The 214,786-nt window shown below is 48.2% G+C and overlaps 2 protein-coding genes and 1 non-coding gene across 3 annotated transcripts; all 3 read right to left on the bottom strand.

The window, feature by feature from the left end:
- Positions 1-2,596: 2,596 nt before the first annotated feature.
- LOC123390970 (guanine nucleotide-binding protein G(o) subunit alpha-like) lies at positions 2,597-11,362 on the bottom strand. Its single transcript, XM_045076082.1, has 3 exons — positions 10,984-11,362; positions 8,342-8,495; positions 2,597-5,209 (listed from the first exon to the last, which is right to left on the bottom strand). Exons 1-3 carry the CDS (start codon positions 11,161-11,163, stop codon positions 5,022-5,024), a joined length of 522 nt encoding a protein of 173 aa, XP_044932017.1. The 5' UTR covers positions 11,164-11,362; the 3' UTR covers positions 2,597-5,021.
- Positions 11,363-11,453: 91 nt separating this feature from the next.
- GNAO1 (G protein subunit alpha o1) lies at positions 11,454-167,065 on the bottom strand. Its single transcript, XM_004744208.2, has 8 exons — positions 166,192-167,065; positions 165,927-165,969; positions 84,131-84,272; positions 28,555-28,715; positions 23,518-23,646; positions 21,539-21,668; positions 17,622-17,775; positions 11,454-15,645 (listed from the first exon to the last, which is right to left on the bottom strand). The coding sequence occupies exons 1-8, from the start codon at positions 166,307-166,309 to the stop codon at positions 15,458-15,460; spliced, it is 1,065 nt and encodes a 354-aa protein (XP_004744265.1). The 5' UTR covers positions 166,310-167,065; the 3' UTR covers positions 11,454-15,457.
- On the bottom strand, positions 41,040-41,148 carry LOC123391078. The gene has a single exon (XR_006605705.1). It is a non-coding gene; the product is annotated as a U6 spliceosomal RNA (small nuclear RNA).
- Positions 167,066-214,786: the final 47,721 nt, after the last annotated feature.

Below are 214,786 nucleotides of genomic sequence, written 5' to 3'. Positions count from 1 at the left end.
AACTGAAAGTTTTTGGAATGTTGACAAGTAATTGAAAAGAGTGATGAGTAAATGTTTAGGCCAGGATAATTTATTTGAAGAAATCTTTCAAAAGCCTTACCTTGAAATGCTGTTAGTAGATTTCTGTGATTTTTTAAAAAAATTGGTTTTGTTTTGCTGAGAGCATAGCTATTTGTTTTTATTGTAAAACAATAATAATAATAAAATGCAAACTCTTCTAGTGTGTTGTGTGTGGCTGGAAGCTAAGGCAGTTTCTTTTCGAGGGGCCAGAGTTGAACCCCACTTTGATGGAGGGTGTTTCCCCATCCTGACATCCTAGGTGTTGCACACATTAAAGATGACCCTCATTCTGTGTGTTCTTAGGTTTCAAATGTGTGAAAAGAGGGAATGGCTTGGAGACTGTTAGAGGGTCTTGAGACATTTGAATAAAGCTGTCTGCCCGTGATCAAAGCGGAAACCTGCCTTCTGTAGCTTAAAGTGACCCAGGAAGAGAAGCCCTAAACGCGCCCTTAGATTTTGTACCTGGACAGGAAAGAATCCTGAGCACTGTATAGTCGCTTGGCTTTTGTCACTTCTTGGGGGCATCTGGGACAGAGGCTCAGGGCAGGGCGGTGGTTGGAGGCCAGGCCAGGGTCTGGCCACACTGGGGCGGGGTGGGGGGGGCGCTCATCCTGTGCTGTCTCCTGTGCACTGGCGGTCTCCGGGGCTCCAGCTCCGATTTGTCAGCTGCGAACAGGTGTTGTGGGGAGTGACGGTGGACTTGCCTTTGCCCTCTTGCCTTTGCCTTTTTTGGAAGTGGTCCCTGTTACCGCTCCATTTTCTTATGGGCCCTGTTTTGTTGACATCTTAGGTTCTCCAAAGTCCCTCACCCTCAGCCCCCGCCCCCTACCCCAAATTTTGAGGCTTTTATGAACCCCAGAACAGTGGTCCTCGTGGATGTCTTTCTTGTGCTGATAGAGATCCTAGGTGTCCAGGTGGCCACACGGACCTGATTTCTTACCAGAGCTGTGTAGACCATGTGCCATCATCCTCAGCCAGCGGACGCCGTCCTCTCGGGAGTGGAAGGCAGGCCGAGGGCTCTGCCAAGCAGGGCATAGCACATGCAGGGAGCCACGGCCTTGTGACCAGCGGTGACATCGAGCGGTGACCTCTGCCCGCCTGCCCTGCTGCCCTTCCTCGTCTGGAAGCCTCCGTGTCTCATCTCATCGCCCCTACTCGTGGTAGGTAAGAAGTGGTTCCAACCTGACTGCGCACTGGAGTCACTCGTGGCGCTTCTAGAAATTGTGAGGCAGAGGTTGCCGCCCCCTAGCTCCTTGTCCTAATTGACTCGTCTTTCCCTGCACTCTTTCCCCCCAAATACTTCCTGACTTTGTAAAGAGGATAGGGCAGAGTCCTGTTTGTTTTTACCTACAAAACTCATCTGAAAGGTAGGAAAGAACCCTGTTGGAATATGGCTCATTTTTAGGGAACTTCAGGTAGACAAAGTCACGGCACCTTCAACCTTCTGTCTTCATGCTGGTGTGCCCCCAGACCGGTGTCATGTTGTCCAGTTGCAGGCCATGCGGGCGACCTTGCTGTCACCAGAGATGGTAGGGAGCCACTGTGCAGGCTGGTCAGGGGCTGCTGGTGGGAAAAGCACAGGAAGGGGAGGAAGGCCAGGGGTGTCGGATCGGCTCTTTCAAACAGGGAGGCCTCTTGTTACTCCTAGCTCTGTGCCACAGTATAGACAGACCTCTACCGCACCCCCCCCAAAAACTCAAAAGACCCTTGGGGTTGCATCTGTTCGTGTGGGGAGGGAATCCAGCCAAAGGACCTGTCTGTGGCCCTTCTGTCCCCCTAGATGGCTGTCGCACTGACTGCGTGGCTAAGAAGTGATCCATGGACATGATACAAGGACTTGGCTGGGCTGGGTTCCCTCCAGGTCCCAGTCTCGAGTGGTTTGCTGGTCATTCTAGCAAAACCCAGCGAGCTAGGGGAAGAGGGTAAGGCCTGCAGCCTGGAGGAGCGGAGAGTCTTGATTTCCTGTGCCAGGCTGAGCTGATCTGTTATCCTGTGTGTTCCGCCTGCGGTGGGCTTCCTAGCAGCCAGGTGCAGTAGGGGAGGCTTTTAAAGGTGTCCAGGTGGATGGATGTGACCCCTGTCGGTGCAGGAGGCCCAGGCAACTTGGCCTTGTTAGGACCGACCACCCACCTTCTCACTTCAGTGGGAAGAAACAGGACGGTATCTTAACAGAAAGTTCGGAATTACCTGCTTTGCCCATCCCACCCCCTATTTCCCCCCCATTCCAGTCCTCAATGCTACCCTCCCCTCAAACCAGCTGAGTGAGGGGAGGCGGGGGGGGGGACCGGGAGGAAGAGGGCATCCACGGGGGAGGGGGGGCGGGGGGGAATGGCCAGCCCATTCCTAGGCCCTCCTTGTTCCTAGGTGGCTGAGCTCAGTGGGTTCCCCTTGGTGGCAGCACTGGTGGGGGGGATGGGGGATGTGGAGAAGGTCAGGCATATGGTTGGGGGGTGGGAAGAGCCTCCCCGTGTCTGGCCCAGTCAAATCCCTCCTTCCCTCCTGTCCGAACGAAGCCCGAGGGTGAGAGACTCAGGAATACAGACAAACATTCTCTTTATTGAGCTACACATGAATTTTCCATTAGTCAGAGAAGTAGACTGGCAGTGTGTAAGATATCACAGAAACCTCACCGATTGGGAATAGAAAGGCTTAGAAAGACCCGTGGGCTGTTTTTTTTTTTCTTTTTTCCTTTTTTTCAAGTTTTTTTTTTCTGTATTTTTAATTTTTTTGTGTGTTTTGTCTTTTTGCCTCCTCTTTATCTGAAATGGCCGTGACTGGTCTTCTTCAGCCAATAGTAAGTCTTAAAAGTGACACTGTGAAGAGGTTGGGGGTTTGGATACTAGTCAAAGTAGAAATGACATAGGACTGATCATGGAAACTGGCTTTCGTGTAAACACTACATTCCATCTGTTTTTAAAATTTTTTTTTTTTTGCTTTTTTTCCATCGTGTGGTATTTAAAAACTTTTTTTTTTGTTTGTTTTTTTATCTGCAGCACAAACATCCCCACATGAGAAGGAGCGAACACAGGTCACTGAAACAGAGGAGGGGGAGGGGCACACACACAAAGGAAGCATCCATCGGAGAGACTGAGAAGCAAAAATGTTAAAGGAAAAAAAATCCACAACCCCAGTTCCCAAAGACTATGAAAGCTGATCCGGTGTGTGATACGGAGTGCTCACTGGGACAAGAACAAAAGCAAACACGAAAACAAAAACAAAAACAAATCACAGAGGGAATCTGTAGAAAGGAGGTTGGTGGGAAAACGGTTTGCTGTAGGGCTCTATCTACATGTTCCATCGCTATTCTTTTAGGCAGCTACTGGCCAGTGAGAGCTGTGCTTTTCTAGGTGAACCTGGAGTGAGCCTGGGGCAGGCTGGCACATGGCAGGTGGGGCGCTCTGGGAAGCTCAGCCTGACCACGCTCCCCAGGACCCACGTCCCCAGGAGGGGCGGGCAGACAGGTGGCACTTCTGCAGGTGTGGGAGGGTGGCTGGGGGGGGAGCGGCTCTACACTGGGGATGGATGGGGGTACAGGTGCAGATGTGTATGCTGCTTTATTTCCAAAAAAGAAAAAAAAAATGGATGAAATGATTTTTCTTTTTCCTCTTTTTTTTTTAAGCTACAAAGCACATGAGAAATGTTCTTTTTTTTTTTTCCTTTCAAATTCTAAATGTAAAGACTCAACTAAAACCAGATTCTACAGCATTCTACAGAAATACACAGCCGTCAGTCACTCTGGGGTCGTAGGTTGGACAGGGGCTTGATACAGAAAGGCTGTGTGTCTTACAAAGGCCAAAAGGTCATGCTACCAGGAGATCAACGTCAACAGCAAAGAGTCCGTGAAGCAGTCTGTAGAGAGAGAGATAAGGGGGTCCGGTCTGACCATTTTCTTTGATTTTAAAAACCAACCAACCAACCAAAATAAAAAACAAAACAAAAAAACACAAAACCCTAGAAAGTTTTTAATAATGTGGGGGGTAGGACAAGATGGGGCAGCGTCACAGGAGGGATCAAGAACTCCAGAAAAGCCCAGCCCAGGCCCCCTGGGAGGCCTCACCCCACGGGACCCTGACTATGGTCAGGCCTACAAGTATCCGGCCCTCCCCAGGCCTCTGCTGTCCTCCTCACCTCCCCCCTGCTCCCTCTGGGCCCTTCTCTTCTCCAGGGGGCTGGCTTCAACTCTGCAGGTGAATTGCAGCCATTGTTTCAATGTCCCCTCCCCTCCGCTGCCTCTAGAAAGCAGGCCAAGTCTCCAGTTCCTCCAACTCTCGCCTTTGAATAAAGAAAACTCAAGAGACAGTGGATTGGTCGGAGCAATGATTCTTCTAAATCCTTGAAATTAACAACCACCGCCACCCAAGAGAGAAGCATCCTTGGTTTTCCTGTTGTTGGGAGTAGAGGGCAGGGAGGGGTTTAGGGTGTTGGCCAGTTTTTGAAGGGCTTTGGAATTTGCACAAGAGCAGGACAGAACTGAGACCGCACAGCCTCGGGGGGGGGGGGGGAGCGGCAGCAGAGAGGCTGGACCCCCGCCAGGCCTCTCTTTGCCCTCCCTCTGCTCACAGATATCGGGTCTAAGGGTAGAATCACGTGGCTGTTCTTAAAAGGATGGACTCCCAAACCAGGACCCCCACCACGACGTGTGTGTGTGTGTGTGCGTGAGAGAGAGTGAGAGCGCGTGTGCACGCGTACAAACGCACGCTCAATTGCTGTCCTGGGAAAACTCTGATGATCTATGGGATGGTGGTCAGTTCTGTCCGAAGCTCTTTCTAATACAAACTAAAAAGAATTTTTTTAATATATATTTGTATATATATAAGGTCTTGTTATACCTTTTTAAAGTTTATTTACCAACTTGCATTTGTCAGTGGTGTGTGTGTGTGTGTGTGTGTGTGTGTGCACGCGCAAGCTTTTCTGTGAGTGCTGGAGTCATTACCAAATAGGGTGCTATACAGGACAAGAGGTCAGTACAAGCCGCAGCCCCGCAGGTTGTTGGCAATGATTATGTCGGTGACGGCGTCGAATACCACCTGGATATTATTCGTGTCTGTGGCACAAGTCATGTGACAGTAAATTTCTTTGTTGGGTGAGCGGTTTTTGCTTTCAAATTGTGCTTGGATGTAGGCGGCCGCGTCCTCGTACGTATTGGGGCCTGCAACAAGACAGAGTAGGGGGGAGGCCCCTGGTGAGAGCCGCAGTGGCAGGGGGGCTGGGAGAGAGGCTGGGAACCCCCTCCCGGCAGAGGCGCGGGCTGTGCGGTTCCGGGCATGGTCGCATCTTTCAGGAAAGACCCCATCAGCTTAGCATTCGTCCAGTTCTGGCCTTTGTAAGGCCTTTGACTCTGTTTCCACACTGGATCCGCCCAGGAGCCCTGGGAGGGCTAGGGCCATAGTCACCCCTTTTGCTTTCTAGGGGAGCACACCGAGGCTGGGGCCCAGGCTGCGTGTCCCCACACTCACCCATGATCTAAACCAGGACAGGGATTCTGGTAGAAGAGCTCCTGGGAAGGGGCTGCCCCAGAACTCGTGGTGTTCCAGGCTGTGGAGGGTGACGAGCTGTGGCTGCGCTCCTTTCTCTAAGGCTTCCTCTCCCAAGAAGCCCCTCGGCAAGGCTGGGGTCTGGGAGCAGTGGTCTCCCTGAGTGGGAAGTTTGAGGGGCTTGCCGTATGTAACTGGCCTGGCTGCCCTCCACAAGCCCTTGGCTGTCCCCTAGGATCCTGGCCAGGGCCTGGTAAGGGCAGTTTTCCAGCCAGCTACAACCCAAACCTTTGCAGTTCTGACCTGCAGACCGCTTTCAGTGACCATGGAAGGTGGACCAACAGAGAACTGGCTGAAAGTCCCATGGAAGGAAGATGCCCTGTTTTCACTAGCGCAGCTGGGATCTGGCCAGCATGAAAACGATCGGATCTTTCTTCCCCTGCCCTAGCCTGCCCTGGCCCACTCTCCAGTGGGAAGGTGTGAGCCATGTGGGGGTGGACTGGGGCTCGGGCGTCTGTGGCCAGAGTCTCGAAGAGGAGACGTCAAAATTAAGGGGGTGGGGAGGTCTCTGAGGTGGGGGGCAGGGCAGAGGCCTCAACCCCACTCTCAGCTGGGACCAAAAGCAGAAGTGCCTGGAGTGGCAAACGTGGCGAAGATATCAAGTCAGCGGCAGCTCAAAGATTAGACTCGGCCCCCGGTGGACCCCGTCAAGGAGCTTCCTGCCCAGAGAGCACCAAGACGAGGCGCTGAAGGAGGGGAGAAGCCCGATGGGGCACCCCAACCAGGTGGCAGGGTGCCCAGCTGTGACTTCTTAGCATCTGCGGGGTCCGTCCATCCCTTCGAGCTCACCTCGCACCCCCAGCCGCCCCTGCCCCTTGCCCTGTGGCCTGTTTTGTGTCCCACGGGCCGTGGCGCCCATGCGCCACTGTGTCAGGGACTGTTTGTTACCCAGCGAGACTGTTAGAACTCAAGCTTGATTCCTCTGGAGGCCCTGGAAAACTCCCCATGTTTTCCCACATTCAGGCTAACTTTCTCTGGGGGTGTCCAGAGCCCTACACCCCCCAGCACCAAGACAGACCAGTGCTCGGACCAGGTCCCAAACTGGGCTCCCAGGGGAAAAGACTCTGGGGACAAGGAAGAGCTTAGGGTCAAGCCTGCCCTGTAAGGGTAGCACTGGCCTCAGGAGGCCTGCTGGGGCCAGTGGCTTCCAAGTCCCTCTCTGGTCACCACCACTTCTTAAGGACCTGAACTGGTCCTAAAGGGCCTCAGCTGAGGCTGCGGGAGGGCAGGAGTGCCCGTGAGAGCAGGCTGCAGCCAGGCCGCCCACAGGCAGATCCTCCCTCGGCCCCGGGGCAGCTTGGGGCCAGGCCTTTCCGGCTGGCCCCCATGCCCTCCCGGACTCTCTCTAGCTCCAGGGCCAGTTCCCCTTTCTTGGTTTTCATCCTCTGAGTAACATTAGGAAGTAGGCTTGGCGCCTGGCTCTGTTCCTTCCATTGACCCAGACGGCCACCCCGAGCAGTGGGCATTATTGTTAGGTATCGCGGTGCCCGGATGGAAGGCGAGGCACAGGTGACAGGTTTGCCCACAGTGGCAAGCTGCCTGGCTCCAGGAGCCTGTGCCCGGGATGGGGGGGGGGCGCCCTGGGGATCCGCAAGCAGTGTGGTGCCTTGATGAGGGGACAGGCCGATGGGTCCTCCTCCCCGCCAGCGATGAGAGGGCTGACTCTCTTCCTCATAGTAGAGGGGGTAGAGGGGGCAGCCCCTATTTCTTCTGGAATCTGGTGGGGTTCAGGGACCTGTGTAGCCCTGGGAGCCGAGTCCAGGCCTTTCTCCCTCTCTGGGGTTGTCAGTGTGTGGGTTCCTGGCGGAGCCAGCTTGTGACACGTCCTCTTCTACCACTGCCCTAAGGGCCACTAGAACCTTCTCAGTCCCCAGAAAAATGAAGGCTGGGCTCTGGCCTCCCATCAGCGCTGTTTCAGCCTTTAGCAGCAGCCCAGAGCGGGGACATCCTACAGCAGCTGCCCTCTGCCCTCTGCCCACTGAAGGAGGTGACCTGACCCCTCACCCGCCCCCTCAGAAAGAGCTTCTTCATGGGGGTGATGGAGGGGTCTGTGACGCGTCCTCCTGGAGCCTGATGACAGAGAAGGTGCCCCACCCCCACCCTGAGAAGATGGGAGAGAGGCAGGCAGGGAGAGAGGAGGTGTGCAGAGAGCTGGAGTGGTTGGACTTGAGGAAAAGGCCTTCACAGGCAGAGGACAGCAGGGATGTGGGGGCAGGGGGCAGAGGTGGTGAGGGAGGGGTAGAAGGCCCTGGCCCGGCACAGGCAGGCGTGCTGTGCACCCAAGCAGGTAGGGGCTGAAAAGCAGCCCAGATTGCCTTGCAGGCCATGTGTCCATGCTTGCGAATTCATGCCAAGGTGCTGTGTGGCCCGGCAGCCTGCTGGCGCAGGGGTCAGGGGACGCCACTGGCGGGCAAGCCTGGGGGAGGCAGGAGAGTTTTTCTAGAGGGTGAGCAAGATGAAAGGGGAAGCCTGTGGTCCTGTCCTGCCTCCTGAGTCCTGCCAAGGTGCTCTCAAGTCACGGCATGGCAAATCCAATGGATCGGGAGGGTCCACTTCCCACCCCACCCAGGGCTGTGTCCTGGGAAGACCCAAACCGGGTCACACCCGACTGTGCGTCTCTGCATCCCTGCCGTCCTGGAGCAGGGGCCAGGCAGCCCCGCCCTGAACCCACGGGCAGCCAGGGCTCTGGTTTGAGGCTCTGGAAGAGACCAGGTCCCAGGCAGAAGCGGGGCCTCCCCGACACCCACCTGTGTATTCAGGAAAGCAGATGGTCAAAGGTGACTTCTTGATCTTCTCACCAAAGAGATCTTTCTTGTTGAGGAAGAGAATGATGGAGGTATCGATGAAGAACTTGTTGTTACAGATGGAGTCGAAGAGCATGAGAGACTCGTGCATGCGGTTCTGCAGCCCCAGGTTGGGGAAGGACAGCCAGACAGACAGCGGGACGGACAGACACGGAAACAGGGAAAGAGAAGAGGAGAATTAGGTTTGAGAGGGAGGGACGGGGCTGCTTAGCAACTCACGCAGGGGCTCCTGGGCCCCCAGGGCCCCTCCAAAGATGACAGTAGAGCTGCGACCTGTCACAGCACAGGGCCACTCAGTCCAGCGTTTGGGGCCGTCTATACTGTTGTCCCAGGACTAATGGCAGAGACTGGGCTGGGTCGTGGTTATGGCTCCCTGGGTGAGGCTGGAACCAGGGCAATGCGGGCCCTCCTTGGGACAGAGTCCCCAGCCACGGGAGGGGCTCCCTGCATGGGCAGGTGTAGGGGGGTGGGGGAGGCTGTGCTGGATGGAACCCAAGAGCTGGGCTGTGGCAGTTCCAGCCCAGGTCTTTCCTCTTGGGCCCAGTCTGCCGGTGATGTCCTCTGGGAGTGGTGAGGGATGGAGGGAAGTCAGGCCAGGCTCCTGCCAGCATCCTTGGGGGCCACCACTGTGGAGAAATGGTCCTGCCCAGGCTGCCTCCAGGGAAGGGCTCTGGGGGGCTGGCCAGACTTCCTCTGGCTGGGTCCAACTCAGCTATGTTGGATGCTGCAAAGAGTCTGAAGCAATGCAGACATAAAGTACTGTCTCGCACGCCAACGGCTAGCAAAGGAGTGACTGTGGTAGGCGCTCCCAATGGAGCAGATCCTGGGGGGTAGCCCTTGGCCTGGGCAAGGACCGGCTCATTCTATGGTAGGGTGCCAAGCTTATCAACTTGAGTAGTATCTCTTGGCAATGCAGGGGAGCACATCTCTCCATGAGTGAAGCCATTTCTGCTGGGAAGGTGGTTCTTCCATGAAATGTGCCTTCCTGGGGGAAGGGACAGCCACTCACTTTCCCCCAAGGACCTGTCCTTGCCTGGGGAACTTATCCTTTCCAAATCCAGCTCCGTGGTTAACTCCAGGCCACGCTGTCCCTTTTTAGTAAGAAGGCTGAGACAAATCATCGCAGAGAGCTGGCGTGGGCACCACGGGGCATTATTCTGTGGGGATGAGCTCATTCCCCGGGGCCCAGCAGGCAGTGGGAGCTGAGTGCATTGCTGGGGGAGTCGCTGTGGCCACCTTCCTCTAGCTGAGTGGAGGGCGGGCGGCCACCACCGGTCACCAGGCACCAGTCACCAGGCCCCGCTCTGCCGAGCACCCAGCTCAGCACTTCCCCTGCCTCACTACCCTTAAGGGAAGAGGGAGAGCTGGCAGAGCTGAGACCCAGGAGAGCAGAGATGTGGCCCCAGCTCTGGATCTGAGCCAGAGCTTATGACCCCAAACGGGTGTGTCCCACCAAGATGAGCCGTCTGCAGCCTTTAGGGGAATAAGTCAGAAGAGGGTCACGACCAGGTCTGCGCATCTTCAGCCCCTCTCCCGTGACTGCATGAGTATCCCAATGACCTGGAAGGGTCTCCCAGCCCCAAACCCTGTTCTTACGGCTCCGGCAAGTTGCCGGGACAAGGGCTCACCTGCCCCTTGGGGGCCTTCACACAACTGGTGTTCTTAGCCCCTCTGCGAGCTGTGGGACGCAGCCTTGTCCTCCTGCTCAGTAAACCAGTTTAGTAAACACCTATGATCTTGTTACCCTGCCCGCCTCAACCAGCACATTCTATTCTCAGGCCCCCAGCATCGGCTCACCGTCTGCACAGTTGCATTGGGGGGCGGCTGGCTCCCAGGGCCTGTTCAGATGACGGGCAGAGGCCAAGTGAACGGAAGCCCGAGGCCAGGGGCTGGGAACACTCAGGCTCATGGCGCCACCTCTGAGGGCGGAGGATGGATGCTCGGGCACCCAATGACCCACTAGGAAAGAGCCTCCCACCGCACAGAGCTGCCTGGTCCTGCAGCTGGTCACCAGGAGCGGAAGCCCACAGCCAGAGGCCCAAGCCCACTCCACAACTGTCCCAAATATCATTTTGGTCTTTGGACACCACGGGATACGGTGGGACATATGCTGGAGCGCTCCCAGGACCAGAAGGGATCACCAGGGTGACCTGAGCTGAGGGGGAACTGGGTCCCTTTGGCACATGGGCTGGCCTAAAGGGCTTGCAGGAGATGTGGGGGCCGGCCATTGGGGCCCCACATGTCCACTCTGCTAAGACTCGGCCCCTCCACGGCCTCTCTGCCCAGCAGTGCCGACTGGATTTGCGTGCAGGGCCCTGACGGGCTGCGGGGGGACTGGAGGACGAACAGCTCAAGTCCTGCTCTTGAGAGCTCACAGTCTAGCTGCGGAGATGGCGCCCACACTGGGACGGTCTTTGGTCTGCAGAGGTGCTCTGCATAGCTGGGCCTGGTTTTGTGAGGAGGTCTTGGAGGACAGCAGATCCGGGCAGCACGGGGAGAACACGGGGGAGGGGAGGCGCCGGCACTGAGCCCCCTCCGCACCCACGGGCCTGGCTGCCCTCCCTCCGCACACGACTGGAACCCACCACCCGATCCAGAGCTTCCCCGGAGAAAACGGGTGCAGAAGTAGATGCCAAACGGAGACGCAGCACTTGAGAAAAGAGAAAAAAGGCAGAGATCACAACCAGGCGACAGCCACCCCCTCCTGCCCGCAGTCGCTTTCCTGCCCACCCCCTCCAAGGCCAGCGGCCGCAGGAAAACTCCATGGGCCTGGCTGCTGCATCCCACAGGACAGGGGTGAGGCTGCACCAAGCGCGCGAGGACAGGAAGGTAGGCTCGTGGCTGTCCCAAGGGGTCAGCAAGGTCAGGCCAGCCACCCCCCAGAAAGAAGCCTGTGCCTGTCTGCCAGCGGCCCGCAGTCCTGGCCCAGGGACCAGCCGGGGGACAAGCACGGGGACCTGTCATGTAGGTGCTGACGCAACGCTTCACGCTGGAGGAAGCTAGCACTCTTTATTAACGGCAGGTCACTAATGAATACATTACGGCAGCCAATAAATTATTACAATAACTAGAGATTTATTAAACCAACAAGTCACTCTTCTTACAAAATTACAGTTAATGTGGAGTGGACAGCGGCAGGGCTGGGAGGTGGGGCTTGCTAAGGAGGGAGAGCAGCGCCAGGGCTCCCCTCTGCCTGGGACAGGAATGGGAGAGTGGGGAGGAGGGGGGAGGGGCAGGGATGAGCCAGGAGAAGAGGGGAGGCAGGAGGATGGGGTGGGCAGGCGAGGAGAGGACGGGTCACAGCAGTGCTGTGAAAAAGGGGTCTGGGCTCCTGCTGGTGGAACTGAAGCACTGGGCCTGCGGCTGAGCGCTTCCCCTCCAGAGGGGAACCCCCCAACCTGACAAGAGGGCCCAGGACTTAGGATTCGAAGGCTCTTTCTGCTTCTGTTCCAGCCTTCCCCTCCCTTGACTGGGTGTTTGTCTGGCTGGGGCGGGGTCTGTCTGGAGCCCCGGAGCCCCCAGAGGGAAGGCCACTCAGGGCAGGGCGGCTCAGGACTTGCCTCACTGCGGGGTGGGGAGTCGGGGGCAGTAGCTCCCTCCGCGGCCCTGGTCCCTGGTCTGTGTGTTGTGCCCCATGCCGCCACCCTGGGCTGCCGTAGGCTTGGGCGCTGACCCGGGGGAGCCGTCTGTGGGCGCTCACCACTCGTGCCCCAGACTGAATCAAGGTGGCCACCAACCAGAATCGCGGGCCTCTCCATGCCTGAGAGCTGCCAGCTGCCCCTAATAACTTCCAGAAGCTTGGAGAAGAACAGTGCATCCTGACTTCTCAAACGGGACCGGACAGACTCCCCCACCTGGTTGGGAGCAGGGGCTGAACCGGAACTGGGTCGGGTTTACTGACCAAGAGGGAGGGACAGGGAGGGAGGCTGGGGCTGGGTGGGCGGGGCAGGAAAACTTGCAGAATCAGCCTCTGGGGGACAAGAGTAAACACTCCTGGGGGCAGCCCCTCCCTGCAGGGCTCATCCCTGCAGAGGGGAAGTGCCTGGGTGACAGGACTCTGGGGCCTTCCCTGTTGGGGGTGTATAGCCAGATTGCTTACCAGGGATCCTGTTGTGGGGAGCGCTTGCTGTCGCTGCCCACCGTGTGGGAGAACCAACTATTTCGGTTGTGGAGGGCCTGGGTGTCTCCAGTTCCCGCAGCGGGGTGTGGAGCTGGGCTGGGGGAAGAGGCAGGTGCGGCCTTCTGCCAGGGCACGGTCCCCACTTGTGGGCCGGTGTATATGGCTATAGGCCCTCAGGCTCCACTGGGGCCAGAGAGGGCACAGAGGAGGGGGCATATAAGGCCTCCATGGAAGATGGCCAAGGAACCCAAAGTGTCACAGCTATTGTCGAGGGACCCAGAGCTCTGCTTTCTGCTCAGGCCTGGGGCAGAGCCCACACCCTCCGCAGACAGGTTCAACCGAGCCCCTGCTTGGGCCTCAGGCCCCGCTCCCTCCAGCCAGGCCGGAGAGCCCTGGGGACCTCTTGGTTCTCAGTAGGAAGGCCAAGACCAGGCTTTTGTGAGGGCAGTCAGTGAGGGGCACAGAACTGGCCCACAGGCATCTAGACGGCAGGCACAATTGTCACGGGTTTGGCAAAGGCGCTCCTCCTAGAAATCCAGTTTCTCCTCAGCCCACTGAATTAGAGCCATTCACAGACTTGCAGCATGGTCCTTTTGGGGACGCGCACGGGGCCACTGCGGACGAGAGACCCACCCATGTCTGGTCTCTCACACTCTCACCCTCCTCCCCTCACACCTACCCCTGCGGCGGAGCCGAGACTCATCACTGTCTGTCACCCCTCCCCATGCTGGCGCACTGGGAATGACGTGGATGGGAGACGCAGTGGACAGGGAGGGACCTTCGTCCCGGGTACCCTCTCCTTGTGCGCTCCCACTAGACAGCAGGGACCCCTGCTGCAGGCGGGGCGGGACAGCGGGAGCATGGCAAGCAGCAGCAGGGCGTCCCGGGGCCCAGAAGGGTGAGAAGGTCCCGAGTGACCAGCCTTTCCTCCTTCTTGTGCTGCAGACGGGATGGCCCTGGGCCCAGGCGGCCGGGGGCTCCCACCTCCAGGGCGATGGCGTCAGAGGTGGGGCTGGACAAGCAGCCCTCCTCTGGGCCACTGCTTTTGGGTCTGGGCTCAGGGGGCTAGTTAGGGGTGTGGCCGGTCCCTGCCAGGGTGGTAATACTGGGAGAGAACGGCTTTGTCTTAAATGGCCTTGCTGGCGCTGGCCGCTTGTGACGGGACAGGGACCGCTGGCTCTCGGGGCCTGTCCTCTGGCGCACCAGCAGCTGCTATGAGGTGCTTCACATACAAGGCAAGTGACATTGAAGTGCCCTCAGGCTGGTGGGATGGTTCCTGCAGCCCTGGCTGCCCTGTGTTTCCCACGAGGCTGGGGGCAGCAGTCAGAGCCCGATGAGGGAGGGGGCTTACCAGGGGCGCCCCTCCCTGTAGGCATCTGGCACTGGGGGGACACCCTGGGCCTCCTGTGCAGCAGCCAGAGCTCCGTGCCTACTGGAGCTGAGAAGCCTGGAGCTGTCGGCCCCGGGGGTCTTCCTGGCTCTGGGACAGTCCAGGGGGCTGCACTGGGAGCCCAGGACTGGAGCCTGGAATGCAGGCTAGGAGAGCAGAGGGCTGGAGGAAGGAGCCTGAGCCTCTGCAGGGGCAAGTCTGATTCCCGAGGCAGAGCCTGCCCTACAGGCACAGGGGGCCTGCCTGGAGAGCTGGCTGGTGGCACTGGCCCATGGAAGCTCCTGGGTGAGAGAGGGAGGCGGGCTGATGGCCCGAGGCCAGCCGGGGCCTGGCTTATCAGAGTCACCCCACCCCTTTCTGCTCAGTATAGCAAAGCCCCTCCAAGCCATCCTAGGACTCTCTCTCAGAAGGGAGTGCTAGTGCTGGCTATGTGTCAGAACCAGCCTGGGCCCCCCTCCTGGTGTACGTTCCAGCCTGAGTCCCACACGTCTGTCCTCTACCCTGACGGACATCACGGGCTTCGGACAAATTCTGATTTCTGCACCAAGACAAAAGGAAGCTGGGGCCTTGGCTGCAGGGGCCACATCAACACCGGCCCTGGGTCTCCCCAGCCTCAGAACACGGTGCCTGAAGGGCCGTGCCTGCCCCCGCCCAGCCAGAACTCCAGAAGGAAAAGCCTGTCTACCCACTTTCTGCAGCAGCTGCCTGGAGACCCAGGCGATGGGAGAAAGTGAATGGTCCCCCTTGAGCCTGCAAGCACGGGGCGTGAGGCCCCCAACCCAGACAACACCAGAGCTCCTTGCGCTCAGCCTCCCCTCCTCCGCCGCCTCCCACCTCTTCCTTGACCTCGGTCTAGGCGCGGGACTCGACCCCTCCCACCATCAACCACATGTCTTGGCAACACCAGTCTCAGAAGCATCTCCACACCTATGAGGAGTCAGGGATGGGATTCCCCAGGAAGGCCACAGGTCCCTCCGAGGGTGTGCAAGGAAGGATGGCCTGGATTAGAAAGGGCTGTGCCTGGGGCTGAGATCCAGGCCGAAGCAGGGGGGAGGCACTCGCCAAGGTCGAGCCCTGGGAACCGCACACACTTGCGCTGGTCCCACCCTGGCTTTTGGTGACGGAGCTGCCCCGACCAGACAGACCCCAGAAGAAGCTGAGCAGTGGCTCCCGCTGGCCTCACCACGGCCAACACGGTGCCCCCCCAGAGACACCCCCACACAGGAGCATGCCCGTTCTGGACCAAACGGCGGCCAACCGCCCCCTCCCCCCGCCTTGCCAGGATAAAACCCTCAGAGATGAAGCGGAGGCCCAGGGGCACGCAGCCCCCGTGCCTGGCCCCTGGGTTACCACGCGCTCCGATGTCTGGGGAAGGGGCGGCCCGTGGAGGCTGTGCTCTCCTCCCTCCTGGGCACCAGCCGGGAGCTGCTGTGCCAAGTGCCGAGAGCGGCTGCGCGGCGGCTGTGCGGCGGCAGGGCTCTGGTTCCGGGGCAGGGGTGGGGCAGCAGGCCAGGTGGGGAGGCAGGCAGCTGGGGGGTGAGGCAGGGGCTCAGTAGAGGCCGCAGCCTCGCAGGTTTTTGGCGATGATGACGTCCGTCACGGCGTCAAAGACAAACTGGATGTTGTTGGTGTCGGTGGCGCAGGTGACGTGGGTGTAGATCTCCTTGTGAGCGGACTTGTTCTTGCTCTCGTACTGGGCCTGGATGTAAGCCACGGCTTCCGTGAAGGCACTGGGGCCTGTAGGAGAGACCGGGTGTGGAGCCGTGAGGTGAGGCCACTGCGGGGCCTGGGCCTCCCCGTGACAACCCTGAGGGCACAGCCTGACTGGGGAAGGGGCGTGATGGCCCCCGCTGAGCCCATGGGGCGGGTGTGTGTGTGTGTGCGCGCTATGAAATCAAGTCTGTGGTCCACGTCCAGTTTGAAAACAACGAAGCAAAATAACAAAGCTCCCGGTGGCTCCTCTGGATGAAGGGTGAGTCCCGTTTCACAGAACTGCTGTTTTCCTTTTGAATCGGCACCCACTGACTCCCACTGCGAGTGTGCGAGAAGGCAGTCCTGGGCTGACACAGCCCGCAGGCCTATCCTCCGCATGTCACCTCCTTTGGCCACTGCTGGGCGCCTGTGAGCCGCCTTGGCCTCCCCGCTCTGCCTCCTCACCCTTCGCTTACTCTGGTCGCTACCAGGGATTAACAGCCGCCTGGGGGAGCCACGCTGCCCGGTTCCAGGTGAGCCCAGGGACAGGTGTTTCGGGAGAGCAGCTGCTGTCGGGGGAGAAACAGAACTGGACTCCCGACTTTGCACTGGAGCCCTTATCCCAACTTTGCACTGAAGCCCCCAAGGGCTCCGGCAGCCAGGTTCAAGGCCTGGTAGGGCCGCCACCACCCGCTGAGGGCAGGCAGGGAGTGGGGCTGGATCTTAGAGCCCCAGTGTGGGGCTGGGCGGGAAGCCTCGGGGGGACATATGTGGAAAGGGGTCCCGGCTCCTCAGGCACATGGGCACATGGGCCTGGCCTTGAAGGTCTGCCAGACCACAGCTCCTTCTGAAATCAGGGCTGGAGGTGAGGGAAAGTGTCCCTAGGACCTACAGGTCATCACTCAGACCTCCGGAGCCCCAAACCAGCCGTGGTGACCAACACATCTTGCCTGCTTCTGCTGTGCCACAGGCCACAGCACAGGTCACCGAGGATAGGATCCATAACCCCCTACTTGGTGGCCATGAGGGCTTTGTCTGTCTCTGGTCACACGCTAAGTGGGGGCCTGGCCTTGAGTGAGGGGGCCCATACTGCTTGCCTGGCCCCAAGCTATGACCCCCACATCTCCTTTCAAGGAACTGGAGTTCAGCCTGGAGGCTCCCCTGAGAGGCCTGCCTTGTTGGGACTCTGCCCCTGCCCTGTGCGTTCCAGGCCGGGGGCTGGTCGGGCTGGGAAGGCCCATTTCTCCTCCCACTCACCCCTCTGGCCAGGCTCTGACCATCTGGAAAAGCTGGTGGCCACCCTTGCTGGTGCATGGGGCCCTGGTCAGGCTGTCCTCCCCAGTTGCCCGTATATCCCGCAGCTGGGTCAACCATGGCAATGGTATAGGCGGTAGCTCTGACCTCCTCAGCCCCTCTGCGGGGAGCCCAGGGTCTCTACTGCTCAAGAAGCCCTGTCATTGCCCATGGTCACTTGCCGCTTGTAGAAGCCCATATGGGAGGGGCTTGTTAGTTACAGGCACCACGACAACAGGCCCGGCATGTGTTCAGTGAGTTCCTACTATGTGCCAGCCGCACGCTAAATTCTCCCTGCTCACTGGCTCACTCTGAGTCCTGAGGGAGGGCCACAGAATCCCAGGGATTACGTGACCTGCTCTGAGCTGCAGGGTTGGGCAGGACCCTCAGGCTGCCTGACTCGAAGCCCCTGCTTCTAAGCCCTTTATCATCCTGGTGCTGTCACCTCCCTGATAATCTGTGTTTCCAGATGGCCAAGACAAGGCTCCCAGAGGGAACCGGGGCTCCAGCCGGCCTCCCCTGACTGCTTGGCCTGCCTCCTGACAGCACATTCACAGGGAAGGCAGGGGGGGTGGGGGAGCGTCTTTGTTCTCTTCCGGAGCCTTCCTCACAGAGCCCAGTGCCTCCTGGAGCACCGTGAAGGCCCACTGGGCTCGGCCGAGGGGCGGCTCCGTCAGGAAGCAGCTGCGCAGGCTCCGGCTGTCCCTGCCGGGACGGGGACTCTCTACCTGTGTATTCGGGGAAGCAGATGGTGAGCGGGGACTTCTTGATCTTCTCTTCAAATATGTCCTTCTTGTTAAGGAACAGGATGACGGACGTGTCTGTGAACCATTTGTTGTTGCAGATGCTGTCGAAAAGCTTCAGGGACTCGTGCATGCGGTTCTGCAACAGAGCGGAGAGGCAGGTGAGGGCTGGCAGTGCCCAGGGCCCCGACCGCCCGTGGCCGCGGACAGCACACCAAGCAAAGGCAGGGCCCTCCGACATGGCCGACCGTGCCATTGGGGGACGGAGACGGGAGGCCCCGCGGGACAGACGGACACGCTCCTCACTTCATTCCACACGCAGGCAGGCTGGGGGGCAGAGCAGGGTGGGCAGGGCAGGGAACGCTGCCCACCCCCCCACCCCTGCAGAAGGCCGCCCTGGGGTGGGGCAGCCAAGTCCCCTGGAGGGGCTCCAGCTCATGGAGAGGACATGCACCATGCACGCGGGGGCAGGGGCAGCACCACCATCCAGCATGTCTACACGGAACCACGGGCCATGCAGAGTTCTCTACCGGGGTCTCATTCAGTTTCACCAGCGGGGGTGGGAGGGTGCACGCATTCCTTTGGGAAACATTAACCGAGGACGAAGAGATCCTCGAATTAATCCAGAGTTGGAAGCAGACACCAGGGGACAGCGTCTGGGGGGTGATCTTGCTGTGGCCTTGGTGCAGTTGGGGGGTCTGGTTGGTTGGCTGGGCCGTGGCTAGGCCAGCGGCCACTCTGGGTGGCCTCGTTGTTGGGGCTGGTTTCTCAGTAGAGTGGCCAGAAGAACCCCAAGAAGAAGCCCAGCAAAACAGCTTAACACAGAAAAGAAGATAAAAAACCCAGAATGCAGGAGGAAAAGCAAGAGGAAAAAAACAGAAATACTGGTTCCACCAGTCTCGGGTCCGGGAAGTGAAGGGCAGCGCCCATCCTGAGGCCCCCACACAGGCTGGCAGAGGACAAGGACGTCGAGGGTGGGAGGCGGGAGTGGGCGGGGCAGGCCGTCACAGCAAGTCACCCGGAGGGGCCCTGACAACCTGGTGCTTTCAACTCTTAACTGATGGTTTCGGTTGGAGGGAGGCGCTTCATACCTGCCCAGCTTGGAGCGTCTCCCAGAATCTGCACATGGTTTTGGCCTTGGTTTGGCCAGTGAAGGCCCTGTAGGCGGCGGTGACGGTAGTGGCCTGAAGAAGCAGTGGCAGGCCGAGGCCTGGGGCTGCTGGAGCCACCAGCCTGGGGTATGAGGACAGGATGAAACCCTCGGGCTGCAGGGGTGCAGTGGGCGGGGCGGCTGGCTGGCGGGGGGTGGGGGGCAGCCCCGAGGCCCCCGGGAACCCTGGCCAGGCTCCAGGAGCTGTCTGTAGACTCTTCTGTCCCCGGCAGGCCCCGCTCCTGCCCCAGGCCAGGAGGGACGTGCGGGTTGACCATGGAGGAAGTCTGAGGACCAACGATGGGTCAGCAGGGTCCTGCTTTTGCCTCCCGGGGCGGAGTGTCCATGTCCCACAGCTTGTCCTTTCGCCATACGCTGGGACGGAGCAGCCCGACTGCGGCCGGCTCCTGAGTGCCAAGTCCGATGGGCCTCACCGCTGCCCACAAGGCTGCTTGGCCACTGTAGCCATTTTGTGAAGGAGGAAGGGAGAGGCTGCCACGCTCACCCCGTGGCAGGGCCAGGGCCTGGCTCTGCACCAGCGCTGTGTGGCTCCTCAGCTGCCCAGCATGGCCGTGTCCTGGCCACACAGATGTTTGCTGAGCTCTCTCGCTGTCCCCGTGGCAATGAGCTGCCTTTGTGAGTGGCTGTCCTGTAGCGAAGCCCATTCGCTCTCCCCAGGGGGCACCGACGGCCTGCTTCTGGGTGGAAAGGGCTCCAGGAAAAGCCTGTTCCTGGCCTTGGCTTCCCCAAGGTCCTGTGCTTCAGCCCTTGTGCAACAGGGGCCGGGAAAATGGGGCAGGAAGACGAGAGAGGGTGGAAGGGGACAGTAAAGGCAAGAAGAGAAGGAGGCGGCGGGGCCCGTGGGCCGTGTTCCCCAGAAGGTGTGCACACGCGGTGATGGGGCTGGCGAGGAGCTTCCGGGGGTCAGCCGGGCTGGACGGGGAGGGCACCTAACCAAACCACGGACACGGGTGACCGACGGCTAAGGAGCTTGGGGCCCCGTGGCTGCCAGACCCACACGGATGTCCCTTTGCTTCGACCCGGTGCTCCAGAGGTGAGTGAGAGGCCCTGCCCCACGGCTGTGGAGCCTGGGACTCAAGGTTTAAGGTGCGCGCAGACCCAGGAGGGCAGGTCACAGGGGAGAGGCGAATGGAGGGAGTGGGGCCCTCCTGCCCTCCGGCTCTCTGCTTTCTTTGCAACCCGTGGGTTACAGACGCCATGCTAGCCCAGCCCTGCTTCTTACTCCCGGGCTTTGGAGGGAGGAAAGATGAACCGAGTGGAGCCCAGACCACATGGGTGGATGCCACTGTCGGTGACGAGCAGCTTCGAAACCATAGAGTCAACCGGCGGAACAGTGAGAGAAGTGCCAGGGCCGTCCCTGGGCAGGGGTGCATAGTGGGTGCAGCCGGGGAGTCCGGGTCCCAGCACAGCCCAGCGCGGGCCTCTACCCACCACCTGGCTCCAGGGATCCGAGACGCAGCAGCCGGCCGAGGCCACTGACAGTGACTGCTCTACCAGAACAAGCTCCCAGCCAAGGCCCTAGGAGCCTCACCCCTAGACAAGGCAGGGCTCAGGGGCTTTGCTGGAACCCAACTCAGGGGTGCAGCTGGCCCCAAAAGAGGAAGGATAAGGCAGACCATCATGGGGTTCAGCCCCGGCCCCTTCAACGCCCTGCTGGCGGCTCCGGTCCCAGTCTGCCGAAAACCTCATCCCATGCCAGTCCCTCCCCACAGCGCGGCACCCCAGCCCGCAGCCCACCAGATGTGCCCAGAAGGCCTGCAGGACCAGCAGGCCAGAACTGAGACAGGACAGACGGCGAGAGACCACCTTGCTCAGGGCCTGCCGTGACGACCGACACATGGCTTCACGCCCTCAACGCTGACTCTGAGAGGCTAGGGCCCAGGGTTTGCACGTGCGTCCCACAGATGGGGCTGACCCCACAGCCAGGACCCCATGACCCCCTGCAGGTGCCACGGGCTCGTCTCCAGGGACCCCGCAGGTGCATCACGCCGACACCCAGCTTCCCTTGCAGGCTCCATAGACAGGCCTGCTGCTCAGTGGACGCCACCCCCCGACACACATAGGGACAGCTGCCGGCGACAGTACAACCACCAGCTCCGCGGTTCCGACGGTTTCACCTGCATTCTCTCAACGTGTCACCGGCGGCCCTGAGACGAAGTACTATGGTTACCCCACTCCGGCAGATAGCAGTAGCTGAGGCAGGGAGCGAGCCGCCAGAACCTGGCAGCACAGTAGGAGCAGGCCCAGAGAAAGGCCGCACCTCTTTCCAGCTGAGGGCCTCTCTTTGAGGCCAGCGTGGCCAACCTCCTCTGAGGAGGGGGCCCGCACCCCGTGCACTCCCCCTGCCAGCCACATGCAGCCCCTCTGGCCACAGCCCAGTCGGTGCTGGGGACAGGTTGTCGGGCCTGAGACTGGCTATTTCTGTCTTACATACATTCTTGCTTGGCTGCACCTTGATTTCTTTTAGGACTGACTGGCTTCATTTGGTTCTGGCCCGGCGGCTTCTGGGCCTCTGCTGTGTTTACTGAAGAGGCACTGACGGCCCACAGCGGCCTCTCCTGCAGCCGCATCACAGGGCGTCTGCCTGGCCCCCCTTCACAGGAGGGAGCGGGCCTGGCCCCCAGTGGCAGAACCCCAGCCAACACAGCTGGCCCCGCCCTGGAGCCCCCAGGGCCACTGAGGCCTAGTCTCTCCATGCCACCACAGGCCGGGTGGGCCCAGGGCCACTCACCGTGGTCTCGTCTTCATGGAGCACCTGGTCGTAGCCGCTGAGCGCGACGCAGAAGATAATGGCTGTGACGTCCTCGAAGCAGTGGATCCACTTCTTGCGTTCAGATCGCTGGCCCCCGACGTCGAACAGCCTGGGAGGGGAGAGAGGGAAACTGTGAGTGGTGGGCGGTGGGGTTCAGGCTGGTGTGGGAGTGCCTGGTCAAGCCCCGAGCCTCCCGGAACACCCTGTCACAGGTGCTGATGGGTGGACTGGGTCGTCTGCCCCATGATGGGCTGTGCTCATGTTGGGGCTCAGAGACCTGCCCTTGCACCTCGAGAATCTTACAAAGGGGGCACCTCAGGTGGCCCCCAATAATCGCTTCTGTGAGGCGCTTCTCTTGGGCAGCACGCATAACCTGTTGCTGGCCTTCGGCGTGTGCGGTCCTGTCTGTGGTCTGGGCAAGCCCCCGGTCCTGGGGGTGTCAGGTGGGCAGGGATCAGTGCCCATTACGTGGGGGGAAAGGGAGGCACCAAGGGCCTTGTGAAGGGCCAGTGGTCCTGGTGAAGGCTGGTATGGTAGAGCGAGGGTCTGACCCGGATCTGTCAGCAGACAAGACAGCCCTGCTCCATGCCACGCCTTCCCAGCAGAGGGCCACCTCCTCTCTCCCTCTAGACGCCACCCCCCAGGACATAGGTGGGCTGTAAGAGGAGACTGCGGGCAGGTGCGACCGCGTCCTGGAGGGAAGAGTCAGTCTCCTACCCTCGTGCCCTGAGGAAAGACCCACGGCCTCGGAGGCCTGGGCTCTGAGCCAGTGTGCGTGGGGATTGCAGGCCCTCCCAACAGAGGAGAACCCCTGTGGGCAGAGGCCAGTAAGTTCTGTGCAAAGAAGTAGGCTGGTTCCTGTCCTACTACTGCTTCCCATGGCTCCTTCTTCTGCATCTGAAATATAGGGTCATGGCCCCTGGCCTCTGTGAGCCCTTCCCAATGCTTATTCTCACCCTCTGCCTGCTGGCAGCCCTGAGTCCAGGTCCCCTCCCTATGCCCAGAGGCGTGGGCTGGAGACACTGAGGAGACCAGAAGGTTAGAGACACCTTGTGGGGCTGCTCAGCCTATTGCTGCACTCTCCAGATTCAGGGGAGGCTCTGGTGTCCAGCGCTGACTGTTGGGTCCAGGGCCCCCAAGGCAGAACTTGAGCCCCCTCAGTCTGTGTGAGAGCAGGACGGGGCTAGGGGGCCAGTGTGGGGTCCAGCCCTCCCAGGCAGGGCAGGCGGCCACAAAGCAGGCCCTTACACTGGTCTACCAGCCTGTAGTCCCTGCCTCCCGACCTCTCCTCCTGCTTTATGGACACCCAGAAACCACATCTGGAAGGTAGGTAGGAGCAGGACAGGGACTCTCAGGCCTCAGCACGGGAGGTTAGCCCAGGTGGGGACACAACTCTCCAGGAGGGCCTGAGAAGTCCAGCTTTCTGCCTCAGGCTTCTAAGGTGCTCTGAGCTCTTGGACTTGAGTTGTGTTCTGTGTTTGGGGACAGCCTTGCTCCTCCCAGCCCTTGGTTTCCCCACATGTACCTAGAGACGGGGGGTCAGCTGATCTCTAAACCCCTCCAGCTCTGAGATTACCCGGGTTCTTGGCGTCTCACTGCTTGGGCCTATCCATCCTCCTTCCCTCCCCCTCCCACAAGGAGGACTTCAAGGGGCCACCTGGGACATTTGCCTCCCTCCTCCTCAGAAGTCATCTAGGGACAGGACTCCGCTCCTCTGTTCACTCCAATCCTCTCTGTTCCTTGGAGACCCACTCCAGAATGCCTCTTCCAGGAAGCCTCCCTGGTCGTCCTGGCCCCTGAACTTGGTGGAAAACACACACAGGCAGGTCCCTTCTTGTATTTAACTGCCTGTCCCAACTGGAAAGCTCCCCAAGGCAGACGAGACAGGGCCGAGAGGCCGGTGTTTCCCATCTGTCCCAGTGCCCTCGTCAGGGTTCGGGAAACTCCCTGGGCCTCACCTGAAGTGGAGGTTCTTGAATGTGAAGTGGGTTTCTACGATGCCAGTGGTTTTGACCCTGGTTCGGAGGATATCCTGCTCGGTGGGCTGGTAGTCGGCGGCCCCGATCCGATCCAGGCTGTCCAGGTAGCTGGGGAGGGCAACACAAGGGGCCCTGGAACAAGCTGGCCCAGTCCCGGGCAGCGCCCCCTGGGGGCCGACCGTGGAAGCAACGGCACCCCAGCCCCCCACCATTCATTGCCCTGTGGTTGGGGGCAGAGAGTGGGAGGAGCTTATGTTCTACCCTCACATCCTCAAAGAGCCTTTAGCTCAGACCAAGGGCTGCTTGTGCAGGGCCAGGGGTGGTGCATTTAGAGGCCAGACTCTTACATAGTGGCCAACAGTTACCTTTGACTCTTGGCATGTGTGATCATGTTTTACCCTTAGTTGCCCTGAATTATATGAACCGTTTTAGAGATTAGAAAACTGAGGATCAACAAAGGCCCAGCTGGGAGCCGGGGGCTCCAATCCGGACATCTGGTCCACCCCCTAACAGTACTCCTGAGTGCTGCCCAGAGGCCTCTGGGCATCCGCCGGTGTTTCCAGACTTGTTTAGTTTACCGGGGCACTGGTCCGTGGAAGAGAGGATCAGAGGTGACACAGCTCAGAGGTGACATGGGGATGGGACCCATGTCTTTGGCATCAGGGCTCTCTTTTCATGTCACCACTGGCTCTGGAGACAGACCATGTCTTTGCACTTTACCCATCCAGCCGGAAGGGCTTCGGGGTTAGGTTTGAACCCAAAGCAGGGGTGGGATCTGGAAAACCAGGAAGCAGGGAGGTGGGCCAGGCCTGAGGAGGATTCAGTGATGCACAGGGCTGGCTGGGCCACTTACCCCCTTGTGCTGGGGGAGAACTGCACACAGCCCACAGGGGAGGAGTCCCCAGGGTCCAAGCCCCAGGACAATGTGGGGTCCTAGTTTGCGTGAGGAGGGGCTACCCTTCATTGGCACTAGCCCTGGGACCTGTGAGGGTCAGTTTCTCAGCCTGAGGATGCTCATGGGGCTGGAGGGGGAAATGTCTTCAGCAATGAGGGTTTCCACTGATAAACCAATAATCCAGGCCCTCCTCAAATCCTTGTGAGGATTTTCCCTGAAGAAATAAAACTGAATGAGGGACTCCCAGGGGTAGGAGGCATAAGCTTGAAGTCACATAGTTAGAAAAGGGACCCTGCTAGGATTTGAGCCTGGATGTGCCTGACTCCAGATCCCGTGCTCTTCGGGCCTGGACCTGGCAGCTCTGGCTGCCTCAGCATCTCCCGACCAGGCCCCTGGGAGTGTCTGGACTCTGGGCTCAGCCTGGAGGAGCCCCTCCTGGCTTGTCCCAATCCTCCTAACCTCTCTGGGCATGACCCCTCACACCCCCCTCACTCCCTGCCCCACACCCACTGCCCCTGCTTAGGAGCTCTGCTGGTTTTGAAATGACCCTCATTCTGTTGTCTCCAGCTGGATACCAGGACGGGGGAGTCTCTGGCCTTGGCCCCTTGGCACCCCCCCCCCAATCCCAGCTGGGGAAACCTCTTTTAGACAAAACATCTGGCCCTCTGTCTCTCTGTGCTGCTGAGCCTCACATATGGACGTGGCCAAGGGAGGGGAGGGTGAGCAAGTGGGAGAGGCACCTACTTGTTCCCCAACCCCCCATCTCCCTGGGTGCTGGGATGAGACAGTGAATACGACCAGTACCGTCCCCACCACCCCAGAGCCTACATGTGTTTGTGTGCACATGTGCGTGTGAGATAATTAACAGTTAAGTAAGACGCAAAGACAGAGGCAGTTGGTAAGGAGGAGGCCTGAGGAGCATTGCTATTGGGCAGAGGGGGGGCTGGGGAAGGCAGGATGACACTGGAGTGGAGGCTGAGCCTCTCCCCTTGCAGGTACAGAGGACACCCTGCGGTGGTGGAGGGGCTGGGACGCAGGCCCTGGGCAGGGGTGGTGTGGTGGGAGGAGGGAGCTGTGGGACTGGAGTGGGGTGATGGAGGCAAGGGTGGGGCACAGCTTGTAGGCACTTGGGCTTTCACGCTGAGCAAGATGGGAAGCTTCTGGAAGGTTCTGATGAAGAGTACTGGAACAAGGAGTTTGTTGCTGTACGGAGAGCAGATCAGGAGGGAGGTGAAAGGACCCCTGTTGGGAGGTTGCTGCAGCCCTGCAGGTGAGAGGCTGGGGCCTGGCGGAGGCGGGAGTGGGAGGCAGAGCCCCTTAAAGCCACCTCCTCGTGGTATAACGAAGCTGCTCTTAGTGGGAAGAAGAGTGGGGCAGAGCGGGTTTGGGGGAGGGAGGAGCTGGGAGTCAGGTGGCACATATTAATTTGGGAAGTGCTGAGATGTCCGAATGGACAGGGCGGAGGCAGGAGGGAGGGCTGGGCTGGCCCCACACGAGGGAGATCTGTGGGGGCGCGTGAGGAATGGAGGTGGACGGGGCTGGAGAAGCTCACCCAGGCCCTGAGCATGGACTGGAAGAGGTTCAAGGGTTCCAGAGAGGGCACAGGCAGGAAGTGGAGAGGGAGCAGGCATGGGGGTGCTACAAGGAGGGGGTCGAGAGCCTGAGCCATGTCAGCGGGGCGCAGGAGCAAAGCCCGAGGGGTGGGCTCCGGAGAGAGGGCAGGAGAAGAAACAGGCCCAACCAGACCATGGAACTAGCTTGTACAGCCCCTGCCGGGACGTGCTTAGATTCCTGGGCTCCCGGGGCTTGTCTCAGCACCATCTGGAGGGTCAAAGGGAGAGCCAGCCCTATCCACAGAGGCCTGGGTGGAGGGAGCCTGGCAGCACCGGCCACCTCCCTGTCCCCTCAGGGCCCAGGTGTCCTCACCAGTTAAGTGAGGGGATTGGCCTGGGGGACAGGGGGATTCACTCACACCACCCCTTGGAACTGGGTCCTGAGTCAGCCCTATGGGGCTCTCTCTCTCTCTGCCACAACAAATCCGCTGTTAACTGTTTTGTATATTGCACCCAGGATTCTGTCAGAAAAGGGGATCTGGCTGCTAAGACCAGGGTCGCAGAGCCACCCTGGACCAGGCAAGGTTTAAGGCCCTTCCTTACCTGACTGCTGTGGGTTCCCGCCCTGGCCTGTCCTGGGACCCTGTCCCAGAGACAGACACATGGAGAGAAGGAGCCAGGTTTCCTCAGCTGACTTGGCGGGGAGTTGACAAATATTGACTCAAGCTTCTTACTTAATGATATAAAGGCAACCACCAGAAGAACCACAGGTCATCCCTTAACTAGCAAGAAGCTGGTCTTGGAAGTGGGGCAGAGACATGGGAGGCGGGCATGTGAGCCGAACCATCCCGGAGGCCACTAAATACTATGGCTGCTTGGAGGGTCAGGTTTTCCTGGACAACACTGGGACAGAGAGATGAAATAATTACGAGTTGGAAGGGGACAGACCTGGAAGAAGGAGTTTATTATTAATTTTACACCTCTTTGTAGTGTGAAAAAAATTTTTTTTCCAGTGTATTTAGGTTATAATGAAATGGACAACAATTTAAGTGGAGACCACTATTTGATGGCCTGAGGGGAGTGGGGGGGGGTAGGAAGGCCCTGGACTGGGGACCAGCTGGGGTGGGCAAGCCATCCCCCCAAACCCCAAATGGCTCAGGGGGACGACCTGGGGCCACTGGAGGAGTGACTTGAGCATGCGCCGGCAGCTGTAGGCACAAATCCCCACGCTCACACCCCTGCCCACCGAGGTAGCCCTGGGGGGCTCATCAGGGCCCCAGGGCCCGGCTCACTACCACCTGGGACTCCCAGAACCTAGCGTTGACCCAGTAGATAGTCTAGGTGTGCAGAACTGGGGGGGCACTCTGGCCTTGCTCAAGTCTCTAGTTTAGTAGCTATCATCGTGGCTGACGGACATGGCCCAACATCTGTGAGCAAGTGCCATTTTCTGGGCCCTTGCCTCTGTGACACCACCAGGGGGTAGGCTGGGATTTCTCAGGCTCAGCACTACTGACATTTTGGTCCAGATGATTCCTGCTAAGGAGGGCCCCGGCTGATGCACTGTAGGACGCTCAGCCGCATCCCTGGCCTCTGTCCACTAGATGCCAGCACCACCACCCGAGTCGGGACAATCAGGAATGTCCCCAGACATTGCCAAATGTCTCCTGGGGGCAGAGTGGTGGAGCAGCAGGGGGGTGAGGACGGCGGAATGAGACCGGTGGTGGAGCACACACGTCCTAAGACGGTGGGTTCAAACCCAGACGCTCCCACTGACAACTTGGTCACAAGACTGCAAAAGTGGGGTGTGGTCCCAGAGTCTCCAGGACAGAAGACCTGTCCGCAGCCCGGGCAGGCCATTCCCCGGGGCATGGAGCCCCTGCTCTGAGGAACAAGGGCATGTAACCCGAGGGACACTTGAAGTGACAGAGCTGCTGTCACAGACGAGCCCCCACAGGCTACTTTCTCTGCTCCCCCCTGTGTTTGTCCCCCTCTCAGCCTCTCTGGCTTCCACCAAGCCTCTTCCCTCACCTTCACTCCCCCTTCTCTCTTCTCCTTTCCTTCCCCATATTTGGTTATAATGTACTATCAAAGGATATGTTTGATCATTTCCTTAGTCTTATTTAAAATATTCATTTTAAAGATAGAGGAATGGAACGTTTATTTCCTCTAAAATGAAACAGAAATGGCATCATGTCAATTACTTTCTGCCCATATGGCTCTTGGTTTGTACTTACGGGGTCAGGGCTTCTCCGGAGGGAAAAAGCTGTTAGATTATAGACTTTCCTTCTGGAGTGCCAGGCCCTGTCCAGGGCAAGGTGTTGACAGATCCCGCCCTCTGGGAGCCCTACTGTTCGCTGTCTCTCGTGTGTTCGGCTTCCCTGGCCTCTTACCCCGGGGGTGCGAGGAGAAGCCCTTTCCCTCTCCTTCCAGACACCTTTCCTGACACCCGTGACAGAACACGTCACGGCAGTTCTGACCTCAGCCGAGGTCCCCTCCCTGTGCGCCCACCTCCGCTTCCATGCTGGCTTTTGTGCCTGCCGGCGGCCACCCCAGCCCCAAGACACTCACTATTTGGCAGAATCGTTGAGCTGATACTCCCGAGACCTGTTGAAGCATTCCTGGATTCCTGAGTCGCCCCAGAGCCGCATCATGGCGGAAAGCAGTTCTGCAGAGAAGGGCTCGGTGTCTTCCATCCGACTTACCACGTCACACACCATCTTGGCGTCAGCCTGTGAGGAGACAGGGGTGGTCTTTGAGGCTTCGGTGGGGTCACAGCCCTGGTCGGGCACAGGCTAGGGTACTGGGACCACGGCTCAGCCCTTGGCCTGCTCAGGAAAGGCGGGCCACTGGATATAGTGGGGATGAGAGCCATTGGAGCCTTCTGTCTGGCACGGTGACTTTCAATGTGGCAGTTTCAACTGTGCCCCATGCAGCCTGATTGTCTCCTGTGGGCAGGTGGGGAGCGGATAGGGCTCAGTCCTCCGCCTGCCAGCTCAACCAAGGCAGCCCTGCTTTCATTTTTTTTTGAAAATGGTTTTGCAGAGTATTCTTTTGGGGAAAAAAAAAAATCAATGTTTTTGACTATTATAATTTTCTCTACTTCTTACCTAGGTGGAGCAAAGTCCCTGGAATTGGGCAAATCAGGAAGAGGGACCTTTTGGTTACTTGAGAATTCCAGGTAGCTGAGGGCCTGGCCTCCAGGGGACCTGTGCCTTGGGGGATGGAGCATGAAGCATGAAGAGGCTGGTTCTCCAGTTACGTCAATATTCAATGTCAAGAGCTGAGGCCCCTGGCTGGCCCAAAGCTAAAACTTAAAATTTTTTTAAAAGATTTTATTTATTTATTTGCAGTGGGGAGGCAGAGGGAAAGAGAGAGTAACTCAAGCAGACTCTGCGCTGAGTAAGGAGCCTGACGCAGGGCTTGATCTCATGACCCTGAGACTGTGATCTGAGCCAAAATCAAGAGTTGGTCGCTTAACCGACTGAGCCACTTAGGCGCCCCCAAAACTTAATTTTATTAATTTTTAGTTATTTGCCGTTGACCTGTGGCCTACCTCTCCCTGGGGGCTGGAGAGGCCCAGTCCTGGTTAAACAAGGGAAGGGCAGAGGGTGAATGGAGAGATAGGGAGTTTGCCTCTCTCTGCCTCTCTCCCCCTCCTCCTCGGTCTGACGGGTACCCCAGGGTGCCCTGGGAGCCCGACACTCTGCTGCCCTTGCACGGACATCATGGTATAACAAGCAGGCGTCTTCCCCCTTCCCTTTCTCTGGGATACCACACAGGGTCCCCATCTTCAGAGATGATGGATCACGGACATGTAACCTCAGACGGGGAAGGCAGTGGTCTCTGGAGACGCAGGGACTCCTGGAGCAGTCACAGGACCTCCCCAGGCCAAGCACCTTGCACACACACAGAGCACTTCACAGCCTACAAAGCATGCGACTGGGCGCGCACGCGTGTGCGCGCATGCACACACACACACACACACACACACACACACACTCACACACACACAAAGTGCCTCCTGGAGGGGTGGGGGGAGGCTGCAGTAATGGGCCTGGCTCTCTGCCTGTCTGAGTCCATACGCCCTTCGCTTCTCGTCTTTGCAATTTCTGCCCCCTGAATGCAGGACACAGTTCCTCTGTCCTTGACTGTGAGCGGCTGGGGGCCATGCTCCAGTCCATATAAGGATGTGGAAGTTCTCTAGCCTGCCCTTCTGAGGCCTTGCAAGACCCCGCTTGTCCTGTGGGGCCTCCGACATCGTCATGAACATGCCCGGTCTCCCCTGTTCATCCCAGCAAGAGGATGGGGGGACACATGGAGTACAGCAGAGGCACCCTGGGTCTCTGATCCCCAGCTGAACTCCTTCCCCGTGGAAAGAAATAATTTCTACTGCAAGTGACCGAGTTAGGGAAGGTTTCTTTGTACTGTTGTGGCCATCACTAACTAGTACAGTAGTCTCTGTGTTACTGTCCCCATTTTACAGATTGGGAAACCGAGTGCCAGAGAGAGGAAGGCACTCACCTATGCTCGCGGGTGGGGAGTGCCAGAGCTGGGAGTCGGCATCAGGAGGTTCTGACCCCAAGGCCAGCCTCTGGGATCAGACCCACAAGTTCTGAGAGCAGCTGCCCAGCAGTACCTGTGAGGGCCAATGGTGCCTCACGCAGGGTCCACACCAAGGGCAACAGGTGCTAACCACAGGCTCTGCGCTCCATTGGAGAGAACTGTTGCTTTTAACATCTAGATGGGAGCGGGAGCTGGTGCACCTCACTCATACCTGGGCACTTGTCCCGCTTGCCTCAGAGCGTCCTGGCAGAGGGCCAGCTTCCTGGCCCGGCCTCACCGGCCCTCTGCTCCCGCCGTGTGGCAGGCTGCACGGTTTGGGACTTAGTGTTCGGGATGAGCAGGAGTGGGTGCGCACACAGCAGGGCTTCCTTGCCCTCTTAGAGAGGTGACTCTGAGACGCGTCTGCCAGGCTTTTAGAAGCCAGGGCTGCCCCAAGCCCCAATTCCTGCCCCCTGCCCTGCACGAATATCTGCACTCCCTTCATTTCCCTTCCCTTTCCTGGGTCACCTACCCTGTCCCTTGGTGCTTCCTGAAATGACCTGAAATTCCTTGACTTAAGGTCAACTTTTCGAGGAACCCAAACCAGGACAAGAAGGTGCCCATCGGAGCCCAAGCCCCGGGCAGACCTTACCTACGGAGTGTTCCCATATTTCTGCCATCACAGGGCCTGCCCCAGGTCACTCTCCCGACCCCACCATGCAGCCCCTCAGCACAAGCCCCCCAAAGGTTCAGAAGAACATGTCTGCCTCATGGCCGCTGCCTGCCCCCCCCCACCCCAGGGGACGTCCTAGTGGCCGGGGAAGAGAGGCTGGGAGTGCAGGGCAAGGAGTGGCGGTGGCTGCCCACTGGCTCCTTCGTGCTCACATGTGCATAGACCAGTGGGGCCCAGGCCATCTCCCAGTGCAGGTTAGGGTGGCAGGTGTGGGAAGCTGAGGCAAGGAAGCCGAGAGGGGTCTGGCGGGCACATGCCCTACTCTGGGCCAGCTATGGGATTTTTCAGTAGGATCAGCCCGAGAGGATGCGCCCCTAGAGTCCGCGGTATCACCAAGACCTGTGTCCTGCTCCTGGCTAAGCCCCCAAGAACGAAGCTAGCAGAAGGAAGCAGGTCAGTGTCCTGGGGTTCGGGCCCCTCATCCTCTCTGCGGCATGGCCCCGGACAAGACAGGTCCAGGGAGTCGAGTGGGTGCAGGGCAGAGTGGGGCTTGCGGCATCTATCCTGGCTGGGCAGTTGGTGTTGGCATTCCAGGGTCCCCTCCTCTGGCTGCCTTTCCCCCCGTTCAGCATGCACGGGCTGGAGCCTGTGGTGGGTGGGGCTGAGCCCTGGCTGGGGTTTGGGAGTGGGATGCCCCAGGCCTGCCCTATCCCTGACCTCAGGGGTCCTCTGGCCTTGGGTCTTCATCACTAGCTGATCCCTCTACCCTCAAGCCCTTCCAGCCCCCAGTCCTCTGACTGGGCTAGAGGAAACACAGACGACTTCACCTCTGGCAGGTGGTTCAAGAAGTGAGGGAAATTGCTAGAAATCTGCAGGTGTTCTTTGGGTGGGAGAGACACAAAGGAGATGAGGTTTAGCATCTGGGCACTCTGTGTTTGACAACAGATTCTATACAAAAGGTAAGTGGGGCCAAAGCCTTCTGTGGAGACTTTCTAGAACTGAGCTGAGCAGCTAGGTAGCTATGTACGCATCAGAGGCCCGTTTACTGCGGAAGGCAGAGGGGCAAGCCCTGGCGGCCGTCTACCCGGGGAAGGAAGCTGCACTGGGCCTGGAGGCTAGCCGGCCCAGCCCACAATGCCAGCCCTGATCCAGCTTCCTTGGGGTCCCGTCCCAGAGATCCTAGCCTTCCACGCACAGCGGACACGGAGGGCTGCCCACCAAGACAGGCTGGCCCCCAGGTTCTGAACCATGCTGGAGAGGAGTTTCTGCAGCCTCTGAGCCTCCCCTGGGGCACGGACCTGGAAAGCTGGCCCTGGGGCCTGGGTGATGGGTGCCCTCGGCAGGCAGTGAGTGACTCAGGCAGGGTGGGTGAGTTGGGGTGCTGCCTCCACCTGGGGCTAAAAACAGGCCTATGAATCAGGGGCCTACATGCTGACTCTGCTCTCAAGTGCCTGGGTGACCTTGGGAAACCTCGGTCTTCCTCAGCTCTCCACGTGCCGGCTGCCTGTCCTGTGTGTGGCCTGCGGTGCGGTGGTGAACTTGGCCAGAGCTTTCCCAATGTCCTCCTTTGGGCCCCACCTTCCTGGTTTCCGCCGGGTCCGTGACAAGGGAGTCAGGATGTGCAGGAGGGCGGAAGACACCCTCGGACCTGGGTTAATAAACCACGGCTACTCTTGACCCCGTTGTTTGTCTGCCCCCCCCGCCCCCCCCCGCCGTGTCCCAGCATTCCAGCAGGATGACAGCACAGTGCGGGAAAGGCTGGGACAGCTGGCTTGCTGGGCATTCTCCAGGGGACAGCCCAGGGGCTGAGGCTGTCCTCCTGGCTTCCTCTCATCCCAGAGGTGTGGCAGTGGGGACGGGGATCCTGTGCCGGTGGCGCCCCCCACCCTCCCCCAGCTGCCCTTGCTGTCTCTGCCCAGTCTCCCCCAGCTCAGTGTCCAGCACCACCACTAGCTCAGCTGCCCAGACACAGACTAGGCATCGCCCTTGGTTCTGCTGCTTCCCTTCCAGGTCCGGTGTCCTGCTGGTTTTTCCATCAAAGCTGTGTTCAGTCACACCACTTCTCCCCATCTTCTCACACACGTTCCTGGGGCCAAGCCAGCACCATCTTTCTCCTGACTGCCCTCAGTCCCCCTCCCAAGGGCTCCCTCCCTCCCTTGCTTCTCTCTCGTTTGTTCCTCGCACGGCAGCCAGCAGACTGTTAGTGTGACATCAATTCTCCTTAGAAAAAGAACTGAGCACATGGACATCCAAATAAAAGACTGCATTTCCTCACTTTGCTTGCTGCTAGGTGGGACCTAGTGACAAGTTCCACCCAATGAGAGGTCAACCAAAGTAGAGCACCCTTTTGAAAGGCAGGATGTACCCTTTTCTCTAACTTCTTCATTCCTGGAGCTGGAACTTGGTTGTGATGGTTGGAGTTCTAGCAGCCAATTTGGACCATGAAGATGAGGTCCAAACCCTAGAGAGTAGAAAACAGCCGTAGGTCCTTGATAACTCTGTGGACACCCCAAACCTTCCGGAGATTTTTAAATTTAAAGTAAATTTATTATTGAAATCATTATTTTTCAGGGCTCTGATATTCACAGTCAAACCTAATCCTAATGGTTACAATAGGTAACCTCTGTTTAAACTCTTTTAATTGCTTCTCATCATACCTAAATTCCAAACTTATTACCTTGGCCTCCAGCGCCTGCCTAGCTCTCTGTCCCAATCTCTTCACACCATTCCCCTCTCATGGGGGTCCAAACACATAGCCCTTCTTTCTGCTGCCCAGGCAAACCAGGGTTATCCCACCTCAGGGTGTTCTGTTGGCCAGCTGATCTGTGCCTGGGCCCATCCCGACAGCACACTGGCCACAGGCACAGCTGGTGATGTCATGTGTGCCTGCTCCTCAGGGCAGGGACGGGTTCCTGATTTCTCACAGTTCCCTAGGTCTCACAACGTGCCTTGCATATAGCTGGTGCTCAGTGACATTTATGGGACAAAAGGGTTTTTGGCACTTAAATATCAGTCATGGCCCCAGTTTCTCACTCCATCCTATCTGTCCCCTGACTCTTCTTATCTGGTTGATTTCAACAGTATCTGTAGCCAATTTAATCATCACGGTAACTCTATAGGGAGCCATCCTGTTTAACAGACGGAGAGACTGAGGCTCTGAGGCAAGGGAACTTGCCCAAGACCATGCAGCTAATAAGGAGGATAGCCTGAGGCCAAGGGCAACCTTCCCTGCTCTCCTCTAGTCAAGAGCCCTGGACTTGTCCTTGAGGCCAGAGTGGAGGATGCACTGGTCCTAGCCCAGCTCCCTGGAAGGTAAGAAGGGTCAGCCTTGGAAGGGAAGGAAGGACCATGCCAATTTGCTCTGGGACCCTGCAGAGGGAGCTAGGCTGGTGCCAAGCTTAACAAGCAATTAATAGACCCAGCGGAGTCTCTTGTCCCTTTGTCTACCTGCTTTCAGAGAGCCCGGGGAAGGTGCTCACACTGGGCCTGACCTTCCCATCCAGGTCTCCTCCTGGGCCAGTAGTGAGGATGTACCCCCTCCCCCAATCCCATTTCCTCACCACTGAGATGTCTTCCATCCCCTCATTTTCTGGTCCTAGAGTCCAGCTTCCCTGAAAGAGAGCACTTCCTCTGATCTGGCCTGAGCAGTTCAGGTGGGGCTGGCTCTGTCCCCTGGTTCCAGCAGGGGACACATGGTCTGGGCCCAGCCAGTCATCCCGCTGGCCTCAGTGAACAGTTTGGGATAGACAAAGAATCCATATTTGTTAAATTAGACTACAAGCAGCCCCACTAGCCCAGACAGCCCCAGGACATTTGTAGAAGCAGTCACATATACTTCTGACTTTCCAGTTACTTGAGTCAATCCCTTGATTTTTTCGGGCCACGCTGGGGTGCTGACCGAGGACAGCCGGCATCAGCCCAGTTGAGCGGCTGGAACGAACAACCCATCCTTCCATTCACCTGCCAGATGCTGCTGGAGCCTTGGAAGTGCCCAGGTGTATTCATCAGCTGAAACTACGGTGGCTAACTGCATTTTTAACTGAATGCTTGGTTCTTCCAAACCTTTCCCTTCTCTTCAGGGCACTGTGCACTTTTCAAGAGACAGCGGCAAAAGGGCTTGGAGTTCAGGTGCGACAGAGAGCCTCTCCCTTCATCCCCACAAGAGATGAGATGCAAAGGGTGTGTGTGTGTGGAGGAGGGGGGACTTCTCGGTTGGGTGACCTGGGTTTACATCCTGGCTCCACAGCTTTCTAGCCTTGCGACCTGGCACTGCCCATGGCACCTCTCTGAGCCTCTGTTCCCTGATTAGTTCTCCCCTCCCAGGGCTGTCTGGGCAGAGGAAAACAGCCGAGGGACGTGACGCAGCTTTGCAGCATAAAGAGCCCTGCACATGTTCGTTATTATAAGCTAAGATGAAGTCCCCCAGACACAAACAACAAGCTGACATAAAATAAGCCCGCTTTTGTACAAGACTTTTCAGGCAAGCAGGATCGTCTTGATAACAATAATCACAGTAATTATAATAATAACCCCTTTCATTTGAGGAGTTGCTTTGGATCTTTCAGAGTTTTGCTCCATCTCTAATCTCCCAGGCTAAGTGCAGTGTGAACACACGGATGTACACGCTCATGCACACACAAGGACCCAGTCTTCTAGGGGCAGGGAAAAGCCAGCACCTGGCCCCGCCCCACCCTGCCCTGTGTGCTGCAGTTACCTGGGCCCCCGCCAGGGGGCAGGAGCACACAGGCCAACGGGAGTGGGAGCGCCTCGGACAGCCTGAGTGCAGAAGGCCAGGCAGGGCAGGGCCAGGCAGTGCAGGGCCAGGCAGGGCCGGGCAGGGCGGGCGCAGTGGGTGTCTCTGCCTCCCTCAGGCTGCGGGGATGTCCTCCCAGCTCCTCTAGGGGAAGACGCACAGAGACCCCAGCTGCTGGAGGCCTGTCCTCTGACTGCAGTCCTGGCAGGTAGAAAATGGTGGGCTGGGCACTCAGCAGCGGTTGGCCCAGCCCACCTAAGCCTGGACCCCTGGACCCCTGAGGCAGCAGGGTGGTCGTGTTCTCTCTCACACGCACACCCAGGGGAAAGCCCTCGCTTCCTGTCTGCGGCAGGGCCTTGGGACCGTGGGTGGAGAGGGGGCCACACCCTCACCCCTCTGGCAGGGGCCCACCTTTCTGGCCCTGGGCTGGCAGATGGCTTCCAAACTGTGAGCCTCCGGGAGGGGCTGCACACCAGGGGCAGCTGAGACGTTTGTGAAATGTGTTCGTGAGTGGTGACCGTGGGGGCCCTACATGGCATGTAGTGGCTGAGGGCCAGATATCCTTGGGGCTTTCTTCACTTGGGCTTCTGGGTTTTAGCAAGGCCTGTGTCTATAGCACACTGTCTGTTCACAGGGTCTCTGGGGGGAAGCTGGGGGACATCACAGGTCTACCACTTGCCCTAGGGAAGGGAAACTTCCTGGGTCCCCAGAAAGATTCTGAAGCGGAACCAAGGATTTGGTGGTTTCTGATCTCACTTCTTATCAAATCTGCCCATCCATCCATCCGTCCATTACTATACTACCTATTGAGGGTACCTACCCACCACACGTCACCCATCCACCCCCTTGGCCATCCACCCATCCATTACATCATCTACCCATCAGCCACCCTCGTTCATCCAGCCACTCACTTCCACACCCACCCACCCTTTGCCTCTCTTCTATCCTACAACAGCACCTGTCTGTCCCTTAATTACTCATTGCCATGCCCATTCCTTTCACTCTGCCTTGACCTAGCTAGCCACCCACCCACTCATCCACCCATTTACTCATTTACCCATTATACGCCCACTAACGAGTGCAGTCTCGGCCTCAAGAACTTTCGCGTTTGGCAAAAAAAGAACATACCGCCTAAATCTCCCCAGCCCGTTAGCTGATGCCCCAAACACAGCAGGTGACTGGCAGAAAGGGGGGGATACAGGACCGAGGCTTGCCAGGGCCCTCAGCGGGGAGTTGATGGTATGTTTACATCACCGAGGCTTCCGATCACCTCAGATCCTTGAGGATGAAGTGGAGACTCACCCCGGTCCAGAGGTCCCGTCATCACCTACTTTGGGACAGCCCGACAATGGTAACCACTTTCTCTTGGTGCCTTTCATCCCTTGGCGGGTCCAGAACCTGCCAGGCTTTACCTCCTGGGCGTCTCTCCTAGACCGGGGTGCGGGGAACGGGACAGAGATTTCCAAATCTGTGATACCCTCACCCTCCGCCGCCGTTCTCCTGAGCACAATGTTCTAAGATAGGAGAAAAGAACTAAAATTGGAGAGGCTAAATTTCTAAGAAATGAACAAGGGCAGAATAAAATTACCCACACAGAGCTCAGTCAAAGGGAAAGAAAAGTGATAATGGCCAACCTCGTCTCGTCAGAACACGAAGTGACGATGGTTTAATTAGAGCCGCCTCACTTGGGATATATTAGCAACACAATTATGTTAGAGGGTAGATGGAAGTTGGACCACCACACACATGGCAGGGGTTGGAAGAAGGCCGGCAAATCTGGAAGAGGGCAGGTATGGCCGACTGGTGCCTCTCCCCAGGCTTATTAGTTGATACCTCTTCCTGTCTCCTTGTCCCCTAGCTGGAGGCACTTGTTGAGCATTACCTTGATCAGATATTGCCTTTGTTCAAAAAGGAGCGTGTCACCCTGCTTCTGGGATCTCAGGGACATGGCCCGGAGCAGTGCCTCAAATGTCAGAAGACGTGGCCCTGCCTCCAACCTGCTCCGGGACCCTGGGCAAGCCTCAGCTCCCACTCAGGGTCCCAGGGTCCCCAAAGGCACGAGGACAGGATTGGCTACACCAGTGGTTCTCAAAGTGTGGGCTGCACCCATGGGGGTCTCCGAAGTCCTTGTGGGGGTCTACAAGATCAAAACTGTGTTCGGGACGACGCTAAGGCGCTATTTTTGACCTTGCTAATAGCATCACAGCTTGCCCTGACGGTGCAAAAGCCATAGAAGAGAACACCACTAGCTCCTGAGCCGCAAGCAGGACCACCAGACTGTCCCAGCAACCACCACGCATTCCCGTGGCCGGTCACAGAAGATGCCACTTTTACTTAAGAATGTCCTTGACGAAGTAGTAAAAATCATGAATTAAAGAGCGATCTCTACCCCGAGTACCCATCTTTTTCATATTCTGTGGGATGAAATGGGAAGCATGCATAAAACGCTTCTGCAAACCGAAGGATGATGGTTTTCTGGGAAAAGCACTTGCAAGCCTGAGCTGCCAGTGAAAATAGTGCCTTTCTTCGTGGGACACCACTTTCATTTAAAAGAATGCCTGACAGACAGACAATGGTGATTCTGATCTGGTCTCTGGAAGACATTTTCTAAAACAAACCAAGCGAGCCCATCATTTCAAGGAAAACAATGAACATATCTGTCACCAAAATGAAAAAAAAAAAAAAAATTCCAGCTTTCAAGTGAAAGAATTTGGAAAACCTGTGTTTACCATCTTGAGCTTCATAGCTTCCCACTACCTGGAGGCTTTTCTGATGAGGTGGGTGTTGACGTTAACAAACATGAGTTTTTAATCCTGTGTGCTGAAACGTGTCAACATTTGGAAGAACCGTGTAACTCTGAACTAGCATTTTCCAAATGACCCAAATGGTGTTAAAAATCATGCATGGTTAAGAGAACCATTCAAAGCGCAAAGCAGATCAATGGACGTTTTCAAGAGACTTTACTTTTTAAGAGCAGGTTTAGATTTATAACAAAACAGAGAGGAAGGTGGAGGTTTCCTATATAACCCCAGCCCCTCTGCTGTCCACATCCCTCACCAAAGTGGTCCATTTGTTGCCAAGGATGATCCTACGTGAATACATCACACTCACCCGAAGTCTGTAGTTAACCGTGGGGTTCACTCTTGGATATTGTACATTTTGTGGATTTGGACAAATTTATAATGCCCTGAATCCAGAATTATGGAATCACACAGAGTATTTCCTCTGCCCTAAAAACCCTCCATGCTCTGCCTATTCATCCCTTCCCCTCTCCCACGCCCGGCAACCATTCTGATCTTTTTACCGACCCCATTGTTTCGCCGTTTCCGGACTATCGCACAGTTGGAATCATACAGTAGGCAGCCTGTTCAGATCGGCTTCTTTCACTTAGTAATGTGCATCGAAGCTTCCTCCGTCATGTCTTGTGGCTTAAGAGCTCTTTTCCTTCCAGTGTGGAATAGTATTCCATTGTGTGAATGGACCAGTTTCCTTCTCCACTCACCTGCTGGAGGGTATCCTGGTTGCTTCCAAGCTTTGGCAGTTATAAAGTTGCTATGCACATTCACGTGCAGGTTTTTGTGTGGACAAAAGTTGTCACACCTTTGCAGACAATATGGAAGAGCCTGATGGCTGGATCCTGTGGGAGGAGTATGTTTCATTTTATAAGAAACTGCAAAACTGTCTGGTCCAAAGTGTGGCGCCATTTTGCCGTTTCCCCAGCAACGAGCCAGAGTCCTGTGGCTCCACGTCCCCGTCAGTATTTGGAGTGGCCAGTGTTCCAGATTTTGGCCACTCTACTAGGTGTGGAGTGGTAGCTTGTTGTTTTAATTTGCATTTCCCTGATGGCATATGATGTGGAGATGCCGTACGCTCTCTGCCATCTGTACATCTTCTTTCGCGGTGTGTCTGTTAGGAGTTTGGCCCATTTTTTTTTTTTTAAAGATTTTATTTATTTATCTGACAGAGAAAGATCCCAAGTAGGCAGAGAGGCAGGCAGAGAGAGAGAGAGAGAGAAGCAGGCTTCCTGCTAAGCAAAGAGCCTGACGCGGGGCTTGATCCCAGGACCCTAAGATCATGACCCAAGCCAAAGGCAGTGGCTTAACCCACTGAGCCACCTGGGCGCCCCATCTTTGGCTCATTTTTAAGTTGGGTTGTTTTCTTACCATTGAGTTTGAAGAGTTCTTTGATTATCGTGGGCACCAGTCTTCTCATAAACATGCTTTTAGCAAATATTTTGTCCTAGCCCCCGCTTCTTCTTCTTCTCTTGATGGTAGCCTTCACAGAGCAGTTTTAAATTTCTGTGACGAGCACTTTATCTACTCCTTTATGGATTGTGACTTTGGTGTTGTGTCTACAAGTCATCGTCAGATCCAAGTTCATCTCGGTTTCCTCCTATATTCCCTTTGAGGAGTTTTATAGTGCTGCCTTTTACATTTAGATCTACCTGTGATCCATTTCAAGTTAATTTTTGTGAAAAGTGGAAAGTCTGTATTTAGACTTTTTTTTTTTTTGTATGTGATGTCCCAATTGTTCCAGCAACATTTGTCAAAGAGACTGATGGATTCTGATGTGACAGCACAGGGACGGGTCCCTGCTATAGTTTCAGACTGCAAACTTCCTTTGAGAAACCACCATTTGTCCATTTTGGGTAAGTTTCAAAGAAGAATTATCTGAAAAGGCTAGTAAAACATTCCTTCCTTTTTGAAATATGTGTTTATGTGGGGCCAAATTTGATTCCTATTCTTCAACCAAAACAACGAATCATGACAGACTGCATGCAGAAGCACATATGAGAATCAAGCTGTCTTCTATTAAGCCAGCCATTAAAGAGATTTACAAAAATACAAAACAATGACGTTCTTCTTACTACATTTTTAGAAATCAGAATAATTTTTCATAAAAATGTTGTTATGTGTAATAGGTTTATCATAGTTATTTTTAAATGAATGAAGATTTAAAATTTTTCTGGGTTTTCATTTTTTTTCAACAAACACATATTTATTGAGCGCCTATTATGTGCCAGGCACTGTTCCAGGAATACCCTCTCCCTAGAGGGAAAAAAAAAAACAAGATAGAGGCAGAAAATAAAATGTGGGCTGCTTCACAAATTTACGTGTCAGCCTTGTGCTGGGGCCATACTAATCTTCTCTGTATTGTTCCAATTTTTAGGTATAGGTGCTGCTGAAGTGAGCACTCTTGGTTTTCTTTTCTAATGCAATAAAACTTGATAGCTGTAGCCTACATTAAAAAATTTGGGGGACGCCTGGGTGGCTCAGTTGGTTGGACGACTGCCTTCGGCTCAGGTCATGATCCCGGAGTCCCGGGATCAAGTCCCGCATCGGGCTCCCAGCTCCATGGGGAGTCTGCTTCTCCCTCTGACCTTCTCCTCGCTCATGCTGTCTCTCACTGTCTCTCTCTCTCAAATAAATAAATAAAATATTTAAAAAAAAAAAAGAAATTTGGGGTCCTCCATAATTTTTTAAGAGTTTAAAGGGGCCCCCAAACCACAAAGTTTGAGAACCACTAGACCAGATCATTCTTTCTCAAACATTCTCCCCTAGCATCTTTATAACTTCTACAAAAGTCCTGTTTCATCTATGACTACCAGTTATTAATTTTCTTGGACACATCTTTGTGCTTTATAAACTTCATATCCTTACAGTCAATGAAAAGCCTGCGTGAAGTATTCAAAAACGTTAGACACCCATGAGAACAACGACGACCGCGAAAGCGGACACTAACGTTAAGTTCTCGCAGGATCCGGCTGCCTGCTGAAGGCTTTTGGCCTGGAGTCGTTTTGTCTTTGTTAACAAGGGGGAGAGTTCAGAGGTGTTAAGGGGATACTAGCACCAGCCTGAGACTTTCTTCTCGAGCTTCGCAGGCTGACCGAGAGGAAGGAATCACGTTCTGACTTGGCGAAGCCGTGTTAGTAAACGTAGTGACTCTGTCCACCGTGCCCTCTCCGCACTCACACCGTCTCATTGCACAGAAGGGCAGCCAGCACCTCCCACCCCGGGCATAGGGGCTCCCCGAGCAGGGTAAGAGGGAGCTGATGAGGGTTCCACCTGCATAAGTGTGACTGAGTCACACACCCCCGCGGGCTGAGAGGTGGGACACAGAGCCACAGCCAATACCTCTCGGTTAGAAAATGGAGAATTTCAAGTTTTTGCCAGTGGTGGTGGACAGCTGCCAGCGCTGGGGTTCAGGAGGAACCTCTGGGGTGAGAACCCAGGGCAGGCCAAACCAACCGGGTCCAGAGGATCAGCAAGTCCCGGCTACTGCTGTGTCCAGGGTGAGCACTGGAGCTGGCAATACCGTCCCCCACACAGAGACACACTCATGGACATGCCTGCCAAGGAGGGGCCCCGAGACATAACCACAGTAGCCAGTATTTAGCGAGCACTCCCGTGGACTTTAGTTCATTTAATGTTGGTAAGTATTACCGTTTGGTCCTTTTATAAAGAGACAAACCAGAGGTCGGATGGGCTGTGAGACGGCCCAAGGTCACTCAGCCGGCAGGTTGGTGCGGCTGGGGTTCGAACACCAGCTCTCTGGCTCCAGAGTTTGCACAGCCCTGCTTCCCACGTTATGCTCTGGGGGCACAACTGAGGCCTGGGTAAAGGAGGTGGGGCCTTGTCCCAGGTCACCCAGCAAGCCTGGGGGCGGCACCCGCCGGCTGGAGTCCTGGTCTCCCGGCTTCTCCTTGAGGGCAGGGTCTGGGAAGGCTGCCCCCCTGGGCTTCCCTGAGCCCCACCGCTAAGGGGACAGGGCTCCCAGGCGGTGCCCACTCCGGGACCCAGTGTTAGCGTGTTGACGCTGGCACTGTGTACACATGAGGCGGTGGGATGGCAACAGGTGGTCAAAAACAAGGGTAACAAATAGTCTCGTCAACCAAAACACTGGAGAGGCAGAGTGGCAGCTGTGGCTGTGCCCCAGCTGGGCCGGGCCGAGTGCCAGTGGGCCACCCTGGGGGCGGCAGGAGGCGGAAGGCACGGTGGGACCAGGCCGGAGGCCGGCTCCCCGGGCCCCCAGTGCCTGGCCATGAGACAGGAGCATGGGGGCAGGGAGGCTGGGAATTGGGTGAAGGCGGCCTGTCCCTCATGTGAGGTCAGCAGGGAGGGGAGGATGGAGCGCCGCACCCCGTGGGGTCTGCAGGCAGCTCGGGGCCAGGGGGATGAGAGCTGCTCCATCCCGGGTGCCACCTCAGAGGCTCTCTCCAAGGCGTGGGACCAGGGTACATGGCCTCCCCTCCCGTGAGGCCCCGCTGTCCTCATCTTCCTGACATTGACCCTGGGTGATCAAGGGCATGGGGGAAGGACAAGGTCCTAGCTGCACAGACCTGGGCATGGGAGCGTGGTCGGGGGACTCAGAGCCTGAGGCTCAAGTCTGCTGCACGGGGCTCACTGAGGAGAGGGTGGGCCGCGGAACACCCCTACCCCTGTGGGACGAGGTGTGCAGGGGCTCAAGCCAGCCCTCACAATCTGAAATGGCAGGGCCTCAAAGGGGGCCATCTGATGCTTCCTGGGCTCAGGTTCCTCTCCTCTCCCAGACCACTCTTGCTTTCTTCTGTCCCTCTGTCTCCTTTCTCTCCGTTCCCACGTCCTCTGCTCTGGTCCCAGCCAGGGTAGAAGCCAGTCCCACAGCACCTTTGTCAGGGTTAGGAAAAAGGAGTTCTTTCCTCCATGCTACACAGTCTGGCAAGGGGAAGGTGGGCCTAGTTTCAGCCCTCTCGTGGCCGCTGGGTTAGAGACCCTTCTGCAGGCCACCACCTGCCTTGTGACTGAACTAGAGTCGATGAAGTATGAAAGTGAAGTGCGTCGCCTGTCGGCCAAGGTTCCCAAGATGTAACCGTGTCCCCGAGTGCACGTGATGACAAAGTCCTGGGCGGCGGTAGTGCCATAAGATGGAAAGAGCTGGCCCATGAATCACCACGCGGAGGAGAGCCACCCACCTGGAGCACCTGCCCTAGACTATCAGATGGGCAGGAAAGAACCTTCTGTTACGTTTGAGCCAGGAAACGCCGGGCATGATCGTGAGAGGAGCCAGGGGTGCCCTGTCTCTGTGTCCTGCTATTGTTCCTCCTCTCCTGCTTCCTGGACAGGAAACGGAGTGCCCTCTCAAGAAGCCGGCCGCAGAAGGGCAGAGGCCTGTTTTCTGGAATATCAAAAAAATCTGTGATCCCGCTCCTCTCCCCTGCAAACAGGAAAGGAGGCCCCAGAGCAGCGCCTCCTGGGCCTCAGCCACTCACATACCTGCCACAGGCATAACTTTCGTTCACCACTGCATCTGCAGAACCCTGCGGGGTACACAGCAGGCGCTCAAAAATGATGTGAAAATTCGGCTGGGTTTGGATACCACCTGTGCCACAACTGACTTCATGATTTTCTTTGGACTTATGCCTACTTAAACTTATTTTAAGAGAAAGGAAATGTAGTATCACTAACAATAATATATTCAGAAGTCTATTCTATAGGTTAGTTTTTTTTAAAAAAAGATTTTATTTATGTATTTGAGAGAGAGAGAGAGAGAGAGACAGAGTGCATGCGCAGGCTCGCAAGCCGTGGGAGAGGCAGGGGGGAGAATGAGAGAGAGAGACCGAGAGAACAAGAGAATCTCAAGCAGACTCCACACTGAACCCGTAGCCCAACGTGGGGCTCCATCTCACGACCCTGAGACCATGACCTGAGTTGAAATCAAGAGTCGGACGCTTAACTGACTGAGTCACCCAAGTGTGCCAGTTTTTATCTTTTTCTAATATGCACTGATGTTAAGAACTACTGATATAGAAATCAACATGTGCGTCCAGCATGCTAGCTAAGGTCTGCCCACTTCCTCCCCTTGGGAAGCAGCTTCCTGAAGCAAGCAGCATAAAGCAAGCACCCGGCCAGTGTGTCCTTGGGACTCGGAAGGGGGGCAATGAATCCGGCTCCGAGCCCTAGGTGGTAGGCTGGGAACATCCTCCATTCTGCCTGGCTTTGACTCTTTCCCACCAGCAGGGCCTTGGGTTGAGGTTCTGTGAGGTTTGGAGGATCACCCAGATTTCTTGGGAGCGTGCACTGCCTCCTGGGGACAGCACAGGGTGGGGGTGGGCACACCCTGGGCTCCAGGTCTCCTGGGCCACAGACTTCCTGTTTCCTTCTCTGTCTCAGCCTCCCTCCTTGTTCCCTGGTTTTGGTTCCACGAGGGAATGAGCTCACCGGTGGTTGCAGGTTCCAAGGAGTGTGTGGCATTCTCACTGGAAGGGACAGGGCACCTGCTTTTCTGTCCTGATGGATGCCCCCATCTCCCCACCCCCACCAGCCAACTTGTGGCCTCAACTTTGTTGAGATGACTGCCCAAACTGCTCAGACACAGATGCAGGAGAATCAGGGCCTCTGGCCTGCTAAGGAGCTTTGTTGTCATGGGTACTTCGGGTCTCCTGGCTGCCAATGTCCTCTTAAAGGGGAGCGCGAAGGTAAGTGCCCAGCACCAAGGCCAGCAGGGAAGACAGAAGGAAGGAGGAAGGGACACCCATCCTGCCCACCTGTCCCCAGCGGCTTCATGGCTAAGCGGGCATTTCCCCTCCAGTGAGGTGGGTGCCCCCCAAGCAGGGGCTGTAGGACCCTTCTCTTGGTATGCTGATGGGGGCCAGGGGAGAACCACGCCTTCCAGGGAGCCACTGAATCCAAATCTAGTATTGCCCCTTAACAGGCCTCTGAGCCCTCATCTAGCCACCAATTTAACTCCACAAAACCCCCAAAAGGAAAACCACTGTGGGTTTCATTCCTTAATGTGGATTAAGACCTGACCTTCTGAAAAAGTGGTCCTGACTCCACTTCTGTTGAACCTCCGACCCCCTCCCCCACCATTCCTCCCTTGGGGCCTTCTTTCTCCCTCTAGCTTCCCCCTACACCATGCTCTGGCCTCCCATCCTAAGCCCATCCCTGACACCAATGCCCCCTGCAAGCCTCGGCCCTCCTGCTTCCTCCGTTTGTCCTGCCACCTCCCTGCCTACCTCCGGCGGGGGCTTTCACTGCCCTCCCCATCCCCTGCTGCTGTCTGCTCACTTCTCCTCTCTCCGGATGCTGGGCCCTGTAGATGCTACTTCCTGGTCAAGGCGCTGTCTTCTAAGTCATGTGAGTCCACTGTGGGCTGTCTCCTAGGTGGGCCTCTGTCGCTCCCCCCAACATTTAAGTTGCTGAGGGCTCAGTCCTCAAACACCTTCTTGCTTTTGTAAGCCGCCTTCTCCCTGGATGGGACGTCAGAGGATCCTCCTCTATGCAGGGGGCTGCCGAGTGACTCCACCTGACCTCTGGTGGGTTTACTGGCTCCTCCACTTGGCTCGGCATGTTCCCAGTCTATCCCACCCTCTCCCCTGCGCCTGGGTTCCTGGGCCACTGTCTCCATCACTGCCTTCCTTCCCGTCTCAGTCCTGTGATGGCTGCCAAAGTAGCACATGACTGTGGCTATTTCCTTAATTTTTAAAAATGGCCTCAAATGGACTCATTTTAAATAATCAGCTTATCCTAAACAATAACCTCCATGAAATCAGAGGTCTGTGTGTTAATTTAATACATAAAAGTCCTCCAATGAAAGCTGTTGGTCTGTAGGAACGGCCCCAGGAATGCCCACGCCACTCCACGGGGACACATGGCCCTTGTGCAATGGTAATTCTGTGCTTCCGGTCACGCAAGCCAGAGACCCCAAAGCCAGCTCCATTCTCTTCCCTTGTTCTGTTCCTCCAGCCAGTCTGATTCCCAAGAACTGTCATTTGCCCCGAGAAAGGTCTGAACTCAGACCCTCCCAATCTCCCTGCAAGGTCACTCTTGCCTGTGGATGAAAGCAGGGGTCTAGCCCAACCAGTCTCCTGGCCTCCAGACTGTTTCTTTAATCTACTGTCAAGAAAGCATTTATTCACACCTCAGCCCTCCACAGCTCCCATATTTTGGAACCAAGGCTGCCCTACTGGAGCTCATTCCATTACCCCCTGCCTCTTAGCCCCCTCACCACCCTGCCGCCCTCCGTTCGAAGGAATTGGGTAGCGACCTTTGCAGACAGGGACATGTAGAGCGGAGGAAATGGATGGCACAGAGACCCTGGTGGGTGATCAGGAGGGCGGGGGACAAGTCAGGGGAAGTAAGTGGGAGAAAGGGGTATGAGGTCACTGGATCTGTGGAAAATGCCAGGATCTGGCCTCCAAGGGCTCATCATTTCAACTCCGTGACTTAGTTTCCTCAAATATAAATGGTGGTGTTCCCCACGCTGTGTTCTTATCCAGGGTGCGTGAGAACCCAGGGTCTGGATGGGTGTGCTCTGGGAACCGGGCATGGCTTAAAGCATGCCGTGTGGGTGTGCGTGCGTGCATAGAGAGGGGTATCGGCAATATGAGAGAGTCGGCCTGGTCAAGCGGTCTTTGTGAGCTAACCCAGGGTGCGCAAAAGGAGGGGCACAAAGGAGCTTCTGAGGGAATCCTGCGCATCATACCTGGAGTGACTCTGTCCAGAAAGCAGAACGATATCCTGCATTTTGGGTGGCTCCCTGGGCCAGCTGGCCCCTAGCCCTCCCACTTGGGAGCTTACCCTCCACCTTCCAAGTTGAAAGGGCCTGGTGTTGCCTCTTCCAGGAATCTGGGAGGGAAGGGGCGGGCCTTGTCCACCTTTTTGGGGCTTAGAGGCTGGCAGGGAGGAGTCCCAGGAGGCAGTGGCCCCTCCCCAAGAGGATGCTGGGGGCTATTACACAAGAACCAGGCCTGTTTCTATAGCACAGGGGGAGACTGGGGCGGGGTGATGCCTACAGCCAGCCCAGGCCACAGCTCTGCCCAGTAAGTGCCCCTAAGATGGCCCAGGCTGGACAAAAGCTCATTCTTCAAGGGCAAGGCCGTTGCTTCAATTAGCTCTCCTCCCAGGAGCGGGTCCACTGATCCCCTAAAAGGCGCAGCAGGCTCCCGAGGGCTGCGGCCCCCTGCGGCCCCAAGCCTTTGCTCCAGTCCCAGCCACATTGTGCCCAGAGGCCCCATGCTGCTCTTTTCACTCCCTTTGCCTGGCCAGCGGTAGGCGATGCCTTTGAAGTCGGTCCTCTGTTCCAATTGGAAACTTTGTTCAGAACCAAAATTAGAGAGACTGCACAATCAGCTTGCAATTTAAAATGCCACCCAGGCCTCTCCCTAACCCCCCCTTTGCAAAATGTCATCTTAATTAGATGGAGCCAGGCTTCATGTTTTCCGAATTTCAAGGTAATTTCTCTAGGACATTTCTCCCCTTGTAGTTATTTTTACCTTCAGCATAAGGCGGGGGCAGGGGGTAACGTGAGGCCCATCTGCGGGCTGTGTGCACCTCCATCCTCCAGCCGCTGGCCTTAGCTGCTCCCCCCAACACTCCCCGGCTCTCCAGGAGGCTGAACACACTGATCTGCAAGCTTCCCTGGGATATCTGTTGAGGGTTTTTCCTCGGTTTAATTCATCATAACACCTTCCAGACCTCTCTGCCAGGCAAGGGGCTCTGCTAGGGGTTGGGATGGAACACTGCAGAGGCTGGCTGGCTCGGCCAGCACTGTCCCGGGTCAGTTTTTACCCGGCCACTCATCTGGGGGCCCAGCCCCTTCCTCACTCAGGCTGTCACTCGCTTTCCTGCCCCCGCCGGCTGCCCTGCCCCACGTGCTTGAAGGAACGTCCCCAAAGTGTGGGCCAATGGGGACCCTATATTATGCCACTGAGTTACACACCTGGGAGGTTTCTAATTCTCTTTCAAGGATTTTAAGTAGTCGTGGGTAAGAAAGTCTCAGTTTGGTGCCATGAAGTCTTTGACGCCCTTGACCATACTAATCATCTCCTTGGACCAAGAGAGGGCAGGCTGCTTAGGATGGATCTCCTCCAGGCTCCCGAGGCATTTTACAAACACTGATCCACAACCCCAACCTACTCTCAAGGAGCACACCAGGGAAGTCTCCCATCATGGGCTGAATGGTGTCCCCCCTCCCCGCTGGATTCATGTATTGAAGCCCTAACCAACCAGTACCTCAGAATGTGACTGTACTTGGTGGTCGGGGGGTTCTTTAAAGGGGCAATTAAGTTAAAGTGAGGTTTTCAGATTGGGAGCTAATCTATTATGGCTGGCGTCCTTAGGAGGAGATTAGGACACACACACGGGGGGAGACCATGTGATACAGGGAGAAGACGGACATCTACAAGCCAGGGAGAGGGGACTCAGTGGAAATCACCTCTGATGACACTAAAATCTCAGATTTTTAGCCTCCAGAACTGTGAGAAAATAAAGTCCTATTGTTCATGCCACCCAGTCTCTGGCATTTTGTTTAGGCAGGCCTAGCAAATGAACACAGCTTCCAAGAATGGGCTCTCCTTTGGGCTGGAAGCAGGGGTTCTCCCTCCATCATTCTGAACTCTACCCACAAAGCAGTGCAGGATCTGGGTCCTGCCTCCTCTTAAACCTCATCCTGAGGCACCCTTGCCCTCACTTACCACCTGCAGGCCACCCTGCCCCCTTTCTAGGCTTTGCAACACACGTGCAAGATCATTTCCACCTCAGGGCCTTTGTACGGCTCCTCCTGCTACCTCAAGTCTGCAAGACTGGCTCCTTGTTTCTTCTTCCTATCTCAGTTTCGTATATGTACTGCCTGAGCAAGGGCTTCTGGTCTCGGTTTAAATATAACTCCTAGAGAAAGCTCTTCCTGACCACACCCTTCCCTTCTGAAGCAGGTGCTCCTTGCTGTTCCCTTGACAGTCTTCTTTTCTTGAATAGCACTTATTACAACATGTAATTATGTATACTTGTTTCCTCGGTGACTCTTTCTCTTCCTAGAAGGATGGTGAGCTCCAAGAGGGCAGGGCCGCATCTGCCCTGTTGCCCATTTAGTTCATTCACGAGGTGCTGCTTGCGGAATGAATGAATTCTAGGCTATAAGTGGAGATGGATACCAGGTGCCACCCCCTCGTCCTTGGGAGGCCCAGTAGCACAAGGAGCGAAAGGTGGGGCAAGAAAGCAGAGAAAGGACCACCCAGAGCCTACCCTCAAGGTCACTGCTCAGCTCAACAGGAAATGTGGGGAAGGAAGCGAGGTTAGGGGACAGACCAGTGATGAGCCAACACGCCGCAGGTATGAATGGAAATATGATGCCAGGTGACCCCCACCTGTCCTGGACATCTCCAGGGCAACTGCAGGCAAGTGTGCTGGCCCCACTCCAGCAGAGGGAGGCAGCCTCCTCCGCAGGGCCTCCCTCTGCCAGCTGAGCAATGACAACCACATCTGTGTGTGGAATGCACATGTACCCGTTCGCAGCCAGTCCGAGATGGGCGCTCAGAGAGGTTCTGCACCTGAGTCATGCCCAGGCCAGGGCCGTTTGCAGGGTGAAGGGGTTGGGGCTCTCCTCTCAATTCCAAACCCTCTGATATTCCTCTGAAGAGACTGTCTGGCTTGGAACATAGGGATCCTCCGCTTTTCGAAAGTTTATGTTATGCCACTTCTCTCTTACGAAAGACCCATGTTAGCACCTGTTTTCTCTAACCAGAAGTCATCCGAGGAGGATTTTCACTTTTACAGAAACCAACAAACAAAAAAGGCACAAAGCAAAATCAGCATTCAGCATTTCTTTTGCAGGGAGCCCTGACAGAGGCAACACGAACCCTGAGGAGAGAGCGAGAGCGGCCCCCCCAGGCTCCTTCCCTGGAGACTGCAGCCTGCATCTCAGCTGCCATAGCTTTGAAGGTGTCTCTGAGCCCATGCTATTGCCATTCATTTTGTGTACCCGTTAGCAAGACATGGGATCAGAAACGCCTGAAAATAAGGTTATTTTGGGGGTCTGCAAATGCTCAAAATTTTTCCCATATAAATTAATAGTAATTGCTTCTTTGCTTTATGTCTTTGCTTACAAAAGTTTTCATAAGAATGCTCTGTTTTTGCATAGTGGGGGAGACCTGTCCTGTAAATGGAAACTGAAGAAAGAACGTGAACTTCACTAAAGTGGAGAATGTTTGCCAGCATTAAAAAGAGAGAGAGAGAGAAGGAACTTGTAGACCAACTTTGGAGCCTAACTCTATAGTTATGTCCACATGGGCTCAGGTCCCAAAAAGTTAATGTAAACTAAAAAAAAAAAAAAAGTCATGTTATGTTCAGTGCATCTAATAGAGCCCTTATTTTGAACAGTAAAGAAACACATTTTCATTAATAGAAAATTAGTCTCTCCCTGGATCTGCCGAATAAAGGACGAACACTTCGAGAGGACCAGCTTGAAGAGGGACCAGTGCTCTGCCTGCCTGGGACGGCCACACATCTTGGTTATCCCTAGAGACAAGACTGGAACTGGGGGCAAGGACTTGAGCAAGGAGAGAACAGAACACAGGTGTCCAGCTGATGGGCCACGTCCCTGAGAATCAAGTGAGGCAAAGACAAGGGGCTCACTGAAGTCTGGGATGGCGGGATCTCAGCCTCACACCCCAGCCCCGAAAAAGGGTGGTACTGAAGGTAGCTCTTACCACCTTCTAGGATACGTGTTTCCCTGGACCCTGAGCTCCTGCGACACCAGACTCCTTGCATTTAGGATATACCACTGAGCTGGGCACACCTCAGGGGCTCAGTAAACATTTGCTGAACAGATGAACTTGGTAGGTAGAGAGTAAAATAGCATTTTACCAGGCGGCTGGGAGACTTGGGGCATAAAGAGGTAGTTTCCCTGCAGCGGCCTTCCAGGTTGCTTTCCTCTGCTGCGTTCTGTAATGTAAGGGAGCTGTACCGGGTTGACCAGAGGTGGGAAGCTGGCTTCAACTTGAGGACCAACTCTGATGGAGCTGTTGGCCCCTGGGGGCACTGGTAACCTGAGAGGAGTCAGGAGAGGCTCAGTGCTGTGACAGATAAGCAGGGGCTGCCGGAGTCAAGGGCTGGGATCAATGGTAGCCCACACAACCCATCTCTGCCTCTCTTTGAATGTGATCATATCTGAGGTCACTGGTACCATCTCACTCCAAAATGCTGCAATTGGCAGGCAAGCACTTAACAAGTTCTACCATCACGAAGGGCTCTCTGGCCCCAGAGGGTGAAAGCTTCACCCAAGGCCTTGCCACCTAAGATGCCAACTGCAGCTCTGCTGCCTCTAGGCTGGGCTTCCCAACCTTGCCCGTGTTCTAGAAAATGATGGCATCTGTACAGCACCTTGCAGTAAATGTAAGAGAGGGTTCCTTGGGTGTGCCCATAGCACATTTCATGCCCCAGGACGTGACGGTGGAGGGTCTGCTCTGGGAAGGCTCTGCTCCAGCTTTCATTCCTGGCTCTCTTCTGGGGTCCTATCCTGGGCTCTGGAGCACAGTCAGCTGCTGAATTGGCTTCGTTGTATCAGTCTGGAATTTAAGACTGTGCTCCCCTCTTGGGGAAGGAGCTGTGTCTTCTCTTGGTGCACCCCCCTGCAGCCATGGGCCAGAGCACAGAGCTGGCCACCCAAAAGGTGGGGCTGAAGTCATGTGAAACTGCCCGGAAGTGGCAGAATTAGTAGTTGAAGGCTCCTTATGACGCCTGTGGCCCTTTTCCATGGGTTTCACCTTGATTGGCCCTCAGCGGTCCTGTTTGAGGCTGGGGGGAGTTCCAGAAATGGCACTGGGAGGTCCATGAACTAAAGCTGGGAAGCTAGATGATATGCTCTGGGTGTGTGCTGGATGGACGTTGGCCACAGCATTTTATTCTCCCAGAAAAATTTGAGGTGGAATTATTTATAGATAGGAAAAAAGTGTTTTTCCATGATTCACTCAATTAATTAGAAGCAGCTGTTTTTAATAATTTGGGGGCATGGAAGAAAAGGGAAATGTCAGGGCAAGGCGTACATCTAAAGTTAAGGACGCAGGTTAGGGGAGGAAAGGATACACACAGTGATGGTCATCGGCAGGGCGGGAAGTGGGCAGGCGGCGGGCAGGCGGGCTGTGCTCGAGGCCCTTTCTGAGCAGCAGCCAGTGTGAGACGCCCCAGCATGCAGGGCACCACTGACCTTGGAAAGGGGGTAGACTTTTATTTTGGGTGTGGTGGAAAGCCACAGGAGGGCGGCGGGAGAGCCAGAAGTGAGGCCACAGAGAGGAAAAAAGGATTTCACTGCAATTATCTATGCTCCCTCATCATGCAAGTTGGGAACGCGAGGCACAGGGAGGAAGGGGCTGGCTCAAGGCTACAGGGTCAATGGTGGCTTAGCTGGTAGCTCCCAGCATGGAGGTGGGGGCAAGCTCAGACTAGCCGGGAAGGGGGAAGTGGGGCTTGGCGGTAGGGGGAGGAGCAGGTGGTGGTGGATCCGCCTCCCTCCACCGCTGTGGGAGAGGCAATGCCAAGCAGCCGGGGCCCAGGGAACCTCAGCCTGCTGGTGCTGGCCCTGGTGTCCCTGAGAACTGCAGACTGCCGGGGATGGGCGTGGTGTGGTGGTGTCAGTGGGGCTAGAAGCAGCAGATCCTGAGCACACTGAGAAGACTGCTCAGGTCTTCCAGACAGCAACACTGGGAGCCGAACCTGCCCTTGGAGACCAGGTCTTCTTAGCCTCTCTGTCTTCATTGGTAAAATGGGGATGATAATAGCACCTCACTGCGTGCTGTGGGTTTTAAGTGAGTTACTGTAGTCAAGTGCTAAACCCTTCAATCATGTGCAATGGCTGAGCTGTGTTCCACTTGGAAGAAATGCACAGTAAAAAAAGTTTAAGTCAAGAGTCTAGCTAAAAATAACTCACTAAAACAAAACAGAAAAATCACAATAGCCAAAAAAAAAAAAAAAAACCAAAAAAACAAACACCAAAAAAACCCCAAACCAAAAACTGCCAATCTCTCTTTACACACAGAAACACACAAAGCAATAATAAAAAAAATCACCTGCTTCTGTGGTAAGTGCTTAGAGAGTCAGCAGAAACATGGTCCTGCCTGCCTCTTCCTCCCCTGGATAAGCAACCGAGAGCAAGGCCAAGGGAAATGGAGGCTAAGAGATCTCCGAGCTGGAAGCTAGTGCTGGAGCGTGTCTAGATCTTCCCAATCCCCCAAACCTGTGCTATTGGCTCTACCGCACGTCCTCTGGAAGAGCCTTGATCTTCAAAGGCACAACCGAGTCACCTCAATGGACGTCATGAAGTGTGTTACACAGTCCCGTCATACTCCCGGGGGCTCAAAATGGAAAACCCTCCATCAACTGCATTGCTCAGGGGCCCACAGCTCCATGTTCTAGGCCCCTGTAGCACTGAGAGCGTTAGCACTGCCGCACTGGCCGGTACCGATCACGGTCAGCATCAGCTGGCCTGGGCTCTTATGGCCGCAGAGACTGACTTCAGGGCACTGGGCAGTCCAGGGGGATGTGGCCTCACGCTCAACAGAGCCACTTGGGTGGCGAGTGGGCCAGGGAGAACTAGGTCCCCAGACAATCAGTGGGGGCAGGGGCCGTGCTTCTGGAACGGACACTGAAGATGCCTGGGAACCCCCACGAGTTAGTGGGCGACGGTCAGACCCTAATTTGTAAAATGAGCCTTAGGTAGAACTCCTCTCCTTGGTGGTTCATTGGGAGCCCTGAAACCGTCCAGGAAAACACAGGGACACCTATGGTCCTGCCACAGACACGTATTAAGCTCCATCAGGCGCTGCCGGGCCAAAAGCAGGGGGATGATTTTCTGATACTTAAGTAATCTCTACACACCCAATCTGGTGCTTGAACTCACAACCCCAAGATCAAGAGTCGCATGCTCAACTGACTGAGCCTGCCAGGCGCCCCTAAAAGATATTCTTTTTGCTTCTCTGGGATAAGCCAAAGAGGGAATCATCCCATTTCACACATGAGAAAGCTGGAATCTGGAGGTGAGTATTTTACCCAGTGAGACAGCTGGAGGGTGGGGTTGGTCTGGGCTCTGCCACTACTGTGTGACCTCACCCAGCCCTAGCAGCCCAATCTGCTCAATAGTTCCAACTTCTTGGGGGTGTCGTAAGGATCCAGGGATGAATATAAGCCGTATGGACAGTGTGACAGCAGCAGAGGTTAGCCGCAGCAGAAGCCAGGTGGCTCCCACCCTGACTTCAAGCAGCCCCCCATTCCCTGCACCTGCTTCTTTCAATCCTTTCCATTGTGAGAGCACAGTATGGCTGTTGTCCTTAGTTGCTGGTTTTTCTTCTCTGAGCTCTAATTTCCACGAGAATTACTCTTCTCAAAGGCTTCAGCTAGCCTCCTACACACTCCACATAGTAGGTCTTTCATGGAACATTTTCAGGATTATAAGTGGCGCCTCCAAAGGGTCTTTGAGAAAGCTAGAGGCTCTCTCCTTTGAGAAAGCACACAGCCCAAAATACACAAAACCACACGCGCCATATCTACACATCCAAATGCATGTGTGTGAGTGCACACACACACATGCACACTGCAATTTTCCTCTTGTTTGGGGGTTACAGCCGTAGAATCTCTGGTTAGGAACCTGGCCAGTCATAAAACACAGGGATGCACATGGTTTCTAAGCTGCAAGCTTTGTGCTGATTGTCTGGGGTCCCGGGAAACGGGGCTGGTTTCTCCCAGTGGAGCAAGAAACCCGGCCACGTTGCCAGTTTGACTGTCCCCATCTGCTGAAGATGCTAGGCCCTCATAATCCATGCTGCTGGAGGAGGCTCTTTTGCCGGGTCCCCATGCAAGTTTAATAACGTTCTCAAGTCTTGGTGCTACATAAATATAAACGCGTTTCCCACTCTGAGGCTTCAGTTCTCAGGGGGAGGCTTTCAGAAATCATTCCCGGAGTTATTTGATAGACTAAGTAGACAGCTTATTGGAAAAAGTGATTCAGAGGCAAGAATGAAAGAAGAAAAGGAAGCGCTGGGAGGGGCCCTGGAAGAAGAGAAGGGGAGGCACGGGGCACTGGTGGGCCGGAGCTGGGACCGCTGGCCCCGGGGACAACGGGGCAGTTGCGGCTGTGGTCACATGCAGCGGCCGCACCAGGCCCTTTCTGAAAAGGCTTTCTTTGAGAGAATTAGATGCTGACTGGAGGAAGCAGGCCCAGGGCCCCACTTCCCCAGAGTGGGGTTCACCTCAATTAACCTTTCCGTAAAGAAGCAGAAAAGCCTTGTTTCTCCCAAGACAGCCAAGAAAGGGGCTTCACCTCGGAAGTAAAGATGAGAAGGTTCACCTGCGTTGTGTGCTCTGAACCACCCTGGGGCTGCTGGCCTGCCTTTGGAGTCAGACGGGGCTGGGGCTTGGTCCTGGTCTCTTGTCATCTATCAGCTGTGTGATCACGGGCAAGGCACTCACCCTTTCTGAGCCTTATCTGTAAAATGAGGATGATCACAGACTCAGCACGCTCCTCTGGGCAGGTGAGCGTTCCTGGACTTCAGTCCTCTCTGTCCTGCTTTCAGAAGTCCTGCCTGATCTGTGTACCAACTCTGCCCTTCAGTGCACAGTGGGTTTTTGTTGTTGTTGTTTTTTACTTGACTCACTTCTGAAAAAAGTTAAGTCCTGATTTGGGACTTCTAGTATCTTGGCAATCATGGGCTGAACAGGCTACATATTTTTTGGAGTCATATGAAAACAGATATATCACTATTACAGTGAAGCAGGTCAGTCACAGTAATAATGGAAGCAACAGGGTCTGGCACAAGTCTCCCTTTACAGGGTAGCTGGTCACTGCCCTGCCGTCAGCACGGTCACTCATTAGTGCAAGCTGACGGGGAGGTGACAGTGGGGCCTGTGCAGGCACATGCGGGCTCCTAAGACTCTTCTTGCCAAAGCCTGGACCCCAACATGGGTTCCCCTTCACCTGTTTCTCCCCACGTCTCCCATACTGCCTCATGTCTACACATACAGAAAATCACCCTATACGAAGATAACTACATTTTTATTGTCTAGTTGTACATAAAGGAGGGAATCTGTCCTCCCTGACCCAGCACAGCTGCACACATTTTTGTCTTCACAACTCCTTCCCCCCAATTTGGTAAAACCTGGAATTCTAAGGAGGGAAAAAGTACTCTATCCAGCACTGCCTGGTTATTTGTCAATTCTGCCGAGCTGACTAACCCAGAATTTCCTAATTACAACTCCACCAGGAAGCTGTAACAGTTTCACTTAAAAAAAAAAAAAAGAAGAAGAAGAAGAAAACCCTCAACACCCTCAAATTCAAACCTCAGCAAAAATTCTCACCTTATAAAAACAAACAAACAAGCCAATCAAACAGTGGGTACACTGTGCCCATGGCTTCTGCGCAGCTGGAGTCAGTGTGTGCAGAAGAAACAGGGAACAGGGCTGGGTGGGACTCCGAAGTCCCGGCACCAAGTTCAGGATTTGGACTCCCCATCGGTGTGATGCTGGGCAAGGCCCTTGACCTCTCTGAGCCTCACTGCCTCATCTGCAATGGGGGTCAAGGCAGGCTGGCTGGTGAGGCTGCAGTAGGGACAAAGGGCAGGGTATGAGTGCCTTGTGAGGTGTGGGGCACCATGGAACCATTAGAGGTGTGGGCTGTTTTCTGGCGTAAGGGTTACTTCTGGGCTTGGCCTTGACTGAGCGGGAAGGCAGGGAGAATTTATGTGGCTCCCCCCCGGGGCACAAGGAATCCCATAACTCTACTTCCAAAGGGCTGTTTTCTCAGTTGGTCGATGGCTAATCATCACTGGAAGATGACTCTCGATCCAGGGGTTTTAGTACTTTAACTGGGATTCCTAGAGACCTAAAAGCCTTTTAAACCTGAAGGGCTCCATCTCTAACCGGGGCATTTTAGGCATGCGGGGACAGTGGTGAGTGGGGCTCCATCACCACCTTTTGGATAACACGCCCTTTGTAGGAGAGTTCTGGGATGGTTACGGCTTCCAGAGAACTGACAGCCTCCTGTTCTATTCCCAGCAAAGGAACTTGGGTCCCAGAACCAGCTCCAACTCTGGCCTGGAGCCTTGGGCCAACTCCTACCGCAGGCTCTGTGCGGTTTTCCAGAAGTCCCCGAAAAACCACTTGGACAAGACCAAGCTTTGCTTTCCAGTCCCTCCCTGCCCCGGGTCCTTGCCGCTGGGCCCGGGAGGCTGCAGCTGCCAGACAGCCGGCAGGTTCTGGGGACAGGTGACCACCTGGGGCAGAGGCGTGGTCTTTCGACTTTCGGACTCTAGGCCTCGGCATCTGGGTGTCCCCTGGGTAGGCGCTGGAAGCGGGCAGAGCCCAACCGCACTGATGGAGCTACTCAAAAGTGACCAGCCAGCCATTTCTGGGTCCCTGCTGATGCGGGCGCCCTTGAACGCTGCTTTCTGAGGCCACTATAGCCAGTCTCCACAAGGGAAACAAAGCTGCTCCCTTCAGAGCTGAAGGACTTTGTTTCGCTGAGCTCTGTTCCCTGGAGCCTGTCGCCCTGGCAACCGGGTCTTTGGGGGATTTACATCTCCTGCATCACAACAGGGAACAGCTACTCAGCCAGTGGTGGGGGGAACCCACAACACAAAACCCATGCACCGTCCCCCCACCCCAAGAGTGCCGCTGCAAAACAAAACAGGATCAACAACAACAAAAATCTCCCACAAGCCCATTTGGCCTTGGCTGGCAACCGGCCAAACAGGAATTCAAACTTAATCAAACTTTCATGTCTCCCTTGTAAAGCTCAGGAAATCAGTAATTGGTTTTATAATTGAATTTTCTGATCACGTATTAAAGGAATGGGTCCTGCCAAAGGCCAAGGAATGGCCTGTCTCCAAGAAGGACAGCCAAGGTCCCTGACGGAGGCTCTGGAAGGTAGAGGCGGAGAGCTGACGGCTGGTGGGCTAAGAATAGGGCCTGTTATTTATAACCAGAGAAGAAGCTAGTGACAGCTGAGCCTTGCCCTTACACAGTGGTCTTCCCCAGACAGCCACCCCAGGAGCCCTGGGTTTCTGGCTCAGAAAGGAAGTCTTTGGCAATGGTGGCCGTGGCGTGTGGAGCGCAAGATGGGGTCGGCAGAAGACCGGGACCGTCTTGGTAAGGAGTTGAGTCCAAGAGCGCTGGAGAGCAGGAGGAGGCTTGACTGGGGCGGGGGCCCACACAGAGAGACAAAGATGATCCAGGAGCCATTCTGGAACAGGAAGTGAGTGAGGGGAAAGGGGATTCCGAGGTTTTTGGCCTGAGTAATGGGGAGGGAGGCGGTGTTTTCAGTACAAAGAAGGAGAGCAACAATACACACATATTGAATCATGATGTTGTACACCTGAAACCAATATAATGTTTTATGTCGAAGAACAAAAGAAGGTAGAAGAAAGCTGCTCTGTGCGGCCAGTTCTGCACGGGCTGGGGTGGTGGGGCCGGGTGCTGAGGGGTCTTAGCGACAGGAATGCTAACTAACAGACACAACGGGGCTTTTGTGCCTTCTCCCTAGGTGCGTCTTCTCATCTTCACACCAGCCAACGAGAATGCATTCAATGTTGCCATTTTCCAAGCCAGAAAAGCAAGGCTCAGAGAGCAGAGGCGAAGGATAAGCCAGGCTGGGACTAGGGCCAAGACCCCCTGATCCCAGAGTCATAAACGCAAGCCCTAAAGCCATTCCACCTCTTTACCTGCAGATAAAGTTATCCCACAGCTGGACAGAAATAATTAGTAAAGGGGTTCCCAACCCTCAAAAGGGAGGTAAGGGCCAGGATGGGAAGCTTGAGAGTCTACGTATCAATATCCATTAAAAATGTTCATTGCAAAGGCAAGTCAAGGGCTGGGGAAAACATTTACAGGACACATACCTGACAGAGAACCTGAATCCAGGATCTATTTTTTAAAACCCTCTTCCAGGTCAATAATAAGAAGACAACCCATTAAAAGGAAAGAATAAGAAAGATGTGAACGGATCCTTTACAAAAGAGGGTATGGGAATGGCCCAAAAGCACATTAAAAGGCACTAAATATCATTAGTCATCAGGAAATGCAGATGAAAATCACAGTGAAATACCACGCCGTACAAACTGGAGGAGCTAAGAGGAAAAGGGCCGACAGTTCCAGGTGTCAATGACAGGGCGGCACAGGCGGGAAGTCTCCCACATTGCTCATGGAGTTTTAAATAGTACAACCGCTTTGGACCGCAGTTTGGAAGCTTCGTATGTGGTTCCCATTCCCCTGCCATATGACCTAACAATTCTACTCCTGCCCATTTACCGAGAGAGGTAAAAACACGGGCACACAAACACCTGTATGGCAATATTTTGGCGGCATTATTCTTTTCAGCCCTGAGATGTCCACTGACTGATGAATAAATAGATAGGCAAACGGTGGTCTGTGGTCTGGAGTGAGTCTGAAGGCTAGCCACAGGGGAGTGACCAGGTGTTACGGCGAAAGACAGCTGTGAGACTCCTGAGCCAGGCAGAGGATCTGGGGGGGCCAAAGCTTGCAGGCATCCAGATCACATTCTGTCCAGTTGTTTGTTTGTTTTTAAAAGCAAAGGCTTCTACAGTGATTGATGTGAGGGCAGTAGTCCTTAAGTTCTGCAGGCTGGGTCCTGCACAGGGCACTAAGCTGGTCCCCGCTCCAGGCGCACAGGGAGCCTCGGGCTCAAAGAGGGATGTGGCATGCTTAAGTCAGCCCCACAGGAAAGGCTGGAACTGGACTCCCCTTGGACAGCCCAGCTTCTGAGTCAGGCACATTGGGCTCAGAGCCTCGCCCTGCTGCTAGCTGGACAAGTGACTTCTTAGCCTTTCTTTGCTCATCTGTACAATGGCGTTAATAGCACCGATTGCAGGACTATTGGCACGGTTAAATGATATGATGGTTTTCTTAGTAACGACATTAGTAACTAGTACCTAGTGAGCAGATAACATGTTATCATTTGATCCCTAACTGCCCTCTCTCCAATATATATATATACACATATGTATATATATATATACACATATGTATATATGTGTATATGTATATGTATATGTATATGTATATGTATACATATGTGTGTATATATATATTATGGGGACATGCTACAGAGGAGGTAACAGGTACAGACGGTCATACAGCTGGTGAGCTCTGGAACCATCAAGGCAGACTGGCAGCTGAGCCTTTTTGTCCCATGTCATGTTCCCAAACTCATTCACTCATGTGTCTTTTATCCCCATATCAGTAAAGCCCCCAAATCAGCTTCATCTTGAGTGGTAATTTATGCAAAAGTTATGGGTTTTAAGTGTTAGTGGTTAAAAAAAAAAAGATTTTATTTATTTACCTGAGATAGAGAGTGAGAGAGAGCATGAGAGGGGAGAAGGTCAGAGGGAGAAACAGATTCCCCACAGAGCCGAGAACCCAAAGTGGGACTCAGTCCCAGGACTCTGGGATCAGGACCTGAGCCAAAGGCAGCCTAACCAACCGAGCCACCCAGGCGCCCAGTGATTTTTTTTTTCTAATACACATTATCATAAATACATAACCTCAAAAGTAAATATAAAAGGTTTGTATGTATCACTTAATCTCATAGCCACTGAAGTATGTGTGTCATGCCAGAGTAGCACTGATAGACAAGAGAAGTCCCCAGAACACTGGCTCACAGCACATGGGGCCCAGGCCCCTGGGCAGTCGTGCAGCCAGCACCAGGTCAGCCCATATTTACAGAGCTCGGATAAAGGAACCAGAGAAGCGTGGGGCAAGGGGAAGGGGACATTCCACCCCAATGGCCACCAAGTGAGCTTGACGCTTTGCTCCACCATGTCCTGGACAATCAATGCTCTTCAACCTCTCAGTTGGGCCCCAACGTGGGGCAGAAACAGGGCCAAAAGAGCCAAGAAATGGACTTCTCACCACCCTAGAGGCAGCATTTTGAAGAGCTGGAAGCCATGTCGCTAAAATTCACATCTGAGCCCTAGGGCAAGCCTGGCTCCCTACAGTCAAGAGTATTTTGACTTTTCCTCCTGAGATCATAACCAGACATTTCTGAGACCTCCTGGCACTTAGAAGTGACCAAGTGACCAAGTTCTGGTCGATGAAGAGTGGCCTGGCCTCCAAAAGCTTCCCTTGTAACCTTCGACGTGTCCAGCAGAAGACCCAGAGGGTCTGGCAAAGCCACAGATCAGAGAAGGAGCTGGCTCCCGACAGCATGCACTAGCCTGTCCCACCAGCTTTGACATCAGACCATGATGTGAACAAGAACAGATCCTTAACTGTGTTTAGCTGCTGAGGTTGTGGACTGGTTTGTTGCAGCAGGAGAAGTTGGGCATTTTCTGAAGTGTCAGAGAGCTTGTGTAGCCACTGTGCTGGGACTTTGTCCTGAGGCGGTACCAACACTTTCTCTAGTATTTCTGAATGACCCTGGGCCTCTCCCAGAGTAGACATTAACCAAATGGGCTAGGAGACATATGCCCCTGAATCAGACATGTGCAGTACAGTGGTGGATGGCAAATTCTGGCTGCATTTTATGCACAGGGTAGAGACAGGGTAGAGACTAGTGTTTTTTCACTGTTCTGGGGATGGGATGGTTTAGTGCATGCGAAGCTCCGAGGACGCAGTGGGTGCTCCCTGTATGGTGCTCTCCCCTCCCCTTGCCCCACGCTCATGCTGTGGGGCTATGGGCACAGCTCAGCTCACAGCCTCAGAGCTCCTCAAACCCAGGGACAACCGCAGTCTGGGTGCAGGTCAGGCTGCTGGCTGGGTGAGGACCTGTTGGCAACACTGGGAGAGGATGTCCTCAAAGCAGTAAAGAGCCTGGTCCTATGACCCCAGAAAAGTGCAAGTCCCTAGAGGAGAACAGGGAAGAAAGAGGAGGAGGCCCAGAAAGGAGAGGGAGGCCCACGGGAGAGGGCAGGGCAGAAGTGGGTGGGACATCTACAGGACAGCATCAAGGAAGAGGAAATACAACCCATAGAATGGAAGAAGATATCTGGAAGTCATATATACACATCTGAGAATGGACTAGTATCGACAATACAGCAAGAACTCTTATAACTCAACAAGAAGATAATCTAACTGAAAAATGGGCCACGGTTTTAAGAGTTTCTCCAGAGAACATATACAAATGGCCAAAAAGATATGACAAGATACTCAACATCCTTAGTCATTAGGGAAAAGATGTCAGAACTGGCAGGGATTTACTTTTGTGCCAAGTCCGGAGCTTGGAGCTGGGAAACACAGGGTTTCCCCCCTTAAAAGGGGGCTCAGCACGGAGCTGTGTAGTGGGCAAAGGCTATACACAGGCCAGGTCAATTTATCACCAAGGTCAGAAAGGCTAAATAAATATTCTTACTAGGAGTCTATAGAGTGAATATATGTAACCACCCAAAATTCCTATGTTGAAGGCCCAACTCTAAGTGTGGCTGTATTTGGAGTGAAGAAGTAATTAAGGTTAAGTGAGGTCATAAATGTGGGGGGCCCTGATCTGAGAGGATTAGTGTCCTTATAAAAAGAGACATCAGAGAGCTTTCTCTCCCTGTTGGGAGCAGGTACCTAGGAAAGACCGTGCGGAGACATAATGAGAAGGTGGCATCTGCAGGTTAGGGACAGGGCACTCACCAGAGACTGAATGGGCCAGAGCCTTGACCTCAGACTTCCTGCATCCAGGACTGTGAGAAAATAAACTTGCTTTTCTTAACCTACCCAGTCTATGCTTCGTTAGGGCAGCCTGAGCAGATGAATAAGGAGCTTGCACATACTGATGTACCGGGCAAACGGTCAGGCCCTACACAGTGTCCAAGCACAAGGTAGGTACCACTTTTACTCCCCAGTTGACAGCTGAAGGAAAAGAAGAGCAGAGCAGATTGGCAGTTCCCCGCTGGACACACTGCTGGCTGGCAAGCTGCACCACCAGGCTCTGTGAGGAGGCAGGGACAGAGGTTACTTGCACGGGCTCTGTAAACACTGGAGGAAGGATGAAGAGATGTCCATGCCTAGGCCATGACAACAGGGAGTTCCAAGGCCACCAGGGCCTCCAGCTCCCTCACAGCAGTCTGTGTACTCTCACTCAGTACCCTGGGGGTTCTTTACCCCCCCTGTTCAGGACCCGTGAGTGCTATGCAGAATCCAGGTCAGGAGACTGTGCTACTCAAAGATAAATTCTGGGTGGTTCTTTTGGTGGCGCTCTCTACTACACCCATGGGAAGCCTCCCTGCGCATCTGTGGGTGCCATGGCCCTGAGGGCCTCGGGATCCACACAGTCAGCTCGCTGAGAGACCCAGTGAGAGCATGTATTCTGGGGTTTTTCAAAGGACCACGCAGCTAGTGACTAGAAAAGCAGGACTTTTCCAGAACTCACACCAACCTGAGAGGTTGTGGGGAGGAGGAATAGGCTGGGTGCCTGACACCCGGACTCCGCCAAGCCTGTGGGGCTCATGGTGCAAGGTGTCCACAGGGACTCTCAAGTCTGTGATGGTTACTTCTTGAGGCTGGAGAACTGGGAGGGCTGGGTAGGGGAGAGCTCAACAGAGCTCTGTAGGCTCAACAGAGACACTGGCAAGAGGGACCTTTCAGTTTCAGAAGGTGCGGTGCACCAGACATATATGAGATAAGTCCATTCTGACCCCAGCAGACAACTTAGCCACCAGGGGCAAGTAACTCTGTTTATGGAGCAGAGTTTAACTGAGCACCTACCTGCCCTGGGCCAGGCACTGGGCTACGTGCTGGGTACTCAGTCCCCTTGGAGCCACGCAGGCACGGTCCCTTCCTTCCCTGCGGTCTAGCAGGGGATCAAATATTCTACACACATACATTTACAAATGTGGCAAGGCCATGAAGCAAGCTGTGAGGGCTCTGAGAGCCTCAGGACAAAAGGCCTGGCTTGCTGTTGGGGGATCAGGCAAGGATTCCCAGAGGTGACAGTAGAGCCCAAGTCTAGGGAGACAGGGCACAGGGGGCAGGGATGGATGGGGGGAGCAGGCGTGGGAGAAATGTCTCCTGCGCAGGTTCTGGGGCCAACGAAGTTACAGAGTTTAAGGCATGAGAAGCAGGCCCTGTGGCAGGAGCACAGGCCCAAGGCCGGCAGGGCTTGGTTTTGAGGGACACAGAGGGCTGTGAAGCAGAGATCAGCTACACATTTGGAAAAGATCTTGCTGGCTGTGGCTCAGAGCACTGACTCCGGGTCAGAAGAGGCTAAGGGCTAGTGAGAAGACTCCGGGGGCTTGAGCAGGGCAGGCAGGGCACAGAATGGGTCTGGGGGAAATTCAGCAGCGGCACTGGCCAGTGCTCTGAGCTCTGGGTGCCTGGAGGGCACTACAGGACATCTGCCCATGTGCTCTGGGTTTGGGGTGTGGGTCTGTCACTGACATGTGTGCAAAGCATTTGTGACAATGCCCAGAGGTGTCCCTGGCATCACCTCCCCCGCCGCCCCCGGAGCCTGTGCCGTATGCCTTGCCACCTCCTTCTTGTCAAGCGAGCAGCTCCTGAAATCCACCTTCCCTCTCCCCACCACCCAGGGAGCCTTCCAGATTGATCAGACCTAAACTGACAGCTTCACCCGGCCCTTCATGGGCCCCTGTCACCCTGTAACACGGTTGCCCTTGACACAGACACAGCAGTGGGAACACTTGACAGCGTTTTTCTGCCTGGCTTAGTAGCTTCATCCCCACGGCTCGGGGCCTTACACACACAAGTCCACACTGGGGCTCCTGTGGGCCCGGGGCCATGCCCATCCTTACAGCCCCTTTCTGGTCCCCACCCCAAGCTGCAGGCCCTGGGTTCTCATGGAGGACCCCCACCAGGGCGGGTTGCCGCCCTCTGCCGCTAACAGCGACTCCCACCTGGAAAGAAGTCAGTCCAACTTCCAACTTCCACACATGTCCTGCTTTTGAAACTCTGCGGTTCTTTCTCTTTTGGATAAAAGGGAAGAGCCTTGTGCTGGCAATCACCTAACCTTAGCAATTAAGCTCTGCCAGGAGAATTTATAGAACTGTTTAGAATTTATAGAACTCACATGGGGGAGGAGGTGGAGGGGAGATCTTAGAGGCCATCTGGTTCTTCTGTAGGGCCCTGTGAGATAAGGGACATGCCTGAGGTCACACAGCCAGCCGGGAGTAGGGCTGGGCCAGGAACTGAGCTTTTCTGCCATGAGCTGAGGCCTGGCAGGCCTCTGGCTTGAGAAGGACCCTCACATGATTAAGACCCTAGCCCTCCCTGATGAGAACCTGGGGATCCCAGGCAGACTGGGCTCTCGCCCCTATGGATGTCAGGGTCACAGCGAGGAAGCCTGGCTCACACCAGCTGTTCTCCCTATGGAGCTAGATGCCTAGTGGGGTTAGGACTGGAGCTGCATTTTCCCACTTCCCCCACTTTCCTTGCGGAGGCAAGGCCTGATTCTCCTCTACCTTTCTAGCTTGAAGACCTCTAGGACTTGGAGCCCAGAGACATGTCCTGGGCTTGCTTCCTGGCCTGCTTTGGATGGTGACACCCGAACAGTCTTTCCACCCACTCACACCTGTGGCTGGCAAGGCCCAGGAACCAGTGAAGGGGGCAGAAGAGCTGCTCAGTCAGCACCTTGACCTCACCTGCTGGCGGGCTGGGTGACCATGGCATGGTGTCAGTTGATGGCTACCAAGGCTGGCCCTTTCCTGGTCTTCCAGGAGTCACTGGTTATCTCTACGTACACAGCTCAGTGCCTGGTCCCAGACTGTGGCTCGCAGAGATCTTCTTGGCGGGGGGGAGGGGGGTGTGCCCAGATGGAGAATGTGGGCCCGCATCCTCGCTAGACTGGTTGAGAGCACACACTGCGGGCCGGGCTGCCTGGGTTTGCTCCCGCTCCACAGCAGTGTGACCTTGGGCTTCACTGTTAGCTCCTCTCCCTGAACTTCAGCTTTCTCATCTGCAGAACGAGGGCATAACGGAATCTATGTATCAGTCAGGGTCCCACCAAGAAGTAGGAAGTCCTCCAAGGGGCAAGACGAGGACCAGATGTGTTCCCATGGAGACAGTGCTTGGAACAGTGTGGGCACAGAGGTGTCCAGCGCAGTCCTTCTCTGCGCTTCTGGGCCCAAGTAGAGTGCAGGTGAGGGTGGAAGTCTTCGAGGGATAACCCTGGACCCACTCTAATTCAGGGACGGCAAGATCGAGAGCCCCCGTCTGGTGTCGCTGCTTCACTCTTAGTCCCAGGGGTCACACCTCCTACCCACGGAGGCAACAGCAGCAGAGGGCTGGGGAGACCAGACAGGCAGCGGGGCGTGGGGCAGGGACTCTGGAGAAGGGAAGGAAGCTCGGGAACAGTTACTGGTAGGCGGGAGTGTGGCTCTTATTTCCTGTGACCTGTGATGTGACCTCGTGCGAGCCTCTCCTCCCTCTGTGCCTCTGTTTCCCGTTCTGTAGAAGGAAGGGCCTGAACAAGAACGCTGGTTGCAGGGAATGCTTACATAACTTCATCAGATGACTAAAAAAAAAAAAAAAAAAAAACCCAGCAGTGGGAAATTCAGGGTGAGACACATACAACAAGCTTCCTTTCTGGAGGGCCTGGAGTGTCTTTGACAGTGCGACATGCATAGCGCTTCCCCAAGAGGAGAGGTGATCTGGGTTCCCAAGCTCCCTCGACAAGACAAACATGTTTTGCATGATCACGTCACGGGACTAATGCCTGAGGAGTCCCAGGCCGGCTGAGTGTCAATGAGACTCCCAGCACAAAATCGTATGCTTACGGCAAGTGCTTGCAGAGAAAGCTGTGATTATAATCCAAGGGACGCGGAGGCCCAAGGAAGGGAAGCGTCGGGAAGAGCGGCGTGCTCCGAGATGCTTCCCTGAGGAGGGGCCGGAGGTGCTGGGCGAGGTAGAGGCCAGTGCTGTGGAAGGAGGCTGGCCACATGGGTCCTGGCCAATGGGGCTCTGAGACCCTGATGTTCAGAGAACTGCTGGGCTGTGGATGAAAAGTGGATCTGAAGCAAACCGACACAAAGCAACAAGGTCCAGGGAAGATATGGGCCATCCTGCCCTCCATGCAGTGCTAGTGGAACGCCGCTCGGCATGGACTCTTCCCCTGCTCAACACCTCTGAGCTGATGCCACGGAGATGCTATCCTCCTTGGCCCGACACTCAAGGCCTTCAACAATCCAACCCCTCTCCTTTTCTGCCCCCACTGCTTGCGATAAGGGGCAGCTGGAGCTGCCTCTCAGGCCTGAAAGGAAACAGTGACCCTGAAGGTGACAGAGCCTCTCAGCTGTGGACAGAAGGGCGTGATCCTGGGTACATCTGGGCAGCTGAGGCCAGAGAGAGACGCCCTTCTCTAATTGATGTCACTGTTACTTAGGGGTCTTGGTTATAGCAGGTACGCCTGTATCCGGATTGAAATCCACTGTTTTTTTTGTTTGTTTAAGATTTTATTTTTAAGTAATCTCTACACCCAACCTGGGGCTCGAACTCACAGTCGAGATCGAGTCACACGCTCCACTAACTGAGCCAGCCACCTGCCCTTGAAAGACACTGGTATCATTTTTTCTATATATGAGAAAACTGTGGTTTAAGGTACACAAGGAACCGGCCCGATGTCACAGAGCCCAGAAAGCAGGGTCTGGTTTTGACTCTGTACCTGACTCCCAAGCCTGTGCTCTTTGTCCACCACATCTAGAGCTTCGTGTGGAAGTGGGGCAGATCATTCTCCACGTGTGGATACAAGAGTCAGCTCCCCCGCCCCCCCACAAACTCCTGAACCCGACCCTGGGGAGGGCAGGATCTGGGAGTCAAGGTACTCCGCCACTCGAACACCCAGGCCCAGAACCTGCAAACAGCGGCGGAGGCCCCAGCAGGCTCCTCGGGCCCAGACAGATCCTTCCCTTCCTTGGCCAGTTGTCATTAGGAGAACCAGCTGGTCTGGACACCGTGCAGGGAAGTGTGGCAGGAAGGAGAATAGAAGGAAGACAGAGGGCTGGGAAGGGGAGGAGGCGCCCACAGAGCTGGAAATGCTGGACCTAATTTGGCAGTGAGCTATTTCAGGACTGCGCCCTGGGGACCTGGGACCAGAGACACCAGGGGGAGGGCATTCTGGGTGTGTGAACGCTCTCTGTCCGCAGCTCCTCAAGAAGCCGTCAGCAGCTGCTGGGCTGCCTGGGGAGAGAGGAAGGGGGGAACGCGGCCTGCTAGCACTTGCGCTAGGTGACGTGAGCTGGCTGGCTGAGCCAGAAGGGCCTGTGGGCGTCAGTGGAAGTAAGAGGCTCACGCGGGGTTTGCAGGAGCACATTGCAACGCAAGAGCTCCTTGTCCATGGTTATTTGTTATCAGAATGACAGAATTATCTCTAGTTTACCGTAAAGGAAACTGAGGCTAAGCATAGGGGTTTGAGGGAGTCAAGGCTAGAACATCCAGAAGGGACTGAAGTCAGGGGCTGGGATGGGGAGGCCACAGCACTCCGGAGGCACAGAGCCCGGAGGAGGTTCCCCCGAGGACTTCCTGGATGCCCAGAGCAAGGTGGCCAGCGCTGTCCTTGTGCTCAGGGCTTGGGGTCCCCTCTGTATCGGTTAGGCTGCGGGGGTGGAGCAGAACTCCTTTCACTCACCCAACAGACACCTGCAGGCTCTGGTAGGCTCTGAGGCGGTGTGCCTAGAGGAAATATGGCCCAGTGTCACATGTGAGGTGGGTGGTGGGCAGACCTGGAGGGAGTCCCAGTCCCTTCTTGGGACAGACTGTGTGCCTCTTTCTCCCTGGATGCCCACAGGAGCCTCTTTACTCTTCCCCTGTTGCCATTCTTGCTGCCACCTAGCCATTCTCCATCCAGCAGCCACAAGGAAAAATCTTTAGTGGCTTCCTTCTGAGCTACGAACAGAGCCAAAATTCTTCCCATGGCTGAGAAGCTTCTCTCATCTGGCTGGCCCCTGGCTCCTTCTTCAGCCTCATCTCCTACCCCTATGCCCCCTCGACCTGTGGACCTCAGTCACACTGGCCTTCTTCAAGACCCTTACACTTGGTCAAGACTCCTCACCGCAGGGCCTTTGCACATGCTGTTCCAACTGCCTGCAATGTCCTGTTTCTTCTCTCCCGCTCTTGTTTGCCTCATTCACGCCAGTCCCTGCTGCTCTTTGTCAGACACCTTGTCCTCTAGAACAGGCCAGGCCGGGCCTGCAGCCAGGATGTTTTCAGCTCTCTAGAGCTTCTAAGGGGTGTCCATCTCTTCCCAGACTGAGCTCTGGGACAGCAGCACCCCTGCCTGTTTCCGCTCACCCAGGGCTTGGCACTTGGCCAGTGCAGACATGGCCAGAACACAGGCTTCCCAAACAAATGGACGAGTGAACAAAAAAGAGAGACAGACGTGGGCATGTCAGAGAGGGAGCAGACATTTGTATGCGGAGGGCCTAAGGAGTGGCTTGCCATGGGAATGGCATCCACACAGCCACACAGCCCTAACACAAATTACCAGCAGCTGCCAGGCACTGGGCTAAGCCCCTGCTGACTCAGGGATACCTGATGGTGTAACCCTTCCACTTGCGAAGAACCACCTCTGGAGCTCCCCAGCCCCCTAGAACAGTCTGCCTCCCCTCCCCCTCTCTGCCGCCCTGCCTCTTCTTCTTGTTGTTCCCTCTCTGGCTTCTCTCAGGCCTGGCCAAGCTCTGACTCGGAAACTGTGCTCCTCAGTGCCACTCCGGCCAAGCCAGCAAGAGCAGGAGCTGAGGCTCCAGAACCAGAACCAACAGGTTCGGGCAGGAGGTGGGGCGTGCGGGGAGGCCCCCTCTTTGACCTGCAGTAACTCAGAGGCCTTGGCACTAACCCTTCACGCCAAGTTTGAAACACTGTCATGTCCAGACTTCTGGTTGTGGCTCCTCCCCAGACAGGCAGTAAAGTGGGGTAAGAGGAGAAGGAAGCGACAGCTGTTTGCGGAGCGTGTACCTCGGACCGGGCACCTTGCTTAGCTCTTTGTCTGCATCATTGCTTTTAACAGAACAAGCTTGTCAGCAGGTAGTGCTGCCATCCTCAGTTTTTGGAAGAGGAATCTGAGGTGCCCTGGGCCAGGTGAGCAGCCTGAGGTCCAATGTGGTGAGAGGCAGGGCCAGGATTCAAGGTCATGTCCCTCTGACTGCAAAGCCCGGCTCTAGCCCCGGGTGAACTCTGGTCACAGTGAGTGGGTGAGGGATGGGCCTGTGGTCCAGCAGGACCACTGAGAGAGGGACCTCCAGGACCTGGGGAGGTGCTTAGGGAAGAGCCAGCAAGGTGTGGCTCTCCGTATATGCCAGGACGCTCGCTCCTAGGTCAGGTGTGGTGGGAAGAGGTAGTGAGTCTACTGCTGTAGCCAACGATAGGTAAGGTGAGAGAGCAACTTCATGGAACCCAAGGTAAAGATCACACAGTGGGACAGAGTAGAGAAATGAGGAGAAGCCAGGGATGTCCTGGGAGCGGCTGAATCAAGCCACACCTGCAGCTGTCCCTCTAGACTTTTTTTTTTTTCAAGATTTTTATTTATTTTTTTGACAGACAGAGATCACAAGTAGGCAGAGAGGCAGGCAGAGAGAGAGGAAGAAGCAGGCTTCCTGCTGAGCAGAGAGCCCAATGTGGGGCTCGATCCCAGGACCCTGAGATCATGACCTGAGCCGAAGGCAGAGGCTTAACCCACTGAGCCACCCAGGAGCCCCCCGTCTAGACTTCTTAATCCCTGGGCCAGATGACTTTTTTTTCACAAGCCAGTTTGATGGTGCCTTCTATACTGGTGACCAAAAGAGGCCCACTTTGTCTGGAGAAGGGTCTTTGGCAACGACACCTGGCCACTGTAAGTTGCCTTGCCAGTAACACGAAGGAGGAGGAAACAGAGTCACGCACAGGGTGAATGTGTACGTGACTGTCAAGGGGCAGACGGGTTTGGGTTTTGCCGGGAAGCCACCCCCACCCTAACGTGTGCGGAACTTCTTTGGTGCCTCCTGGCCCCACCCCCATCTCCAAAGAAGCAGGGCCGCTGAGCTGGGGAGAGACCCAGATACCACCTTGGCCATCCCCACGTGGCCTACGATCGTGGTCTCCCCCATGTGATGCTGCTGCCTTGACAATTCTAACCCCTTTCTCAGTCCCCAGTGCCCACCAATAAGCTGGATTTTAGCAAACAGGCTCCTCTGTGGTGTCCTGCTCCTCTGTGGTGTCCTGGGTCCCCAGAAAGGGATTGTACATTCACAAAGGGCTCAAACTGGGGGCTTGGAGCAAGTGAGGTAATGGACATAGTTGGGGAGAAAGCACGGTAGTAAAAGGTGACAATGCAGGTCACAAAACTTTCCCAGCTGACCCATTGCAGGACCACATGGCTGGCACTGCCCTGTGAATGAATACAGTAGGCCTGGAGCTGATTTTTAGGTAGCACAGCTATAGTGCATTGTGTCTGCAGTGGGTCCGAGGTATTCACTGTTAAGTATATACATTTAAACTACACCACACTTTTGTGACCTTGACTTGGGCATTCTTTACTTTTTGATATGCCAGGAACCTCACAGAAATGGCATTGGTCAGGCAGGCTGTCTCTTAGCCATCTTTGGCTAGTTCTCTGAGAGGTCCCCTTGGTAGCTCGCTTGCCCCCTTAAAACCACTATGCTGAGCCGGAAGGATGCATCCACAGGAATGGCTCTGCAGAGAGGAGGCCAGCCGCTCCTGCCATGGGGCAGCCAGACAGACACGGGATGGGCTGTAATGCAGGGGCCTCCCAGACATCACGGGAAGGGCCATGTGGGGCCCCACGTCAGTCCTGATGCTACGGGATGTTTCTTTGCACGGCTATAACATTCTCCCACCGTCAGAGCAGAGTAATTAGTGGCTTGCAGTGGGTGGGGGGAGTAAGCGAGCACGAGAGAGTCAGAGAGAGAGAGACAGAGAGCCATGCAAGTGTGAGGCATCCTTGCCTGCGGCCTTCATTGACTGCTCACTGCCTTGTGTTCCCACAGGGGCTCTCCCATTTATGCTTCCTTTTCCTTTTGTTTTAAAAATCCTATGGCCCTTTCTATAGGCAATGAACACATGAATGGGCAAAGGCCACGGCGGCCTGGCTTAGCACCCCTCAACTTGACATGCCACGGAAGGGGCGTTGGGGCCAGATGGGGGCCAGGGCTGGCTGCGGCCTCAGCCACACCTCATAAGCCACTGAAGCTGGGGTGTGGGGGTAGTGCAGGGCCAAAGGTGCCTGACCACTGGGCTGGGCCCGGGGAGCCCTTCCCCACGATGCTCCAGATGGATGTTCTTCCCCCGGACTTCGCCACCAGCTTTAGGCTGCTGGCATTCACTGGCCGGCAGCTATTTTCTTGTCTCTGGTGCCCCTGGGGACAACATTGACTTTCTGTGTCTCTGTGATGCTACAGATGGATGTTTGTGTCCCTGTTGCCCTGCAAGTTCCTGTGTTGAGACCGAATCCCCAGTGTACTGGTATTAGAAGGAAGGTCTGTGGGAGGGGATGAGGTCACGGGGGCAGAGCCCCCATGGATGAGGGTCCCCCTAGGATGGGACGAGGGCCCAGTAAGCCCCCAGGGCTCCCCCATCCCTTCTGCCATGTGAGGGCCCCGTGAGGAGACAGCTGCCCAGGAACCAGAAGGTGGGTCTGATCTCTGACTTCCCAACCTCCAGAATGGCGAGAAACACGTCTTTATTGTTTAAGGCTGTGGTATTTTTCTTATATCAGCCTGAGGAGATGAAGACAGTGGGACTACGGCAGAGCCAAAACCAGAGAAGAAATCAGGCTCCTCCTCTGCCATCGCCTGGAAGGACAGGTGACCCTGGAGTCCCCATCCCTCAGATCACCCGCAGCCCCCACCCCCATGGGCTTGGGACTCGGCTTCCCATCACCTCGCATGCCACCTTCATGGGCTCTCTGCTTCTCACGGCTGCCTGCAGGGAGGGTGGCAGGCGGTAGCCCGTGTTATCCCTGAACTGCTCTCTGCCTGTGTGTCCCACTAGAATGGCAAAAGGGTCCACAGTTCTGTCTTCCCTGCTCCCTTACTGTCAGGCCAATGTGGAGTAAGAAGTCGGGATGCTCCGCTTCTTCCACCCGCCTCTGGACTCCTCGCGAGGAGGTGTGCTTCCTGCCATCTTGGAACCAAGAGCACCCAGAAAGCCTCCAAGTGCAGACCCGGGCCCTGGTGCTGAGCCCTGGGAGTGCCAATGATCGGGCCTCCCTATCCACAAGACATTGACTGTCTTTTCAGTTCCAGACACGGCTGGGAGGGTGTTTTTTTTTCCTCAAGGTCAAAGGCATGCTAACTTACCTGGTGACACTTGGAGTGACTGGCTCGAGCACTTACCACTTAGAGTTAAGGGCACGACTACCTGAGATCCGAAACGTCAAACACCTCCCTAACCATGATGGCCGCCTGCCCTGCTTCTCAAAGAACAAGCTCAGGGATTGTGCTCAGACTTGGCCTGGCATCTCTGGGTCAAGGGCCTCATGGCAGGAAGAATGTGGGCTTTCTCCTAGGTAAACTGTTTTCAAAAACTCTGTCCCCAAAGCAAAGCAACGTCTTCAGAAGGCCCTGGGGCAGCATACTGAGCCCAGTGTCCTAGAAGAACGTCCTTCACCTCTGGGCCTGGACCATAGTCCCCCATGTCCAGAGAGAGGATCCCAGGGCCCAGGGTGCTCCTCCATCAACAAGCGAGACCAGGGTGTGTTCTCAACACTAAACTACTAAGGCAGGGGATGGCATGGCCTTTTATCAACATTTAGTAAAAGGTTTTCCACAAAGACTTTAGCAAAATCCAAAGTCCGCCTGAGAAAGCTCATCTTCCCCTCAACAGCCTCTCGTCTAAGGGCCAGACGTGAGTGAACTGGCTCGCTCGAGTCTGCTCTGGCTTCCCTACTATTCCTCTAGGATGGACAGCTGACCACAGGACAGAACCTAAGCCAAAGCTGTGTCACCCTATGTGTTCTCAGCTGCAGCGACCGTCTGCCCAGAAGGCCCGGACCTGTCTCCCTCCTTCCCCTCAGCGGCCATGCCCAAGCAACCTTTTAAAACTAGAGTAGTTGGGGGCACCTGAGCGGCTCAGTGGGTTGAGACTCTGCCTTTGGCTCAGGTCATGATCCCAGGGTTCTGGGATCGAGTCCCGAATTAGGCTACTTGTTCAGCAGGGAGCCTGCTTCTCCCTCTTTCTCTCTGCCTGCCTCTCTGCCTACTTGTGATCTCTCTCTCTGTCAAATAAATAAATAAAATCTTAAAAAAACAAGCGAACAAATAACTAGAGTAGTGGTCACTTTGCTTTAAGGCATATGATCTGAATACTAAGTCGCCTCTCCTGAGCACCTACTGTGTACTAGGCCCTGCTCGAGGAGTTCGTGCCTCTTGATTCGTGTCATCTTCAGACAGCCAGGAGTTAGGACATGGTTACTACGTCTGTCATCCTCCCCCGCCTCAGGGCTCATATCACCGTGCTTCCATAAAAATAGGAAGTGCCTGAAGTGTCTGTCCTGCTTGCTCATGCCCCTTGAGGGCAGGGGCTGTGTCTGTCCTATTCATAGGAATGCCCCTAGCACCTAGCCCAGCAGTTGGCCTGAGAGGGCACACACCTGGAGTCACTCATGATCCAGTCTGTCCACTGAGCCCTACTCTGCACTGAACACAGTGATGCGAGGAACGTGCAGGCAGACGGGGCTGCTGCCGCAAGCCTGGACCAAGGTTCCTACAGCCGGATCTGGCTTTGGACCGCAGGGAGGGGCGGACCTGGCGGCACTGGGTCCTGCAGAGCTGGAATGTCAGGGCTGCTTGAGGCCTCAGAAATCAAGAAATCTATCTTTCCTTTCCAGAAACACAATCTCTGCCGAAGCTAGGGAGCCCCAACACCTTTTTAATCTTTGTAGCCAACCCTGCTGGATCATAATGCATGGTCTGCCATGAAGTGAGTGCTCGGTAAGTATTTGTGAGATGAATGACTGACCAACTGAATGAAAGAAAATGAGGCCCCACACGGGCTGGTTGATTTGAGGCAGACTGGTCAGATGGAAAGAGAAGAGAACTGTGACTCCAGAAACCTGACATTCTAGTCCTTGGCTGCCTCATCCTCTCTGGAGTAAGTCCTTTTCCTGTTTGGGCCATGTGGGGCCTGTTTTGCCCCATCTGCAAAATGGAGCAGTAGAATTACGATGGTCTTGAATGGAGGAGTTTTCAGGTCTACCCATCTGGCCAGGCCAAGGATCAGAGCAGGACTGGGCCTGGGCTGGTGTGGCTGGAGAGCCGAGGTGTGCAGGGCGCGGCAGGCGTCCACGCTGCTGCCCCACGGAAGCCTCTTCCTGGCCTCAGGTTTGGGCACAGGTGCACGGAGGCCGTCATCCGTCACCTCCCCCAGTCCCCATCAGATCTGACAACCACCCCTGAGGTTTCTCCAGGCAGACACAGGCCAGACAGCATCCTTGTTTCTGCCCGATTCAGAATTCATGTAAACTACAGGGCAAACGCGCCGTGCAGATGAGGCCACAATATTTCCCTGATTAAAAAAAAGATAGGGTTCTGAGCTCCGCTGTGTGAATTAAACGTCAAGATTTCTTGTACCAGAGGAGATCTGATGACATTCTGGAAACCAGGTGTGAAATGTGATTCTGCCTCCCTAAAGAGCTGCATTTATCTCGGGAGGGGCGGGGAACGTGAGGGAGGGGGCAGTTCTAATGAAGCCCCTTGGTGGGACAGAGGAGCACCAGGCAGCCACGCCAACCAGCAGGAATCTTCAGTCCTCTTTAGGTCAGTAACCCGGTTCTTGTGCCTCTGTTTCTAACATGCAAAATGCAGATCAAACTGTACCCACTCCTCACCAAGGCCCCGTGAGGATAACTCATCAAGATCTTACCAATAATTATAAACAACAAAACCAACAAAAAAGAACAAGAGTTAATATGTGCTGTGAACTTTCTATGTGTCGAGCACTATCCCAAGCACTTTGTGTGGAGGCCAAGAAAAACAAGGCTGTACCCACCTTGAGTCTAGCCCTGACATAAGTGCAGCCATCTTGATGTTCCAGATTATCACAAAATATTTCTTGGGTTCTGACCTACTCAGGTTAGCACTTTAAACAGTCACTCTCTCCTTTAATGATTGATTTAAACCCCTGGACTCAGCTGCCTCTGTCTTTCATAACTCCCCTACACATTCCCTAAATGATCAATGTTGACCTGAGTAGGTACGGACAACTCTATGCCCCTATTCAGCAGGAAGAAGTTACAGAAGATGAGACCTTCCACCTTCAACAACCTTAAAGATTTAAGGGTCAAAATTGTTCAAGGGGAAATGTGGAGGCTGAGAAAATTAAGGCCATCCCCCCTCAAGTTTAGCTGATGTGGGAAACAGAGGCAGAAGAAAATCATTAAAATTCCTTACCTACTGACAAGCCCTTGAAACAGACAGAGTGGCTCTCCCCTGGGGACTTAACTGCCCTCACCTTGAGGTTTTGCTAAGGACAATCCTAGCCTGATTGACCCCCTACCCCGACAGGTCCGACCAGGATCCTGTAAGTCTACTTAAACAATTCCTTTATCTCTAAACCTCCAAGATAGTGTCGAGAATCATTCCCAAGCATATGGCCCACTGATACACATTTAAAGGGTCTCACGAGAAGATTTTTGTTATTGGTAATAAATAACCTTTCTCCCAACAATAGCTAGCCCCTCAAGGTCCTGGAGACCTTGCTTCTGAAAGTCCTTGGAGACTTACATCATCCATAATCCCCTTTGTCCTCACCCACCCGAGTCTACCCCTACTCTACCTTTAAAAATTCTGACTGTAATCTGGTTCAGGGTCCAAGTCCCTACTCCGCCATGTCCGGTATACTTGGGCCCAAGCTTAAGCTTGTCAAATAAACCCACGTGTGACTGCATCCTGGCTCCTTGGTGGTCTCTCGGAGGCGAAAACTTGGGCATAACACTTTGCGAGTATTATCTCATTTAATCTTATAGCAGAAGAATGAAGAAGGTATTAGGATTATGACCATTTTGAAGACGCAAATACTGAGCACTGAGAAAGTTCAATAATTTACCCAGGGTCATAGAGCTGGTGGTACAGCTGGGCTATGAACACAGTATCTAATACTTCTTGTGTCAGGCATCGTACTGAAGATCTCTATTCTGTCCTTGAGAAGTTCATGATTTATTGAGAGAAACATGCACCTGTACAGATGGTGAACAAATGAAAGTGAGAGTATTCTTCACTGAATAAAGTCTACAAGTTCAAGGCATTACTTCTTCCTATTGCCTGGCTAGTTTACAATGTGTGTTACATACCTAAGTATACAGACATGCACATCAGTGTTACGTATGTTCATATGTACGTGTGTAATAAAATCTGTGAACGTGGGGTTGTGTCCCAATCCCCCCACTGGTCCAAGCGAACCTTCTAACCCTGTAACTGTCCAGTTTCCCCCAGCTTTTTCTTTCTTTTAGTGTCTGAGTTCAGGCCAGTTCTGCCAGACCAGTTTCTCTGCTTTTGTGATGCAGATGCAGGCCCTGGGCTGAGAACTGAGGAAGCAGGAGGAGGGGGAGAGACTCAGCTCCAAAGGTTAAGACAATTTACATGATAATGAGCGGGGTGGAGGGGTGGGGCGTGTGAGGAGGGAGAGAGCAGAGGGAAGCAGAGGAAGGGAAGGGAGGAGGAGAGGGTGGGAGAAAAGAGACGGTCGGGGGAAGGAGAGATGGAAGGAGAGGAACAGATGGAAAAAGGGAGAGAGGAGAGGAAGAGAGGGAACCTCTTGCAGGTTACAGAACAGCCTCCCAACAGAGAGGAGAGGAAGAAAGAGGGAGAAAAACGGTGGGGGAGAGAGATGGAGAAAGAGGCCAAAGGAGGGAAAGCCTTGAAGGCTGGGAGTAGAGAGGGGGTGTCTGTGGAATTGGGCGGGGGGCAGCACAAGATGGTGGGGGTGGCAGACAAGAGAAAGACGACGGGAAAAGATATATGAAAAAAAAAAACAGGAGTGGGAGTTGTCCTTTGGGTCCCTTTTCATATTTTTAGAGAGACTTAGGATAGAGAATTGAGATTCTTTTAAAGATCTGGTGTGCGTGATTTTGCTGTGCCTATTTAAATGGGACTCTGCTCTGGACTCCAATCACAGGGGTGACAGCTTTGTTAGGAGTCCTATCTAGATCATATACCTACGTATTTTGCCTGCAGGACCTTGGGCAAGTCACTGAGCCTCATTTTTTTCACTTGTAAGGGATAACCACAGCACAGGTGGTTGTTAGGATTCAGTAAATAATGTCAACTGTTTAAACGGGGTCCTGAAACATACAGAGCAGAAGTCAATATTATCACCACCTTTAATTCCTAAAGCTTTGGTTCTTTGATCCATCTGCTTGCTGATCACTCCCACCGGGCAGCCCACTAGTTTGCAAGGAGACTCAGCACACTGGGCCCAGTCCAGCCCCATCTGCTGCTTGCTGCTCCAGGTTTCATACGTGCTCAGTAAGCCAGTCTCCGGATCCTCACCCTTCTGCCCCAGCAGCCGATCAATCCCGGGCCCTCACCTTCCTCTCATCACCACACATCACTTTGCTCCCCTTCCTTTCCAACCACCATGGAGAACCAAGCTCTGCATGTGTGTCATTCCCTGTAGCTCCCAAGCCTTCCTCCCTACCTGCAGTCCTCCTCTTACTAGTCCCTCCACCCCTACACAGGCCATCATGAGACTCTCCTAAAAACTCACTTTCATCCCACCCCTCCCCAGAAGTCCTCAGAAATCTAACAATGGCTGCCTGTTGCCACCAGGATCAAATCCAACCTCCTCGGCGCACCTTCCAAGCTCCCGCATCCCCCCCAAGTCTGGACCCAACTGCATCTTCTAACTCTCCCACACCTCACCATACCTCCGTTTGGCCACTGGCCTTCTCTGTCCCTCAGATTGGTTTCGGTTGCTACCAACCCACTGCCTTTACTCCTGTTCCTCCTGCTTCAAGTCCTTTTCCTTACCCATATCTGCCCTTGTCAAGCTACATCCCTGCTTCAAGGTCAATGCCAGCCTCATTTCCTCGAAGAGGCTCTCCCTGACTGCCTTGTAATGGCTGAGTGCATTCAGCTTGGGAGCCCTGTCTTCCCAAGGAGATCAACTCCCTTTTCCCCCAAATTCTAGTTCGTTAACATATAGTGTAATATTGGTTTCAGGAGTAGAATTTGGTGTTTTATCAGTTGCATACAACACCCAGTGCTCATCACAACAAGTGCCCTCCTTAATGCCCATCACCCATCTAGCCCATCCTCTACACACCTCCCTCCATCCACCCTCACTTTGTTCACCATTGTTAAGAGTCTCTTATGGTTTGTTTCCCTCTCTCTCTTTTTTCCACCTTCTTATATGTTCATATGTTTTAAATAAACTTCTTAAAGATCAATTCCTTAAAGGCTCTGTGTCACATACCTCTGAACACTTAGCACAAAGCTTACCCATAGTAGGTACTCAGTCAGTATCTGCTCATTTAGTGATGAATCACAGGTACTTTTCCTTTTTTCTGTGACAGCTGAGGAATTGAGACATGTCATTCCACTCAAGGGGCTTTTTGTGAAGGCCTACTATATTCTGAGCCCTGTGCAGGTTGTTTGGGTGAGGAGGGAAGTGAAAGATGAATGACACAGGCTTTGGGCAGAAGGATGTAAAATCATGAAGGAGTTCTTATTCCAGGCTTTATGAGTGCCAGAGCCACCTGAAATTGTATGTGGGATTTCCCAGATGTATGCATGTGTGTACTGTTCTGGAGAGAAGGCTCACTGCTTTCATTAGCTGCTCAAAAGGGTCTTGATCACCCTAGAGCGCAAGGGTCGCAGCTCTAAGGAAAGAGTAACATAACCAATCTTCATGCTGGTGCATGGGTAAGCGCTCAATGGAGGGAAAGCCTTGAGCTGAGTTCTGCTGTCAAGGGGATGGAAGAGAAAGGAGCTAAGCTGGGCCTCACTCAACAGGAGGAATTCCAGGAAGAAGAGAAGGGGCGAAGGGCACTGGAAGCAGATGTATGTCCTGAGCTAAGGCCTGGAGGCATACGAGTGTGTGGTGTCTTTGGGGAGAGGGTCTGTGGTCTGGTGTGCCTGGGACATGGGATGTGGAAGCCCCAGACTGCTGTAAGGGGATCCCAGATGCTTGCCCCCATGTAGTGGCTTCTTCAGGCTTAGATTCATGCACAGAGAGGCTGAAGGAGAAAGCAGTCGCTCCTCCCTCTACTGGAGAGCCAGGAGGGGTGATGAGCCAGCTACCAAGAGAAGTCAGGGACACCTGTTTTAATGAGATACAGCAAGGGAAGCTTCTAGATGCTTCTTTGTATGGAGACTGCAAAACTGGCTGGCCCAAGCAGACTCTGGATGTGAGGCTGTCTTCCTCTAGATGTTTCATGATGGGTTGTGGGAGGAGGGCAGAACGGGAGAAGCCAAGAGAATAAAGGAGGTCTTTGGAGGCCGAAACATGAATCTGGCTCTGCTCCACATGGGGCACTTTTCACAACATCCAAACAGCAGATCCTCCACGTAGGCCCCTCCCGGGGTCCTGAGAGAGGAAGGAGAAAGCTATTGAAGACCCAGGCCTGGGTCAGGGCATCTGGGCACCATCTGGCTGGCTGTAGGCAGATCTGACTGGAAGGCATCCAGTACCCCAGGGCCCCACCCCTCTCCCAGGGTGTGGTTCAGGCATTCTCTCTTCCAACATGCCAACCTCACTCCTTTCTCAGGACCTTGGTGCCTTGGTGCTTACTTGGAAACTTTGTTCCCCTCTGCTCGCATGGCTGGCTCCTTCTCAGAGCCAGGTTTCATCACAAATGTCCCTTCCATGTCCAGGGGAAGATTTCAGTCTGAAGTAGATCCCTGCACTCAGCTTCCCAGACGGCAAATCCATGCCAGCGCACTTCCAGAAAATACCTTCCGCAGATGTCTGGCTCACTTTGGCCTGATCTTGGGTCAACTTTTCTGCTCCTCACAGGGGACATGACAGAGAGGTGCCCAAGGGCCTGGAGGCCTTTGTCAGCCAGGAGGGTTGTGCCCAAGGAGCTGGTGCTGCCCTGGGGGTGGGTCAGACACCCCACTGTGATGCTACCCACTGTTTTTTAAAGATTTATTTATTTATTTATTTATTTGACAGAGAGAAGTCACAAGCAGATGGAGAGGCAGGCAGAGAGAGAGGAAGGCAGAGAGAAAGGAAGGGAAGCAGGCTCCCTGCTGAGCAGAGAGCCCGATGCGGGACTCGATCCCAGGACCCTGAGATCATGACCTGAGCTGAAGGCAGCGGCTTAACCCACTGAGCCACCCAGGCACCCCAGATGCTACCCACTGTTAACAGGACTGGCCTCCAATGCTACCATGTCCAGCGGACTCTTCCGGGCATCTCCACTCTGTTCCTGGTGTCCCTCTGTACTGGTACCTTCCCTGGCCCCCTGCTTGATGACTGTCCTAAGGGGGAAACCTCAAAGAAGAGAAAGACCCACAGAGGCCCCAGGGGCCCCCAGCGCTATCCTTGATACACTGTATTCCCAGTGATTCCCAAGCAATCACCTCTCTGTTCAGCATAATCAAATGGTGGGGAAGGGGACGGGAATCCCACAGGAATAAGTCATGCTTTCAGAACTGAAGGTGAAAAGAATTCCAAAGTCAGAATGAATTTCCGTGTTTTGGTCAGGGCAGGAAGTTTTTGGGAGGGAAATGGTTGGGAGGCAGGCGTGGCAGTGAACACACATCCACTTGGAAGAGTGCACGGGCTGTGGACGTACGTATGTGTGTGTCTGTGCGGCGGGTACGTGCTGTGGACATATGTGCCTCTTGCACGGTTGCTGTCATTTGGGGAATGGAGATTCAGGTACCTTGTTCTCCCTCTGGCCAAGAGGCCTATGGCCTGTCCTTGTGTAAAGATCGCACTAGGCATTTCCTGCTCTGGAAGACAGCCCTTCCTATTATCACTGTGACCATTACTATTATTAAAAGAAATGGAGCCTTGTAACCTGCTAGGCTGATTCTGATGATGGGAGTATGTATGTGCTAAATGCCTGGTTTCTCGGGGTGCCACCCCCACTGGGTTCATTCCTGGATCCCCAGCAGCCAGCACAGTGCCTGGCGCACTAGAAGCTGTCGGCTTATATGTAATGGAAATAAGACAAGCACTAGTGGTACCCCTCTTTCCACAGGCCCTGGCTCTATGGCCAAAACCAAAGCCCGTCCCCCCAGTGGGAAGAGCTTCCTCTGCAGAACTGGTTGCAGAACTTGGCCTCCCAGAGGAGCAGTGGGAGGGGCCCTGCTTCCCTAGCCCAGGCTGGCCTTGGACACACCCTCCATCAACAAATCACTCCCCATCCACACCACCCCCACCCTGGCCATGGAGGAGAAGCCCACGCCGGAGCTGGCATGACTCTGCCCCATGGAGTTAGAATGTTGTACATAAAATACTGAATTTTACACTTAAAGCTATCTATCAAAGGTTCCTCATCAGATCCAGAGGCAAGGATAGTTTTCCTCTGGGAAGGAGATGATTTTTTTAGCAAAGACAGGATATGTACAACGCACAACTGAATCTCACAGTAATCAGAGATGAATTCTCTCTATCCAAAGGCTCCAATAGGTGGGTCTGGGCACTCAAAGACCTCCCCATCTGCTCTCCTTCTCTGTCCTCCAGGACTGTGAGATTCACAGTCTCACCAGGGGACATAGAGCCACTTCTGGATAGAATTCTCTAAGACTGTTTTTCCTTCCTTCCCTCTCTCTTTTATTTAGCTTTGCCAAGTATAGCTGTGTATGTTTCAGTCTTATGGTTAATGCAAATGTTTGCAAATAAGAGGCTTTTATACACTTATTCCATTCACTACTTATCAGACACCTGGGAATTCAACTGAAAAACAGTCCTTTATATGTAAGTGTTGAATCACTAAATTGTACACCTGAAATGAATATTAACAGCGTATGTTAACTCACTGGAATTTTAAAAAATTAAAAAAAAAAAGCAAAACAGTCCCTATTCTAGGATATCAACTTCCTGCAGGAAAGAGAGCCCCTTAGGCCCTCCAGCTCACCCGGGAGAGGCAGACAACACATCCCCTGGTGTAAAGGAGGATAGAGAGTCAAATCCAAATGGCTACAGCCTGCTCCCAAGAAGGCAAGGGATGCTCTCCTGAGGAGGGGAGATGATGCTCAGGTATTTCTCGTCTGGTTTGAGAAATACTTCGGTTCAAGTTAATTGCCCAAGGGCAAGTACTTGTATAATGCTGCGGGAGTCCCAATTTAAGACATCAGCAACCCTCTGTCATATGCAGAATAAACCCCGGCACTGGATGGCTGTCGTCTTTGTTGGCGACTTTGCTTTGGAGGTGTGCCCAGCACCTACACCCGTTTGACCGAATTTGCCAGGCTGACTGGTGCACTGGCTTGGGCTGGAGACTAGACTTCTCTATCACAGATAGCACTCTCTTCTGGTTCCTATAAAGCAGCTGACATTATAAGGAGGACAGGCCTTCTCCTTACAGTGCCCATGGGCTCAGCAGCCTACCTTTCTCTCCTTGTCACCATATTCGATGCCCAGAGTGTCCATGGCTCGGACGATGGCTGCCAGTGACTGGATGGTGTTGCTATAGACAACAGGCTTATACTGTTTCACGTCTTCTCCAGAGAAGCCATCTTCGTGGATGATCCTAGAGAAAAAGCACACAGGCCGTATCTGATGAGTGCACTGTTTTCACTTGGCACCAAGAGCCCAAGACCTGTCAAGCCTCTGGGGCCAACCTACTGGCTTAGCTGGCCGAGGGCAGGGTCCGACCTGGATGTGGAATTCCTGAGCTGAAGGAAGACTCTACCTGAATTACTGAAAATTCAGCAGGAAAACAGAATAGTGGCAAAAAGAAATTTAGTCTTTTTCCATTCCTTGTACACAGTGAGACAGATGGTGTCAGCAAGGAGCTGAGTGTACCTGAAAGTGCTTTGAACGGTGCGGGGGGGGGGGGCAGGGGGGACATACAGTAAGAATTCAATATATGTGAGCTGTTAGTATTTTTAAGCAAAGCTCAGGGTCTTAACCTAAATTTCCACTTAGAATTATGTTGATGAAGACGCCTGCAAAAAGCCTGCAAACGAATAATAATTTTTCTTTTGGGGAAAGCTCACAGTGCTTGAAGGTAAGAGGACTCACTTAAACGAACTGTCTTCATCTTTGACCATGGAAGACTCCACAGAAAGGGTGTACCTGCTCTTCCATTCTCGGCTGGGATTTGACTACCACGTCACCCTTATTCTGATGGCTCTGAACAGTGACACAGGGGACACATAGGTGACATTATAGTTCCCAGAGGCCTTGTGACACTCTCTGCTCTCCTGTTCTCAGGTTCCTCTGAGGTCAGGGGTAAGGCTAGATGTGCCCTAATGTCCCTTCTTCCTGCACACAGTAGTCACTCAATACATGCTCACTGCTCCCCAGGTTCCAGAGAGGAGAGAAGGCTGGGAAGAGGTGATAAAACTAAAAGTTGGCACGGATTCTCTTCCGGTTGAAGTAATTAAGAAGGAGCGAATGGTGTTGAAGACTAACCTTGGACAGGAGCCACCACCGCCCCCAAGATAACCGTGCACACTCTTCACGGGTCACGTGTTACTGTTCAGGATTGAATACGCCGTCCAGTACGGACATACATCAATCTAAGGGGTGAGGCTTCTCTTGCACCCCACCACAGCACCTTCCCATCCCTTCATTACCTTCAGCGCAGAAGGAAATCGCTCGCAAATTCTTTTTTTTTAAAGAGTTTTACTGAGATATAATCCACATGCCATACAATCCACCCACTTGAAGTGTGCAAGTCAATGTTTTTTAGTCCATTTACAAGCTTGGGCAACACTACAGTCTAATTTTAGAACATTTCGTCCTTCTCCAAAAGAAATCCTCTATCTATTAGTAGTCACTCCCTGCCCCCCATGCCTAGTAAGCAACCACTAATCTGTATTCTGTTTCTACAGATTTGCCTATTCTGGACGTATCATATAAATGGAATCATACACTACACAGTCTTTCATAACTAGCTTCTTTCACTTAGCCATGCTTTCCAGATTCATCATGCTATAGCATTTTCCAGTACTCCATCTCTTTTTATTGCCCACTTATATTCCATTGTATGGATATACCACATTTTATTTATCCAACCACCAGCTGATGGACACTAACAATTCTTGTAAAATTTGACTTGATACTGGGTGGTGAGTTTTTAGCTTGGGTTTCTCTAAGAAGCAGATCAGAATGACCCTTCTGACTTTTCTTAGACTTCTTTAACCTTAGATCCAAGTTTCTAGAGGGAAGATACACCCAGACTGGATCATTGGTGCACTACCCCAGAGGGATCTTAGAGGAAATTGCTAGCTCCCACTGTAAACAACTAAAAAATGAGAAAATATATATACCAAGCAGTTTCAGGCACAGTACAGGACTGTGATCCTGGAGATAAGGGAAACAAATATGGTGAGTCCTCTGGTTGTGATGGCTTTCCACTTATAAGTCATGTATCAGCCCTCAATGAAGGGAGGGAGAACCCAAGCAGAGCAGAGCAGTCTTACTTAGTTGATGAGGTAAAGATCAAAATTCAGGAAGGCTGAGGTAGCTGGGATTCCATGGGCAAAGCACCAGAGAGAAAAAAGCCACAGAGAGAGAGAGAGAGAGGAGAGAGAGAGAAAGAGGAAGCTCTCCATGCATGACCAGGCATCTCTTTGAGTCTTGGGCTGAATAGGGTGGGATTGCATGAGCTCAGCAAGGAGCAAGCATCAGGGAGCTTATAAACTGGACACTTCCCAAAGCTCACCCAAGGCTGGGAGATGTACAAGTTCTGGCCAGGCAGAGTGGAGAGCCCTTATTAAACCCTGAGGACACTCAGCAGAGACTCCAGAAGGTTCATGCCATAGTAATAGGGCTAAACTGGCCCTAGAGTAAAAGTTACTTCAGACGTGCCCTGACAAAGCTCAAAAATTAGATGCAAAAACATCAAGCTGATCTACAAGTAACTTGATTGCCTTAGAATAAAGTCCAACACTCTTTAAAGGAGGACAACAAAATTAGACACCTAACAATATAATATTTTTAATATGTAGCATCCTATACAAAATTCCTGGCTATGTGTAGGAGCAAAGGGTGACCCATAACCAGGAGAAAAATCAGTCAATAGAATCAGACTCAGGAGTGACAGAGATGATGGAAATAACTAGTAAGACTTTAAAAAGACCCATTTAAAATATTTTCAAGAAATTAAAGAAAAACATGGACATAATGAGTAGAGAAATGGGAGACATAAAAAGAACAGAATGGAGTGGCTAGAGATGAAATATCTGAGATAAAAATTTCACCGTATGGGATTAACTCCTGGAAGATTAGTGACCTTGAACAATAAGCAATGGAAATGATCCAAACTAAAGTAAAAAGAGGAAAAAGGCTAAAAAAAAAGGTATTGTGCTATTTATAACATAAGTAAAACGAAAACTTACGCAACAATAGCACAGAGGATGGGAGGGATAAAATGGAAATATACTGTTGAAAAATTCATATACACGAAGCACTTAACAGTACAGCATGGTAAGTTAAGACATATAATATAAATTTTAGACAACTTAAAAGCTATATAAAAAAGCCCAGTGTTGCCCAGGCTCCAAGACCAGACTCCCCTCCGAGGGTGGGACAAGCCGGGTGACCTGAGAGGAGCAGCTGGGATCTGTGACTCCCCATGATACCCTCTTACAGGAAGCCAGTGCAGTGAGTTTCTGATTCTTCATTCTGGTCCCTGGGAGTACTTTTCAGACCCTTGGTGGCCTTCAGAATTTACCCCCACTCAGGACAGAAGTATAATTTTTTTCACCCATTAGTATCCGTCATGATAGCACCTACTAAGGCAGGGAGGCCAGGTTTTTTATTACACCTACTTGACATTAGAGGAAGTGAGCCTGAGAGAGATTAAGTAATTGGCCGAATGTCTTCTCTGTCCAGGAGTAGAGCACGGGCTTCCTAGTATACTTCACTTTTCTACCCCACCTCAGTCCTTGGGCTGGACTGGGTAGAAAACTACCTGGAAGGTCTCAGCCTGGTGCCCGGGCAGGGGGTGGGGGGGCTAAAATAAAGAAACTTCATAGGAGGTTTGCAGAAATGAGGCAATACAGGGAAAACTTGCTCCAATCACAATTTCTAGTTCCATTACTTGTTCAAACGGGCGGACAGTAGCTTAGAATTGGGCTTCCTGTTTCAGGGTAGAATTTTATGTTGGCCTTTACCAAGTAGTAAGTATATTGGTCTTACTACCAGTAAGGAAAGTTGGATGATATAAGACAACACCAAAACCAAACCAAACCAAAACATACTATTAGTAATCCCACCATTCAGGCAAAAACACTGATGTTTTTAGTGTCAGCCCTAGTATTGCTTTCATGCCACCTTCCTCATCTTCTCCCCCCAATAGGGATTTGAGTCATATATCCTTAAAAGTATCACTTGAGGCCCCTTTATTTTCTATTCCCCATGTCATCCGGAGAGGCAGAGAAGAGCAGTGGGAGGCTGACTTCTTGGGCTCAGGAGCCAGACAGATGTGGGCAACCCCAGCTCTATCCTGATGAGCTGGGTGTAACTGGTAAAGGATTTAAACCTTCAGGTCTTAGGTTTCTCCTATACGATGAGCTGTTGTGAGGAATAAATGCAAAATGCCTACTATATAGTAAGTATATATAAATGATAGCTGTGAGTAGTGATAGTTGCATTCTAAAGCCAGAACCCCTCCAAACAGAATTTCTTTCATTGGTATCAAGGACCAAAATAAGAACAGTGGTAGATGTTGGGGGATTTACTCTCTGCCATCTGTGCTTTACATGTACCCTCTCATTTAATCTTCAAAACAAACCTAGGAGATGAAAACTATTATCATCTCTTTACAGATGAGAGAACTGAAGCTCAGAGAGACTAAGCCACTTACCTGAGGTCACACAGCTGGTAAGCATCAGAGTGTCATTCGAGACCCTACTTGTGACCACCAGACAGATGCGGAGAGGCAGAGCCGCTTCTGCCCTAGATCCCTGTATCCAGGCTCCCAGAGGATCCAGAGATCTCACACACAAAGTGAGTATCAGAACATGTCCTATGGTATCAGTGCAAGGAGTTTGGGGCAAGGAAAAGAGATGTCTGGTCAGGGTTATTTTTATTTATGTATATATGTACATACGTATGTACGTATGTATTTATTTATTTAAGGAGGCTCCATTCCCAAAGTGGGGCTTGAACCCATGACCCTGAGATTGAGAGTCACATGCTCTACTGACTAAGCCAGCCAGGTGCCCCTGGTTAGGGGCTGGAGAGGCAGCCCAGGGGAGTCTAGGCTCCTGTGACAGCTTAGGTCTGAGCCCTAGAGGACATAGCACTAGGATTTGAAAAGCAGGAGTAAGGCTGCGTGTGACAGCTTAACGACAGTCAGTGGCATTTCCAGTATCATAGTGCAATAGCCCCAGAAACTGATCTTCATCCGAGGGTCAGATCACATTCCAGAGACATCCTGTGAGCCACTGGATCCAGTCATACCTGAAGCTAATCCTATCTCTACATTTTTGAGTGACAGGAGCCCAATCATTCTCCTAATTTGACTTGGGTTTCTGCCACTTACAACTGATAGAGTCGTGATAAAACATGCTTTGCACCTTGAGAACCACAATAAGCAGAGATCATCTCCTGCTAGACTTGTTTATTAATCTTCTGTCTTTACCACCAGCCTGTCAGCCCCTGGAAGTCAGGTACCATAGCCCAGCCATCTCGCTTCCTCTTCTCCGTGTTATTTGGCTCAGTGCTGGGCTCTGGACAGCACTCAGAGAAAGTGGGACATAACTGAGCCAGGAGTAGACAGACACACAAGCTCCACCCCTCTCCAAGGAGCTCACTAACTGGAGGCGGGTGTGTGTGTGTAAGTGTGAGTGTGAGTGTTGGAGTGGGGTGGGAATCCACCAGATTTCTTACGCCTGCAGAGCCAGGCTGGCAAAGGGAAGCCAAGCTAGATGCTGCAATGGCACCCACACCAAAGTCAGGGACCCTGAGGGGAGGACTCTGCAGCCCTGAGTGTTTGACTTTGGACAGGCGCCACCGGCTGGTCTCTGGAAAGTCTCAGGAAACCTGGCGAGGCAACTGCAGGAGGAGATCTCAAGTGGAAATGGGGAGAGAGAAGGAGGGTGGGAGGGAGAGCAGGTCTGAGATTTCTGGGCAGAGGCAAACAAGGAGGGACCCCCAGCCTCCCCGGCCTTGGCTCCTTGTCTCTGGGGCCTTGCAGGAGGCCTGAACTTGGGCTCTGCTCTCTGCTTTCCCCCCTCTCCGAACGCACTCCGTTGCAGTGAGACTCCCTGGGCACACTGGCCTTATATGGTCACAGAACCACAGGCTCAGGAGCTGGAAGGGACCGAGGAGGATCGTCTGGCCCAGCAGCCAGACAGCCCAAGTTGGAACCACAGATGCTTCTGAGATGGTGACAAACGCACCAACAACCAGTTTTACTCCCAGCTTCCGGTGGTTCAGAAACTTAACGGTCTGAAGTTGCTGGAACGCGTGATTTTCCATGCCATCTCCAGGCTAGACTGGATTCCTCTCCTCTGCTTCCCTTTCTCCTGCACTGGGGCTGTCTGTCTGTCTCCCACCATAGTCCTGTTAGGGATCTAGATTAAGGGGGTGCTTTGGGAGCCAGACTTGAGCTGTGGGACTGAGTAATTTAACTGCTTAGCGATTCAGCTCCCGCAGCTTTCCATGGAGATGAGCCCGGTAACACTAATTCTCCTCTCCAGTTGCGCTGTGTAAAGGCCAAGTGCGGGGCATGGCAGGCACTTGATCGGTTCTGCTATTATTATTATTATTGTTGTTGTTGTATTTGGTAGGGGGGAGGTGCAGTTGGCTGGCTGTCCCCGTCGGTCCTCTTGAGGAGGGGGTGTAACCTGGGGCCACAGAGCAACATGGCCAGGAGGCCACGGGAGGACTACTGCCTGCAGGGAGCAGGCAGCCACAGCCTCAGCCGCAGAAAGGAAGATGGGGCAGGGAGAGGGGCTGTTCTCGGAACTGGAGTAGATTCGAACATCACAGGAGCAGCAGCGAGCTAAAAAGCTGAACTCCCTGATTTGGGGGCTGCTTAATGGTGTTACAAAATGTGTTTCTGATCACAGCCGAAGGTTCATATGCTGACTGTTTAGGTTAGAGTCGGTGTTGAGTGCCTCACTATGTGATCCCTGACAACGGTTCCCTGTCTCAGGGAGATGTGGTCAGCCTCGGGGCTATGGCCCTGGAGCCACACCCTTACCACGCAGGGGGCGGGGGTGGGGGTGGGGAGGACTTCCCTGGATGCACAGAACACATTTTTAACCCAATTGTGAATGGTGAGATGCCAGTAAGTCCATGACTCACACACAGCGATTAGGGGCTCCACAGAACCGATCGGACAGCATGGGGCCCGGACAGGACTGGAACATGAAAACACCAGGAGAGTATAATGTGTGTCCTGTAAAGCCACTTTTATAAAACTACATTTGTGTGTGATGATTTTGGTAGGAGGAAGGGGTGTGGAGGGAGTAGGAGGAAGGGGGGGCGGATGCTTAACAAAATATTGTCAATAATCATTTTTGGGCAGTGGCATTCAGTGACTTTTTTCCTCTTTTATTTACATGTTTGTTTTGTTCCATTAAAAAAGCTTGCATTTGTTATTTGAAAGAACAACATATACTTCCCAGTGGGAAATAGACACCTCATGTCTAACCAGGGGCATTTCGGCCAGGGGAGAGGACTAGAGTCAAAAGGGGGAGAGTCATTAATCAAGAGAAAATTTCTGACATGCTTCACTTAGGTTCAGCCTGATGTAAGGTCTTATCAGACCTTGAAGCCCGTGAAGCCTGGTCTCTGCCTCCCTGGGGCCCTCCTTCTGGACGATAAGGTGCGTGTTGAGAACACCATTGCTAACGACATAAGGTGGTATCTGCCTAGGGCCAAATGAAAGGTCCCAACAGCCATTCCCTTCTCACCATGGTCCTCTCTTGGCCTCCCTTGCAGCTATGAGTGACCGTGTGATCCAGTTCAAGTAAGACTGAAGGGAAGTTGGCTAGAAATGCCTCTGAGAAATGGTTTTCCTTCTTGGTCCAAAGAGAGAGGTTTTTGAGAACAGCTTTCCTGCCTCCCTACTCCACTGCTCCCCTGCTCCTGGCTGTCCCTCCACCGGCCAGTCCCTGGCTTCTTGCCTCTCTACGTGATTGTGTAAGAAAGTGAATACTGGCACCATGGCAGCCATCTTGTGACCTTGAGGTTAAATGCTAGCATCCTGAAGATGGCAGATCCAAGGGCTCCAGGGGTTTCCCAGTGACACCACTGAATTGCCAAATCAATGCTGGGGCCATCTGATAACAGAGGGTGTGCTCCTACCACGGTGCCCTCTGCTGGGACAGGGAAATGTTCCTCCTTGGAGCCAACATAGAAATAGTCATTTTCCAGGCGGGAACCATTGACTTAGAGAGAAAAGACTTGCCTACAGGCACATGGTTAGCTTGTGGCAGAATTCCCAGAGGCCTCCCCATTGTGCCTCTGAATTCCTGTAGTGCTCCCGTGAGGAGGGGGACGGGTGGGGGACACCAGGTGAGAAAAACATCTATCGGTTGCAAAGCAGAAAGACTTTTCCCCCCACTTCTGTCTTAAAATCTCTAGTTCCCAATGATTTGGAGGCTTCTTTCAGGGTATTCTGTAAGCATCTCTGTCCATTCATTCATTCACACATTCCCTAATGCACTTTCTACACACTGGGTAGCTACTACCCGCACGGTACCAGGGACTGGGGATCTCAGAGTGAACGGGAAGACACAATGGAGCTTGAATTCTACTGCAGAAGGTAGACACTGAATAAGCAATTTCACAAATGAGTAATTAAATTATAATTGGAGTAAATGTTACCAAGAAGAAAAATACCAGTGGCAAGAGATACAAGAGGAGGCCCTACAGCATGGGCTTGGCTGCACACACAGGGAGACAGGACTCCAGAGAGGGGGACCAGCACGTGCCAAGGTGGCCCTCTCTACGTGGTCCCTGCGTGTCTTCCAGAACCTCCTCCCCACCCCCAGCAGGCACACGGGGTACTAGGGAAATGGGTGCTGAAGGAACAGAAGCCTGGAAACCAGAGATCCCAGTCAGGAGGGCTGCTCTGGATCTGGTGTGGGCGGAGGTCTGAGGTTTCCTCTGGAGGGAGGGTTCTACCCAACTTCCTGGAAAACCTGTAAACAGCAAGTTAACCCAGTGTGGGAAAGGTTGCAAAGACCGGCCAACCTGAGAGTACTGGCAGGAACAGCAGACCACCTTGAGGGGAGGCACCCAGGGACAAGGGGCCTAGAGCACTGCTGAAAGCCCGACCTCTCCTCTTCCCTGGGGAAGCTCCCACCGACGGTTCTTGTGTCTACTTACACTTGACAGAGGGTCCAAGTGCCCTGCCCAGTGGGGTGAGACCTGCAGGAGAGACCCTGGCCCCTAAGTCTATGGATGCCACCAAGAGTGAGGACTAAGCAGAGCGGTCAACAGGGGGCCAGAATGTACTGTGTGTGCAGGGCCGGAGGTGGATGGGAGGTGGGCATTTCCAGCCTTGCAGCAGCCCCAGGTCCCTCGATGACTGGCTGACTGACTTCCTCCCTCCCTTCATTCCACGAATAGATAACAAGTACCTGTTAGGGGCTGGACACACCCGGACGCTCCTATTGCTAACAGTGTGGACTCGGGCAGGTTGTCAACCTCTGTGAGCCCAGGTCTCTATTCTGTCAAGTGGGGATAATGCCTCTGTCCGAGGGCAGTCAGCAGTATTAAAGAATGTGTGGGGAGGACCTGGCACCCGCTCAGGCCCATTAATTGCCAATTGCCGGTGTGATTTAAAAGTCACAGACCAGGATGCCTGGGTGTCTCAGTTGGTTAAGCATCTACCTTCGGTTCAGGTTGTGATCTCGGGGTCGTGGGATGGAGTCCCACATTAGGTTCCCTGCTCAGTGGGGAACCTGCTTCTCCCTCTCCCTGACACTCCCCTGGCTTGTGCACTCTCTCTCCCCTTGCTCTCTCTCTGGCAAATAAATAAATAAAATCTAAAAAAAAAAAAAAAGGTATAAAAGTCACAGACTGATCAGTACCAAAGCAGGGCTACACTTCTACTCTTGTCTCCTGGGTCTGGGTCCCTCTCCAACCCAGGGAAGCAGGGCCTTGACCTAAATGAATAAGGTGCTGGGGGCGGGGGTGGGGTGGGGTAGAGAATATCCATGTTCTGAATGACTGGCTCAGAGACCCCTGACTGGGCAGAGGTAAGATGTGTGTGTTTACAAGGTAACTATGCTGAGACCCTGATTTCTGATTTCCCAGAGCTCCAAGAGAGCTGAGCCAGAGGCCCTGGTGGGAGGTCAGAAGGTTTGCTCTGGTCTAAGCTTCCTTGAATAGCAGAGCCAGAACTGTCCTCAAGGGGATGGTTCCCTCTTCCTCCCATCCACAGAACTGACTACAATGTGTCAAGTGATGTTCATACAGGCAGTGGTGAACAGGATGAACATAGCCCTTGACTTCAAAGGACTCCCTGTATAGCTGGGGAAGACAGAAAATAAAGAACTAAATGAATAAACATTATAGAGTGATAAACACAAAAAGGAAGAGTGATGGGGGTTAGAGTTAGGAGCCAGGAAAGGAGGTGGTATATGAAAGTGAGGCCTGAATGATGAAGACCAAACCTTACATATATGTGGGGAAGACAATTTCGAATAAAGAGAACAGCAAGTGCAAAGGCCCTGCGGCACCCTGTGCATTAGAAGAATGAAGAGCCAGTGGGGCTGTAATGGAGTAAGTACCAGGGATAATGAGGGCAGTGTAAGTTGTAAAACTTATATTTTTTCATAATATGCATTAAAACAAACTGCCACCTATTAAAAAAAAAATGTTTCCCCCATAAACCATTGTGAATTCTGCCATTGGTTCTGCTCTAGGTGTGGATCACTTTTAAATGGCAGCCCTCCCTCCTCCTTCCCTGACTTCTCCAGCTCTGATGAAAAGGCCTGTTGTTGGAACACTTAGGGATTCCAACTTATACAGCTAAGCAAAAAAGAAAGAAAAAAAAATCAGCCATCATCCCACCACCTGCAGGGAAGCACCATCCACATGTTAGTGTATATTTCAGTCCTATTATCTGAGAGCCCATAAGTGTACTGTCTTCTGAAGCAGAATCACACGGTGTGCTTCCGTATCACCCAGCAGTTGTCACTGGCTGCTTGGTGTCCCATCATCTGATTGGGGCCTGAGTCATTCAGCTGTGCCCCAATCAGCGGACTCTCGGGTTGCTTGTGGACGGGAGCTTGCCCCAGCTTCAAAGTCAGCTGTTGGGGAGGCTGCCTGACCATGAGCCCATGTCTCCTAATAAAGGCAGAAAGCTACAAAACCTGGACGGGACAAGCTAAAGCCTGGGTGACCCCTGGCCTTCTGGGCTGGGCTCGAGCAAAGCATGTGAGCACAAATGGGACCTTTTAACTAGAAAGGAGAAGAAAGATCCAACTTAAAATCTAGCTATTTCATGGTGGGATGAAGTTGTATGGTTTGAGAAAAGTTATTTAAAAAATAGATGAGATCCCTTAGTAATTGAGACTATATTTAATACTTGATATTCTTAGAATAACATAGAATAGAAGGGTATTTAAAATAATGGTATTAAACCAATCAGTCCCCCGGGGGAATGACTGGTACAAAACAAGGGATATGTCCTGTTGACAGTGACTTGCAGAAATCTGTTATAAAGATGCCAGTTTTAATAAGGGGTAGCTCGGGCCAGAAGCAGTGATGTCAGCTGCCAATTGTCACCAGACAGAGCCAGGGGCAAGGCCAGGACTTGTTGTGATTCCAGGACAGAGCCTCTGCTGCCATTATCTGGAAAACAGAGTGGACCTTGCCCTTTCCCAAGACTCTTGGTGCTGGGGGTGAGGGGGGTCGCATGCCAGCTCTCATTCCAGGAGGGTGTGACACTCAGAGCACTGCCTTCTAGAGCCCTGTTCCATTTTCTCTTCATAGCAGAGGGGCTGGTCTGAATCCTGGGACCCTGGCCTTGGATTAGAGACGTATGTCATGTCTTGGACTTGGAGACAGAAGACCCAGGTTCTTAGGCAGTGTGACCACTAACAAGTATCACAACCCCAGGTCAAGCGGGCAGAAGAAGTGCCCGGAGAGCGGGGGAGTCCGGCCTAGCCCTCTTTGGTTAGCGCCATCACCTTGGCCTGGGGCTCCACCTTGGTGCTAGAGGTGCTCCCCACTACGAGGATAGCCTTGGCTTCCTAATCCAGTGTTTTTAGGAAACGCTCCATTTACTGTGATGGCTTAGGCCCCAGTTTGCTCAGGAGACCTGAGCCTTGGGTCTACCTTTGACCAGGTCTGTGAACTTGGACATGTCCCATAGGTCTTGTTCACCAACCATACTGCCCCAAGCAGTGCCTAGACATCATGAATGATCAGTTAACGTTGGCTGAGGGTGCTGAATGAAACGCGATTGTTTAGGAACTCTTCAGCTCTAAAATGGTGGCTCTACACGTGACTCCTTCCTGGGAAGGTAGCTGGCCTTTAAATTGTGGGCCAGGATGAATGTGCTTTCCCCAACCCACCCACTACCTCCACCCCCGGCTGTAAATCCCATCTCCCAACCTTGGGTGCTGACTGGTCTTCCTCCTTAGGGGCCAGAATCTGTGGCCCTTTTCCTACCGATGTTAATTAGAATTACTCCCTCACTCACTGATGTGAGTTCATTCCCTTTTATCCCTGACCTTGGTTCTCACGGGTTTTCTACGGGTCAGGACATACAGACACCCTATGTTGCCCACTCTACGTTCACTTCCCGGAAAATCCAAAGCCACTGTGTTAAATTCATTGGTTATGTTGCGAAGACATGACAGAGAGCTTTATGGCTTCTGAGCCCTTTTTACCATGCCTTATGTAAAGACGTGAGCTTTCATTAAACACAGTAAGAAGAGCCTGGGAGTGAGGCAGATTGGTTCAATGTTGATTTTACTGCCTAAATCTAAGGAACATTTCTGGTTTCCCATCTGCCCTATTAGGGCAGCTACTAGATTGCCCTTTCTTCTGCTGACATAATGAAATGAAATATTCTTATTAGTTCAATGTTTCATATATGAATAATATACATTGGGAGGCCGTGTGCACAACTTTTTAATTATATTTTGTGGAAAAGGCACAAGTGAGGCTGCAAAGCTCTGCTCATCTTGCTCAGTCCTTGGGGAAAAAACAAAACCAAACTCTTCTCCCCACCTGTCTACCGAATGTTTGTTCATTATTTATGATCCCTGTTCAATAGCCCTGGATCCGGTCTCAAGAAGCACAGGAAAGGAGACAAGAGCACTCGAGCCCACCGTCTCTGGCAGACAGCTCAGAGACAAGACATTCGCCAGCTCGAGCCACCTAAGCTTCTCCTCTTCCAGCCCCAGGATGACAGGCTCTGTCATCTAGGCAGTCCAGGTGGGACTCTGACAATCTGTGGGAGGGCTCCTATTTGGGTTCCTCGCGGCTCCCTTGCCACTCGCTGTGGGGTGCAGGGGTGACTCACTGCAGATTCCGCCTATGAGCAAAGACAAGCTTTGTAAATGGCACATGAGGGCTGTCGCGGACATCTGCTGTTTTTGTTTGCCCGACTTCTACTCTCCCCTCCTTTGGAGAGCACTAGCCTTCCTCCCACCATGGGGACTCTCCCGATCTCTAGTCTAAGTTCCTGGGGTGAGCCCCTGCTCCCCACCTGCCCAGTCAGGGTAGAACATCCCTGGATCTCAACATGTCTGGCTACTCAGTTACACGAGTCGATGGCATTTCCTTCCATGCCTCAGCCACACTGAAATGATAATGACAGCAGAGCCCTCAGGAGTTTGTTTAGAAGGACGGTGACAGGACACGGGACAAGCTGAGCCGACTTCCTGATCTGAAAGGGGTTGTCTAGTTACTGCTTAGCTTCTCGGGGCTCTGAGGGCTACGACACTACAGGAAAGGATGGACCCCAATCCCACTTCACCAGTGACCAAGCCAGGTTGCCGGTCACTTTGTCCTGTAGGCATTTTTGGGGGCCAGTGGCTCCCCAAGCACTGTCCACTGCCCTGCAAGCCCAAACAAGCATCAGGAATGTCATTCCTCTTGCTTCTCTCCTAGATTACAGACCTCGACAGCCTGGAAAAGGCTTTTCACAGGCTCTTGGGTTTTCCCCTTCCTGTTCTTTTTTAACCAGGGTTTGTTTTTCTTCCACTTCTTACCATGTGATTGGGAGGAAGGACACCAAAACACCACCACCAACTTGCAGAGACAAAGTGGCATGAGAAGAGTCCCCCATTCTCCACTTCAGGTGGCTTAGCATGCACTCAGGGGACAACTCGGAGATCTGCCATGGACCTCCCCCACCCCACCAACTTCCCAGACGGCAGACAATGCTAGGTGAGTGTTTTATTCTGAAACAAAGAGATAAACAAAAAGCACCCTTCTCAGATCTCTACCTAGGAGAGTTCAAGGCAAAAGGTAGAGATCACCAAAATAGGGCTCTTTGGGGGGAAGTCACAATGTCCGCTGGGGGCAACGCTTGTGGTAATGTCTGCCAAAAGCAAGTCTGAATCCACATTCCTCTCCAAGGTAACTCATGTCTCCCTCAAAGCAAACAGCAGCGGTCAGTTGTCATGCCAGCTTTTGCCGGACATAGACGGCCACGTCTGTACTCGGGTCCCTGAGCCTTTCTGTACCATGTTCTTCCGGTTCCCTCTGCATCATCCCTTTATTGAGTCTTTAAAAGAAGGTGAGGGAGGGGGCGCCTGGGTGGCTCAGTGGGTTAAAGCCTCTGCCCTCAGCTCAGGTCATAATCCCGGGGTCCTGGGATCGAGCCCCACTTTGGGCCTCTCTGCTCAGCAGGGAGCCTGCTTCCTCCTCTCTCTCTGCCTACTTGTGATCTCTGTCAAATAAATAAATAAAATCTTTAAGAAAAAAAAAAAAAAAAAAAAAAGAAGGTGAGGGAGAATTCCAGGTGAAGGCCTGTCTTGCCAGACCAAGAGAAATATAGTCACAGAAAAACAGAGCAAACCCAGCCTGGCCAGCCTTCCTTCCCTGGTGGTGGCCGTGGCCCAGAAAGGATGCTAGTCTCTGTGTGGTGGAATGAAATGGCCCTGCCGTGGCCTCTGGGGCTTCCCACCCCAGCCTTTCTCAAGCAGATGGAAGCTCCTTGTTAATAACCGCTAAGGTATGGTCACAGCCCAAAAAGGAGAGTCCACAGAAATCACTTTGTGGGCTTCCACATCCATTTCCCTCTCTAGGGATGCTGGGGTGGGGTGGTGTGTTCTGCTCTTATGGCCGAAGTAATACATTCAGCCTGCAGGCGGGAGCCCGGCTGTGCCCTCTTGGCCGATTTTTGCCTCAGCTGGGCTTAACATGCAATGGAGTTGGGGCCCCATCGAAGGCTCTGTTGCTCACCTGCCAGGCCGACAGGAGGATACGTACTTCGCAATCCCTCGCAGTCTCCAAGCCTGTTCTGAGAAGACCGGCTTCTGGGCCAGTGACTAGCAGATGAGGGACTGTGAATGTGAATCAAGCCTGAAATTGGCAGACTGAAATCAAACGTTCCAAGGAAGATGGGCCTCTCAAGCTACCATCCTGGGAATCCACTGCTCAGTCAGATGTTCACGAGCATCTCAGGTAAAGACGAAAGAGACATGCACACTGCTTACTCTCTGAGCTCTCTCGAATGCACGCCACTCAGCACACAGGGGGCAGTGAGGCTGAGTCGTGGGGAGCAATGGTGGCACCCGTTGAACCCTCACAGGCTAACAACATGTGCTGAGGGCTTCACCGACATTCAAACCTTCACTCCTTCCAGCAGATCCTCGGACCTCACCTCCCGGCACTCAGCCTTAGGGAACAGTTTAGTTTTCTCGAGGAAACTGGCTAACAGAGAAGTTGAAGAGCTGTCCCAGGGTCAGGAAAGGCAGGTCTTCCAAGTCAGAGCCAGTGTGACGACAGAAACCTGACTGTTGAGACCTCTTCTTAATGTGGAAACACCTTTCCCCCTCCTTTCCAGTTGGCAGTCCTCTTGCCCCTCATCAGCCCAGTCTCCATCCCCTGACTGTGCTGGAAGGTCATCAGTGCTTCTTGGAAATGGTGGTTCACAGACTTTCCATAGAGTGGTTGGGGGCTCTAAATCTTATCAAATGAACCTGTATCCTGGCTCTTCTTCTTCTTCTTCTTCTTCTTTTTCCCCCAAAGTATTTTATCTATGTATTTATTTGAGAGAGGGAAAGAGAGCACGCGAGTGGGAGGAGGAGCAGGAGACAAGCAGACTCCCCACTGAGCTCAGAGCCTGATGTGGGGCTCAATCCCAGGACCCAGAGATCATGACCTGGGCCCAAACCAAGAGTCAACGCTTAACTGACGGCTCCATCCAGGCGTCCCGGTGCTGGCTCTTCTGCCAACCGCTCCCAGCCCTGTACCTGCTCCACTCAACGCCCTCTACCTGATACTTCGATTCCTTGTGATGCGTCTCCACTCTCTCACTGGGCTGAATGCCCCAGAGGCAGACACGAGGTTGCGGGAGGTGTGGACGACAAAAGAACGGGTGGAATATGTCTGGGAAGATCCCTGCCCCTGCCAGGTGGCTCTACCACATTCACTCCAGCATTGGACACAAATAGGACTGCCGAATTCAATTCAGTAAACACCTCCTAACACCCCCGAAGTGCAAACAAGGCATCGTCCCTTGTCTCTTCGGTGTGTGGGGAGGTGGCATTCCTGCAGTGTGTGAGGCTGATGGTGCGCTGGGTCTAATTTTGATGTGTGGCTCCGATTCCTGGTGGGCCTTCCTGGGTGGTGCTGCCTATGCCCTTGGAAGGCTCCAGCCTTCCCCAGCTCCAATATGGACTTGCAGACTTGCACGGCTCGCAGATCATCCTTGGGGTTCTCCCAATGGCCGTACAGGAACGCGTAACCAAATATTCAGCTGTAGGGGCGGGGGTCTGTTGTTGCAAGCCTGTTACCATACTCTGAGCCTCAAATAATGGGCCATCGGAAGCCAAGTGTGTGCCTGGCAGTGCTTTCTACAAAGAACAAAGAGCTGTGTGCAGGAGCAGCTTGAACCGAGCTGTCGCCTCAAAATGAGAAGCGCCAACGGGGCTCAGGGGCCAGAGCTAAAACGGGGCTCCCCTGTCCAACCTCAGACGAACCCCTCTCCCCGTCCTGCTTTCAGGCAAGAGGCACGGCGCGCACTCATCCCTCATTGCTCTCGAAGGAGAAGACGAAAACTCTGCGTCTGTTTCCCTAGCGCCCCTCAGTCTCCATAATGGGGAGGGCTGCCAGTCCCCAACACCAGCTCCCAGGGAAGCTGTGGGGCCACAGCTCTGGGTTGTTCTGCACAGCAAGTCCCAGGACGTCAGGAATATTATCACTGCCCTTGCTTTCATGAACCAAATAAAGGTGAGACGGCTGAGTGAGGCCATTCGTGGAAAAGGCCTGCTGCCTCCCACTGCTGGAGGGACAAAGCGAGGGGTTTCCTGGTCTAGCTGCTGTGCCACTGCCCCTCACAGCGATGAATAACCAATGCTTCCTTTTAAGTTCTCCCAGCATTTCTACAGATACTATTTGAATAATAACAGCTCTTACTGATTAAACACTAACTTTGGACTAGGTATTTACATATATTATCTCACTGGATCCTCATAACAGATCTCAGGGATGAGTAACACAGTTATCCCCATTTTACAGATAAAGACACTGAGGCTTAGGGAGGTTAACCAATTCTTTGGCCAATGTTGCAGTGCTGGTAAGCGGTAGAACGGGGGATTGAAACAGAGGTTCCTCCATTATCTCCATTCCAATGGCCCTGATAGTGGCCCTATTTTCCAGTAATGGGGGGAGATACAAATATTAGGGTGACCAGCTAGCCCCCTGTCCCAGAGCAAAGGCCTCAAACTGGCCATTTGCATCCTGGACTTGGCCAGAGAGAGGGAGATGTGTTTTGTTTGGTCTGCAATGGTTTTGAGTTTTTTGAGTTTGGTTTTGTTTTTTATTGGAGCAAATGTATATGAATCAGGAGATTTCATTTTTGGCTTTGGGAAAAAGCTGGACAGGCTGATGTGCCTTTTTGGATAGGACCTGAGTCTGGTCACCTGCTGTGGGGCAGGGCCAGGGTGCTCTGGAGACCAAACAGGTCCTACCAATCTGCCACCCTCAGCTATGGCCCACTGGCCCTGTCGGCACTGTCACCCCTTCAAAGAGCTGCTTAAGTGACCTTAGCCACATGTTCCTGGCAGAATAAACATTCCCAGCATGTTAGTAGGAAGGAAAAGTGCTAAACTCATGGCAGGTTTCTTCTTCTCCTCCTCCCTCTTCTTTTTTTTTTTTTTTTTTTTGTTGTTGTTGTTGTCCTAATAAATATGGGTAGTAGTCAGGAATTTGACAGGTCCAGTGAATCTGGAACATGTAGTAGGAACCATGTTCAAACTTGTGAAACAGGTCCACCTTGCTTCCATCCTTTCAGTCAGCCTTGTTGGATGATTCCACACCCCCTACGGATCTGACAAGATGCATAGCCAACCCGAAGGCTCTGCACAGCTGGAAGTTTGGCCACAGGCCAGGTCTGCACTTAAGTAAGTGCTGCTGGGTTAGACGCATGGAACACTAATGACAATCACGTGGCCCCCGCTGCCGAGAAGTGGTCCAGAAGTGATGGGAAGCAAACCTCTTGAGTTAGCCAATGCAAAGGCACTTAGCCAACAAGTGGGAAAGGTACCTATGCACTGGCTGACTGTGAGGAAGGAATCCAATCTCTAAACAATGCAATGCCCCCAGGGCTCAGGCTTTGGATTGCCTATCAACATTTCCACTTACTTTTTTTTTTTTTTTTTAAAGATTTTATTTATTTATTTGACAGAAAGAGACACAGTGAGAGAGGGAACACAAGCAGGGGGAGTGGGAGAGGGAGAAGCAGGTTCCTCGCTGAGTAGGGAACCTGATGTGGGGCTCCATCCCAGGACCCTGGGATCATGACCTGAGGCAAAGGCAGATGCTTATAGACTGAGCCATCCAGGTGCCCCTCAATATCTCCACTTAGATATGCACGAGGCACTGCAGACCAAAAGGTCCCTCACTGAACTAATGATTTTCTTTCTAAATCTCCTCCTCTGTCAGCTTTCCCCACCCCAGCTAAAGGCAAATACTGTTGCCTACCAAAGACTCTGAGCATTCCACCTGATCTTTTTGTTTAAAACGCAGATTAATAAGTGTTAAAGAAGTGTCAAAGACATAGTAACACCAAATTCAAGAATTTCTATTTCTCATAATCAGAAGAATGGAAAGAGAACTGAAAAAACAGAACAAAAACTTGCCCACCATGGGCTTCACTGTAACTGAACACTGTGTCCCTGTTACTAGAATAAATCATCTGAAGGGTCATCAACAGCTCCCAGCCCGCAATGCAAGGGACCCTGGAACAAATGGTTCTGGAATCTAGTCCAGTGTCTAATTTGATTCCAGCAGATAGAAGAGTGGAGGGGGTTTTGGCGGCAAGGGGCTGGGTGATAAAATCCCTGGGCATAATGACAGCCTGCCCCTAGGAAGGAAAGCTCAGGGGTTATCCAGTCTCAGCTGACCCACAGGAAACAGAGAGGATGACAATGACTCTGAAAACAGAGCAACCTAAAGGAGATTAGCATCTCCGATCTATCTGCCCATCCTGAATCAGAGAACTGCTGAGGCTTTTGTGGTGGGAGTATGTGTGGAAGATACAGCTGAAAAACTGGTGTGGGGATCTCTCCCCTTTATTTGAAGACCTACTTCACAGAATATCAGAGCAAGGAGCAAAGGCTGGGAAGAGCCTACCCAAGGGAGGCCTGTGGAACCCAGTATGTATGTGGGAGTTGGGGAGGAGTGTTGGGAGGGGATCTTTGCTTGACTGGCCCAGGTATCCCTGGAGCCCAGGGGGCCAAAAAGTAGCAGAACATATGGGCTGCATACCACCTGACCCTCTGCCTCTGGGGCTGAAAGAGAACAGGGAGGCCAAGGGGGAAGGATTTTTTCAGATGACCCAAGAGCATGCTGGTGGCTCACCCGCCTTGACACTCCTGGCCACGAGGGCAAGGGTAGCTCTACTCGCCAGCGGAGTGTTATCGCTGGGGCACCACAGTAGTCTCCACAACTGGAGGCACCAACAAAGAACAAAGACCACTCACAACAGGCTTCCAAGACCCACTAGCAGAAGATCAATCAGGATAAGCAGTGCACACATGTGCTGAAGGAGGGCTGCTCCAAGAGACAAAGGACAGGTCAAACAGAAAATCACATGTGCCTTAAAGCAATTCAGGGCACACATGAAAGACTTACTGCATATTAAAAAAAAAAAAAAAAAAAAGTCTTGCCAACTATAGTAGGTGAATTCCTGTTGAGATGTGAGTTAGTGGCCTGGAAGACCAAATGGCAAAACTCTCCAAGTTTAGAGCCAAAATACAGATACAGAATTCATGAAGGAAAAGATAAAAGGCCTGGAGGACAGACCGAGGGAGATCTAACCTGAGAATGCTGGGAGTTCTAGAAGAAGAAAAAGGAATTGATGGAGGGGAGCCAGTAATTAAAATGACAAATAGAAGAGAATTCTCCTGTGTTGAAAAAAGACCTGAGTCTGCAGACTGCAAAGAGCTCACAGAGTTCCAGGAAGGATGACAAGAAGAAACATACACATAGGTTATCCCAGGAAAGTTCCTGAACTTCAAGAATGAACACAAAACTTTAAAAGCTTCCAGTCAGACTTGATTTCTGCTCAGGTCAGGATCTCAGCGTCGTGGGGTTGAGCCCTGTGTTGGGCTCTGTGCTTAGTGCAGAACCTGCTTGAGATTCTCTCTCCCTCTGCCCTTCCCCTGTGTGTTTTTTTTTTTCTCTCTCTCTCTCTCAAATAAATTAATTCTTAAAAAAAAAAATAAATAAAAGCTTCCAAACAGAAAGAACATATTGCCTACAAGAAAACAAAAAAATCAGAGTGACATCAGGCTTCTCATCTGAAGCACTAGAAGCTAAAAGAGCATGGAATACCATCTATAGACTACTCAGGAAATAGAACCAAATCCCCTCAAATACTCTGCCCATCATTTTTCATGGCAAAAGATATTTTCAGGTATACAAGAATTCACAGAGTTTACCACTGACACATGAAAAATAAAGCAACAAACAACAAATGCAGCGGAACAGAGACCTTGCTGTGGGGAAAAATGAACAGGTCAGGAAACGATGATGAATACAGACACTTGCTTGCACACTTGCTCCCTCCCCTTTTTCCTAAACCTAAATGGAACTGGTAAATAAGGACTCCGAAAATAGAAGAGCCATACTACGAGGGGAAAATTCCAACAGCAGCCCAAAGCTAAAAATATTAAATTATCCTAACAAAACAAGGAGTTGAAGAGGAAGGGAATAAAAGTCTTCCAAGGTCTTATCTTAAGTAGTGGACAGGGAAATAATTTGAAGGTCTCATCCCACTGAAGTAGAGAAAGGCAGGGAGGAAATGAAGCATCCTGGAGGGAGAAGTAGTTATTTCGTGTTATCTTGACTTCAAATTATAGTGGAGCAATATGCATTTGATTATGAAGTAAGAGAAAAAGAATGCAACATTTAATACAATGGAAAAGTAGAGAACTTCCAGACTGACATAGGAAAAGAAGGGAATGCAAAGCCACTACATCAAACCAGCACAAACAAGAAGAAAGAAAAACACAGAAATAATGATGCACGAAATTAAAGACATACCATTAGACAACAGGAATAAAATCAAGTATATCAGATAATGGGCTAAATGTCTCACTAAAGGACAGCAAAGGTCAGATTGGGTTAAAAAATTAAAACAAAAACAAAACCCAGGTACATGATATTTATAAGAAAACTAATTAAAATAAAGATATGCAGAAATGCTGAAAATAAATGCATAGACAAATAGATATCAGGCACACACAAACAGAAGGAAAGTAGGAGTGTCAAAATTAATTAGACAAGGGGGAATTTAAGTTAAAAAATTGCAGAGGATAAATATATCTCTAATGATAAAAGGAATGCTTTTAAAAATTTTTATTTATTTGAGAGAGAGAGAGAGAGAATGAGCAGTGGGGAGGGACGGGAGGGAGAGAGAGAGAGAGAAGCAGACTCCCTACTGAGCAAGAAGCTTGATGAGGGACTCAATCCCAGGACCTGGGATCATGACCTGAGTCAAAGGCAGACACTTAACTGACTGAGCCACCCAGGTATTCCCCCCCCCTTATTTTTTTAATGTAGGCTCCAGGGGCACCTGATGGCTCAGTTGGTTAAGCATCTGCCTTCAGCTTAGGTCATGATCCCAGGGTCCTGGGACTGAGCCCCACATTGGGCTCCCTGCTCAGAGGGAGCCTGCTTCTCCCTGTATTCCTGCTTGTGCTTTCTCTCTCAAATAAGTAAATAAAATCTTAAAACAAACAAACAACATAATGTAAGTTCCATGCATGGGGCTTGAACTTATGACCCTGAGATCAAGTCCTAGCTGAAATCAAGAGTCAGACTCTTAATCGACTGAGCCACCAGGTGCCCTGATAAAAGGAATGCTTTATGAAGCAGTTACAATCATCTGAAACCTGTAGACATTAAACAAGAGAGAAGCTAAATATAAAGCATGTATTAGAAATGAAATAAATGCAATTTTAGTGTGAAATTTCAAAGATGTCTATTTCAGAAATGAACACATCTTCAAGGCAAATAAATATTAACTAAGATAACAAAGGAAATGAATCATATAACTTGAAATACTAGAAATATGTAGGACCTCACATTCCTTGAATACAGAATGGACTACTTTTAGGGAACTGGATCATTTACAAAAATTGATCATGTATTGGGTTTCAGAGATAAAACCTGAACAAATTTTACAAAGGAAAGCTTTCATAGACCACAGTATCTGAACACAATCAACAAAATTGGAAATTAAAAAAAGTTGAGAAGAAAAATATTGACTTAGAAATTAAGGAACCCACTCCTAGATAAATCTAGGATTAAAGAGGAAATCAAAAGGGAAATGACAAATTATCTAGAAAGCAGTAAAAAAGAACATTTCATATCAGTTCTCACAGGACAGAGAAAAAGTCATGCTCAGAGGAAATTCAAAGCCCATATAATTAAAGAAGTATGAAGAATAAAGGGACTTTTAGTCCTTTTCTTAAGAGATCACAAAAAGAATGAACCCAAACAAAAGAAGCTATGATTGTAAGTTAGTAAAGTTAAAAGCTGGAATTCATAAGGTAAAGAATAGTGGACTAGCGGATAAAATAAATAAATATAATAAGTAAAATAAAACCCAATGTGATCGATTAAGAGCAAATATACAAAGAACAGAAATGCAAAAGGAGACCCACCCACCGCTGCAGAAAAAAAAAGAAACATAGAAGAATATTACATGCAGCTTTCTGGCCAAAAATATGAAAATGTGATAATTCCCTAGCCAAATATAAATTACTAAAATTGACCCAATAAGTAGAGGAACACTTGAAAAAAACAAATTATCATAGAAAAAGTTGGAAAGGTGATTAAAGATCTGTTATTGAAAATGGGACTAGGTATTTAGCACCAGATAGATTCAGTGAATTTTATCCAACCTTTAGCAACAGAGACTTCCAATATTATTTCAAGGATCCTTAGTCATACTAATAGATGGAGGATTCCCCAAATAGTGGTATGGGGCCATCATAACTTTAATTACTAAAACATGAAGAAGCTAGCAGAGGAAGACCATTCTCATTTATTAAAAGTGATGCAAAAATTATTTTAGAAAATTATCACATTGAATATACCCAAGTCGCATGAGAAGAAACATGTTACAATGAAACCTGTTCATTTTAGGAATGTGAGTAGTTCCACAGTATTATCCATGGCAACCACAAAGAGGAAAAAGCTATTTGCTCACATCAATAGATGCTGAAAATGTACTTGGTAACATTGAAATCATTCTTCATTAAAAACCAGGAATAGAAGCTAATTACTGACACAAAATAAAAACTGTTTACCAAAGCCCAACAGAAAATATGATTATACACAGTGACATTCTACAATCATTTCCATTAAAATCTAGAGCTGGATAAGGGTGGCAGTAATCACCATTAGTACTTATTAAGATCTACTACTACAACCCAATGTAGTAAAGCAAGAAAATGGTATCGGTGATGTAAAACAAGAGCTACAACACCTTTTTGATGATCTCTGTGTAACCAGAAAAACTAAGAGACTGTTGTCTCTCTCTTTTTTTAAGTCTATCATAATTAATAAGAGAAATGGTAAGGTGGCTGAATCTAAGATAAATACTCAAAAATTAATGTTTTTTTCCCCTAGCAGCAAGTCCCTAAGAAAGAAAAGAAAGCAAATAGCTCATTTACAACAGTGACAAAATGATAAGCATCTAGGGATAAATTCTATAAGAAACCTACAGAACCTACATGAAAAAAAAAAAAAACAGTAAAAAATCTACTATCCAACAGTTCCGTGTTTGGTGTATACCCAAGAGAAATGTTTACATGTGTTCCCCAAAAGCCGTGAACAAGAACGTTCCTAGCAGCACTAGTGACAATAACTCAAAATCAAAAGTCACCTCCATCATTTGGGGAAGGAATAAATAGAATTGTGGTCAGTCCCACAATGTAATATTATATGGCAATGCAGAGGAACGGCCACAACTGTATACGTAGCAGAACGGATAAACCCGAATGTTAAGTGAAAGACAAAGGCATACCACAGGATTCTATTATTCAAAATACCAAAACTGGCAAAACTCCTCTGTGCCGCTGGAACTCAGGAGGATGGCTTCCCAGGTTGGTGGAATGAAGAAAACATAGCAGTGCCAGCCATGTTCTATGTCTTGATTTGGGTGTCGAATACTTGGGTGTGCTCACTTTGTGAAAATTCATCAAGTTGTACATTAGGATTCGTGTATTTTTACTAGATACTTTATACTTAAAAAAAAAAAGATATTTTACTGAAGGCAATAAAACAGATTTGAAGAAAAGACATATGTTCTTGAATGGGAGCACTTAATATTATTAAAGAAATTCCCCCATATATTGGGATTTAATACAAAATTCAATAAGGTATTTATTTATTTATTTATTTATTTATTTTAATTGGAAGCTTGATCCCAGGAAGACTTGACATCTCCCTCCTACTTCCAAACTGAGGAGGAGGTAGAGGTTCGATGTTGGCTTGTCTCTCCCACTCAGCCACTCACATCCCCCCCAACTCCAGCTGTTTCCAGAAAACGACACAAGTGTACAGCCCATGAGGTCAGAGTCCCATCCCTACCTCTTACTGGGGGTTGGACCCCAGAGGGACCCAGCAGGGTGACATAAAGATCGCCACTGAAACTAAGCTGGTTAGTCCAGTGAGAATGCCTGCTTTCACCCACCAAAACCAAATGGATGGAAAGTGCTATCTGCCCCCCACTGGACTGTGAAAAAGAGTTCTACTTCTCAGATTCATCTCTGGCTTTCTTTAAAAGCTTCTCAAACACCTAAGCATTTCATTATGGGCTAGCTTATTTGATATTCACACATATTCTGTTAAGGAGAAAGGACAGGTATCCTCTTTCTCCTCGTCTTCTAGGAGAAAAAGCAGGAGTTTGGAAAGGTAATATGACTTGGTCAAGGTCACAAGCTGACAGGCAGCCTGTGCTGGGCCTCCCACTGTGGTCTTCTGACTCCACATCCCAGGCTTCCTTCCTGCTAATCTCTGTGATAAGACCAGTCACAAGTGAGATGGGGGAGTGGTGTGGGTGACTGGTCCTGGCAACGGACCCAGGGTCCTTGAGAGAGCCTTTTTGGGAGAGCTGGCCAGATCCCGGGCCAGGCTAGGGGAGGTCTGGAGGAGAGTGATGCTGTTCCCTGCTCAAGCACTTGGCTCCAGAGGTGGCTGCCACCGCTGCTATCTCATCGGACACTCAGAGGTCAGGAGAGAGCAGCTCCCCAGATGAACTCCTGGAAGGAGGCAAGTGTGTCGGCCCCTCACCCGTGAGCCCTACTGCAGCCTCAGAGTCGGGCTCCGGCATGGCACTTCCCTGGGGCACCCTGGACTCCGCCTGCCAGCAAGGCCCAGTGAGCGGCAGGAAGGCAGCATACCAGAGCAGCTGGGTGCCCCTAGCCTCTGCCCACAGGGCCCACCCAACTGCCCTCGAGGAACAGCAAGACTGAGCTGACACCAGGAGTAGGCGTGTAGGGTGTCTGTGAGTCCACCTGAAGGTCCCAGTGAGGACACTGGGTGAGCTGCTCCCCAACTGACAACTCAGTGAGGGGATGGTCCTCAGGGAGGGTGAGCCCTGACGCAACACCCAGGCCCCTGAGTGGGGGACCCAGACCCCAGGGTGGGACGGAAGAGGTGGACAGCCCGAGGGGAACGTGCTGAGGAACCGCTTTGCTCTGTGCCCTAAAGCGTGCTCAGTGGTTCGCAGGCCCCATCTCCTTTCAGTCTGGCTCTCTGAGGAAGGTGCTCTTCTCGTCCCCATGTCACAGCGGAGACGTGGACACTGTGAGAAGCGAGCTCATTTGCTCATGGTTACCCAGGTTGTAGGCGGCAGAGCCAGGTTTCTGTTGAACTGCGAAGCCTGTGGCCTACCTGAGGTAGCTGCGTGCCCCAGGCCCTCCTGACCCCCTCCTGGGCTGCCCCTGCTCTCCTTGCATCCCAGGGCTCTACTCCGCTCAGCACGGGGCTCGCTGCCTCCCCCAGCCTTCAAGCCTTCGTCTGAGAGGCTCCTGGGAGAATCCTCATATCTGGGGAACTGACCGAGGGGATCAGAAGACCTGGGTTCACACAGGCTGTCCCACTCGGTCCTGTTACTGCTCTGCACCCAGAGACTAGTAACCAGTGGGGACACAGCACGGCACCTGTAAGTCCCCTCACCACCTTCATGTGCATTCTTAGTGAATTAGGAATTCACGTTTCTGGCCTGATCAACTCACTTGACGTGGGACTTCTCTCCCTCCTCCTTGGTGTGATCCTACTTTGAGGGCAGAGGATAATTTCTTCCTCCTTATAATTTCTGCTCTTGCTCCCTCTGTAGGGGACACGTCTGATTTGTTGTCCTCATGACAGGGCCTCCGAGAACTGGAGATAATTCTAGTGCCTTCTGGCCTAAAGCCTTCCGGCTCTATCTGGACCCCAGGAGAAGTATCACAAACACCCAGAAATGTAACAGGGTGCCTTTGAATCCACCTGGAGATGCATCCTGATCAGAGAAAATGGAGCCTGGCTGGCCAGCTGGAGTTGGAGTTCAGATGAGGCACATAGTCCTTCATGGTACTGGAATGACTCCCGCAGGGAAAAAAAGCTCAGGGTACCAACCTTGGGAGCAGAATGAATTGTCACATGATCTGCAGGCCTATCACCTGACAATGGTTTGTGTGAGGGCAAGGGGAGGGTGGGGTGCGGAGTGTGAGGGGGCTCATCCCCAGGCAAGCCCTTCTTTATAAAGGAGGCTGTTAGGAAAATCCAGCTCACACGTGGCCACCTGGGGTTCTATACTCTAATCCCTCCTAGGACCCATTTCAGCAGAAGGGGGAAATATTTGCTGACTGTGTTGTACGAGTTAATTAACTGTTATTAAAACATGCCCTCGAGCTTAATGATGTTCTTTATTTTACCATTTACATATCGCAAGCCTTCAAGTGATGGTAACCCCTTGAGCTGACTCTTCAACTTGATTTCATTTGTGCCATTTTGAGAACTTCTCTCTTCAAATATGCATGCAGACTCGGAGGGAGTCATAAATGTCATGAGCAATTTTCCTGGCGGAGTAGGCTAGAACACTGGTCTCGGCGCCGTACGACCTGGATTCCAAGGCCAGACCTGCTCTTCCTGTCTGGATCACCCTGAGTAAATAATTCGATATCTCTGACCCTCCTCTCTAAGGTGGGAGAATTCCCACTCAGCCACCTTCTTAGGGATATTGCGGGGATTAAATGAGAGGTCTGTGACGGCTTGTTATAGGGTGGAAAACACAAAAGGGCACGGTGGGGGAAAAGAGGCTGGACATCCCTCAGAAGTGGAGGTGATCTTGGATTGGATGTTCGTGACGTGGGACATCCTTGTATCTTTGACCTTTTTGCCAGCTGCGTTCTGGGGTCTGTAACTCCTCTATCAGGACTTTGCAGCGCCGCCCCTCTCCAGCTCTGGGTCAGTGTCATGAAGGTGAGATCCAAGCACACTGCATGCCTCAAAGCCACGGCTAGGAAGTTGGTTCAGGGATAGGAGCATCAGCCAATTAGAGTCAGTGAGAAGCAGTAAGCCTTTTCCTGGGACACCCAGGAAGGAAATGGACGCTTTGTAAGGGGATTGAAAGCTGAGGCCAGAATGGCCTGAGGCTGAGGTGATCCACTTGGAGGCCCTGGGGGGTGAGCCCATCTGAGAGTGACCTTAACTAGAGGAAAGCTGAGAGGAGACATATCAAGTGCCGATGATGCCCCGGGAGCCCTTGGATCCAGACTTTTCAGTGACAGGTGTTGCTAAGTTTCTTTCTTATTTAAGCCAGTGTGGGCAGGATTTCTACCACTGGTGACTGGAAGGGTCTGCTAACAACCTGAGTGAAAGATGGGACCACTGAAGACTCAGAATCAGTTTCTGGTTATGTCGCCCAGAGGAAAGTACTCTATCCCACGTGCTCTGCTTCCTGCCCAAGAGCCAGCAACTAACCCTGGCCTCAGCCCAGGATTTAAGCTGAGGCCATTCTGTCCTCAGCACAAAGTAGAAATGCTTAGGAGAATTATCACTTATTTCATATTATTACTCATCACTTGTTACTTAGGAGTAGTCTTTCTTATTCTAATTGTCCAAGCCTGCAACAATTCCTTCCTTGAGAGGGAATGATCTTTGAGATCTGTGGTTTTCAAGGACTGTTCTGAAGACCCTTGATTATCCAAGATTACCCACATGTTTCGTGGTTACGGTTTCTTCCTCCCCTCTCTGCCACACTGTGCATAATTCATCAGCCCAGCCTCTTTGTCCCATGGACCTGCTTTGTATTTCATGCTTCTGTGCTTCTGCTCAAACTTTTCCTCCCACCTGGAACACCTTCCCTTCCTACTTCTCAGCACCGATTCCTCCCGACAATTCGAGGCTGGACAGACACTGTCAGTGGCCAAGCCATCCACCGTGTAGCCTCTCTTTGCTGGCCAAGTAGCCGCTGTGTTCTGATGTCTATAACTCTTCCTGACTGTTCTAAGCTCCTCATGTAACTCCACCTGCCCAGCTGGTGACTGCCTTAAGGAGAGATATGTGACCCTTATCTGTCCAATGAGACTTAAGGGCCAGTCTACCAGTGGTGCTTCTGGAACAAGGGTTAGTCGCTTTATTGCACCTGGATTTAGGTGTGTGACTCCGTGCTGCCTGGAGCTGCCACAGCGAGGAGCCAGCTAATGTGCTGAGGCTGGCAGAACGCAAAGGCAGGAAGACCTGGGTCCGTGATGGCTTCATTGGGCAACGCGGGGACTGCTTCATTTCCAGGCTTTTTGGCCTGTGGGCTAGTAATTTCCTATACAGTTTAAGGCACTTTGGGCTGTGTTCTTTGTTACCTAAAGCCAAAAGCCCCCTAACTGACACGAAAGCTCACCTCGAAAATCGCCTCATCCTTGGAGGTGTCCTAGATCACGCCAGTCCATAGGAATAGCCTCTTCCCCAGCACTGCCCTCCCTAAAGCACATTCACTGGGATTTTCTGTCAATGCCAGCAAAGTGGAACAGTTTCCATTCTAGGAGTGAGTTTCTGAAGCACGGTGCGGAGATGTTGAGGGCTACATTTCAGCTGAGCTGGGAAGAGCACTATGGCAGTGGCATGACTTTAGGAGGAAGCATATCTGGCTTAATGTGTATAAACACAACTCCTGACCTTGCCACCTGAATCTGTTCCTTTTGTGGTCTTCCGTGTCTCAGTGAGCAGCATCTCCATTTTATCAGTCACTCAGGCCCCGGACCTTGGACTCACCCCTGACTCCTTCTTTCTTGCACACTCACAATCGATAGGAAAGGAAATCCTGTTGGCTTGACCTTCAAAACATCTCCGGAACCTGACTGCTCTACCGCCTCCCTAAAGCACTATTGCCCTAGTCGAGGCCACCATAGTACCTCTCTTGAGTAACTCCAACAGTCCCCTAAGCTTCTTCCTGCTTCTACTCCTTGTTCCCAGGCTGTTATGTACAGTGAGATCAATACTTTCCAAAGACTTGTCAAGCTCAGAATGGAAACTCAAGTCCTTGCTGCGGCCTCAACCATGGCTAATATGCCCTCTCCTGACCTCCTCTTTCCCCACACCACCGTTCGCCAGCCCTTAAACTCATGAGGCCCCCCTTCAGGGCCTTTGCTGTTCCCTCTGCTGGGAACACTCTTCCCACTCTCCCACGTTCCCTTAAAATCTCTGCTTAGAGTTACCTTGGAGGGGATGTCTCTGACCACCCTCAGCTCCCTCTAACCCCCTTCCTGGGCCTTACTTTCCTTCTTAGCATACCTGCCCCTGACATACTTTACTCCCTCTTTGGTGGCTCTGTCTTAGTCACTGCTGCACCTCCGAGACTAGCGCAGCTCCAGGCACAGAGCAGGGGCTTATTCAGAGGACAAACTCTGTAACCCTCAGGAGATGAATACATGCCTCTTTATACAGGGCTTCAGGGAAGAAGATGTGAGTTGGGCTTTGGAGGACTGTTCATCTCACTGAAATCCAATTATTTGTTGAGCGTCTATTATGTGCCCGGTGCTCTGCTGAGGCCTTGCAACTTCAAAGACAGGGGGTGGTGTACAAAAGGTTTATAATCCCATATGTGAGATAAGATCTGGAAAAAGACTAACCTTAATAAAAAGCAGCAAAATGTCAGATGTCGCAAGAGAAAAGAAAAACCACCCATGTTCTAAAGGGGCTCCGAGGAGGAGGAAGCTGAGGGAAAAATCAGGTGGGGCTTTGGGAAAACCATGACACTTCTCGGCCTAGGAGAGGTGGGTGTGACAGGCAGAGATGTGGGACATGTGGGCGGGGTTATTCCAGGTAAAGGAAAGCGTGCACTCCAAGGCAGGGAGAGAGCAGAGCGCAGGGTGCTGGTGGTAATGTTCCGCTCAGAAGGGCCAGCCCCGGCCTGCGTGCTCTGGGGAGTACAGATGGGGTGTGTGTGTGTGTGTGTGTGATAGAGAGAGATTGAGAGAGACCAAGGGGAGTGGAGCTGGGCAAAGGCTGCCTCAGCTGGCATCTGGACACTGGATTACACTGGGGAGAAAGGAGAAAAATGACCACTTAAAGAGGCTGTCATTCTAGGGCTGGGTCACGTAGGAGATTTAACTCAGCCAAATGGGCTTTTTATTAACACTTTATATTGATGTCATATATTCTTTTTATATGTACAGAATATTACATCGTAAAAAGGCCTATTTGATCAATTTATTTAATGAACAAACACAAATTAAACTTTTGCTCTTTAAAAAAAATCTTTGTGAAGAGGCGGATACTCAGGAGAGAGAGCGGGGAGGGCTGGAGCAGGGGCAAGAGTTGAGGAAAGGAAACAGGGAGGAGACGTGACAGGAAGGAGAGCAGTAGACTGGCCACAGCGAAGACGGCGGGGGTGGGGGGCGCCTTAGCCTGGGGGGCCGGGGGCACATGAGGGAGAACGAAGAGCACAAACAAGGCCCACAGCAGAGTACTGGGGGGACAAAAGTGTTATGAGCTATTCCTAAAGGAAAATCCTGGGCAGAGGAGAAGCATCTTTGGTCCATGAACGTACTGGCTTCTCTCCCTGCCCTGGGCCGCCACCTGGAAGCTCCCTAAAGCTGCATGGAGCCAGGAGGCCCTGAACTTGATCATAAGCCCATAGATGGTGGCAGGGCCTGGGGGTTTCTGCAACTGGATCCCTGCTTCTGTGTACCGGGCTCTGGGTGTGTCACCGTGAACGCAGACTCCATGCGAGAGATTTTCCTCACCGATGCCCTTTGTGATTACAGATGGCAGATTTAAACAGGGGTTTTCCACAACATGACCTTTGAGGAAGGATTAACGACTGTTTTAGGAGGACCGGAGACTCACGAGCCCTGAGTTGCTGGATGAAAAGGAGAGTTTGGGTGGTAGGGCTGCTCTCTGACTTCACCTCAAACAGGTGAAGGGAGGTGGGAGTCATATTTCCCCCAAGTCAAGCAGACAGGTACACGCCCTGAGGTCATAAGCTCAGGGGTGGCAGGGCTGTGAGGAAAGGAGGTGAACCTGGGGGCTCTGGAGACCTAACATCTGTCTCTGACTGACTCAGGGACCCTACAGAGATCTCTGTTGGGAAGAAGCAGACTAATCGTGAATTGCGCTCTGGACTCTGAAGATCTGGGTTGGAATTCTGCTGCTCCTTCCCCAAACCCACCCGAACTAAGTTACCACCCTCCCACTAGCCTCTCTCCCAAATGCCTGTATTTTCCCCAATTTGTAGTGGGATTGCTTGTGTGTTTATTGTTGCTCACCTCTATAAAACCTTCCAAGCCCCATTAGGACACAGGCCGCGCTTGTATTGCTCATCATTTGGTCCCAAGGGCGGTACCTGACCCGGCACATGGAAGTATTTATTCACTGTCTGCTAAGTGGATTGATGTACCTGGTGAGCTAACGCCTTGACCTCCCTGGGTGTTCCTGGTGCTCACGAAGCACTCAGCCCCGGGCGCCGACACCATACCCATCTAATGGATGGGAGCGGCCCATTAGAGCCTCTGAAAAGACAAGGAGCTTGGGCTGGGTTTTCAGAAAGAGAAGAAAGCAGATGACCATCTGTCTCCCTAGCCCCATCATTTTGAGGATGGAGAGCCCCGCACAGAGAGGGGAAGTGATTTACCCTGCCGAGCTTCCCAAGGAACCTGCCCTTCCTCCACCCCCTCAGCTGTAGCCTCCAGACTTGGTACTCTGACTGTCTCAACTGCTATTTTTCTTGTTCTCCGTGGGCCATGTTTTGACAGACAAAGTACACCATATCAGTTCCCAGATCTTACGAATTCCTGAGGGGCCAGCTCAAATGCTATCTCCTCCAGAAAGCTTTCCTGGGCCCTCGAGCATCCAGTGGCCGCGCTTTATATTCGAGAGCCCCAGCCCTCCTTCTGGCCCAAGTGATTTCTGCCCTCGCATTTGGGTGATTAGAGCATGTGCCGGCAAAACCCTTACCTTCTGGCTCAGGAACACATGCACAGCGACCACTGCCTGCTTCCCAAACACCAAGGGCAAGGCTGTTGCGTTTATGTGTTAACGAGTCAGTGAGCAAGATGTGCTAGTTCCCCAAGGGCACGCCACTCTTTAACAGGTCAGGGCCATGAACTCTTGTACAAAAGACCTGAGCATCACCCCAGCCAGGCTGAATCAAATGTAGCTTCAAAGCTGTGATTCCAAGACAAATCCATACAAACTGAGTTTAGTGCCTGCTCAGAGCAGAGGCCACAGTGACAGGTTTCCACGGGTGGCTAAATGGTCCTGATGAGTGGAAGCAGCGGCACTAGCCTCTGGGAAAGGCCACATCTCCCTGGACCAACAGTGGCAGAGGAGGTGTCTTTTTAAACAAGCCCAAAGGGTTTTCTCATCTAGAAGAATAAATAAATGTTGTTCAATGGCTGCTTCTTGGCTCAGTTGTCTTGGGGCTCCAGCGTAGGCTGATCCCAAAGGCACTGTTTTACGCAATGGAGACATTTTAGTAAAACAGGTTTTGAGAATTAGTGACATAGAACATGAGTGCTGGAATAGGCCTGAGGGGCCATCAGTGGAGCCCGTACCTCAATTACTCCTAATCTGGTTTATTCGCAGAGCTCCCCAGGCACAACGGAGGATGGTGCTAGTGAGCGGGCCTGGAGCCTGGCCTTCTGCTGGAAGAGAAAAAGCAGTGGTGGCTCAGAGCATTGCGGGCCCCGCCCATTGTCCCATCGGCACGGGTGCTGGGCCAGTCACCCACTGACTGATTGTCCCGAACTCCTGAGTGAGGAGGAGAGGCCTCCTTTGCTGGGACTCTTTGCTGGGAAGCTGAGAGTCCAGGGCCAGGCAAGTCCCCTGGGGTCCCCTGGAGTCAAAGGACCTTGGAGGATCACTAGCTCACAGAGAGGCAGAGGCCTCCAGATGCGTGCTGGCCTCACCCAACAAGGGGCCCAGAGAACAGGCTATGGAGGACTGCTGTACCACGCAGCACTTCCCAAGCAACGAAGGATTCCATTTCTCATTCTTGCCAAGCACAGTCAGATATGAAACTGCCAATCAGAGCTTCTCATCAGCCTGAGGTAACCAGGGTTACTGCCCGGACTAGATGTAATTCCAGCCAGGAGCAAAGACGCTCCCCAGTTTCATTAGACTGCAAGGCCTTTCCCCAGATAGGATCACTGCTAGATTTTTTTTTTTTTTAAATGCTAAAGGTTGTCCACAGACCTGTATGACTAACTTCAAAAACCCCAGGATGGGGCCCTCTTGCATCTGGCCTGGTTTAAGAGAAGAGGTTTAAGACATGGGTTAAGAGAAGAGGAAACAGGCCCAGTAATGCTGCACCTTACCTAAAGTCTGTGTGAATTAGTGTACATGGTCATCCACAGTGTTTCCTGGGTGTCTTTCTCTTTTATGCGCATGGTCAAGTAGATAGTGACTCCCTAAGGCCAGTGACCTCTTCCCTTTATATCTGGCACAGCACACCAGGTGGCCAAGAGTGGCGGGGTCTGGTGCCAGGCAACAATTCTGCTTCCTCGTGTGCTGGCTACATGACAACAGACACAGGACTGCAGCTCTGTGCCTCAGTTTCCTTAGGGGTTAAGGTAAGGATAGTACCTGGGGCAACTCTGTTTTAGCTTCTGCAGCTGCAAAATGGGGGAGATTCATAGAAGAAGGCATACTGCCTTGGGTGACTGTGAAAATATTCAGTTAATAGAGGTAAAAAGCTTAGAACTGTGCTGGCACTTAGTACTCAATAACTATTTTTAATTGCTTTGTTGGAATTTAATTCAAATACCATACTGTTCACCTATTTAAAGTATACAATTCAGTGATTCTTGGTATATTCACAGATATGTGTAATCATTCGCACACTCAATTTTGCACCACCAAAAAACGGTGGCCCGCTTTTTCTCAAAAAGAAAGCCTGTAGCCATTAGCTCTCACCCCTCTCTGCACCTCCCCTCCCATGTCCCTTCTCATACCTAAGCAACTAGTGAGCAAACCGATTTTCTGTCCCTACCAACTTCCCTCTTCTAGAGTTTCATATGAATGGAATCATAGAGTATATGGTATTTTAGGACTGGCTTTTCTCACTTAGAATAATGTTTTCAAGGTTGATCCATGTTATACATGCATCAGGATTTCATTTCCTTTTATGGTCCAATGATAGTCCATGGTATAGATGGACCACGTTTTGTTTCCCCATTTGTCTATTTGGGTTGTTTTCCAACCATCAGGTCATAAAGTCAGACCCCAGAGGCACAAGGTAACTCTATGTTTAATTGTCTGAGGCGTTGCCAGATTGCTTTCCATGGAGGCTGTACCAATTTTGCATTCCCACCAGCAGTGTACGAGAGTTCTGATTTCTCCATCCTTGACCCGCACTGGTTTTCTGACTAGCCATCCTAGTGGGTATTAAGTGGTATCTTGTGGCTTTCGTTATTTGCATTTTTCTGATGGTTAATCATGCTGAGCATCTTTTCATACACTTCTTGGCTATTTGTAGATCATCTTTGGGGAAGCATCTATTTAGATACTTTGCCCATTTTAAAATTAGGATATTTGTCTTTTGAATTGTAAGGGCCTTTCATATGTTCTGGATACAAATCTCTTATCAGATATATATGAAACGCAAATATTTTTTCCCATTCTTTGGGTTGCCTTTACATGTTCTTGATGATGCCCTTTGAAACCCAAAACCTTTTAATTTTCACAAAGCCCAATTTATCTACTTTTAAATTTTGTTGCTTGTGCTTTTGGTGTCGTATCTTAGAATCCTTTTCCAAATTCATAAAGATTTATCCCTGTGTTTTATAAGTTTTTGCTCCTGTATTTCTTTGATTCATTTTGAGAAAAATCTAATATATGGTATGAGGTAAGGGTCCAACACCATTCTTTGCCATGTGGCTTATCCAGTTGTCCCAGTACTGTTTGTTGAAAAGACTGTTCTTTCCTCATTGAGTGGTTTTGGCATCCTTGTAAAAAATCAGTTGGCTGTATGTTTGTTTCTGGACTCTCAATTCTATTGCATCAAAGTACACATCTCTGCTGTGCCAGTACCACACTGTTTGATTACTGTTGCTTCGTAGTAAGTTTTGAAACTGGAAGGTGTAAGCCCTATCTTCTATTCTTTTTTCAAAAATTTTTAAAAAGATCTTATTTATTCATTTGACACAGAGAGACAGTGAGAGAGGGAACAAAGATGGGGGAGTAGGAGAGGGAGAAGCAGGCTTCCCGCCGGGCAGAGTCCGATGCGGAGCTCGATCCCAGGACCCTGGGATAATGACCTGAGCAGAAGGCAGTCGCTTAATGACTGAGCCATCCAGGCGTCCCTTTTTCAAGATTGTTTTGGCTACTCTGGGTTCCCTGAAATTCCACATGAATTTTCAAATCAGCTTGTCAGTTTCTATAAAGAAGGCATCTGGGATTCGGATAGGTTTTGCAATCAATCTGCAGATCATTTGGGGGAGATTATTGAATAAATATGAACTTTTCTCTCATCTTTTTATTCTTCCTTCTCCTCCTCCCATTACTACTATTCTACTATTACCATTAGCATTAGGAGAAGTAAGTAAGACCACCCTTGCGAAGTGTCTGCACGCAGTAAGAGCTCAATACATGTTTGTTATTAGTGTTTCTGCAGTGCCTGAGGCTGTCCTAGGCTGGCAGGAGAGTGGGCTGAGTGACCTCCACAACCCTCTGATTCTGGTGGTAACCACCCTATAATGCAGGGCATTTCCAGGTATGGTACAGGGAATACCCAAGTCCAGAGCTTTTCATTTTCCCAAGTGTGGCTTCCCACTGAGGCTCGGGGTTGGGGTCTCTTAGCAACAGCACAACCTCAGCTCATATACAGCCCACAGGCCTGTAAGCAGGAGCTCTTGTGAGTGATACAATCCACACGGACTCAACCAAAATGCCTTCTCAGCTGCCTTGGCAAGAAGGGACGCGAGGACTGCGTGGTAAGGAAAAGATGGGTCTGATTTAGCGTTTCTCAAACTTTGGTCATTCAAGGATCACGCTCCTGCTGTGTGCTCATAGCTGGGTACCACCATACTTCATTAGCTTAGTAGTTGAATATAATTTTATACACTAGAAACAAATATCTTATTATTTTAAAAAAGAAATTTTTTACTGTTGCCTTAAATGGAAAGCTGGTATCACATGCTTTAAATAAGAGATAGCCATAAAATAAATACAATGGAAAAAAAACCCATTTACTAAAATGCTCTCTGTTAAAAGAAGATTAGCAAGCCTTGGAGGGAGATGTTAAAGACATCTTATTGCCCAACTGAAGCTCTTTCCTTGACGTGATCAGGACTGGAAGAGAACAGAAGAGAGGCTCATTTCCCCCACTCAGTGACTGAGTGGTATCCAAAGTTGCACACTAGGCTGAGAAAGGGGCTAGAGAAGTGAGCCCCCCCCCCACCCCCAGCTTTGCTGCTCCACCAAAGTGGCATTCCCTGATGGTGGGAATTCCCACACCAGCTCTGGGCATCATCCCCCATCCACAGTGCTCTGAACTCAGCAGGAAAAATGCCACAGGAGTGCTGCAGGGTCAGGGGCAGAGCACTGCATGGCCCCTCTTGGGCTGCAGAGCCGGACTGCTCTGTTCTCAAGGTCTGCCCCTGCTCCGTGATGCAGAGAGAAGAGGCTGGGCCACCAAGCACGCAGTGTGCAGAGGACAACCCTGCAGAGGGATGGTGCTGATGCCACCTTCCAGGAAGGAGCGCTTTTCCCCGCAGAGGCACCTTGGCCTTGGCTGTCACCTGCCTTCTCCCTCTGCACAAGGGTGGCCATCCTGAGCACAGACAAATCAAACCAGAGCCCACAGAGAACTTGTGAAATTACAGTTGTCCAAATACTCCTCTCACACCTGCGCTTTGAAGGCTGACCCCACTAGAGAAGAACCCCTTGGCCCACTTCACAGCTCACAGCTTTGTTATCACCCTCAGCATCCTGTGGCTGGAGAGAGAGAGGAAATCACAATCCAGACAACCAATTAAACCAAGATTAAGTCAAAGCTTCACTTAGCATGTTGCATAGAATTTCATGGAGGAACTGGCAAAGGTCTACAGAAATGGGAAAAATTAGATTCTGATATGAGATTCAGATAAAAGTCGAAGACAATAGAAGAAATGCCATCTGACTGACATGTTCAAAAGTATACACATCTGGGACCCCCACCCAATGAAAGAATTAAACAAAGCCATGACTGATGGGACAAAAAAAGAAGCCATTTTAGGGAAATAGTGGAAAACTGCTATTACCCTGGGGAGTGAAGCTTCTCTAGTGTCCATATCTGCCTCTTCCCCAGACACCTGAAGGCAAGGCAACCAGTGTTGGGCACCACTAAATTTGAGTCTGGGGTATATAAATGAAACAAAATTCGGATTCACATAACTAGAGAGACGGCAAGGGAATGGTGTTCATAAGACAAAGGGTCTCCATGTCTGCCGTTTAGCCCTCTTGCACTTGGCACAGACTGAGCTGACACCGATGAGTGGACACTTCCCCAGAGGATGCTGGGGAGACTTTGAGATGCATCTCCCATCTCTTCCTCAGCCATCAGGGGCTGCCTGAGCCCCTTTCCTGAACCCAGCATTTGTTATATGAGGCCTCCTGCTTCACTTTTCAGACCAGCACAGGGTCACCTTCTATAGTCCTAGGGGACAATGAAAGCTTGATCTACCCTTGTGGAGACAGGACTCCCCTTCTGAATGGCCCAGGGGCAGTTCCTGAGACCCTTCTCCTCCAGAGGCATCACCACAGTCTCTACCAAGTTGCCTCCCCCCAAGATGCTGTATGCTATCTGTTTCCATCTTTTAATGAATACATAGCAATCTCATTTATCCACCTTGGGAAAGAGATCCATGGCCAAAGACTTCAGTGAAAGCAGTGGCATTCAGAAGGGTGTGGCACCTGGATTATATGTAGTGGGCTCCCATATTTGCCAGTCTGTTCTGAATACAAAAATTCTTAACTTTTCCCCTAGAATAATTAATATTCAACAACTACCTCTAGAACTTACTGCTAAAGCAATTCTTCATTAAAGCCAGAAGAATAGGATACCTCATTACCTCTGGATAGTGGCTCCAAAAGGGGACAGATATTATTTGGTAGTGTCTTACCAGTCCTGGTGGACTCAGTGGCTGGGGGTGACTAGGCTGTTCCGGTATGTCCCCAAGACCTTCACTATCCCTGGAGGGTTTTTTTTTTTTTTTCCCCCAGTTGCAGGAAGCCTAGACTGGAGAAGGGGACACTGACCTGGCTGTTTTTTATTAAAGCATCTAATTACTAATGAGAGTTCTATTAAAACATTTTCTTTGCTGTGGCAACCTACTCAGTGCTTCTGAGTGGCATCAAGGCAATTTCCCACGGTAGCCATAGTGATGGTAGCTGATGGTGCATTTTACAGAGCTGGCCTTCACCTTGGCCATGACTCATGGCTGAGGCACTGAGCGTACTCATAATTACAATTCACATGGGAAAGGTCTCAGCCTCATATTTGTGATAGGCCACTACAAAACTTTCAGAGGTGCTTATCACGTGAGTCTGTGATGCAATGGTAAGGTGTAATTTCTGTTGTCTCTGTCTCTAAAGGCAAGAAGAGAGAACCAAAAGGAAAAGATCTTTCAAGAGGTCTGCACAGCATGCAAAGTCATTGGCAACTGCATTTGTTTGATATGTGTAAATGTCCAGAGTCCATACTAAGTATAAGGATGGTTATCAAAGTGTTCAGTTTGATACTAATCAAAGTGATCAGTTAGATACTAATTTTTGTTTAAAAACACGCACATGCTTTGAGAGAAATCTGAAAATAGATACACCAAAATGTTTCCCTGAGTGGTGGGAAAGCAGGTGATATTTATTTTCTTCCATTTTTAAGTCATTATATTCTAATTTATCTACAACAAACAAATGTTAATTGTGAACAAACATGTTATTGAAAACACATGTGTGTAGAGAAAGGCATGCCAGAGTAATGGGTCTGAGTCTACCACTGTCTGTTTGTTCCACGCACCACACAGTGGAGACAAACAAAGAGCAGAAGCAGAGTTGAGGGCAACGATGGCTCTCCGGAACCTGTTTCCCAAAAGAAGGACCGTTACGACCAATTTTTATAGTTACATTGACATTACCAACATTAACAAGAATGTCATAAGGTGGAAGGCAAAGGCAGACACTATGGAGCTGTTATCGTCTATTTGCCCCTACTCTCAACCTGGTCTCAGTTCCGAGACGTTAAAGCCCAGCTGTGCCTCTGAACGCAGACATGGGCAAGGATGTTCAGGTATGTCTTTGGCCAGGATGCACCTTTTTCTTAAGGAAAAGAAATGCACCTTTCTAGATTAAGATGGAAGAGAAGGAGCTGCCAACCTGCATCTCGACCTCTGTCTCAAACCCTGGGCTCTGCTGGCACCTCCTACAGAGGCTGTCACAGATCAGGGAAGCCTGACCCTCTCAGCCCCACCCTTGAAAACCCTCATCTTGTGGCCAAATACAGAAGGATCCAAAAAGTGTCCTCCCCTATGCACGTGCATGGGGGTATGTGTGATGGGGACCCTCTGTCATCTGAGACTCAACCCATGCACCTCCTGCCCCTCTCACTTCCTTAGGACGTGGTAAAATGTATGAAATAATGCTTTGGGCTCAAAGCTTTGGGAAAACTTGAAAAAGGAGGTTCTATCACAGCCAGTTATGGCTTATACAGATGCAACTGTACAATTGGTACCCCCAGGTACCTAGATACTGAACTTTTTAATCCCCTGCCAGCTGGTCTTGCAGTGCACAGCTGCTAAATAAACAAGAAAGGGTTCGTGTTTTAATTTAGATGACTCTGTGCTCCATAACTTGTCCATTTTTTTCCCCCCTGGAGCCAGAGTGTTTGTTATTTCTTTGCAATTTCAGAAGTTATGAAATGATTCATGGTTTTGTTGGAGCTGAAGTCAACCAAAACCATTCATAATTGTGAACAATCTCTGTTATTGTTAGAGGGAGAACGCCAAGGCATCTGTGCTTCCCAAAAACACATGGGGGGAGAATTCCAGTTTGGAAATGGAATGGCTGTGCTTTTCCCCCTAGAGTTAAATTTACACAGACTAATTTCCAGGGAGATCGTTGCTTTCTTATGGTTGGAACAGTGGAGTGGCCACCAGAATGCACCATTTCTTCTCTCTCCGACACAGGGCACCCCCCGTTGTGACAATCTGCACACTGGTGTTGACCCATTAGAGGCAGGTGTCCCTTCCAAGAGGGTAGGATTCATGGAGGTAACACCGTATCTGTCTTATCACCCAAAAATACAGCTTGCACATAGTAAGTGCTTAAAATAAATACCTGTTGGATGACTGCACAGACCCCACTAGGCTAATGTTATTACTCTTTAGTTCTTGGATTCTTCATGTTTATTTGTGTTGCTTGGTAAGAACTACAACTGTAAGAGAAACTAAACAAAAATGAGAGAGAAGAATAAAATGATGGTGATGGTGACATTAAGGACGACGATGGCAAATATCTGAACACTTTAAGTGCCACCAGCATGCTAGACACTTCATAGATAGCATTCCATCCCACTCAGTCCTCATGACTTTATACATTAGCTGCCATTATTATTCCCATCTTGCAGATGAGGTATGTGAGGAACAGATAAGTGAAATAAACTTATCTAAGATCCCCCAGCAGTTAGTAGTAGAACTAAATACAGACATCCAAATGTGCCAACCCCTCCGGTCCACCGACACTGCCTGCCGTTGGCGAAAGCATTTCTGACTCCCCTTTCTGGAATGTACTCAGCCTCTAAAAATATTTAGTGGTGGTAAAACTTCATTCTCTATTGGTGAGTCTGAACATGTGAAACAAACAAAAGTCATTCAAAGTCATAAGGAATTTGATGATCATAGAAGATTGGGAACAAAGCTGCTGGTTTGATGATAAGGACAGGAGGCCAGTTTGCTCTGCTAAGTCATTGACCAGCCAGGAAAGATCACTCCAGGGAAGAAGTAACAAGGTGTAATGAAATGGAGCACTGGACTGGGAGTCAGGAGTTTTGTTTGCAGGATGGCCAAAGACTGGTATTTCATCTCTCTGAGCTTGGCCAATGAAACTGACAGCACTGGTCTGGAGCAGTGAGGTTCAGACCTATTGGAAACTTAATCTGGGAATCTCTAAGGTCCCTAAGAATGGTACTTCTACTTCCCCTTCCTCTCTTTCAGTCTACCTCTGACAGTTAATTCCACAGATTCAAACTGATTGCCATGTGAGTGCATGTGTGCACGTGTGACAGGAAAGGCACAGTTTAACATAGGCTCCCTTCTCTCCAACAGTTCTAAAAGTTTGGAGTCTTCCAATATCAGCTACTGCAAGAAATGCCCCTACCACTCAGTTCTTCTCTTCAGAGGAGAGCAATATGGATTTTCCAGCAAAGGTCAACCAGTTCAGCATCTTTAGGAAAGATCTGAGAAGCAATGATGGGAGAACAAAGTTTCCTCTTTACCTAAGACGTCAAATCAAGCACAACTTCCTGGACTCAAATGGAGCCTGGGCTGACAGATGACAAAGTCTTTATCTTAAGACCGATGCTTAGCTTCTCCATGTCAGAATGCACTATGACTCAGACTCTCCATCTCTGATGAGTCCTGATCCCTCTCTGCGATGATTTCAAATGACAAAGCCTTACCCAAGTCATGTACATAAAGTGCAGATCCATTTCCCTTCCTGTTTGACACATGGCCATGAGATGTGCACAGGTCCAATGGTGAAGATCAGTACCTTACCTCCTGCCAGAACTAATGCACATTCATCTTGGTCCCACAGGCTAGCTGCAAGGTGGGATTATGCTTTCTTAGTCCCAGGACAGAGGTGAGTGACGTGGCCAGAGGGTAAAAGGATGCAGAGACTGTAGCCCACATAGCAGAGCAGTCAGGGAGGCCTGAAGAGGCCGGGCCTGCTGCACATCTCCATCAAAGTCCCATTCAAGTGGAAGGTTCTTTCTCCCATCCAGGTACTAACCAGGCCCAACCCTGCTTAGCTTCCGAGATCAGACGAGATTGGGCGCGTTCAGGGTGGTATGGCCGTAAACTGGAAGGTTCTTTCTTAGCCATCGTTCCACCATGAGCACTACATTTGGAGACAAGTTTTAGATTGGTGTGTCCTCTAAGGGCACACCCTGAGAGTTGAGGGGAAATGACTGATGGCAGCGGCTGCCAGAGCATTGGACATTCACCTGCCATGTGTCCCGGTAGACTCTGTGGGCATCTCTGCTTCCTCCTTTGTGAAAGGGCCAGGTAGGATACATGCTCTCTTTAACTCTGGACTTCTCTTTGATTCTAAATCCATTTAGAATGTTTCTGGATGAGCTACATGGACTGAGCCTTTTGTTAACATCCCGATAGCACATGCGACCACAGGGAAATCCTGGAATTTCATATCCTAGAAGAAATAATTCATCTCAATCGTCAGCCCTCAAGATGGCACAAACCTGATACCCTTTACCCTGTCTCCAGCCATACCCTAAGAGCATTGTGAGCTGCGGCTAAGCATCTCTGCTTGGTCAGAGAATGCGTGTCCTCTGTGGGTCTCAAACACCTGGTCCCACGTTTAAGCTCCCTGGGGAGCAGGGGTAAGATCGATATGGATAACATGTGCAGGGGAAGCTGGTGGCTGAACCATCACAGGCCAGGTGCAGAGCAGCTGTACATGGCCATGCACTTGTCACCCTGAGTGAAACCCAGACCATTGACCATAGGGAGAGAGGCAGACTGGTTTCTTCAATTCCTAGGGTTAGAACATGCTCGCTTGGGAATCTTTGAGTTGGAAAAGGCCATCTACACACCCACTGCAGTCACTAGAACAAGTGTTGGGGTGTGGTGGTGCTGGTCCTATTCTGAACCACGTGCCCTCAAGAACTCTGATGCTCTCAGACAAGACTCTCCAGATATGAGAAGCAAATGACCCAGAGGCTAGGGGAAATGGAAGGTTCAGAACTGAGAGAAGCTGAGTCAGCTCTGAAATAGTTCACAGGCTCACGCAGGCTTCTGCCTTTGGTGAGATCTCTCCAAACTGGCTGTTTGAACCCCTTGGGAGAGTTGAGGAATCTCAGGCCTGGCTGAATCATGGCTAACCTCTTTTTCCAGCTGCACTTCCTGAAAGATAGCGTTCAACTGCGGCACTCAAGCATTTCTGTCTGCCCCCGCTCTAGAGATCAGTCTGATATGCACCCTACCCCAATCGTAAGTGTCCCTAGTCTAAGGACATTCTGGGCCAGAGGGCCAAGGACATGAGCCTGATGGGTCACACAAGTTTTGCTTAGACCTTTGTCACTCCCTAGACTGTTTGCCACTGGGTTCTCCAGCCAGAGAGAGTGGGACAGATTCCCCCTGGGGTGTCACCGGAGACCGGGAGGGTTTGGGTCACTCACAGTCCTTAAAAATACCTAAGTCTAGGTAAACCCTGGCTCCTTTAGGAATAAAACAGCATGGGACCACACTGCCATGAAATGAAGTGGAAACAACCCCTTAGCTTAGGTGCCCCAGGCAGGGTTGAGGTTACCGGAGGCGAAGAGAGGCCAAGGGCAAATCAATATCACGGCTTCCCGGCAGAGCGGGGTCAGCACAGCATCTTGGCTGCTTATTTTGGTCTAGTGCCTTGGTTTTGTTTCCTCAAGAGAAAACAAAATCAACATTGGCAGGCCTACAGTTCACATGCCATTTTGTGGTTCAAACCCCAGAGGAAGGAATGTGGAGCCTGGGTGGGGGGGCAAGAATGCCAAGGTGGCCAAAGAGCTATTGGTCCTGCTTTGATAGCAAGGGCCACTTCTCCTTCTGGAAAGCAGCTGCAGAGGTGGCCTCTCTCCTGTGACACTGCAAAGGTAAAGCGTTCTCATGCTGGCAACTCTCCGGCTGGGGCAAATACAGACCTACACGTGATAACCAGGAATAGAAATCCACAAGGCTCGGAAACCTCGAGGCCCGAAGCATTCAGATGACACTGTCACCTTCCAGGAAATTGCCTCGCACTCTGCTTCTGAGTTCTACACCGTGACTTGCATCATCTTGGGTGCTGGCTCCCCATTTATGCGCAGAGAAGACAGGGCAAAGGAAGCCAAAACCTTGCCCTGCAGAAAGCGGCTCATTTTTAACCTGGTGCCTGCTCTGCTGGAATCCGAGTCTCCGAAATGTGCTTTGCTGTCCATACAGAGAAGATCATCCATTCATTTTCTCACTCATTTGACACATCTTTACTAAGCATCTACTATGTGCCAGCCCCTGTTCTAAACACTGGGGGTACAGGAGTGAAGAAAACAGCTGCTGCCTACTTAGGGCTCTCATTCTAGCGATGATAACATTAAAGGCAAGTGCTGGGTGAATATTGCCACTGCCCCGCACACCATTCTAAATGGATCAAAACACGGATCTCGCGTCATCCTAAACCAGTCTTGGGCAGATACCGTGAGCACTCCACTTAACAGGAGAAGGAACTAAGACTATAGCCGAGCTGAGTATCACCCGCTGGATATGGCAGGATTCAAACCCAGTTAACCGCAATGACACTCTCCCTTCCACGCCATGTGAGCGTCACTGATGCACCTTCCTGACGGCTGGTCTTGAAAGCCGTTTGTGAGGAAGACGCTGTTTTGCTATACTCAAAAAATGCAAAGAGCCTATGCCCTGTCTCAAGACAATAAAAACAGAATCTAAGATAGAAAGAAGAGATGTCCTCATGAAGCCGTCTTTCTTTCATCCTTCTAGTAAGAAGCAAAAGGCTAGCTGGGGAAACTCTACCTCCATCCCCTTTGAGGAGGACTTTCAGTTTCCCCCAACATATTTTACTATTAAAGAAAAAAAAAAAAAAAGCAAGCAAAGAAACCCAGGAGTGTATAAAATAGAAAAACTGGGTACTCACTTGAGTGAGTGATGGAGTTGGTCTGTGGCTGGAGGAGACCAGGCCTGAGAGGCCGACAGTTTTTCATGCAGAGAGTTCTGAGGTCAAACAAGTATGGGGAATGCTGAATTAATACAAAAAGAGCTGCTGAGAGTTTTTTGAACTACAGAACTTCTCAGAGCCTTTAATATGCTAACGACAACTGTATTTCTCCAAGACAGGGGTTTAATTGGCAGCATTTTCTAGACTTCCATGCTGTACAACTATTTGGTGGGGAGGTACAGAACACATGTTAAAAGCTCACGCAATCAGGGATGCCTCATTAGTGTGAGACTCTTGTTTTCAGCTCAGGTCTTGATCTCAGGATGGTGAGATCCAGCCTTGCATCAGGCTCCATGCTCAGCACAGGGTCTGCTAAAGTTTCTCTCTCCCTCTCTCTCCGGCCCCTCCCGACTATGTGTGTTCTCTCTTTCTCTAAAATAAATAAATAAGTCTTAAAAAAAAGTTCATGCAATCAGAATTCCAAGGGCTAAGAACCTGGGAAACACTTGACTCACTGGAACTCCTTGCTTTAGACTGGAACATTTGTCTCACTGGGCACATTTCTGACTATGTATGCATTTCTCCAGTAACTACCTCAGAGTTAAAAGGTTTAACAGGGATGTGTCAATCATATTAAAGCAGGCATTGGAGGGCCTTGTGAAGGCTTTTGTTTGTTTGTAGGGCGGGCTGTAAGAGGAAGGAAACGTCAAAGAGAAACAGTGGTAAAGTAAGAATTAAAAAAAAAAAAAAAAGCAGTTCCAATCTGGGCTCTGCCACTGTCTTGCTGCATGCCCTTAGATAGGTCCTTTACCCACTCTGGGCATCGGTCCTCACTTACCCTTCTGCAACAGATGGACTACATGGCCTGGGGGACTCTCTAGCTCCCATAGTCTCTCTCACACTATGATCTGCCACCCAGCATAGGCAGCATGGGGTGACTGTAACAGAGACACACGTGCCTCCCGGGACCAGGTTCACCTTGCTGAGGGCCCTGCTCTGCTCTGGGGGAGGGTATTGGGCCTCAAAGGACCAGAGGCCCATAGGGAAAGCAAGTTGGGCCACCGGGGAATCAAAACCCCTTGACTTGAGGGGTGCCTGGGTGGCTCAGTGGGTTAAGCCTCTGCCCTCAGCTCAGGTCATGGTCTCAAGGTTCCTGGGATCTAGCCCTGCACTGGGCTCTGCTCAGTGGGGAACCTGCTTCCCCATCTCTCTCTGCCGGCCCCTCTGCCTACTTGTGATCTCTCTGTCAAATAAATAAATAAGGTCTTAAAAACAAAAACAAAAACAAAAAACCCTTGTCTTCAGATGCCAGTGCCTGGTATCAAGCTTAGTGAGTTTTGAAAGAATCACAGTCTGTTCAGATTTACGTAAATGGGTCAGAAACCAGGAGGATATTTACTCTTTCCTTGATCCAGTCCCTCCCCATTGTTCCCCCTAATACTACCATCTCTCCAATCCTATCCTATCACTGCCTCTCCTTCCCACTGCTACCCGCTGGTCTGAAAGTACCTCCAGGTACCCCACATCCTGCAGAGGCCCCCAATCCACACATGCCCTTCTCGCCCATTCCATAGCTCTTGGTCTTTCCCAGAACTGCCTAATTCCTCCCAGTACCTTTGCATTGTACCCAGTTCCTCTATTCCCCCGCAACTCCCCATCATTCCTCCTTTTATTCATTCAACAAATATGTAGTAAGCACACAGAACATGCCAGGTACTCGTCTAGGTTCTGGGGATACAGCTGTGAACAGAGCAGACCTGACATTCTGTGGCCTTGGCCCACAGGGAATGTCTGTTCTGGAAAGGGGAGCAGACATGAACAAATAAATACATGAGAGGTCATGGTTAGTGAAGAGTTAAGCAGAGTAAGGGCACAGGAAGTGATGAGGGTGCTATTTTTTTTTTTTTAAAGATTTTATTTATTTGAGAGAGAGGGTGAGAGGTAGAGAGAATCTGTAGCAGACTCCATGCTGAATCCAGAGCCCACTGAGGGCTCGAAACCAAGAGTCAGATGGTTAACTGACTGAGCCACAGGTGACCTGAGGGGTGCTATTTTAAATGGCAGGGTGTCAGGGCACTTGGGTGGCTCAGTCATTAAGCAGCTGCCTTCAGCTCAGGTCACGATCCCAGGGTCCTGGGATTGAGCCCCACATCAGGCTTTCTGTTCAGTGCAGAGCCTACTTCTCCCTCTCCTTCTTCTGCCTGCTGCTTTGCCTACTTGTGCTCTCTATCAAATAAATAAAAACCATAAAAAAAAAAAAGGCAGGGTGTCATTTTGAAAGAAGGCCTCCTGGAAGAGGTGATATTTGGTTAGAGATTTGAACGGGTGGGTGGAGCGAGTCTATTCTCGCCAAGCCAGCCATGCTAGGCTTCAGAGAGTTGGGACGTGGTCGGGCTGGGTTTGAATAGGGACTGACCAAGTCCGTCAGAGACAGAGTAAGCCAAACTGCCAAAGGAATGGCGGCATCCTCCTTTGGACTTGGACATCCTCAGTCTCCTTACCTCTTGCTGTGTCTTTGAGTCCTGGCCTAGGATATAGCCATGGGATGGAGGTTAACCAGAGGGGAAGAGTGAACAAAGCCTCAGCTCTTTCCCAGCAGAGACAGACACCCAGGCACCAACTACACAGCACTGGACTGGGAAGCTGTAGACAACACATCACAGCAGGGTGGGGGCCTCAGTTTTCCGTCTGTGAAATGTGTGGGCTAGATGGAATCTAAGAGCCCTTCCAGTTGTCAACCACTGTATGACTCTGAACACGCACAGACATGGTTTCCAGGAAGAGGCAAACAGAGACACACAGAGGAAAGAACCCAGATCCGAGAGCCGGTGAAGCGCCATCACTCCCCCCTTCGAGAGGTGATGGGAAACTCCGTCACTGGCATTAACCTGAAAAGAGGTCCCTTCCGAAAGGCCCTCGGCTCTCCCGACATCAAAGTCTTGTGGACTGAGTCTCTGCGGTCCATTTCACATACCACACTGGACTTCTGGTTTATATAAAACAAACCATAAAGGTTATACCAACAGCTTTGGGGCTAGTTCATCCTCTCCCCACCCACTCTCTGACTGGGGATGAAGGGCAGAGCTATAAAATCTGCTTGAGAGGCAAGCCCTTATCAGGAGGCCGGGCAAAGCACTGTTTGCTGAAGGCCCCATTCGCCCAGGTGCAGCCACCATCCAGGTCTGAAACAACAGATGGCTCGGGCTTGGAAGTGAACATCCCGTTTCCCCTGGACAAGCCGTGTTTACACAGGGACGAGAGGCACGAGATCCTGCCACTCAGGGGATGGAAGGGACCAGGCCCCACACCAGGCCCCACTGTAGCCTTCGCCCGCTGGGCTGGATGACTCCTGGTGTACGGAACTCACACCAGGAGCATACCACACACAAGGTCAAAGCCGAGCGGCAGCCCTCATGAAGTTTTAAAAGAATTATGCCGTGTAAGTAGCTAAATAATCAGAAGCATCATTTTCACAGTAAGATAGATAAGAGGAGTTTCCTTTATGGTCTGACTCTCACGTGGGTTTTTAGACTCAAAGGCCAGATGTCCCAGAAACTCTGGGCCTGCAGTGGGCTGCTCCAGAGGCTGCCCTTGGCCTCCCTGTGCATACACTCCCCTTCCATGCGGCTGACCCAGTCGAAGGGCCTGAGGAACTTGCTCAGGGTTGTAGCTGGGCTTTCTGTCACTGCACAGATACTCCCTGCGGGCTGCCGTGTACCCACCAGGGCTGGAGGCACGGCGGAGTTAGGTACGTTGGACTTGCTGGGCCTCCAGTGTTTGTTTGTTGTTTGCTTTTATTTTGTAAAACTGAGATAATAAACTTACCTCGGTTATGGCGAAAGTTAAAGTCTTTCTTTTTGTCTGTCTACCCCCTCCTAGAACAGGGCCTGGTAATCAGCAGAGACCCCATTACTCATAGTTTCCATCCCCAGACGATAGGTAAGACAAGTGTAGTGTCTTCCAACAAAGCAGACGCCCCTTAAAATGACTCTCCCTCTACCCTCTACCCTCCTCCTTCTGAGCCTTCAAGTCAGTTTCTGTTTCTCCTCCATCACAAAGGTTCACTAAGCAGCGTTAGGTTATATAGAGAGGAGGTAATTCATTCAATCAACAAATATTTATTGAGTTCCTTCTACATGCCAGGCACACAGCAGAGAGCAACAGCTGATCCTTGCGTTCACACACGTGGGGAAAGACAGATAATGAGCAAAAAATGTATAAAAACATGTCAGAGTACAGTAGGCATTTTTAGGAAATAAAAGACAGGGAAAGGGAAGGGGTGGCAAATAGTGGCGTGGGATACTAGTTGACACAGGGCAGCTGGTTGGAAAAGCCCTACGAAGGTGACGTGTGTGTGTTGACCTGAGGCAGTGAGGCGAGGACATGCTCACTGCACAGCACATGGCAAACTAATGAGCAGCCCTGGGACTCAGAGGACCCCCCCCCCCCCGCCACCCTGGGCTCTTCCCATGGCACTAGCTCTAGGCCAGCAGGCCTGGCTTGAGGACAGAGGTGGAACCAGATAGAGCATGCCGCCATGATCCACAGGGGCTTAAAAGAAAGGTGAACCTTTCTAGTTATGATAATTTTTCTATTTGTCCTTAGGCATTTTAATATACATAATATAATTACATATATTTAGGATACAGACCCAAAGGTTTTGTACTAAAAGAGGTACAAAATCCATAATGTCTGGGGAGCCCTGCTGTCCCTCCAGGTGGGCTCTACCTATCCTAGTCCAGCCTGGCTGGGCCCAGATTAGGCCTGGGGAACCTTCCTCTCTGGGGGCACTGGGAATACATGAACCTGTCCTGACAGAGGTAGCTGGGACTCCTCCTCTGGCTCTGGAAAGCGCCACTAGCTCCAGAGCCATGCTCAGGGTCACCAGATCAAGCCAACTCCAGGATGGGACCTTCCCATCAATCTTGCTGGGCCGCATGTGTGTCCAGCAGGCAGGTGGTGACACAGGGGACAGAGGAGTCTGAGATGGTGGCCAGAGAATGCACACTCATCTACAATGATGGCTCTTTCTTTGTTCTTTTAAAAAATGCAATAGAGGCCAATAAAACAAAATTAAACAAATTAGAATAGTTCCCCTTCATCAACCCACCCCCATACCCCACACAAAATATCTGAGGGTGGGGCATGTGATGTTGAGGCAACTGTACTGCAACCTCTGTTCTGAAAGTTGTTCCCGAACTTTCTCAAGACTCACTTTTAAAATCCTAAGAAATGTAGGGTAGAGCTGAGGATGGCACAGTTTCTGGGTGGCGGTTGGGGAGGGGGCAGTGTGTGCAATGCTTAGGCTCTTGGGGGTGATATCAAATTCAACTGAGTTCAAACTCAGCTTTGCCATCTACTGGCTGTCCAACCTCGGTTCAGTTAATTAGCCCTTTTATCTGCACCTTACTCTTCCGTCAGTGGAGAAGAAACCACCAAAAGCTTTGGTATCGGAAGGATTAGCATTTAATGAGATGAAGCATGCACATGCCCAGGGCTTAGGAAAAAGACGTCCCACATGCATCTGGACAAGAACGTGGCCAGAAGAGAACCATGTTTGTCCCTGTCCCGCCTCACTCCCCGGGTGTCAGCACTCCCACTGAGCTGCTCAGAACCAGGCCCCTTAGAATGATGGGGGTTCCTCTTGTGGGTGGTGACCCCCCACCCTCTGCAGCTGAATCAGCAGTGTGCTGGAGCTGGCTCACCCAAATTCGCAAGAGCTAGCTGCATCGTTCACTGTCCCGGTCAGACTGGTAGCCTGAAAGCAGCCCTGGTGGGCAAAGGACACCACAGACACTGGCATGGTATAAGTAAGGGCTTCCCTTCTACCTCAGGCTGGGCACATCACCACCACCACCAAGGCTGGCCACACCACCACCACCACCGTCCTGCTCATGCCCCAAATACTGCCCGATTCCAGTAACTTCTCACCTCCAAGACCAGAACCCAGGTCCCCCAGTTGCCCCCATCTCTCACCCACCTGGAGGACTTGGAGGCCTTCTCCCTATCTCCTTGCTCCCTCTTGCTCTTCTTTGGCCCTCCAGATATGTCCTCCAGAGCCAGAGTGAGCCGTCAAAGTAGAAATCAGATGCCACCAATCCAGGGAATCCTAATTCACTCCCTCCAGGGGCTTCTCAACACACTTTCTTGAGGTCCCTAAAGGCCCCTAGGCCCCGCCTATAGCTCCGGAACCACCCCACCCTCAAGCCCCCCACTTGGCTTCAGCCACTCTGTTAGCCTTCATGTGCCTGGTCATCACGAGCTCACCACTGACTCTAAATTTGTGTTACTGCTGTTCCTCCAGTTTGGGAAGTTCTTTCCTAACCCTTCTCATGACTGGGTCTAAGCTCAGATCTCATTCTATAAGGAAGCCCCCCATACCCACTGACCACTTAGATAAAGCTGCTCCCCAGCTCTCCTCTATCCCATATTCCTCTCTTGTTTTCTTCACAGCATTCAGTTCCTGTCATCTATTATTAGTGTTTGTGTGACCTCCTGAGACTGGAATGGCTGCACCCTTGGGCAGGGACTTGGACTCTCCTTCACAGCTGTATGGCCCATGCCTGGAACAGCACATACAACAGACACTCAGTAAGCACTGACGGTCTTACTGATGGGTGGGGCCGCCATCATTCCACCACTGTTTTACCCATGCTCTCTCTGCTAGAATGAACCCCCTGTCCCAGCAGAAGGAAGGCAAGAAGGCTCCAGCCCCACCAGATCTGCACAGAATGCACACTCCTGCAGGCTCACCTGACAGCTGAATGAAGCTCAGATTCAATTAGGGAGAGCCCAAATAATTCCTACAAGTGCCCTTTGGGTGACTAGGGAGAATCACTGCTACCCAGCCTCCATTTCCTCCTCTGCAAAACTGGGGGAAAAAAATTCTACCTGCCTCGCGGGACTGGTGTCCGTCAAGGCAGGCAATATACAGAAGTGCCAGGCCCTGGGCAGGCATACAGGAGGAGCACATGTTCGTCCCACTTGCACGGTACCTGCCCCCCGCTGCATCTTCTGTTCCTCCCATAAGTCACCTGGTACCCCGTCATTGTGACACTGGACATTCCTGAGAAAGGAACCATTCAGACTTTGCTCAACTCTCCTCACACAACCAGACATAGCAATGAGGCCCTAATTCCCACGCGACATGGAAAATGCCCCATTCGGCTCCACAGAGATATAATGGCTTTCCCTGTGGCGGCCTCGTGTCAGGGGCAGCCTGGCACAGCCTCAGGGACCACAGACACTGGGCTCCACTCCGTCCCGCCTTAGCTGGCTCTCATGGAGATAGGGGACACTACCAGCTGTCCAGAAAGATCTCATTGGCTGCTAAGCTGTGTTCAGTCTAAGCAGAGCCAGGGAGCCCTGGGGACAACAGTACATCTCTGTCCCTGAGGTTGATGCGAACATTCTCAAATCAGCCCTCTGAAAGGGGCCTGAAATACAAGGCGGTCACTTGGCAATGTGGAGATGTCCAGATGGGTTACAAATGAGGCAACTGAGTCCCAAGGAACCACATGGCCTTTGGTCCCGTAATGCTGTAAGTGAAATGGGTCGGCCCTACTCAGGTGCCTTGCTATTGCCAGCCACGCAGCTTGGGTCGAAGCAGGGGAGCATGACCGCAGGCATGAGAGGGCATCAGGCTTCTGACTGCTCTTCTACGAGGGAGCTGCTGCTAGAAATCTACAGAAGCCTGAGGGACAAGCTACAGTGAGGTCTTGCCAAAGGCCACCTCTAAGAGAAGAGGGTGGGGGCTTTCTCTTCTGTGTTAGTTCTTCTCTCCGAGGCTGTGCCAGGGGCCAGGGCCAGAGTCAACTCCTCTATCCTGCTGGACTGCCTCTGGCTTGGCCAGTACTGCAGGGTCTAGAAACCTCCCCAGAAGAGAATTCATTGTGCTGTAGAGACGTACCGACCAGGGAGGGACAGTCTACATTCTGGGGCTCTCCCACACTGGTCACCAGAGGCAGGATTCCTCTCCACCAAGCTGATTTCCAGCTGCAAAATGAGGGGCTTGGGCTGTTGACCTCTAAGAGACTCTCTCTTTCTCTGACACTCTGAGTCTAATGGTGCTCAGACAGGTCATTTCCTCTTTCCAGATCTCGGCCATTTACTCCACATACTCTGAGCATCTTTCCTAGGTAGGCACTGTATTAGGTGCCACGGGGATAAAGAGATGAATGTCCTCTTTCTCTCATGGGGTTTTGAATGTTATTCCTTTAGGCAAGTTACGTAATGTCTCTTAGTCTCAGTTTCCTCAACCATGGAACAGGTTTGATAATAATTCCCACAGTTAACACTGAGTAAACATTTACCGCGCCGGCCAGGACCTACTGGGCTAGGCTTTAGGTTCAGGGCTCATAGCCCAGGGACAGGAAGCATCATCTTCCTCACTTAACAAAACTGAGAAGTTCAGCAATACTTCCCTCAGTCACTATGATAGGAGAATAATGGATGGCCTCGCAAGGATGCCCCCACCCTAATCCCTCCGCAACCTTACTGGCCAAAGGGGCTTTGCAGATGTCATTAAGGTTAGGGACATTGAGAGGAGGAGATTATCTTGGATTATCCAGGTAGGCCCAGTCTAATCGTATGAATCCTTTCCCAACTGGGTCAGAGAGAGATGCAGCGACAGAAGAGGGACGGAGAGATGCCGTGGAGGAGGACTCCCCTCACCCCTGCAGGCTCTGACCATGGAGGGAAGAGGCTACAAGCCACAGAAGGTGGAAGCCTCCAGAAACTGGGAACAGCCCTCAGCTTACACCCAGGAAGAAAAAGGGAACTCCTTTAAACACCAGGAACTGAATTCTAATAGCAATTCGAGAGAGCAGGAAACGGATTCTCCCCTAGTGATTCCAGAAAGGCATGAAACCTATCAACACATTGATTTTAGTCTGGCGAGAGCTGTACCAGACCTCTGATCTACAGAACTCTAAGATAATAAATGTGTATTGTTTTAGGCCGTAACAACGTGGAACAGCAGAAATGGGAAACTAATGCAGCTACTACCCACCCAGAAGGTACTGGATCTGGGGGCTGGGGTTCCAGGGCGCGTGTTCTGTGCAGGGCCTTTGTGCATGCCACGGACACTCGACCATGCTATGACGCTCAGCTCACAGAGAATGCGTAAGAGGATACCAATTCACTGTGCTTGGCATCCAGCAAGCACTCAAAATATGTTAGCTACTATAATCGCCCTCATCAGCAGTTCTCCTAAATCTAGCAACGAAGCGATGTCACACTGCCTTCCCATGTGTCAAATGAAGGGGCTGGCCCGCATGCTCTCCCGGGATCGGTGTCCTGGGTTTATCCTCGCTCACTCCCTTCCTGCATTTCCACCTGAGCTGGAAGGTCAGGCTCCCAGGCTCCAGGGTGCACCTCAAGTCTTCAGAGGGGCTGACTGCAATTCCCTGCACCTGGGAGCACACGTGAGAAGGAGAAGCTCTCGATGAGGGAACAGCTCTGATCCTTTTTTTGGGGGTGGGGGGGAATGCCACCAATCCAGGGAATCCTAGGGCTCCAGGTTTTGGGGGTACATTCTAACCAAGACTGTCACATCACCCTGGCTGGAGAGGGGTAAACCCCGGGTCCCCTCTTACACAGGGAGTCCACCACCTCCTGCTATGACAACCTTTGTGTCCTGCAATTTCTGGGGTGTGGGGGAGTTCTCTGCTACTCTTGTGGGTCTGTTGCAGAGCGAATGAAACGGACTGCAAGGCACGTTGCAAACCAAGGAGGCGGCCTCACTTGCCCTGCAAAGCTGTGAGCACGTTGCTGCTCCCTTCCTCCCTCCCACTGACATGCTCTGCTCTGAATAGGGCTCCCATAAAGATCTCTCCTGTGAGATAATCATAGACTCTCCGGGGCACGCCACTCTTAGCTGTCAGCAGCACTGAGGAAGACCTTATAAAGGCTTTCTAAATCTCCTGTTCATCTCAAAGTTGAGCTCTTAGAAACCCTGTGAAATCCCATTGCAAAACTTTGGTGGTTGACTCCCAGCTCCTTTCCTAAGTCTCCCCCACATCCCATCTGGCCTCTGGCCATCGCCCCCACAGAAGCAGAGTGCTTGGGTCCCACAGCTCCATCTCGCTGACCGCCATTGCTGGCACTGGTGCTGGTCACCCTTCTCTCTGCTTTGGCCTCCTCCCCGACCCTGAGATGACAAATCAGACTCTACAGGATGCTGACACAGGTACAGCTTTGCTCAAAAGATGACAACGGCCACAGAGACACACCCATGCTCCTATCCTCTCTTTGCTGCGAACAACTGCCTTTGGAGAATTAACAACTATTCTCACAGAGCAAGGCCATGGCCTCATTGTCTGGTCCTGAGTTTCTTTATCGATGATCCAGGAGCACCCCAGGCAGGGCGTGGCGGGTCAGGGTGCTGCCTTTGGGAGACTGTTAGCCCCGTATACAAGCACTGTTTCTTCAAATTCAAAAATGCAAGAACATTTTTCTGAGGAGACTCTTAATAGCTTCATCAGTTTCCCAAAGAGGTCTATGACCCGAGGGACATTAAGAACCTTAGTTTTAGGCCCTAACCTCCTCCAGGAGGTTTGGGACACTTGCAGGAGAAACTCCAAGACCCCTCTGTTCCAGAAGCCTGGGCCTTGTCATGGAACCTGGTTGTAGTGGGCCTCTCAGTAAATGATTTTTAAAAGGAAGATTTCTGAAAGGACCCTCCAAGCTGCCGTGTTCATGCGGGGAGGAAAGCGTGCACGGAGGAGGTAGGGGTGAATATTCGCAGGCAGGTGGGCACAGTGGCAGACTCGCACGCTGTGAGGTCTGAGTCCTCACCCCAGGTGCCCAGTCTCCAACTTGTTTCTCTACCTGCAAGAAGAGGCCAGAGACATCTGTCCCATACAGCTGTCCCAGGAGCTGTGGGGAGGTTTCACAAAACTAATAGGTGTGGAAGAGCTCCGTCAGCGAGTGCCGCCATCTCCTGCCCTTCTTGGCAGGTTTCTGTGGCTACTATTCCAGTAGTACTGTTTCTCAGTATCAGGCAGAGAGACCATATTCCTCTGCTTTGCTGGAGTTTTGGCTGACGAGGACCTTCTCTAGTTCTAGAAATTTAGATCCTCAGATCTTGGAGAGTCCAAAGCAATCAGGGTCTTTTCATACTGATGGGAGCCACGAGGCAGGTTTCCCCTCTGCTCTGGAACCTTTAGCATACATCTCCACATACTTCTCTCTCAGGGGCTATTTTGTAGGTTGGGGGTTTTAGGACTCTTCCAGAGAACAGAGGAAGTCATGACAGAGCCACATAAAAAGTAGAGCATGGCAATGGATAAAGGCCTGCATCAAGGGTCAAAGAGATGTGGGTTCAAGTCTTGACTTCTCGTTTGCTGTGTGACCTAGAAAAAGTTAAAATTCCTCTCTCTGTGTTAGTACCTTTACCTGGGGGATGGGGCATAGGGTGGGAGAAGGAAAGATCTCCAATTATCTGCTACAAAAGAGAAATCTTCAAAGACCTCTGGCTTCCTGGAAGGCAGTTACAATCGTGATGATCTGACCCACTGAGGGGACTCCTGAGAAGACTTTTGTTTTGAGAGGACATAACCAAGAGTGAAGACTCTATGGGACACCTTAGCTTTCCAGGTCTGGCTGACTTCTCAGCCACACAGGAACTTCCTCCCTAAGCTAGGGGCTTGCAAGAGAGAGCAGGGTTAATCATAGCAGACCTTAACCCAGTATGGTGGTTTCAACCCAGGACCTACTGGGATCCAAAAGTCATGATAGTTGGGTACCAGTCTGCTTCCTAAGTTCATCAACATCTCCAGCAACTGAGTTGAGACATTAGGAAATTTAATATCTCTGACATTTTAACAGAAAGATGTAACTTGCTTTTGGACCATAGCTGTGCTGAAGTGGAGGAATGGGCTGCCCATTTTGGGCTGAATCTTCAGGTCTCACAAGGTCCCCAGTGGGGATGCTGCTATTTCTAAGATGCACATTGCACATTTCCTACATTTCATATCTGTGTATTTGGATAAGAGAGGGAGCAGGACCAACGTGCTTATACAAAGTGATATGGACTGAAACAGTACTTCAAAATTTTGACTGTTGTGAAATAAAAACATAAATATATTTCCAAAAAAAAAAAGGTGTCTTTAGGGTACAGTGGCCTCTCTCTGAAATGCGTCAACTCAGAAATGTAGCTTGGGGCTTGGGGGTGGCTAGGAGGCAAGGAATGGTTCCAACTGAGCACATTTCCTCAAAGTAGTGTCGTTCATATTTTTAAGAAGGTGTGGAGGTATACCCACAATGAAAAGATCACAGAAGGAGTAGTGGGTAGGTCTGAGCACTGTGCGATGAGAACCCCAGTGGCCAGTGGGTTCAGAGGAGTTTTCTGTGAAGTAGTGTCTGGGCTGAGGCCTGGACAGTGAGTACCTCTGGACAGGCAGAGGAGGCTAGTAGAAAGGGTGCCAGGAATATGGCACAATGTGGACCAAGGCCGGGAGGTGTACGCAAGAGCACACAGGGTTTGTGTCAGAAACCGAAGGAGGATGAGTGCAGTTCAAGTGTACAAGGAGGCAAGGTGACTGTTGAGGGAAGAGGCCAGAGAGGCAGGCAGGGCCAGAGTGGTTGGAACCTGGAGCCTGTCCTAGGGAATCAGGCAGCAGGGCGTCAGCAAGTCGCGGCCCAGCTCTCATGGGAACAGAAAAAAATGCCCTTCTCAGTGCCTGTGGAGCCAGTTAGCATGGTGGATGGCTGGGTTGGGCCCCAAGTTCACTGTCAGGTCTCACCATCTCACATTTTACGTGAATATTTGATGCTGGAAATCTTTCTTGCCAAACATACCACAGCAGAACATGAATGCTCTGTCTTTGTTTTCTCCACTGTCACTGGTACCTCCCTGGTACCTCCTGTCCCACTTCCTCCCTACAACTCACACCCCAGCAAGAACCGAAAGGCTGGATGATGGTCTATCCCCACCTACCAGGAAAGGCATGTGAGGCTCAGACAAAATCACCTCCTGACGCCGGACAGTGTGAGCCAGGCGAGCCTCCAGCCTGGGGAGAGAACAGCTTTACTCAATGCGAGGGGGCATTTTCCATCTCCTACAAAGAGCAGTAAGGGAAAGAAGAGGGAAGCATCAGTGGGCCATTTGAGAGGACTGTCTAGTCCATGTAGGGCTAGGCACAGCCTCATAACTGCTTTTGGCATTCCCTAGAATATCAGAAACACACACTGGACATTTGAATCGCAGTGCAAAGCACAAGAGAACTGATTTCAGATTATGTGCTGTTTGGCACCTCCCCTGCCTCCACCTGAATCAGCAGCCCTGCCGTCCTGGGAACATACACAGTGCATTCTCTGCCCCTTACTAGACTTCACTGTGTGTTACAGTTTATCTACTGATGCTTTTGATCTCTCCTACTTGATTTTAAGCTGCTCCGAAAAAAGATTTTCATTCGTAATACATTAACACAGTGGGAATACTAACCCTGGAACCCTGGAACAGTGCAGCACAGGGTCCTAGGAAAGCTCTTGAAATCATATCCTGGCCACACCCCACGATGGTGAACTTGGACAACAGACCTACCCTTATTTTATTTTCTCATCTGTAAGAAGAGAGACATAATACCTACCTCATGGTGTAATGTCTGATGACCAAATCATCTTACTGCATGTAAAACACCCGACACCTGGCCGACCTTCAACAGATGTGGCCTTCTTATTTTCTGCATTCCCTATAGTATACGGCCAAGGGCTTCATAAAGACTCCTTCAAAAACTGGATGAAGGGTCAACACTCAACTCTAATGCTAGGGTCTCCTTCAGGCTGGCAGCCCTGAAGCCAGGAGGTCAGCTGGCTAGGACTTCTTAGAATCCAGGCCCATAACAGGAAGTTGCAGAGGCTCAGCCTGTAGAAGAACTACTATCCTGAATTTGATGTGCACACTACCTCACTGCAAGCATTTAGCTAAATCTGGTGTCCTGTTAAAAATGACTATGCAGCAATCACCTTGAATTGAATAAGAAGACCCAGTCTGTCACTTTTTCGCTGAATTGTAAATCAGAGAGCTCACAGTTGATGCCGCAGCAAAACTCTGAAGGCAAGGACATGTCACAGGGGGCCTTTATCTACTAGGCAAACTCGAAAGATTAAAGGTTTTTAGGATGGAAAAAAACTTACCAAATACAGCAAATAATCAATCTCAAGTCCCAACTCATGGAAAATATAGCTAGTGCACGAAGCAGCTATATTGAAATGAGATCATTAAAGAAAAATTTTTTAACCCCTGTTTCTGCTCAAAAAAGATGTCTTCTCGACACTTAGCAGACATCTTTGCTCATGGTAGTATTAGCTGCGTAACTGAGCCCTGAGCAAAGTTCTTTACCTGGATTAACTCTTCTAATCCTTAGTACAACCCTGTGGGGCAAGTGCTGCCAATATCTCTAGTTTACAACCACGGAAACTGAGGCATCATCAGTGTGAGCAGCTTGCTAAGGTCATACTGCCAGTAAAGTGGCAGGGCCAGGACCAATGGACCCAAGCAGTCTGCTTCTAGAGCTTTCACGCTTAACCACTGGGCATTACACTGGCCGTCAAAACCTGGGCTCTCAAACACGGTGGAATTACGCTGAGCCTGGGGGCGCACTTAACTGACAGTTTATATTTCCCATCCCTATGAGACTTCACACCCATGATCTCATTTGCTACTCCTGACAACCATGAGACTAATAATGCAGGTCTTAATACCATCTTACAGGGGTTAACTCCCTCCCCATCCCCTCCGAGGCTCAGAGAGGGTAAGGACTTGCTAATTCCTAGCCCACAAGTGGCAGAGGCAGGACATGAATCCCTGGGCCCCGCGGTGGCCGGTGGGTTTGTGCCAGAGAGGGCTGTGGCCATGAACTTGGGTGCTGGGAAGTTCAGGGCATCTAAAGTGGGTGCTGGGGCATCTTCTCCCAGTCCTTCATTCCCAGGTTGGGTATGAAGGAAGTTCACAGATGGCTGATGCTAGCAGTTGAGCAGGGAAAACTGGGGTGTCTGGGGGCTGCCCTCCTCTTTTGAGCACTCCTCCCTGCTCCCCACAGAATCAGACTCTCCCAAGGCTGGTAGATTCAGAGAGGCAATGCTTAATTTCCTAGGCCCTTGGTTTCACAAAAAATACCTTGACCACCCTTTAAAGGACTGAGAAATGGCACACGTAATACATAGAACAATAAATAGAGTAAGACATATGTATTTTAGGTGTCACTCAACAGATTTGTATGGGTGTGTAGCCTGTGCGAGCACTGCCTCGATCAAGATACTTCCTTTAGGTTATTGCCCTCAGCAGTACATGTATAGGAAGGGAAGGCCCTGCCACCAACGCCTCTGCTGCTCACATCTGGCCCCAGCACCTGCTGGAAGGAGTTGAAAACTGAAGATCTGTAAGACAAGGGAACAGAGGCATGGGTCTAGGCTGTGGAGAAGGGAGACAGGGGAGTCGCAGAAGGAAGCTCCCTCCATAGGTGTGCAGACAGCAGAGCCCTTCCTTCTCCCTGTATATAGTAAGTGCTCAATAAAGAGCTGTGGTGTGGCAGGCTCACTCTTAACCCACTGGGGACCCAAACATACAATAATACACACCATGTATGTATACTGAAGTTTCACATGAGAATTGCAAAAACTTCTTCTACACCCAACAGTCAATTTACAGGAAAACCCACAGGAGCGTAAATGGGGGGTGCCTGGGTGGCTCAGTGGATTAAAGCCTCTGCCTTCGACTCAGGTCATGATCTCAGGGTCCTAGGATTGAGCCCTGCATGGGGCTCTCTCTATAGCAGGGTGCCTGCTTCCCCTGTCCATCTGCCAGCCTCTCTGCCAAATAAATAAATAAAATATTTTTTTAAAAAGAGTATAAATGGGCTCCTCAACCTATTATGTAAATTTACCCTGAATATTCACTGTGCACATCGGACCTAACTGGCTCATGGGGTAGAAATGATTATGAATTGGGATTCCCTCCACAGGAGGCTTACAGCCTAGATGAAGAGGCTAGTCTTAACACATACCAAGTATTTGCCAATTGGTGAACAATAACAAACATGGTTATTATTATGTTCCTAGTACGGGGCTAAATACTTCCCACTCTGTTTCATATGGTCCTCACCCCCACTTGCCCAAAGTCACAAAGCTACAAGGTGGCGCAGCCAGGATTCAGAGCCCTTGCTTCTTCATTTCCTCTTCCCCAACTGTATGTGGCAAGCTCCCTTTTCTCCATCAGGTCTAATTTCAGCTCATGGTGCCCAGGGTGGCCTTAGAAGACCACTGTTAAAAATGGTAACACGTTCCCTCTTCCCCTTCTCTCCTCAGTAGGCACTCAGTACATGTCTGCAGACTGAAAAAAAATGAATGGACAATATTGGTGAAGAGCATTTTGACCAAGGGGTTCCAAACACTCCAGGATGAGGGCTACGAACATCTAAAAATGGCCAAATCCACATTCTTTCTTCCCTGGAAGAATTGCTAGTGTAGGTCTTGACCAAAGAGTAGCAATTGGGTCTGGCCTGGCTTTGCTGGGTGACCTTGCAGTTCTCGTGCAGGTGAGGGGATGTCCGGGGTGCCCACTGCCGTGGAGAGCTCCTGGAGATGTCCCTGATGATCACACAGCATGACCCCATGTGTGCCCATGTCATTGTACAGAAAGGGCCCAGCAGAACCCTTCTGCCACAGAGATCCTACACACAAGCCTCCCTCTTGCTAAAGTTAGCCCAGCATCTTCTGTAACAAACGACAGTGCATCACCCTTGTCTGGAAGCTACTTGTCCATCAATTTCTGTGACTCGAAACCCTGCCAAGAGCTATGAAGGACAACAGAGAACTCTGAGCAGCAGAGTGCACAACACCAGCAACCGTGTCACCCTCACACACATTTATAGAGCATTTCATAGCAGCCGATTTGTTTTTACACAATTAATGCCGCAGCATTAACAGGCAGAAGTGCAGAAAGGTCCGGGCACCAAAGCGCAAGCGGCCTACTTGTAGAAGACGTCCTCGCTTCTATCTTACTTAGTCTTGCCCTACACACTATTGCAACACACCCAGTCATGTAGTTTCCCAGGCCCTTCCAGATTCAGAGTGGAACCAGAAAAGGGAAATGAGGCTCGAGGTAGGAACACAGAAAGCATCAAGACATGACAGATGACAGCAAGTGAAGAGACAGGACAATTATGGAAAGCATATCAAAGTGGAGTTAATTGCATTCCAAGTCCATGGGGGCAGCGCAGGGGGGACCGGGGGTGGGAAATGGTCTGTACATCAATTGCCCTTCGGGGCACTGCTGACTTTTAGCACAAAGCAATAAGAAAAAAAATGATGACTTGGGGCCATCAGAACAAAGGTTAAATACTGTGTACGGCATTCAATTACTTTTGGTAACACCATATGACTACTTTCTTTTGTAAATGTCCCTCCTAGTCTCTAGAACTCTCTCTGAATTGATAAACAGAGTTTGAAAAGAACATTTACATTTTGAAAAAAAAGTTAAAACCCACTCTCACAAGTAGGCCTGTGACAGGACTTCCTGGCTTTTCTCGGTTGCTAAAGACCTTCCTCCCATCCGATCGCCAAGTAGCTGAAGTGTGCGCTCTACCGCTGTAGGTCTAGACCGAAATACACAGCTTGCCCCTTCCTTTCCCCCATTGGTCCTCATTGTTTAACTCCGGGGTTGCATAATTTACAGTCAGCCTGTGAAGGGCCTTGTGTTCCAGAGTAGGAAGCTGTCACACTGAATAGAGCACTGCTGGGCTGTGTTCACAAACAGAGCATTTCACAATTTCTTTGCACAGCCAGTAACAGCAAACCTCTTCTTTGCATGCAGGCAGTTCCCGCCAATCAGCGAGACTGGGGGAAGGGGTACCAGGAAGAACTACAACCATAAATTCTCTCTAGTCCACTGTATAACAAAGCAGGGTCATAAAACCCCAACCATATTTCCAAGTGAGGACTGAAACAAGATGCCCAGGGCCAGTCCTAATTTGGTTCCTAGAACCCAACAAGTTGTGAACTGATTCTCTCAGCTGGGAGGGAACGATGGAGGAAGGAAGGGCAGGGTGAAAGTGATCTCAGGACTTTGAGTAGGAACTCCACCCAGGAGTTGATCATAAGCGGGCTCCTGTGAGTCTGAAGATGACAGTACAGCTTTTTTAGAGGCAGCCCCAGATCTGGCCAGGGCGGGAGCCCTGGGAGATTGCCTGGTTGAAGTTAGGAGGCCCAAAGACTTCTGTGGGTGTCTAAACTTGAATGAGAAGGTGTGCAGACTGGTATATGCATGAAAGAGAAATAGGACTCCTCCAACTTTGGAAAGTCCTCTCAGTGATGAACCAAGGTGTGATCCTCAACATATTTTTTGAATAACCTCTGAATCTTCCTTCATCTGTAAAATGGGGATAACCGAAAATCAGCCTCCAGTGACAGTTAAGCTGATGATGTGTACTAAGCGTCATAAATAATAGCTGCTCAGTAAATGTTTTTTTTCTCTTCCCTGATGGCTTACCCCAACCTTTCCTGAACAGTTGTTGGGAGGTAGAAGTGGGAGAAATGGGACCACACTCATTCTTGCTCTGTTACTACCTAGCCATGGGAACCTAGACAGGTCACTTCCTTCTCTAGACCTTACAATCTACAGATTAGCCATTTGAATTTATAGAAAAGTAAGTTTCATGAATACAAAATCAATATACAAAAATCTATCGTTATTTCCATATACCACCAACAGATACAAAATGCAATTCAAAAAGAGAAGTGGTTACAAGACCACTGTAAATAGCAAGTATTCAGCTATAAATCTAAATCAAAGTACATAAGACCTCTACGGGAAACACTATAAATATTTTTTTTAAAAGATTTTATTTATTTATTTGACAGAGAGAGATCACAAGTAGGCAGAGAGGCAGGCAGAGAGAGAGGAAGGGAAGCAGGCCCCCTGCTGAGCAGAGAGCCCTATGCGGGACTCGATCCCAGGACCCTGAGATCATGACCTGAGCCGAAGGCAGCGGCTTAACCCACTGAGCCACCCAGGCACCCCGTTATAAATATTTTTAAGACAAATTATGATAACCTACATGGACCAGAAAAACTTGAGATTTAAAGACCAATCTGAAGATGTCAATTGTATCCAAACAGATTAGTGTCATAAACGGAGTCTAACATTTACATGCAAACACAACGGGCCAAGACCAAAACACCCATGAAGATCACCAAGAGGAGGGATTTGCTAAACCAAACATCAAGACATGTTAGAAAGCTGTAGTAATCAAGACAGTGTGGTACTGATATAGGAACCAAGTCCAGCGGAATGGTCTAAAGAGACAAGAAACAGGTCCTTGCATATATAAACACATGACTTAAAATAGAGGTAGTTCTACAGAACAGCGCCTGAAAAAAAAATGACTTTTTGGATAAGCAATGCTGGCACAAATAGGTATCATTTAGGGAAAAAATGAAAACTAGACCACCATCTTACCCCACATATAAGAATTACAGGGGAATTAAACACCTAAATGTGGAAGGAAAAAAGCTTCAAAGCTTTTTAAGAAGGTAAAAAAAAGAGGGTAGCTTTTACCACTCCAAGAGAAAGAAAGATTATTTAAATAGGATACAAGAAACAATAAGCAAAAAGGGGAAGACTGCAAAATCTGGCTACATTAAAAATAAGAACATCTTTTTATCATGGCTCACCATTAACAAAGCAAAAAAACAAGCTAGCAAATGGGAGGTAATATTTGTAATGAATAAACTGGAAAAGGACTAGTCTCCAGAACATATAAAGAACTCCTACAGATTAATAATAAAATTACAACCTAATTTACAAGGTCACAAAAGAACACGTGCTTCACAAAAGGGGAAATCAACTGCCCAATATATATGTAAAAAGATGACCAATCTCATCAGTAATCTGTACTGTTTTACAAGGATACGTACAGTAAAAGCATAGTGAGACACTACTGTTCACCTATACAGTTGGCAAAAAAGTAAAATTCTGGTAATACAAAATACTGGCAAGGATTTGGAATAACAGGAATCCTGTCTGCCAGCACAGTACAAAATCGAATAACCACTTTGGAAAACAATGTGGCATTATCTAATATAGGTGAAGATTCCCAGCAATTTCATTTCAAAGACCACTTCAACAGAGGCACGTGTCTTATGACCACATGGGTGTTCCTAGCAGTATTCTTTGTAACTGCCCAAAACTCAAAATAACCCCAAGGCGTATCAACAGTAGAATGGATAAATACATCAGAGTATAATCATAGCTGGTAAATAATGATGTGTACTGTGAAGTCAATAATATATAGCATATTCATCAATGTACATAAATATTTGTAAATAATTCACAGAAAAATGATAAACATTCAGAAGAGAATGCTATAGAATACTTAATAGCAATGAAAATAAATGACATACAGCCATGCACGATGTGGATGAATAATACAAATGCAATACTGAAGGAAAGACATACAGTATGAGTCCAATTACATTCCAACCAGGAAAAACTGAACTATATGAGTACAGGATACATATGTGGGTGGTAAACTCTACAGAAGGATAAGGAAACACCACAAAAGTCAGGAGGTAGGGAGTAAAGGAGGGAGCTGTGATCAAAAAGGGATATTTAAGGAAATTTCCTGGCCATTAGCAACATCCTATTTTTAACCTAGTGATGGTTACATGAATGCTTGCTTTTTAAAACAAATTAGCATTTTGGACGTATACTAATTTATGTCACAATTAAAACGCTTTTGTTGTTGTTGTTTAAAAAAAGATATTTTCAATGTGACCTCCTCCAGGAAGTCTTCCAACACCCCAGACTGATGTAGGTGTTCCCTCAGCATTTTCCACTTCTTACCTGGCTATAATGCTTATTAACTGTAAGGGCATCTCCATTTTCAAGGGCAGAGATGGATCCCGTCTTGGCTCACCATCATATCCTACACAGTGTCGAGCACATGGTGAGTGCTTAGTAAGTATTTGTGGAATTAATCAATGATGGCGTTGGTGGATCTGACTGGCGTTGGTGAAGAGTAATCAATTAGACCAGTACCAGTACGCTGCCAACTGGTAAGGATGCACTGAGTGATACGACGGAAGGAGAGACACACCTGGAGTAGAAGAACTGGGATCTAGCTCCATCACTGGTACAGACCATATCACCCTGAATAGATCTCTTTTTTCTGATAGTAACAGTGAATTTCAACTATGTGCTAAGTGCTTTTAGCTCTGTTAACTTCATTTAATCCTCACATTGTGTCTGTAACGTGTTTCCTATTCATCCTTCTCATGATTAAGAAATTCAAGTTCCAAGAGACTAAATAATGCTCCCCAAATCACACTGATAGTCTACAAATGGCAAAGCTAAGATCTCCAAGATGCATGCTTCTCTGATACTGCTACTTCTTTTCCCCTCAGTTTCTTGGTCTTTAAAATGGGGATACAGGCACTGATTATATGGTCTGACAGGACTGTTGTTAAGGCCCAAAGGTGACAATGAACGTAAGCTCTCAAGCACCATGCAGATGTAAGGACAGTAATATGTAACAGTATCTACCATGGATCCACATGAAGGAAGCAGATGGCTTCTACCCCTGTTGAGCTCTCAAGTCAGTTGTAAAGGAGAGCTAAGTAAACGGAGAAACTGGGAACACATATCAATAAACTGCCCTAAGATAGCCACCGGGAGAAGCACATAATATAGCTCAACTCTAAGACCAGTGGTGAGGGCACTGCGTCAGGCATACAAGGCTTGTGCACTCCCTCCATCCTCCACCTGGCAGCCAAAGGAATTTTGTTAAGGCTTACTGCAATTCTCTTTCTTCTTTTTTTCTTTTTTGATTAAATGATGTACTTTTTACAAGTCAGATTTACTGAATTATAATTTAATTACAGTAAATTCACCCTTTAAAGGTATGGTTTGATGAGGTTTGTTAAACATACAGGGTTGAGAGACCACCGTACAATGAAGAGACAGATTATTTCTATCAACTCTGAAAGTTGCCTCATGCCCCTTTGTAGTCAATTTCTTTCCCACCAACCGTAGAAACCAGTGAAGTGATTTCTGTTCCTATGGATTTGCCTTTTTCAGAGTGTAGAGGGATCTTTTTGATACACGAGTCAGGTCAAGTTGTCCTGTATTTCAACCACCCATGGCATTCAGCATGAAACCCAAATACCTCTCTCTGCATGGCCACCAGGCCTCTTTAATCCCATTTTGTGTCACTTTTCCTTTCCTAAGGTCCAGCTTCCCTAGCCTTCTTTCTGCTTCAGGGATCTTTTTTTCTTCTTTTTTTAGGTGAGAGAGAGATAGAGAGAGAGAGTACGCACACATGTGCACAGGGGAGGGTGAAAGGAGTGGAGGGACAGGGAGAGAGAGAACCTTAAGCAGTTGGGCTAGGAGCCCGACACGGGGCTTGATCTCACAACCTGGAGATCATGACCTGAGCTGAAATCAAGAGGCAGACACTTAACCGACTGAGCCTCCCAGGCACCCCTTCCTCACCTCAGATCTTTCTTAACCCGCTTCCTTATCCCTTATTTCTGCCAACCACTCTCTTCTGTTTAAATCTTACTTCCTCTTTAGAACATGTCACTGTATGAAATGACCTTACTCATTCATGTACTTGTCTATCTCCCTTCTCTAAAACTGTAAGATCCTTGAGGGTAGAGAAGCTGTCAGTCTTATTAAGAGCTCCGTTCCTATAAACTTAGAATGAACACATGATTGGTCTTCCACTAGTATTCAGAGTGAACAAACAGGACCCATTGAAGGGAACAGGAAATTTTGTGTAATTGAAACTTTTAGGAAAGGATTAAAAAACAACAGACCTTTTTGCACATGGGAAAAAAAAAAGGGTAGTAAGACCAGATGCCATTCTAACATCCAGGTCAGAACAGATGTCATTCTATCATCCCTTCCCCAAAGTTCTGCATCGACAGGGCCACAGAGTGCCTGAGAGACAGAACTGCCACCTCCTCTGCCCTTGACTTCTAGTGACCTCAGGCTTGTTTCTCTCCTGAGGCATGGGTCTCTCTGGCTCTTCTTCCGCCCACCCTGGCTGGAGCTCCCCGACACAGCTAGCTCAGGTTCATAAGCCTTCTTTCTCCTAGCCAGTGAATTCAGAGAGAGAGGACCCCCAAAGTTGTTTTGTGTTTGCACTCCAGAATCATCATCAGCACTCCTCCCCAAGCAAGAGGAGCACAGAATCCTGCTCCTGTAAACTGTGATAGCATGCGGAGACAAAGTCCTACATCACAGGGCTCCACACGCTCTGTGGAGAGGACACGTGGATGCTCACGCGCTGGTGTCCACAATTCCCTGAGCTGATGTCCCAGTTTTCTTTCTCAATTAGCACTAGACTTCTGAAAGCTTAATTTTGTTATAATTTATTATCTCAGTTGGGGGTGGCCAAGGGAGAAGGTGGGGAATTCCTTTGCCACAAAAACATCTGTTTTGCTGGACAGCAAAATTTAAATTATGACCTCAAGACTTGAGCAGGAGTGTGCAGATCATTCGATCCGGTTTCCTAATTTTGTAGGTGGAAGCTCCTAAGGCCTAGAGAAGGTATGGAACTTGCCTCGGGCCACCAAGCTAAATAGGGACAGAGCTGAGGTAGCACTCAGGTTTCTTTACTCCTAGCCCAGACTTAGCCACCCTAATATCTTGAGGATGGCTTCTATCTGAAACTTCTCTTCCAAAGGCCAATAATAGCCATGGTCACCAAATACAATGGCCCTTTCTCAGTCCTTATCTAGCTTGGCAGTGCCATGGAATAGAGCCCTGCAGCCACACAGAACTTCCGGAAGCACATTCCCTCCCTGGAGTTCCCAGCAGGGTACTGCTCCTGCTCCTCTGACTCCCAGCCTCTTTTCCCAGGGGGAGCTACTTATGAGCCTACCTAAGGCAGATGTCCCTGCTTCCCTCCACATCGGGGTGGGGGGGGCTTCTCCTCTCCATCTGCATACTCATCCCAGGGGAGCTACACCCCCTCTCACGGCCTCACCACGCAGGACAGCTGGGCCCAATCCTCCTGCCAGCCCTGACCTCTCTTCTAAATGCCAGAATGCCTTCCTAACACAACCACTGAATGATGTGAGCATAATACAAAAGTCATCCTGGAAGGACCCAAAATTCGCCCTTGTGCTTTGACTTGCCCTCTTCTGTCTACTACCCCACTCCCTGGTCCTACGCCTCCTGACTTGATGGCATCACTAAACTCTAACATCCAGGTTCAAAACCGGGAGAACTTGTCTGATCTCCTTTCTTCTCCCCATGCTCAACTAGACACCAGGTCTCCATTCTGCCTCCCTCAATCTCTTCCCCACCCAGTTCCTCATTGTGGTTCCTTCCAATTTCCCAGTTCAGACTACAAAAATCTCCCTCTGCTTTTCAGCATCTCTACTGGTCTTCCTCTTCAAGCTCTGCTGACTTGGCACCCTACTACCTTACCATGGATGGTAGTGCACACTACTCTATGTTCTAAGTATATGCACCTTAGCAAGGCAGTCTGGGAACCCCACAATCTAGCTTCGCTCTTCCTTTCTAACCACCGTTCCTCAAATTCCCAACAAGCCCTTTGGTCACATGATTGCCCAGTGCTCCCTGATGGCGCCCTGCATGTCTGAGTCCTCCTTCTGGGCTTAGCTCACACTGTTTCTTCTTCCTGGATGACAAGGGAACAATTCCACCTGAAATTAGTTTACGTAAAAAAAGGGATTTACTGGTTCACAGAGCCAGCTTCAGAGATTAGATGTCTTTCTGGCTTCCTTCGTCTTATTCTGCCTTCTCTTCATTCCCTCCCTCACACCTCAGTCTCTCCCATGATAAGCAAGCTTCCTCCTCACAGAGTAAAGGAGACGTGGAAACAAGGCCCCGGACAGCTCCAGGCTTTCATCATTCCAACCCAGGGAGGATCTTGCTGGGATCCCAGAAGAAGAGCTTAAAGAAGCTCAAATTCCAAAGAAGGACTCTGACTGGCCTAGACTGAGTCTTATCCCATCCCCCAGTCACTATGGCCAGGAAAATGTGATTTTGTGAATGGCAAGGCCTGGGTCACACACCCACTTCTTATCTTCCAGTGGCAGGGGGGCAGTGACTGGCAGCCTCACTGGAACAGCCTGGAAAAGGTAAAACAATGGGTATCCACTGAACTCTCATCTCTCCACCTAGCTGTCTTGAGGCACGTGTGATCCTAAGCTGTTGTCCAAATCAGACTCCACCGTTGCCTCTTCTGGGCCTTCATGGCACCAATTTGTCTCCTTCAACTGACTCAACTCTCTTGAGGGTAGGAATTGAATCCCTCGGTGATCAGCATAAGGTCTTACTCAAAGGTGTGACTCCAGAAAAATTTTCACAGTCTGCAATTACAATGCCTGACTATTTGTTTATGAAGTTATTGCCTGAGTCCCCTGGCACCTGACTTGTTCACCACTGAATCTCTAAGCACCCAGAATGGTGCCCAACACATAACAGGTGCTAGATATATACTGGGTAAATGAATAAATGAAAGGTTTGAATAAAGAAAGACTACCAGGCTTTGGTGTCCCGGTAAAGGAGCACAATTGCTTTTTCAATTCTTCTCACTTCAGCAATAATAATAGGGAAGGCAGGAACCCCCTCAACATCTTGTCCCCATCATGCCCCCTTCCAAATATTTCTCCATGCACTCACTAGCCTCACTGCCCTCTGGCAGTCTCAGGGAAGATGACACAAATTCGTGTCAATACCAGCTTGCCCAACCATCCTCTGCTCCTTCTACTACTTCTTTCCTATACCTTCAACATCTCCCTCCACATGGGCCCTTTCCTTCCTGCTTCTCAACAGAACCAGGTCCCACCATGTTAACCAAACAAACTATTAAAATAAAGCCCCTGCTCAACCTTATTCCCTCTCTCCCTTCTTTTGTCCCTCTCCTTCGAGAACCCATTTTCTTTTCTGGGGGTCTCCATTCATGGCCACCACATGCTCAGTCCCACTTACTTAATGCCCACTGCAATCTGGCTTTCCTCCTGCCACTCCACTGGGACTGCTCTTGCCAAGTTCACCAACAATTTCCCAGATCCGCTGGGTACCTGTCAGGCTTCAGCCTATTTGACTACTGCAGTATCTGATTCAGCCTCCTCCTTCTGGAAATTCCTTCCTTCCTTGGCTTACATGCTGCTGCTCCACTTCAGTTTTCTTTCTGTCCTTTAGCTCATCACCTTCTTGGTTTCCCTCACAGGCTCCACTTCCCAAATGACTATCACATCCTGGAGCTGGGGCGCATGTGTATTGTGGGGGCTGCATCTTCTGCCTTTTCGCTTAGCCTGGTGAGGTGATGAACTTTCGTGGCTCCCACTGCTCACAGTAGCACAAAATCCCACACGGACCCTTCTCCCCAGGTGTGTCCTACGTCCTACCCCACATATCTGACAGCCTGCCAGGGATCTCCACTTAGATGATCCACAAGAATCACCACCATGAACAAAGTCAGTCATCATTTTTCTCTGCAGGCCTTCCCTCTCCCTCTTGCATTGCTCATCTCAGGAAATGGCACTACCACCCCACCAGTAGCCCAACTAGGAATCCTGAACTCATTTGTATCTGTATTCTTTATTTATTTTTAAAGATTTTATTTTATTTTCTAAGTAATCACTTCACCCAGTGTGGGGCTCAAACTCACAACCCTGAGATCAAGAGTCACATCTTTTCTGACTGAGCCAACCAGGCTCCCCCTTGTCTATATCCTTTAAAATGAAATTCCTCAGGATGCCTGGGTGGCTCAGTTGGTTAGGCGTCTGCCTTTGGCTTGGGTCATGATCTCATGGTCCTGGGATCAAATCCCACATTGGGCTTTCTGCTCAGTGGGGAGTCTGCTTCTCCTTCTCCCCCACTCCTCCCCACCGTTTGTGCTTGCTCACTCTCTATTAAATAAGTAAATACAATTTTAAAAATAAATAAATAAAATGAAATTCCTCCCCAATGCACTTCCACCTGATTATCAAATAAGTTCAATTTTCCCATTCCCCCAGTATCTCTAGTCTGTTTCCTCTTCCCATTCCACTGCTTCAAGTTACTTTTTAAACTTTTCCCACCTGGATCACAAAAATAACTTTCTGCCTGGTCTTTTAACCTCTGGGCATGACTCTCTCTCTAGTCCACATATGTGATCCTTTTCAAGTGCAAGAAATGACCCTGCCACCCATTTCCTTAGACCCTTATGGGTCTCGAAAGTTCTCATCACAAGAAAAAAAAATCTGTAACTATGTGTGGTGATGGATGTTAACTGGGCTTACTGTGGTGATCATCTTGCAATTTATGCAAATATCAAGTCACTACATTGAACCTCTGGACGTAATATAATGTTGTCAATTGCACTTCAGTAAAAAACAAAACAAAACAAACAAATAAAAAACCCTCCTGGTGGCATCTTATTGTACTTAGAATAAAATCTGAAGTCCTTAGCACATCGACAAGAAGCTTCATGGTCTATCTCGGTTTCCTCTTACCTCCTTCATCTCTGACAGTCCTCTTAGAGGCTATGCTCTAATCAAACTGAGTTATTTTACACTCCCATCCTGCTCCATGTGCTGACATATCTTAGAGCTTTTTTCACATGTTGGTCCCTCTGCCTGGCATTCCTTTTTTCCACCTGGCTAGCTACCTTCCATTTTTAAGACTCAGTCCATAGGCCACCTTCTCCCTGAACTTCCTGCCTAGAGATGGTGCCCTTCATCCTCATGGGCTTCCTGATCTGAAGTATAATCATCTTTTACATGTCACTCCCTTTGGGCTAAGTTCCTGAAGGGCAGGGACCTAGACCTTCCTCTCTACTTCCATGACACCCTGTACATGTCCAGTGAATCAGTAGATGCTCAGTAAATACTTATGGATGGAAAGACAGATTGACTGAAGGATAGATGGATGGATGGATGGTTGAAAGGCTGTATATACACTATTTTGTCTTTCCCAAGTCTCCTCCGAACCACCTGCTTCTACCAAAGCCAAAGTCTTCAGTGGTAGCTTCTCTCTCCTGCCACCCACAAAGAGCCCACACTTCCGAGGCAGCACCAGCAAATGATTTCAGGAGCTGTCCAGATGGTGGCTGGGGAACAAGCTGGTGTCAGAATCAGTGTCAAATGTGAGGACGGCTACCACCTCCATTTCCAAAAGGAACTCAGCACCAATCAAATACCTGCTATTCTCTCAGCCCCTATCTTCAGCCAAAGCTGCTGATGGGTACTGGGTCCCGTCTGCCAGCTCTAGCCTGCCCACACTGGTGGTGGTCTAGAAAGAACCCCATAGGGTTAGAACGGAAAGGACATGGGCTTTGGAAGTAACCACATCATGGTCTAAATACATCACTGTCACTTACAAAGCTGTGCGGCTTTGAGCAAGCCACCCAAATTCTGAGCCTCACTCCTTCATCTGTAAGCTGGGAGTTGATGGCTATTTTTCCTCATAGGTTGATGTGAGGGGAAAAAAAAGAGAGGATAATGGATTGCATTGAAAATTATGAATGCTATGATCATCAAAGTCTTCCAATATTATTTATTATTCTGGCTTATGTACAAGTGAGTTTGAGTTCATTGTGAACCTCATTTCTTTCTCTTCTCTTCACTTATCAAGCATTTATGAAGCACCTCCTGTGTGTCAGACATTGGGCTCAGGGCTGTATTATGAGCAAAAATAAATCACCATCCCTGCTTTAGGGAGCTGTGGTAAGGAAGGGGCACTGAGGCCAGCAAAGAAGACAGATCTATTACATACATAATTAATTGACAATATATAGTTAGTGCTCTGAGATCCTGGAGGCAGGTGACCCAGGGTTGATTTTATGGCACAAGGAAGCTGTCCCTAAAAAGTAACAATTTTCCATAGAAAACCTCTCAGTTGGCTATGATGTAGACAGAGAATCCAGGGTAAGTTCTTAGCCATGTACTATCCTGACATGCTATTCCCTTTCTCTTTCTTCCTTCTTGGTTGAGAAATTAAGTGAGTAGGGGGACAAATTCAGGGCACTGACTATTAGCCTTGGAGGATTTTATTTTACTTTAATTTTTTTTGTGCTATGAAAAGCACAATGTTTTTCCTCTTCTCTGTAAAGAAAATTAGAACTAAAGATGGCTCAGCAGATAAAAGCTGTGGGCGGTAAATACTCCCACTATTCCCCCTTGCATTTCAGGCTTCTAGGTTTCTCTTTGCATTTACTGGATCTTAGAGCTAGAAACCTGAAAGAGGCCTGAGAAATTCTGTGGTGAAAGCCCACGTTCTATTTAAGAGATGAACAAACTGAGGCCCACAGGGTCTAAATGACCTGTCCAAAGTCAAATTAGAGAAATGAGTCAAAATTTAAAACACAGTTCTCCTTATCCTCCCCTTTTACCGATCTGCAAATCTCCTAGTCCCTGGATCTGAGGGACCTGACCCCAGGCAAGTTCCTTTACCTGCAGCCATCCCTGGTAGAGCCAGGCTGTCTCCATTTCTAAGAATCCTGGAAGCCACAGACAAACCACTTCTCCCTCTAACATGTCACTGGGGCTCTCCTCCCAGAAACATCCTTTTTTTTACTAACAGGATACTTTTAGATCCTCCTCTTTGGTTTGAGAACCACATCTGCATGAAAAGTTTGGTTAGAGGTGGTTTCCTCAAAATGCCTCTCAGGACTAGGACTTTCTTGGCTGACAAAGCTTTGTGGTTGAGGTTGCTATTCAGCAATTCTCTTGGCCTTCAAAGAGCTTTCACAGGTACCCCCGACCCCTGCAGGATGGAACTGTAATTGATGCTTTTATGTTTAGAACCTCTCATCAAAGTTCCCAATTTCACGGACTGGTCAGAACAGGGAACTAGCTGGGGGCAGCTATTCCCCCCCTCAGAGAGGCAGGGGGAGAGCCACTTGTCTTGACTCCAAGTTCAGTGCTCTTTCCCACTCTTTGTAATATCACTCCAGCCTCATGGGCTGAAGCAGCTGCACCATCAAAAATGTCACATCAGTTATGACAACACAGTGTGTTATATAACGGCGTGCAGAGCAGGCAAGGGGAAGAAGCCATGAGCATAAACCGCAGCACTCCCCTTCTGGCTCTCAAGGAAGGTAAGGCCCACATACTTCAGAAGAGAACTCCATATGGGAAAGGAACACCCACTAATCAGTCAAAGGAATAAAAACTAGAGCTGACATTTGTATAATGATTTTTAGAACACTGTTATATGGGCATTTCATACACTACATTATTTACTGCTCCCAACAACTCTATTAGGTATTTTTATTATCAGCCCCATTTTACAGGCAAAGAAACTGAAGTACAAAAAGTTAAGTAACTTGTTTAAGGTCACACACCAAGTTAGTGGCAGAGCAGATTTGAAGCCAGGTAGCCTGGTTACGGAGTCCGTGCTCCTAATCACCTGTCAGTTTTAGAGAAGCATGCTAAACGGCTTCTCTAAAAAACAAAACCAGTTATTTGCTCAAACCAGTAACAGGCCACTGCTCCTTCCTCTCCTATCCCTCTATGCTAATGCCGGATTTGTTAGATGGTTTCTTTTCTAGCCAGTATTGTGTATGAGCAAGAAGCACAGGATAATATAAGAATGTGATGCAAATTTAAAGAAATTCTTAGAATGGAGATCATCTGAGCACCGTTAAGCTGTTTACAGTGATGCAGTCCATAAGGTAAAGTGCCCTATCCATAGTGCCCGCTGTTCTTAAATTCATGTAGTATGTGAACACACAGAGGTGTTTTTTGTCAACATCAAAAGTTCTTCTTTGCCAGTATCAAGTCTGGGGGTAACCTTTTCCAAAATGTTTTCTCATTTTGAAATCATCCTTTTCCCAGCTTGCCTATTGCCTTTCAGATCACGATGTGGCTCTTGTGATAATGGTCTGTCTAGCTTCATAAGAAATGAGAGCCTGAAGACACCCTGGGAGACAGGAAATCAAGTCCCTGCATCCAGATGGACTGACCACATGTCAGAAAACCAGGACCGTATTCTGCTCATATTGAATCTCCAGTGTGAACAGAGATAGGGTACTGTGAGTCACTGAAGAACACGAGTGACCTGTCCTATCTTTAGCAGATGTGGCACTCTGAGGAGCACGCCACTATCTGGGGAGTTCCAAGTGCTAGAGAAACAAGACCGTACTCTGACTCTGAGCATTGCGCATCTAACCTAGTCCCACACCGAGAGAACAGCAACTCCGGAATCTGTGAGAACCATGTCGATCCAGAATGAAGCCTCATGCATTTAATCTAGTCAGGAGCAACCCTTTCGACAAGCAGACACGTTCTACTTCAGAGTCCAACAGGTAACTGGGGTTCAGGAGTTCTGCGGCTGATTCCTGAGATCAGGTGGACCGTTTACTACTCTTCTGGCAGGAAGGTCTGTTGGTATTTACAGCTCAGTGAACAGTAAGCAGGGAGAAAGCACCATCCATCAGCAAAGGAGAACTCGTCTGCTACTTGATCTGACATTCTGTTTGCGCTCACGCGGTCTCCAGAGAGCAAGGTGCATCCATTTGAATAAACATGGAGATAGGAGGAAGGGGGAAGGGCAAAGCAGCCAAAGAGAGGACTCCAGAACTAACAAGTAGGAAGAAGAGCTGCTCTAAGAAGAGTAGCTCTCCAGAGTGCTGCCTCCACGTAGGACCATGTGGGACCCTTCGGGGATGTGCAGGAAACGCCCTTTTAGACAGCTGCCCTTTATAGAGTAATGGCTGCACGTGGTCATTCCCTTCCACACATGACTGCCACTTAATACAGGTGCTGCATGGCAGCGTGCGGGATGAACACGGACTTGCTGTGAACGTAAGCTACAAAGGCAGAGACACCCAAGTTACAAAGGCAGGGTCAGGTGGTGGGAGGACACCTCCAGCCTTTGGTGGCAGGTGACGACTGAAGACCCCCTGCCCCAGCAGGATGGGGTCTGTCCTCAGAATCAGAACCTGCCGTATGGGCTGGGATATTTGTATGAGAAAGGACATCTTCACCTGGAAAATCCTGCCATTTATTTTACAGTGGCACCGAGCAAGCATTTTGGGAAAAAGCACACACCCCAAGTACCCCATTTTACTGTGTCCATTTATATATAAAGCCAGCAGGTTGCAGGCCACGCCTCAGTGCCACCTTTCAACTCTCTGTCTTCCTAAAATCCACTTACTGCTCCAGAAGCAGACAGCCTGAGTGTGACATCACAGACAACTCAACACCTCAAATGAGGGTGAACTGTGGTACCTACAGCAACTCCACGAGTTCTTTCGTTTTTTTGTTTTCATCAGGTACGTAACCCTAACAGTTGTCACGGCACAAAGTGGGAAGTCCCTTAAAATGATATTTCTGTTCCTTCCACACTTCATAAAATATGATTCTTCAGGAGAGCTCTTTGTAAGTGTTTTGGTAATTAAATAAAATTAATACCTCCTTTTAAATTTTTGATTAGTCTGAATAAAGTGTCCCACGGATTGCAAAAATGATGAGGCCATATCGTAGGTGAGGTCCCGGCCTCCTAATGAGCAGAATTATGTAAATACCATGTATTGAAAAAGGTCACTGATTACTCATGGTGTGTGTAAAATTTTGTTTGTGCTGTGTCAATGATCGTTGTTTATTTCTCAGTACTGAAATGTTGTCTGACACAGAGCTCCCAAAGGCTAACTCATGATCACCTATACAAAGGAAAACAAAACAAAACAAAACAAAAACACCCCAGCAAGCTATGTTCAAAAGAAACTTTTAATCAAGCATTAAGGATCGGGCTTTGAAAATGATGGTTTAATCTGTGGCACCTCTTAAATGGATGGAGGTTTCCCACTATAACATGCATCAAGCGAAAGAATTTCAAAGGTCAGTCTCCCTGCAACGTTCTTAGCCTGAAGTGGGTGTTAATACTTTGTTCTGAGCAGCATCTACTATTCAGTCCTTTGTCATATAACTTCACTTACTATTTATATATGGAAGCCTATTCCTTCCAATCAGTACGTCACAACACACAGTTGAGAATACAGGCTCAAAGGAATGGCTCTTTGCTCTTCTGGAAATGCTGATTTAAAAGGATCTGGAGAAATCTGAATATCAATATTCTTTCTCTCAATCCAACAGGAGCTATTAAACCCCAGACCCTATTAGGAAATCATCAAATTCTCACAGGGCAATCACCCATGCAGAACTCTAATTTCATTATCCAGGTGAAATAAAACAGCATCTAAATTAATTCATACATATGGCCTGATAGCTTGGTCACCAATCCCACTACACAGGGAAGTCCAGAAGTGCTTTCTGCAAATGTCACCCAGATTTTTGGGCCTCACCCCACCCACAGTACAGGTCTCCTGACTCAAGTAACTCTCAGTCAAGTGGCGATTGGGAAAATCATCTCTGCAAGGGAGGACTCAAAAGAATTTGTCACTAGGATACAGTGACACCAATCCCACATTTTGTGGTTAATAAAACAAGTCCTGCATCCAGCTTGGCACAAGGCCCTGATCTGATTTATTTCCAGCCAAGCTGGAGGGCTCACAGAAAAAGCTACCATTCATGAATGCTTCAGGAGGGCAGGATGGCAGGGTCCCTTGCAGCAAAATTTACACGGCCAGAAATCTTTTACACTGACCTTTTGAACAAACCTAGCCTATTTCCTAAAGAGTTGGTGTATTTTTAAAAAAAATTAATAGTTTTACTTATAAAATCTCAGTTTTGTCTGACATTTTTCTCCAAAAATATGTCCTGTGGGAGTAAGACAAGTGGGGAGTAGGGGGTACAGGGGAAAGAGAAGAAATGCTGATATCTGATTTAACCATCTCAAACATCAAAGGCTTGACTTTTTCCCCCTCCTCAGTGTAACTAAACATAAGACACATAAGACTTTCCCCGGAAAAGCTTACATGCAGCCTTCATTTAAGATTTCCTGCCCCAGTATATAATTAGGAATTTTCATTCTAAAATGGCACACCTATTTCCTCAGAGAACTCAGCTCTCTTTGAATAAAAAAGGCGACGTACCCTTTGGGGGACTCGGTATGTATTTTTAAACTTCTTATTAAATCAACCTAATTTATGGGACACATTCGGGGGGAAAAAAGCAGGTAAGGAGTTGCCTTGCTGGATGGAAAGTTAATTTGCAGACTACCCCCACCCCCTTCCCCGAGCCTTTCCGAATGCCTCCGGCCCCCTCCGAAGCGGCTCGGTTCTCTCCGCCGGAGCCCCGACTCCGTTCCGAACACTGCCGAATCCCTCCGAGCCCCGCGCCCAGTCCGCACCGAGCCTAGCCGAGCGCCACCGAGCAGAGCCCCATCGACTTTTCCGGCCTCAGCTGGGCGCTGTCCACCACTCGCAACGCCTGAAACCTCACCCAGCCCCGGTGGCTGGGGCTTCTACCCGGTTTTGAGGCCACCACTGCAGATTACAGACTTCTGAAGTTTTGAAACATCCCCCTCTGGGAGAGAGGGGTGGCGCTGCTCGCATTTACCGACCTGCAAGGGCTCCAGGAAGATGCAACATGCACCTTGTTGCAAAGAGCAATTCCCCAGGCCCCGCCTCCCCATCCATTTGGGCTGCACAAGCTCCAGAGAAGCCCCAGGCCAAATTACCCGTGGCTCAGAGGGGTGCGGCGAGCCGAGGGGGCCTCTGCAAAGAAAGCCCCAGGGAGCTCTCGAACGAAAATAAGAATATGTCAGGCAGACGTGGGGAAATTGTCTCTGAGTCGCTACTCCCTACCATCATGGCGCCGCCTAGAACCCGCTTGTCATGCCTGTTACACATGCAAGATTTTTTGCATCTTGGTTCTGAAACCGCAAGCATGCTTCGTCTCCCACCCACCTTTCCGCGAAAGGGGTTTTAATTTTCCATTGTTTTCCTACAGGATGCAATTACTTCAGCTATTCTGTCAAGTTGAAAAATAATCATTTTTGTTTACTGCACAGCAACCCCTAATTAGGAGCTGTGTGTGCACGAAGGTGTCACAGCAAAGCGACGTGGAATCCTTCGCTAAACGGTCTTAACGAACTCCTCAGTCCCGAACTGACAGCCCAACGGAAGCAGCAGGGCCAGGAGGCCGTGAGGGCGCACACCCCTTCCCCGCAGGCCACCCCCTCCCAAGCAAAGCTTCCTGTGGGCTCACCAGGAATCGCCGAGTGGATGGGGCAAGAAGCAAGCCTGAGAGTGGGAAGGAGGGGCGAGGCTCCTTACTGAGAAAGTGTGGAAGGGAAGGAATATCCCATTTTGTTTAAATTTTCAACCATCACTCAAATCCACCCCCAGTTAATTAGGAGGGGAAACTGATATCTTAGGCAGAAGGGGGCGGCCAAGTGGGGCCTGAAATCCGCATTGTGGGTACATTACAAGGAAAATGGCCTATGCAGAGTGTAAATGAATACATTGATAAAGGCCACTGAGTGAAGGAAAACTGCCCCTATCAGAAGAGCCAACGCTGGGGGGGGGGGGGATGGGCAGGGGGCCGGGAGGGGAAGTAAGGGACTGGCATTCAGCCTCAACCAGCATCCCTCTTCCACCTCTGCCTTGGATACAGCTGTGCCAGTCACATCTGCTTGGAAACCCATCTCCTTCCCTACCACCATACCCCTTCCCTACCACAAACCCCTTCCTAACCCTAGTCCTTTTGGGGGGGGGCGAGGGGGGGTGAGAAACCACAACCTCCAATTCAGCACCAAATCCCTGAACAGCAGACACTGATCCTCCACCCCAGCCTAGGGCTGGGTCCCCTCCATCTTTTAGTCAAGTTCAAAATCACTGCCCCAGTAGAAGAGCAGGGGCAAGTGAGATTAAGGACGTGGAAATGGAGGGGGGGGCGGGTGGAGGGAGGAGGAGAGAGAAGTACAGAATGAAACAGAGACAGAGATAGAAATGAAGGTAGTGATACACCCACGAAGAGTAATGATCATAATCATGCCAATAGTGTGATGTTCTGATCAATATGGCGGACACTGTCATTCATACAACTACAGGCGCTCCATTCCCCCCCCCCCCACCGGCAAAAAAAAAAAAAAAAAAAACCCACCCACCTGGGAGTTGGGGTGGAGGACCCAGAACCAACGTAGGGCGGGGGGGAGGGGAGTCAAATCCAGGTAGGGGTGTGTGTGTGTGTGTGTGTGTGTGTGTATGTATGTGCGAATCAGAAACCAGGCCTGGAGAGCAATGTAGAATGAGCAAGGTAATACAAATGACAAAAAATTATTAATAAAAGTACAAATCCCAAGACCACAGGGACTTACTTCATCTGCTTCACAATGGTGCTTTTTCCTGATTCTCCAGCCCCTGTTGGGACAGACAGGGGGAAAAACTGGTGAGTGTCAGCTTAGGGGAAGTGGGGGGGGGGGCATGGGGATAAGGCAGGCGAGAGGGTGGACGATCCTAGGCACACAGTGGTGCCAAATCGGGGACCAGGTCTTCCCAGGCACGAATAGGGTGGGAGAGCAGGTGGAGGTGGGTGCGGAGTGGCCGGGGTCGGGAGATGGGGGTGGCAGCCCCGGTCCTTACCCAGCAGGAGTAATTTCACGTCTTTGGCGGCGCTGATGCCATCCTCTTTGAGGTTTTTCTCAATCGCCTTGCTCCGCTCGAGGGCGGCTCTCTCCTCTGCGCTCAGAGTACATCCCATGGTGGCCCCTTCCCTGCCACAGCCCGCACGACTCGGCTGGCACGGCTCCCCGGCTCGGCGCGCCCCCCACCCCCCCCAGAGAGCAGAGCCTGGGCTCAAAGGGGAAAAAAACCACGATATCCTTCCCTTGGCCGAAAACAAAAATGTCGGGAAACCAGAACCCCCCAAAAAGACAGCCGCTAACAAGATTCCAGCGCGGAGGCTCGCGGCAGCTGGCGGGCTCTAGGGGTGTCGAGACGAAGGTGGCCGGGGTCTGGGGCTCCGGGGCCAAGGGAGGAGGCGCCCGCGGTCCGAGGAGGCGCGGGCTGCAGGCACTGAGGCTTGTGCACGACCCAAAATAAATAAAATAATAGTTGAGGCAGGAGCCGCAGCCGGAGCCGGCGGAGGGTGGGGTGGGGGGCAGGGTGGGTCCTTCTGCCGCTGCTGCCGGAGGAGGAGGAGGAGGCGGCGGCGGCGCGGGGTGTGGAGGGAGTGAGTGAGGGGGTGCTGCTAGTGCATGTGCATCGCGGGTCCTCAGCCGACGGTGCGTCCGCGGCGCCTTTGCCGACCCCCGCGCGCAGAGCAGGGCTGGGCAGGGGGCCGGGCCGGGGCGGGGGGCAGGTCTCTAACGGGAGGCGGCGTCGCTGTCTCCCAAAGCTCGCATCGCTCGGTGAAGGCTACCGGAGAGAGAGGGAGAGCGCGAGGGAGCCGCGGGCAGCGGGAGCTCGAGAGGGAGAGGGAGAGAGAGAGAGAGAGAGAGAGGGAGAGAGGCTGGAAGGGAGGGGAGAAAAAAATGAAGGGAGAGCAAGCGAGTGCGCGCGCCACAGCCCGGGCGGGGGAGGGGGCGAGCGCAGCGCGCGAGTGCGCCAGCGGCTCTGCGCACCCCGCACCGCAAGCCGCCCGCTGACGTCAGCAGGGCCGCGCACCGGGCCCCCGGGACGGGGAGGGGCGGGGGCCAGGGGAGGCGCGCGCGCAGGGGACCGCGTCAGCTGGCGGCGGCGCGCGCGGAGCTGCCTCTCCTCCCCCCAGCGGCCCCCGGCCCGCGGCTCCCCTAAGTGGGCGCGTGCGGGGCCTGGAAGGGGGCGGAGCCTGGGGCCGGGCGCGCGCCGGGGCGTCCCTCCCTGCCTCCGCCCCTGCCCCCGCCCCCGCCTGGCGCGCGGGCGGCGTGGACCTACTGGTCAATGGGAACGCTGGACTGGGCCGCCGGTGACGCGGTCAGGTGGGCCCCCCAGCTCGCGCCCTGCGCCGCCTAGTTAGCTCTCCCGCTTCCGCTCCATCTTGGCTCCGATAGCTTGGCTTCTTGTTACTCTCCAGCTGCTGGGGCCGTAGCAGCCGGGACCAAGTGACCTCAGCAAACGCGAGGAGTCTGAGCAAACCCGCGTTCCCGAGAATTCGCCTGGGGCGTGAGGGCAGATGCGGATTGTCCGCTTCCTGCGACCCACCAACATTAACTGAGCACCTAGTATGTGAGACAGGAAGCTGTGAGGAGAGGAACACATCAGGATGAGACAAAGCCAGGGCCTGTTCTCAAGGAGCCTCTTCCTCCCCGTGCCGACGTGGACCTTGCTCCGAGATTCCCGGCCATAGGTATCAGCCCAGCACACAAGTCCCACCCTGGGAAGCTTTCTGATCGGGAGGGACAGGTTTTCATGAGCTCCTAGCACATGCTTATGCTCTACGTAGAGTTTAAACGCTTTTGCTCATTTTGAACGGTTTAGCTTGGTTGGAGTCTTTGCATTGAATTCCCTTGTCCTGCCCCTTCCCCAAAACACAAATACGTAAAATAAATTTTAGATTTTTGGTGACAGAAGAGATTTTCTCCCTTTTGTCAATTTTTAGAACACTTTCCCCCTCTTCTTTTTTCCAAATGAAGACCCAGAATCCGGGGTCAGTTATTTAGCATGCAGCTAATCAAATACCGAGGAAACACGTACATATTTGCCAAAAATCAGGCATGTTCTGGGCGGTCTCTGAGATTTTGAAAAAACTAGTTTTCACTGCACAAAATGGTTTTACAGTTAGTTCCCGCAGACAGCCCCAGGGGCCCTCCTAGAGAAAGGGGCCAATAGGAAAGGTTGCATGGGGATAGGACAGGCAAGAGGCCAGTGGAAAACGTTTTCTCTAACAGTTGGGCACTTCTGTGACTCTGAAAGCAAACTTGTTTGTTTCATTTCAACAATAGAAAAAAGCATTCCTGTTTTTGGAGATGTTACCCAGCATAAAAATATATTTGCAATGGTAGTTGGGTGGGGGAGAACTAGTTAAGGCCCACCCAGAAGAAAACATTTTTTTTCCCTAGAGTTTTTTAATGAGTTATTTGTCTCTTTATATGAATAACTATGTCAACAGTTGTTGTAATGCAATTACAAATTGTTGTAATGCAATTTGAATATTTAAATTCGAATCATATTTTATGTATTCTAGGAAACCTACAAAGGGCTTCTAAAGAATTTGTTTTATAAAATAAATAACTTCTTCGCTACCTCTCCTGACTCCATCCTCTTTTGGTGTGTGTCTGGGGAGGGGAGCTTAAGAGATAAATCTGGTTTGCTTAAAAATCAGTATGTCACTAAAAATCAGCCTTTCAGATACAAAACAGAGCTTGGGTACCCAACGTTCTATAGAATTTATTATTTCCTCTACAGGTTGCTAGGATGATTATGCAGATCTATCTGATAAAGGGAAAAAATTTCAGCAACTTCACCCAGCTTCTACTATCTACACGGCTGCATTTGAAAGGCCAAAGAGGTAAGAATATAATCATTTTTTTGAAGATGATGGGCCAGGTCAGTCCTACATTTTAATGCTCTTTCACATCAGATAGTTCTTAAAATGTTAGCCTTGTAGGGAATTGTTACAAATTTTGGGGGAATGGTTAAATCAAACTATCCTTGCTTTTAGCTTTATTTATCCTTTCTCAGTATTTCTTTTCTTTTTTCTTTTTCTTTCTTTCTTTTTTGGTGTGCGTGCTTTATTTACTCAGTACTTACTAAGCACCTATCTGTCCTGCCCTAGGTAAAGTTCTAGGCACCACAGATGTAGTAACTTCAGGTTTGTCTGCATGTTTTCTTTTTCTGGGTCACTTTGCATCTTTATAACTAGACTTCATACAACAACTAAGAATAATCCACTTCATCTGTATAGTGCCTTACAGCTCATAGAACGCTTTTGTAAAACTTATCTCTTAGGATGTTTCCATGTAAACCTCAGTTAGGCATTGTGCTGTGGGGAATGGCAAGGAGGAGTGGAAAGAGCCAGGGTTATGAGTGCAGATCAGCCCGGGTATCCATTTTACAGTTGAGAAAACTGAGTCTCTGAAGGGGCGAATAACTTGTTTAAGGTTAGGCCATCATTAAGTAATAAACCAGAGCTCCTTTTATAGGTTTGTGGACTATTTGGGCAATAAAACGTTATATAATAGCCCCAGAACCCACACGTATTTGCCCCCTCAAAGGAAGTCAAGATGACAACATCCCAGTTCTCTGTGAGCTATTAGTAATTAGATAATACTGCAAGTGTTTAATTTGTCCACAATTAATTCCTGTAGGAATGGGGAAATTACAATCCTGACATCAGGAATGATCAAGGACAGATTCCATTTGCTTTTATTTTGTATGATCCCCAGAACTATGTTTCTCTGATTATTGCTTTTGGCCAAAGAATCATGCGCATTTACCGAATCCTCAGTCCGCTCTCTCCGTTACCATATACACACACTGTTCAGCATATTTTAAGTTTTAAAAGTAGGTAATTAGAATGTTCTATATACTCTCTAAAAGGGGCAACAGTAAAAGCCTACATTGAGTTGCCTTTTTACTACATGCGCTCCTAATGCTGGAGGACAGGAATTTATGATACATACAATCTGACTTATAGAATGCGGGCTCTGATTAGATGAGCTGAATTTCCCTATTTCTTCTCATTTGTAATTACCTTAATTAAATATACATATATTGATAATCTTCTGTGTTTAGTATGTTGATTTAGATTCAAAAGAAAGTTTAAGTAGGTATAAACTTGGATTCTTGAAACCCTAAGACTGTTTTTTTCAAAACCATTCACATCAGAATTCGCTGTGGTGCTACTTAAAAATTCAGTTACCCGTCTTACTTCTATGGAGTCAGACTCTTCTGCAATCTGCATTGATGGCCACTCCCCAGGTGCCTTTTCTGTACAGAAAGTGCTAGATCTTGTACATTATACAGAATCTATATGTGCCAATTAATTCTGCTAGGAGCTTACTTTTTAAAGTTCAAATATCTCACGTTTCCAAATTCAACTTTATGTTTACTAGTTTTTCATATTTTTTGCCAAAGGAAAGGATTATAAAAATTGCTCTTCCTGGGGCGCCTGGGTGGCTCAGTGGGTTAAAGCCTCTGCCTTCGGCTCAGGTCATGATCCCAGAGTCCTGGGATCAAGTCCTGCATTGGGCTCTCTGCTCAGCAGGGAGCCTGCTTCCTCCTCTCTCTCTGCCTACTTGTGATCTCTGTCTGTCAAATAAATAAATAAAATCTTTTAAAAAAAATTGCTCTTCCTTATGAACACTACTGTTGTGGGAAGAAAATAGGCTAAAACGTGTGGTTCATGAACTAAATGAATCCATACTAAATGTCAGGTGAATTAGGCATTTTAGGGAGAATCATAGATCACTAGAGATTTTAATCTTGTGCGCTAAGGGTTTCTATTATTAAATTGATAACTCACAATTTAACTTAGTGGTCAATATAATTTGGGAAAGTGTCTGGGGTTGGGCTAAGAGATGACTTAGTGTTTTCTGGTGGATATCTGACATGAATGAAGGAGATGCTTTTTTTTTTTTTTTTTTTTTTAATCAAATCTCTGTTTATGTCCCTAGAGGACGGGCCCCCAGATTTAGTCCCTATTCAACACTTTTCTGATATTATTTTGAACACATCTCTCAGACCTACTGGAACAAGGGTTCTCAAATGTTAAATGGTGCTAAGAGTTACCTGGGATGCTTTAAAAAAATGTGGATTCCTGGGTCCCGTCCTCAAACTTTATCAATCAGTAGGTCTGAGATGGGACCTGGAATGTTCATTTTTATAATCATACCTTACCCCCAAGTAATACTGACGCACTTCGGGAACCACATCACTGGAAACACAGCAACTCCTTTGAGGTGAGGGTGTTGTCCTATCACTTTGTGTATGTCCCAAAAGGTCAAGCATGGCCCACTCTCCACAGGTTGTCAGTCTTAATACTTGTAAATCACATTCACATATCTATAGGCAAGGGTTAAATCAGATCACTTATCAAAGTTCTCCCCAGCTCTGAGACTTTTTGATTTTTCGAGTAGAAATTTTGTGACTTGATGATTTGGGAAGATTTTTAAGATTAAGTTCAAAGAAGTAGTAGCTTTTTTTCAAGTCAGGTTCTAAAAACTGAAATGATACTGAGTTTAAATAAATAAATGGGAGATTTATTGGTATTTGGGAGCTGGTGAGAAGAGAGCATATGCTAAATGTTTTTGAAGCCCCATTAGAAAATTCTTTGCTAAATTTTGTGTCTTGTTTGTTATTTTGTAGAGTTCATGGAAAAAAAAAACAAACCAGTTGTTTCTTTATTTCTATTGTTAGAAATAAAAGATGCTATGGGAAGAAATGAAGGTATTGTGTATTTTTTTAAATGAAGGGACTTGCATGAAGGAGCAGATTAAGGCTTGTAGGTAATTGAATTGAGCTCTTAAGTTATTGAAATCCATTATGTGGTCACTCTTGAGAACATTATTTGTTGAGTGTACTTTGATAGTTCAAGAACCCCAAAGAGGGTGTGCTTTATGATTTTTCTCAATTTAGGATAGCAGGAGAATCCCCCAGGGATGCATTTGGCTCAGACTGAGTGGAAAGTTTGAGGGGCTAAGACTGGTGCTTTCACATTGATAAGATTGACCAAGAGCTGAAATTAAAGTTGGAAGCTTGGCTTAATATAAAGGCATCACCTACCAGCCATGGTCTGTGTTAGAATTTTCTTGGAAAATCTTTCTTTAGAAGTCAAGATTCTTATTTTTTTATGCTGGGAATAATGGTACTTTTCAACCTCCCTTGGCTGAAGTTGACAGATAAGATTAGCAGGTACTTGTTTATAAAGTATTAATTTAATATTTACTAAGTCCTCCAGAAGACAGGAGATTTCCTGACACCAAGATTTCTTGCATTATTTATCATATTTTCTATCTCCATAGAGCCTTTCATGCATGCAGCTCCAGCACGTTTTAGACATTATCTCATTAGTCTTCTGTAAGCTTCAAGGTCCAAAGAATTATCATCACATTGCTCTCTACAAATAGAAATGTTTCTCTTTGTTCCTGTCAGTTGTATTTGTGAAAGCAAAAAGTAGGAGAATTTTTATCTCTGTCCAGTTAATCCCAGTTTGAACTGGCTGTAACAAGTATGACTGGGGAGACATTAATTAATTCAAACCTATTAGAAGTGGGTTGAAGGTAGAAGTAGGTGGACTAGACTGATTTAATTTTGTGACCCTTCTCCATCCTCTTCATGTGATTTGGGGTGTTCCCAAGGCCTGCCAAATATCAAGAACATGCTGTTCCAGTAGGGTAACATCGTCTTCAGTTGAGCAGACATTTGGGCATGCTGTCTGTTCCCCAAAAGCCTGAAAAACCCTGACCTCTGTGACAGAGAAAAAACATTTTAATGAAATTCCTATGTGTGTGATAGGCACACATCTATAAAATTAAAGAAGGGCAATTCAAAGAGACACATTTTTAACCAGACACCTATCCCAGAGGACTTTGAGCTAGAATCATTCAGAGCTTCAAGTAGAAAGAAAAGAACTGAACTGATTTCTTCTCAAGCTGTCTCTGTCGTCTGCTACCCCTCCCCATGGCCACTGTAGCTTTCAGAGAGGGCTACAAGGAGAGGAAAGAAAAAGGAGGAAGAGGACTCTGAATTAGTTATATACTTTTTTTTTTAAAGATTTTATTTATTTATTTGACAGAGAGAAATCACAAGTAGATGGAGAGGCAGGCAGAGAGAGAGAGAGAGAGAGAGAGAGGGAAGCAGGCTCCCTGCTGAGCAGAGAGCCCGATGCGGGACTCGATCCCAGGATCCTGAGATCATGACCTGAGCCGAAGGCAGTGGCTTAACCCACTGAGCCACCCAGGCACCCCAGTTATATACATTTTAAATAAAAAGCAGTGCTGTTCCTAATGACCAAAGAGGGAGTACATAACAGATCTCAGTAAAAACACTGAATGCAGTAGTTTAAAATGACCAAAATTAATGAGGTGAATGCCCAAACGCAATCTTTTTTTTTTTTTAATTTTAAAGATTTTATTTATTTATTTGACAGAGAGAGCACAAGTAGGCAGAGTGGCAGGCAGAGGGGGAGGGGGAAGCAGGCTCCCTGCTGAGCAAGAGAGCCTGATCCAGGGCTCGATCCCAGGACCCTGAGATCATGACCTGTGCTGAAGGCAGAGGCTTAACCCACTGAGCCACCCAGCTGCCCCGCCCAAAAGCAATCTTAAAGAAAAAAAAAAAAATCAACATTGCGATCTCTGGTTATGAGGTGGGATGAATGGGGCATGGAAAGAATTGGTTGGTTTGATCGTCCTTTCTTTTGATTCCACCACCTCTACTCCTGTTCTAGGAAAGAGGGGACACCAATCATTTCTCCTTCTATTTTGCCTTTCCCATTTCTGCTCCACTCCTGTACTTAGCTTGACTCCCCCTACCCCCATAACATTTCTCCAGCAAGAAAATAGTGATAAGAAAGACGTTTCCCCCCATCATTGGCTTTATTTATTTTCTACGTGTTCAGTGTGCTTGTACCACATGCCGGACTCTGTTCTAGGTGTCGCGAGTAAACTGTGGAATACAACACACATGGTCCCCTGGCATCATGGTACATGTCGTCTCTGATTTTTGAATTATACCAATCTCTCTGACATTATTTGATTTGATCTTTTCAACAACTTTGAAATAGCCAAGATTTCTATTTACGTTTCATGTATAACGAAGTTAAGCTTTGAGAAGTTCAAGTGATTTGCTCAAGACCAGCTGGTAAATTTTATGATCAGATGGTCACCCTAATTTTCTACATTCTAAGACAGTGGTCTTCCTGCCATATCATGCTACTTCCCTGAAATCTAAGGTTCAAAGATTATATCTAAAGTTGCTCTGTGAAATAGCACCCAGACCAATTGTATTATTCACATTTTGGTTAGTTTTTGCTTTACTCAATAATCCTCCCCTGCACTTTCAGATATTATTGATCATCATAAATGGACCTTATCCAAGCAATTCGTGATCCCATGATATTTATTCTAATAAATGATTCCTAGCTCTTAATACAGAATAAATCATTTTTGTAGTGCACAATTATCAGAATACTCTCCATGTTTGGGGGCACCCCCTCTCTCATAAAGATAACAACTAGAAACTGGGAGAAGATGATGTATAGCTGTTAAAGGAAGATAGTAGAAAGCTTTAGTCCCAATAGATTTGGACAGATAATAAATGAAAGTAATTTTGAAAACTAAAAGGAAGTGGCAGCAAGAAAGGCAGCAGTGTATAAAGAGCACTGCACTGAGAATCAAGAGACAGAACTTTCAGTCTTGGTTCAGCCAACTTTGGGACATTCAGTTCTTTTTCCAGGGCTTCATTTCCTCAATCAAGGAACTGAATTTCAGGCACCTACTGTATTCTACCTACGTAATTCTAAATCTGAGTTAAGTGGACAGAGATTCTGGAGAGTAACATTGGGGAGGCTCTAGAAGGCAGATCAGTTGGCCCCTTCAATGGAGCAAAGTGAGAAAATGTTACAAATCCATTCAGTCCTTGAATATGAACCCACCTGTTCCACTTCTGAAATGGTTCCCTTTTCTCTTTTCCTCTCTTTGGATCAAAAATGAATCTTCCATACCTCTTAAGTCATTTGCTTTAGAAATAGAACACCTCTGTAAACAAGACAAGCCGGTATTATGAAGGGACCTTAGCTTGAGTTTGATTTTTTATCTTAGAAGGGACACCACTCCTAGATACACTAGATTTTTTTTTTTTTTTACATCCATCACCCATCGTGAAAGGTTTTCTACAGATTGCCTCATATTCCTTTCAGCACAGCAGGCAGATAATGGCTCATAATCACCACCCAATTGATTTTGAGAGTATTTCTTCATGGGTGAATGGAATGAGTGGGGAACATCTCACAGTGCTGAAGAGGGATAGCCAAGGGATTCCCATATTCCAGGAGTGAGACAGCCAGTGGTAAGTAACCAAAGGGGCAGAAACGCTTGCCAAGTGGTCAGCCTTTTCTCCACAACCTCCACTAGATCTGTTCAGTACTACCACTGTGATATTCTCTGGCATTGGCTCTAACAGTTCTCCCAGTGCTTCACTTACTTCCCACACCCCCAGAATACATCTGCCAGATTAGTAAGCACTCTGTTAGAGAATACTAGTTGCTCCCTGCCTGTTTGCTGAGTTTCACCCAGGGACTAGAGGAATTCAACATATGCTTTCACAACTTTAGAGATACCAAGCTCTAAGCTCACAAGAACCAAGGATTTATGGGTTCATCTAATGGTGCGATAAAAATTAAAGTTTTTCTTTTACTACAAAAGTAATCTATTTTAAAGAAAAGTGGACGGAACAGAGAACACCTGGATTCTCTACCCTGGAGTGACTAGGCTGTGATGTTTCAGAATTTCTTGGGGTGAGGACAATTGTTGTTGACTCCAGGATCCAGTTGCTCCTTACTCCCCTTGGGGAGCTATTCTATTTAGGACTCAACCCCTTTCACAGCTAGCTGCCTACATTATAACTGCTGAGAAGAACCACTGTCACCCCTGTGGCAACATCCTGAGGCTTACATCTGGAGCAGAATTCAAGTAGGGAATGGGAAGTTGGGTCAGATAGGTCCTTTGCAGTCTTGTTCCCTGGAGCAAGCTAACTCTTGTAATGGATCCTGGACTGATCCAGTCTGTGAGCAAGGAAGTCCAAGAGCCCCTAGATGTGCTGCTTGGTAGCTGAGCATCAAATCAATCTCCATGCTGGTCCTCCTTTGAGCTAACTCACCCTACAGAGTAGCCTCTTACTTTGGTCCATGTGACTGATTCCAGTAATGGGATGTCTAAGTTCTTTCTGACTCTGCTTTGGGATTGGAGTTCTACTTTGATCCTTTCAACTTTGTAGAAATTAGAAACCAGTTCTTAAACCCAAGTCTGCCTGACTTACTACAAGCTGCCACATCTCTGAAGTTCATCATCTGTTTGAAACTTTACCTGTTGCTAATCCCCAACTCCTAATACATCTCTCCAGTTTGGTTTCCATCTGTTAATATTGTAGGACCGTCCTCCCACCCCCCTAATGGTCAATATGAACAATCTGCTTGCTGCCAAATTCCCTTAACACCATGTCTTGCCTGCATATTTAGAGATTTTCCTGAGTGGATCCATTATCCTGCCCAGTTCCACTGTGATTGTCTATAGTCATTTTCAAACTTTAATGTGTATAAAAATCACCAAGAGTGCTTTTTAAAAGTGCAGGTTCTGGGTCATTACCTTTAGAAATTGTGATTTAGTTATTCTGAAACAGGGTTTAGAAACCTGCATTTAAACATATATCTCTACATAATCTTGAGATGTAGATAGTATGAAAACTACACTTTGACAGACTCGGTCTAGTCTCTGGAACTTGATTGTTAAGTTCATCCCATCACCAACCAAATCTGATTTTGACAGATCATGAGAAAATCACTTTTCCATGAGGATTTCCTGAATATCCTAATTGTTATGACATTTTAGAATATTGTTTTGTTTCTACTTTTCTGCTTACTGGAAACTTTACAGAGGTTCTAATTCTTAGCTCTCAAATCTGGCTAGTAAGTCATTTAAACATACTACAATTTAAAGACATCAGATTTTGCTTTATACTTTGGGTGCTGACTTCTCTGTGGTAAAGATAACTGAGTGTTTTAGAAATGCATGACTCAATGTCTCTGTCAACAGCCTGCATTTTAAGGCATTGGAAGAATGTGTCATCCTCTTCTTGGGTCTGGAGTCATGCTTAAATATTGCCCTTGTGCCTATATATGATGTCATAAGAGTAACATAAACTCATGTATAGATTGGCATAAAGAGAAAGGAGCTGGACGCAGGAGCTCTGGAGACAGAAAGAGTACAAGTGCAAGAGAATGTCTCTATTGTAGTGTTGTGGCTTATGTGAGGCCCACCCTGGTCCAGATGCAATATTCCTCAGATTCAGGTTAAACATTTTTGGAAAGAATACTTCAAAGGGCATATTGCGTACCTTCCACACCATTATATCAGGTATGTGAAAAGGCACTCCCTGTGGTGCAGAGAAAATTCTGAGTCCTTTGGGACCCCCAGGGGTATCAAGAATCCCAGAGAAATAGTTCTTTTTCCAGTCAGATTGGAGTAACAGGTTTATCCTCCCACCTGAAACAACTAGAAAAAAACAGACAAAATACATGAGAATGTATTTTAAGACCTTGGACATCAGGCAGTGAAGGACACTGATTCCTGAGAGACAGGAAACAAATGAGGTAACCCTATGATTGCTACAGTTTACTGTCTTGAGGGAATTTTCAGACTGTGGTACAGGGAGGGAGAATCTAAGGGAGTTCAGCAGATGGAGTTGAAAATCCAGGAGGACCAAGGATGGTAGAGTTCTCATGGTAGAGCTCTGGAGGGGAGAGATCTGCATAGAGAACTCTGGATATCTGCAGAGCCCTTCTTGGATACTCAGCTTGCTAACTGGCACATGCATGTGAGGAAACTACCTAAGACCAGAAAAGAACCATCAGAGACAATTAGAAGGAATAGTGGCAGCACTCACACAGGTCCAAAAATAGGGCCTGTTCTTGTTAGCTAGAACAAATATCTCATAATTCATGGAATATTTGAGAGAGTACTCAGAAGGTTCCTGCCTCAGTAGTGGAGAATAATCAGTTTCAGACTAAATGTTGCATTGATCCTACCCAACAAGCAAGATCCAACATGATCAAACTGTTTCCAGGAGACTTTATTGTTATGAAATAAAACTCAAGAATATTTAAAGAACTACAAAAAATACTCAGAATGTCTGACATCCAAACAAATATTTCCATGCATTCAAATAAACAAGAAAAATCTGACCCATAAAATGGAGGACAAGCCATCAAGCAAAACCAAATTAGAACTGACACAGATATTAACATTAGCAGAGAAAGTTAGTAAAAGTTATTGAACTCCATCTTATCTGAAAGTAGAGACTTAGAATATTTTTAATGTATAAATTAGATGTCTTGAGGTGAAAGTTATCATAGATGAAAAATACACTAGATGGGATGTGCAGCATATTAGGTGTTAAGAAAAAAAAATTCATGAACTTGGTAATGTAAAATACAAACTATTCAAATGAAACACACAGAGAAGAAAAGAGTTTTAAAATATGAGGCAGACATAAATCATAACTTATCAATAATTATATTAAATGTAAATGGACTAAATACTCCAAGCAAAAGGCATAAATATGACCCAAATATATGCTGTTTACAAGAGACAGTCTTTAGATTCAAAGACACAAATACACTGCAAATAAGAGCATGGAAAAAAAAGATATGCCATGCAAATAATAATCAAAGAAGAGCTACAGTGGCTACATTTTTATCAGACAAAATGACTTTAAGACAAAAATTGTTAGAAAGAAAGAGGGATATTTTATAATGATGAGAGGAAGATATAACAATTTATAACATTTGGGTATAAAACAATTATAAACAGAAATACACTTAATGTCTCAAAATACATAAACAAACATGGACAGAATTGAGGGGGAAAGTAGACAATTCAGTAATAATGGTTAGATGCTTCATTATACAACACTCAATAATGAAAAAAATAATTATACAGAAGGTCAGCAAGGAAATAGAAAATCTGAACAACATATAAGTCAACTAGGCCTAGCAGGCATCTGTAGCATATTCCACCCCAAAACAGCAAGATTCTCATTCTTCTCAAGCCCACATTGGAATGTTCTCCAGGCTAATTAGGTCATGAAACAAGCCTCAAACTTGAAATAAAATAGATGGAATAAAAAAGAGCATCTCCAGCCACAATGGAATTAAATTATAAACCAATAACAAAGAAATTTGGAAAATTAACAGTTATGTGGAAAATAAATGATACATTTCTAAATAATCAACAGGCCAAAGAGGAAATGACAAGAGAAATTAGGAAATATTTTGAAAGAAATGAATGTGAAAACACAACATGCCAATACGTATGAGATTTCAGCTAATGCAGTACTTACAGAGGGAATTTATAACTAAAATGCTTATATTAGGAAAGAAAATAGAAAAATCAGTATCCTCATCTTCTACCATAAGAAACTAAACGAGAAAAGCAAACAATTTCAGCAAATAAACTGAGGAAGGAAATAATAAGATTGGAAATAGAAGAAGTAAGGAATAGTAAAAGGGAGAACATCAATGAAGCCAAAAATTGGTTGTCCGAAAAGATCAACAGAATATAAAAATTTCACTTAGAGTGATCAAGAAAAAAAGAAAAAAGCCTCAAATTACTAAAATCAGAAATGAAGGAAATTATCACTAATCTTAGAGAAACAAAAAATATTACAAAGGAATGCTATGAAAAATTGTATGACAACTAAATAACATAGGTGAAATGGACAAACTGCTGAAACTGACTCAAGAAGAAGTAAAAGATCTGAGTAGACCTATAACAAATAGAGTTTGGATTAATTATTTAAAATTTCCCAGGACACCTGCCTGGCTCAGTTGGTAGAGCATGTGACTCTTGATCTTGGGGTTGTGAATTCAAGCTCCACGTTGGGTGTAGAGATGACTTCAAAATAAAATCTTACAAAATGAAATAAAATTTCCTACAACTCCCAGGCCTAAATGGCCTCACTAGTGAAATCTACCAAACGTTTGAAGAGGAGTTCTAACATTTTAAAACCCTTTCAAAAAATAGAAGAGGAAGAAACACTTCTAAACTCAATCTATGGTAACAGTGTTTCTGTGATACCAAAACCAAAAATATCACAAGAAAACTTCAAACAAATATCTGTCGTGGATATAGATGTAAAAATCCTTAACAAAATACTAGTACTGAATCCAGTCATATGCAAAAGAGATGCACCATGACAAAGTAGGATTTATCTCAGAAATATACACAATGTTGATATAATATCTGAAAAACAATGTAATGCACCATATTCATAGAATAAGGGGTTAAAGATATGATCATCTCAGTTGACACCGAAAAGGCTTTTGACAGATCCTAGCAACAGCAGTCAACAAAGTAGAGATAGAAGAGAACTATATCAACATGATAAAAGACATGTAGGGAAACCTTGCAGATAACATTATATTTAATGGTGAAAAACTGAATGCTTTCTTCCTAACCTCCTGAAGTTAGGATGCCAACTATCATTCTGTTTTAATATTTTACTGGAGATACTGGTCAGGGAAATTAGACAAGAAAAAGAAATTAAAGACATCCAGATTGGAAAGGAAACAAAACTCTCTATTTGTAAATGACAGGATCTAGCAGGCTTGCAGGATGTAAGATCAATATACAAGGCAATTATTTCTCGATACACTAGCAATAAACAATCTGAAAACAAAAATTAAGAAAATTTAATTTGCAATAGCATTAGAAACAAAAAAATACTTGCAATAAATTTTTAAAAAAGAAGTAGGACTTGCTCATTGAAAACTACATAGTGTTGTTGAGAGAATTTAAAGAAGATCCAAATAAATGTAAAGGTATCCCATGTTCATGGATTGGAAAACTTAGTATTATTAAGATGGAAATACTTCCCAACCTGATCTACAGTTTCAGCATACTCCTTATCACACCCTTAGTTGGCTTATTTTGAAGAAATTGTCAAGCTGATCCTAAAATTCATGTGGAAATGCAAGGGACCCAGAATAGCTAAAACAATTTTGCCAAGGAAGAACAAAATTGGAGGACTCATACTTCTTGATTTTAAAGCTGAATACAAACCTGCAGTAAGGAAGCCAGTGTAATACTGGCACAAGGACAAACATATAGAAGCATATAGATCAATAAAAAAGGATTAAGAGTCCAGAAATAAACTCTTATATTTATGGTCAATTGATTTTCAACAAGAGTGCTGAGATAATCTAATAGAGAAAGAACAGTTTGGATAGGTTAAAAAGAATAAAATTGGTCTCCACCTCACACCAAACACAGAAATTATCTCAAAATGGGCCCTAGGACTAAATGTAAGAGCTAAAATAATAAAGCCTTTAGAAGAAACCATAGGAGTAAATCTTCATAATATTGAGGAGATGCTTTCTTAGATACAACACAAAAGTACAAGCACAAAAGATAAATAAATAAATTAGACTTCATCTAAATTAAAGCCTTTCATGCTTCAAAGGACATCATGAAAGTGCAAGACAACCGAGAGATGGGTGAAAATATGTGCATATCATATATATGTTAAGAGGCTTATATTTAGAAAATATAAAGAACTCTTACAAATCAATAATAAAGAAGACAATAATCTAGTTTAAAAATAGATACAAGATCTGAAGGGAGATTTCCCCCAAGAAGATACACAAATGGCCGATAAGCACATAAAAAGATATTCAACATCATTAGCTACCAGAGAAATGAAAATCAAAACGGTAGTGAATTACCACTTCACACTCACTAGAATGGCTTTAATAAAAGGACAATAAAGTGCCATGGGGGTGTGCAAAAATTGGAACCCTCACAGATTGCTGGTGGGAAAGTAAAATGGTGTATCCACTTTGGTAGTTCCTTAAAAAGTTAAATATACCTCACAACCCAACAATTCTATTCCTATTCCCAAGAAAAATGAAAACATACATGGACACAAAAACTTAATCTCATAGCTGCATTATTCATAGTAGCCCTGAAGTGGAAACATGCCAATTGTCAATCATTTGATGAAATTATAAACAAAATGTGGCATATCCAATAATAGAATATTATTAAACCATAAAAAAAGAATGAAGTGCTTATATGTACTACAACATGGATGAACCTTGAAAACATTATGGTAAGTGAAAGAAATCAAGCATGGGAGACCAGGTATCATAAAATTCTGTTTATATGAAATGTCTCAAATAGGCAAATCTATAAAGACAGAAAGTTAATTAGTGGTTGTTTAGTGTGGGCAAGGGAGAGGATGGGGAATTGCTGTTAATGGATTGCCAGGCATAATAGTGGTCTCCAAAGATGTCCATACTTTAATCTTTAGAATTTGTGAATATATTGCCTCACATGACAGAAGGGACTTCGCAGAAGTGATCAAGTAAGTATATAGACCTTGAGATGGTGAGATTATCCTGAGTTACCCACACAAATATCTAATCACATGAATCTTTAAAAATGAAGAAGCTTTCCCATGTTTAGTGAGAGAAGGAGATATGAATAGTCAGAGACATGCAATGTTGCTGGCTTTTTAGATAGAGGAAGGGGACCATGAAACCAGAAATGTGGGTGCTCTGTAGAAGCTGGAAAAAGCAAGGAAATGCACCTTTTCCTAAACCTTCCAAAACAGAATGCAGGCCTACCAGTATTTTAATTTTAACCCAATGAGGCCATTTCAGATTTCTGACTCCAGAACTCTAAGATAATAAATTTGTATTGCTTAAGCTACCAAATTTGTGGTAACTTATTGTAGCAGCTATAGAAAACTAATATAATGGATATCCTTTAAGGATGATGAAAATGTTCTAAAATTATGTAGTGGTGATGGTTGGACAACTTTCTGAATATGCTAAAAAATTGCTGATGTGTATACTTTAAACAGATGAATTTTAACATATGTGTCTCCATAAATTGCTTTAAAAAGAGAACAGCATCCGTGAAGTAGGAGAGCCAACATATATGTAATTTGAGATCCCAGAAAAAGGCAGAAAAAGTATTTGAAGAAATAATGACCAAAAATGTTCAAATTTTGATATAAACTTCAAACCCTTAGATCTAAAGATCACAGTGAACACCACACATGAGAAACTTGAAGAAAACTATACCAAGTCTCATCATAATCAAACTGCTCAAAACCAGTCATTAAAGAAAAAACTTAAAGACAATCAGGGAATAAAGATGCATTATGTGTACAGGAACAAAAATAAGGATGAGAGTGATTTCTCTTAGGAAATGAGAGAAATAAGATAGTGAAATGATATCTTTGAAGTACTAGAAGAAAAATACTGCTAATATAGAATTATATATCTACAGAAAATAAGTCTCTAAAAAATAGAGGCAAACCCCCCACTACTTTCTCAAGAATACAAAAGGTATATTTATCACCAGTAGACCCACACTACTAGAAATTCCAGTAGGAAGTTGTTCAGGCAGAAGGGTAATGGCACCAGGTGAAAATAAAGATTTTAGAGAAAGAATTAGCATCAGAGTTGGTAACTGTATGAGTAAGTATATAAGATTTATTCTTATTATATAAATTTATTTGGAAGAATTTATTGTCTAAATATAAATATTAACAATATGTTGTGGGGTTCATAGTATAATGGCAAAAAAGGTAGGAGGAGAGAAATAAAAATACACATTTTAGGGCAATAAGATTCTTCCATGTAAACTGATATAATATTATTGGAAGTGACATGTGATTAGTTAAGGATGTATACCATAAACGCTGAAGCAACTGCTAAAATGTAAAGTAAGAGTTATAGCTAAATAAGCCAACAAAAGACATAAAATGGAAAAATAAAAACTCAATTGAAAATAAATTGAAAAAGGAAAAGGGAAAAAGAATAATTGGGAGAAATAGAAAATAAATAGCAAGATGATAGACTTAAAGTGAACCATATTAGTAATCACATTAAATGTAAATGGCCTAAACACCCCAATTAAAAGGCAAAGATAGTCAAATCAGATTTTAAAAAATGATCAAATTAGATATGGTGTTTATAAAAAACACAACTGAAGTATAAGGACACAAATAGGTCTAAAAGGATGGTAAAATATATACCATGCTGATGCTAATCAGAAGAAAGCTGGAGGGTCTACCTAATATTAGACAAAGATTTCAAAGCAAACAGGAGAAAAGAATGTCATTTCATAAGGATAAAGGGACAATTCATGAAGGAAAAAATATGAATTCAAACTTGTATGCATATAATTACACAATTTTAAAATATATGAGACAAAAACTGATAGAAATTAAAAAAGAAATCCTCAATTATGGTTGAGGTTTTCATAAGATTCAAAGTGATTCATAAGATATATAGAAGATTGAGAAAAATACAAATGATTCCATAACCACTATCAACCAGCCTTTCCTTCCCAAGTACTGGATGCAAATTCTTTTCAAGCACATATTCTAGGCCATAAAATACATTTTTATTCATTTAAAAAGATTCAAACCCTGCAAAGTATATTCTGTAACCATATCTAATCATATCAAATAAGAAATCAGTAACAAAAAGATGTCTCAAAAATCCCCCAATATATGGAAACTAAATGCCATACTTCTGAATCACTGTGGGTCAGAAGAAGTGAAGAGGGAATTTAGAAAATATTTTGAACTGAATGAAAATGAAAACGTACCGCAAATTGTGGGATGCTGCTAAGGCAATACTTAGAGGGAAATTTGTAGGACAAAATACTTAAGTGAGAAAAGAAGAAAGTTTCAAATCAATAACCTAACATTTCACTCTAAAACTAGAAGAAAAAATTATGGGGCACCTGGGTGGCTCAGTGGGTTAGAGCCTCTGCCTTCAGCTCAGGTCATGATCCCGGGGTCCTGGGATCGAGCCCCGCATCGGGCTCTCTGCTCAGCGGGGAGCCTGCTTCCTCCTCCCTCTCTCTCTGCCTACTTGTGATCTCTGTCTGTCAGATAAATAAAATCTTTAAAAAAAAATAATAAAACTAGAAGAAAAAATTAAATCTAGAGTATGCAAATGAAAGGAAATAGTAAAGATCAGAACAAAGATCAATGGAATATAAGACAAAAAATAGAGAAAAAAGAGATAAACCCCAGAGCTGGTTCTTTGAGAAAATTAATAGAACTGGTAAACTCTGGTCAGACTGATAAGGAAAAAAATATATAGGACACAAATTACTAATATCAAGAATGAGAGAATTGATGTCAGTAGATTATGCTGATATTGGTAAGGATAATTTGGGAATACAATGAACAACTAAGGTGCCAATAAGTTCAACAACTTAGGTGAAATAGACAAATTTATTTTGAAATACACAAATTACCAAAGCTTACTCTAGAAGAAATAGATACCCTGAATAACCCTATGTGTTACTGAAACTGAATTTGCCATGAAGAAAATGGCAGGCCCAAATGGCTTCATTTGGGAGTTCTAAACTTTTAAGAAAGGAAAAATCCTAATTCTCACAGATTTCCAGGAAATCAAAGAGAAGAGAATACTTCCCAACTCACTCTATGAGGCCAGCATTGCCCTGATAACAGAAACAGACAGACTTTACAGTAAGAAAAAAATCACTGATCAGTATTCCTCATGAACATAGATACAAACATTCTAAAGAAAAAGGAAATTAATAATTCTTTACTAAAAGCAAAACTCTAGTGCCTCTCCTAATTCAGCTGAGGTTTTTGATAGACAGCTACATGCATTTATATTTCTAATAAAGTAATAAAGTATATACAATAGATGTACATTTTGGTATTTCGTGTTCCTAAGAAACTAGTTTACCAGTTCTTCAGTGAAGAGGCACTGGAACATTAAAAAGCCACAAAAAGAAATGGTTTTGCCCTCTGGGAGAACTTTATAGTGGCTTTCACTATGTAAAGACAGGAGACTGGCCACCTCTGTTTATATATAATTTAATTTATTTGACAGTCCAGATACAATTTATTTTAAGGTGAGCTTACTCTTTCTTTCTTTTGGCTATCATTTTTTTGCATTACAAAAAATCGTCTGTAATTAGCACACATGGTTCCAGATTTTAAAATTCATTACTATGATTTATTCTAGAATATTTTGAGCTTATGATATTTAGACAATATTTCACCCATCTTTGTCTCACTTCTTCTCAATTTTGTCAAGGTTTGTTTTAATAAAGGTGAAATGAATATACTGTTTCTATATTTTAAAAGTTTATTTTTATATTTTAGTGATTGCCTAATATACTAAAGAAATTATTTAATGCTTTATATTCATTATGTATATTTTTATGATAATCTTAACAGGTGATATCTTAAGTCTACTCATAAAATGATGAACCAAATATGTTTTATTCATATATTGTTTTACCAGAAATATGTTGGTTAACTTTTGAATTTATGCCAATCTATCAGTTAATTGGGTTATTTAAAGGGTGTATACAATACTATCCTTGGTCCACACAGGTATAACTGGCTTTATTTTGTTATTTTTTAATTTTCTCATTTGTTTTTAACCCTTCTCTGTGACCATATAATATGCTTTTAAAAAGCCAAGATTCTAGCAATGTTTCAAGCTCTTGCTAATACTGTTGTTTTATCATTATTATTACTAATTTTAATTTTGAAACTATAAACACAATATTAGCTCACAGAATCATATGGGCCCTATGAAAAATACATTTCAGTCTATAGTTGTAAATATAGCATTACCATAAACACTGACACTATTGGTGTATAATCATTTAGATAAAATTATGTTATGGTAAAACTACATGTCACTTAAGAATGAAGCAAAATCTATTTGGTGAGACATTGAACATTTGATTGTGATAATTCCAAGTATCTTGATTATGCATGAAGATGATAAACAAACTAAGGATATAATTGAAGGAAGTGCTATCTTGATTTAATGGCTCTCCAGAGGTTATATTCAAATAATTATCTTTCATTTGTGGATTGATAAAATAATTAAGTTAATAAATGGAGCCCTAAAACTGTTTTAGAAGTCACTACTATAACAATGATAATCATCATGTTAACAAACCATAATAACAATTATTACTGCTACTATTACCACCATTTGTTGAACCATTCATTGGGTCAGTCAGGCAAAATACATTCTTTATTTTCATTCTCACCACAGTGCTATAATGTAAGAGTTGCTATCCTCGTATATAATGGGACAGTCTCTTAGTTTTTTTGTTTTGTGTGTGTGTGTGTGTGTGTGTGTGTGTTTGTGTGGAATCACATCTCCTCCATTGTTAATCCATATGGTGTAGGTGGGAATGCTCTAGCCCTGGGTGCAGAGGGAACAACAAAGCTTAGAACTGGCCAATTTGAGAACCTCCTCTCAGTGGTTACAGTGTTTGCTTTAAAGGGCAAGTGACTCAAGCTGAGCCAGTGAAGATTTTCCCAAGACTATTTCTGGAGCTGTTGCTACTTTAAGTAACAGTATGGCCCATCTCAGACAAGATGACAGCAAGATCAGATTGGATGTTCAGGATGGGAGATCCAATTGCTAATGATTAACACCTATATTCCCCTGTCTCTAAAGTTATGATGGAAGGTCAGAAACATTCATGGGCACATCTGAGCCTTGCTCCTGGGATTCATGTGGGCAACATAAAGTGGACTTTTACATGGCTATCTACTTTAGCCTCATACTAAGCTCCAGATCAGTGAAATCATGGTTTTTATGTGATGGTTTTATTTTTTCCTGTACACATTAAGGTAATCACATAGCCATTAAAAAAGTAATATCTATGTACCATCTAAAATAGTTTCATGTCTTCCACAACCATGTTGTGGGGACTGTTGGGCTAGAGAAGATAGTGCATCATCTCGTGTTGTTGAGGATGCCGCTCTTGTTTGTGCATTTGCTCTTGTTTGTGCATTTGTGTTTAAAGTCCTATATTGACATCTGTATTGTAGCAACTTGCTTTCAAAACAAAACAAAAAAAGCTACCACGAGCAATGAGGTTGGGGAAGGACACCTAGAAGAAACACTTCAGATTGCATTTGAAGTCATATTTTGAGCCTTTGAAATAGTTATGAGATCTTTGAAATAGTTATGAGGTGGTCCCTTTGTGTGTATTTGGTAATATTTTTCTCTTGTAGTCCATACCATTTCTCTGGAGCCTTACCTGTAGCTCTGGGCAAAAGGAAGCCACAGTCCCAAAGCTCCCAAGTTAGAATATCTTTCTCTTACTTTCCTATTCAAATACATCCTTTCACTTCTGTTTCCTTCTGTTTAATCTTACAGGTTAAGCTCATGAGGTCAGGCTCAGGTCTGTTTGCTTTTCTACCATATCCATAGCACCACGCCAGTGCCCAACACAGAGTGGGAGGGGGGGGTCAATGAAAATGTGTTGAGTAAGTGAATGAATGAATGAATGAATGAATGAACATGTTTACACAAAGGCTTATCAGGTAAGCAGGTCAAATATCATTGATGGTGGAACTGAGGTAGGGAGTTACGAAGTGTCTTTAATGTCATATAATCAGTGACAGACTTGGGACTTCTTTTACCCCTTCATAGTGTAGCTCCCTGAAATAAATTTGTTGAACAAATAAGTTAATGAAACAACAATATATACTATTCTCCTAAACACACTCAGACAGAAAATGAATTTGTTAGATAGAAAATAATCATTTTATTTAACTGAAAAAAATGTTGTTTTTAGAAGAGGAACATTTTAAGGAGAGACATTCCCTTTGTGGCTAATGTCATTAGGAACTAACGGGAAGGGGGGGAGGTATAGGAATGAGGAAGAGAGAATAGGCAGATTTAAAATGACTTAAATACCTTAGAAATAACTGAACATATTGTCTATCAATAAGAGTCGTTTAATGACAGAATGGCAATGTATGCCTTAAACTAGCTCACAGGCCAGTTTTTGTCTTTGTCATATAATGTGATTAATAAGAAACTTGTTTCCTGCTGGAAAATGCTGCTTGTGAGATATATATTTTGGCCCACAATGCGCCAAAACATTTGTGTCTATTTACCTTGAAAAAAATCCCCTTCAGAGATAGCATGTGGAGAGGAGCCATCTGTTCAGGATCACACTCTGAGCGCGCTGACTCTGTATATGTTAACTGAAAAAACAAGGACTGTTTCCCCGTTCGTCTATCAACACTATGGTAAAAATGTACATACATTCTAGAATGCATTAGTAACTGCTAATTGGCTATTGAATAACATATTAAGCTGGGCACCCTGGAGTCTGTGTACTCAGTCGCCATTTTGCTGTTTTTACTCTGCCACTAGACCTTAGAACAACTCATTAAATGTGTATCCCATGTACATATGAAGAAATGAAGAGCAACACCCTAACCCGAAAGGAAGCATTTTGTGTTTCATTACAGAGCAATTTTATAGCAAAAATAGAAATGACTGTGAACCAGCCAAGAGGCTTTTTCCAGTTACTTTGTTTAATGAAGTTTCTTTACTACCTTCAAGGTCACCCTCATATAAAGAAAGCAGAGTTAACATCTGGATTTCAAAGAAAATTAATCACTTCTTCTGAAAGCTGTCCAATTAATCTGTTAGAAGGTGTCATCATTAAGAAATTAAAATGAGAGCGCCAGTACTCCCTTCCTAAGATTCGACTGGAGTGATGAAACTTCTGCATTCTATTCTGTAGTTTGGCTTTGGCAACCTTGAACACATCTTAACCTTTTAAAACTCATCTAAAGCATGTCCCCTAGAGTTTTGTTTGGGTTTAGAACCACTTTGACATTTTTTGATTAAGTGGTGAGGTGGACTGAAGCTTAAGGAGGCTTGGAACTAATGAAATATTTTTTATTGTTCTTTTCAACTTTCTTCTCTAGAGGATCAAGGAACATTTTATTCTTGGACCATTTACTCATTCACCAAACATTTATTGAGTACCATGAACCTGACCACGACTAGCACCCTCCTCTCTTCCTCTGGTGCTTTGCTATTAGATGATGCTTCTGAGAACGCAGCAGGAGGCTTTTATTTCCCTTATGGAATGTGAGTGCATGGTGGCTGTTTGCAGGGACTTCCATTCTTCTGTCTACGCAAGAGCAGAATTTTCTGGCCCTCCATATATGATGAGTACTTTATCATCTACTGCCTTATTGCTATTAAATGTTTTATAAGCATTTGTTATTGGAAGGTAAGCTCCTTGAAGGAAGAAATCATGGCTTATTTTTCCTCTATTTCTCTATTAAGTACAAAGCAGTAGTGAGGAATTCTTTACCCAGGAATCCAAAAGGCTTTATAGGACTTGTGAGCTCCCTGAAACTGTGAAAATTATTTTTGCATGTGCAGTTTTCTATGGAGAGGGTCTGTCATTTTCATGAGATTCTTAAGGCAGTCAGTGGCTCAAAGGCTAGCCACTAGAGGATAATCACTCTAATGGGGTTTAGAAGAATACTTGAATGGTAGAGACTACTCAAGACAGATACGACCTTGATATACAAGAAAGTGTTGTCATGGTTAGAAGGCATGCTTGGTGATGGCTCTCTGGTTCCCTAGCACCGGAGATGGTCAGTGAATAGCTGGGTAACCCATCAGTGATAATACTGTTGGGATGTTGATCTACTCTTTCTGCTCTATTCTGTGATAATAATTTTCATTAGAGAATACTTCTAATTCTTCACACTTCCCTCTGACCCCTCATATCCATTTTTGCGTGACTCACTTGAACTATTTTTATACCTAAGGAATCTTTTTGACAGATAACCAGAGGCCTACAAATCAAGCTATGAGAACTATGACCCTAAGAATATGTGAGAAATACCGAATAACAGGCAGCGAACTTGATATGAACTCTAGAAAATACAGAGAAGGTGGAATGATTTTTGAGTTGAGGATGGAAGAATCAGAAGAGAGCAGTTGACAAGCAGGTCAACACAGTTGCTAATAGATTAAACAGAATAGGATTTAATTGAGTACTAAATTGGGCTAGTTACCTTTAAATTTAGGCCTCTGAGCCATTTCGGTTTGTGCTGTAATTTTGCTACTTTCATTCAGAGAAATTAGGACAATGCAACTCCAGAGATGAGTTTCAAAAGTGCAAAGTGGTGAAAACATACTCATTTTCGAGTAAGTATATATGCAAATTCACGCATGAATAATACATACATGTGTGCAATAACAAGTTCATGCCTCAGTACCCGTGGGGGTACCGCTCTAGCCACATGAAGCATTAATTCACACATATACCAGATGTGAGGACGACTAAATAGAAAATTTTCACTTGCAGAGAATTAGAGTGTTTTCAAGCACATATCCAGCGGGTGAGAACAATATATAATGTGCTGATTGATGTCTCTTTCAGGGTTGTCTCAAAATGTCACAAAACACAGGATGTATAGGAACTGCATACAGGCAGAACCCAAGCTGACAGTCTCATACCAGGAGATAGTCTAAGTGAGAGAATCCTAATGATATCCATTATAATCTGAAGGAAATTGGCCATACGACATGCTCCAGTTTTCCTTAGTATATTGTTAAATCATAATCACCAACAGTTCCAGTCCCACTGTCTTGGGTTGGGCATGGGGCCCTCTAATGAAATGTTTCCTCAAAATGCTTTCTGGTGATCTTCTGAGCTAGCTGCTTTGTTTACTCTTCAGCATTCTGCAAAATCTCACTTAGCATCCTTTAGCCTGTGCATTTTTGATGAGTATGGTATTACTATTTTTACATACGTTTTGTAAACTCCTTTGAGGAACACAGAGGGGGTACCCAGAAGGAAAGAGGTGGTGATGAGCACCTTCGTTTACTTAATCCATCCCCCAATCTTGCAGGGACCAGTAAAAGCTGTACCTATAAAAGCTCACTGATTTGCCAAGTATTTTTGCTCCGAAGGGACATCACCTATTTTTAGCAACAAAGAAGTGTTAGGAAGGGGAGGAAAGCATACCTCAGAAGGACAGATCTGAAATGAAGCCCAGAATACTGAGGAGAGTGGAGTGGAAAAGCAAAAGAGAGCCTAGTGAAAAGTCGCTGAAGCAGAGAGTGCAGATCTCATGCTCTGGGTGGTTGTAGGAAACCTCAATTAAGAGTTCTGTTAATAGAGAATTGGGGAAATGTTATTCAAAGTCCTCTTAGCCAGGCTAATAAAGGAAATCAGGCCGTGGCAAACTGAACTGATTGTTTAATTTGTTCAGTAATCTATATTTTTTTTAGATTGAAGCAAGCTATCAACACATTTATTGAGTGAGTATACTTATACAAAGCATTGTGCTAAGAAATGATTGGAAGGGCGGGAGTATGGTATTTAAACAATACAGAATGAGTACATGTTCTCCAAAAATATATGAGAAGCTATGTGTTAGAAGCTATGTTGCATGCTTTCTTTGTATCTTATACCATTTAATCTTTAAAGCAATGATTAGGAATCAAAACAATTCCTATTTAACAGATGAACATTCTGAGACTCAGAAAAGCTAAGCTTTTCCCTCCCTCCCTCCCTCTCTTCCTCTTCTTTTTCCCCCCCTTTTTCTTCAAATGAGGTTGAATTCAAACGGTTAGTAGAATATGGTTCCTTTCTTTCAGGGTTTCACTCTTTCTGAAGATAGCAGGATCATAGATCTGTAAAAGAGCTATAGTAGAGGTATGAACCCAGTAATATAGGCATTTAGAGGATGGGACATTCCATTATACTTGGTGATATCAGAGAAGGCTTCCTGGAAGAGGTAACATTTGAATTGAGTGTTAAAAGATGAGGAGTTCATCTAATAGATAAGGAAGATAAGTCAATATTAACAGTGTTGCAGACACTGTTGGCTGCCCAGTCAACACCCATCACCTTCTTTCTTTCTGGAAGAGCTGACATTTTCCTCAGGAATCTTTTCCCCAGCTTGACCTGTTCCTACCTTTAGAGGTAAGTGCTGATTGGTTTAGCCAATTATGGTAGGTCCATTTCTCTTGTTTTATTAGCTTAGAGGTAAGCATACCAACGAGTTTGGGCCAATGGGACATAAAAGGGCATCTGTTTAGGGGGCTTTAGGAAAAGTTTCTTGCTCTTAAGAGGGAAGCACTGGAAGAGATTGCCCTTTTCATTTCTAGGTATTTCTGTGCTTAGAAGGGGTGCTTAGAACTACTGCAGCCAGTTTTTGACTATGAAGGGAGCCAGTCTAAGGGCAAAGTGAATTTTTTGAGGATGGCAAAGCAAAGAGAGAAAAAGACCAGGGTCTTTGATGACCTGTTGAGTTGTTGAACAGCTGTTCCTGCTTTTCAACTTCCTGTCACATGATGTTACAATTGTCCTCGTTTGATCAGAGGAACCTGATTTGACCTGGAGTCTCTCAGGCATCCTCACTGATAATAGAGAAGATGCAAAGGCATGGGGCTCAGAGAAGCCACAGGGCACTTAGAAATTGCCAGTGGTTCATCATGACTGAAATGCAGGGTATTGTGGAATGGAGAGTGATGTAATGGCTAGAGGTGAAAGAGTAGATAGGGGTCAGATCATGAAAGCCTTATATGTGAGGATCAGACATTTGGACTTTACGTTGCAGATAATGGGGAGATACTGAAAAGTTTTAAGCAAGGTAATGGTATAATTAGATTTGTGGTTTGGAAGCATTTCTCTGACTACAGTGTGGAGGATTGAAGAGGATAAGATTTATCCTTCTGAATACCAAGGTCATTCAGTTCAGAGGAAAATGGAATCCTATGCAGGTTGATCTCTCGCTCCCTTATCATTCCATGGAATTGGAATTGGAAAATGGAATTGGAAAGGCAGAAGTTAAGAAAATATGCACAACTTGGAAAATTAGAGGTAGATAGTAAGCGCTTCAGGATTTCATCAAATAAGACTATATTGGGAGTCACGGGGAGTTTCAAAGAGGGGGTTGAATTTCAGCTGATACTGATGGACTTGGAAAATTTGGGTATGGAATGAAGCATAAGACAATGTAGGGCAAGGCCAAGTCAGGCTGAAGGGAGAGTTCTGGGGGAGAGGGGGAGGATAAAGCTGGAATGATCCCTTGCAACCAAAATGGCAGAAAAATGAATTGAAGCTTTACCTAAGTTCTTTTACTTAGCAGCTGTGGAACACTGGGCTTGATAAACTTCTGTTTCCTCATTAGTTGAATTGGGATTACAAACATCATTATTAACATCACCAAGTGAAGTTGTACCAATATCACGTACCCCTGATATCATGTGATCAGAAAGACACTTCCTATTTGTGGTATTTGGGAAAAAAAAAACAAAAAACAAAAACAAAACCATGAGAGAAATGATCAGACAAACCCAATTTGAGAAACATTCTACAAAATACCTGATCAGTACTCCGCAAAACTGCCAAGGTCACCAAAGGGAAAGAAACACTGAGAAACCGTCACAGACCAGAGAAGTTGTCACAGGTCAGTCACATGACAACTGAATGCAGTGTCTCCTGGACTAGATCCTAGTCATTAGACATTAATGATGAAACTGGGGAAATCCAAATAAAATTCAGAGTTTAGTTAACACTAATTTCCCAGTGTTGGTTTCTTAATTTTGGCAAACTAACCACAGTAATGGGAATAAAAACAGTAAGAGCCACAGAAACTGGGTGAGGCCACAATGTCATGGCTATCTTTGTAAATTTTCCGTAAATCTGTAGTTTTCCAGAATAAGTTTATTTGAAGACAATATATCCTTCACTGAGCAATTATGAGGATGGAATGGAAGGCTATGTATAAAGCAGCTAGTACGGTGCCTGACACATAATAGGGCTTCCTGTGTTCTGTAAACTAGTGATTCTCACATTTAAGGTGTATAGAAATCACCTTGAGGTGTTTTGTCAGAAATGCAAACAAATCCCAGGACCTCAGTCTCAGAGATTCTGATTTAGTGGGTCTAAAACAGGGTTCAGGAATAAGAATTTGTAATAGGTACCCTCTAGGGATCTTGACATGGGAGTTGCTGCTATAGAGTGTAGGGATCCTGGGCTAGGAGTTGTATATTCCCCCAAGGAGGAAAATAATGGAGATATAAACGCCTGCCCTATTTACCTCAAATGGGTTGAAGGAAGAAAAGGGGGGAAAATGTAGAAGCAAGCACTTCAAAAACTGTAAGTTATAATTTAAATCATTACAGATTAATTTGGGATGAAAGAGAGGTTTGATTAGGTAGCCATTTAATAATAACAGCAGTGTGGTTGAAATCTAATTTTTATTCATTTCAGCCACCTAAAATTATTCAGCTGCCTTTCCTGCTGAAGCATTCAGATGACCCATAGGACAAAGGCACAGTTCAACCCCTTCAATTACAGACGAGCTAACTGAAGCTGAGAAAGGAGATGTGACTGATTCAAGGTCACAGAGCCAGTTACTAAAAGAATGGATTAGAACCCACTTTTTTTTTTTCCAGGTTTGTTGAAGTATAAGTGACAAATAAAAATTGCATATATTTAAGTTTTGCAGGTGACTTTTTAAAAGATTTTCATTTTTAAGTGATCTCTGTGCCCAAACTCAAACTCGCAACCTTGAGATCAAGAGTTACATGCTCCACCAACTGAGCCAGCCGGGTTCCCCAGTGATATTTTGATATATGTACACATTGTGAACTGATCACTACAGTCAAGCTAATTAACATGTTCATTACCTCACATAGTTACCGTCTTTTTTGTGTGGTGAGAACACTCAAGATTTACCCTCTTAGCAGATTTCAAGTATGTAATAAATACAGTGTTGTTAACTGTAGTTACCATGCTGTATATTACATCCCCAGAACTTATTCATCTTGCAGAACTGAAACTTTGTACCTTTTGACCAACATCTTCCCATTTCCTGCTCCCCTTAGCCCCTAACAACCACCATTCTATCCCTTGCTTCTATGAATATGACTCTTTTAGTCATATCATGCAGTATTTGTCTTTCTGTGTTTGGCGGATTTCATTTAGTATAATGCCCTCCAGTTTCATACATATTATTGCAAATGGCAGCATTTCCTTCTTTTTTTAAGGCTGACTAATATTCTGAGTGTGCATCATATTTTCTTTATCTGTTCATCTGTTGGTAGATACTTAGGTTGTTTCAATGTATGGACTATTGTGAATAATGCACAGCAAACAGGGGAGTGCAGATTCCTCTTTGAGATAATGATGTCATTCTCGTTGGACATAATGCTAGAGGTGGAATTGCTGGGTCATACTGGAGGAACCTCCATCCTGTCTTCCAGAGCGGCTGCCCCAGTTTACATTCCCGCCGGTGGTGCACAAGGGTAGAAGCTACTCCTGCCAGCTCCCGTTCAGGTGGTGGTTTCTGCGATCAGAGGATCATTGGATGCCACAGACTTTTCATGTGGACTCTGGAAATAGAAAAAGGAGGTCTGACTTGTTGAGGAGGATGCCAAAAGTTTGTTGACCTAAGTTCTGATGACAGGTTTGTTCTAGAATAACTTTTCATTTCAGCTAGATAGAGGAAAAAAGGATCATCTGAATAGGAGAATAGCCCTTTGTGGGTCCTCTTCCATCATACTCAACGTCCACATTCTCATATCAGCCTGTGCTTCAACCTGCAAAAGCTCGGCAGGCTTTCGGAATTCTAACTGACCAAGCAGACACACCTTCCTGCCCTGCCTCAGCTTAACCACATCACCGTGGCTGCACCACTGCTAAGTCTGCTATTCTGAGGTAGTGTGGAACCTGGGACTACTTAGGAAAAATAGAAACCAAGGCATATCACTGTCTGTCTTCCCTATCTAACTTGATAGAAGGGAAATCAGATTTAAATTAAGGTTATCCTCTCAGCATATTTTGTCTTGCCCTTCTGCTCACATTGTAGCTTCCTGGGGCTATGTTCTGAGGAATAGAGGTGAGGGTGTCCACCCACGTATCCTAAGGCTGTCTGGGAGTCTCCATCATCCCTTGGGGTTTCATTCCAAGATGGCAGGGCAGGAAATACACTGTCCCTGAGTCTTCACTTTCTTGCACCACCTCCCAACCCTGCCCCAGTGCCTTCTCACAGCCCAGAAAGGGCTTTTCCTTCCACTTTATGTACTCGGAAATGTCTTTGCATTATAAATTATATCCTCCCTACTCTGTGATTTATGGTAAAAACCCATTACTCTGAATGTTCCATGTTTTGGACTTATTAATAATTTTTTTTTTTACAACAAATCCTGGTTCTTGCAAATGAAATAAAGATGTAACTCTAACTCCTGTTTTCTCCAAAATAACCTTTATTTAAGAACCTATCATGAAATCCAGAAGTTAAAAACTGAAGAGGAGGGGTAGGGAGTGAGGTGCTGGGCTGAAAGCAGGGCAATTAAGTTGAAATGTGCATTTTGATGGATGAGACCCCTCCTTCCTTCCTTCCTTAGCCATTTACATTCTCTCAGAAAGCTACAGGAGGTTGAGCTCCACCACAGTGAGGGACTAACCAAGAAAGAGGAGGTTTGGGATTCAGGAAGCTGGCAGAATTGGGTAAGGGATTCTCAGGATGGTACCGAAGGAAGGTCCCAGGATGACAGCTGTGTGTTTACACCTAGAAAGCAACCGGTCCAGCCTGGAAGGGAAGGTGGAGGGCTCCAGGGAAAAACGATCATCATCTTGCTTTCACCAAGTGAAAAGTTGAATTCAGTTGTTCTTAAAGGGTATGGAAAAATCTAGCTTCTAGAACAACACAGCAACAATGGAAATCTTAGCCAATTCTAAGGAAGACCAGTTATTGACCTCAGAGAAAAAGAGTTGCAATAAAAAATATTTAATAAAGTCTGACTCTTGCTTTGAGTAAGAGAGAACATTTATATTAGAAAAATGAGGAGAGGAATGTGGATATAAGTGAGCTATATCACCAAAATAGTGTAGTAAGTCAATGATTAGTGTCCAAAGTCAATGAATCAAGACATAGAAATTTAAGCACATTAGTTAGAAATACAGGAGGATGACAACAGAGAGAAACAGCTAAAACATTTGAAAATATTTGCTATTTTTAAAATTATTTAAAAAACATTTTATTTATTTATATGACAGAGAGAGAGAGAGAAATCACAAGTAGGTAGCTCTCTACCAGGCAGAGGTGGGGGAAACAGGCTCCCCGCTGAGCAGAGAGCCTGATCCAGGGCTCCATCCCAAGACCCTGAGACCATGACCTGAGCTGAAGGCAGAGGCTTAACCCACTGAGCCACCCAGGCGCCCCGAAAATATTTACTATTAGAGAACAGAATATGACCCCCGGTTTTTTATGGTTCTTTTCAATAATACTCTCTCTAACAAAAACTAAAATCCATTTAACAAATCAGTTTGTTTAGAAATTAATGTATTGTGTACTTAAAGGCTTAAACTAGCAAAAAAACAAACACAAACCAAGATACTTCACATTGTGCCTGAAACAACCCAATTTTTTCACTTGGTTTAAGATCCCTGATCTACAACTCACTTAATCTTGGAAGCACTTGGGGGACATGAAGTTTTCATATGCGCATCATCCACACTCTCCGTTAAACTGACATGCCAACATTTCTAGGGTTGAAAGCAACGACTGATAGTGATTATGAGCTTCTGATGATACCACTTTCTTCCTGCTTTTAGGTCTTTCCCTTATTTATCTATTTATTTATTTATTTGGGGGGGAGAGAGAGAGCATGAGCATGAGGAGAGAGGCAGAGGGAGAGGGAGAAGCAGATTCCCAGCTGAGCAGGAAGCCCGCTGGGGGACTCAATCCCAGGACCCTGGGATCATGACCTGAGCAGAAGGCAGACCTTCAACCAACTGAGCCACCAGGTGCCCCAGGTCTTTCTCTTTTTACCTCACACCTGGGACACCTTGTGGAAGTCTGCATCATGATCCTTGCTATTTCCAAAGATTCATGACAGAAACTACTAAACATATGTAGTTCTAGCAGTTCCTAATTGTAGATGATAAAATAGAAACTATATCTATTTATTCATATTTACTTATATTGCCTGGTAAACACAATTAATTATCTTAGATACAATACTTAGTTGGTATAATTGTTGCACTTGAGAAAGCCATATGGTTTGTGACTAAATACAGTGATTCCGTCTCAGTGCCCCCTTGTATATATGTTGTCTAGATTCTTTTCGCTTCTCATGTTTACAACGAAAATAGCCATCATCACTGAGTACATGTTTCAGTGCAATATCCCACACTGACTCGATGCACTTAACTTCTGTACCGGTGTCATGAATTGCCATCTGTGGAGTAGCCCCCTCATCTTCTATGTTCCGCTTGTGCTTGTTGTTTACAGCCAGTTACGGATTTGTATCAGTGCTGCTCTGTGCAGATCCCTGCCAGAAGCCTTCACTCTTGTCATCTTTAGAAGTTCCCTTTGGTCAGCTTTCTCTGCCTTCTCTTTTATCCGAGAGCTTCATTTTGGTCTCCTAGTCTCATTAACATTTTCCCTATAATTTCTCAGAGTTCTTCACATGTTAGCAATTTTTGCATTCCTTCAGAATTTTTAAGTACTTTAAAAATATTTTTAAATAAAATTTAAAAAATTTTTTAAATATTAGGTAGCTCAATATTAACAATACTTCCTTTTTGATACACATAAGAGAAGTAAAACTACTACTGTGTACTCTGTTAGGTTTACAAGGGTGCTAAAATTTAATATTACCTGGTAGAAATTCTAAGCTGATTCTGTAAAACTAAGTGAATAAAATCCTAGGAATGTATACAATTCTTATAGTTACCTGTTACCTGTCAATGTAGTATTTATAAATTTATAAATTAATAGTCATGGAATTTCACTTGACTGCTGAATGCTGGCACAGTCTGGAATGAGCATGTGAAAGCCATCCGAGATTTTCAGGTGCCTGGCTGGCTGGCTGGGGAAAAAATTGTAGAGAGATAACTAAATAGATGAATATGTAGATTAGTCTGATGTCTTGGTTTTCTTCCCCCAGAGTGTTCTTGAGTTACCCATTCAGTGATCTGGAGGGCTAACAATGCTAGGAAATGGAGTTCTCTACACCATTTTATAGGTGTGTAATATTTTAGGAAAATAAAACATGAAAATAGGAACTTACAAAGAGATTCAAGAATGATTATTTAGTTTACAAGAAAATTTACCCAGAGTCCTTCTTTAAGGAACATTAGATTTCTTGTAATATGCAAGGCTAACCAGTCCTGTATATGTGTTACTCCTGTAGTTTTCTTTTAGGATTGGTATATTTTGTCCTCCCTAAATTGTTGACTGCCAACAATTCGGGATCAAGTTGAATACAAACTGAATTTAAAAATACGTGTTTACTGAGGTGGTTGATACAGCATTGTACCTTTGTGCACTGAGCTTCTATCTGACAGTAAGTCCTGGGAAATGAAACGTGGCAACATTACTGCATATTTGATAAAACCATTTTATCAAATGAAAGTTTGCTTGAAAAACAAACATTTTTAAAATTTTAATGAAGTTTTTTCTTTTTTTAAGATTTGTTTATTTTAGAGAAAGAGCGTGAAAGCGAGAGTCTTGTGTGGGTGAGCAGGGGTGGGGCAGAGGGAGAAGGAGAGAAAGAATCTCAAGAAAACTCCACACTGGCATGAGGCTGACAACCCTGGGATTATGACCTGAGCTGAAACCAAGAGTCAGATGCTTAACTGACTGAGCCATCTAGGTGCCCCAAGGTTGTTTCGTTTTGTTTTGTTTTTTAAATATGAAGAAAAATACAGAGAATATAACAAAAACCAATGAACCCATTATCAGATTTAATAACTATTAAGATGCTGTCATATTTTCTTATCTTCCTTTCCTCCTTAGAGATAACCACTGTCCTGAAATTGGTGTGTTTGAATCGTTCCATGTTTTTGTGTTTTAAAAAAATTCCATAAATATCATAAGTAATATATTCCATGGTTTTGTGTGCTTCAAAATGTTAGATAAATGATATCATGCCTTCTAAATCCTTTTGCAGCTTGCACTTCCCATTTAGCATTAGGTTTCTGCGATTTATCCATGGTGATACAGTTCATTCATTTGAACTGTGATATAGAATCTATTGTACAACGAGGTCAGTTATTTATCTCTTCCCTTACCAAAGATGCCAAGACAGTTTTCACTTACTCTGGTATTACAAATAGTGTCATAGTAAACATCCTTACATATTTCTCCTTGTGCACATGGACAGGAATTGTCTAGAGCAGTAACTCTCAAACTGTGTGCATCAAAATCACCTCATTTGCTTATTAAAACACAGATTGCTGGCGCTGGAACTGTATTCCCTCCACCATCATACAGATCCTGCCTAGATCCAGGCTTCCATAGCTAAGACCTCCAGATCCATGCCATTTCTGTCATGACTTGCATTAGCCAAATAACTCCACCTGTTGCCTTTTTGCCCATGTAATTGAGGTAAATGTACAATGTATCATCTAACTCAGAACTCTTTTGAGTCTGAAAGGGAGCATTAGAATTGCGATGCCCTACTTACCATCCGTTTTTGGATCAAAGGCTCTTGTGACTCTCTGATTGGAAAAATACAATTAGGAAGATTTGTAATTTAACAGATCTGCACCTAAGAGTGAAGCAGTCTGGGAAATGTGGCTTTATGGATTCTAGTTTGGGAAGGTACACTTAGTCTGTGTAGAAATATCAAGATCAGCCAAAATCCTTCAAAAAATTTTGAACAGGCCTATTTAACAATGATTAGTTGTAATTATTTTAAGTTTTCTTTTTTTCTTCTTTTTAAAAAAATCTGTCTTATTACACTGGCTAGGACCAACAGAAGAATGTTGAACAGTTATAGTAATACCCATTATTTTTCTCTTCTTTTTCTTTCAATTAGCAATAATTGTGCCTTGGATAAACCTCATTGGCTACGATACTGCCACTGAATGCTTCTAAAGTTATATTATTAATTATGATGTTTTCTGTAGTGTTTTAAAATATATTGTGTCAGGTTTTAAACAATTTCCTTTTATTTCTGGTTTTTGGAGAGTTTTTCTTTTTATGATAACTATCTGTTAAATTGAATATTGCCTTTTTTATACATAGTAAGGTAATTAATTTTTTTCTCCTTTAGTTTACAAAAGTGTTAAAACACACAAAAAGATTTTCTAGTATTAAACCAGCCTTGAATTCTAGAGATTATTTCTACTTTGTACTTACATGTATATGTGTCTGTCTGTGTGTGTTTATATACAAAGTATAAATAGTTGGTTGTGGGGTACTAATACATTCCTTAGGATTTTTTAAAATATGTTTATGAATGAGCTGAGTTACATCGTTTCTAATACTGTATTTTTTCAATTTTTGTGTCATGGTATGCTATCCTCAATAAAATGGGTTGGGAACATTTCTGTTTCTTGTATTCTCTGGAAAATTTTAACATAATGATCACAGAAAGTTCGACTGTGTTCCCTATAAAGCCAGCTGGCTTGTGATATTTTTTGGTGGGGGGAGTATATATTTTTATGTATCAGTTCCAGTTCTTTAATTAATATAGATCTATTCAATTTTTTTATTTTCTATGAGTCTATTTTGGTAAGTTCTCTTTTTCTAGAGAATGATTCAAATTTTGTTCTTTCCAAATTTACTGGTATCAAGCTACTCAACCTATTTTCTTACCATTTTTAGGAGTGTCTGTTGTATTTGTGACCCCCTTTACTTTCATATCTGTTTTATTTATATCTTCATGTTTTCCCCCATGCTTAGTCTTAATCACAAAATAGTTCATTTATTTTTTTCTTTTCAAAAAACAAGTTTGAGGTTTGTTTCGATTGTTTCTTTGTTTCCCATTTCATTAACTTCTGCTTTTATATTTATCTTTTCTTTTTTTTTTTTTTTTTTTTTTAAAGATTTTATTTATTTATTTGACAGAGAGAGATCACAAGCAGGCAGAGAGAGGAGGAAGCAGGCTCCCTGCTGAGCAGAGAGCCCGATGCGGGCCTCGATCCCAGGACCCTGAGATCATGACCTGAGCCGAAGGCAGCGGCTCAACCCACTGAGCCACCCAGGCGCCCTATATTTATCTTTTCATTCTACCAACTTCTTCCTAATATCTTGAGTCATTACTTTTTAATTTTTCATGTTTTATAATTTGTTCATTTAGCTATGCCCCACACATTTTGAAATACTCTTTTCTTTGTGCATCAGTTTTAAATATTTTATAATTTTCATTGTAAATTCTTCTTTTAGTCATAAATTATTTAAGAGTACATTGAAAATTTCCAAATACATGAAATATTTTTAGATTTTTTTGTTACTGATTTCTAAACTTAATGTATTTTGAGTAGATATTGTGGTATGTGTTCAGAGATTTTTTTGAGATTTGCCTTTGCCTGATATGTGGACAGCTTTTTTTTTTTTTTAAAGACTTTTATTTGTTTATTTGACAGAGAGAGAGATCACAAGTAGGCAGAGAGGCAGGCAGAGAGAAGGGGAAGCAGGCTCCTTGCTGAGCAGAGAGCATAACTCGGGGCTTGATCCCAGGGCCCTGGGATCATGACCTGAGCCGAAGGCATAGGCTTAACCTGCTGAGCCACTCAGGTGCCCTATGGACAGCTTATATAAATATTCCATTTTTATGTCAAAAAGAATGTAAGTTTTCTAATTGTTGTATGTGTTATTTTATGTAATTATTGTCATTATGGCAAGTCTTTTAATTGTGTCATCATATCATTTACAGCCACAGTGATTTTTGTCTTGATTACAGAGGCACATTAAAAAATCAATCATGACTGTAAATCTTTTCCTTTATTATTATAATTCCATTTTCCTGTATATTTTAAAGTTGTTAGGTTTATACAAGTTCAGAATTATTTTGTCCCTTAGTGAATTAATTTTTTATTTTTATGTATCCCTAGTAATACTGTTTTTCTTTGTACATTATTTTTGTTAGATATAAATATCTTTTTGTTAGCATTTGCTTGGTATGTTTCCTCATCATGTATTTTTAACTTTTCTGTGTCCTTATGGTATAGTTGTGGCTCTCAGAGCCAACAGATAACTGAATTTTATTTTTAAATCCAAATTTAAATCTCACTTGTCCAATATTGAAATCTCACATGTCCAATATTGAAATTCTTTTTGTTTCAATATCCATGAAATGTGACATTATTGTTTATTGCTGATGTTGATGTTTTACCAGTTTCTTACCTCTTCTTGATTCTTTTAGTCCATTCTTTCTTTTTTGGGTTCAATTTCCTTTTTTTCCTAAAGTACACCCTTAAGTAAATCTTTCAGCAAGGGTATCTCAGTGACTTGCTGTTGCACAGGAGAATTTCCTCTACTCAGTGTTCTGGGCAGATAATAACTTAACTGCTTTGTGTAGCTGGTGGGTAGAGTTTTCTCAGTTCGGTTGCCACAGTCAAAGCGATCCTTAAAGGGAGTTGGCTTTATGTGGAGGCCCAGCTTTCAGCTTTCTACCACTTCTAACCCAAAACTATATTTCCTGAGTCTGTGCCTTATAGCTTCCAGGCTCTAGGACCCATTCTTAGACTAAATACCACTTCTTCATAATGTCTCCTGCTGCTCTGGCTTTATATTCCCACTGTATTCTTTTCACCTGAGGGGAATTCTCACTTTCTTTTAAGCTTTATTATTATTATTATTATTTTACTAATTATTATTATTATTTTACTAATATTTATTATTATTATTTTACTACTACTACTATTATTATTATTATTTTACTAATATTTTACCCAGCAGTTCTATCCATTTGGAATGAGAAATAATTTTATTTCTATTTAGAACACCATGATCATAGATGTTGAATCCTAAAGTTCTTTTCCAAACATGTATGTTTTTATCTTTAATATGATTTTCAGTTACACTGTATCTTTAGCCATATTTAGGAGATTAAATAGTTGGACACTTACTTTTTAACTGTTTTCTCCATGTTGCAAGTGAAACACCTTTTCAATGTGCCTGTATTGATACATTTTTGCTAATGGCCTAGAATTTTTCCTACCCCAGGCCGCATTGGCTCTCTCTTGCATACCCTCTCACTACCTTCTTACTACATGAGTAGTTTTTAAATCATCAGCTCCTCTCATTGAAAAGTGATATGGTGAACCTAGGTTTAAGTGATTTGACTGTGGCCCCCCAAATATCTCCTTCTGAAAGTGTCTGTGTCTTAATAGAGTACTGGGAAATACAAAGAATGAGTAGATTTGAGGATTGAAGAAGGTTATCATGAGAGATATTTTGGGTTCCAGTAATCCAATATTCTCTTCTGGTGCCCATAGACCATGTGGCCTCACAAACTGCTCTCTTTGCTATCTCTGTTTAAATGTATCTCATCCTCTAAAGAATTCAGTATCAACTCTCATGGACTTTGATGTAAATAGAAACTCAAAAGTGGGGCAGGACCAAGAAAGCAACATGGCTCCTAAATATCCTTCCTCCCATAGATACACCTAATGTACTGCTACACATGGAGCAGTTCCCTCTGAGAGAAATCACTTCTGTACATCAGATAATGGAGAAAACACCTACATCAAAGTGAGTAGGAAAGGCCATGACATACTCTGATCATAAACCCCATCCCTGGCATAGTGCCATATAATTGGGTAGGACCCTTAACTCCCAGCTTCTCCTTCAGAAGCACAGGGTTTGAATTGCACATCTAGGTCCCAGATTATAAGGCTCCCACTCAAGGGATGGGTTCTCCAAATACCTAGCTCTGAAAGCCAATAGGGCTTGTATTCACAAGACTCTCAGGACTATGGAAAACAATGGATTAGTTTTTAACAGGTGGGTGAACACTTACTGTGGCTGTCTCCCAAGGTCTTAACAAATATGGAGTAGGCAAAAATGCTCATCTTCCTGTCTTTCCTTTGGAATAGGATTGACTGCATACCTCACCTTCTGCTGCCTGAGGTTCTAGCTTCTAATTTGCATACATAGAAGGACTAGCTGCTGTAGTCTTCCACAGAGCCTGGGGGGCGTTGGTGGGCACTTTCATTGTTCTCTGTCTCAATCAGTTCAGTGATAAAATCAGGTCACCAACATCTCTTTTGAAGGATCTTGTACACATGCCTGTCACTCCAGCTTTTGCAGTTGTAGCCTGAGAGTTGGACCCTGGAATTACCTTTCTCTGAGCTAATAGGGCTTGCATTTATGTATCCCATGGGACTGTGGCAAAGAAGCATTTTTAATTTTATTTATTTATTTGAGAGAGAAAGAGAGAGAGAGAGCAAGAGAGGGGGGAGGGTCAGAGGGAGAAGCAGACTCCCCACCAAGCAGAGAGCCCGATGCGGGACTCGATATCAGGACTCCAGGATCATGACCTGAGCTGCAGGCAGTCACTTAACTGACTAAGCCACCCAAGTGCCCCCAAAAAAGCATTTTTAAATGAGTTCAGGGGCACCCCTTCATGGCTGTATGCTTAGGCTCAGTTTACAGGGAGCAGACAAAAATGCCCATCTCCCAGATTCTCTCTGGAGGGGTTTAACTACATACTTGCCCAGCTGCTGCCTGAGATATTCTAATATCTTCTAATCAGCCTATATTTATGTGCCGATTCTCATCCTCCCCTTTGGGACACTGACAGGTCTTGGCACACCCTCAGTTACTAGAGCAACCAAGAATAAAGACAATATCTTGAAAAATCACTAAAGTTTTAGAAAAAACCAGGAGCTCAGGCCAGGCTGATTGACAACATGCATCTTCTACATAAGACCAGTCTGTCAAGACTAGGAGAGGTGACTGTTTTATCTAATGTGCAGAAACCAACACAGAGAGTTAGGGAAAATGAAGAAAAAAGAGGGATATGTTACAAATAACATAAAAATCTCTGGAAACCAATTTTAATAAAGTGGAGATAAGTGATTTATCTGGTACAGAGTCCAAATAGCAGTCATAAAGATACTTAATAAGGACAGGAAAGCAATGAACGAGCAAAGAGAATTTCAACAAAGAGAAAATATTAAAAAGTACCAAACAGAATTCATAATGCTGAAGAGTGCAGTAATGGAATTGAAAATTCAACAGAGGAGTTCAACAGACTAGACAAGTAGAAGAAAATATTTGTGAACTTGAAAACAGAGCAGTCAGATTTATCCAATAAGAGGAGCAAAAGGAAAAAAAAAAGTGAAAAGAGCTTAAAGCACTTATGGGACACCATGAAACAGACCAATATATGCATTACAGGGGTCCCAAAAGGAGGAGAGAGGAAAAAAAGGAGTAGAAAGCTTATTTAAAGAAATAAAGTCTGAAAACTTTACTAACCTGGGAAGAGAAACAAACATCCAGATCCAGGAAGCCCAAATAATTCCAAATAAGATGAAGATTAAGTACCCACCTCAATACATATTATAATTAATTTGTCAAAACTTAAAGACAGAGAATCTTATAAGTAGTATGAAAAAAGCAACATACAGGGGAGCTCCCATAAAACTACCAGCAAAATTTTTCAGCAGAAACTTTGCATGCCAGAAGGGAGTAGGATGATATATTCAAAGTGCTGAAAGAACTGCCAGTCAAGAATATTCTACCTGGCAAAATTGTTCTTCAGAATTTAGGGAAAGAGGAAGAATTTAAGGAGAGAGTTTTCCAGACAAAAGCTGAAAGAGATCATCACCACTAGACCAGCTTTATAAGAAATGTTGAAGAGAGTTTTTTAAGCTGAAATGAAGCATTCTGTGTGAAAACATAAAACTCGCTGGTAAAGGTAAGTATATAGTTATATTTGGAATAATGGTGATGGATAAATCACTTATAACTATAGTTTAAACATTAAAAGACAAAAGTATTAAAAATAAATGTAACTGCAGTAATTTGTTAATGGACACACAGTACAAAATTATTTACATTGTAACATCTAAAACAATGTGGGGGTGTATAAAAATGTTATTTTTATATGTATTTAAAATTAAATGCTTATTTAAGTTATCAACTTAAAATAGACTGTCACAGCTATGTTTTATGTAAGCCTCTTGATAACCACAAAGTAAAAATTTACAGTAAATACACAAAATAAAGAGAAAGGATTCAAAACCTACCACTGTAGAAAGTGGTCAAATCACAATAGAAGAAAAGAAGAGAGCAAGAGAGGAAGAAAGGGACAAAGGAAATAGACTCATTTCTGCCTTAAACAAACACATAGACCGAAGGTAATAAAGGAATGGAAAAAGGTATTACATGCAAATGGAAGCCAGGGAAAACAGGAATGGCTATCCATACATCAGAGAAAATTTTTTTAAAAAAATTATTTATTTGAGAGAGAAAGAACACATACACAGGTAGGCAGAGCAGCAGGCAGAGGGAGAGGGAGCTGAACTAAAGGCAGACACTTCACGAACTGAGCCATCCATATACTCCAAGAAGATGAGTTTTTTTTTTTTTTAAAGGATTTTATTTACTTACTTGACAGACAGAGATCACAAGTAGGCAGAGAGGCAGGCAGAGAGAGAGAGGAGGAAGCAGGCTCCCCGCTGATGTGGGGCTCGATCCCCGGACCCTAGGATCATGACCTGAGCCGAAGGCAGAGGCTTAACCTACTGAGCCACCCAGGTGCCCCCAAGAAGATGAGTTTTAAGACAAAAACTGTAACAAGAGACAAGGTGATTATATAATGGCAAAGGGCCATTTCAATAAGAGTATATAATAATTGTAAATATTTATGCACTCAACATCAAAACACCTAAATGTATAAAGCAAATGCTAACAGATCTCAAAGGAGAAATATATAGAATAGTAGGGAGGCACCTGGGTGGCGCAGTCAGTTAAGCAGCCAACTCTTGATTTCAGCCTCAGGTCATGATCTTGCGTCCTGGGATTGAGCCCCGAGTCAGGCTCCATGCTCAGTGGGGAGACTGAGATTCTCTCTATCCCTCTCCCTCGGCCCCTCCTCCCCCCTTCCCTCACAGTGTGCACTCCCTCTCTGTCTAAATAAATACATCTTTAAAAAAATAGTAGAGAACTTCAGTACCCACTCTCAACAATGGATAGGTCATTCAGATGGAAAATCAATAAGGAAACATTTCACTTAAAACATGCATTAGACCAGAAGGATCTAAAAGACAAATATAGAACATTACATCCAACAGGAACAGAATACACATTCTTCTCAAGTGAACATGGAGTATTCTCCAAGAGGGCTCATATGTTAGGCCACAAAACAGGTCTTAATAAATTTAAGAAGATTGAAATCATATCAAGCATTTTTTATGACCATAATGTCATGAGACTAGAAATAAATTATAAGAAGATTGGGAAATCTACAAATACATGGAGATTAAGCAGCATGCTGCTGGACATTGGGTTAAAGAAGAGATCAAAAGGGAAATTTAACAAGTAACTTGAGATAAATGAAAATGGAAACACAACATGTCAACACTTATGCAGTACTGCAAAAGCCATCATAAGAGTGAAGTTTATAGTAATAAATGCCAACATTAAGGAAAAAAAAAATCTCCAATAAGCAATCTAATTTTCCACCTCAATGAACTAGAAAAAGAACAGACTAAGCCCAAATTAATAGAAGAAAGGAGATAACAAAGAATGGAGAGGAAATAAATGAAACAGAGACTAAAAAGACAGTAGGAAAGATCAATGAAACTAATATCTGGTTTTTCAGAAAAATAAAATCAACAAACCTTTAAGTAGACTAAGAAAAAGAGAAAGAAGACTCAAATAAAATCAGAAATGAAAGAGGAGACATTACTACTGATAACACAGAAATACCAAATACCATAAGAAACTACTATGAACAATTATATGCTGACAAATTAGATAACCTAGAAGAAATAAATACATTCCTAGAAACATACAACTTACCAAGACTGAATCATGATGAAATAGAAAATCTGAACACCAGTTACTAATAAGGACATTTGTAATCCAAACTTTTCAACAAAGAAATGTCCAGGATGAAAAATGCCTTCATTGGTAAGTTCTACCAAACATTTAAAGAACTAATACCAATCCTTCTCAAACTCTTACAAAAATATACAAGAGGAGGGAACATTTCCAAACTTGTATTACAAGGCCAGCATTAATCTGGTACCAAAAGACAGACATGGACTCTACAAGAAAAGAAAACTACAGGCCGTTATCCCTGATGAACATAGATGTAAAAATCCTCAACAAAATATTTGCAAACCAAATTCAACAGTACCTTAAAAAGATCATACACTGAGGTCAAATGATATTTACCCCAGTGATGCAACGATGGTTCAACATATGTAGATCAATTTATTAGATATACCCCATCAACAAAATGCAGAATAAAAAAATCATATGATCTTCTGAATAGATGCAGAAAAAGCATTTGACAAAATTCAACATTTATTTATGATAAAAGCTCTCACAAGCTGGGTATTATACCTCAACATAATAAAACCATAGATGACAAGGCCACAGCTAATATTATACTCAGTGGTGAAAGGCTGAAAGCTTTCCCTCAAAGATCAGAAACAAGACAAAGATGTTCACTCTTGCCACTTTTATTTTATTATTTTATAGTACTAGAAGTCCTAGCCAGAGCAATTAGGAAAGAAAAGGAAATAAAAGACATTCAAATAAGAAAGGAAGAAGAAGTAAAAAATGTCTCTGTTTGTAGACAAACTCTCTGTTTGTCTCTGTTTCTACATATATGTAGAAAACCTAAAGACTTTACTACAAAACTGTTAGAACTAATAAATGAATTCAGTAAAGTTTTAGGATACAAAATCAATATGCAAAAATAAGTTGTGTTTTTATACAATAACAATGGACTATTGTTGGAAAGAGACATAAGCTAAACAGAATAAGGCACAACCTTCATGGTATCACTTTTATGTGAAATTCTTTAAAAAGTCAAACTTATAGAAACAAGGTAGAGAAGTGATTAGAAAAATTAGAGGTCGGGAAAATTTGGGAGATGCTGGTAAAAGGGTATAACTTTCAGTTATAAGATGAATAAGGTCTTGGACGCTGGGTGGTTCAGTCAGTTGAACCACTGCCTCTGGCTCAGGTCATGGTCTTAGCGTCCTGGGATTGAGCTCTGTGTCAGGATCCCTGCTCAGCGTTTGTCTCTTTCTCCTTCTTCCTTTTCCCTCTGCCTCTCCTCCCACCCGTGCACTCTCTTTCTCTCAAATAAATAAAATCTTAAAAAAAAAAAAAAAGAAAAGAATAGGGTCTTGGGACCTAATGCATAACGTAGTAACTATAGTTGGTAATATATTATTGAAATGTGCTAAGAGAATAGAACCTAAATGTTCTCAGCAGAAAAGGGTGGGGGAGTAAATATATGAGGTGATAGATGTGTTAATTAACTTTATGGTGGCAATCCCTTCATGTATACATGTATCAAATGACCACATTGTATACTTTAAATATATTACAATTTTATTTGTCGGTTATACCTCAGTAAAGGTGAAAAAAATGGAAAAAAAAAAAAAAAAAGAAAGTTGTGTCAGGAACTATTACCTGGGGAGAAAAAAAGAAGGTATGAGAGAATTAACACTCTCAGGAGACACATCAACCAAAAGGGACAGAGCCTTGTTTAATGCCCTTAGGGAGAGACAATTCTCTGAGGTTCCAGTGACCTCAATAACACATTCTTCCCTTGCTTTTCTCTTTTTCTTGTTTCCCTGTACCTGATCCTTCACTCTGTTCCCTTGGATCATCCTCAGTAAATGCCCTGCACTTAAGTCCTGGTCTAAGGCTTTACTAGGGAGCCTGCAATCCAAGACACATCTCTCCTGCAATTTTGTACTGCTTATATGCAAGTGTAGTTTTGTCATGATGTGCTTGCAGGCATCGAGAGACAATGTACAGTATTCTTTTTAAACTCTATAATTAGTATTATACTACTAAAAAAACCCTCATAACAAATAATCGTCTCCCTAAAAGGAAAGCTTTTCTCTTCTTCTGATCTTTTTCTTCATTCTTTCTCAAAACAAACCAAAACAAAACAACAAAAAAACCTCAAACTAAAACAAACACAACTCATAATTAAAACACCCTATTTCCACAAAAACATCATAACCTAAGACATAGCATCACAATAGCAGCACATCAATTGTGAAAATTATAGTCCAGATGTAGAATAGTATCTGGGCCATCTTTCATCATAGCATGAACGTGAAGCCTATTTCAAAGAGAATGAAAAAGAAAGTCATGTATTTGTATGTGAAAGTTCCCATAAAAGTATGTGGGGTCTGTCATATTTGTGCATCTAAATCTAAGGGGAAATTAAGTAATTCTGTAACTGCACACAGTCATCACCAGGAGTTCATCTTGTGAAAGAATAAAGATGGTCAAGGAAGACCTTTAGGCTTATGTCAGAAAATGTTCCCAGATGCATAAATGCCTAATTCAGCTACTAGTCCTTACCAGTTAAACAGCTTGTTGAAAAGTCAAGCTCCAGTCAGAAGCTGCATCCAGGCTCAGATGTTGAAATCGGTATGTCCTGCTGGTTAGGCTGTGACAAGCCAAAGCTATGGCCTAGCTTCTTCACTGAACCCTCTGGAGTGGCATAACAGCTCCTTTATATACACTCATGTAGATGGTAAACCATTAGGAATCTCAGAAGGTGAGGGTGAGAAATCTACTTATTTCAGTCTCAGCCATTATATTTGGAGCATTAGGCAATGAATGTCCTAGTAAAGTCAGCAGAGGGCAACCAGATTACTTGGGATAATAATTGACAGTTAAGGAATAACAAACAGGTTGTAGATGCAAGGAGTTGTAGGACAGTTTGTAGAATAGAACTTTATTTGTAAATGCCACCAGTGGCATTGCTAATTATAATAAAGAAGCAAGGAGCTGATGTTAATAAATGAGTAAAAAAAATCATTTCAAATTAGCACATTTGTCATTTAGAAACAATATTTGTATAATGGGGGTTCAGTTCCAACTTGTAGGGCTAACTACTGTTAACAGTTAATTGTGTATCTTTTCAGAAGCTTTTTTTTTTTAAGATAGAAACCACTTTCTTTTTTCTTTTTTCTTTTTTTTTAAAGATTTTATTTATGGGGCGCCTGGGTGACTCAGCGGGTTAAAGCCTCTGCCTTCGGCCCAGGTCATGATCCCAGGGTCCTTGGATCGAGCCCCGCATCGGGCTCTCTGCTCAGTGCAGAGCCTGCTTCTCTCTCTCTCTCTGCCTGTCTCTCTGCCTACTTGTGTTCTCTGTCAAATAAATAAATAAAACCTTTAAAAAAAAATAAAGAATTTATTTATTTATTTGACAGACAGAGATCACAAGTAGGCAGAGAGGCAGGCAGAGACAGACGAGGAAGCAGGCTCCCCGCTGAGCAGAGAGCCCGATGCGGGACCTGAGCTGAAGGCAGAGGCTTTAACCCACTGAGCCACCCAGGTGCCCCTCTTTTCAGAAGCTTTTAATGAATCTGTAAGCACATATAAGCATATCTTGTATTTTTTTACCTAAAAAAATCATATAACTTGCATCATAAGCATTTTTCCATATCAGGGCATATAGATCTTTTAAATTCCTTTAACTGTTGCAAAGTGTTGTGGGAAATACTTTATTCAACTAGTCTTCTAATAGTGAACATTTACCTTGTTATTATAATCCTTGAACTTTCACTAAGCCTACAGTAATTAACATTATTCATGCTGCATTTATACAAGTGTGAGTATATTTGTAGATATTGCTGGGTTACAATTTGTATATATATATATATATATATTTTTTTTTTTTTTTAATTTGACAGAGAGATTGAGGGATGACAAGTAGGCAGAGAGGCAGGCAGAGAGACAGAGGGGAAAGCAGGCTCCCTGCTTCCGAGCAGAGAGCCCGATGCGGGACTTGATCCCAGGACCCTGAGATCATGACCTGATCTGAAGGCAGAGGCTTAACCCACTGAGCCGCTCAGGCGTCCCGACAATTTGTATATATTTTGAACTTTGATAGAAAATACCAAATTTTCATTCAAAGAATAAATTCCTTGAAATCAAGTGGTATGTGCATTTTATATTTCAGAAATGTTGTACCAAGTTATATTCCTGGACAATATGACAAACTAGATAATCTGAATATATTCCCCCCAAAAAGACACCTGGAGTATTAAACAACATATAACAAATAGCCCATCTATAAAGCTAGGGTTGAAAAAAAAAAAAAAGTGAGGCAAATCCCCAGGTACCAAAAATGAAGAAGAAGCTGAAAACCAAGGAAAGAACAAGGCTTTGAAGCCTCTGATGCCCAAAGGTATTTGCTGTTCCAGGTAACCAAGATGCTCAATCTTTAACAGTTACATGAAGACTAGACCTTGGGCCCAGCATGTGGAGAAATGAGGACCCTCATATGAAACTGAATCTTCAAGCATATCTGTCACGAAAAGATGGACTAGAAAAAAAAATAGCCAGCAAAAGAGATAATAAGGCAAATTCTCTGACTTGACCTGGTAATACAGTGGGTAATACAGTGTCTCCTGAGAATTCATAACCAGAGACATGGTCTCAAATTGATTAGGTGTTCTAATATGTGCTATCTTGGGCACCTTGGGTGCCTAACAAAAGCAAGTGCAAATCTTCTGTAAAAACTCACATCTTCTACTCAGGCTGCCTAAGATTCCCATGGACATAAGGCTTGATTGAACATAAACTGATAAGACAAACTTGCACCGTACAGGAGGAAATGGATTTCCATATATGTTACAAGCAGAGAAAAAAGTGGTTATTAGAACTTTTGTATCTTTAAGATAATTGAGCCATCAGATAACTGAATATAACATGAATTTCATATTTTTTGAAGATTTAAGGAAATGATATCAGAAGATAG

Source organism: Mustela putorius, unplaced genomic scaffold, assembly GCF_011764305.1.
Source record: "Mustela putorius furo isolate JIRA1106 unplaced genomic scaffold, ASM1176430v1.1 tig00000174_pilon_pilon_pilon, whole genome shotgun sequence".
In the NCBI taxonomy this organism is placed as follows: domain Eukaryota; kingdom Metazoa; phylum Chordata; class Mammalia; order Carnivora; family Mustelidae; genus Mustela; species Mustela putorius.
The sequence above is the reverse complement of the archived record's forward strand: the minus strand, read 5'-3'. Positions and strand labels throughout refer to the sequence as shown.

What these genes read in the sequence shown, in the direction of transcription:
- LOC123390970 (XM_045076082.1), bottom strand. Translation starts at nt 11,163, where the DNA reads ATGGAGTTTTCCTGCGGCCGCTGGCCTTGGAGGGGGTGGGCAGGAAAG. An exon ending in GGGAAGCTCTGGATCGGGTG is followed by an intron (nt 8,496 to 10,983) that starts GTGGGTTCCAGT and finishes CTGGGGCTGCAG; the next exon opens with AACCGCATGCACGAGTCTCT. An exon ending in CTGCTTTCCTGAATACACAG is followed by an intron (nt 5,210 to 8,341) that starts GTGGGTGTCGGG and finishes GTCTTGTTGCAG; the next exon opens with GCCCCAATACGTACGAGGAC.
- GNAO1 (XM_004744208.2), bottom strand. Translation starts at nt 166,309, where the DNA reads ATGGGATGTACTCTGAGCGCAGAGGAGAGAGCCGCCCTCGAGCGGAGC. An exon ending in CGTGAAATTACTCCTGCTGG is followed by an intron (nt 165,970 to 166,191) that starts GTAAGGACCGGG and finishes CTGTCCCAACAG; the next exon opens with GGGCTGGAGAATCAGGAAAA. An exon ending in TTCAAGAACCTCCACTTCAG is followed by an intron (nt 21,669 to 23,517) that starts GTGAGGCCCAGG and finishes CTCCCCTCCCAG; the next exon opens with GCTGTTCGACGTCGGGGGCC.